The 262,514-nt window shown below is 45.3% G+C and overlaps 3 protein-coding genes and 1 long non-coding RNA gene across 5 annotated transcripts; 3 read left to right on the top strand and 1 right to left on the bottom strand.

Annotated features, from left to right (window-relative positions):
• Positions 1–8,651: 8,651 nt before the first annotated feature.
• Positions 8,652–19,043, bottom strand: LOC147917662 (uncharacterized). Its single transcript, XR_015551741.1, has 4 exons — positions 18,870–19,043; positions 18,163–18,361; positions 10,023–10,178; positions 8,652–8,897 (listed from the first exon to the last, which is right to left on the bottom strand). It is a non-coding gene; the product is annotated as an uncharacterized LOC147917662 (long non-coding RNA).
• A 165-nt stretch (positions 19,044–19,208) lies between these two features.
• PCSK6 (proprotein convertase subtilisin/kexin type 6) lies at positions 19,209–207,658 on the top strand. Of its 2 annotated transcripts, XM_087428846.1 has the most exons (22): positions 19,209–19,493; positions 69,058–69,162; positions 83,668–83,778; positions 84,290–84,433; positions 85,683–85,759; positions 88,100–88,188; positions 116,571–116,743; positions 121,652–121,864; positions 125,803–125,903; positions 130,148–130,251; positions 132,158–132,275; positions 142,090–142,278; positions 146,349–146,485; positions 177,268–177,447; positions 177,613–177,651; positions 183,167–183,269; positions 184,493–184,689; positions 186,651–186,738; positions 189,620–189,723; positions 194,028–194,157; positions 204,542–204,654; positions 206,181–207,658. In XM_087428846.1, the coding sequence occupies exons 1-22, from the start codon at positions 19,224–19,226 to the stop codon at positions 206,276–206,278; spliced, it is 2,883 nt and encodes a 960-aa protein (XP_087284972.1). In that variant the 5' UTR covers positions 19,209–19,223; the 3' UTR covers positions 206,279–207,658. The 2 variants fall into 2 exon arrangements, with proteins under 2 accessions (XP_087284972.1, XP_087284973.1); XM_087428847.1 differs by lacking the exon at positions 177,613–177,651.
• A 9,180-nt stretch (positions 207,659–216,838) lies between these two features.
• Positions 216,839–230,656, top strand: SNRPA1 (small nuclear ribonucleoprotein polypeptide A'). Its single transcript, XM_004431887.3, has 9 exons — positions 216,839–216,985; positions 218,664–218,811; positions 219,784–219,862; positions 223,455–223,501; positions 224,046–224,148; positions 224,742–224,821; positions 225,231–225,306; positions 225,972–226,065; positions 230,223–230,656. The coding sequence occupies exons 1-9, from the start codon at positions 216,904–216,906 to the stop codon at positions 230,279–230,281; spliced, it is 768 nt and encodes a 255-aa protein (XP_004431944.1). The 5' UTR covers positions 216,839–216,903; the 3' UTR covers positions 230,282–230,656.
• Positions 230,657–235,580: 4,924 nt separating this feature from the next.
• SELENOS (selenoprotein S) lies at positions 235,581–243,736 on the top strand. The gene is made up of 6 exons (XM_004431888.3): positions 235,581–235,705; positions 236,405–236,539; positions 238,321–238,427; positions 241,013–241,102; positions 241,203–241,281; positions 243,056–243,736. The coding sequence occupies exons 1-6, from the start codon at positions 235,630–235,632 to the stop codon at positions 243,139–243,141; spliced, it is 573 nt and encodes a 190-aa protein (XP_004431945.2). The 5' UTR covers positions 235,581–235,629; the 3' UTR covers positions 243,142–243,736.
• Positions 243,737–262,514: the final 18,778 nt, after the last annotated feature.

The following is a 262,514-nucleotide window of genomic DNA, read 5'->3' on the forward strand; positions in this document are numbered from 1 at the left end:
CAAACAAACAAAAATCAATGAATAGGAATTTAAAGATGCTATTTAGAAATATGGAGGTAAATACCAAAAGACTAAAAGCATTGAAAGTAGTGGCTTCTGGGCAGTGGGAAGGAAACTGAAGCTAATTTCATTGTAAGACTTGTAGAACTAAATTTTTTAAACCATGTAAATGTACAACTTTTATTACAATTAAAAGAATAAAGACACAATAGAAGACAGTTTTCCAGAACTGAAGAAAGATAGCTATCTCCAGACTAAAAGACCCTCCAAGTTCCAACTAGGGTAGAGAATAAAAGACTCATGCCTCAATACGGACTCAAGATATTTCAGGACATCAAACATAAAGAGAAGTTCCTAAAGGTTCCAGGAGAAAAGAAAAAGTCACCCTCCAAAGAGCAAAACTAATACTGGCCTCAGACATCTTATCAGGAACATTGGATACTAGAAGAAAAAATCCTTGGAAATATAATTTAAAACCCAATATTCCATACCTAGAAAATTGTTATGCATGTGAGCAAAACAGAGTTTTAGATTTATAAGTACTTGGAAAATTTATCTCCAAAGCACCCTTTCTGTTACTGCAGGACAGAGTCCAGTAAAAGCCTTCAACAAATAGTATGATTAAGAGGTTTGGTAATCATGAAGATGTAGCAAATGCACATTTCACTTATTAACAAAGAAAAATTAAGGCAAATAAAAATCCCAAGAAAAACAAAAAGCTATGTAAGAAACTCATGTCTATGTCTAAATATGAAGGGAACAAAAATGTGACAAGAATTTAACAATTGACCCTTCATGTAGCTTGTAGTTAATGACACTGGACTCACAGAGAAGGAAATAAAATCCCATCATACTGATTGATTTTGAAGGAACAGTATTTACAGTCATAATAAAATAAAGAATGTTTGCTTTTTACATTTTTAGAATCAACCTGTGGACAAGACATGAAAGACTTAATCATGTTCATAAAATAATATATACAATTATCAACTCTGACAAAGTTGTCAAAGTATAGTTGAGAGAAATTGATACAATGTCTGAAAATAATAGAACAAGAAATGGGATTTAGGTGTGAGATTGAAAGCTACAAAGGTAACCAACAGAAAAACTAAAAATAATAACTGTCAAAATTTAGGAGAGGATGTAGCGTAAGTCAGCTAAAGCTTTGTGTTTCATAGCAAGGAGCCAATATATAGTGCCTCAGCTAGACATCATGATAGAGATGTAAGTATGCCATTTAGAATTAGGATGCTAACCACCAGAAGAGCCAAATGCAGAAATGGCCAAAGGTGGTGGTTTCTGGGACTATGGCTGGGAAAAGAGAATGGAGTGGGTGATTTTTGCTTTTTATTATATGCCCTCTTCTCCAGTGCATATTCAGAAAAACATTTTGAAATTCTTTAAATGAATAAAATAAAATGTTAGATTGTGAATACATCCATGTTCTAAAAACTTGTTGATAGTGAAAAGCAATTTCTTAGATCATCAAAACATGAGGGTATTCAGCATCTGTCATGCATTTGTCATCAGGCTCCAGGATGGTGGCCTTCCCCAGGGTAGGGGGTACAGTCCCTTCCTGGTTAGTACTTCGTACCCAAAAATTAAGGATAAGCTTACAGTGGGCACGAGGTATTGTTTTGATGGCCGTGTGCATGTGCCAGGGGGATTACAAGAAAAGTGAAGAGTCTGAGATACAATTATAAGTTATCAAGTTGTTTTTGCATAATGTGATCCAGAAGATCCAAAGAAAAGGCTAAGTATAAGTGAAAGTCAACTACTACGACCTTTAGAGACAAAGCCAACTGCCAGCTGGGACCCTCCATTCTGACAGATTTCTACAGTGGCCTCTGGTCACAACTAGAGCCCCTTGTGTGCTGGTCTTACGAGAGAATCATGTCAGAAAGCCCAGTTTAGTTCAAGAGACTTGGAGACCCTTTTTGCTTCCCATATACATAACCACCCAGCCACCGCTGGGTCCCAACAGACAGACTCCCTGTTGAGTTGACTGGTTGAGTTTCCACCTGGTAGGTGCAAATGGCCTCCTGTTCTCCCAGTTCTCCCTCCCCTCTAGTTGTGGGAGGAAGTTCCTGTTTTGTATGACTCCTTACATACCAAGCAAAACCTCCCATGAACCACGTCTATCAGCCCAGATCACAGGCACAGTGTCTCACGGACTCTGAAACAGCAGGCGCGTGGGCACAAGCCCCAGAGTGGTCTCACTCCCCACGCTCACATCCACCACCTGATAGCCGAGTTGCATGAGGATGGCAGGGGCAGCCTGGGGAACCCCTGAATTTCAGCATCAGTGAGCACTCTGATCTTTAAATCAAATCTAGTGTTTCAGGGTGATGGCAGAATCCTGTAGATCACTTACATATTTCACATGGAAAAATTCTCACCTGGCCAAAAATGCAGGCCATCTTACTAACTCTTTCAGGCTATTTTCAGTGTAAAATTTAGAATTTCAGAATTTTACCATGATTGCATTTTTCTTAGTTTTAATGACTACTTGGTTATCTTTCCCTTTGAGGCTGTGAGTTGGACCCTTTGCCTAGCATCTGCAGAAAAAGCTCCAAGTGAAATGTATTTGCTGGAGGTCAACGTGCATTGCTGCATCATTTACAATGAGAAGCCACACTGCCTTCATGCAAAGCATATGGAGAATTTAACAACAGAATCACAGCCACGCCAGGGAATTATTGGGGCCAAGACAGTTTATGAATGCTTGATCTAAAAGGTGCCCGCCCACTGACATGACACATCCTGACTGCTCCTCAGACATTTGGAATAATCCAGCTGTCAGAGTTTGGTCCATGTGCCCACTGATGGTCAGCAGGGAGCCTCCCCTTGTCCCTCCAGGAGAGGAAAATGTCACTGCAGATGCACTGGGCTGGAAAAGCGTTCAAACGATGGGCTGGTAGCAAAAGTTTGTGACATTTCAACAGCTCTTTGCCTTTTAACGTGCTCATTTGGGGACAGCCTACTACCTGCTTTTCTGCCTTGATCTATCATTTTTCTTTGGGCAAAAGCACAAAATAATACAGAATAGAAAAAATTCTGGGTCCGGGGATGGTAGGTACAGCCAGCTCTCTGTTAGCTTGACAAAAAGTAGATTAGTAAAAACTTGTGGTTAATGTAGCATCACCATTTATGGCAGACGTGGACCACCAATTTTCAAATAATTAGAAAACAGCCCAATAGGGCCGGCCCCGTGGCTTAGCGGTTAAGTGCGCATGCTCCGCTACTGGTGGCCCGGGTTCGGATCCCAGGCGCGCACTAACGCACCGCTTCTCCGGCCATGCTGAGGCTGCGTCCCACATACAGCAACTAGAAGGATGTGCAACTATGACATACAACTATCTACTGGGGCTTTGGGGTGGGGGGGAAGGAAGAGAAAACAGCCCAATAAAATACTCTATCATGGATTCTATTTAACCCATGACTCAGACAGCCCTGGGACTGCTTACAACCTTGACATTGACAGTCTGAACATTGTCATTATTCTATAGATCCTCAGAGGGCCTGGTTAATATAGAACTACAGTTCATAGCCCTTAACCCTGCTCTTTCCCCCTTTGCCTCAGCAACCTAACATTTGAACTAGAAGATAGTGTTGTTGACATTTCCTCCACTGTGCTGGACTCCTCATTGCAAAGGGCAGTGTGTGTCCCTACGGCCTCCTGTCTGGTGTCTGAGTTGCCCCACGAATCGTTTCTCACATGCTAAGTGTATCTCACCATGGGTGTTGCAGAGCAGCAAATGGCTGTTCTGTTCTTCCCTGCTCCATCCAAAGAAAGTTCATGGAAAAGTTCTTGGGCACCTAGTCTCATAGGGCAGAAAGGCTGATGGACTGGGAATTCACATTGGCTTATATATAGGGGACATGTGTTTTGCTGACCATCAGAAAAACATTTTAGGGGGAAAAATAAGCAACAAGTAAACAGAAGAAAAACAAAATTGAAAACACAAGGAGGATAGATAAGATGTTAAAGGAAATGGCAAAATAGAAGAAATAAGAATTGTTTGGGAGGGTTGCCTCTGACTCAAACAATTGTCCATTTGGCTGAGGTGTCTGGGGTTGACGGTGGCAGCAGGGAAGGACGCTGAGGGGGGAGGAGGAATGAGCATAGCAATGGCCTTGGTGCTGTGCTTCTGGCCTGGGCCCTTCTGACCTCCGCCCTTCTCCACCACGGAGCCCAGAGAGGCCAGGATGGGAAGGGGGATGGGCAGGCAAACGGGTTCTTCCTCGGTCACCCAAACCCTTCCTGCTATACCAGCTCACAAAACTTCCCCAATGTGAGCTGTTTCCAAGCTACCACTTCCTCCGTGGATACTGCTGCCAAGTCCCCAAGGGTTACTATAATCATCTCAGATGTTCCATTTAGTCTTGATCTCCCTCCCCTCTGTCTCTTTCTTTGTTTTTATTTATTTTTGCTTTATTTAATTGGTCTAGATGCATAATGGGCTACATCTGAGCTCAGCAAGACACTTTTTTTATTTTTTATGTATTTATTTATTTTTTGGTGAGGAAGATTGGCTCTGAGCTAACATCTGTGCCTATCTTCCTCTATTTTGTATGTGGGATGCCACCACAGCATGGCTTGATGAGCAGTGTGTCAGTCCACGCCCGGGATTCGAACCCGCAAACCCCGGGCCACTGAAGTGGAGCATGCGAACATAACCACTACACCATCGGGCCGGCCCCAGCAAGACACTTTTAATGGTTTGAGTTGCCTTGATTCCTGGCCCCATCTGAAAGTGTTCTGAATTTTTAAACCCAAACCTTAGCCTGGCACTTCTTTTTAAAATATTAGTGATACATCACCCTCCCCAATTCCAGCTGGAGCATTTGATCCCCATCTAGAGTTGCCAGATTTAGCAAATAAAAATACAGGACAGCTAGGTAAGTGTGAATTTCAGATAAATAACAAGTCATTTTATTAGTATAATTATATCCCAACCATTTTGTGGGATACTCTTATATTTAAAATTTTTTTTTCATTGTTTATCTGAAATTCAAATTTAACTAGGCATTTAGTGTTTATCTGGCAACCCTACCAAACAATCCTTCAACCATTCTATGAAAACATTTAATCCCAGGCTCACACACAATAGACATATTTAGTCATATTTATTGCCTAGCGATTACCCATATCATTTGCTCATGGTGTGCAGGTCTCTATCTTTTTGGCTGCATCCAGGTACATCTCAGGCAGTGAGATCCAGAGGAAGCCCTCTTTCCAAGTGGCACTTAAAATGCTGCCCTCACAGTATGGGGTTAATCGCACAGGCTGCTTTCGGAAGGTGGTGAGCCCACCAGAGGGGAAGATGTGGGGCACCTATCAGCTTTGCCAGAGGTGGGGATGGGGTCGGGTGGGAGTGGGATTTGGTGCTGTTTACACTGAATTCTGGAAATGTGGAGTTGGCCCTGGGAGTCGCTGTGAGTCCAGCTTCCTGGAGAGTGAAGGAAGCCCCTCCTCAACATCTCCAACAGGTGCCTCCTGGACTTTGTTGAACCCCTTCCAGTTCAGGAGGCTCACAGCTAGCACACAACACATGGAGCAGTGTTACCTGTTGGCTTACCATTTCAGCCCAACTCCTTCCTTTTCAGTCCAAGGAAAGCCCAGCTCAGAGAGGCGAAGGGAGTATCCCTCAGAGCAGGGCGTCCTGACGAGGCCTTCTGAGTCTCTAATCCTGCTCCTTTTCCACTCAACTCCACTGTTTCTTTCTTTCTTTTTTTTTTTTTGTTAGAAGACCATAAACAGTTGTTATTTTTTCATGTCAAAAAGGATATGTGTCCCAAAGATGTGATTAAAGATTGTGCAAGGGTTCGTGTGTACACGTGGGGTTGAGCTCAGAGAAGGGGGCTGGGCAGCCCTCGCAGGTAATGGGCATATAATTCCTGGCTCTGCTTGCTTGCAGCAGACTGCTGGCCTGTCAAGGGGAGAGTTTGGTGACTGACACAAAGATTTATTTCTGCCAGTGAGAGAATGGCTCATAATTTACAGCCCACTGAGCCAGCTTCCACCACGTCATTAGAGCCTTCTTTCTGTAGACAGTAATAAATTGTCTTATCACCAGTGCTGACATAACATGCTCCTTTTTAAGTGCACCATAATTTTTATTTTTAAGAGAATATTCATATTTGATGGCAGAGCTCATGGGCATCTGAATGCCACCCCAGAGAGAAGACTTTCTTTTTTTCTTTTTTTTTTTTTTTTAAAAGAAGGTATCATTCAATTCCCAAATGCCACTGGAAGGGGAAGGCTTGACTTCTAAACAGACATTGGGGGCAGTGGTTATCATTTCTCCTGTTTTACAGGGTCCATTCTGGACCCTGGATGGACAGAGTGACTTGTCCTTCAGCAGGGAGGCATCGAAAGGATGGAAGCAAGACGCTTTTAATGGTTTGAGTTGCCTTGATTCCTGGCCCCATCAGAAATTGTTCTGAATTTTTAAACCCAAACCTTAGCCTGGCACTTCTTTTTAAAATATTAGCGAGGGCCAGCCCAGTGGCTTAGCGGTTAAGTGCACACGTTCCGCTGCTGGGCCCCGAAGCACCAATTCTCCGGCCATGCTGAGGCCGCGTCCCACATACAGCAACTAGAAGGATGTGTAGCTATGACATACAACTATCTACGGGGGCTTTGGGGGAAAAATAAATAAATAAAATCTTTAAAAAATAAAATAAAATATTAGCAATACATTGCCCTCCCCAATTCCAACTGGAGCATTTGATCCCCATCTAGGGTTGCCAGATTTAGTAAATAAAAATACGGGACAGCCAGGTAAGTGTGAATTTCAGATAAATAATAAATTATTTTATTAGTATAAGTATATCCCAACTGTTGTATGGATATACTTATACTTAAAAAAAATTTTTTTTCATTGTTTATCTGAAATTCAAATTTAACTGGGCATCTAGTATTTATCTGGCAACTCTACCAACTAATCCTCCAACCATTCTATGAAAACATTTAATCCCAGGCTCATAGACAATGTACATCCTCAGATGCAGCCATGTCGTTACTTCTGGAAGAAGGTAACAAGGGCATTGCTGCATCTTTGGGCTTTCCATCCCAAAGGACCTGTTTGCTGCCACCTAAGGGACTCACTTTCTTGAGTCTCCCCTGACAGGGAGGTCTGGGGAGTGACACAGACAGAGTCAAGGCAGCTCCTGAGTTGGCAGACCACCCTGGTCTTCCTTAAGGGCCTCACTGGGCTGGCCAGTCCAGGCATAGCCTCTCTCTCCCTTTGTATCCTCTAGGGGGCGACAGTGCAGCCTGCTGATCCCCAGGGAGCAGTTCCAGAGGGACTCCAAGTGCCCCATGAGCACAGCCCTGAGATGGGGACACGACAGACGGTCACTGATGACCAGTGACTCCCCCAGGCTTGTCTCCTGTTCCTACTGACCCATGAGTAGACCAGCTGGAGAGTTCTGCTTCCCTTTCCCTCGATGGCTCTCGTGCCTTGATCCTCATCCAAGGATCTCCCTCGCTGTTTGGCAGGAAGAGACAAGGCCGGCTGGGCATTTCTCGGCTTCCTCCCTCTGTCTTTTGTCTTGTGCCTTCACAACCACCCCCTCCACCCCATTAGAACATTTGCTAGCTCACTTAACCTCAAGGGGGTCAGAGGCCTTAGGCAAGGCCCTTCCTCCTTCTGAGTCTCAACTTTTTTTATCTGTAAAACAGGAGAAATGATAACCACTGCACAGGGCGGTTTTAAAAACAAATGAGACACAGATGTACATGAAAGCCTTACAGAGGCCTCAGTAAACTCGAGTGTGTTTCTCTTCGTCAGCAACTCCCTCCTCCTTCCTTCCTTGCCTGGTTCTCTCCTTCTTATAAGGCACTTATCAGGAAGGGGCTGATGCCCCTGGGCTGTGTGCTCTTTCTGGGTCTGGGATGTGAGGCATATCTTCTGGTGGAGATGCAAGGTTCTCCCTGTGGGGCTGACCAGTCCAGAGGACGTCTTTAACACAGCTGCACACATACAGACACTTCTACCACCATCTATGTTTACAAGTAGCAATCAGATATTGCCAAAGCTCTGACCTATAATCATAGCTCTTACACAATCTAAGTGCAAGGCACAAGTTGGAGCACTTTATCTACACTGATTCATTCAAAGAGAACGCGAATATTATGCCCATTTTATGCTCAGTTGGGAAACCTGAGGCCCAGAGAGGTTAGCCTTCTTGCCCGAGGTCACACAGCTAGGAAGTGGCAGAGCTGAAATGAGAACCCTGATGGTCAGTTCAAGAATCTCTGCTCTAACCACAGTGCTATGCTGCCTCTCATATTCCCGCCTGGGCGATCCTTCTCCATTCGGACCATTCCCTGCCTATTCCGTGGGACAGGACCCGAGCATCACTTCCTGTCATGCTGTCAGTGGCCCTGCTGTGTGCTGCAAAATCCACCATGAGCTTTGACCTGAGAGGCGTAGGTTTTCTTCTTAACAGCAGTGACCACCTGTGACTCGTGATGGCTACATGCTCAGGAGAGAGCATACTGCTCCTTTTGCTGGTTTCTAATGAAAGGACCATTTTACAGGATGGAGGGAGAAAAGGCTCAGAATGAGAAAGAAAGAGAATATGGGAATTGGCCCCAATCCAGATGAAGAGAGCCAGACACAAAATCATTTGAGCCGCAGACCCGTTGTTTGTTTACCAAATTTTCAACCTTTTAAAAAACCGAACATCAAATGGCAGGAATGGTGGCGTTGCTGGAGTTCCTACGAGTGGGAGGAATCAGACATGATGGCAGGTAACCCCGCGGTTTCCGCGTGGCAGCACTTGCAAAGGACAGAGGAACTCCTAGGTCTCACTCCTGGAGGAGAAAGAGTGAGGGCTTGTCGGGGCCACAGATCACGCAGCTCTACTCTCTGCCGCTGGTAAGTCTAGGTGGAGAGAAAGTGTAGCAGGAATGATTTTGGCTGGGCTGGGGATTTGGGAGAGTTTAGACTATAAATAGTGAGGAGTATATAAAAAGCCTCAAGTGGATTTTTGGAAGTCCTAAATCCACTACATAGAGCCAAGCAAGATAACGGGAACCATTTAGGTTTTAGTAACGTCTAAATGTAACTGGGCACAACGCCCCACCGCCCCACGCGTCTGCTGTCACCACAACCATGTCAGCGTCTGCCAAACCAAGGACACACGTCTCGGGGAGGTTTGCTGCCAGCTCGCAGGCTGCAGGCACTGTCCCAGTCCTGCATGGATGACCTCATTCACTCTCCACAAGGAGGTACCATTTTATATCTCATCTTCGATGCAGGAAACTGAGGCAGAGGAGGACAAGTGACCTGTCCAAAGTGACACAGCCAGCAAGTGCTGGGCTGAATTCCACGCTCAGCCCAGAGCCCACATCCCTAACCACTGCCCCACCCTGCCTCAGAGATGGGGCTGCAGAAGCCTGCACTAAGGCAATCCTGCAGGAAGTTATGCTAAAATCAGCGGAAAATCGCCGCAGCACTTGGAAAGGAACGTGAAGGCCTTTGTGTCTTGCTTCTTAAGGTCTTGTGGTCACTAGCCTTCTCTCATCTACTGGAATCTTGTTTCACTGAATGTATTGATGCCTCAGGAATCCCTTTTGCACCCCCGTGGCCCCTGCTCAGCAAGCCTGAAGCCTGCCCTGCTCACAGGCTGGTCAGCGTGAACCGAGATCCAGATCCTGCTGCCCTTGGCCCTGTGTCTGCTGCTGGCTCCAGGAAATCTACAGTCAGGTCTTCAGTTCTTGATCTTTTAGGAAAATCATTGTCACCTAATATTGAGGGAAAGATAACCCGGGAGGAGTGACATTTAGGATTAGAGCGGGCTATCACATTTAGGGGAAAAATCCAGGCTCTAATGGATTTTTTTTAAACCTATTGGATTCCCTTCATGGCCTTGCCTACCCAGTCAGACTAGCCAACCCCATTCCCAAGGTTCTGGAAGAGGCTGCTGTAGGAAAATACTAGATCAGAGGTTCTATCTTGTTTAAACGAGGGTAGAGCAAGACCACTGGGTCTGAGGCTTCATCTTACCAGGAAAGGGGAGCCCGGGGAGCCCCGTGAGATGAAAAGCAGCTACTGAGATCCAACTGCCAGTTGGGTGCTGAGCTGGGCGTGAGAGATTCCACCACCAGTCATCACCGTTGGGCCCCAAAACATAAGGGAACATGGGCAGGTGAGCAATTCTGCCTGGGGACAAAGAGGAGAGGGCTGGAGTGAGGGAGGGGGGCTTTCAGTTAAGGAAGGCTTCACAGAGGAGGTGACCTATGGCATGGGCCTGCGAGGATGAACCTGAGTGTGCGGGAGGAGAGTGGAGGGAGGCATGCCCAGGGCGGAAGTGGTGACAGCCAAGCTGCCCGGGCCTGAATGGCTAGTCCGTTTGGGAACAGTGTTTGGCCCCACGGTGGGGCAGGAAGAGCAGGAAAGACAGCGCCAGCTTGCTCAAGGCTGTGAGGGCTGTGCCCCCAAGCTTGGTCTCCACCCTGCTGGCCACAGAGCCTCATGATGGTGTAAGTAGGCTACAAGAGTGCTTGGGAACCAAGACGGTGGGTTGAGGGGCAGTGGGCTGGAGCCAGAGACCACGTGGGAAGTTATCATGACAGCCCGTGTGTGCATGAGGACCGCGGCAGGGACGGGAGCCGTGGGGATGGGGAGGAGGCGACGGGTGAGAGAGGCAGGAGTCAGGCAGAGACCACTCGGGGTCACTGAGGGAACCACAGTTCTGTGGATGCCACAGGGAACCCTGGAGGCCAGGGTCTGGGCAGGGTGAGGCGAGGAGGCTGGCGTAGGTTGCTCTGGGTATAAGAGGCAGAGACAGTGGAGACGTTGAGCAAAGAGCTAAAGATGTGGGAGCCAAGGGGTGGCCTTCTGAAGACAGAGAGAGGCTGCAGATCAGGTGTGAGAGCCACTGAGGTTAGGACGGTTGGAACAGTGGGAAGAGTCCCTCCTCTGCTTTACACTCCTCTTGGAATCAAGTCCAAATTCTTGCCGGGGTTGATGCAGCTGTCACAGCCTGGCCTCTGGCCATCCCTCCTGTCTCCTCTCATGCCTCACTTCTTTCATTATCAGTGCCCCTGCCCCTCTGCCTCACCTCTAGCTCTTCCACACCACCTTCCTCCTGCCTCAGGGCCTTTGCACATGCTGGTCCCATGCCAGGAGCTCTGCCTGGAGCTGGGTAACACCTGGGTAACCCACCCGGGAGAGACTGTGCTTCTCTTAGGTCGCTCTTCCATCCCCATCTCAGCTTTTCATTGCCTGTGTCACCAGTTCCTTCCACTGTAAATACTTGTATGATTTCTGCTTTCCCACTTGGACCTGACTGATGGTCCACTCATCTGGCTATTTCCTGTTTATTTCTTGAGCTCAGCTTAAAAGTCACTTCCTCCAGAAAGCCTGAACCATGCAGTTCAATGCTTTTCCAGCATTTGACAGACTCCATTGTGTGTGGTGGGGGTGGGGGTGGGGGTAGAGCATATGGGAATTTGGGGCATTGTATGGACTTTGGATTTTGCTCTGCGTGAGACTGGAAGCTGTGGGAGAATTTTAAGCCGAGGGTGGCCCATCTGACTTCCGTTTCCACATGATCCTCCGTGTTGAGGATTGACTCAAGGGGGCAAGGGCTAAACAGGGAAGGCACTTAGGAGGCTGTTGAGTTACACCAGGTGAGAGGTGAGGGTGGCCTGGCCCGGGGTGGTGGCAGTGGAAGTGGTCAGACTCTGGGTGGATTTCTAAGGTAGAAACAATTGGATTCGCTGACAGCCCAGACACGGTGTGAGGGGAGGGGTCAAGGAGGATGGCAGGCTTTGGAGTTGCATTTCACTGTGGTGGGGAAAACTGGGGATGGAGTGGGGGACGGAGATCAGGAGCCCGGTTTTTGTGACATGCCTTAGACACCCAAGTGGAGAAGTCATTGGCCGCCTGGAGCTCAGGAGCGAGGTCCAAGCCAACGATACACGTTGGGAGCCATCAGCATGTCACGGGCGTCTTTAGTTACGAGAATGGCGGACATCACCAGGGGAGTGGAGGAAGAGAGAAGCCCAAGAACTGGGCTTGGGCACTTGATGCTGGGAAGGAACTGGCAATGGAGACTGAGAGGAGCAGCCACTGAGGTGGGAGGGGAACCAGGGGGTGGGGAGGGGTGTCCTGGAGGCCACGTGGGGGGTGCTTCAAGGACAAGCGTGCTCAGCCAGGTGAATGCTGCAGGCAGGGCTCCCACGGACGGACCGAGAACTGACTACTGGATTTAGCAACTCAGGGCTACTGCTGACGGTGACAGAGTGCAACGGTGGGCAGTGAGAGTGTGGCCTCATTGGGTTTAAGAGACAGCAGGAGAGAAATTGAGACAGTGGGTGAAGACAACTCTTTTGAAAGTTTTGCTTTGCTAAGAAGGGAAGAAGAGAAACGGGAGGGTAGGAGAGAGTTTTTTGTTGTTTTATTTTTAAGATGGATGGAACAACAGCATGTTTGTAAGTAAACAGAGATAATTCAGCAGGAGAAATTCATCAGAGATAAGTGCACAGAGATAACGCAGCAATGGTGCAGGGACACCCTTGAGTAACTGACATGGGGAGGGGTCAGCATGGGGCTGGTGGGGGAGGTCCTCAATAGGAGCAGGCGCCCCCCCTACAGCCGCCGTGGGGAAGCAGAGCCGACAGGGCGGGTGCAGGGGAGGAAGGTCTCTTCTGAGAAAGACGTTAAGAAGGAAGCAGAGCTGGCAGCTGAGACTGAGGTTAGCGGAGGAGGGGCTGGGAATTGGAGAAAGAAGGGTAGAACAGTCGTGGAAAAGAGGCGGATTCAGCCCGACTGCAGAGGTGTGTGACGAGGAGTGTCAGGGAGACCCAGGCTGGTTTGCCTCTTCTCCAGCTACGGTCGACTGTGCGTGCAGGTGCCGAGTCAGCGGAGAGCTGGGTCCACAGTGACTCTCAGGTGAAGAGTGAAGTGACCTTTTCCAGGGCATGGGCGGTGAAGACAGGGGGAGAGACAGAGAGGTGGTGTGAAGGGGGCGCAGGAGTGGGGATGCCTTTGTCGAGTCGGGGAGCTCTGGTAAATGCACAGCTGCAGGGGAGGATCTGGGAAAGGAAAAGATGAACGGTCAGGAGCGCGGGTAATTGCCAGAGCAAGATTCCACAGAGGGAGGGATTCTCTGGGGTCTGGGGCAACAAGGGGCAGCTATGAGAGGGGCAGCGAGACCCCCTACCCAAGGGCAGGAGGTCAGAGAACTAACGTGTTTGTGCCTTCTGGCCTTTGTTTCCTTGGGGTAAGAGAGAAGCTACAGAGTGGGATCTGCTTTCCAGGAAGGGGAACTTGCCAGGAAGAAAACAGCCAGCCAACTCCCCATCCCCACCCAGCCAGGCTACTTCATTTACGTCCCTGAGATGCACTGTCCCATTATTTGCGTATACTCTCGGGTTCCCAAAATAATTCTTGTCTAGAAAGGACTCATTTTCTAGCTCTTCTTCTCTCTGGCATGTGCCTGCAACCCCCCCAACTCCCACCCCGTCTTCTGCCTCGCTCCATTTGCCATGACTCTGGAGGGAGCTCAAGTTCCTAATTTACTCTCACTTGCGAACAGTATTTAGGCAACAAACCTGAAACTCCTCCTGGAGTCAAAATGATGTCTCCACACAGGAATAAGAGTCACATCCTGCGGCCGATGTGCTTGACTTGAGTAAAATGCAACGCCATCCTGAGGGTCTGCTTGGCATGGGGGTGGGGCAGCCCCTCCCTCCCTCCCTTCCCTCCTTCTTTTCAATAACCATTCATTTGCCGTCTGCTGTGTGCCTAACAGGATCTATATGAAGGTGATACAATAGAAACCGAGAGGAGTGGTAGACCTGCTGGGGCCCACCCAACAGCCTTCCTGGAGCCGCCTCTTGCCAATAGATCTCTGGCTTTGCTCAATCTGGGGCAGTAATGTGCTTGGGGAATGTGTCCCCAGGAAAACAGCCAAGACTAACACAAACCAACCTGGGTAACCCCACTCACATTGTCAATGATGACTTGGCAGAGAGGGGTGGGCTTGTGACCCAGTCTAGTCAATAGGGCCTGAGGGGAAATGAGCTAGGAGTTCTGGGCGTCTCCTCCCTAAGAAGACGAGAGACACTCAAGAGAGGGAAGGTCGTTTCTGCCCTTCCTTCCTTGGAGGCTATCTTGAGAGGATAAAAGGCTCCAATCTGTGGAAGTTATCTAGGCACATGAGGAGAAAGCCAGGCAAAGTATAGAAAAGCTATCTTGAGCCCTGAATTAATAACCCTGGATCCACCTATCACCAAATTCCTGTTTGTGAAATAAAAAACCGTCCTTATGGTTTGTGCTCCTTTTAGTTGGGTATTCTAGTACTTGTAACCAAAGGCATCCTAACTGCTCCAGCAAGGAGGAAATAAACAATTATGATTTTCTATCATGTGGCTCTGAGCCTCCTGGAAGCCAAGGCAAAAAGGAAAACCAGATAAATTGCAAAGCTTTCATTCTTAGTTGGGAAGAGCTTCTCAGGGAGTTTCAGCTTTTTTGCTTCTAAATTCCTTGTTTGACACTAAATTTCCCCGTGGGAGTTTATGAAAGGAACATTGAGATATATAATTGCTAGATCCAAGATAATTGTTTTTAGAAGCAGTTTTCACAAGGCTTTCTCTTAAGACAATGAGGAACTAGATATAAAGGGGGAGTCTAACCAGAGAGGCAAAGAGTGGGTGGAAGTTGGGTGGGCCTCGAGCTGCTCCACGCCCTCCCCACCCCAGAAAGGAGTAGAGCCCCAGATGAATCAGAGCCCACACTGAGGAGACAGTGAGACAAACTGGCACAAACACAGCGGGGAAGGCAGAGCACAGAGAAGGATGAGGAAGGAAGACTCCTGAGCCACTACTGCAGGCAGGAGCAGCTGTGTGTGGGATCTGGGGTGAATGAAAATGAGAAAAGAAAAGTGTGAAAGGCAGATAAGTGGAGCCAGCAGGGTGACCCCTGGTTTGTAGAAACACGGAGCCTGGGGAAAGGTTTCTCTGGGACGGAGCTGGAGGGAGGCAGAGGTCTCCTCTTTCCTGGGCGCCCCCTCATCTCAGGCCCACTTGCTGTGTGTGGTGTCTGTGTCAGCATCTCCTGTCCCCTAGGCAAGGGGACCTTGTGTATTAACCGGGCTTGGCGGAGGGGCTGTCAGCTCTAAGGAATGCCCCTGTGAGTCCCATCAGGCATCGCACCTTTGAACACCATGCGCCAGCACTCCGAAGCATCCCAGGTGGTCTCCTGACAGAGAGGTAGCATTTGAAAATTCAAACTACCCAGGTAACAGAAGAGCCTTGAATCCAAAGGATTCACAGCAGGTTTTCATTAACACTGCACTCTCTGTACCTTGGCTGTAGGATGCTCATAGATGCTACAAAAAAAGATCAAATACATTTGAAAGAGTTAAACAGGTATCTTTGCTGCACTATGTCTTGAAGGCTTTAATACCATATGTCATCAAATCTAAGAGACACCCTCAATTGGAAGATGTATCAAGATTTCATGTATTACTAAGAAAGAAAAAATGTCCACGTTGGGAAGCCTCACAGGGCACCCCTCCAGAAAGTTGCAACAATGAAAGGGTATGCTGCCTGTGTAGGAGAATATGAGAAACAAGCCCGCCACACAGAGAGCGACAGCAAGGAACCCACCGGTCTCTACCTTGGCCATGATGGAAGGAGGGAGAAATCCAGAGAAATGTCCTGCACTTATCATTTGAACAATAAGCTCGTTCTTAGTCTGGAGTCACACTACCCATGTGGTCCCCAAGGGGTCTCAGGAGCTGGTGCCCCAGATCACTGGCAGAAGCAAACACTGATCCTCTCTGGAAGAACTCAATTTTGGTCTAGGCCAGTAGTGACTGCAAAACACCAGACGTGAGATGTTCCCTGATTTCAGGGATGTTAACATGAGAGAAAATGTGAAACTAGGCATGATTGAAGGATGGAACGTTTATATGCCTGTGAAACCCCACAGAGGGACAAAGTGTACAGCCTCACCCATTCCATCCCAACCGGAGGGCTCCCGCCACCCAGGGGCAGCAGTGGTCATCGTTGTCACCATTGTTGAGTGCTTACTCTGTGCCAGGCGCTGGGCAGGGAGCTTTGCACACATCAGCTCCTGTCAGCATTGTAGCGCCCCTGCATGGGGACAGCGTCATTACTGCCATTTCCAGCAGAGGATCCTGGAGCACCCTGCCTGAGGTTACACATGAGTAGAGGTGCAGCTGGGCTTCTAGCGCATGCTCTTCTCCAATATTCTGAAGGTCGTGCCCGTCAGACACTCTGAGTGATGCCACCCTGGCCCACTGAACCTAGCACATGTCCAGAAATGTAATTTTTCAGTAAAGTGTCTATTGCCTAAAGGGAGGCAATTTCTGGATCAAATTCTGTTTCAACATACCCCTAGACACTATGTGAAGTCTTCTACTGTCCAGTGGTCCTGGCAGTACTGGGCATTCCTTGGCCCCAGCTGTGCAATCCTATACTTGCTGTAAAGGGATCAACAGTGGGAAGGAGGACACATAATTCAATATCATCTTCCCAGTGATGCTTCCTCCTCTTGTCTGATTTGGGAAGATGCTAATATACCTATCACACCTCTGAAGTAGCGTTTTCTAAAACTTCAGAAATATGACCAGGCTCCAATCACCCTTCTGGTCTATGTCGTGTCCATCCCCAGACCTGCTGACCTAGGGAGGTGACAGGGCCCCCACCCACTCCCCCACAGAGCTGTGCGGCACTAAGGGCCATCTGGAGAGCTGGAGCCTGAGGGAGTAGTAAATCCCCTCCCTGCATGAAGAGGAGCCAAGTTTTATTACAGATCCTATCACAACGCAAAGAGCTGGTACTTCTGTGACTGAGCTAAGCCCGTCACCCTGTAAATCAACAGGAAACCCACAGGAGGCAATTTGATTTACGATGTTCATTTTGGGAAGCTGGTCTTCCTAAAACACTGAAGCCAAGATATTGCCCAGGCACTTTCACGATAAATGGCAAGTTTAGCCCAAAAGGACCAGATCTGTTAATAAAATAAATTCAGATCCCTCCAAATAAAAATTCAGATGCATTTCAGTCTCCTCTCAGTTCAGTAGGCTGAATCCCTTAATCTACTAAATTATTATGGAAAAGCCCTTATCTCTGCCTGTCAAAATCACTGCTGTTGTGGGGGTGCCCTCTTGGGAGGCACAAGCTGCTTCATAACAACTTAGATTATGTGCAGTGTAGCATTATCTTGAAAAGGGCCACATACTCGAAGTACAGCACAGGATCTGGGACAGCGCCGAGAGACAGTCCAGCCAAGAGGGGTCAGAAAGGTGACAGGTGTCGCCCAGATGCATTGCTGGTCAGTGACAGAGTGAGGCCTCTAATCCAGCCCGCTGACTCAGTCCAGCGTCCCTCCTCTGTGGGCAGCCAGGGTGACATTAGTCAGCAATGGGCTGAGGTTCTGGGTACTGTTTCTGCCCAATAGGGGTCATGGGGTCTCCTCTAGGGCAGCCCAGTGTGCGTTAGGGCCTCCTGCCTCTCGAGTGGGCAGGGACAGGCGAGTGTCTAGGCCGTCTGCAGGAAGAACATAAGGGCCCTGCATTCTGCAGCATGTGGCAGGCCTTCAGTGTCTGCCCAGGGAGCTGACCCCACTTGGTCAGGGGAGAGAAGTGGGGAGAAGTTGCATCTAGTGCAGAAAAGGGAAGAATGTGTGGAAAATCAATCCCCAGGTTCCAAGAGGGGCCCTGGCAGGAGCCCTTGTGAACAAGGATTTGGCTTGTCCCTGTGGGGCCTCCCGTTCTCCCACCTCCATTGGGGTGACTCACGCCTGCAGAAAGGATGAATCATGTCAGTTACGAAACTAAAGGGCTCCTGAGAGGGAGGCCGGGAAGGACCTGGGGAAGCCATCACCGTGGATCCTGCTCTCTCCCCACCCCCTCCTGCCCCTCATCATCCACCTTCTATCTGCCAAGCCATAGACTAAAGCAAGTCCAAGACAGCCCTCTGAACTAAAGGGACTGCTCCTGGAAACAGCATCAGATCCGCGGTTTCCTTCCCACCTCAAGGCCTTCTCCACCTATTTTTCGTTTCCCCTCCTATACTGATCAGGGGAAAGGCTTGCTTTCCACATGGGGCCAGTTGGGACCAATGGATCTTGGAGGGAATGGGAGACAAGATCCTGAAGTGAAACTCACCTCTCACCATTTCTTGTTCCTGGTGTGAACATTTCCAAAATTCTCCAGGGCGCACACACATACTTATCTACTGGATTCCAGGCGGCTTCAGGCAGCAGGGGCGCGGATGATGCAACTCACTTTCCCACCGACTGGTCCCAGCTCAGTGGGAGCTTTCAAGAGTTCACACAACCAGTGAACGCCGAACATGTGGCAGAACCTGGGCTCATAAAAACGTTTATCAGCAGCTTATTGCATGGCGAAAGCTCACGTCATCCTCAACACAGCCCTATGGGGCAGAAACCATTGTCACTCCCGTTACAGGTGGAGCGCTGTGCTCAACATGGACAGCAGCTTGCCCGAGGTCACACAGATATGCAGTGGACAGTGTGGGGTTCACCTGCACCCCCTGTGTCCCCAGGTGGGCTGTAGCCTCGGGGTTCTACCGCCAGGTTTCTCCTGTACTTCAAGGAACCCAACTACTCTGCCAAATGTCTTTGCCCCACTTAACGTGCCCTTTCAATAAGGCCTCTTCTGGACAGGACCATGACCTCGTCTTTCCTTGTGGCTTCTTTCCCCTAGAACCCAGAACCCTTGCAAGCCCACTGTCTCACGCTGAGATGAGCAAGGCCACCCGTGAACGAGGTCAAACCCAACCAGGTGAATGAGGCCTCTAGATGCCCCACAGGTGGGCGGGCGCCGGCCTGAGCCCACCAGTCTGGACTCACCTGCGATGCCCCCAGGGCCCTCTTGGCTCCTAGTAGAACACGCGGGGCCCAGGCTGCCGCTCCGGCCGCCCTGGCCTGTCTGTGACCCGAGAGCCCCAAAGTCTGCGGAAGTTCCCCGGTGGGGGGCGTCTCGGGCCTCCCTGCCGCCGCCGCGCCGCCGGATCCCGAGCTTGCGGCGGGCCCCGGGCGCCACCGGGCCGCGCGGGCGGGAGCGCGCCGCGGCCGCCGCCTCCTCCTCGCTCCCGCCCGCAGCGGCGGCGGCGGCGGCGCTTCCCCGGCGCGGAGCGGCTTTAAAGGCGGCACCCCACCCCCGGCGCACTCGCCGCTCGGGCGCCGCGCGAGCCTGCCGCTGCCATGCCTCCGCGCGCGCCGCCTGCGCCCGGGCCCCGGCCGCCGCCCCGGGCCGCCACCGCCGCCGCGGACGTGGGGGGCGCCGGCGGGCCCGGGCTCCGGCCGCTCGCGCCGCGCCCCTGGCGCTGGCTGCTGCTGCTGGCGCTGCCCGCCGCCTGCTCCGCGCCGCCGCCGCGCCCCGTCTACACCAACCACTGGGCAGTGCAAGTGCTGGGCGGCCCGGCCGCGGCGGACCGCGTGGCCGCGGCGCACGGCTACCTCAACTTGGGCCAGGTGAGTGCGGCTGGCCCCGCGCGGAAAACTTTGCCGGCCGCCGCGGGCACGGCGCGAGGGGGCGTCTCCGCCGGGCTCTCGGCGCCGCGGCCGCGGGTGGGCAGGGGTCCGGGACGGCTCGGCCCGCACGGTCGGAGGCGGCCGAGGCGCCCTGCGGGGAGTCGCCGGGGAGCGCGGCGCGCGGGACACTCGGCAGAGAGGACCAGGTGGTCCTCGTGGGCGCCCACGCAGGCCCGGCGGCCGGGCAGCTCCCGGGCAGGGGGGCCCGGCGCGGACACCTGCCCGGCTGGGCAGGAGTGGGAGCCTGTCTCGGGCGCCGCGCTCTGCCCGCGGGCGCTGTCCTCAGTGCCCACCAAGCGCTCCCTGGCCTCGGAGCTCCGGCTTCGTCACGCCGGGCCCTCTGCCCTCGACGGGCGGCGCGGGGCTCCGGACCCTGTGCGCGCGCCGGGGCGGCCGGGGCTCGCTGGGTGACATGCGCATGGCCCGGCGTCTCGGGAGCCGCGCTCCATTGGTGTCCGCGGCTCCCGGAGAGAGGGCGGCTCGGTGCCTGCGCCTGGGAGCCGCGGCCAGGGAGGCTTTCCCGACAGCGTGAGACCCAGCAGCCGCGCCAGGGGTTGGAGTTGGGGGTCCTACGTTTAAAACCCCTCTGGGCATGGGGGAAGTTTGCTTTGTTTCTGGGCTTTTGTGCGTGATTCTAATGGCAGCTCTCAGCATACTAGCCCTGTGACCTTAGGCAAGTCAGTGACAGTGTGTACCGCGTGCAGTTGTTGGGACGATCCAGTGTTGTCTGGCAGCAGAGCGCCAGCTCAGGGCCTGACCCTGGCTGGTGAGCCAGGAGCCCTCCCGCGGCCTGGGCTGTCACTACGGCTGTCAGCTAGCAAGAGAGGACAAGCCCGGGGCAGGAAGGTGGCATTACTCCAAAGGATGCCGAGAGAGGTCCCTTTTTCCTGCTCCAACCCCGTGGAGGGGGGGTGGGGTGAGGGGAGTGATCCTGATTTATGGCCCTGGAGGGGCCTCAGCAGGCTCAAGTGTGCAGTCCCACCAGGGGACCTCTCAGGGCAGTTAACAGGTCTCCTACAAACTACACGATCAAGTGAAGTGACAGGGAGTAACTCTGTGGTAACTCAAACACTAGTGCCAGGCAGTGTTAAATTTAGTTTCAGCATTATCCATGACAGAAGCCATTAAAGTGTGGTAAATGACATTTCTTCTGCATCCTAAGTCAGTTGTGGGTGCTGCTAATGTGAGATGTGTGGCCTTTCAGAAAAGTGGATTCTGCTGTTTGAACTGTGCTTCACCCGGGGGGTCAGAGTGTATCTGAAAGAAAGCCATCACATCTTTTGTATATTGTTTTTTATGTTTTGACGGTTCAAGTCTCTTCAAAGATCCTGTGATTTAAGAGTTTGCCTTTGGGTAGCTCTGGCTTCGTTTCTCTCCGTAGTTCCTAAATCTCCCTGGCTGATGGTCCAGACTGAAGAAGATGCTCCTCAAGGTTCCATCCCTGTTCATTGCTTCCCCTGTTTGCTTAGGGCCCCCAGCTCCTGCTGCACTTCGCTGCTCTGCTCAGGTGGCCCAGCAATTTGTCTTCAGCTAAAAGTGACTCTTAAACTGCACGGTAAATTACCAAGTGCCTGGGTTTCTGGCTCCTATAATTAAATGGGCAGAGGGAAACTGAAGTTGAGCTGTGAGCTCTTGGACGTTGCAAGCGAGAGGCTCAGTAACGTCCCCTCACAATTCCTGTCCCCGAGAATCAAAAATACTGGGCCTTTGAAACAACTTCTGTCAGACTCACTGAGTTGCTTATGTGCAAAGTCTGCTGTCCTCATTTTGCCTGTGGGAGAGAACGTTCCTCCCGGCATGTACCCCCTCCACCCGGGACATTCTGGGTAGTGTCTCAAGGTCTCCCCAGCTCTGTACAGTGCAGCCAGGGTGAACTCCACACAGCCTGGTCACTTAGCTTGGTAAGCACGGTGCTGGGGGTGACACTATGGAGACATTCACCAACTGAGGGAGTTGTTGGTTGGGGATAGGAGCCAGCTCAGAGGGGGGTGTGTATGTGTGTGTGTGTGATTACTCAAGGAGGGCCTATTACTCTTTATTCCAAAACCAGCTTTTCTCCCTCCCCCAAGTGCACTGCTAATGTGGAAAAGGCCTGGAGCATTCCAACCTCTACCTACTCAATAAGAACTCTTTAAAAACCTTATTTGCTTTTTTCAGCCAGGAGAATTTGTGACTCATGAATAAGGTGTAGATATTATTAGCTTTGACTTATGGATGAGTAAACCAGGTGAAGCAAGGCATAGGAGCAGTGTGTGTCCACACAGTAAGTATGTATCAGCTCTGACGATTATGTTCCCTGCTCTTGGTCAGCTCCTACATTCTCTGGGCTAAGGTCTCCTTAGTGTGACTCATTCCCCCAAACCCTTAATGGGCTGTTAGTGGTACGCCTGGTACTGGCCCTAGCTCCCAGCCCTGCTTTTCTTATGGGTCTTTGCAGCATTCTAAGTTCTGGCTTGATTGTTTTACTTTCTTTCGTACAACTGATGACCCAATTCCATTTATTTTACATGGTGCAAAGGTAATTTAGACTTGTGGTTATTCACCTTTCTTGAAACATGGATCCCTTTCAGAGTCTGGTAAAGGCTCTGGATCCTCTCCATTGAAAAATATGCATCATCAGGAACAAGACAAATCATCCTCTTTTTGCTCTTCTATTCCTCGTTATACTGGAGGTCCCAAATATTGCACCATGATTTATTATTTATTTATTTATTTTTTTGTGAGGAAGATCAGCCCTGAGCTAACATCCACGCCAAGGCTCCTCTTTTGCTGAGGAAGACCGGCCCTGAGCTAACATCTATTGTCAATACTCCTCCTTTTTTTCCCCAAAGCCCCAGTAGATAGTTGTATGTCATAGTTGCACATCCTTCTAGTTGCTGTATGTGGGACGCGGCCTCAGCATGGCCAGACAAGCAGTGCGTCGGTGTGCACCTGAGATCCGAACCCGGGCCGCCAGTAGCCCAGTGCGCGCACTTAACTGCTAAGCCACGGGGCCTGCCGCCTGCACCATGTTTTAAAAAGAAAAAAAAGGAGTAAGAATTTGGAAGAGTCAAATGTCGCTATTGACAGATGACATAAATAACCATATGGATAATCCAAGAGAACCTAGAGACTAACTATTAGAACTACTAAGAGAGGGCCGGCCCGGTGGCGCAAGCGGTTAAGTGCGCGTGCTCCGCTGCGGCGGCCCGGGGTTCGCTGGTTCGGATCCCGGGCGCGCACCGACGCACTGCTTGGCAAGCCATGCTGTGGCGGCGTCCCATATAAAGTGGAGGAAGATGGGCACGGATGTTAGCCCAGGGCCGTCTTCCTCAGCAAAAAAAAAAAAAAAAAGAGGAGGATTGGCAGATGTTAGCACAGGGCTGACCTCCTCACAAAAAAAAAAAAAAAAGAACTAGTAAGAGAGGTTGAGCAGGTTACTTGATCGACAGTAGCTACTTATACAGTAGCAACATCTGAGAAGATAAAAGAAATTATAATTCACTCTAGCATAAAAGCTACTAGATACTTAGGAATAAATCTAAAAAAAAAAAATGAGACTTTCAAGGAGAAAATTAGAAAATATTTGAAGGAAGTATTGAAAACAAGAAAGTCTGAATAATGAAGAGAGAGATTATGTTCATGGATGGGAGGACTGACTATCACAGGTCCCCTTGAATTAATTTGTAAATTCAGTGTAATCTAGTTGAAGCACCAACAGGATTTTATATGGAGTGTGAAATCACACAAACGAATAAAGTTCATATGGAAGAGTAAGGTCCCAGAACACCTGAACCATTTCAGAAAGAACAAGGAGAGGGTGACCTCTACCAGAGAGCAAAACTGACCATAAAGTGTGGTGATCACAAGAGTGCGACACTGGCCCAGCGATGGTCCTGTCCGTCAGTGGAATCACCTTAAACCCAGGCGTATATGGGGACTTGTATGTGTAAGCAGGAGAGTTACAAACGGATAGGGAAGGAGGGAAAATTCAGTAAACGGTGCTGAGAGAATTGACTCTCCATGTGGTAAAACCATCAGCTTTTCCACTCACGTTACACAACAGCAAACTCCAGATAGGATGAAAAACCCGAATCTGTAACAAGTCTGGAAATTACTATAGTGGAATAGCTTATGAACTTGGGAGAGGAAACGGTTTCTTAAGACACAAAAAGAACAAATAGAAAAAGGAAGATATTGATACATTCAAAGTTCTCTATAACAATGACATCCTAACAGTTAAAGAGCAAGTAACAGACTAGGAAAAGTATTTAATAACATATAACAAACAGGTTAGTGCATAGATCATTTAAAAAGCTATAAATAAGAAAAATTTATCAATGATCAATATCATTTATCAATAAGAAAAAGATCAATGCTAGGCAGAAAAAGGAGGAAGTATATGAAGAGGGAATTCAATGAAGAGGAGATCCAGATGGCCAATAAGCATGAGAAAAGCTATGGGGCAATGCAGCCTAAGGCAGTCATCCCACTTCATACCTGTCAGATTGGTGAACATGGAAAAGGCGTTAATATCAAGTGTTGCCAAGAATGTAGAGCAGCGGAACTTTCAAATGCTGCTGGTAGAAGTGGAAATTAATACAACAACTTTGGAGAGCAATTTGGCAGTCCACGGTGAGGTCAAGTTGTATCAGCAAGTCCACATCTAGGCTTTTACTGGAAAGAAACTCTTGCACAAGTGGCCAAGGGCATTGTATAGGAATGTCACAGAGGCAGTTTTTGAATGAAAGGAAACACAATCTAAATATCCATGAGTAGAAGAATGGAGAAATAAATCAAGATAGTCACACCATGGAGTACTGTGCAGTAGTTGGAAAGGAATTAACTAAGTATGTATCTATATAGATAAGTCTCAAAAATAATGTTGAGTGGAAAAGGCAAGTTGCATGGACAATGATGTACAATGTGATAGTATTTATGTAAACTTTAAAACACACTAAAACAATTCGATATTATTTATGAATGCTTACACATGTAGGAAGGATCACATCAAATTCTCAGTAGTAGCCTCTGAGAACGGAGGCAGGGGAAAGAAACTAGGGAGAGGAATGTCAAACTTTATCTGCAGTGTTCTAATTCACAATACACACATATAGGTACATACGTATAAGTTATATACAAAATTGTGTTTAAGCATTTTGTACTTTTTTTGTATCAGAATATATATAGTAATATCTACATATGTATACAGATGTGCATATATACACACATATACACACACACATGTCTCCAAACCTACACGGACACATACGCACAGGTGCACATGAAATGTTAAAGGGGAAAAAGGAAAAGAAAAATGCACAGGGGCTGCCCCGGTGGCGTAGTGGTTGAGTTCATGCGCTCCGCTTTGGCACCCTGGGGTTTGCAGGTTCAGATCCCCAGGAGGGACCTGTGCACTGCTTATCAAGCCATGCTGTGGCAGGCATCTCACATGTTAAGTAGTGGAAGGTGGGCACAGATGTTAGCCCAGGGCTAATCTTCCTCAGTAAAAAGAGGAGGGTTGGCAAGAGATGTTAGCTCAGGGCTAATCTTCCTCATCAAAAAAAAAAAAAATGCACATCATATACACACATCATGGTCTTCCCTGGATCACCTGAAGCACATCCAAGGACATACAAGTGCCTGAAGGCCCAGGGTAACAAGCCCCTGCTTTAGACATCTGAGGCTGGGCCAATCTACTTGTCAAGGAAATGGTGAGCTAGAGAAACAGAATGCCTAGCTGGAGATCACAGGGCTGTTTGGACAGAGCTGGACCCAGGAACCCCCTTCTCCCTCTACCAGGCTTCTTTCTCCTTGGAGTCATTTGGTGGCAGAGATGGGTCTCACTCTAATCTATATACATTGTTACCTTTGACGTTGATGACTCGGAGAGAAGACAGTTATTTATGAGAAAAGGATAGCAACAAGATATTCTCACAAACCGAATCACAACAGCTCAGCATGTACAGCTCTTGGAAGTGATGTTTATCTTAAGGGTGGCTCTTAGACACCATACTGTCCCTTGCGTTTTTGCTTTGCCTGGGGTATTGAGCTAATTTGTTGGTTCCGAGTCTGAACATAAAAAAAGGCAGGCTGGCTGCCACGGCCCTAAAAGATTGAAGCACCTTAAATGATTCTGAACTTGCCTTAAATAGTTTTACTTAAAATAGCTACTGAGCGGGACATACCTGGCCCAGAATTTCAGGTGGGCCTGTGTAATTCACTTGTCAGCAGAGGAAACTTGTCATGCTGCAGACAGCTCGTTCTTCAATGAGAAACAAACTGAAGCTTTAGCCAGATGTTAAGATAATGGGCCAGAACTTGTTCCAACCACAGTGTCAGTGGCTTGGGAGGGACAAGGGGAAGCCCAGAATAGCAGTCACCTGTGACCTAGGTCTCTGGTATTGATTTTCAGTCTGAGGCTGTCTTGCTTTTATGCTCTGAGCCAAGAGCCACGTGCGTGGCTGACCGGGGAGTGGAAGGAGAGAGGTTCTGGGTGTGAGCTGGGGGTACAGACAAGATTGGGATTGTGAAGCTCATGGTATCATACCCTCCTATTTGACGTCTTTATTCAGGTGGTAACAGATTTAAGTGGACAGGGTTTTATTTGAGTGGACTGCCCTCGTAAGTCATTAGGGCTGCGGCAGAGGTGACTAAAGCTGAGTGGCAGTGCATGGAGCCTGGTGGCCGAGAGGAGACTCAGAATCAGGCCAGAGTGGATGGCTCAGCTGACTGGTCCATTGGAAGAGTCTGGGTTTCTCTAGGCAGAAACCAAAGGTGCAGATCAGAAACACAGCGGTTGACGGGGTGGGAGAGCCTGAAGACCCTGTCTGAGGCCTCCTGCCTGGCCTTGAGCTTTAGGTGTCAACAGGGCCATACAAGACTGTTCACATGCTGGGGAACATCCTGGGCTCTTTTGAGTCTCTGAGCCTCTGCACAGATTTTGCCTCTAAAAAGTAGTACCTCTGATCTTCCACAGCCCAGGCCAGGTGGCTGATGCGTCTCCCCTCCTTCTGCAGGGGCCCTGCATGCAGAGGGATTCTGAGCCCTACTTGTCTTGAGTGCCTGACTCCCTCCCGGCTCTTGGACTGTAGCTCTTTCTTGACATTGACCGGAAGCTCTGGCATGTGCTTGTGCCCAGGGAATGTTTCCCATGTGGGTGCTCTAGCTCATGGAGCCTCCCACCAACCCTGCAGGGAGGTGTCACCAGGCCTGCTTAATAGTGAGGAGACCTCAGGTCCAGTTCTGACTTGTGCAGATCACAGACTGGTAACTGACAGGCCGAGGCGCAAACCCATACCCTCCGACTCTCCTTCCACCTTGGCAGGTGGACCTCACACCTGCTTCTCAGACAAGGGTAAGCCATCAGATGAGAAAGCCTTTCGGCTCTCTGCTGCTGCTGACAAATGAGCCTTTGTGGCCCCCACCTGCTGCTGTTGCTCCTTCCCTCCACCTGGCTCTCACACACACACACACACACACACACAGTGCTGCACGTTAGCGTTGTTCTGTCCAGCGTAGTTGGCACTGTCTGCTTCTCCTCAGCATTGAAACTTACTTGCATCTCTCCATATTGGAGGAAGAAAAAACCCTAACCCCTTCTAGTCTTCCTAGGATGCCACACTGAGTTGCTGAAACTCTGCACTTTATTAACCAGACTAATCATCCTTTGCTGCAAACCGCCTCCTCTCTGTGTGGTCCCTGTCTACAGAAGGGACCGTCTGCCCTGTGTCTGAGCTCGAGGCCTGGAAGTCACTGCCGCCTCCCCCTGCTCCCATGCCTCCCATCTGGTCTATAACCAAGTCAGTCGCATCGGTCTCTTGAATGGCTCTCAAGCCCCCCTGCGTCTCCCCTGCCATTGCCCAGCACAGGCCAGGGCCTCCATGCCCTTCAGCTATCTGTTCTGCTGCAGGGCCTCCTTCCGCCCACTCTACTGCCTTCTGCCCTGGCCCAGCTCCAGCTCTGCTCAACCTCTTCATGCTCTTGCTTCCTTTTAGGCTTCCTTATGCTGTTCTTCCTGCCTGGGTGGCTTTCTCGTCCTCCTGGTCAGCCCTTCATCCTTCCCGGCCACGTGCAGGCCTGCCCTGATTTCCCCAGCCCCATAGATGTGCCCTTCTTCTGGGCTCCCAAGCCTCATCACCCTGACATGCCTGTTGGCTTGTCTGTTTCTGCCACTGGGCTCTGGGCCGCCTGGGAGAGTCAGTTCGCAGCTGGTCCTCTGGCTGCTCTCTAAGATCAGTTCCAATTCTGCCGGTTCTCTGATGGTGAAGAAGTCACACTGGGGCAGCCTGCGTGTGGGGCCGGAGGACTTGCACTCACTTATTCAGCGAGTGTTTTTGTGTGCGTGTTTTTGTGTGCGCTCACTGGTTCTGGGCCCTCAGAGATAAGTAAGGTGTGGCCCCTGCCTCGAAAGAGCCTCTAGGTGGAGGGAAGGGTGTGAGCATTTGTGAACGAGCAAGGTCAGCAAGTTGGTTGGCTGAACCGTCACCACCGGTCCTTTTTTTATCTTAATCCCTTGCTTTTTGGCCTCACTCAGCAGGCTGGCTCCTCCTGGGTTAGTGCTTGTGCTTGTGCTCCGGGAGGGCCCTCCTTGTGATGTTCTAGTTTGCTTCCAGGTCAGGTCAGCTACCCATAGAGCAGGGCCCAGCAGTGCCCTGGAGCCCACCATGCATGCTTCAGACCCTGTGGGTCCCGTCATTCGTCAAATCCCCAGTCTTCCTGATGTCCTTGTGCGTCTGCTCTTGGAGGATTTTGAAGACCTGGTGGCAGTCGCAAGGCCCTCCATCCAGTGCTATGAAGAACAGGGATAAATAGCTGTCGGGAGGGAGCCTCACGCTTCCTGGGATGGGATCAGCAGCTCAGGTTCCCATGGTAACCAGCCCATCAATGCCCTCAGTGTCAAGACGGTGGCACCACCGAGAGGAAGAAACAGTCTCATTGTCTCCCTCTTGGCCGCTTGGGCACAAACCAGCCGCACTCCACAGGGCCCGACAGCCCTGGTCCGCTGCTCTGTTGCACACGGACGCGTTTGCTGAATCGGGCCAGAGAGGGGCCGTCCACTTCATCTTCCTAACCCTCCTTGGGGCCTCTTGAATTCCTGTCACTGGCCCACGTCAGTCACTTAAGGAGTCCTTGTTGGGTGAATCTGTCTTCTCAGTGGGAAGAAACAGCCCAAGTGGATCAGGCTCCCGGAGCTCTGAGTGATGAGCCAGACTGCATCCACCATGGGGTGGATAAATCCGTGTCCAGTGTCGGCAGTCGGCTCTTTGAAAGGGACCTCGATCTCCAGACTTTCTCTCTTTTGTTTCAAAACGTATTGTCGACAGCTCTCAAGGATGGTCTCCAGTGTTCATTCAACCAGAACCTCCTTCTTGCCCGTGGGGGGCCCGAGTTCACCCCGGTAATCTTTGTCTGACTCTGCCGGATGGACAGGTGGAGGGCGGGGCTACCCTCTTATCAGAGAAGGGCCTGCAGTCCCTCAGGCTGGGAGAAGCCTTCCTCTTCTCCCCTTCTCATCCCCTGTCCCCCAAGCTGGAACCAGGACATCACTCCGGATTTCCCTTGTGGCCACTCTGCCTCCTAGTCTCTCCCCTGTGGCCCTGCCTGCTCCTTGCATGCTTGCTCTCTGGTGGTGCCTGGAGTACTGCCTCACTGCTCTCCCTGCCTCCCTTCTAGGCTGTTTCCCACATTGCCACCCTGACAGTACTTGAGAACCATAAACCTCATGCTGTCTTTATCCTGCTTCAAAACTGGCAGAGGTTCCTGCACAGCCAAGACTGATACATTTGGCCCTTGGGGAGCGAGCCGTCCCTCCCTTCCAGTCTGTCCTCAACCCAGAACTGCTCACTTTTGCCCAATGCTCCAGCCATTCCAGACCTTTGCCATTCTGGAAACTTGCCATATGTCTCTTCTTTCTTTTGCACCTGCTGTTTGTTGCTGTTGCTACCTGGGTGCCCGCTCCCCCTATGGTCTACCTGGAGAACCCTGCTCTTCTTCAGGATTAGCTACAGTGGTGTTTCCTGGCCTGGCTGCTGCCTGGCAGGCCTGAGCACTGTGCTCTCAGCTCCACGGAGGGGCTCAGCTAACCCCCTGCCGCCCACCATGTGCACAGCCACAGCATAGGAGAGTATCTGTCTCCCCACTAGACCACAGCATCTTGTGGTCAGTGTCTTTGTTCATTTTTGTTTCCTTGGGCCCTAGTCCCTGGCACAGCCTCTTATCCCCCAGTCCTGCTCCCCACCACCACCCCGCCCCCCCATCAGGCACCTGATGAGTGTTTCATTAGAAGGGGTAACTGAGTCACTGGGTTCCAGTACCCCCGCCACGACTACTGCCAGCCAGCTCCTACATTGTCATCCTCACTGATCACCAAGCACTGCTCTGATAATCACCCCAGAGCTCTAGTAGTAACTCCGTTATGCAGATGAGCAAACTGAAGCACCGAGCAGTTGAGTAACTTACTACCACTTAGTAAATGTCAGAGCAGGGCTTTTAATTGGAACAACTTTGATTCCAAGCCTTACTCCTAGACAGTGCCCATGTCCATGTTGGGAAAGGCTGCAGAGAGCAGGTGGCAGCTGAGCTGGCCGTGGAGTTTGAGTTGGGGTTTTCCAACTGGTAAGGCAGAGGCGCACAGTCCAGGCAGATGAGGCTGAGACAGGAGGGGTGCCTGGGAAGGTGCTCCGCAGTCTCATCTGGAGGAAGGGTGGCTCTACTGCAGGACCCTCCCTTCTTATCAGGCCTTTGGCCTGGGGCTTCACTTCAAAGTCTTATCTATGAAGGAATGAAGGCGGCGGCATTCTTGACTTTGGAGTCTAAGAGTCTCAAGGGCAGGGAGCTTTCCTTGGACACCCTCCCCCCAACCTACCAGAGCCCTGTGTGTCTCCCATCCTGGAGGAGAGTGGAACACTGTGGAACCAACATCCGACAAGAAAGCCAGAACACCAAGAGGAGAGAAGGGGCTTAATGAGGACCCAAGGAGGCATAGAGGGTGGCACAGCCTAGTCATAAAGTCATGTCATTAGTTTATTTTTCTTGGTATAATACACAAGGAATACATGTATGTAGAAAATTTGGAAAACATGGAAAAGAACAAAGAAAACTACAAAAATCAGTCCTACCACCCAAAGATAATCACAGTTAATGTTTTGGACCATGTCCTTTTTTTTTTTTAAACTCTGTGTGTGTGCATGTGTATGCACGCATGTATATATATATACAGTCACGCTCTGCGTAACGATGTTTCTGTTAATGACAGAACACATATGTGATAGTGGTGCTGTAAGATTAGTACCATATAGCCAAGGTGTGTAGTAGGCTATGCCATCTAGGTTTGTGTAAGTTGTCTACTGAGGAAAAGTTCACTACAGTTCAAACAGCAGATATTTATTTGGGCAATTAGAATTGCAATTCGGGAGGCACAGACTCAGGAAGAAACCCAAAACGTGTTCTGATTACAAATCCCCCCCTTCCTCGAGGGGATTAGGGAGGATCTGGTGAGTTATATTAAAGAAGAGATCATTGTGCTAGATGAGGTAAGGCTGGGTTTGTCCTTCATTGATGGGAGAGCGATTTGGTCATTGGCAAAGTCCAGTTTTATCAGTCCTTAGAAACACGGTATTCTTGTCCTTACTGACTTCTTAGAATGTTGACAGTTTGGTGCAGTTTGGAAGATAAAGAAAACAAGACAATTCCTCTGAAATGGCTGCTATGGCTCTATTTTAATATGACTCCACTCATGTCATCTTTCACAAAGTACACTCTACGATGTCAAAGTATGCTCTATGATGTTCGCACAATGATGACATCACCTAACGATGCATTTCTCAGAACATATCCATGTTGTTAAGAGACACATGACTGTATTTGTGTATATGTGAGCGAGTGTGTGCGTTACACACACGCTCACATAAACACAAATGTCTTATACAAATAGGATTGTACAGTTTTGCAACTTGTACCTCCCAAGTCTATAACTATTCTCTGGCGTAATTTTTGATGGCTACTCAGGGCATCATTTAGTGGCTGGCCCATACTTACGTAATCTTTCCCCTGACATTTAGGTTTGTGAATACTCTGTGACTCCTTGGGGAGGTGGATATTGCTGCGGCTGGTGTGCAATGTCATCCCCACGTGGGGAGGTGGAAGGGTTCCGTCTCTGCCTAGTTTCCCACTGACGTGCCTCACACCCCTGGTTACTGTGGCCTCTCACATTTCCCCGCGTCTGCTCATGCCACATCACTGGCCTTGCAGGGGGTCCAGGACTTGATAAAATTTGTTCAGTTCAACTCATAAGGATTTTACTGAGTATTTTTTCTTATTTTATAAAGTTACACATGTATTATATAAATATGTTCCATTGTAAAGATTCAAACCGTGCAAATGTATGAAGAGGAAAAATCCAAAATCTCCTTCTTGCCCTCATCCTATCCTCAGTTCACAACTTCCCCCAGATGCCATCACTGTCCACTCTTGAGTATCTGTGTGTCCTGTCTCAGAAACATATATGCATGCATATACATACAGGTTTTCTTTTTTACATAAATGGGACCATGCTAAACATGTTTTTTTGTACCTAACTTTTCTTTGCCTAAGAATACATTTTAGAAAGCTTTCCTTGCTAGGCCATAGAACTCTACCTCATTCTTTTTAAATAGTTTTAAGCTATTTTATGGATGTGACATTTTGTTATACCATTTACCTATTAATGTTCATTTGATTTGCCTCCAGTTTTGTTTTTTTTTAATTCACTCTGAGCTAACATCTGTTGCCAGTCTTCCTCTATTTTGTACGTGGGTTGCCGCCACAGCATGGCTTGACAAGTGGTGTAGGTCTGTGTCCGAGATCCAAACCCATGAACCAGAGCTGCTGGAGCAGAGCACACTGGACTTAACCACTACACCACGGGGCCAGCCCCTGTTTTTTGTTTTTTGTATTATGAACAGTGTTGCAGTGATGATCCTTATTCATCCTCTCTGTGCACATGTATGAGAATTTCTATAAGATATATAAAAGCAAAAACAAATAGTTATAATAATAATGATCACAAATACCTATCTGCTGCTTATTATGTGCCATGTAATTTTCCAACTGCTTTCCTGGTATTGACTCATTTAATCTTCTTAGAAACCCTTGAGGTAGGTGCTATTATTATCCCCATTCTACAGATGAGGAAATCAAGGTGCAGAGAGCTTAAGTAACTTGTCCATGGTTACACAGCTTGTAAGTGTCAGAGCCAAGGTGTGAGCTGAGATGGTCTGGCTCCAGAGATTGGGGGGCTACCGAGGCAAGGTGTATACGTGTGTTACATTGTGTTAGGCCTCAACAGGCGGGTCTCCAGGTGGCGGTGCCAGTTGACGCTGCCCGCAGAAGTGTATGAGAGCACCTCGCCAATCTTGGGTAGAAATTGTCAATTGTTGTAGTATTTGCCAGTTCTTACAGGTAAAAATGAGATCTCGTGTTTGTTTTATTTTGCTTTTTTCTGATTACTATTAAAGTTAAATGCCTCTTTCTAAAGTTATTAGTCATTTTAATTCTTCTCTGAATTGCTTAATGTTCTTTGCTCATTTTTCTGTTAGGTTATTTTTCTTTGACCTTAATGATGTGTAAGTGCTGTCTCTATATTGTGGCTATTAATCTCTTGTTGGTAAATTTATTGCAGACATTTCTTCCCTCTGTCACTTTTCTTTGAACTCTGTTCAGAGGGTTTGTCTGCTTGCTTGTTTTCTGAAGTTAAACCTGCAGATCCATTTGTTTGTAAGGCTTTGGGCTTGTCACTTGGTGTCATTCAGAGAAGAACAAGGCAGGGTCCCTCCCTGCAACAGACAGGAACGTACGCAATGATTGCAAGAGGAATAGGGAGAGTCATACAGAGAAGGAATCCAGATGCTTTAGGATAACAGAGGAGAGCAGGGCTGCTTTCCACCGGGGAAGTTCAGGGAAGGCGTTTGAGCCAGACCTCACAGGGTCCACAGGATTGTCACAGACAGAGGAGCAAGACGTGGGGAGTGGTCTTTCGGCAGGTGGGTCATGAGTGAGTGTATTAGTCCGCATCCCATCGGGAAACAGCTCACCTGGATGGCTCAGGTAGAGAGACTCTCAGGGAGGGGCTACTTGCAGAGGTGTGAGCGGGGATAAGAGAACCAACAAAGGGTGTTGCGGCACCCGGGGACCTCGGGCTGAGGGGACAGAGGGAGAAAACGGGGTTAGCAGAGCCCTGTGGGAGCTGGAGTGCTGGAGGATGCAGCCTCCTTCTGGCGCCTCCCATTAGCTGAACCCTCAGGAGGTGTGGTCCAGATGGTGGTGTCTGGAGGGACACAGGACAGGGCAGAGAAGGGAGCATGACCAGCACAGTGAGGATAAGGAGAGAGAGAAAAGTTCTGGGCGTGTTAAGAGCTCAGCGAACACCCTGATGTCATTAGAGGGTAGAGGAACTCATTCGCTGCTGCTTTTATTCAGCCAGCATTTCTTGGGTGCTGGCTCGAAGCCTGGCACTGTGCGAGGTTCTGATTTGCAAAGATGCACCAGGCTGGCTTTGCACCCAGTGATGCGTGCCCTGGCGCCAGTTTTAGCTTTCCGTGTGTCCTCTCAAGGGTCACAGCAGAGGCGTGTGGTTTCGTCTCTGTTAGACTCCACGTACCTAGATCTATGCCTCCTTGTCCCAATCGGAGTTTATTTAGGTGTGCCTGTCTGAGGACAGATTTTAACATGGAAAAATAACTCCATTCCTGGTCACCATTGCGCTCGGTCTGACACACATCTTGATCTGATGCTGTTTTTTTAAACTTAAGCAAGCAAACAGAAAACCCCTATTTGTGTTCCTCTTGATAAAACCTGATTTCGGTAAAAAGAAACCTTATTTCTATCCCACTATCAAAGTAACTGTTCATGACTGAGCTCATGAACAGTCTTCTTACGCACATGTCTTAATTTCCAGTTTGCAGGAATATGGCACTAGTAGCCACTAACAAGAAGCAGGGTTTGTTTCAGTGGCTTCACAAGTTTGTGTCCCACGACTTTGCCAATTCAAGACCCTCACAACCCTTCATTTTAGCACAAGATGCAGAAGCCCATTTGTGGGAATGGTTGCTTTCTGTTCCCGTGGAGTTCCGTGTCCTAGTACAAAATGAACTTGTTAGTACTTTCTAGGGTTTTTTTTTTTTTTTTGGTTTGCTTTTTTAAGGAACGTGGTTTTCTACTTTCTTCTGATGTCTGGCCACACGAGGAACATGGTAAAACCAAACTGATTCCTTCTCACACTGAATAATCTTCAAATCCACACGAAACCCCAGGTAGAAGTGGATCTACCACCTCTAGGAGACCCTCTGTATGAGGCTCACCTTGGGGGCCAGGACCAACACCCCACAAGCCGTGTCTCAACAGCATTCCCATTCTGACTAAGTCAGTCCATTTCCAAAGCCTAGCCTGGAGAATCTCTCCACTTTTCATTGTGATTCTCACTCACAAAGAGCCCTGGATGTGTTTCTGTTTTCTTCTTGTGTCAGAAGTTCAGTGACTGCATAGAACTGGAGAAAGTCCTATCTTCAAGCCAATTTGTTTGTCTTACTAAAAGTTGGTTTTACTTTCCAGCAATTGGTTCCTTTCCTGAAGTTAGTGACTAACGGTGCTTTGTACTTCGTCTGTGCCAATGGCTGTGCCAGCCTGGGCTTGTCTTCCTGCCAGGCGGCTGCCCGGCTCCTCCCTGGGTCTCCCTGCACTCTGCCTCCTTGGGGGAGTCCTTCAGTGACCAGGTGCTGCCACTGAGAGATCTCTGTCCCACCACTGAGGCCGAGGAAGCTTGTTTGCCACTGCTTTTCTCCCCTCGGTGTCTGTGTTTTATTTGAATCGTGTGGTCAGGTTGCATGAATTAGATTGCTAGTCTCAAGTCAGGGCTGTGTTTCTGCATGCACCGTGGGCACAAAAGCGATGCTCAAAGATTGTTAGGGACAATGGACACGGCTAGGGTGAACAGCCATCTCGCCAAGCCTGCCCAGTCCATCCTAAATGACGTGCCTTTGTCCAGAGGTCTTTTTCGGGAGATGTGTTAGTGCTGAGCCCAGTGTGATTTCTGCATCAGCCTTTTTTAGCAAAAGACAACATGTGGACTGCCCTGACCAGGCCTTTCTGTGGCCAGCAGGAGCCAGTGCTGTGGCTTCCCTTGTGGGGCATGGTACTTTGATGAGAGAATCAAACCAACAAGTGCTTCCATCCATCAGAGCATGTTACCAATCTGCCTGTCCCCCTGCTGGTTTCTCAGCAATCTGGGGTGCTGCCTCTGTTTGGCTTTTTTTTTTTCCCAAAGGATTATGGAGTTTCCTGGGTTGTTCAGCTTGTTTATCACAATTTTTTAAGCTTTTTAGGTCCAAGGGTGGATAAACAAATGTGACACATTCATACACTGGGCATTCTTTATTTAGCAATGAAGAGGAACAGACAATGGGTATGCGTAACAACGTGAATGAATCTCATAGACAATATACGGAGTGAAAGAAGCCTCACACAAAAGAGCTATCTGGTTCCATTTATAGGAAGTTCTAGAACAGGCAAAACCAAGTGGTGGAATAAAAACTAATCTATAGGAATGGGGATTGACAGGGAAGGCGCATGGGGAAACTCTCTGGGGTGTTGGCTATGTTCTGTATCTTGATACAGGTTTGGGTTACACAGGTGTGTACATTTATCAACACTTAAGAAATGTATATTAATGTTTTTGTTCATTTCATCACGTATAAATTCACTTCAGCAGAGAAAATCTATAAGCCAATGTTGAACTCTGCATAATGATATGTATATTGAAGTATTTAGAGGGAAGTATACTGATACTGCAGTTTACTTTGGAATACACCAAAAATAAGATGGTTTGACAGATGGATAGAGACATGGATAGATGGAGAGAAATGTGATAGAGTAATTTTAGTGATTATGTTAATGGTAGAGTCAAGGTGGTGGGTATGTGGGTGTTTGCTGTACCATTCTTTCAACTTTGCTGTATGTCTGAAAATTTTCATAATAAAATATTGGGAGAAAAAGATTCTTAGGGTTGTGATGGGAATAGGATGGATTTGGGAGAAGTCCCCTTCTGTCCTTGGAGACATAATCATAAATTTGTATTTAAAGATGAGATTAGAAGCCTAGGGATTTAACGGGACAAATGACGTCATCAAAAGAATGCCCATAGAATCTGGGTTTGGGGACATATGCTTTTATAAGGTGTGTTCTGGGGTCACACTGGCATTTGAAAGGATTACTGTGGCTTTCTGAGCCCCTAACTTGCTAGTTTTCCATGGACAGAGAGATTCAGCCCTGGGGAGAAGCATCCAAGTAAATGTCAATGAGTGGAATCCTGCAGTTTAAGGACCTTCCTGCAGAGGAAAGATAAGCCAGCAGCCAATATCCCTGGCACAACAATGGTAGTCTGGGTTGCTTGCCTGCTAATTATCTTCTCGGTCTTGCTCTGCAGTGTTTTTCTAGTTCCAGGATTTGAATTATTGACTTTCTGTAGAATTTTCAGCCTCTCTTGAGTTGTCAAATTGAAGAGGGGGATGAGCAGCCATTCTGTCCGAAGTCCTGATGGATAGACACCCTGTGGTGGAATCCTGCCCCTGTGTTACCCAGGGGCTGTCCCAGACCAGATGCAGCAAAGACACAGCCATCAGACCCTTGTAGGGAACTCCTGCCCGAGAGGTTTAGATTTAGGGCATGTGCGCCAAGTAGGGGTAGGGAGAGGGGAGAAGAATGAAAGCATTATTCTAAGAAGCTGCTTTTATTTATAGATTCTTCTAATTCTATTAAAATGAATGCCAGAGGGATATAAAACTTGGAACACGTAATGCATAATAGAAATGAAAAGACGTTAAGCTAAAATAGGAAACAATGGTAAAATGGGAAGAGAGTCTTAGTACCACCAGGAAGCTGTGACATTTTTCTGAAATAAAATTGTCTTGGAGCCCACTGTACAGGGAAAGTGAATTAAAATCAAGACTCGGTTAGGAGAGAACTTGGAAGGAAACATAAAATATTTCAGAATGAAAAGGAGAAAGTGTTAAGCTGACTCAAGGGGAAAACAAAGACAGAGATTACGCTAATTACATTATGGAGACGAATAAATAAAATGTCATCATTGTAAAAGCAAATAAAACTAATTAAATGCTTAATGTGCTTTAAGAGGAGTTGGCAAAATAAAATGTATTAAATATGATTAAAATATGTAAATAGTCATAATTTGCCTGCTTTGTTCCAGCAGCCAGTACAGTGCCTTACCTCCTGCCTGTAAAACCAGGGATTTTTGATTCCTAAAATAACGTGTTAATGGGACAAGACACAAAGTAAATAGCCATTTACATTAGAAAAGCTAGAGTCCAAGGAAGGCTGTTAAATGAATGAATTGGTGAATGAATGAGGATTTCTTAAAGTAAGGAGTTTAAAAACGCAATCTCAAAAGGGAAAGCAACAGAATTACTTTCTAAGATGAAAATCTAATGAATTAAGGCATGAAAGAAGGTGCACCTCTTTACTGCCAGTAACTTGTCTCCGCGCCTCATCTCTTTCTACTGAATAATAGAAGTTACTAGCAATTCAGATGCTTGGAATAGTGCCAGGCAACAAGCGGACACTCAGTGCATATGATGCTAATAATATTATCATCATGGTGATTATTTTTAATACCAAAAAAGTGAGAAATAATGTGTCCTTTCAGTGTCAGGCATTGAAGTCAGACTAGGAAAGCATTGTCTATTTTTAAAGTAGGAATTAAAGCTAGTAAAAGGTGTCACAGAGAAGATTTCAGATACACTGTTTCTTTTACCTTTCATCTTTTTTGGGGAAAAGATTAGCTGATGTGAAAAGTTTGGGGTGGGAAAGGCAGAAGTTAAGCCAGACTAAGAAAGAACTGATGAGCCACAGTTTATGAAGCCAGGACGTCCCCAGCTGCAGGCATCCTCACGCAGGGAGGCCTCTGGTCTGTAGCTGCTCCACCCAGCAGCTCGCGAGATATGTCCTCCTCAGCCCTTCTGCCTGCCTGACGCATTCAGCCAGGCTCGTGCCCACTACCACTGATGCAAAAAAGGACCCTCTTGCTTGGAATTTATTAATTAAAGATCCTCACGTAAAGATAAAGGAAGACTGGGGCCAGACCAGTAGCATAGCAGTTAAGGTCACACGCTCCGCTTCCCTGGCGGTCCGGGGTTCGCGGGTTCGGATCCTAGGCATCGACCTAGGCACTGCTATTCAAGCCATGCTGAGGCAGCGTCCCATTTATAAAGTAGAGGAAGATGGGCACAGATGTTAGCTCAGGGTCAATCTTCCTCACCAAATAAAGAAAAGAAAACTTTGGATTAAATAAAACTTTGCATGTCAGTTAGCTTATGTGCGCATCTTGGAGCCAACATAGAAGCTTATGAAGGGATAGTCTGTTACCTGAATGTGGCCAAATAGGGCCTGGAGCAGCTCTCTACAGTCTTCATTGGTCTATTAATTACAACTGACACATGTCCACTTTCATTCCCAAAAGAGAATGGTGTGCCTGGAGATGCTGGATTTTTATCCTTTTTCCAAAATTTTCTTACTCTGGGCATCACTCAGGATGGATTGCACAAAACACTGACTTGCCTAATTAAATGAGCAAGAGTCACACGGGGACCCAGGAATGGGAAGGCAAGAAGTGGGTTGTTTTTACTTCTACTGCTCCCCCCATAATAGCCAGATTTCCCCATGATGCGTGAAGACACGCATGCTTTTCATTTTATAGGGCTGTTTTGATCTGGTAGCTCTTGCAGACAGAGCCAGTGGCAAAAATACGGATTTTAGAATCAGAGGAGCCGGGTTCTAATCCCAACACTTTTGTCTACAAATTGGTCAACAACTGGAGAGCCACTTAGCATATCTGGTTGTCAAATCATTCTTCTGTAAAGTATGATTGTAATAATTACTGTCCAAATAGCGTTCTCATTTGGCTGTCATGCAGATTGCAGTGTAGACTGTGTAACTGAAAGGGGCAGTCGTTCTTAGTGCGAATGTGAAGTGGGCCTCCTTGACTGACAGACACTCCCATGTGGATGCCTAACACCGTGCACACTGTGACCGCCAGCCCAGGGTCCAAGAGGGTGGGTGGCCACCCCCATTTACTAGAACCCGCTGTGGCCCCCTTCTCCATGTTTTGCCTGGGCTGGTTTTGTGTTGCATTTTGGAGGAGCCATGGAAAGCTGGGTATTTGTGGAGTCCTGGAGTCACATCCTGCCTTCTGATGTGAGAGCTGAAATTTGAAATGATCAAATTGCTGCAATTTAATTTAACCAGTAATCTAAAAGCTCCCCTTCTGAGAGTGGATAGTTTGCATTCTGCTGGTAAATAATATACCATGTGCCCCCAATTTCAGAGCATTGTCAGATAGCAGGTAGGAATGCATTCAGATGCAAAACCAGAAGATGGTGGCTAATTTCAGCAAGTCTGGAGATGGGCCCTCCAGGTGCCTGGTGATGTCTCCTTCATCCACTCTGCTGTGCTTAGCAGGGAGCTTTCTGTCCTCACAGCTGTTGCCTAATGGCAGCATGGTAGCTAGAGCACCTTCGGGCCTTGTGTCCAAATCCAGGCAGGAGACAGGGCTAGGGGCAAGAGGTAGAAGAGTGAAGAACTTTCCCTTTTCATTCAGGAAGGGTCACCTTCCCCAGGGACTTATGCCAACATCTCATGGGACAGAACTATGTCTGAGGCCATGGCTAGCTGCAAGGGAGTCTGGGAAGTCAGAATTTTAGATTCTACAACCTCTGTAGAAGAGGTAGGCATAGGAGAAAGAGTTGGAAATAGAGGTAGGGTCAGCCAACCACACATAACAATGGCTGTAGTATGCTTCCACTGTCTTCTGGATGGTCAGAAAGAAGAGAGAGAGGGAGGAGAGAGCCTGGTGTTATTCCAAGAGGGAAACCCCTTCTCAATTTTGCTCACATTAAGCAGCAATTCAGTGAGGAGCAGGCTCTGACCTAGCTGCTGTGGGGCATGCAATGGAGCCAAGACAGGCCACTTGGTCTCAGGACTCACTCTTTAGCAAGGGAAATGCCGGCATCAATAACCACATACCAGTAGGATGTGGTAAATTGTCCTGGAGGGGTGCAAGTGATACTGGAGGACTAGGCAGTGAGGGATCACTTCCAGTTTCCAAAGGAAAATAATGAGGAGGAGGACGGTGACGATAAGGATGATAATGAGGATGATGATAAGGATAATGATGTTGAGCAGGAGGAGGAGGATGGGGATGGTGATCAGGATGATGTTGAGGATAATGATCAGGATGATGAGGAGGAGGATGATAAGGATGAGGAGGAGGAGGAGGAGGATGAGGCTGATATGGTGATGAGAGTGACACTGACAAGGGTAGTACACTCTTACTGGGCTGGAAACTGCTCTAAGTGCTTGATCTCATTTACTCCTTACAGCTACCCCACAAAGTAGGTACCTCTCCCTGTCCCCGTATGACAAATGAGAAACTGAGGCACAGAGAGGTTAAGTGACTTATCCAGATTAGAAATGGCAGAACCAGAGCTGACTCCACACTTATTTCTCCTTTGTTATCTTTAAAACATGTTATTTGATATATACAAAATATTTCCCATAACATTGGTGTTAGTTATTAAAAGCATAAAAATAGAACTTGTGAAGCCACCACCCAGTCCAGAAACTAGACAGTTATCAATGTTACCTACGTATTCATCTTCTGCCTTACCACTGTTAGAAGATAAACTGAGGCATATTAAAAATTTTAAGAATTTATTTGAGGAAAAATCGATTTGAATTGGGCAGCGCCAAACCGGAAGTGGTTAGGAGCTCTCCACTGACAGGAGCAAGACTTTTATAGAGAAGGTGCAGAAGCAAAGCGAGGAACTGATTTGATTGGCTGTAGCTTAAGCGGTTGCCTTATTTGGGAAAGCCTAGTTGGCTGTTTTTAATGAGTTGTCCTTAGGTTTTGATTTCTTTCTTTTTTTTTTTTTTTTTGAGGAAGATCAGCCCTGAGCTAACATCCGTGCCAATCCTCCTCTTTTTGCTGAGGAAGACTGGCCCTGAGCTAACATCTATTGCCAATCCTCCTCCTTTTTTTTTTTTTTCCCCTTTTTTCCCCAAAGCCCCAGTAGATAGTTGTATGTCATAGTTGCACATCCTTCTAGTTGCTGTATGTGGGACACCGCCTCAGCATGGCCGGACAAGCGGTGTGTCGGTGTGTGCCCGGGATCCGAACCCGGGCTGCCAGTAGCAGAGCACGCGCACTTAACTGCTAAGCCACGGGGCTGGCCCCCACTGATTTCTTAACCTTGAGACATTTACAGTCTTAGGTTTGGGTTTGCTATGTAGGCTGCTAAGGCTTTAGAGCCACCTCCTTCTAATGGCCTCCTTGTTTAATTACTTTGACACCACCCTGCCACCACCTCTCCAGCCCCACAGGGTAACCACTGTCCAAATGATGTGTGTATCACAGGAGGAGATATGCTTAGACAATGAATTGCTTAGTTTTGTTTTTGAGCGCTGTAAAAATGATATACTGTGAGTGGTGTTCTGGGACTTGCTTTTTTTTCACTGAACATCGTGTTTCTAGGGCTCAGCCACCTTGTGGCTCCAGCTCTAGCTTAGCTGTCATTCATTTCTTTTGACTGCTAAACAATATTCATTGGCCAACAAATCATGATGTATCTGTCCATTCTCCTGGCAATGAATGTTTGTGATTTTTATTAAGGACATTGTTGCTAAGAACAGCCTTGTATGAGACCTTTGGTGCACATATGGCAGAATTTCTCTTGGGTACATGCCTAGAATTGGGATGACTGGGTTTATATATGCTGGATACGAATCTTTTGTCAGTTACAAGTGTGGGAAATAGCATTTCCCAGTTTGTGCATCTTTTTAAAACTTGTATACGTGTCTTCTGGTTGAACTGGAGAGTTAACTTTTACATAATTGTATGTATCAGTCTTTTCTCTTCTTTTAATAACAGTTTTATTAAGATATAATTCACATACCGTATGATATACCTATTTAAAATATACATTCATTGGTTTTTAGTATATGCATAGAGTTGTGCCACCATCACTGCAATCAATTTTAGGGCATTTCATCAGCCCAGAAAGAAACCCTGTGCCCATTAGCAGTCACTCCCTGTTCCATCCATGGAACGTAGGGTGTTCCACACCCCCAGCCCTACGCAACAACTAAGCTACTTTCTTTCTCTATAGGTTTGCCTCTTCTGGACATTTCATATAATGGAATCATACAATATGTGGGTTTTTTTGTGGCTGACTTCTTTCTCTTAGTGTGTTTTCAAGGTTCATCCATTTTGTAACATGTATCAGTACTTCATTCTTTTTATTTCCAAATAGTATTTCACTGTATGGATATACCAATATATGGATAGTTCGTCTGTCAACTGATGGATATTGAGATTGTTTCCACTTGTTTGGCTTTTATGAATAATGGTGCTATGAACATTCATGTACAAGTTTTTGTGTGGATGTATGTTTTTATTCCTCTGGGATTATATCTAGGAGTAGAATTGTTGGTCACATGGTAACTCTGTGTTTGACCTATTGAGAAACTGCCAGACTGTTTTCCAAAGTGGCTCCACCATTTTACAATCTCACCAGTGTGTATGAGGGTTCCAGTTTCTTGGCATCCTCATCAACACTTATTATCTTTTTTATTGTACCCATCTTGGTGCTCGTTGTGGTTTTGGTCTACGTTTCCCTGATGGCTAATGATGTTGAACATCTTTTCATGGGCTTGTTGGCCTTTTGCATATCTTCTTTAGAGAAATGTCTCTTCAGATCCTTTGCCCATTTATAATTGGTTTGTCTTTTATTATATCTTCTAGATGCAAGTCGGTTATCAGATAGGTGATTTGCAAATACTTTCTCCCATTCTGTCAGTTATCTTTTCACTTTTGTGATGGTGCCTTTTGCAGCACAAACATTACTGTTTTTTTTTTCGTTCAATCTTTCATTCTCTGTCTTTAATTGCTATATTTAGACCATTCATATTTAAAGTGATTGTTGATATCGTTGGGTTAATATCTACCATGTTTATAACTGTCTTCTATTTCCAGAAAAATAGAAATGTTGCGTTTGTTCTTTGTTTCACTTCCCCTTTTTTTCTACCTTCTCTGATTATAAGGGAGCCTTTTAGATATTTCCATTTTATCTCCTCACTTAGCTTATCAATTATACTTCTTTAAAAATTTTGTAGAGGTTTCCTTGGAGTTTACAATACACACTTTTAACTAAAGTCCACCTTCAAATAACACTCTGCTACCTCACGGGTAGTGCAGGTATCTTATACAGAGTGTTCCCAGTTTCTCCCTCCTGTCCCTGCTGATACCAGTCTCTTCTTTTGTGGGTAGTGCTTCCTCTGTTCTTGTTGAAGAAACCCTTTCTTACCCAAGGTCGGAAAGATCCCCCCCGGGTATCAATCAGCGCCGCGGAAGGCGACACATGGCACCTTGGCCCTTTTTTGATAAAAGCCCTTATCCCACCACTCCAGAGCCCATGTGGGGCCGTGGGGTCGTTCCCTGACACGTCTGAAGCACTCTGTGTTCTGGAGCTGGGGGAATAACCCAGGAGGGCCTGCAGGCACACTAGACACCCTGTCAGGTAGGCCTGGTTCCATGAGCAGGATATGAGAGGGTTTACATCAGAGGCGGGACCTGTGCACCACAGTGGCATTTCAGGGTTGTGGGCTCATTGTGGGTTCAGAGACAGTGTCTAGTAGCCACTGGGAAGTCTGGGTGTCCCCCTTTCCCCAGTGCACAGCCACCTAGAAAGTGGCTGCAAGAGTGTCCAGGGAAGGTGTGAGGAAAGGCTCCTCACATACACCTCTTGCCTCTTGTATGGGCCTCCCTTAAAGGCACTTAGCCTTTCTGTCGTTGGCCGAGGGCCTCCGGGTTTGGGCACTAAGATAATGTGAATTCCCACTGCAGGCTCTGCCCAGCTTCTACGTGTCAGGCAGCATTTTGTTAGGCTGCCCATCTTTTTCATCTCCAAGCCTCCGAGGAGCACTCCATCCCTTTGCTTAGGGTCATCATTGTACGTTCCTTGCCTATGTCTGGTATGCCTGCCACTGGCCTCTACCTCTCAGGAACCCATGGCTCCCACTAACAGTAGGGAAGGAACCCGGTGCCACTGGCGCATCCCTTGGTCATCTGCAGGACAGAGAGAACAGCCACCAGGGAGCTCTTTAAGGATGCTGCTATGCCTGGCCCAGGCGTCTTCGTAACTCCTCGGTGAAGGTAGTGTTGGTAGGGGTAGCTTAGCAGATTTCACATAATAAATCCCTCTAACATTCCCATTTCCCTGAGTTCCCACCTCACCACTAGCAGCAGCATCATTTGGGACCTTGTTAGAGATACAAATTCTTGGACCCCACTACAGGCCTACTGGATCAGAACCTCTGGAGGTGGGTCCGGCAATCAGGGTGTAATAAGCCCTCCAGGGGATTCACTGCCCACTGGAGTTTGGAGAGCCACTGCTCCACAGGGTGTCAGGAAGTTCCAGCATATTGACCTCATTAGCTGTTGATTTTTATTCATTCTTGACATAGATTAGCCAATCTTATAGACTCTAAACACCCTCTAGGTATTTGAGTTATACATTAAATGACCTGATTGTGGAGAAAGGACCCACGTGCTCAAATTTGGCCAGATCTGGCCTACTTACATTTCATCCCCCTTGCTCTCATACATTCCAGGCTCCTGCCAGTACACACTGGCTCTCTCCTCCCAAAGCAGATCCAGGATCTAACTCATTTTATGGCCTAGGCAGCAGGGGGGTGGGGGCTGGGTCATGAGGAGAAAGGGGGCAACTGTTGGAAGGCTTTTTTTGCAGAGGGCCTTTCCCTCACATCTGGTGGGAGAGTTGTTTCTGCACATGAGGGAAGTCAGAGTTCTCTGTCGCAGCCAGTGTCTGCCCGTGTCTGATGGGCCCACTTCTCCCTCATCTTTCGTACCTGTGAGAGACCTTGGAGTGTTGAGCATTTCGACAGCTTTTTGACTCGGGAACCTTAAAATCACACCCTGGAGCTGCCATGGAGGCCTTCTGATTCTCCATATGTATTCTTACGTGAATGATTTTAGCTTTCAATTTCTCTTTTCCCCTATTTCTGTCTAGGGCCATAAGCAGAATCTACCCGATCTACAGCCTGTGCAATCACTGTTGTTGCCACACCCACACCCCCTCTTCTCCCAATGCCTCTCCCTCCTCCTGCCCTTGATCCCTTGTATCATTATGTGTAATCCTGAATCCTCTGGATTTGCATATAATCCAAATGCTGTGGATTACTCCTGTTCACATGCACACCCTGCCCCCAGCAAGGTGATTATCCTAGTGCTCCTGGAAAATATGTACAACCCAATCCCAGAACCCCATTTTGAGGCTCTATTTTAAGACCACTTCTGGTAATAATTACTTTATCAGTCAGGGTCTCAACAGGAAGGATAGGGTCCACTTAAATTAGGCTACTTTGAGGAGGGTTAATAGATAGATTAACCTTTTCCAAAAGTGTGGGCAGAGTTAAGGAAACCACCAGGGACTATTAAGAGCAGAGTTTTTCCCATCCCATGGCCCTGAAGGAGGGAGGGAAGGAGAGATTGTACTGACAAGGTGCCTTGAGAGGAGCAGTGACCTCCAGGGAGAGACACAGCCAGCCTGAAGTGACCCTGTCGGGAGGGTCAGGGGAGTTAATAGGCCAACCTTGCTCTCCTTCGCCCTCCCTCTGATCTCTTCCCAGGGTTCTCTATTACCAAACCCAGCCCAAGCCAGTGGCTGGCAAAGGAGCCCACGGATGTAGTCCATACTCCTGGGGCAGAGAGCCAGGTGGAGGAAGTTGGAAAGTAGAGTTAAAGGGGCAAATAGAAGCTATCTGGCCCACTCCTGTGTGTTCTTCTAAAAGTTTTAGTTTTATTTCTCACACTTAAGTACTTAATGTAGCTCAAATTTGTTTTGCATTTGATGCAAAGTAGGGATTTAATGTTTTTCCCATATGAATTCTCAGCATCATCAGTTCATAAGTCCCTCCTCTCACCATTGATGTTCCATCATAAATCAAGTTCTGTATTTGCATGGGTTTGTCTCTCTTTTCTGCTCCATGGGTTAATTTGTCTGTCTCTGACCCAAAGCATTCACCAGCCTTAGTACTGTAGCTTTATAATAAGGCTTGATATCTTATAGAGAGCTTCATATCTTGTTTTCTTTTTCAGGAGTATGTAGGCTATCCTTGGCCGTTTATTCTTCCATATTAACTTTGAATCAATTTGACAAGTTCCACAAAACAAACAAACAAAAACCCTGTCAGAAATTTGACTGAAATTTTATTTAATATATAAATCTATTTGATCTGTTTGTTATATCTTTATGATATAGAATCTTCCTATCCATGAACATAGTGCATCTGTTTATTATCTATTAGTAAAGTTTTATAATTTTCTATGTTTAGGGCTTACACATCTTTTGTTAAATATATAGGTACCTTAAGCTTTCCAACAATTGTTGCTAGTATATAGAAATGCAATTGATTTTTTCTTTATTTTTCATTATTTTTTTTTATAATTTTATTTTTTCCCCCAAAGCCCCAGCAGATAGTTGTATGTCATAGTTGCACATCCTTCTAGTTGCTGTATGTGGGACGTGGCCTCAGCATGGCCGGAGAAGCGGTGCGTTGGTGCGCGCCCGGGATCCGAACCCGGGCTGCCAGCAACGGAGCATGTGCACTTAACCGCTAAGCCACGGGGCCGGCCCTGATTTTTTTCTTTAAATTGGCCTTATATCTAGCCACCTTGCTGTAAACTCCCTTATTTTATTTTTTGCTGAGGAAGATTCACTCTAAGCTAACATCTGTTGCCAATCTTCCTCTTTTCGCTGAGGAAGACTCACCCTGAGCTAACATTTGTTGCCAATCTTCCTCTTTTTGTATGTGAGCTGCACCCATAGCATGGCCACTGACGAGTGGTGTAGGTCCATGCCCAGGAACCGAATCCAGGCCACTGAAGCAGAGCGTGCCGAACTTAACCACTACACCACCAGCGCTGGCTGCTCCTTTATTTTTTCTAGTAATTTGTCTATAGATTTGTTACAGTTTCCTGTGTAGATAGTCATATTACCTATGAATAATGTTAGCTTTGTTTCTTCCTGATCAGTATTTAAGCTATTTACTTATTTATTATTAGTGGTGCTGGCTAAGACCTTCAGTATAATGAGAAATAAAAGCATTGATTATGGACATTCTTACTTTGTTTCTGATTTTACAAGGAATGTTTCCAATATTTCTCTATTCAGATTGATATTTGCTGTTTGTTTATTGTTTTGTTTTGGTGAGGAAGATCAGCCCTGAGCTAACATCTGTTGCCAATCCTCCTCATTTTGCTGAGGAAGAGTGGCCCTGAGATAACATCTGTGCCCATCTTCCTCTACTTTATATGTGGGACACCTGCCACAGCATGGCTTGATAAGCGGCATGTATGTCCATGCCCAGGATCCAAACCTGCGAACCCCAGGCCACTGAAGTGCAGTGCATGAACTTAACAGCTATGCCACCGGGCCGGCCCCAACTGCTGTTTGTGTTTTGTAGATAACTTTTTAACAAGTTAAGGAAGCGCTCTTCTCTTTCTAACTTGCTAAGAGTTTTTTCATTATACAGGTTTTGAATTTTATAGAAAAACTTTTCCTGCATCTCCTTTAATCTGTTAATGTAATGAATTATGTTTGTTGATTTTCTTTTTTTTTTTTTAAAGATTTTATTTTTTCCCCCCAAAGCCCCAGTAGATAGTTGTATGTCATAGCTGCACATCCTTCTAGTTGCTGTATGTGGGACTCGGCCTCAGGATGGAGGGAGAAGTGGTGCCTCGATGCGCACCCGGGATCCGAACCCGGGCCACCAGCATTGCAGCGCGCGCACTTAACCACCAAGCCACAGGGCCGGCCGATTTTCTAATGTTAAAATACTGTTGCACTTCTGGAACAAACCCAACTTGGTTATGGTGGATTATCTTATTTACTCATTGCTTAATTTTTATTTAATCTAATTTTAATTTAATCTAATATTCTAGTTAGAAGTTTTGTTTCAATATTTATGGGTAAAATGGACCTGTAATCTTCCTTTTTTATACCACTCGTCTGGTTTTAATATTAAAGATATTCTGGCCTCATAAAATTATACTCTTTTTCTGTTCTCTGGAAGAGTTTGTGTAAGACTGGGATGATCCTATCCCTTGACATTTTGGTAGATCTTGCCTGTAAAACTGTCTAGGCCTGTTTTGTGTGGAAGAGATAGAAAATATGTTTAACTACTGCTTCAATTTCTTTAATGGAAAGTCTGACTAGTCCTGTAAGTATTTCTTTTTCAGTTAGTTTTCGTAAGTTATAATTTTCTAAGGATTTGTTCATGTTGTCTAAGCTTTCAAATTTATTAGTTTAACGTAATTGATAGTGTTTCCTTACTGTCTTTTAATTCTCTGCTTTGTGTGTAGTTATCTCTGTTTTCATTGATCATATTACTTCATTGTGGCTTCTCTCATTTTTTCTTTATCGTTGTTGCCACAGATGTGGATATCTTGCCAGATTTTTAAAGAACTACATTTGGCTTTGTTTCTTCTCCTGATTATAAATTTATTTTCTATTTTATAGAGTTCTGCTCCTAACTTTATTATCTCCTTTCTTCTCTGGTTTATTTCTTTTTCACTTCTTTGTTAGACACTTAATCTCAGGAATTTTCAGTGTGTGTGCTTCTTTTTTTTTTTTTTTTGGTGAGGAAGATCAGCCCTGAGCTAACATCCAATGCCAATCCTCCTCTTTTTTTGCTGAGGAAGATTGTCCCTGAGCTAACATCCGTGCCCATCTTCCTTTACTTTATATGGGATGCGGCCACAGCATGGCTTGACGAGCGGTGTGTCGATGCGCACCCAGGATCTGAACCTGCGAACGCTGGGCTGCCAAAGCGGAGCACAGGCACTTACCCGCTTGTGCCACCGGGCCGGCCCACAGCGTGTCTGCTTCTAATATGAACACTTAAGATTATACACTTCCCTTCCAGTGTCATGTTCACTTCATGAGCTGTAGTATGTAATATTTTCATTCATTCTACTCTGAGTATTTTTAAATTCCCATTATGATGTTTTCCTCAACCCATGAGTTATATAAATGTGTTTGTTAATTTCCAAATATGTGTGATTTTTTTTTTTTTTTTTTTGTGAGGGAGATCAGCCCTGAGCTAACATCCGTGCCAATCCTTCTCCTTTTTTTCCTTCCCCAAAGCCCCAGTGGATAGTTGTATGTCGTAGTTGCACATCCTTCTAGTTGCTGTATGTGGGACGCAGCCTCAGCATGGCCGGAGAAGCGGTGCGTCGGTGTGCGCCCGGGATCCGAACCCGGGCCGCCAGTAGCAGAGCCCGCGCACTTAACCGCTAAGCCACGGGGCCGGCCCGATATGTGGGATCTTTAAATCCCTCTTTATTATATTATTATGCCACCCAAGTTAATTGCACTGCAATTAGAGACTATGCTGTCTTGGAAACCAGTTGTTTGACACTTTGGGCGCCTTGCTGTTAGCCCTGGTGCTGGGTCAGTTTTTGAAAAGGTCCCGTGTGTCTGGAGAAGAGGGTTATCTTCTGTTGCTGGGTGCAGAGTTCTAAGTCTGCCAGAGCATGCCTCTGGATAGAGCTGCTCAGATCCTCTCCACCTCCTTGACTTTTTGTCCTTGTGACTCTCTCTTGTTCAAGGATACTCCTGTGCCTTATGGCCTCTGGAGTGCCAGGCCTCGTTAAGGAGCAAGTATTTGGGCTGGCCCTGGAGGATGAGGAGGATTTTGTCTGATGGAGCTAGGAGGAGGCCTGGGCAGAGGGAACAACGTAAATACTGGTGAGAGAAGGCCAGACAGTAGTGTAGCCTCCAGGAAGAGGGCCAGAGGGAAGGGGAAGATTGGGGCAAAGACCAGAGGCCCTGGGAAAGGTCCTTCTCTACAGGAGAGGCAGGAGAGAGTTGTCCGATGGGCCAAGAGAGAGGAGTCCCCACAGAGAGGAGGAAGCCTAGGGGGTTTGAGCTGGTGGGCCTGGGCTGTAGTGGAGGGTCAGCTCTGGCCACTGAGAAGGGGGCCCAGCAGGGGTGAGGGTCTGGTGTGGTGACGGTGTGACTTTGTGACTGTGTGACTTTGTGACTCTGTGGTAAGGATGTCCTCAGCTGTGTCTGGGCACTGGAAAAGCATGAGTGGCCGAAGGTGGGAGCAGACAGGCAGTCTAGGAGACTAGAACTCTAGTCTCCTAGGGTTGTAAGGAGAACATGGTTGAAACAGCTGCCCCAAAGGACCAGGCTGGGTTAGAGGACCAGGTGGGGCAGAATGGACCAATGATTGGGAGCACTCAAGGTCGTGGTGGGTGGGAGGAGAGAGTCATGGTGAGGGAAGGGCCTTGGGTGTGGAGGCCTGGTTGAGGCCATGCTCATGGTTGCTGGAATGGAGGAGTCAGGGAGAGAATGAGGAGAGTCAGGAGTTTTGAGGCCAAGGTGTCAGGGGGATTATCTACCTAGATGTCGAGTCCCATGTTCATGGCCAAATAGTGACAAAGGAGGAGGGTGAGCTCTTTGATAATGGTAGTGAGGAGTCTGGGAAGAGACAAGAGTGATGGCAGTGGGTGATGTGAACTTGGGAAGAGGAAATGCAGAGAGCCATGAAAGCTGTGTTGGCGTGGTGGCATCCTTTACTAGTAGGATGACCATGGCCACAGAAATTTTCGTCCAGCTCAGATGTTTCTAAGAGTGAAAAGAAGAACCGTGAATATTTATGCAGGGACAACAGGACTGAGAAAACCAGGATACACACTATTTGTTGGGGAGGGTTATCAGTCAAGTGGGAGCTTTCAACTAAGATAAAAGAGTATATAAAGAAATACCAAAGGGGGGCCGGTCCTGTGGCATAGCAGTTCAGTGTGCAGGCTCCGCTGCTGGCAGCCAGGCTTTGGACTCCGGGCACGCACCGACGCACCGCTTGTCAGGCCATGCTGGGGCGGCGTCCCATATAAAAGTGGAGGGAGATGGGCACAGATGGTAGCCCAGGGCCAGTCTTCCTTAGCAAAAAGAGGAGGATTGGCATGGATATTAGCTCAGGGCTGATCTTCCTCACAAAGAAAAAAAAAGAAATACCAAAGGGGTAGAAGAATTTTTTATTTGCTTGTTTGAGGCCTTTTTTTAAAAAAATAATAAATCGTGGTAAAATACACATAACATAAAATTTACCATCTTAACCATTTTTCAGTGTACAGTTCAGTGGCATTAAGTACGTTCACATTGTTGTGCAACCATCACCACCATCCATCTCCATAACTCTTCATCTTACAAAACTGAAACTCTGTACCCATTAAACACTAACTCCCCATTCTCCCCTCCCCAGACCATTCTACTTTCTGTCTTTGTGAATTTAACTACTCTAAGTACCTCATGTAGGTGGAATCATACACTATTTGTCCTTTTGTGACTGGCTTATTTCATTTAGTATAATGTCCTCAAGGTTCATCCATGTTGTAGCATGTGTCAGAATTTCCTTCCTTTTTAAGGCTGAGTAATATTCCATTGTATGTATAGACCACATTTTGGTTCATCTGTCAATGAACACTTGTGGCTTCTACCTTTTGTCTATTGTGAATAATGCTGCTATGAACATGGATGTCCAAATATCTCTTTGACATCCTGCTTCCAATCCTTTTGGGCATATACTCAGAAGTAGGATTGCTGGATCATATGGTAATTATGTTTACCTTTTTTAGGAACCACAGTACTACACCATTTTACATTCCCACCAGCAGTGCTCAAGGATTCCAATTTCTTCACATCCTTGTCAACACTTATTCTCTGTTTTTTTGGATAGTAGCCATCCTAATAGGTGTGATATGGTGTCTCATTGTGATTTTGATTTGCATTTCCCTAGTGATTAGTGATGATGAACATATTTTCATGGGCTTATTGGCCATTTGTGTATCTTCTTTGGAGAAATGTCTATTCAAGTTCTTTGCCAATTTTTCAATTGTTTTTCTTGAGTTGTAGGAGTTCTTTATGTATTCTAGATATTAATCCCTTTTCAGATGTATGATTTGTAAATATTTTTCCCCACTCCATGTTTTTTTGTTTTTAAATAATAGGGATTCCCAAAGGTTCAGTGGGAGGAGCTAGTAGTGGGGCTGGGTGGAGAGATTAGGTGGGCAGGGGTGGGGTGGGGGGAAGAAGTGACCTGGAGAGGGTTTGAGTGTGTGGAATGAGTGAGTAGCAGTCAGCCTAGGACTCACACAGGGTGGCTGGGGGGAGGGACACTGGGCTGTTACATTGGACCGGCAGCAGAGGTGGCTGGCCAGATGAAGCCAGAGGTGGTTAGCCGGGGCTAACCAGCCTGGGGGTTCCCCTGGCATGCTGGTATGACTGACAGGCCAGTCCAAGCTTTGGGGATCTCCAGATGCTGAAAGCAAGGTGGCGATGGCTTCTTTGACTTGGGGGCAGGATAGCCCGTCAAACAAGTTGAGTTTTAGTTTCTTTTTCTGATCTTTTCTCCTATCCCGAAGCCTTTCTCCCTTTCTCCCACATGCACAATTATTTTATTTGAATATGTAGCATGCAGATCCACAGCAGCAGAACTGCCAGTAGTAAATAACCAGGTGCATTAAAGAATTCTTGGGGAAAGATTCCAGGGGCATGTAGGAGTAATCGAATGAAATGCAAAGCAATTCTTTTTTTTTTTCCAAGTGAGTTACCTTAAAAACTGCTGGACCCAGTTCCTCCTGTCGAGGGGATGTGTCATCTGAGTGTCTGTTGATGGGGGTATTGGAAGTAGCAGTTCTAAGCTCTAGGAAGTGGTGACCATAAATCAGACAGAATCTCAGAACCTAATGAGCGTTATCACTCACTCGAAGTGAATTTGTCTTTAAAGACTTGTGAACATGAATGATGACATAAGACGTGAATTCATTTTACAGAATCAGAAGTCTCGAATTAAAAAAAAAATGTTTCAGCCTGGAATCGATCATACATTGCAGCCTCATTTTACAAGAGTTGATAAAAATAAAAAGAAAAGAGATAAGTTAGTTTTAGGGAACTGAGACATCCAGTGGATCATCAGACATGGTATTGCAGGCCTGTGAGGGTGGTGAGACCTGCATATTCCTGAGGGCCCGAGCACCACTCCTGCTCCCACGTGCCCCGCAGGCACAGGCCTGGCCAGCAGGGTGACACTGTTCACATTGACCTTTTTGGCTCTGTCTAGGGGGGATTATTTTCCCCACAGGGACCACTGATAAAAAAGCACACTATTTTTTTTTAATTGAAATCAAAGGGCAAATGGGATTTGTTATCAAACTAATTTTGCAACTGGCTTTGTTGCAATCCATGTTTTCCCCACAAAGTGAGATGCGCTCATGTTCTTTTCTTTAAGAAATAATATGAAAAAAGCTACCTAAACGACAGCCTGCTGCTTTCCAGTCCCCATGCGGGCATTTCACATGCATTCGGCCTCATTTATCCTCCTAGCAGCCGTGGAGGGGGCGGGGGGTTCTGTTATCCTCTTGCATGGAAGGGGAAATGGGGGCTGAGAGAAATTAAGGAACTTGCTCAGAGTATCTTTTCAATTAAACAGAGGAGCTGCAGTTCAGATCCCGGCAGCCTGGCTCTAAGGCCAAGATTGCAACTTGCACTGGAGTGTCCTCTGTGGTCCATGCAAGGCGATAAGTGCGGTCCCTTTGTTGCCACCTTCCCTCCCAGCGTTCTATCCTCACCCCTTTGTCCTTCCTCTCTCTACCTGGCCCCATCTTTCCTTGAAAGCTAGGTAGAGAAGATGTTCTCTCCATTAGCCGGACGCCAGCCTCCCAGAATGCACGTCCCTGTTTCTATCTTAGGATGCATTTGGGCTGATTGTTTGCCATCTGAGCGCTGTCTGGGCAGAAGGGCTTGCTTTGGGCCTCCCTCACTTTGCTCTGTGGTACTCGCTCCTATTGGCCTCTCCCCTGGAGGCAGGTCCTGGGCCCCTGCGTGAGCTCTGCTGGGTCCCCTGTGTCTAGAAGAGTGCCTGGCTGAAAAAGCTGCTCAAATGCTTGTTGAGAGAATGAGGAGTGAATGGGCAGTTGCCTGGCAATCAGCGTGGGCATTGCCAGCGATAAACACACATGAAGGTGACTGCGGAAGAGCTTGTGACTGTGCAGTCACCTGGTTCCTCGTTGACAAGACGCTGACACATGCATCGTCTTAGTGAATCCTGGGCAGAGGTGAGAGGGCAGAGAGACAACAGGATGATCTCTTTTCTCTTGCTTTCCTTTCAGACACTTACTTCTCACCTACAAATGAGTGCTTCTGAAGTTTTACTGTGAATATGAAAGTTCTGTCGAAATTTTTTATTGCCAAATATTCCATAAAACATAGTGTTAGCATGAAAGGGACAGAGAGAAAAGCTGATCCAGCTCCTCCCTTGAGAGAGTAGAAACTAAGCCAGCGAGAGGCAGAGACAGGCAGCCACCCGGTCCCCTGACTCCTTAGCACAGCAGCTTGCAGGAGAAGTCCCAGAGGCCACAGTAGAAGGGCTGCCATGAAGATAATTGCACAAGGCCCTGTTTTTAGTTTACAAACCAAGATGTGCTTCACAACCGGGAAAGGCTGTCCCTCAAGTTGTATTTTGGTGAAATCATGACAGCTGCCTCATCAGTAGCTTCTTCATTTTTAATTACTGGCGTGGGGTTGAGTCATAGAAGCCAAATGACAGTACATGTTTCTCTTTACATCTGATTTTAATTTGGCATTATTAAGTTCAGGCACTAATGTGATTGGACTAAAGTTTTCTGTATCTACATGAAATGTAGGCTTCCTGTCTCAGCAGGGCAAGCCCCTGAGAGGTCAGTTTAGGACGTTGGTCACAGGGCCACCTGGTCAGCAGACTTTCAACGCCGTCACTTGGGATGGGCGTCAGGATAAAAGGAAGCTGGGACGATGGGGTCAGGCGAACTCGGGCCATCTCCAAGAGCATTGCCATGCCCTTCCAGGTATCCTTTTTCCCTTTAAGGGAAACCATGTAATAGAGAGGGACACAGAAGAGGGCCGAGCTGCCTGGAGCCAAGAGTATTAGTAATTACTGCTGGGTGGCATTGCTTGCTCAGGTTTCTGTCCTCTGCTTCTTGGGGCTCTGCACTTTCTCCCTCTCAGGCCTCCAAGTGCCACTGTACTTGGAGCTGAGGTCCCCAGGATCCTGAGTGACACAAGAGGCAAGTCAGTTTTAGGAAAGGTGGGGAGAGAATGTAGAGGAGATATATATTTTTTATCGTGGTAAAATATACATGATAAAATTTACCATCTTAACCGTTTTTAAGTGTACAGCTCAGTGGCGTTAGGTACATTTACGTTGTTATGCAACCATCTCCAGAACATTTTCATCATGCAAAACTGAAACTCTGTCCCATTAAACACTAACTCCCCATTCCCCATCCCTCAGCCCCTGGCAACCACCATTCTACTTTCTGTCCCTATGAATTTGACTCCTCTACGACCTCACATGAATGGAATCATACACTATTTGTCCTCCTGTGTCTGGCTCATTTAACTTAGCATGTCCTCAGGGTTCATCCATGTTGTGGCATGTGTCAGAATTTACTTCCTTTTTTAGACTAAGTGATATTTCATTGTATGAATAGACCACATTTTGCTCATCCATTCATCCATTGATGGACACTTGGGTTGCAGCCTCCTTTTGGCTGTTATGAATAGTGCTGCTGTGGACATGGGTGTACCGGTATCTATTCGAGTCTCTGCTTTCACTTCTTTTGGGTATAGGAGCTATTTATTTTTAAAGTGAAAATTTTGAAGATTAATTTCTCTAAAATACTTTTTAATTTCCCTTAGGATAAGTGCTCTTGAGAGTGTTTTAGATATTAAAGTTTGAATTTTAAACATTTTTTTCATAAGGACAAAAATCCTTTTTGGTTTTTCAAACCTTGCAGCCTCCTGACCTTCCTCAGTCAAGTAGCCCCACACTGCAGCCCAGCACTGGCCCTTCTTTCTGGAGAGCCTGGGAGGGGGGCCGGCAGGAACCAGATGGGCCCCACCCGGTTTCCTTGGTGCTCAGTGTAGCTTTGCTCTTGGATCTGTGTCGTAACCGCCTGCCCCGGTGTGCTGTGCGCAGCCGTTGGTGCCAGACGCCACAGGCATGCTTTACTCCATTCACAAGCCCAGATGCTCTTTGCTAAGAGCAAATCTGGGCATGTCCCAAGGCTTCTCTTCCTGGCGAATTTTCCAGATGAGAATTTCTGAGGGTAAGGCTATCCTGCTACGTCTTCCATACTCAGAGAGAAAAAAGCAAGTGTGAGGAAGGTCTGAAACAAATGTCCAGATCCCCTGTTGCAAGGACCGTGGGCTCCCTGCATCCTGCAGGCATGTTTTGGGCAGCTACACAGTGGTGTTAACATTTTAAAATTAGTTGCCAATATTAAAAACTTGGGAGAGCTCATGTAGAATTTGAGTGTGGCTTCTCTGGAAGAGTTCAGGAGATCTGGCAGTACTGGGTTCCCTGAGTCTCCACTGACCCACCTCCTCCCCTCATGGGGTCCTTGCCTAGGCCCTGTGGTCTCTCCCAGCTAGAGCCCAAACATATCACAGAGCAGTTAGTGGGCAGCAGGGGCACATGGCATGAACCCATCCTCTTTCAAATCAGCTGCACCAGGAGCGGGGGTGGGTCGGGAGGTTGGGAGCAGCCTTGTGGGGGCTGGGCACGTGGGGGGCAGCCTGGGGGATGGGGCCAAGCCTCAAGCAGCCTCCGACCCCAAAAGTCATCTGCCCTTGAAATAAACCCTGCTGGCTTTCTGTCTCTTTTACAAAGTAGTTTGTGGGCCCCATGCGTTCTGCTTTCATGGGAGAAAGGAATGGTGTCATGATTTCAAGAGCCAACCTGCCATTTGCTACGTGGAGTTAGAGGAAGACCCTCTCAAAGAGTTAGAGGAGTTGAAGCAATTCACGTTCTGTCTTCGATTCTAGACTATAAGTTCTTTAAGCTTTACTTGGGAAGGGGTTGGAGATATTCTGGTTACCTTGTTGTATGGCAATTAAAAAGTTCTTTTTTAGAAATCTGCAATAGTCACCAACTCACAGAACAGTTGAAAGGGTATTACACAACTTTTTCTGAACCACTTGAGAGTACATTGCTGACCTCACCCCATCACCCCTCATACTTAGGTGTGTCTTTCCTGTAGACAAGGACAGTCTCTACGGAACCTCAGTATAACCATGGAAACCAGGGAATTACCGATGGTATGGTGCCACCATCTAATGCTCACACCCCAGTCCCTTTCTGCAGTTGCCCAACAGTGATCTTCACAGAAAAGGATCTGCCCGTTCAGACTCAGGTGTTAACATTCAGCTCTCAGGGCTCCTTAGGGGGTTGGGGCTAGGGTGAGGTGAGGGAGGTGCTCCCCTGGGGCACAAAATATAAGGGGATGCCAAAAAAACCTCAGTAATCAAGATGACATTTTAATGCGATATTTTAAAATTTAAAATTAATGTGTAAAATCCACGATAAACAAAATATCAGAAATTTAAATAAAGTCAGGCTCAGGATTACTGACTTTTCCTTTGCCTCAGGCTTCAGTACGGCTTCGCATGGCACTCTCTTCAGTCTCCCCCAGTCGGAGCAATTCCTCAGTCTTCTCTTGACTTTTGTGACCTCGGCACTTTCCAGTGTCAGGCTGGTTATTTTGTGGAATGTCCCTCCATTCGGGTTTGTCTGCTGTTTGCTCACCATGAAGTTCGGGTTCTGTACGTTTGACAGGAATCTCACAGAAGTGACATCGAGTTCTTCTCATGGCATATGACCACGTGGCCCACATTTCAATTTACTCCAACACTTGTGACGCCTTGATGATCACTAGATTAAGAGGGTTTGTCTGCCTGGATTCACACTGTAAAATTTCTCTTTTCCCCTTAATAATATAATTAGTGAATATTTTGTGGAGAGGTACTTTGAAACTATGTAAAAATAGCCTGTTCCTATAAAACTTGGAATTTATTGTCAATGATATCTATATGGGCTCATGGTTTCCCATTTTATCCATGGATTATAACCTTCTAGAGTGATGATTTATTTTGATGCTCATCTTGTCCCTGATTTGGCCCATGGGTGCTCTTCAGTCTGGCTCGTGTGTCTTTTTGATATGTCCCTGGAGTTCTTTGAGCCGTTTCTTGCTCTCTGCCCAAACGTGGTCTTCTTGCACTTTCCCTGCCCTAACTCTGGAATCAGCCATTTCTCCAAGGAGCCCTGGTTCCTTTTAGTAGAAAATGATATTTAGAAGCCAAGACCTGTACTCTAGGTGGGCTAACTGTTGTTGGGGTGTCCCTGCTCACAGGCCTGTCCAGTGGGGAGAGATGGAGATATATGTCTGTGTATACACATACACACACACTTGCATGTATATTTATTTCTCTATCTGTATTGAAAACTAAATTCACGTGGATATCCAATTCCAATCCAACCAGAGAGTTCTTTCTAGTTTTCCCCCTTCCATGCATCACTTTCTTCTCCCACAGTGAGAAACCTGGCTTCCGTTGCCCTAATATGTTACCATATTTGATCAGTCCCCCTGTGGGTAACCAGTCTGCTATGTCCTCTGTCTACACCTTCCCATTTGGACACCCTTCTCATCCTACTTGGCCTCTGACACCCAGAGTGGGCTGCCCGCACCCAGGACCCCCTCCCAGCATGGACACCTTCCTCACCTGCTCTGGGCAACAACCCCAGACCTCCCCCTTGTCCCCTCCCTCCATACAACAGCAGCTGCTCTTTACCCCACACGATGGCTTTAGGACTGAATTTTTCAGAAAGAGGAGTCTTTTTCTTTTTCAATCAACATGAAACAAAAATGGATACAAAGCAGGGTTGGGTTTAGAAATCTGGTAAAATGACTAATTCTAGGCAGCCATAAAGAAACTTTTAACCAGTAAAAGGTTAAAGGTTTAAAATGGAGATCTTCAAAGTAAAGATTACAGAGTTCTTCAGACAGCTCTCCATGGACTTTTAAAGGTACAGGCTGAGGGCAGGTTTATAAATTGAACATCTTCATCTGAAGCCACACCACTTGGTCTGGTGACTTAAGGGAAGAGAAAATGAAGTCTACTAGTAAAAATAAATGAGTTTTCAGGAATTTGTAGGAAGTTGAGCAGCTTAATTGCGTACTTTGGGTGGATATGTGTTGAAGAAAGCAATTTTAGGAGACTAGGAAATTGTACAGTAATCTTAACTTGGGTCAGAATTGTAATTATTGCAGTAACAGAATGTTGCTATGTGTATATGTGACCGAAATGGGAAGCAGGTTTTTTTTTTTAATGCTTTAAAAAATAACAACCAAATATCCATTTTCTCTCTCTGGACTTTCTTAATTATAAATACCAGGTAACCCAGTGCTGGCTAAATATAGGTTCAGTAGCCATCTGTATTTATAACCTTCTTCAGGCGGAAGTCACCAGAGCAAGACAGAATTAATTTGGTGGGTAGGTTTTTACAGGCTCTAATTAGTTATGTTTTCCTTAAGCAGACCAACTGGGATCCATAACATTATATAAGTGAACTCTGACGCCTAGGACTTTTAAATGTAGACTCTTCCCCGAAAGCCGAGGCCCTCGGAAGACGTCGACCCTGGAGACAAGCAGCTCCGGAAGCCGGCACATTGCAGCAGCGAGTGGACAGGGCTCGGAACATCTGTTTCCAGCCAAGGGCAGGCTTTGGGAGTGATAAAGTGAATAGTTTTTTGCAAAGTCAGAAGCCTCATCTATAGCCCACTCATTTCTGAGACCTTGAATTGTGACATTTTGTGGCTGCTTATCAGCTGTTCCTGTGAGGCAGATTTAACTTTGCTGGCCTGGGGAGGTGGGGTGGTGTTTTTGTGGACTGACCAAAGTATGCACTTAGCCAAATCCCCCAAAACCCAGCTTGCTGACTCGAGGGCTTACGGAATTTACCTGCATCTGAGGTCACGTCCATTGAAGGGCTGAGTGGGCAGGTGGACCTTTGGAATGATAGGATGCCATTTGAGGTGAATTCGGCATGCTTGTCAATGACTTTGCTCCAAACCAAAGGTGATAAATTAGATGGGGTTCTCCTCCTCCATTCCTTAGGATCTGCAGAAAACACCAAGTCATCTTCTTTTCCTTCAGCAAGGCAGGGTGCACCCCAGCTGGCAGCACCCACTGATCCCTCAGACCCTACATCTGCCCTATATAAGCAGGGAGGTGAGTTGAAGCAGTCTGTACTCACGTTTACAGGAAAAAACACAATGAGAGAGGCTCTTTCTGTAAACACCCCCAGCCCAGGCCTCTCTCCCATCACACTTGGCTTCTGCCCTTTCTTTGTTTGGCTTTGCAAACTATTTACACTCATCCCCACCTGTGGTCTGAGAGGCCTCCTCTCCACAGCCGGTTTACTCGCCATGAGTGAAGGGTGCCGGGCCACTTGGGTGGAGGGCAGAGCCTTGCATTGCCTCTGCCCTGCATCTCCCTGGGTGGAGATCAGAGGGGCCAGGGGTGGGTGGAGGGCTCGCCCAGGCCAGACAGCTGGTGGGTGGTCTGCCCCACTCCACAGCCACAGGACTGTCCTGGGAGGGGCTGGAGAGAGCCCAAAGGCCCAAAGGCAAGACAGCAGTCCCTGGGCTGGGAGGCATGGGATCTCGGCCGGCCCCGCCCCTGGACTCAGGGCCACACTGGACAAGTGTACATAGATGGAAAGGGGAAGATGTGTGTCCTTCCAGTGTTGCTTGAAGCCTTTTCATTTCACCTAACATTTTTTGAGCTCCTGCCATGCAAGATGCTGAGGATTTGAAGATGACAGTTCCTGCCTTTGAGGAACTTACGGTGAAGGGAGAGGGGGAGGATGGGCTCTGATAGCCGCATATGGGCAGACCTGGACCTAGGGGGTCCGAGAGGGCTTTCTAGAGGCAGTGACAGCTGAGGTGATGGTTAAAGCAGAGTGGGAGGTAGTCTTGTTGGTTCGAGGTGGCTGGCATGAGCAGGCTTGGGGTTATGAAACAGCAGGTGAGGGCAGGGTCACTAACACACAGCAGCGTCACTGGAAGACAAAAGGTGATGCTGTTGGGGCCAGGCCTGTGGCCGGCGAGGTGGCCTGACCCCGTCATGGAGACCTTCATATGCCCTGTGAGGGGCTCAGGCTTCATTCTCTAAGAGGAGGCAGAGCTGGGATGGGAACGGCAGTGCATTGGGGTGGAAGAGACTAGAGGCCAGCAAGGGCCCTGTTGAAGTCCAAGCAGAGCAATGGGGCTGCCTGCACTGGGGCGGGGGTGATGCAGTTCAGCCAGGTTTGGGAACCATTCAAGAGCTCACTTCCAGAGGGTTTAGTGGCACTGGATGCATGTGGAGGGTGGTGGTGCTGTTCACCAACACGAGGGATTCCTCAGGAGGAGGAAAAGATTTGCAGGGGAGGTGAGGGTGGAAAATGATGCTGACCTAGGGAGAGTTGCTCTGGTTGCGACAGGAGTCATCTGGGGACACACACACTGGGTGCCATTGCACCCCAGGCGCTCTGCTAGGAACAAGGAGACAAAGTCGGTTAGGGTATGGCCTGGCCTCTGAGGGACTCAGCCCTTACAGCACAGTGTGCTGGACCCACGGGAGGTGGGAGAGGTTTCACAGAGCAGCTGGTGCTGAGCGGAACCTGGAAGCCAGTGGGGATTGCCCGAGCAGGAAAGGGAGGGGCAGCCTCCTGGAAAGGGCCTGTCCTCTCAGGATTTGACACAGTCTCTAGATACAGCTCAGTGGCTCCTGGGGAGAGGTTTCAGAATCCACATGCCCAGGGGCAGCCCAGACCTCTGGAACCAGTTCCTCTGGGGATGGGCCCGGCCCACAGCGGGTTTACTTAAGTTGTTGGGTGATTCTGATCAAGGTGGTGAGCCATGGACCTGGAGATTCTGAATTAGGACAACTGGCAGTGGCCCCAGGAGGTCCGCTCAGATGTGGGGGCTGTGGGAAAACCAGAGACTTGCCTGGTTGCATCTCAGAGCCATTTTTTTGTGAATCTTGCGTAAACACACACACAACTGTAAAGGTACATGCATATACACACATACCTGAATACACACATACATGTATATATACACACTCACACACCTGTATACATACATATACACACACACAAACACTCGTACATCTATGTTCATACATACATATATACACGCACACATCTGTATACATACACGTATACATACACACATATCCGTATACATACATACATATATAAATACACAAACACACACATATCCATTTCCATTTCTCGATATATATATAAATACACAAACACACATATCCATATCCATCTATCTCTCTGTATATAAATACACAAACACGCATATCCACATCCATCTGTACATATACACACACACACTCACATGCAGACATAATGGAATATAGTAAATGTCTCATGGTTTCTGCTCTGGAGTGAAGGAAAGTGAACACTTGTAGAGGCACTTGGCTTTATGTGAATGAACCTGCTGCTGAGGACCAGAATCAAGATGAGTGGGATCCCCCAGGGCAACTAATGCTATAAATGTGTCAAGAGGCAGCAGGTGTGATAGTTAAGAATGTGAACTCTGAGTTCAAATCCTGACTGTGCTACTTAAGAGGTGTTCTTGAACAAGTTGCTTAACCACCCTGCGCCTCAGTTTCCCCATCTGCGAGATAAGGATTATCATAACATCTGCTTCATACACGTCTTGTGAGAATCAAACAAGTTAATGCATCTAAACTCTTAGCATGCTGCCTGGGACGGGGTATGCACTCTGCAAGGAGCCAGGAGCACCCAGTAAAAGTTGGGGACCCCAGTGGCTGGGAGACGGGAGAAGGAGGGGGCATTGCTGTCCCTACTAACACTGTACCCTTTTGTACTGTCTATATTTTGTACCGTGTGCATCTATTACCTAGATTTTTTTAAATATCTAATAGAGTATCCTGTTACAGAGAAACCACATTCAACTCTCTTCACTGTGGGTTCTTTGATCTCATTTCTTCCAATGTTCTGGCCGAGAACATTTAGCATGGTTTTTAATGATGTTTTAATGGTGTTACCACTTGTATCAACTAATGTGTATAATTCCATATCGGTGTTGAGTAAAGAGACACCAGCATTAGGTATTCAGCAGACTGTTTATTTTCTTGGATGGTGCACTAAGAGACTGGCTCTAATGAATGCATTGTGAAAATAACCATGGAAAAGAAAGGGAAAAAGAACGTATTGAAATTTTATGTTGTGACTTTAAAAAAAAACACCTCGTAGACCAGAGGTCAAACTCATTGATGCAGATTGAGGTTCTTGAAGCTGAGCGGGACTGGTGGGCAGCCTGGGATGATGGGGGAAGTGATTCTCTTCCACACTTAAGGAAGGAAACCAAGAGGAGGCTGCCAGGGCCCTCGCACAGCAGGATTCTCTTGAAGCCACTGCTCCCCGTGTTTATAAAGGCAAGCTGCTTAGATACTGGCTTGAGATGTGGTGTGCAGAGCACGGGAGTGGTGGCCGCAGGAGCAGTGAGGCCTCGTGTAAACGCTGCCCCAGGCATGGCTGAGGGAGGAGCACCTACTTGAGTATCAGTGCAGATGTCAAATAAAAGTAACTATCTTTTCCTACTTAGGAGATTACTTGGAATTTAAAAGGTCTTTATGCCGCCCCCACTTTTCTATTTTCATGATTCCAGCTTTTGTCAGTTTGACCCTGAAGGTGTACCAAAAGTGTAGCAATAATCCTAAACCCTAAGTGTGTATCTGTATGTCATTTGCTGTCAGATGTTGTCACCTATTTGTCTGTGGGCAGAATAGGGAGATTGCTGGTTCAGAAGTCTGGAGCCTCTGAGTGTAATGTTGGGTTCAACCTCCCTGGGCCTCTCTCTTCCCCTCTGTAAAATGGAAGCATCTCTGTGGTTCTTTCCCACATGCCTCTCTGTGAGTCAGGGCCAGAGGGCAGTCAGGTGTCCCTCATGTTTAACCGGGCCAGTGGCCGTGACCCCACGAGTGACCTTGCCTGAGACTGGGGGCCTGCCATCCTGTCCTCTTACCTCATGAATGCACCCAGAGATCTTAGGGAGCAGCTCCCCAAGGTGGGAAGGACATAACTGGGCTTGACTTTGCTGTGGAGGTCAGGTGAGAACCTGAGAGGGGCTTCGGTGGGGTGGGGGAGGCGGGAGGAGCAGGAAATAGCTACATCATAATACCACGTCATCTAAGCCGAGATGACTTTTGCTGGGCCATGTTCCACATGCACGCAGGTGTGTCCGCCTCCTGCTCTGCCACCCCTTCATCCTTTCTGACCCTTTGCTCATGATGACAACCTCACATTCCTGATCCATGCCTGATGCCAGGGGGAGAGCTGTGGCAGAGGGCAGTATGGCATGAGTGGGGCAGACAGGAGGGAGCTCCTGGGGCATCTGACAAGGAGAATTCCTGTAGAAAATACAGCTTGATGACTGAATGAGATGCTGCAGGTGCTAGGATTGCAGCTGCACCTGTGTTTCTAAGTAGCGTCCCTCAGCATAGAGACTGGTAGTCCCCACCCATGTTCAACATCAGAGACTTTGGTGGACGCCCAAAATACGCTTGCGGCAAATGCTCTAAATCACATGTTGGCAAATTTTTTCTGTAAAGTCCACCTGTGAAATGTTTTAGGCTTGTGGGCTAGAGGGTCTCTGTAGCAACTACTCTGCCATCATTATGAAAGCAGCTGTGGACAGTAGGTAAATGAATGGGTGTGGCTGTGTGCCAATAAAGCTTTATTTATAAAAACAGGTGGTGTGCGTATACACCCAAAAGAGTTGAGAGCAAGGGCTTGAACAGATATTTGTTACACCAGCATTCATAGCAGCATTATTCACAATAGCCAAAAGGTGGAAGTAACCCAAGTATCCATCCATAAATGAATAGATAAGCAAAATGTGGTATATATTACAAACAATGGAATATTATTCAGCCTTGAAAAGGAAGGAAATTCTAACACATGTTACAATATGGATGAACCTGGAGGACATCATTTTAAGTGAAATAAGCCAGTTACCAAAGGGCAAATATTACATGAGGTATCTAGAGTCATCGAATTCATAGAAACAGAAAGTAGACTGGTGGTTGCCAGGGGCTGGAAGGAGGAGGGAATGGGGAGTTAGTGTTTAATGGGTACAGAGTTTCAGTTTGAAAAGATGAAAAAGGTTCTGGAGGTAGATGGTGGTGATGGCTGCACAACATTATGAATGTACTCAATGCCTCTGAACTGTACACTGAAATGGTAAATTTTATGTATATTTTACTGCAATTAAAAAAAATTAAGATGAAAAAACAGGAGGTGGACCAGATTTGGGCTGTGGGCCATAATTTGCCAACCCCTGCTCGGGATGAATTCGCATTTTATTAACCACAGCATAGCCACAGGTTTGGGAAGACAGTCGTAGCCCCACTTTGGGGGCATCCTATTAATGCAGTCTGTAGACAGTGCCTGAGCCCTAGGAAGTCAGGGTCTCTCTCAGTGACTGTGGCCCCCGGCGCCTTGGAAGTAGTGTCTAAATTCCCTCCTAAGGATCTGGGCCCTTCTTTCCTCCTCTTCTCCTTTTCTTACCCTCGTGGTAATTCCAGTATCAGGCAACCCTTTCTGCCCCGTGCCCTGAATCAAACTATCTGGCCTGTAGTTTGCCTGACTCTCATCTCTTTGGTCATGAGGAAGGAATGTGGCCATTCACCATCCCCTCAGCCCCTTCCATAAGGACCCAGAGGGTTGAGGGCGACACACAGAATCTCAGAGGGACCCTTGGGGCTGCTTTCAGATTTGTGAATAGCCAATGACCTTACTCCCTCACCTTTTCTTCTGAATCAAGTTCCAGCTTCGTCTGTAGCTGGCTTTGTAAGGACAAGAGGGCAGCCTTGGCTGGTGTCCCCTTCTCCCTTACATTGAGAGTGGCCCTCCACAGACCCTCAGTCCTCATGCTGAGTTGGACATAAGTTTCCCAAAAATGTGGCGCTTGCCACTGCTGCCCCCGGGGACAGCTTGCCTGGTCAGCACTGTAGTGGCCGTCTGTTCTTTCTTTGGATTGCTCAAGGAGAACAGCTCCCATTAGCTCAGACGCTTTGAGCCATTGCTAAGGATGGTCATAGTGACCCAGAGGTAGGGGGTTAGATGGCCTTGCGACTGTGCTTTGAAGAGAGGGTTGGCTGCCTCTGGCCTGGCTTGGCTGCCCTAAGGCCAGGTGCTGCCCTGAATGGCTCCCAGGGTGCCCTGACAGGTCAGCAGCTCTGCAATTAATCCATCCCCTTGCCAGCATATTTGATTTCACTCTTAGTTTTTTCATGTCCCTGAATGGAAATTGACTTGAATGCCCAGAGTTAAAAGACCAAAAGTTATGAAACATCTCCCCTGGATGGTGGCAGCTTATAAGCAAACACACTGATTAAACACTGCTATAAGTTAAGACTCCATTATTGCCTCTGTTGCTAAATAACAGCACTGGCATGCTTTAGGGGGAGCCTTTTGACATATGTAGCAATTAACTTTGTTGAAGAAGTGAGCAAGGTGACTTATCTGTAGGAGGAGAAATAAAAGTGCTTTTGTGCAAAATAGGGCAGAAATAATGAGGTTTATGATGGCAGAAGAACGTCTTGAGGTAGAAAATAAACTAAGAGTCATAATTGCAGAAAACCATTTATTGAGCACTTACTACCTGCCAGGCACTCTGCTAGCTCTTTCTATATATATATACATATATATATAATTTAAGTCTTGAAGCAACCCTTCAAGGTAGTAGTAGTTATTCTTGCAAGAAAACTAAGACTCAGAGAGGGTCTTAAGCCCACATCACCCCCCAGGAAGGGGCCGAGTTGGGGTGCAGACTCAGATTTGGCCAAAATCTAAAGCATCCCGGACCTAGTGAGGGGAATGGAGGAGCCTTGGAGAGGAGCCAGAGAATCCCAGCTCCCAATACCAGGCAGCATCTGTTGAGCATCCACTAGGCTCTAGGCACTAAACTAGGCAGTATACAGATGATACCTATTTAATCCTCATAACTGTCATAGTAGTCCACGTTTTATGGTTGTAAGCAACGGAAGCACATTGAAGCAAGCTTAAGTGAAAAAGGAGCTTCTTTATTTCAAGGACAGAGAGGTGTCTCCTGAAACCCAAGAACAGGAGGGAGCCAAACTGCCAAGATTGCTGGAAATTAGGGCTGAAGATAGTACATACCTCAAGAGGCTGGAGGTTGTACATACTTGCTTTATCTTCTTATGGAAAGATGTGGAAATAGCCACTCAGAACATCCATGTCCCTTAGGGTCTCTGCCTGAGCTGATCATCTCTATTGAGGTCAGGTCATAGCAGACCAAAGGGCTGTGAGTGAGGTGGAGGCAGTCAAAGATTGTTGTGAGTTGGGTAGACTTCAGTGCTACTTAAACAGCTCCAAGAGGTAAGTAGTTTTATCCCCATTTTACGCATAAGGAATCGAGATTTGTGGGAGTTGAATGTCCTTGCCCCAGATCACACAGCCAATGGTGGTGGTGAAGGGAGTGGGCACGGTTTGAACCAGGTTTATCTGACTGAAAACCCATGCTCGTAATCACCACATATAACTGCTCTGGAGTACAATTTGTCTTAAATTCACCCTTTAATCAGAATCTGGAAAAGAAACTAGGATGGTTTAGCCTTAGAAGGGCACCTTGAGAGTCTGTATAATATTGGGTCCGTCTTCATTTAAAAACCTCTTCTTTCAAGGACGGTGACCAACTAGCTATTTTCAACAACCAGTGAAAGTTAGAACAAGAATCAGGTCCTCGGAGAACAATGACCCGATGCTCAAGGGTCATCAGACCTGAGGACAAAGTCAGCGCTACAGGGAGGGCCACCGAGGGCCAGCCTGTCCTGAAGGCCACATCATTTCTCTATGCTCCATCCAGCCCTCAAGCTGAAATCTGCCCTGACACACTGCCTCTGGCAGAAAATTGGGACGCCCTGGGGGTTTGTGTGTTCTCATCTGACCTTTTCACAATCTCCAAGCAGATGGATCCGTGTGTTTTCTTTGGCTCCCTTGTTGCGCTTGAGAACGAATGTTCATTCTTAGATATTTTAGTTTACCCATGGGGGCAGAGGATGGAGTTTGTTTATAAACAAATATTTTGTTGTAGACCTGACTTGACACTAACTTAGCTACTTCAGGGATGCTGACCCTAAATGAACACTAATTCATGTCTAAAACACTTGGCCAAGATAGTACAAACTTTAAATGATATGAACTTACCACAGGACGTGGTGGAGTGTGCGCTTCATCGGAAAAACTACCTAGTGTTATTTACCCAAAAAGGAGTATCTAAATCCACCTGCACGTTCATAAACACTGAATATATGCCAGAGATGTGAGTGGGAAGCATAATGGAGCGTATGTTTCCTTTGGGAGCAGCGTGAGCCTCGCAGAGAAAGGGAAGATTTTTGTGAGATGGAGGATTTTTGAAGCTGTTAATAAGACTTTATTAACTAATGATATCCTGCTTCTTGTTTTGCAGATTGGAAACCTGGAAAATTACTACCATTTTTATCATAGCAAAACCTTTAAAAGGTCGACTGTGAGTAGCAGAGGCCCTCACACCTTCCTCAGAATGGATCCCCAGGTACAGGATACTTTCCTAAGGCCTAGAGTGTTTGCTTTTTGTTTGGGTCTGTGGTTCTGAAAATGGCTGAGTCTGGATTTTAATGGTTCTAGATAGCCATTAGTTTTCCATCTCCACCTCGAATAAAACAAGTTAGATGTATAGCTACATTTCAGAACATCTGAATGCTCCAAGTATTTGAGTCCCTTATTAGAGTTGAGAATTTAAATTCTTAACTTTAGTTTGAAGCAACAGTAAAATGAGTATAGATCTATTGATATTTTAAATCTTTAAAAATCAACAAAATACACAGTAATTAGAGGAGATAAATATGTGACTCTTAACCATAAAGACAAAAAGACTAGTCAATTCAAGCTAATGTTTTAATAATGAAATTAGAGATTGGGCAGATGGATGTTTTTGTGGTTATCAAAACACATATCTTAATAGTTACTATGAATTTAAAAACTTGGGCAGTAAATATAACTTTTTTTCCTTAAAAATTCATGTGATCTTTGCGATGAAAAAAAATGTAATTTGAAAAGAGGCTAACATTTTAAGTTTTAATATAATTCATATTTATTGGGTGGTTATTATGCTTCCTTTCTGCATAAGTTTGAGACTAATATTTGACAAATATCAGTTAACAGATACTTGGTGAGATTAAAAATTTAAGATGGTCAAGTGAGCCTTTGATGACTTCATTCACTCAGCAGGTGATTTTGGAATACCTGCTGTGTGTCAGGCTCTGTCCACAGCAGGGCCATGGGAGTGGGCTGTGGGGCTGATAGAAAATGAAGCAGTAAATAGAAAAATATGTGCTATATCACAGGGGGATGAGTGCTATGAGGGAAAATGAAGTTCACATGAGAAGTAGTAGCAGCCTCAACAAAGAAATGTGGCCATTGATAAATCATACTTTTACAACATGGAAATTGCCTTCTCTTAAAGCAATGTGCTAAATGTTAGTTTGGGCTCCCAAGCTGGCACATGATACTATTTCTGCTATTCCCAGAGAACATTTATAATAAAGTTTCCATGGAGAAATGGGTTCTTGGTGTTGTCCCAAGCCACCCCACTGACAATCATGGCTCCTTTTGTACTGACTGAGCTAAAGGTGGGTGGGAGAGACCATTTATTGCTGGGCACGGTACTTGAAACACTTTTCTCCAGGGCGTCACTTTATGGTGTTCTGATTTCAAGCACATGAGGAAGTGGTCCCCATGGAACTGATTCATGTAATTGGGCTGTGATGAGGCAGACATGTCTTGTATATATTTCTGAATTTATTTTATAGGTGGGTGGATGGATGGAGGGATGGGTGGATGGGTGGGTGGATAGAAGGAGATAGATACAAAACATGCTAATCTCATTATTCCTTCATAGCGGAGAAAGGAATTTAATGTTCGTTAAGGGATTACTGTCTGCTTGGGCACTTTAACATACCTCGTACATACATCACCTGATCCTATGAGGCTGTGATTACACCCACATGTGTTCACACCATGGAACTTGAAGGAATGCTTTTCTTTTTTTTTTTTTATGTGAGGAGGATCAGCCCTGAGCTAACATCCGTGCTAATCCTCCTCTTTGCTGAGGAAGACCGGCTCTGAGCTAACATCTATTGCCAATCCTCCTCCTTTTTTTTCCCCAAAGCGCCAGTAGATAGTTGTACGTCATAGATGCACATTCTTCTAGTTGCTGTATGTGGGACGCGGCCTCAGCATGGCTGGAGAAGCGGTGCGTCGGTGCGCGCCTAGGATCCGAACCCGGGCCACCAGTAGCGGAGTGTGCGCACTTAACCGCTAAGCCACGGGGCTGGCCCCGAAGGAATGCTTTTCGAAGGGGTGGGTATATATTTTTTTCCTCTTGGAAGCCAAGCCAGATTATGGGTGCTCATTCCCACAGATGGGGCAGTTGAAGGGTGAGCAGACCTATATCAGTGTAAACCTGAGGGGAAGGGGTACTGTGTGCAGAGTGCACAGACTGATCACCAGAGAAACGTGGGTTCTGTGAGGCTGCACATGGGGGCTGAGGTTCACAGTGTCCATCATCCGTCAGCCTGTGGGGAAACTTCTAAGCTAGGAAGGGAGTTGTCACAGCGCCCTTCGCTTTGAGTAAGCAATGATCTGTCTTGTGAAGACAACATACTCTTTCTTCATCTGAAGTCTTCAGAGTTATTAAATTGTTACCGCACAAACTGTTACAACGCAAGCTGTTTGCGTGGGGAAGCCCCTATCCCCCAATGTAGGCGTGCAGTGAGAAGATAATGGGACCATGGATTTCCTGGTCCCCTCTCCACGGGGGCTTCTGAGAATTAAGCTGTTTCTCAGTTGTTAGAGCTAAGGCAGAGTCGAAATAGGAGACTTGACCTGTGTTTTGTAGACGTCATTTTTTTTAGTGACTCAATTTTAAAACTTTTAAAGATATTCAACTTGACTTCTCTTCCCTTCCTTCCAAAAATGTTAATTGTGCACCTCCTGGGTATGAGGCCCTGTGCCCTGGGGGATGCAGAGATGCCCACCTGGCGGGTCTCTGCCTTGGGTGAGCCCCAAGGGCACGGGAGCCCAGGCGTGGGATCCCATGAGGCAGCAGAGCCGGATTCCAGGCGGGCAGGCTTGAGTCCCTCGGAGTGGGAGTGCCCCAGACCTGCCTCCTCCACAGCATCTGAAGTGTTGGCGTATTCATTTTACATGTGTTTAAAGTACTATATTGAGTTTGGGTCTGAGGGCTAAATATTCCCAGTAATCAGTTGTGTCCTTGAAGAAAAGAGAAGGAAGGCTAGACTTCCTAGGTAAAGGCTATGGCAGTTAAGTTTTCAAATAAAAATCCCTTTAATACAGAGTTTCTTAATAAGCTCCTGGCAGGGCTGCTATCAAAGCATCCTGCCAATAAAGAAGAAAGAGCAAGAAGGTAAACAGCCTGCACATTCCGCCCTGCCTGCAACTTCCACATGATTGGCTGATTGTTTCTCACAGTTCTCATTAAATTTTTAGCCCCGGGGAAAGCATATAGACATCAGAACCAATTATGAATTCAGAATCGCAACTGAAATACTGCTTCTGTTTAAATCAGTCTAGTTTTAATGCAAACGAAATCAATTAGCTGTCAGTCTGACTAATATTTACTCTGCCTAGTCATTCCGATTAAATATTGGGCAAAATTAGCTGTTTCACAGGAGTGTTTAGTGTTATCTTTTCCTGCCGTGCACCAGAACATTTTCCTACATTAGCAAAGCATTTGTGCAACACCTTAGCATTTGGAGAGTTGTGCAATTAATATAATTTCAGAAAAGGAAAAGATGATTGAATATTATTCAGAGACCTTGGAATGCGGAGTTGCCATTGTATTTGAATGACCAAACTGGAAATGAATGTTATAGGCTTAGGATAGAGTTCGATCAAATGCAGATGGTGTTTTATTTTAATTAGCCCCTGTCCCTATTGTGTAAAAGTGCTTTGATAGTGATGGAATTTACAATCCACCCCTACCTCACGTAAAGCTGATGGAGTGTACGTTTGTTAAAACAAAACGAAACACAACACATGTGGGGAGGGGAGATTGAAGACTTCTGTAGTCACGCACACACACGTCTAGTAAGCGTCTTTTTGCACTGATCCTGTACCAGAATTGGGAGGTCATTTTCCTTACGTCTTAATTACCTTTACTGCATGTTTTTTACCATCTTCGAGAAGGGCCCTTGTACGCGAAGTGCTTTGTTGATCAACCCTCCTTGGGAGAACGGCCCGACTCTTCTCAGCGTGCACTATCAGTTGCTGGGTTCTTCCAAGGGCTGTCATTTAAGCAAACTGAAAGCATTTGTTTTTAACTTGTTCTTTTGCCAAAAGTCTGGAGAAGGGTGGATGTTACAGAAGCACCCGCCAATAGCTGTAAGGCCTCACAAATTTTTTTCAAATTACTTGTTCTGATTATGTTCCAAGCTGGCTTATAGTCCACGTTGCTGCCTGCGTCTTCCAACCCTTACATTTTAGTATGATGACTCTGGTTCAGCCCTTCCCTGCCCTTCAGTTCTCAGCCAGATTGATGACGGAAATGGAAGGATAAAGATGTTATTAGGGAGGCCCTCAGTGACTCCTTCCGGGATGATGGGAGCCTTCAGTTTGAGGCTTCAGTTCAGTGCTTTAAAGCTCAGAAGTTGGAAAGTGAGTTCCAGGACCAGAGTAGGCATTCTGGTTTGTAGGTTGGGACTTTGCCCCCAGAGTTTAATCAAAGCTCAGGTTTCTTTCCAGCAGTGATGCAACGTTGGAGCAGATCTTTCCATTAACCACAGATGGAATTTTATCTGACAATTCTGTGTGCTAGAGCCATTCGAAGTGCAAACAAACAAAAAGTTCCTGGCAAATACAAGCACATAGACAGTAAGTGACCAAAGTGATCCCGGGGTTGATGAACTGTGCAATGGACTGGGGACAGGGGCAGGCTGCTGCCCGGGGCCTAAGGGATTTGCTCATGTTGGGGCATGAGAAATCTCCAGCTGTCTCTTCATATTTTCAGCACAACCCTACAGGGTCTGGTGGAATGGCTACTATGAATTGGTAAAATGTTAGAATTTGAAAATATACTTTAAAAGATGGCACTTACTATTTCACGGGCATGCTCGACACTTCCACTTAGATGCCTGATAGATATCTCAAAGTCAACACGCCCCCAACACAGCAGAGCCCACCTCTGTCTCAGAGAGAAGCACCATCTCAGTTCCCTGGCCTGAGCAGTAGCCTCCCTCACCCCACCCTTGTTTCACCTCCTGTACAACTCCGCCCTGCCCATGTCCTGTATGCCCACCTGCACCCCTGCCCTGGCCAAGCTCCTGTCCTCTCTCGCCTGGACCACTGTACTGCCGTCCTCACTGGCCTGCTACGGTCATTCTTCCCTCACACCAGTCTGCTCTCCATCCTCCTGAGAGGACCCTATGAAATACATGTGTGATGGTGCCACTGCCCCTTGGGATGTCCTACCCAGGCCTTCCTTGGACTGGCCTCCCTGTGGCCCCTGGAGCCCAGCCACGGTGGCCTTTAAAGTCCTCCTCAGATGACGTTCACTCTTTCCCCCTGCACAGCCTTTTTGCAGAGACTGCCTCCCCCCACTGCCTCTCTCTTCCTCACCCTCCCATCTCAGCTCACATGTCCCTGCCACCAGGAAGCTGGCTCAGAGTCCTCCGACTTGACTTGCTCTTCCTCGCAGTAGTATTTTCATGTTCTAAATTTGTGGGATTATTCCATTAGCATCTGTCTTGCCCACTGGGCTCCAGGAGCGGAGAGATCGTGTCTGTTTAGCTCACTGCTCTCATCCCAGCTTGACACTTGAGTACAGCAGGGGCAGGCCAGAGAGCGCCCAGCACTCATTTCAAGCTGACCACTACCACAGGAGATGCACCGTCTTAAAGAGTTTAGAGGTTATGTGGATGTAGGAGAACTTGTACTGTCCGTCCTCCCTCTTTGAGGTTCCCAGTGCACCTGAGAGCCGTAAAGAAGCCTGTGTAATTGGGCAGCTCTCAGAGTTGTTTGACCACGGCCCCCTCCCTTTTGTTCTTGTGACATCTCTTTCCTGGCCACTTTGGAAATAGTGCCAAGATTGCAGGCCCAGGAATGGGAGCACACACGAGCACATGGTGAGTTTGATGGGAACAATGAGTGGTTTAGTTTGCTTGGGAACTGGTAAGTGGCAGGATGGGGCTGGGGGAAGTTCCAGATGGTCCCCAGGAGGCCGGGAGTGTGAGATCGGGGAGAATGTTCAGTTTTCCGGAACCCAGCAAGAGGCGATGGGAAGGTGAGCTGACCCAGACCACAGGTGCACTGGGGGAGAGGAGCTTGTAGTTAGAAGCATGCAAGCCCATCTCTTGCCGGTGGATTGTAAAGTTCTCCACAGCCAAGGCCACATCTCAGTTGTTTTTACTCCCTTACTGGTCCAGCAGACTACCCGATAAATAGTAGACAGACGCTTAGTAAATGTTTATTGAAGTGTATCTCAATTTTCACAGAGTAGGTTCCCATAAGCAAGTTATAGCTGTTATCATTTGCTTATCAACTTCTTTTTATGTAACTACTTTAGAAGTAAATTGTGGCCCACCTTGGTTAAATTATGACAATAATCTTAAATTAATCAAGCTAAATCCTATATTGCTAAAGCCTAAAATGACAGAAGTACTGATAATGGCTGGACACTGGGCATGTTGACCCGTTTCGGATTGGTGAACACGGGAGAGCTGGGCTCTGGCTGCCTGCCCTACTGTCCACCAGGGGAGGTGGGTGGTAAGCAAGGGGGGGCAAAGATACTTTCTCTTCCCTTTCAGCGAAGTAAGAACTAACTTACAAATGAATGAACAGACCTAATTTCCCAAAGTACTTTCACACCAACTGTCCCATTTCCAAAATTGGCAGAGTGAGTACTGTCATCTCTCACTGATGTTAAGCAGCGGTCTTTTGGCCCATGTAGTTCAGCTTTGAGAGAAAGAGTTTAAGACATGGCCTGTACATTGTTTCAATTGTGGCTATAAGTGAGGAGGTGGAGATGGGGTTGGGTTCCCAGTTGCTTCCATGACGTGGGAAGAAGAGGGTGGTGCCTGTCTAGGCTGAGTTAGAATATCTGTTACTTTTTCTTAATTTATCTTTTAAATTTTTTCTTTTCCCTCTCTTCTATTACCCTGGCTCATGAGTTTTCGGCTGTGTGGTTGCCATAGCGGCCGGACGTCCCCCCCACCTCACCCCAAGGTGATACCCTCAGATGGGCTTGCGTGTCTCACTGACACGGGCTCTGATGAGGCCATTCAACCATCGCTTGCTTGTGGTGCTGGTCCCCTCTGCCCCCCAGGAAGATAAATGCAGTTCTATCAATTCCTTATGTGGAAAGCCCTGATCCGCTTTCTACCTCCATGAGCCTAGCTTAGTTCAGTGGTTCTTAACCATTTTGGGATCATAGGCCCCTCTGAAGCTGATGAAAGTTGTGGACTCGCCCTCTCTTCAGAGGGAAAAAGGAATCATATGTTCATGCCCACACCACTTTGCGTACAACTTCTGGGGTTTTCCAGGGCTTAAGCCTGTCCTTCGATTCCTTGAGCGACCCTGGGCCATGGGGAAGGAAGTCTCCAGCTTGACTCCCCACTCATTTCCTATGTGCATTAACCATTGCCTGTCGTGAGGGAAGGACCACCTTGCAAACTGTAAGGTGCCATGCACTTGTAAGGGAATATTATTTTCCTTTCTTTGAATTCACCACTTGGTGAGTTAACCTCTCTCTTAGCTTTTCAGCTTGTTGAAAATTGGCCCAACAAGGTGTTGAGAGCAGTCACTGTTGATGGGAATCGAGATCTAAGCATCACAGGCTATTGAGTGCAAGGGGTTTCGGAAGTGGGCTGATCCGACCCTCTTCCCTTTACAGCCCAAGCAGGCTGCACAGCCTCCCACAGAGAGAGCAGGTCAGAGATTTACCTTCTACAGTACTCCTGGTACTGCTCTTCTCTCCTGGAGGAGGCCTTAGGATTTGGTGGTGCCTGAACACTGGGGGGTCTGGCCTCTGACTTCTTCCACAGATTTGCCCTGGTCTGCGGTCAGGACTGGCTTACTCACAAGCAAACAATAGAGGGAATTCTCCTTGTCCTTCTGTAATTACCATAAAGGGTCCTTCACTGTGATGATGCCAAAGAAAGAAGAGAAGAGAGCTGGCAGGAGCTGTCTCCCTTGCTCTGGATGCAACTGTGCATGGGATACAGACCTATATAGAATTAACTCGCAACAAGCCAAGCCAGTGGGTACTTTAAGGAAGTTTAGCAGCTTAATTCAAATGCATGCTCTTCCTCTTGAGGTAGTGGGGACCTGGGAGGGTGTAGGAGCAAGGATCTCTGTGAATGGCCTTTGTTGCTAGCTCTCTCTCAGAGCAAAGACTCTGGAGCCCCCTTCTAGTATCTCCAGCTCCTGCCAACTTCCTGAGGCTTCCCGAGCCATAGCGGTGCCCCTGTGAGCAAATGAAGGTTTTAAGGCAGGGCATAGGCAAGTGATGGCTTTGGGTGGGACGCAGGTGGGCTTTCATGCTCTCTCTGGTGACACTGGCTCATGGGAGGAAGCATCCAAACAATCTCCTTTGTCACTTGTCGCACCTAGGACCGATGTGCCAGGCTGGCTTCTGGTCTGGCAGTGTGCCCATGGCCCACAGGGAGGAGGATGTGGCTAGACTGCCCGAGACACACCTGCCAAACGACACTTGGACAGTTTTACTGTGCAGGAGCATTGATAGCCCATGACATCGCAGGCTGCTTAGTGAGATCTTGCTCATTTATGTTACCTCTTTATTAGCGTCTTTAAATTTTACCTCATCTTACCTACAGAATGACATTCAACGGATGCCTAATTTTAATTTGACGTCTCACAAGGAGAGCTGGAGAGGGCATATGCCTTACAAAAAGAGAAAGTATTGCTATACACGTAATCGTGAGAAGATTATGAAGTCCTCTTCATGACTAGAATTCTTTTCCCCAGAGCAAATAACTTTCTATGACAAATATGCAACATGTTTAGCAGGAAATGTACAAATAAAAATGGATGAATGGAAAGAGTCAGAGTGAAGTTCCACCTTCAAAATATGACTTTGAAGACCTCAAGACACTTTTTCCGAGTTTGCTAAAAGAGATGACTTGTGTTTAGGCTAGAAGTAGCATTTGGCAAACCTTACTTTTGCCCAGAATCACTTATGGTTGGTCTTCCACAAGAAGTCAGCAAAGTCATCTGGTGGTCATTAAGACCCAATCGCATTTTCTACTCCAAAATGTGTTTTCAAAAGTCTGTTTATGCTTATAACATATTTATAATCTGAAGTGTATTCATTTAACTTCATTCCTTAGTTCAAGAAATATTTAATGAGCTCCTACTGTATGCTGTGCATTGCTTGGAACACTGAAGTACAGTGCTGAACAAAACATAGCCCCTGCCTATGTGGAGCACACAGACCAGTGGGAAGCAGAGAAGCAGACTGACCCCCACATACAACCAATCACAGGCTGTGGCCAGGGCTGGAAGAGTGAGGTGCAGGACAAGCCCACGACCTCTGGCAGATACACACCCAACTTTGCATTCATCCAGCATCAATTTTCAATTTGCCTTTTCATTAGGAAAGAGGATAATACTTTAGTCCAGCAAATCTTTGCCAAGCAAGTACCTGTTACAGGGAAAGTGTTAGCTAAGAGCTGGAGAAACAAGGATGACTGAGACACATCCTTCCCTCTGAGGGGGAAGATGAGCTTCTACATAGATAATATCCACATGTTGGGGTGAAGGCAGCAGTTAAGATACATGTAGGGTGGTATAGGAGCTCAGAGGGGGGCCCTCACCCTGGCCAGCCTGGATGTCAAAGAAGGTTTTCAGAGTGGTAAGGATTGAAAGATGCATGCAAATAGGTTGGCTCAGTGAAGAGGAGGAAGGACATTCCAGTCAGAAGGCACGGAGCCGTTACAGCCCGGCCTGCAGGACACTGGAAGAGTTCAGGCCTGCTGGGTGTAGAGGTAGAAGACCAGGCTGGAGAGCTGGAGAGGTCTTGGGGTGGGGGCAGGGTAGAGTGGAGGGAGTCAGATTTGCATCATGCATTGGTCACGTGGCAGGGACCCCCCAGCAGTCATGTGACCATCCAAATACAAGGGGATAGTGGCCATGATGATAAATGGAGGGGATGGGATCCTGACACCTTTAGGAGACTGAATGTGAGACACTAGTGTTGGAGAGGAGTCCCGCTTTCTTCTGACTTGGAGAATGGGTGGGTTTTAGTGCTGCTGAGTTAGACAGGAGAGTCTGGAGGGTGAGTGGGGCTGAGTGGGAAGCAGGACTCACTTTGGGGCAGCTTTAATTCGAGAGGACAGTGGGGAGAGGTGTCCAGTGCCCAGCAACGTGCAGGGGAGAGAGTGATCCGGGGAGAGCTATGGGTCTGTGTGGCGGGTGGTTCTAGCCAGAGCTGGCACCAGTGGGGACACCAGGATGGCTGTTCCAGTTTTTAAAATATTGGTAAAGAGCTGCTTCCTCGAGCCTCCTCTCCCCCACCCCAGTACATCTCCCGGCCGCCTCAGCCCCCATGGCCATTCCTCTGGGGTCCTGTACATTCCCATCACCAGCATCCAGAGGGGAGCTGACCAAGCTTCCAGATCCTCCTTTAGCAGGACAGCCTCATGGATTCTCAAACATTTAAAATCTCAACCCTGATTAAGGCCATGATTTAAAGCTGTGTTAGTCTCCTCTGACTGCCGTAACAAAAGACCACAAACTGAGTGGCTTAAAACAACAGCAGTTGGTTGTCTGACAGTTCTGAAGTTCAGAAATCTGAAATCAAGATGTCAGCAGGGCGGTGGTCCCTCTGAAATCTCTTCCTTGCCTCTTCTAGCTTTTGGTGTCCAGGCATTCCTTGGCATGTGTCTGCATCACTCCAATCTCTGTCTTTGTCTTCACAAGGCCTTCTCCTTCCTGTGTCTCCAATCTCCCTCTGCCTTTCTTTTATAAGGACACTTGTCATTGGATTTAGGGCACACCCAAATAATCCAGGATGATTTCATCTTGAGATCTTTAACTTAATTATATCTGCAAAGACCCTTTTTCCAAATAAGGTCACATTCACAGGTTCTGGGTGGACCTAAGTTTTGGGAGGACACCGTCCAACCCACTACAGACCCTACAGAGAATGAAGTAGGAGCAGGAACTTTCTTGTTAGCAGTATTTCCCCTTCCTTCAATCCAGTGATCTGAAGGCTTTGAGAAGTGATCAGTTCTCTTCATAAGAAGGTTGGGGACCTCTCCATAAGAATTCAACTCTTACCATACATACTTAGCCACAAAATGTATTTTGTTTTGCCTCAGGCTCAGTCATTTGTAGGCCTGCTTGAGTTTAGGACTTATTTTCCAAATTATATATCTGTGACCTTGAAAGGTGGGTAAATGTGTACTACTGTACTTTCCCGTGCATTTTTGGCCAAGAGAAGATCTGAACATCTCCCGTAGAATAGACCATGATTGAAGCTTCAATGTAAAATGACAATCCAGGTAAACTGCCAGAAAAATATGACTTCCCATTTGTACTAGGCCTCTCAGGAGAGGAAGAATACTTTAAATCTTATGAAGAATTTTAAGTTGCTTTTTCTAATAAAGATAATCACGTGCATAAGAGAAAATAGTCACAGTTAAGTCTCCCTCCCAGCCTTGACTCCCACCATTATCGCCGACTCACCATTTCACCATTTGTTTTCGAGTTCTGCAGAAGAATCAATTCTGTGAGTGACACATCCTTAGAGATCCTAAGCTGTGTATTCTTTTGTCATAAATAGCATTACTGTTCATGAATGAAAACCCTCGGACGTGCCTATGGAGGGTACCCCTTTAGCAAGGACAGGTGCAGATACTATTTGATGGGAGAGCTAAAGTTTCTGAGCTGGAGGTACAGGAGAAGCTGCCCTGGTCCTGGATGGGAGTCCGTGGTATTGATGCTCAAGTTACCAGAACCTAGCGCCAGACACGTAGGAAGACTCAGTGCAGCTTTGCTGAGTGAGCAACTGATTGAGCCACCGCAGGAGTCTCATGATCCGGAGAAATCCGGGCAGGTATACCTGGCAAGTGGCAGGAAGTGGGAATGCAGCATCCCCTCGTTCTTTCCTGGGGTCGGGTGAGAAGTAAGGCAGGGACTGGAGCCCCCAGAAGGGAATGGGAAGCGGGCCCAGACCACGTACCACTGGCTGAATCAGCCTCTGTGACTGTGAGGTCACCTGTGATTAGGGTCTGGGCCCAGAAGGCCCCACACCTGGCAGATAATTTATTATCTTCAGTTCTGTTGGCCTGGCAGTGCCATGGTGGCTGTCAAAGACTTATAATGACCTGTCACGGGGAGAGGGCTGCCCCTGAGACCACGCCGGAGGGAGAGCCCCAAACTGTGCCACGGACCCCGTGCCATCACAGCCCGCCCTCAGAACTGTGTGTTAACCATGGGTTTTTACCCAGAGCCCAGCAACGATGGGCGGCCAGGATGCCCACACTCTTTTATCCCACCAGAGCATTATTTTGCGGCTTCTGGCAACATGCTTTCCCATGTCACCTGATTTGGGGAGTCGCCCACTCAGGCGTGGAAGAGGAGAGTTCACCTCCTGCTCTGTGACTGGAAGCGCAGCCTGGTGGGCACAGCAGTCTGAAGGCCCTGGGTGTTAGTCAGATGGGTAGTGAGTCAGCCAGGCAGGATGGATGGGAACATTCCAGGGAGCCTGGAGCCGTTAGTGATATACGTACCACTGTATTTTATAATAGGATGTTTAGGAGATTAGGAAATATTGTCTTATATTTTTATACCAAGTAAGAGCTTTCTGGTTTAGGCAGTAATATATGGGGAAGTTGCAAAATGGCATCAGAGGGTATTGTGAACAGAATATCTCATTGTGTAGTTTATTTTCTATGGAAGTATCTATCAGTGGCAATTATAAATTATCTAGGACTTCGGGGCTGAGGCTTGTTTTATTGCCTAACCCAAATTGTTTTTGAGCTCTTTATGGTATTTCTGGGGAACCAGTCTACTGGTGTTTTATAGACGAATCACATTGGTGATGGGACAGGCTGTGATATTTCTTACTAAGTATTTTGTCCTGTCGACCAAAGATACCTTTGAGATCAATCCCCACCCTTAAATGTGAGGCTGTTTTGGGGGCTATTCTGCTCTCCTCCCTCCAGACAATGTGGGGAAGTCGAGGCTCAGAGAGGTCTGAGGGACGGCTTCTTGCCCCTTGGCCCTTGGGTGCCTTCACTCCCCGCAGGAGTCACTTCAGACAGCTCCTCCCTGCAGGGGCTGCAGGAGCTGCTCTGTTGCCAGCCTTGACCTGGCCTCCAGGTGACCCTGGGCCCCTACTCCCCGCCTCCCATGCTCCCATCCCTCCTGTTTCTCCCCGCCACTCCCCTTCCCTGCCCTGTGCCACCTCTTCACCTCCTCAGAGCCTGCATCACAATCTCAGCTGCTTGGTGGGGGCCCCCAACCAGAGCACAAAATCCTGCCCATCTCAGCCCCAGTGCTGGGCTGAGCCCCAGCGGGAGCAGTACTGAATCAGATAGGACCATGGGAGCAGGACCAAGAAAATGTTTCAGTTCAGGGCACGGGAAGTCTTTCCCCATAATCTTTTTTTTTTTTTTTTTTTTTTTAAAGATTTTATTTATTCAGTTTTTTCCCCCCAAAGCCCCAGTAGATAGTTGTATGTCATAGGTTCACATCCTTCTAGTTGCTGTACGTGGGACTCGGCCTCACGTTGGACGGAGAAGTGGTGCCTCGGGGCGCTCCCGGGATCCGAACCCCGGCCGCCAGCATCAGAGCGCGCGCACTTAACCGCTAAGCCACGGAGCCGGCCCCCCCATAATCTTTTAAAAGTGAAAAAAAACTCTCCCACTTTGAAAAACTGTTCCACATACACACGATGATAATATGGCTGTGTGCCGGGCACCGATGTGGGCACTTTATATATACCAGTTCATAAGTCATGCCACCTCATGACAACCCGTGATGACGCCCATTGCACAGATGAGCCAGCTGAGGCTGGGGAGGTTAACTGACCACTCTGAGTCACACGGCTGGTGAGCGTGGGGCTGGGTTTTGAATCCAGGCAGCTAGACTTCTGGATTCCTGCTCTTAAATATCATTTATACTACCTCTCAAACTTTTTTCCTTGATTGTGAAGGCAGATCATGCGAACTGAAACAAATTTATAAAACCCTGAAAATAATTTAAATATTTTAAATTAGCAATAATGTCACCACCAAGGAATTGCTTCTGTTAATATTTTGCTGTATTGTATTCCTTTCTAGATTTTTCTCTGTGCGTGTTTTGGTACCATGTTATCAGTGGCTGCTAAAAATGCCAATAAATGGTTTATCATGATTTACTTATTCATGTCCTCACTGTAAAACATCTTGCTTCCAACTTCCAATAACTGTTTGACCAGTTTCTCCCCTCTCTTCACTCTTTCCACTCCCATACATGTATTTCCTTTTAAAGTGGGACAGGGGTCACCAGACAATTTATAGACAGCTTCACAAGATATTTTTTTATTTTATTTATTTATTTTTTAAAGATTTTGTTTATTTATTTATTTCCCCCCAAAGCCATAGTGGATAGTTGTATGTCATAGCTGCACATCCTTCTAGTTGCTGTATGTGGGACTCGGCCACAGCATGGCCGGAGAAGCGGTGCGTCGGTGTGCACCCGGGATCCCAACCCCGGCCACCAGCAGCGGAGCGCACGCACTTAACCGCCAAGCCACGGGGCCGGCCCCCACAATATATTTTTTTAGTAGAATGATTTCCAAATCTATCAAATTGGTTCTATTTCCCCCTCCACATACGCAAACAAGTTCTCATTTTTCAAATGTCACTTTGAAGTGAAAATGTCTCATTGGAACTTAACATCCCGAACACCTAGTATGACACATATTCATAGCACCTACAGAGAGGCTACATAAAATCAGGAGATTGTTTTTAAAATAGATAGTAGCTGCATTATTAATTGCGTTTCTTCCTGGTAGGTGAAATGGCTCCAACAACAAGAAGTTAAACGGAGGGTGAAGAGGCAGGTGCGAAGTGAGCCTCAGGCCCTTTATTTCAACGACCCCATTTGGTCCAACATGTGGTATATGGTGAGTAGGGTGTGGGCCTCTCTCTGCCCCCGGGCATTTGCAGTGCCACCCTTCTGAGATGGGTTAATTTCCCCCAACAAAGCTAAATTCTCACCATAACTCCTAAGAGATACACTTCATCGTGAGTGTAAAATCACGACTTTAATGCTGTGGAGCACAAGCATTGTGAATTTTTCCTGAAATTATATGAAAGTCGCAGGAGGGGGCTCTTTCAGCAGGGAAGCAATTTGACACAAGCTTTAGGACTAAGTGGTGAAAATGAGTCCCTGGACAGAGCCCCCTGCAGGGAGAGGGTGCCTTAGGAAGATGACAGACAGATCACCAGGTGCAGGAAAAGCACCCGGAGCCCCCCACATTTACTCTTCCTGGAAGTGGGTGGGAGAAAGAGCATCTCTGCTCTCTAAGGTGTGGGAAGTGTTTCCTCCTTATTTACCAGCCTCTGCTGGGTGTGCATGGTGTGTCTGTTGCTGAGGAGTGTCCGTGGGGGGCTTTGTGTCTTCTGTGCATACAGCACTGTGGTGACAAGAACAGTCGCTGCCGATCGGAAATGAATGTCCAGGCAGCGTGGAAGAGGGGCTACACGGGAAAAAACGTTGTGGTTACCATCCTCGATGATGGCATCGAGAGGAATCACCCCGACCTGGCCCCAAATTATGTAAGTCAAGCCTTGGAACTGACGTGCAAAGATTGTCAACCATTCTAGTCATTAAATAAGTACAAATTAAAAAGAACAGTAAGGCGCCATATCCCCCCATTGTGTTAGGCAGCGCAGAAAACCATGCTACTGAGGGTTGGTGAAACCAACTATCTCCTGCCTCCCTGGAACCAGAGAGGGGGATTTGTCCACATGTTTGAGGAGTCACACGTACTTCTAGGAATGGATCCTAAAGATCTCAGAAACACGAATATGGAGATAGTCATCAGACCAACGTTAAAAACATGAAAAATGACAGAGTTAAAACATGGGTTCTGGAGGCAAACTGCTTGGGTTCCTGTCCTGGCTCTGTGACTTTTTAGCTCTGAGAACTTGGGCAAGTTGCATAACTTCTCTGTGCCTCAGTGTCACCATCTATAAAATGGGGTTAATAGTAGGACTGGCATCTTATAGCATTGTTGTCAGGATTAAATGAGTTCATAAATGTCAAGAAGAGAGCCTGGCATGTAGTAAATATAATAAATATGTTCAATATTCTAAGGAACCTGGGTGCCTAACAAAGGTTAAGTCGATCATATCATATCCGTTTGATACATAGACAGTTACGCAGCCCTTAAAGTTGACAATTTTGAAATCTGTCAACAATACCAGAGAGCTTTTATGATACCTTTTAAAAGGAGGATACAAAATTATATGAATATTATGATTATAAGTATATAAACAAAAATATACATATTAAAAATATAAGATGAAGGAAATTCTGACGTGTGCTACCACATGGATGAACCTTGAAGACATGCTAAGTAAAATGAGCCAGTCACAACAGGACAAATACTGTATGATTCCACTTACAAGACACTCCAAGAGTTGTCAAATTCATGGAGACAGAAGGTAGAATGGTGGTTGCCAGGGGCTGAGGAGAGGGGAGAATGGGGAGTTAGTGTTTAGTGGGTACAGAGTTTCAGTTTTGCAAGAAGAAAAGAGTTTTGTGGGTGGTTGCTGCTGAGTGTTGGACAACAATGTGAATGTACTTAATGCCACAGAACTGTACACTTAAAAATGGTTAGGATGGTAAATTTTGTTATGTGTATTTTACCACAGTAAAAATATATCTAAGATGATGGTTACAGTGAGAGAGTACCAAGTGTGTGTGTTTTCTCTATTTTCCGATAGAGGCATAAAAATAATTTAAAGCAGGGCTGTAATATGCTGCGCCATTTCTCTTCAGTCACTAAATTTCATTTCTTAGGATTCCTACGCGAGCTATGATGTCAATGGAAACGATTACGACCCATCTCCACGATATGATGCCAGCAATGAAAATAAGTATGTCACTTAGTCTCTGTCCTTGCTTCCCTTCTCCTCTCTCTGCAGAATCACTGTTGATTTGGCCCATAGAAGGGATCCTAGAAAGATAAGGAGGCTGTCGGCGCTTCTCTGGCTGCCTGGTGGGAGTCTGGAACTTACCCAGGAGCGGAAGCCAGGCCCGGCACAGCCCTTCAGGCACAAGGCAGCCTCTGCAGATTTAGCCTCTTCCTTAGGGGCATCACCTCCACGCGTCAGCTCGCAGTGGAAGTTTGACCACGTTATTCCTGTTTCCAACCTTGTTGGAATGTTTTAAAAGAATAACCCTTAAGCCCCGTGGTGTAGTGGTTAAGTTCGCGTGCTCTGCTTCAGCAGCCCAGGGTTCGTGGGTTCGGATCCTGGGCGCGGACCCATACACCACTTGTCAAGCCATGCTGTGGCAGCATCTCATATACAAAATAGAGGAAGATTGGCACAGATATTAGCTCAGGGCCAATCTTCATCACCAAAAAAATAAATAAAAAAGAATAACCCTTAAAACTAGTGGTCTCCGGGACCAGCTGTGTTAAGACAGCAGTTTGGCCTGTTTGAGCACACGGGTCATGTGCTTGAGCGTTTTTGACTCTGTCTGTGACCTTATGAGGGAGGTGGAAGGGACACGAGTGATGTTGGATAAATCTGGGTTTGAATCCCAGCTCCACCATTCCTGGCTGTGTGGCTGTGTGTAGGTTGGGTAACCTTATTGCATCTCTGTGTCTTAGAGACTTTTCTGTGGAGGCGATGCTCCCCACCTCCCAGGGTTGTCTGGAGAGTGAGATGACAGGGGAAGAACACACACCATGGGTGCTCAGTCAACCATGGTTGTTACCATCATCTTGCAAATGAAGGCGGCGGGGTTGGGAGAAAGGAGGTGAATTGTGGGCTGTAAATGGAGTCCAGTTCCCCAAACCTGGTCCTGAGAGTTCATTTGCTGTGTCCTGCACTTTGGGCCTTGTTTTATTTCTTCCCATTGATAGTTTGGTTTTTTCTTGCCACTGTTCGTACACTTGTTTTGTCCTTTCTCTGTCAGCATGCCCATGCCCTGAGCTCTTACTATGCTTAGAAAAATATTTAGAGGAAAAGAACAAAAGCCCTTTCTTTCTTCCCCACTGTTGACACAATGCTTGCCAAAGTGCATCCTCCCTGCATAGTATTTTCGTGTTCTGTAGATTGGATTCTGAGGTTCAAATATTGGTGCCCACATGGTGCTGTGCAGGGAGGCTGACAGCAGGGAGGCTCAGCGGGCTGCTGTGGTCAACACCACAGACTGCAGAGCTCCCCGGAGCCGCAGAGGCACCCACCTCACGTCCCAAGGTGCCCTTCCTGCTCAGCAGTGAGCACACCTGGGGTGCAGGGCCCTCGTTTCCCAGCCACACACCCAGGGGGCAGGGCAGAATGATCCAGACACTACACAGTGACCCTTGAAGGGCAGAATTGAGTCCCGAGGTGAGACATCTAGCTCCGTGACTGTGAACTGGCTGTGGGGCTACACGAGGTCCAGAGAGGGACAGATGACTCCCTTCCAGAGGGCTAACACACAGACCCAGACTATTTTTAAAGGCGGTTTTAAATTTGAATCAATGATTCTAATCCCCCATGGACTCTTCTCAAAGATGTGCTGTTTAAACTTGCCCATATTTTGGCCTCTGCTGGAGGAACTGACCCGATGCTGCATGTTGGATAATTGGGTCATTACTGAGGAAAGCAATTTGTTTTTCTGGTAATTTCTTCCTAGTCCCTCCGCTGCTGTTGACTGTTCAATTTAGAGCGTTCTTCCTTTGGCTCCTGCTTAAACAGCCGTGGAAATGGTGGGAGGGCTGTCCCAAGGTGAGCGTGGGGGTGGTAGATACACAGGCACATGACATAAGCACTCATTTCTTCTTTCTTCCATCCTGTCAGCCAAGCAGGCATTTACGCTGCACCTGTACGTGCCAAGCAATGTGTTGTCAGCTGCAGGAAGGCAGAGCTTGGAGTAGGGAAGCACGGGGCGCTGGGTGCAGGAGCCCCTCACTCAGACGTGGGAGTATGGAAAGAGACGACCCCCAGCAAGCGCTTGCCATTTGCAGGGTGGTGGGAAGGCCTTGTCAGCCTGGAGGTGTGGCAGGAGTAGGACTGCCAGGGCTGTGCAGAGCCTTCATGGCTCCCTCCTAGAGCAGGCCATCAGAGGAGCAGTGGTGATGAGAGGGGGTGCAGGAAATGGGCTTTAGTGTCATTCCCTGGCTTAAAAACCACTGACTCTTCTTGCATGAGAACTGAGCCATGCACTGAATTCACTAAACATTGCTGGGCTGCATCTTAACTTCATTTTTTCCTTTGCTTCAGACACGGTACTCGTTGTGCAGGAGAAGTTGCCGCTTCAGCCAACAACTCCTACTGCATCGTGGGCATAGCATACAATGCAAAAATAGGAGGTAAGGTCCGGGAGCTGTTAGATGCACATCGCTGAGCCCGGGAACTGAGCAGGTGCACGCTGTGGGCATGAGTGGTCCTTGACCATCCAGCTAGCCTCGGGGCACTACAGCCTCACCTGGAACTCCTGTCTCTCGGTCTGGAGGTGCTCGTGCTCACTCAGATGGCTGCGCTGGGAAGCCACCTTCCCTCCTGCTTTGCCTTTGTGGGGGCAGCTGTAGCCCCCTCAGCTCTGCTACAAGCAGCAGAAGGTAAAGTCGGGCCAGGAGTTCCCAGGATCACCCAGTCCTTGGGGAATTTCTTGAGTTTTGAAAAGAGGGTCCTCAACTTTTACTTAATTAGGACTCTCTACCTGCCCTTTCCCTTGGAGATCTTTGTGTGGCTGGAATTTGTCACTCTCTGACAGCATTAACCCCCAAGGGCATGTCCTGCAGAACAAATCAGGAGACTGTCACCTGGCCTTGCTCCTTTGTAGAGACTTCTTTTACGTTGAGATGTGTAAGTTCTCCCTGGAGCTTTTGATGATGAGTAAAGCCTCCTAAGAAATCTCCCCATGAGGTGTAGGACCAGGCTGACCTGGGTACCAATCCCATTCCCACCACCCAGTGGCTGTGTGTACTTGGACAACTGATGTAACCTTTCTGACACCAGGTTCTTCCACCTGTGGGGGAAAAATAGCAATGATGCAGCTGCCTCCCCAGGTTTGTTATGATGATGAAGTTACATGCCACGTGTGAAAGCTCTGGCTCAAAGCTAAGTCTGCAGGGAGCCACTGACTTCCTCCCTCCCCCCTGCTCAGGCTCACAGAGGCACAATAAAAATTACTTGTGTTGCTTTGAGTGAAGGATAGACTCCACCTTTGGGGTTGTTTGAACCTTGCTCCCCAAAGTTCCTGGACTGGTGGCATTGACACTGTCTGGGAGCTGTTAGAAATGCAGAATCCTAGCCCCTATCCTAGACCTACTGAGTCAGAATCTGCATTATAACAAGATCCCAGAGGGTGGACAGCAAAAACAGTTTGAGAAGTGCTGGTTGAGAGGGAGGCTCTGGAGTCAGGCAGATAGACAACACCACTTCATGGACTGTGATGACGAGTTAGTGAGTAACGTCCATAAAGAACCTCCAGAGAAGGTGCACAATGAATATAGTTTGTTCTAACTAGATTTGCTCTATACTCTTTGCAAAATTGTGTACTCAGGTTTCCTTAATTCTGGAGAGAGCACCTCTACTTCCAGGGCTTGGGAACAGGAATATTTTTTTTTTTTTTTTAAAGATTTTATTTATTTATTTTTCCCCCAAAGCCCCAGTAGATAGTTGTATGTCGTAGTTGCACATCCATTCTAGTTGCTGTATGTGGGACGCGGCCTCAGCATGGCCGGAGAAGCGGTGCGTCGGTGCTCGCCCGGGATCCGAACCCGGGCCGCCAGCAGCGGAGCGCGAGCACTTAACCGCTAAGCCACGGGGCCGGCCCAGGAATATTTTTTAATTAATGCATTTCATATCTTTGAGCATGAACTGCATGTAAATACTGTGCTTACCACTGAGGGGGAGAATAAAGAGATGACAGACACAGTTTGGGACCTCTAGGAGCTCAGCATGTATTTGGGATGAACAGTGCCAACAGGAAAGGCAGTACAGGACCAAGTACTGAAATGACAGAGGCAGACAGGGAGCCCCAGGAGTGGCAGGGCAAGCACTCAGTGAGGATAGAGGCATGAAGGCACAGCATGAGCTTCACGTGGGAGGATTTGGCTGGGAATGGAGGAAGTGCTGAGGAAACAATAGGATCTGCAGCATGGAGCATGCCACACAGGGATAAGGGACTTGGGGTGAGTCTGGCCATGGATAGGCAAGTGTGGGGTTGAGGCAAGCATTGACCCAGGGAACCTGTGACAGTCATGTCTCCAAAGCTACTGTACACAGCTGCAGCCTGTCCACACAGGCAGCCACCCCTCTTCCTTCCCCTCCCTCCAAGCCCAAGCCTGGGCAGAGCCACCTTCAGGCACCCCTAACAGAGCCTCCCTCTCCAAGTGTGCTGGCACACAACAGGGAATTTCTCTGAGATGCCCCCAGAGCTGACCATATGCTATACCTCTTGATATCTTGTTGTTGTTGTTGTTGCTATTGCTCAAGAGATTGCAATGTGTATCCTAACTTACCCCAATCTATCTGGAATTAATAACATACGACTTCATGTATACTGTATAAACTTAAAACAGATTACTTGAATTCACACTCACTTTCATCTTCTGTTTTTGTTGTACTTCTTATGTTATAAACCCACAGTGCATTGTTATTCTTGCTGTAAACAGTCAGTTGACTTTAAAATACTTCTGAAAAGAAACATACTTACCTACATATTTAACATTCCCAGTCTTCTTCCTTACTTTCTAGCTTCAGATTTCCATCTTGTTTCAATTTTTCTTCAGGCTGAGAATTTCTTTTAGTGTTTCTTGAAGTGCAGGTATGCTGGTAAGAAATTATCTCAACTTTTCTCTGAACGTGTTTCTATTTCATCTTCATTTTTGAAAGAAGTTTTGCTAAACATAGAAGTCTAGCTTGACGTGTTTTCTTTCAGCACTTTACAGATGTTATTCCATTGTCTTCTAGCATCCATTGTTTCTGATGATGAGTCAGTTGTCATCCTTATTGTTGTTCCCCTTTATGAAGTGTGATTTGTTCCTGTGGCTGCTTTTATGTTTTTTTTTTTTTTTTTTGGCTCTGTGCTTAGCCTGTGACTGTAATATCCTCTGGTGTGGTTTTCTTCATATTTATCCAGCTTGGAGTCTGCTGTGCTTCCTAGTGGGTTATTCTTTTTTTTTCCCAAATCAAATTTAGAAAAATTTCTGTCGATATTTCTTCAAATATTTTTTAAAACCCTGTTTTCTCTCTCTTCTCTTTGGGCACCAATTATAGTTGTTAAATTCCTTGATATACCTCACAGGTTATTGAGGCTGTGTTCACTTTTTTAAATCCTTTTCTTCTCTTTATGCTTCAAATTGGATGATTTCTATTCCATTGTCTTCAGGTTTGCTAACCTTTTACTTTGTCATGTTCAATCTATTGTTAATCGCATCTAATGACTTTTTTTTTTAACTTTTAAATTTTGTGCTTTTCTGCCCTGTGATTTCCATTTGTCTGTTTTTTACTATTTCCAGATCTTTTCTGAGGTTCCCCTTTTCATCACCCATTACATCTATCTTTTATTTTAGATTCTTTAACATATTTATAAGAGTTACTTTAAAGTTTTTTGTACCAGTTCCAATATCTAGGTCATTTGTGGGTATGTTTCTAATGATTGATTTTTCTTTTTATAATGGGTCATGTATTCCTGTTTGTTTGCACGTCTAGTAATTTTTTATTGTGCAGTATACGTTGTTATGCTACATCGCAGAGACTCTGGATTCTGTTATCTTTGAAGGTTGTTGAGTTTTGTTCTAGCAGTCAGTTCAATCTGAACTTGTGGAGGCTCAATTATTCTTTTTCTTTTTTTATGATTTGTCTCTTTCTGATTTGCCCTTAGCCTTAGGGAAAATCCTTTAACCCAAGCACATAGTCTTGACTCTTAGATTGTGACCCTTTTGGTATTTCAATGGAAGGACTGAAATGTTTACCAAGACCTCTAACTTGGCAAGACTCAAGCTCCATATTGATTCCAGCTGAATATGGGCAGCAGCTGAAATATCTGCCCAGCTTATTCAGCCTCCAGCTTTTCTTTTCCTTCTAGATTTCTTAGAGTCTTGCCCAAATGTGTTTAATTCAGGGGGCAGCCAAGTGTTTTAGGGCAGTTATATGTCCTCTTCTGTAGCTCTCTGCTTTCTGGGATTTCTCTCAATTTCCAACTGCTCTAGCAGTCTCAAACTCCATCCCATGACTCCCCAGGAGAATAAGATTCTACTTCCCTGCTTGAGTTCTAGCCTCTCTGCATCAAGAGAAATGGGGAGTTCCCTCAGAAGAAAAGTCATGTAAACGTGGATTATACCAAAGTTCCTTCTTTCAAGAATTGAGTACCCTGCCTGCCTTTGCCTTCTTCTAGTAGCTTTACAATGCCCTTAAAATTTTGTGTTTTTTTAAAATAAATGTTTTGTCCAGAGTTTATAATTATTATTTTTAGAAGAGTTGGTGTGATAGAAACTACTCTGCTGTTATTGGAACTAAAACTTGTGGTTTATATTTCTTTCATACATAGATGATGTATTAGTTATCTATTGCGGCATGACAGTTACTCCAAAATGTAGCTGCTTAAAACAACAACCATTAGTTATCTAGCACAGATAGTGGCTTAGCTGAGTGATTCTGACTCAGGGTCACTCATGAAGGTGTAGTCAAGCTGTTGGTTGTGACTGTAGTCTGAAGGCTTGCCTGGGGCTGGAGGACCTACTTCCAAGATAGGCCACTTATTTGGCTGTTGGTTGGAGTCCTCGGTTCCTTGCTGGCTGTTGGCAAGAGGCCCTGATTGCTCACCATGTGCAACTCTCCATAGGGTTCTTAGAGTGTCACCATAACATGGAAGCTAGCTTCCCTGATTGCAGGTGATTCAAGAGAGAGGAGGAAGCAGCAATATTTTTTATGACCTAGCCTTAGCAGTCACATACCATCACTTCAGTCACACTCTATTCTTTAGAAATGCATCATTAAGTCTAACATACACTCAAGGGGAGAGAAATTAGACTTCACTTTTTGAATGGAGAAGTGTCAAAGAATTTGTGAGTATGGTTTAAAATCACCACAGATGGGCTCCTAAAAATTTGACTACATATTTATACAAATGGATAATTTTTTCTGCCAACTTTCTTCATAAAATTGCACATCTCTTGTATGTTTTATCACATAAAAATAATTAAATCAAATGAAAGAAGTAGTGGAACTGTCCAAATTGTATATTTAAAATAATATTCTTGCTAGAATATTACCAATAAGTCAAGGCTACTCCAAAATATATGTAATGTTTTATCAAAGTACAGAAGAGTACAAAGAAAAAGATAAAATATCCTCTAGATCCTGGTGAAAATAGGAATAACCAGTACTTATTGAGTGTTTGCTAGATAATAGGCACTGATCTAGGGTCTCTATATGTATTATCTTATATAAAATCCACAGAACACTATGTCATAGTTGCTACTATTATCCCCATTTTACAAGTGAGGGCCAGAAAGGTTAAATAACTTGCCTGAGATCAAACCCAAGGCTGACCCCAGTCCCCAACTCTTAACCTCTACTCTTTAATGGAAATCTTTAAACTGTATATACAGATGGACGGGTAGATGGATGGATGGATATTATTTCATTAACATTTGACCATACTATACTTGTTTTTAGTAAAATATACTAAGTTTAATTTTATGTAAACTTAACACAAGAGAAACTAAGTCAAACTGAGTAATTGCTGAACTTCAGATTTAATTTTGTTTAATTATATTTATTTGTTTATTGTTTAATTTTATGCTTAATTTATTTGATTTATGTGAGTTTCACAGAAGAAAAAGAAACTCAAGTTGAAATGAAGGAATTTCTGAACTTTACATAAATATTTCATTATAATGAGAAATTTTCTCAAATATCCCTCTAAGGTTATAAAAAAAAATAAAACCCCAAGATTATGAAAATCTTTAAGAGACCAGGGTTACTTTTTTTTTAATTACATATTTCCCCATATTAGGTAATTAGCACTTCACTTTCTTCTTACCTCTTCACTCCCACACCTCAATATTAATTTTTTTGTTTGTTTTTACATTGTCAGTTTTCAGTATTAACCTTCTGTCACCATGATTCTCACAGTTGTTTAGTCTTGGTTCACCACCATTATTTCCAGCACAGCTTTTCCATTCCTGAGCTATTTATTTTGATTCATCTTTTAATTCACTGGATTTCATCTCTGAGTCACTTTTTCAAGAAAGGCAACCAGGTGCTGTATTTCCTGAGATCTTTCCTCTTTGAGAATGTCCAAAGGTTGCCTTTACAGTTGAATTATAGCTGTTATATATTAAATCTTTACAGAACTTGGTAAACATCACCCGTTTGTCCTCTGGATTCAGCATTACTTAGAAAAATTTGAGGCTAGCCTGATTTCTTCCCTTTGTAGGTGACTTAATTTTTTAGCTTGTATAGAATTTTTCCTTTATCCTTGAAGTCCAGTAGCTTTGCTGGGCCACCTCTAGATTATTTTATAACAACTGTTCTTGGGATTCAGTATACTTGAAAGGATCTGGGTGTTTTTTTTGTTTTAGGCGAATTTTCTTCTGTTATGGCTTTGACTATTTTTGGTTCCATATGTTCAGTTCTGTTCTTCATGTGTACCATTTATACATATATTGGATTTTTTTCCTGATTTCTATATCTTTCTAACCATTAACTTTTTGTTTCTTTTTCATTTTATTTTTCCTCAGACCTGGTTTCCATGTCTCTGACAGTTTCATCAATGTCTTTTTCCCTAGAGAAAACTCTAATATGGCTTTCATTTCTAAAATTAATTTTTCCTTCTCTTTCTTACCTGAGGTTGGACACACTTTTGGTCTTTCTTTTGTATTATTTTCTCTTCATTGAACCCTTGTATCTCTTTGAGCTCTTGCTTCAGACAGAAATCATATTTTTTGTTAAATTTTGGAAATTGTGGAGAAATGTTTGTCTATACTTCTCATCATTTTCTTGCACTTGTGATGCCCCTTTTTTCCTTATTTCTTGCAGCATTGTTGCATAGATGTCATGCTAGTTGCTTTCTGGTTATTATTAATGCTTGTTTGGAGAGGAGGTGAGGACTTTCTCTTTAGGCCAGTAAGACGCTGACATATGGTGGGGAGGATCAGGGGAATGAGCCAGGCTGCAGGCACTGAGGACTTGGTTTGTGAACCGGATCCTTCTCTTCTGGCAGTCCAGTAGGTCTAAGAGATCCCCTTCTCTTGCCAGTGAATTAGCATTAACTCTTTCTGGGCTGACCACCCTGGGGACAGGGCAGAGCTGATTGGCACTCACTTTTTCTCCACCAACAAACCACACCACAAAAACGGCCTGTTCTTGGAAAGATAGTGTGTCTGTATGATTCCTGGTCAGACCTCACTGTTTCTAAAATAATGGACATTTAGGTGGCTTTTCATTTTTGCTGTAAAAACAACGCAGTGGGGCAAAGAAACAAACTCCCCCAGCCACCCATGCCCTAGTCATATGGCCCTCAGGTGCAACACCTACTTTGTGGAGAAATGATACACCCTTGGGAATTGCAGAGACCTGTTATCTTCATTGTTTTCAGAGGAGAGTGGGATACTCCTATGTGTTTACTGGAAGTCCCTAACTTTCATTTTAGAGAAATTTTAATTTTTTTATTAAGTTGTAGAGCTGTACAATGATGATTTGTGCCCCTTTTATATGTGTAGTATTTCAATAAAAATCTGTTTAAGATTTTTTATGATGTCAGATTTGTTAATCTTTATGACTCTTGGGTTTGGAATTTTGCTTAGAAAATCCCAAGATAATAAATCCGTTCTCCTGTATTTCCTCTAAAAACTGAGTTTTAGAAGACTTGTTCATCTTAAAACTTTTATGGTTTTTGTCTTTTGTGTTTAGCTTTTTAATCCATATGGAATTTATTTCTGTGAATGGTGTGAACTTTATTTCTCTCCAAAATTAGTATTTAGTGATCTTCACCTGCCACCATTATTGTATACTAAATTCTCCTATGTGTACAGGATCCTCTATGTTTCATTAGTCTATTTGTTTCTAATCCCTAAACAATACTTCTTTTAATTCAGTTTAAGAGGGTTTTTTTGAATAACTGATAGGACAAATTTCCTCTTATGGTTCTTTTTCAAAAATTTCTTGGCTATTCTTGCAAATTTTCTCTTTCAGATGAACTTGAGAATCTGCTTGTCAAGTTCCATAAAAAATCCTGTTGGGATTTTGATTGGGATTGCATGGAAATTATAGATTAATTGGGGGAGAATTGACGTCTTTACAATATTGAGTCTTCCCACCCAGGAACATGGTATGTTTTTATTTATTTAGGTCTTTGACATCATTTTAAAAAGTTTTATTGCTGTCTTCATATCGATCTTATACATTTCTTGTCGGTTTATCTCTAGGTTGGTTTTTTTAAATTATATTTCTAATTGGTTATTACTAAAATGGATATAGGAAAACTATTGATTTTTGTATGTTGGTTTTTTGTATCTGGGCACCTTAATGATCTCTATTGGTGCTATTATTTTTTATACTCTTGGCTTTTCTGACAGGTGTAAATAAAAGCTGTCTGTAAATATAATGGTGTTTTTTATGTCTTTAATATTAATAACATTTCTTTCTCATGTTTTATTTTAGTGAACAGGGAGTCCTGATGAATATCAGCTAGGGGTGGTTTATAGGTTTTGTTGTTTTATTTCTCACTTATACAGGAATATTCCTAGTGTTATACCATTTATAGATGTCTTCTGTAGGTTTCCTATAGTTACTCTTTATTAAATTAAGGAAATTTTTATATTCCTAGATTTCTAAGAGGTTTGATCAGGAATAAATGTTGAATTTTATTACATGCTTTTTCTTTTAAAGCCTCTATTGAGGTAATTATATTGTTTTTCAACTTTATTATTTAATCTGTTTAATGTAGTGAGTTACAGTAATAGATTTCCTAACATTGGAAATTTCATCCTTCCATTCATGGAGTAAATGCTATTTGGTTATGAGTATTGTTCTTTTAATACACTACTGCATTCAATTGTTAATATTTCGTGTGTGGTTTTTGTGTCTCTGTATAAGACAGACTGACTTACAGTTGCTGGTTTTTGTGATGTCCCTCTCCAGTTAGGGTGTCAGAATTATGCTGGTTTTATAGAATGAGTTAGGAAGCTTTCTATCTTTTACTCTGCTCTAAAGCAGTTCATATACTGTGGATGTTGCCTGTTTTTTGAAATGTTGGTAGAGCTGATTAATCACTCTGAGCAAACGTGGTGACTCTTTAAAGGATTAGGCCTATTCAGGTTTTCTATTTCTCTGGAAGGAATTTTGGTAGTTAAATTTTGCTAGAAAATTATCCATTTCTCCAGATGTTCAAATATATGATACATAAATTTAATACTGTATCCTATAATTACAAAAATATATCCTCCATATTTATAGTTATAATTGTTCCTGATCTTACTTGTGGCATCTGTCCTTTTTTCCTTGACCACCAATGAAAAATTTGCTATTTCTTATGAAATAGGTTCTTTCAGAGAAATAGACTTCGAATTTTTTGATTGTTTGAGTTCTTTTATTTTCTAATTTATGAATTTCTACTTTTCTTTGTTTATTCATTCCTCCAGCTTTTAAATTTTTATCATCGTTCTTTTTTCCTAGCTCCTTGAATAGAATGCTTAGTTCTTTATTTTCGGGCTTTGATGTGCTCTATAATAAGTAAATAAATGTTTTGAGTATATTCCACTCATTATCTATCTCTGGCTTAATTATACAGTACTCTTTTTGTTATTCATTTCTGAATTTTTATTTCAGCTTTGATTTTTCTCTTTAACTCAAGAATTACTTGTTAGAGATTTAAAACTTTCCAACTAGATAGATTTTTTGGCACTCCTTTTATTGCTGATTTTTAACTTTATTGCATCAGGATCATAGACTGTGTTCTGTATAATTTCTGCCTTTCTAAATTCATTGAGAATTTCTTTGTGGTCTAATACATGTTCAAATTTGTAAATATTACGATGGGTATTTGAAGAGTATTTTTAGTCTATGAATATTGACTACAAAAATCTATGTAAATTAGATCAGAGGTTGCAACTGGTGGCCCACAGGCTGCCTTGGCCTGCAGATATGTTTTGTGGGACTCACACAAGTGTTTTTTAAAAACTTGGGCAAACACTTACAAATCAAGAGATTTTATATAAAAATGTGGATTTGAGGTTTCTCTTCAAAAATCGGAAGCTCTCGTCATGCTGGGCCCTCATTCTTTCATGGCCACAGTTAGCTGGGGCTGCATAGTGGCTGCTCCTTCAAAGGGCAATGTACCTGTTTCCTTCACAGCCTGGTTTACTAGACCTGTCCACTTCCACCCTTTGGCCTTCCTGGTACCTATAGGCATCCACGTTTGTCACCTGTGGACTTGATCAAGCTCATTCAAAAGTTCAGGAGTCTTGTGTTTTGTCTACCTTAGTAGGACTAAGATCCCTACTAAGAAGGGATCTTAGTCTCCATGATGATTGTGGATTTGTCGATTTCTCCCAATTTTTTGGTGTGTACATTTCGTAGCTATCTTACAAGGTGCACAGAAGTTATCATCTCTTGTTGGTGTAATGAATCTTTCTTTAATCAATATAAAAATCCTCTCTTTGTGTCATTCTTTTTGCCTGTAATTGTTCTTTGACTGGTATTAATATTGCCACACCTGCTAAGTTATTTTATCATCACTTTCCTCATATGTTTTTCATCTCTTTATTTTTAACCTTAGTTTTGTAAGCAGCATGTATCTGGCTTCATTTTTCTTTTGTACAATCTTAAGAATCGCTTTAAAGAGGGAATTTGATGTGTTCACACATGTTCTGATTTCGTTATATTTGGATTTATTTCTATCGTATTTTGTTTTCTTTTTTATTAATTAATTAACTAATTAACTTACTTGTTTTTACTGTTTTTCTTTCTGTTTCTTTTACTTACCTGCCTTTTGCTAGATAGATGTAGTTTCCTCTCTGTTATTTCTGATGGCTTGAAATTTTTACATTCTAATTCTGTTTTTCTAATACCCTGAAGCACACGTATTTGAATTTATATTTTTCTACAGTGTTTAACATTAATCAGTACCTATCCCCTTCTCCTGAGCAAAACAAGAACCTTACCAGAGTTCCACTTCCCTCTGCCATTTTCTCCTCTTCGTTACCTCCCCAAATTGAGATCATCCAGGATTTTCACTGCATATTGTTATTAACAGTTTTACATTATGCAGCAACAATTATGTGAGCTTAACTATAAGGTTGACCAGTTTCTTTGGTCACCCTTGTTACTTTAATCTTGTCTTTCTTTTATGTCAATTTTTTTTTATTTTACTAGATTGTCTCTTCTACTAAATCATTCATTCTTTCAAAAGATATTTTTGAGTGCTTGCTATATATATGGATGGTTATTTATTTAGGTGGTAAACTTCTAGAGTTCTTGAAATCTTTATTTTCTCTCAGCAGATTTGGCTGCGTGTAGATTTTAAGTTCAAAATAATTTTCACTCAGAATTTTAGAAACATTGTCCCATGGTCTTTTGGCATCCAGTGTTGCTGATGGAGGGTCTTATGCCAATATTAATTTTTGTTCCTTTTGAGATAACTGCTTCTTCTTCCAGAATCTTTTAAGATTTTTCCCTTTCGTTGTTCTGGGATTCGACCTTGTGTGTCTGGATGTGCATTTGTTTTCATTTTCCTGTCTGGCCCTCAAGGAGCCCTTAAAAGGCTCTGTATCGTTATTAACAGTTTTACCTTGTGCTTCCACAGTTATGTGAGCTTAACTCTAAAAGTGGATCCGTTTCTTTGGTCATTATTTTTTAGATTTGAGATTAAAATCTAAAGACTTGTGTGCTTGGCTTCAGAAAGTTCTTCTGTTATTTATTTGACTCTTTTGCTTTATTTTTCCTCCTTCTGTCCTCCTGGAACTCTTATTAGAGAGATGCTAGAACTTTGCCTCTTAATTTTCTTTCAGACTTTCCATCCCTCTGACCCCTTATCTTGGGTCTTGGGAGAATCTCTAAGTTCAGTCTTCTAGCTCTCTGATATTGTTAAATTTTGAAAATAATTTACCCTCTGGAATTTCTAGTTGATGTTTTCAATAAAATTTTTGTTTGAAATAGTTGTAGATTCACATGCAGTTGTAGGAAATAATACACAGAGATCCAGTGTATCCTTTACCCAGTTTTCCATAATGGTGACATCTTGTAAAACTATAGTACAATCTCACAACCAGGATATTGACAGTAATATAACCAAGACACAGAACAGTTCATCACCAGTGGGATCCTTCATGTTGCCCTTTGATAGCCACACCCACTCCTGCCCCACCCTCTCCTTAACCCCTTAACCACTAATCTGTTCTCCATTTCTACAATTTTATCATTTCAAGAATGTTATATAAATGGAACCACATACTATATAGCCTTTGGAATTGGTGTTTTTCACTCAGCATGATTCTTTGGAGATTCATCCAAGTTGTTGTGTATATCAGTAGTTTGTTCTTTTTTAGTGGTAAGTAGTATTCCATGGTATGGATGTACCACAGTTTGTTTAACCATTCACCCATGGAAGGACACCTGGATTGTTTCTAGTTTTTGGCTATTACAAATAAAGCACCTAGAAACATTCTCGTATAGGTTTTTGTGTGAATGTAAGTTTTCATTTCTTTGGGATAAATGGCCAGGAGTGCAATTGCTGGGTTCTATAATAGTTACATGTTTATTTTTTTAAGAAAGTGACAAATTGTTTTCCAGAGAAGCTGTACCATTTTACCTTCCCATTAGCAATGTATGAATGATCTGGTTTCTTTATATGCTTACAGTATTTGGTATCATCACTGTTTTTTATTTTAGCCATTCTGACAGGTATACAGTGATATCTCATTAATTTGCATTACCCTAAAACTAGTGATGTTGCATATCTTTTCACGTGCTTATTTGCCATCTATATATCCTCTTCGGTGAAATGTCTCCTCATGTCTTTTGCTCATTTTCTAATTATAGTGTTTGATTTTTAACTTTGATTGTTGAGAGTTCTTTATATATTCTAGCTACTAGCCCTTTGATGATTATGTTTGTGAATATTTTCTCCCACTTTGTAGCTTATCTTTTCATCTTCTTTAACAGGTCTTTTCAGAGAAAAGTTTTAATTTTTATGAAATCCAATTTATCTATTTTTCCTCTTATAGATCATGTGTTTTTTGGTATCAGTCTAAGGACTCTTTGCCTTGTCTTATATTCTGAAGATATTCTGTTTTCTTCTAAAAGTTTTATGGCTGTATGTTTTACACTTTGAATTCCATTTTGAGAGATCCACTTTGAGTTAATTTTGTATATGGTGTGAGACTTAGGTCAAGGTTTTTTGTTTTTGATTTTGCTTTGTTTTGTTTACCTGTAGATGTCCAATTGCACTAGTATTATTTATGGAAATGCCTGTCTTTCTTCCATTGAGTTGCTTTTGCACTTTTGTCAAAAGTCAGTTGGATATATTTGTGTGAGTTTATTGATGAGTTCTCTGTCTGTTCCATTGATCTATGTGTCTGTCCCTCTGCCAGTGCAGCAGAGTCTTGATTATTGTAGCCACATCTAAGTTTTGAAATGAGGTAGACTGATTGCTTCCACTATATTTTTCTTTTTCAAAATTATTTTAGCTATTCTGGTTCTTTTGCCTTTCCATACAAGTTTTATCATTATCTTGTCAATATCTACAAAAAGTCTTGCTGGGATTTTGGTAGGGGTTGTGTTAAACCTGTATATCAATTTGGAGAATTGGCATCTTTACTAGGTCGAGTCTTTCAATTAGTGAACACAGTATGTCTCTCCATTTGTTTAGATCTTCTTTGATTTCTTTCATCAGTGTTATGTAGCTTTCACTGTACAAGTTTTATATATGTTTGGTTAGATTTAAACCTAAGTATTTCATTTTATTTTCAGCAATGGTAAATGGCATTATATTTTTAATTTCAACATTCATGTGTTCATTGTTAATACATAGAAATGTAATTGTTTTTTGTATGTTGATCTTGTATCCTGCAACTTTTCTGAACTCGCTTATTAGTTCTAAGAGTAGATTCCTTGAGATTTATACTTGATAATGTCTTCTGCAAGTAGAGGCAGTTTTATTTCTTCTTTCTGATCTATATGCCTTTTATTTCCTTTTCTTGCCTTATTGCCTTGGCTAGAACTTCCAACCTAGAGCAGGCATCCTTATCTTGTTCCTGTTCTTAGAGGGAAAGAATTCAGACTTTCACCGTTAAGTAAAATGTTTCCTGTAGGTTTTTTGTAGATGCTTTTTAGCAAATTGACAATGTTCCCTTCTATTCCTAGTTGTTTGAGAGTTTTTAAAAAATGAATGGATGTTGAATTTTGTCACTGCTTTTTGCTCATTGAGTGGAGTAACCATATGATTTTTCTTCTTTTGCTTGTTAATGTGGTGGATTATATAGGTTGATTTTTGAATATTAATCCAATTTTGAATCTGGGATAAACTCCACTTGGTCATAGTGTTTTCTTTTTATATATTACTAAAATTTGTTTGCTAATATTTTTGTTAAGGATTTTTGTATCTATATTTATGAGGATTTTTGGTTGTAATTTTCTTTTTCTTTTTTTTTTTTTTCTTTTCCTGTACTGTCTTTGTCTGGTTTTGGTATCAGGGTAATACTAGCTTCAGTAAATGAATTGAGAAGTCTTCCCTTCTCTCTCTCTCTCTCTTTTTTTTTTTTTTTGGTGAGGAAGATTGGCCCTGAGCTAACACTGTTGCCAATCCTCCCGTTTTTGCTTGAGGAAGATTGTCACTGAGCTAACATCTGTGCCAATCTTGCTCTACTTTATATATGGGATGCTGCCACAGTATGGCTTGATGAGCGGTGTGTAGGTCTGTGCCCGGGATCCGAACCCGTGAGCCTTGGGCCTCTGAAGCGGAGCACGCAAACTTAACCTCTATGCCACCGGGCTAGCCCCAGTGTTCCCTCCTCTTTTATGTTCTGGAAGTGATTATATAGAATCAATGTTAATTTTTTAAACTTTCACTAGAATCCTCCCATGAAACATATGGACCTGGAAATCTCTTTTGGTGAGATTTTTTTTTAATTGCAAATTCAATTTCTTGAAAAGTTATAGAGCTATTCAAATTATCTGTTTCATATTGGGTGAGTTGTGGTAGTTTGTTTTTTTGAGGAAGTGATCCATTTTGTCTAAGTTGTCTAATTTATGTGTGTAGAGTTGTTTGTAGCAATCCCTTATTACACTTTTGACGTTTGTAGAGTCTATGGTGATATCCTCTGTTTCATTCTTGATATTGGTAATTTGTGTCTTCTCTTTTTTTCTTTGTCATTTCTTGATAGAGGTTTATAAATTTTATTGATCTTTTCACAAAACCAGCTCTTTGTTACACTTATTTTCTCTAGTGTTTTTCTGTTTTCAATTTCATTGTTTTCTGCTCTTATTTTTATTATTTCCCTTCCTTCCTCTTGCTTTGCGCTTATTTAGCTTTTCTTTTTCTAGGATCGTGAAGTGAGGGCTTAGGTTATTGATTTGAGACTTCTCCTCTTTTCTAATGTAAAAAATAGTGCTATAAATTTCCCTCTCAGCAGTTGTTTAGCCATGTCTCACAGATTTTTATATGTTGTAGTTTCATTTTTGTCCAGTTCAGTGTATTTTTTTCTTCCCTTAAAAATTCCTCTTGGACCTATAGATTATTCAGAATTGTGTTGTTTTGTTTCCAAGTGTTTAGAGATTTTTCTGTTATCTTTCTGTTATTGATTACTAGTCTGATTCCATTGTGGTTGAAGAATACATTCTGTTCGAGTCCAATTCTTTTAAATTTGTTGAGGTTTGTTTTATGGCCCAGGATCTAGTCTTTCTTGGTGTATGTTCTGTGAACACTTGAAAAGAATATATATTCTCCTGTTGTTGGGTGGAGCGTTCTTAAAATGTTGATGAAAACCTGTTGGTTGATGGTGTTGTTAAGTTCTTCATATCCTTACTGAATGACAGTAGACAGAAATGTCTACTTGTTCTGTCAGTTGTTGAGAGAGGAGTGTTGAAGTCTTCAACTATAATTGTGGATTTGTCTATTTCTCCTTAAAGTTCTCTCAGTTTTTGTTCACATATTTTGTAGCTCTATTGTTTGGTGCTTATACATTTAGGAGTACTATATCTTTTTGGTGAATTGACCCTTTTGTCATTATAAAATATCTCTTTTTGTCTCTGGTAATTTCCTTTGCTCTGAAGTCTGTCTAATATTAATATAACTACTTCTTTTTTCATTTGATTAATTTTTGTATGATATATCTTTTTCCATCCTTTTGCTTTCAACCTGCCTATATTGTTATATTTGAAGTGAGTTTCTTATAGGCAGCTTATATTTGGGCCATGTTCTTTTAATCTACCTTGCCAATCTCTGTCTTCTAATTGCTGTATTCAGACCATTTACACTTAATGTAATTATTGATTTGTTAGAACTTAAGTTGGCCATTTTTTCTTTTGTCTTCTGTTTGTTGTCTCTGTTGTTAGTTTCTCTCTTTTCTTTTTCCTACCTTCCTATGGGTTACTTGAATACTTTTTAGAATTCTATTTTGATTTATCTATAGTCTTTTTAAGTGTATCTTCTTGTATAGCTTTTTTAGTGATTACTCTTGGTATTACATTATATATACATATTGCAGTCTTTGGGTGTTGTCATTTTACCAACTTGAGTGAGGTATAGAAACCTTACCTCTCTTACATCCTATTACCCTCTCCTCTTCATAATTGTCTTAATTTCTGTACATACGTTTAGAACCATGTCAGACAGTGTTATAATTTTTGCTTCAATCATCAAACATAATTTAGAAAATTCAAGAGGAGAAGGAATGCCTATTGTAGCTGTAGGTTCATGTGTCTTTGAAGTTTGGATAGAGTTTAGCTATGATTTCTTCTAGTACATTCTCAGTCTTGCCCTCTTTCTCCTCTCCTTCTGGGAGACCATCCAATGACATTAATGTTAGATCATTTGTTATAGTTCCACAAGTCTCTGAGACTATTCGGTTTAATTGAGGTTTTTGCTGTTGTTGTTTTATTTTTCAGTATATTTTCTGTCTGTTGTTCAGATTGGCCAATTTTTACTGTTCTGTCTTCCAACTCATTCTTTCTTTCTTCTGTTCCCTGCATTCTGTTGTTGAGCACCTTCACTGAGTTTTTTAGTTTGATTATGGTGTTTTCATTTCTAAGATTTCTACTTGGTTCTTCTTAATATCTTCTTTTTCTTTGCTGAGACTTTCTATTCCTTTATTGAGGTTTTGTATTTTTTCATTTTTTAGGCATATTTGTAATTGCTCATTGAAGCATTTTTATCACGTCTGCTTTAAAATCTTTGTCAGATAATTCTGACATCCCTATTACCTTAGTGCTGGCACCTGTTGATTGCCTTTTTTCATTCCATTTGAGATGTTGCTAGTTCTTGGTATGACGTGTGGTTTTTGGTTGAAAGCTGTATATGTTTGTATTATATCATGAAGCTCTGGATCTTATTTAAACCTTCTTTTTAGATGGCTTTCTCTGACACTGCTAGGCAAGGGAAGGGGGACCCACTGCTTCATTATTGCCGGGGTGTAGGTAGACATCCAAGGCTGCTCACTCATCCGCTGCTGACACCTGGGAGTAGGAGGGTTTCCCATTAATGCTGAGCAGGGGTGGGAGTTCTAGCTCCCCATGTGGTCTCCACTGACAGTGTAGTGGGGTCATCTTGTTACTGCTGTTGATGATGAAAATTCTAACTCTCCACCAAGCCTCCTGATACCACTCCAGGGGTTCGGGAAAGGGACACTTTTCCACCTAGGGTGGAAGGCCGGACTCCCCACAGAGTCTTCATTGACACTATGAGGATGAGTCTCTTTTTTGGTTGACAGGGAAAAAGTCCTGCTCCTTACTTGCCCTTTTTTGACATCACCTGGGAGCGATATTGGGGTGCCTCTTTACAGCCTTGCAAGGGTGCAGGTCTAGGCTCCTGACTTGGCCTTTGCTACTGTGGGTGAGGGCAGTGCCACAATGTTGTCTGTGATGTCTGTGGTGTTTGGCTGCAGTAGAGCGGCTATTGTGTGAAAAGTTTCTGTCTTGCTGGGGTGCCCTTTCCTAGTGCTTTGTCTAGAGGGAGCAGACTTTGGTTGAGACTCTTTCTTTGGTCTGCTCCCATTGGTACTTCTAGGTTGCCAGCATCTTCATCTCCAAGTCTGGGATATATGAGACAGTAGGAGTCCCGGGGAACTTACTACCAAATTGTTCCTTGGGTCACAAAGTCCCTAGCTGGTCTACCTTCTTCTCTCCACCTTTCAGAGTCTTATGTTTGTTTTATATGTAAAGTCCAGGGTTTTGACTTTTCTTAGCAGGGTGAATGGGAAGAAGTGCTTCTACTCCATCTTCCTGGACACAGAAGTCCTCTAGTTGATTTTTAACAGACACAATACCTTCTTGCATCATTTTAAGGATATTAATGCTACTTATTTTGAATTGTTTTTCCCATTTGCTATATTAACCCTGTCTCCTTGGGTTCATCTGATTTTGTTTTGTTTTGTTTAGCATTTTAATTTGGTGGTTCTCTTTCTTGATGTTAGTTTTCCTCTGATATTTGCTGATTCTTGGTTGTCCACTCGTGTTTATGCTCACAGATCCCTATTAGGCTGTGGTGGTGTCGGGTCTGATGGCAGAGTCTGTCTGTGATGTGGGAGGGGGAGGGACCTGCTGCGGGATAGTGTTACTTCTGGCAGGTGGTGGGTGGACTCGCTATTCCCAGGGCACTGTCCCGCCCCTCTAGCCTCAGTGCCCCCTTTCACTGCGTCAGCCTCTGAATAAAGCCTGCTCACTGCTCAGCCTGGAGGAGGTGGCAGCTGACTTGCCGCTGCCTCAGCTCCACACGCTGATGCCTGCTCAGGGTCCCTCCCGTCCTTGTACCCCAGGCCTCGGGATTTCAAACATTTCTGGAATTGCTCCTACCTCAGCACAAATCTTCTCCCACCAGGGCACTGCTTCCTCCTAGCTGATCCCATCTGCTTTCTGTCTTTCTAGAGTTCCTCGAAACATCCCGTCCGCCCATCTTGTTTTCCAGGGCTGTACAGATTTGTTCTTCTTCTTTCCTTTTCCATATTATTTCTAGGGATTTGGGCCCTGAGGAGAGATAGACCAAGCGCTCAGTTTTCCTTTGTGGTCCAGTCTCCTTAGTATAGTATTTTTATTGTCATCTGGGACACAGTGCTTTTGGTACAGCATGTCCTGCTTGTAGCTTCAGAGAAGCACCGCTAACCCAAGGGACAGATCCCAAGGCTTAGTATTTTATTTTATAGTATTTTATGTATGATCGTTAACAGCTATCACTGATGGCTGTTAGTTTTTGGATGCTACACCAAGCACTTATGCTCGTCTTTGCATCTAATCCTCAGAACGATTCTGTGAGTTGAATATTATTATGGCAGTCTTACACCAGGGGAAGCTGACAATCAGAGAGGTTACCCACCACGTCCAGGTTCACACAACTTGTAGGAGGCAGAGCCGAGATGTGAACTCAGGCCCACTGACCTGAAGCCTGGATTGTCGCTTTGCAGTCATAGCTCTCTGTTGCTGGGACATGGTGGTGACCGGATGAGGACAGCTGCCACGAGTCCTGTAAGCAGGAATAGAAGCAGAAAGGAGGGTTCCATGGTGTGCACATGTATTTTTTCCTTGACCGAATTCATATTCCTTCCAAACATAATTTGGCCTTGCTTCTCTCTCTTGGCCTTAAATATAAGAAGCCATGCATTTCAATCTTCCTCTGATAATGAGAATAACATAGGAAGGTAGTGAGAAGGGATAGTGGTCATCATCCTAGCCTCTCTTCTCACTTAACCTTTCTTTACTCTCTCACTCTATTAACCTTTAAAAAAAATTTTTAGCTCTCTGCATAGTTTTCCTCCTTCTCGCTCCCTGTAATGCCTCTTCCCTCTTACCCCATCTGCTTCTGGTTGGCATTGGTGGTGGGCGGCTCTCAGACTTGGCTGCATCCAACAGTCATCCGCTCATCATCACCATCACCATCATCATCATCATCAGCTCGCCTACAAGGTGAGCTCCGTGGGACAGAGCCTTTCCTGCTGGTGCCTCGAGGGGTGTAAAGGCCCCTACCAGACTGCGGGCTGAGGATGAGAGCCTGGTCACTGCATCAGGTCCTTCTGGCCTCAGGGTCCCTCCCCGCATCCTGTGAGACAGGCTCTCTGGGGAGCCAGGTGTCCACCCAGACCTGAGCAGAACTTACTGTCACGGAAGCCCACAACCTGCGGGGCAGGCAAATGAAGCTGTTGACCCTTTAACTTTAGGAGGTGCCTAGTTTTTGGCAAGTTCATCACCTGTACTGATGCTTAACAAGAGTCAGACATTTTCCCGAGGCAGGGCCAGTGTCACCTGGGACGCAGCGTTTTTGGTACAAGGTGCCCTGCTTCTAGCTTCAGAGAAGAACCTCTAGACCGAGGGGCGGATCCCAAGGCTGCTCAGGGGCAGGGAGCAAGGGATCAGGGCAGCTGGAGGCTGCCTGGACCACCATTCCAGGCCTGGCAGATGCTTTGAAACAGGAAAACTCCCCTGCTCAGGCCTCAGGAAGTGTGCACATCTTTTCAGCCTGTGTTTACTCTGTCTCTGAGAAGGAAAAGTAAAACAGCAACAGCCAAATTTCTGTTGGTGTTTTTGTTCCATATTTTGATTGGGGAACTGAATCATGTTTTTCCTTTCAAAACATGAAATTGTTAAGTACATAACAGCTAAATTAATCCATGACCATAAATTAGTTAATTATGTTAATTCAGAGTCACAGAATTCAGTCTCATTAGCGTTTCCATTAAGCAGTTCAGGCTTGTGAGCATTTTAAGAGGACAGTTTAAGCTGCAGATTAATCTTCAAAGGCTCCAAGTGCGTTTTGAACTGCAGCAAGATTTAAAATGCATTGGGAGGTTTGGGGGATTTAGTGAATGTGGGCAGCTACTATTAAGGAGCCAGTGCTCTCAGGGAACTGGGGTTCCCCACCTTCCCACCGCTCACCTCCCACATTCTCATCAAAGGCCCCTGCCTGCTGAGCATCACTAGGCTAAGCAGGAGCCATGGGAAGGAGGAGATGGACAAGAATCAGCCATAGCTCCTTCACCCCTGTGTCTCCCTGGTGGCCGTGCCCTCCCCGGGCTGCCCTGCTGCAGCCACCCCCAGAAGGCAGGTGAGACTTGGCTCTTGAATGCTATGGGCTACACAATCTGGGTTTCTGAGGTTGTCCTCACAAACACTGAATGAGGAGTAGCTTTGCTCCTGGGTGTATGTGGGAAAGACAGATAGACAGGGAGAGATATATTCAAGTCCAAGTGACAAGCTCTCGGGTGGTCCTTTTTATTGCGGAGCAAATGTGTTATTTTCATGGTGGTGGGGTTGTCTTATTTTTACTGTTGTCTTGTCTCCTTCAGAGGCCAGTTCAGGGCAAGTGCTCACTCACTCTGTCACAAGTGCCATCCTCTCAGGCTTCTTTGCTGTCCCCACTTGCAGGGTGGATATATGGGTGCCCCGGCTGGCTCAGAAGTGTGCTGTTCTGTCCGGTGTCCCAAGCTGCCACCTCTTACTGAAGAGCTGTGTGTCCCTGGTCAATCCACTTTTGTTCTCTGGCCCTTGTTCTAGGCCCTTGGCCTAGTGGGGAGACCATGAAAGTCAGTCTAGATGTCAAATCTCTAGTTAATTGCTGAGGCTCTTCCAGTTTTTACTGTTCTTTGAAAAATCAGCAGAACCTGATTATGAAAGAGTGACCTGATTTAAAATGTAGTTGTCATTATTATTTAGGTATGGCAAGGCCAACAGGTCAAGACACAATGGCCATTGAATAGTTTGTTTGGGAATAGAGTTCCCAAGAGGAGGGGGCAGGCTGCACCATGGAGGGCCACATGGGGAAGCACCAGGGTCGGTCAGGAGGCAGAGGGGGTGAGAGGACTAGTGGGTTGAAGCCTTTATTGTGGTTTCCATAGGGAGGAATGGGCAAGGCAGGGTAAGCAGGCTTAGAATTGGCTAGTTTGAATAATTTCAGTGGGCTCTGGGGCTTAGGGGCTGTCCCTAGTTGTCTGGTACCTGGTCGTGGGGTGATTAGGGCAGGTGGAGAGTGGCCCGGAGTGTGAGAGCCCCATAAAGGAGGTGGTTGGAGGGTGTGGGCTCTGGATTAGCTGGTTTGCACATGAAAGATGTGCTCCTGGGAGAGTTCTTCACTATCTCTAGCAATTGGCCAGCCCTGAGGTACGAGGTGTCCGTCCCTCCAGGGTCAGCAAAGCCCCGAAACGTCAAAGCATCAGAATACAGAAAATAAGACATGGTTAACACAAGACCCTACTTAGAAAGGGCCTCATCTCATTGACCCAGGGCTCCATGGCAGGATAAGCCCATGAGTTTACTGGTGCACCACTGGCTACAGCTGCATTTCCACTCTAGAAGGAGATGAAATGACTCCATCAGGAGATCAGGAACAGAGCGGGAGGCCGAGAGAGACTTGGCTTGGTGATTAGCTGCTGGTCTCCACGCGCTTCATGTGACAATGGTAAATCTAGATGTGTCTTGACTACTTGGCAGACTACAGCTCCCTAGGGTTCATAGAACAAAGTTGTCATGCATGGGCATATTTAGAGATTTGAGAGCCCTGTTACTATCTTAGGCGATAATAAGAGTTGACAGAAACCTTTTAGGTTTGTAGCATTTCTAAACAACTGCTGAAACCTCACTTGGCCCAGAATGGCTGCTGGTGGAACAGAATGCACTGTAGTTTCAGTGGGAAGAAAAACCAAAAACCAATTCTCGGTGGATTTGCTAAAATAAACTCAGGATTAATGAGTGAAATTTGTTGTGGAGGCCTGTTTGTCACACTCAGGAAGCTAAAATCTAATTTTACTTGCCACTGTTCATTGCTCTTGCATTGCCATTCATTTGCTGAAGGCAAAATACATTACTTCTCATAAACAAAAGTGGGCCCAGCGTGTCCCGCTCCCTTGCCTGCCTTTGGACGTTAACAACCTTGGCTGATAGCTCACTTCTTGTATTGGGGTGTGTGTGTGTGTGGTGTGTGTTCATGCATGTGTGTGTGTGTGTGTGTGTGTGTGTGTGGTGTGTGTTCATGCATGTGTGTGTTCTTCCCATTGCCTTTCTTTTTTTTTTTTTTGGCTCACCAACAGAAATGTATTTTCTCTCAATTCTGGAGGCTAGAAGTCCAAGATCAAGGTGTTAGGCAGGTTTGGTTTCTTCTGAGGCCTCTCTCCTTGGCTTGCAGTTGGCTGCTACTCGCTGTGTTCTCCCATGGTCATTCATGGGCCTGTGTGTTATCTGTTCTGAATTTCCTCTTCTTCTAAGAACACCAGTCATATTGGATTAGGGCCCACCCGTGTGACCTCATTTTGGCTTCATCACCTCTGTAAAGACCCTATCTCTACATACAGTCACACTGATCTCCCCATTGTCGTTTGACATCGAGCTTCCTCAGAAAGTTTTCAGCAGAAATGCTGTGTCTCGTGCTGCTTTACGGGGTCCACTGCACGTCGATGGGTTTGCCTTGCCTTATACAAGCCTGTAATTTGGCAAGTCGCACTCTAAATTAGAAGCAGGGGAAGGGAGGAAGGACGGGTCACTATGAAAAAAGCATTGTTGGTTTTTTTAACTTTACCGAGAGACTTGTAAAATCATTCATTTCAGCAAGTTCTCCCAGGGCATTTAAAGTATTATTGGGTTCAGGTGATTTTATAGGAAAGCATATATGGTTTAAAGTGAGGCAAGCCTGTGTGGTTCTTTCCTGGAGGCAGCTTCTGTGCACAACCAGAGCTGCCTGCTGGGGGACTGGGCCCCGAGAGCACTCTGAGTTGTTCACCCAAACACAAATTCGTCAGGTCCCGCAAAGCACCACCCTCCTTCGACGCAACACTCCTTCCACTTCGTGCCCACAGACCTGTCCTCAGAGTGGACCGGTCAGGCCTATTTCTCCTGCCACTGTGAGCTCTGAACCCAGCACGCTGCAGCAGTCGTGGGCACGCTAACACCCGGGAGTTAATTTGCCATCCAAATGATTTGCCCAGATTATTTTTATACCTGACAATTTATGGTAAACAGGTCTTTCCTTTTTCATTAGAGAAATGATTACTGTTTTTCTTCAGTTTGGCATTTCCAGAGCCATTCATATTTAAAGCTAATATTGGAACAGCAGGTTTCTACTGAAAATATTTACCTTTTCTTTGTTGGCAACTTGTCAGTGTTGGGAAAATAGATACTTCATTAAAATCTAAGTGCATTATGCTTTCTCTCTCCCCGTCAGTCACTGCTCTTCCGAGATGAAAAGCATTGTGAGAGGTGTTGGGAAATCATTCTGGTCATATGTTTTTACTTATTTTTGGGTGTCTTCTGGATCTCGTTCTTCTCGTTCAAAAAATAGGTTCCAACACCTATAACTTGCATGGAGAAGTCCTAGAATAGCAGGTTAAATTTCCCCACTAGAACATCAGAATGGTTTTGGCTGCCTGTGTGGCCGGCGGGGTCTCCTGCCCTGGAAAGTGCATTGACAAATGGAAGGGCATAAACAGTGCCGCTGCCGTTTCTCTACAGCACTGGGTGCCAGGGTGTCAACATATATTTAATTCTCTCAACTACCCCCCAGGTAAATATCGTGGAAAACAAGGGCTCGGAGAGTTTGAAGCCCTGGCCCAAGGTCACACAGAGCTGAGATTCCACCCCAGGACTCTCAGACCCTGCTCTCTTTACCCCCACTGCAAGCTGCTCTCTGTCTTGCCAGGGCCATGCCTTTGCTACACCCCACTGCCAACGTCCCACACTTTTCACGGCCCCTCTCTGGGGGTTTGTGGCTGAGAGAGCTGAACACCTGGGCCCAGCATCTCTGACATAGCCAGGGACACAGAAGCCCTGCACGCACAGACCAGTGACTGTGGGAAGGATGGCACTTCAGGCCACCCTGTCGCCTCTTGTCCACCCAGAAGTCAGAAAGGAGAAAGTACAGTGAGTGATGTAACAGCCATGTGGGCTGTGGCTGCAGGTGGCTCTGCCCCGCCTATCAAAGAGAGAAAGTAACCCCACAATGGATGCCAACAAACCCAGAAAAGATTTGGCTCTCGTTATAACTCCCTTCATCTTCAAAGGGAAATTAGTTCTTACTCTATTGCAATTAAGAACCTCTGTTTATGAAAAGACACCATAAACAAAGTGAGAAGACAAGACAGCAACTGGGAGAAGATATTTATGACATGTATAACCAACAAAGGATCCGTTCCCAGTACAAGCAAAACCAGTGTTAAGCAGTATTAAGCATGCATACAATTGTACAAAGTGGTAGTTTTTAAAAAGCAATGGAAGGCATAATCCAAGATTCTGAGCAGACTCCTCGAGGAGGGGCAGAGCATTGCTAGGGGCCCCAGTGGGTCACGATTGCATTTGCATCAGGTAGAGGGTTCATGGACGTCCATTATTTTGTTGGGCTTTATAACTAACGTGTATGTGACATCTGATCCTTCATACGTATCAAATAGTCAATTTTTAAAAAATAAAGATAAAAAGTAATTAGTTGTTGCTTTAAACAACCCCTTGGAGAAGTATCATTACCCCCATTTTTACAGGTGGGGAAAGTGAGGCTCAGTGGGGTCAAGCTAGGTACTAATACGTGCATTGATTGCTTATTGCATGCCAGACACTTTACACAAATCTTCTTTTTTTAGTTTGTGTGGCACCTTTAGATAGATACAATAACTTTCATCATCACAGTTTACAGAAAACTGAGGCTTAGTGAGATGAGGAAACCGCCACAGTCACTAACTGGCCACATTGGTGGTCAGGCAGGGCTCTCAGCGTGGCATGCCCTGTCTCCCTCCTGCTGGCCCCAAGGCACAGCATGGGGGAGAGCTCAGGCCTCTCCTCTGGAGCAGGTGATGAGATGTCTACGTCCCCTTGCTGCGTGGCACCATCTCAGTGCCTGAACCATGGCGGCTTCCCTTGGCCGTCCTGCAGCCGGGCAGTGAGGTCCTGTCTTAATCAGCTCAGGCTGCTGTAACTAAATACTACAGACTGGGGGGCTTCAACAACAGACATTTATTTCTCATAGTTCTGGAGGCTGGGAGTCCAAGATCCAGGTGCCGGCCCATTCAGTTCCCTTGTGAGGGCCTGCTTTGTGGCTCGCATGCAAGTTTCTCTCTGTGTCCTCACAGTGGAGAGACAGAAGACACAGGCTCTCTGCTGTCTCTTCTTATAAGGGTACTACTCCCATCATGGGGACCCCACCCTCGTGACCTCATCTAAACCTAATTTCCTCCCACAGGGCCCCATCTCCAAGTACCATCACATTGGAGATTAGGGCTTCAGTATATGAATTTGGGGGGACACAAACATTCAGAACATAACAGATAGTAAAGAGAGGAAGGGAAATAGAGGGAGAGCCAGAAGAGAAAACAGATGGTTTTGAAATTTATTTCTACTGCTAATTTTTAAGGCCTTCTAGCTGTAAAGAGATGGTTCTTCTGATGACTTCAGCGCCATCTTCAGTCACTGCCCATGCCCACTTGGCCGACACTCCCACATGGCTCTTGGCACTGTTGTTGAACTTCTTTATGTCACCCAGACCTCAACCTCAATCTCACTGTTGTTTTGCTATAAATTTCTCTGGTGTTGATTTTGAGTACAATTCCCCAGCTTTTGCAGCAGGAGTTTCCAGTTAAGCTTGGTGGCCCCCTCCCAGGTATGGGACCAAGAATGTTGTGCCCTAGAGTGGCCTTCCCCATCCCTACCACCACTGCTGCGCTACTAGGCCTCCCGAGGACCCCTGCAGTGACTCTTACATTCTCTCAGCTCACAACTGGGGAGCTTCAGGGAAAATGTTAAGGAGAAAACCTCAGGGAAACCTGTGCCTTCAAAACCAGGTAGAATGAATGGGTAGAATGGAAGAATTTACTGCCGTTAAGTCTTCTTCAAATCCTCTTTAGATAGGAAGTTTCTCACCCTGAAAAATCATGAAGTGCATTTAGCTAGTTGTTTACAATCCATGTGCAACTGGGCGAGAGATTAGAGGACAAGATCATTTGAAATTGACGTGTTAGAGATCTTGTCCACCAGTTATCCATCTAAAGTGACAGCAGAGCATCGCCACAACTACAGTTTAAATGGATGGGACAGGAGGATTTCAGTTCCGTAAAACTTTTGTCCCTGAGCACCTGGGGAAGTGTCTCCTCAGAGTCTCCTTCCCCTGGTTCTTCCTGCTTGAGCCGTGTACCTTCTGTTTTCACCTTGGAGAAAAGTCACTATTTGTTTCTTAAAATTGATTACATTCAGAGTTTCTCTTTTTTGAGTACCTACTGTATGTTGACCTGGATTCTGGGATATAGAATGAATAAACCCAGTCCAGTCTGAGGGGACCTCTGCTTGGTGAGGTGAACCCCAGAAAGAGTGCTGCCTGGGCTGGGGTTGCATGGGAGGAGGGTGCTGCAACCCTTAATAATCATGTCTTGCAAATCTTTAGTGGTGCAGGGAAATGTTCTGTATACAGTTTAGTGGGAAAAAAAGGACTTCGAGAGAAAGTGTATGCCATGGGCAAAGGAATATACTAGAAGAAAATAACCAAAATATTGTCATGAGTTATTTCTCTATCTCCCAAACTCTGTGAAGAGCGTATATTATTCTTATAATCAGAAAAAGTCTCCTTTTCCATGATACATTAAATAGCTCTGAGATTTAAAATTCATTTTGATGAAAGGCATGGCCATCGTACACGTGGAGGGAGCTGGGCCTGGTGTGGAAGGGGTTCCTGGGGGCCTCTGAGTGGCCTGGCTGTGGGTGCTTCATGGCCACCTAGAGTGCAGATCCAGGTGGGGTGGCAGAAGTTTCCTGAGCCTCAGAGAGGTCTGACTTTCTGTGTCTACTAGTGTCCAGGCAGGATGTGCGCACAGCTGCTTCCCAGTCATGTGCCAGCATCACTGAGACCCCCTGTCTGGGTGAGGCCCTGGGGTGGGGGCGGGGGGACCACACCTGCTGGATGCGGAGTGCGGTCAGTAATGGAGGCAAACTGGGCACCGGGGCAAGGAGGAGAGACCCTGGTCAGAGAGGCAGGCGCTGGGAGAGGCTTGTGGGAGCCCTCTCTCTTGCCCTCGCCCTGTTTCCTTTTGGGGTGGTCCTGAGGAAGCTATACTCCCCACCTCCTAAAGGCTCCTCAATGGAACATGGAGCCTGAATACACAGGAGATGAGATGGCGCCTCCTCCGTGGGCTGGGGTGTGGCCTCTCTCTTCCTCAAAACTCATAATTGTAAATCAGGGTTGGAGTAATTTTTTTTAAAAAAGAGAAATAAATGTAAACTGTTAAAAGCCCAGAAAGTTGAATACGGCTCTGGAATTCTATTATAGAAAAGTCCATTTTTAAATACCAGCAGGACATCACGGTACTGAGGAAACTGTTTAAATCCTACATTTTCCAAGTAGCTTTGTTTTCTCTGTTGCCCTTATGGCGTGGGGACACTGTAAGGCAGCCTGGGGTGTCATTTTAATTCTTTCACATCGGCCAGCAAGTAATAGGGAAAAAGGTTTCTAAGATGATGTTGGAAAAGCTCCTAAGCTGTTTGGGGCTCTCTGGCCGCACCCCTGTCCACAGGATCACAATCTCGGGGCTCATAAAAGGGCCAGGTGAGCAGGGATGTCAGCCTCCTTCTGTGCTTTTAGGCATCCGCATGCTGGACGGGGACGTGACGGATGTGGTTGAGGCAAAGTCGCTGGGCATCAGGCCTAACTACATCGACATTTACAGCGCCAGCTGGGGGCCGGACGACGACGGCAAGACAGTGGACGGGCCTGGCCGACTTGCTAAACAGGCCTTGGAGTATGGCATTAAAAAGGTGTGAGTAACCCAGGGCTGTGGTGGGGCTCTCAGGGGTGGGGGAATAGTAAAAAAATTTTTGACAGTTAAAATTAGAGTGACGTAGGCCAGAGCTCTGAAACAGGACTAGGAAGGCCCTGCTGTGCCAGGACCAGAGTGAGGGAGAAGTCACTTAGGGGCTCAGGGAAGTGGCTCTCTACCAACTGGAGCGGGAGTATTCCACCTCGTTATAGAATAGCTACTGCGAGTGCCAGCTGGTCACCCACCAGCCCCAGGACTCTGCGCCTTGGAGCTTGACCGCCTGCAGCTGAGAGGGGTGTGCAGGCGGGTGTTACGCGTCTTAGACCACTTGGCCTGTTATTTGGACCACACAGGTGGAAGGTGTGTCCTGGGCCCTCAGACTTTTGCCCACAAGAGTACCCGGCTGTGGAGCTAATCCAGACCCCCCAACCCCTGCAGCAGGAAGTCTTGGTCTTGTTGCCCTCCCTGCCAGCATGCAGCCCAGCATGTTTAGAATTTTTGGGTAGAACCTCACCAGGGACTAAACAGAGCAAACATCTGAGTGCTGGTTCTTCACTGACTGGCGAAGGGGACCCAGTGGGAGGCTGGCAGGCTCCTCCCAGGAGGCCCACCCCCAGCCACTCTGTGATCATCATTCTGGGACCTTGTGAGTCAGAAAGGCTGGGGCAGGATGGGGGGGACAGGAGATGACCCAGTTCTTACAAGCAAGGTGGCAAAGCAGATTTCTGGGCAAGGACAGCTTCTTGGAACAGACAGATGGAGCTGTGATCAGCGTCTGGGCGGCCCTGGGTGGCCCAGCAAACCCCAGCCCAGTGCATAAGGTGTGGCTGAGTCAGGTCTGGCAGGGGTCTGGGCAAGAAGTCCCAGCGTCCCCGGGGCAGCATTCATACCTCTGACTTCTCTTCTGGGAGACGGGAGAATATGGCAGCAAGGTGGGCGGGTGAAGTCCATTTTATTATTCACATATTTAAAAACATATTTTAGAAGTTCTTATCTTATTATAACTCATGCACAGTGATTAAAATGTGGTAAATAAACAGTTACTGAATAAATCAAATTGTACCACAGGCTTATATCGAAAACAGCCCTTCTTTGGTCTCCCCCTGTGCATCCCCCAGTCCTGCCCCACAGAGAGCAATCTTTTTTAACTCTGTTCATGATTTCCATTTTCTAAATAATATGATTTGATTGCTTTTCTGGATGTACTGAGTTTGATCATTTTCTATTAATTTCCTTTTATGAAGGCTGAGTATTTATCTCTTAGAATGCCAACCCAGCCACCCCCCTTCGCTGCCCTTTCCCTCCGCCACACACACACACACTAAACACCTGGGAGATTCTCCCATTTCCTCACACTTCCAGGCACCGTGTTGTCCTGCTACTCCTGGCCGGGTGAGCCAGCCTGCACCTCCTCCGATGGCTGTGATGTTGGTCCACATGTATGAGGCAGAGGCTTCCTTTTCACTGCCCTCTCCCCTTGTCAGCTCAGGGCTTGAATGTCTGAGAAGCTAGTGACCAAAAGTGGGTGACCACTCAGAGCTCAATACTCACCCGGACACTCAACGTGAGAAGAAAAGTCAAAGAGAGACAGTGTAGACGTACATAAAACATCCATAGCATTCAAAATTGTCCTCACACTAGGACACCAGACAGCTTCCTTGGTCCCCACAACACCAAGAAAATGCAAAGTCGGCTTCAGTCAGGTTGCTGAGCACCTGGGCTGCCCCAGATGCTGGCCTGAGGATGCCGGAAGGTTCAGGCGTGACCAAGTTGGCCACTACCCACAAGGGGCTGCCAAATTAAAAAATCTCATCTTCCCAGCTGCCGCCGATCACTAAATCCCTTGGATCTCACTCCGGATGACAAGTGAAACATCCTGAAAATTAAACTTAATTTAGGCTGTAAATTAGAGATTGCGTTTTCTGCATGGAGGCTACTACTTTGAACGGTGTTAATCCTGAACGTCTGACATTTCTATGAGATGATTTCTAAAGATTTCAGATCTTAGGATGGGGCCCATTGTTTCCTGGAGAGGTCATGATTGTTTTGACACAATTGTTTGGGTTCTCAACTGCACTTAGGTGTGTGTGGGCAGAGCCCATGTAGGACCCTGGGAAGTCTGGAGCTGCAGAGAGGGGTTCTTCGCATTCCGAATTCTGAGCAGCATCGCTTCATCGAGCAGTCAGGGGAGTGAGGAAGTTGCAGAGGGGACCATGTGGTTCCCCATCATTCTTGTCAGGGTTTCTTGAAATACTGAGGTCACTCTGGGTTTTTTTAGTCATTCTGAAGTAAAATATGTCATATAGGGAGCCTTAAATTGCAGCTGTCTAAAGTTGTCACTGAAAATCCTCCTAGAAATTTGATGATCTCAAACCAAACCACATCCCCATCTGTTTTTCCTCTTTGCGGTCCCATTTGTCACCTCCCGTCTTTTTCTGTAAAATCTGACTTCATCTTTGGTAGATGATGTGGTTTGGTGGTAGGAGACTTCAGAAGCCATAATTTGGCATAAAGACCTGTTTAACGTTGGTCCTTACAAAGCCTTACTCCTCACATGACCTGTCATCCACAGGAGGAGGTTAAACATCACTGTGGCTGAAAGTGCTGGCCTTGTCCAGATACCGTGCATTCGCTAGCCCTCAGTAACAGTGCTTCTGAGTTCATGGATGAACTCTCCACTTCCCAGGCAAGACACTAAAATGCGTTGCGATTGGGTTGAGGTTGTGGCTTTCCTAACAGAAATGTAAGTTCATGGCTAGGGCTGAAATGTCCTGTGTAGCTTCCGTCCTGTGGCTTCCCTATGAGCAGAAGACCTGGAACGTGAAAATGCCATCCTCAGAGACAGCCAAAACATCTTTACCCCTCAGATCTGGGTGTTTCCTCTGCCTCATTCCCATGTTCTCTTTCCAGGAAACTGTTTTCAGAAGGGAAAGAGGCTTTTGCTGCCTTGATGCCTGTGAGAACTTGTGGTCTAGAAGAAATGCGCACTGGAAGGTGGAAGGTGCAGGCCTTGGGCATTTTAGGCCCTTGTTATTCAAAGCGGGGTCCAGAAACAGCAGCACTGGCATTACCTGGGAGCTCGTTAGAAATGCAGAATCTCAGGCCCACCCAGACCTGCTGAGTCCGAGTCTGCGCTGTAGCAAGACCCCCAGGGATTTGTGCGTACTCTCAGGTATGAGGAGTGCTGCTGAGGCCGTTCTCTGTGCTGCTGGAGCAATCAGGTTGCGTGTCCCACTCTGCAAATGACAACCTTTTATAAATAATTTGGAGTGGGGTGGGGAGTTAAGAGTGATAGTATTTTAGTGATGATTCTCATGGAATAAAGATAGGCTCTGAGGGGTTAAATACCTTTTCATTTGGATTTTAGTGGCTTTGGACTAGCTTTTGATTAACTTTACCTTCAGGTAATTATATAAGTGGACACACCCATTTCCTTAGTACTTTGTACCTTTCTTCCGGAAGGTTGACCTGTTTTGCTAAATGTGAGTAACCTTTGTGCTGAGCTCTTGCCCATTTAGACAGGTCCACCTTGGAGATCTAGAAAGCAGAGTGAATGAGGCAGCTTTGAACAGCGGGACTGGGTGAGCATGAGGGCCCTTCCTGTGGGCTCCGTTGAGAGCCTCAGGTTGGAACTGGAGGAAGTGTCAGAGTTATGACAGATAGACACAAAAGAGCAGGGGACTGCGGTCCATGTGGTATACAAAGTGGAGTGGCGTGGGCTTCCGGAGCAGGCGGGTCCGCTCGGCCCAGGGTGGTCTAAACTCTTAGAGGGAGTGTACGTCCAGTCAGCAGCAGGGTTTCAGTTTACGCTACAAGGACTGCAGAATTGTGTTGCAAGTTGTCTTTAAATTGGCCAGTTGTTGGGCATAAGTATCAGTTTCCTCTCGCATGTTTGGAAAGGAGGGTCCTTGGCAAGGCCATCGACGTTACCGGCCCCGTGGGTCCAGTTTCATGTGGAGATGGCTGTTGGCTCCACCCTGTGGGGCTGGCTGTGTGCCACCAAAAGGTCCAGCCACTGGGACCAAATGGATCAGTTCCACCTTGGATTAGCTAATCTTTAGCCAGTGTTTATGGCTGGGATAAGTGCTTGGTTTGGTCAGAAATCATTGATCCTGTAGGTGTGGGATAGAACAGAGCTGCAGGAACTGCTCTGACCTGCCGTTGTCTTTCAAAGACTTGCTTTCATGTGTACGTTCTTAAAAACGAAAACCCACATCCAATTGGAGCCACTGGCCTTGGCGGGTGTTGACAGTCTCACCACTTCAATGCTTGCTCAGGTGGAGACCCCGGGAACTCTCCTAGGACAGCCACAAGCAGCCACGGGCATTCTAGACCATACCCCTTTGGCCTATTCGGTCTTCACCCAGAATTCATGGTCCCATGCCTGTTTTCACAATTAGCTGGCTCTCCACGAAGAGTACTTCTTCAGCTGTGTTTTCAGGAAAATTCCTCCTCTTCCTCACAGGACCAGCTCTTTCAATCCAGAAAAATGAGCGCTATAAATTCAGCCATCAACTTTCATCTCTGTATTACTTGTGGCACCTCTTGGTCTTTTTGTTCATAGGTTATCATAATGGAAATTACAGGCATAGCTGTGGAGTAGAGCAGCTTGTATGAGGGCCCATGATTTTCTTATGAAGAACAGAGGGGTCTTTCTGAGCCATCATCTCAGTCCCATCCTGTGATTCTGCAGTTTTAAGGCTGTTGCCACAGGCAGAAGTACTCTATTAAAATCAAAACAGAGCCCACAAAACCATGTCCTTGGTGGCATCCGGATGGTCTGAGTGTATCCTTTTTCACCCCTTAGAAGGGACATCCAGAAGGAGGGACTCCAGGCCGAGTGTGAGACCCACCCCGCGAGCTTCTGGCTGCGGGGCTGACCCTTGTTCTTCTCTTTCCCCTCTAGGGCCGGCAGGGCCTGGGCTCCATTTTCGTCTGGGCATCGGGGAATGGTGGGAGAGAGGGGGACTACTGCTCCTGTGACGGCTACACCAACAGCATCTACACCATCTCCGTGAGCAGCACCACCGAGAATGGCTACAAGCCGTGGTACCTGGAGGAGTGTGCATCCACCCTGGCCACCACCTACAGCAGCGGGGCGTTTTATGAGCGGAAGATCGTGAGTTCTCTTGGTGGAGAGCTTAGGATATGTGCCTCAGCCCTTTGGGGATGAGATCCTTTTCCTCTTAACAAAGAGATGAGCCGGGTCGAGGCCAGTTTGTTCTTGGTCCCAGGGTACCAGCCTCACCCATCAGTGAACTAGTTGTGCCTCGAGGTAAACCCCGATCCCTTGGCAACTGTCCTCACACCCTGCCTTTCTAATTTTTGCACAGAATACCAATTAAAACCCTTTCTGGCTTTAGAGATCTAAAAATGTCATTTAAGAATGGGGTGCATTCTCAGCACGATGTCTCCTTTTAGCTCTCTCAAATTCTGTGGTCACATCGCTTGGGATCCAACTGACCGCTTCAGTTTCAGTGTGCAAAATAGAGTAAGAGCAAGTCTTGGTTTTATACAGAAACATTTTAGAAATCCACGTGTTCTTCTAGGCATTCCCTTCCTGCAAAGGGACTTCTCCTGGACGCTAAGTCGAGCAGTGGTTTCTGTCTGGTACACTGACTTCAAGGAATCAGGCTTAATTTATCTTTGAAAAAGTAACTGTTATCGTTTAGTGTATGGGTGGAGTTTGTGCCCCATCCTTCTCTACATGCTTTCCTACTTTAAAAGTAAGAGGGGAGGGTTTGAAGTTGTGATTAATGCAGAATTCAAATGCACAGTCATTAGTTTGGTTTTCAGACATTTTAAAAATGAGACCATGGAGCTAGCCAGGCATGGTTTAATTTTAAAGCTCACTAGCATCTTTTCATTTCTCTTGCTGCTTAGCCACATCTTTAGAAATTATTTGCAAATGTATTTTTACATTTTCTGTGGGAGCGCACAGGCTTCCTGTTCTCCGCTTTGCTCCGCTTTGGCTGAAAGGTCAGCCACGATCGTTCAGCCGCGAGCCTGGCAGCAGCCCGGGCTGGTTAACGAAGGTATTAATTTAAGTTGTTATGTTCCTTTTCCACTGGAGCACGCGCCCTGGACGGGCAGCCGAGATTCTGAATGGTGTCCTGTTCCTTTAGGAACCTGGCTCATTTGAACTCGGGCATGCTGGAGTCTTGTTAAACAGCTGCCTGTGCGGAAACCTGACAGGGGTGCGAGGCGGAGGTTGTGTTGTTGGACACTTTGTCCCCGGGGCTTCGTGCTGGGAGGACGCTGTTTCCCATCCCTGGGAGCAGGCTGCAGCTTTATTTGCTTAATGAATCACACTGCGTGTGCGTTTGTGTGTGTGCACGTGTGCGCACACGCCTTCGCTACAAAATGCCTTCATTCCTTTTTCTTTCTTTAGAAAATATCTTTGCTGAGCAGTAACGTATGCATGAGAAGGCTGTAATCGGGGGAGGGGTGAAAGAGAAAACGCTCACCATAGTTGCTGTCCTGGAACTCTTCTCTGATAATACAGAGGGCATTTTATTTTTTTTCAGCTCAACTAGAGCCAGATTTTTGCTCTCAATCCCCTTAGTGATGCTGCAAGGGGATGAGCAACCGCTCTGGACGGTCAGCCGCTCCCCGTCTGCAGAGTGCAGGCAGGCATCTGATGGAAATCAAAGTTCTGTCCCCTCCGTACTCTCCATTCCTCTCTGTCGGTGATTGCCGGCCAGCGTCCTCCTGAAGGAAGGATTGCCCGCTGAGACGTGACTCTCGATAAAAGGAGTAACACCAAACGCGAGCGTCTCTCCCTCATCCACTCATTGGCTCTTCCATTCGTTCAGAACATGAGCCGTGTTCCATGCACGATGTTTGGTCTCAGGAGGGGCACTGCCCACCATGATTCAGCCATCCCCTCCCCACAGGGAGACCCCTCTGCTCACTTCCCGGTAGTCCTTTCTCTGAGGCTGGAGAGCCAGTCGTGGGCCTCACCTGCTCCTGAGAGCTTGGCCTCCCGCCCAGTTAGTTTCCCTCACTGGCCACCATCTACTGAGTGTAAGTATGTGCCAGGTGCCAACTGTGACTGTCACAGAAGCCCTATGAAGGACATATCATTATGCCCATTTGCAGATGAAGATCCAGGGGTCAGAGAAGTTGCATCCTCGTCCCTGCTCTCTTGCCCTCCGCTGCCTCCCCAGCCTCGCGGTGCCTTAGTCCTGCTGAACGGGGAGGGAGGAGGAGGCTGGTCTCTGCCAGCGTTCTTGTTGAATCTTCCTGTGTGTATGACATGGCTGGATCTCCTCTCACTGGCTGATTGTCAGCACAGCTGAAATGTGACAAAGGAAGATTCTCTGTTTGGAAGAGGATCTGGATTGTTATCACTGGGGAAATTCATTCTCAAGGGTTATGCAGATGGGCTCCTGGAGCCTTGCAGTTGGTGGGTGCATTAGTTTCCTATTGCTGTCATAACATACTGTCCCAAACTTAGCAGCTTAAAACCACACAGGTTTATTATCTCATAGTTCTGTAGGTCAGAAGTGCAACAGCCTCCACAGGGTCTCTGTTCTGAGTCTCACGAGGCTGAAATCCAGGGGTTGGCTAGGCTGTGTAACTTTCCGGAGGCTCTGGGGAGAATCCGTTCCTTGATCATTTAGGTTTTGGCAGAATTTAGTTCCTTGTGGTTATAGGACTGAGCTCCCGTTTCCTTGTGGGCTGTCTGCTGAGGGCTGTTCTCAGCTTCTGCAGGCCACCCACAGTCCTTGGCTGCAGTCCCCCTCACTCCCCCTTCAAAGCCAGCAATGATGGGTCGGGTACCTCTTATGCCTCTCTAACAAAAATTTCTGCCTTGTTCCACTTTGAAGGGCCCTGTGATTACACTGGGCCCACCTGATAATCCAGGATTCTCTCTCTGATTTAAGGTTAGCAACCTTAATTCCATGTGCAAAGTACACGGGAGTAACACTAGGACCAAACTCTCTTCTAGCACAGTAGATGTCAGTCAGCTGAACCCACACGTGCTGATCTCACGGTGGCTGCTTCTCCATTTCAGTTGAGAGGCAAGGTACAAATCAGGCCGTGCGATGGTGAGGTCCAGAATCAATACCCCTCCAGCCTGGTGTCAGCACCTCAGAGGAGGGCGTGCGGAGCCTCTCAGTTGGCAGAGCCAGCTTTGCGTTCCTGAAGAGAATGGTGGGCTTTGTCACCCCACACAGCAGGACCTGTGAGGTCGAGAAGGCTCCAGATTATCTGCTTCTGCAGATGGAACTGGGTGCTTTGGGACACTTATCAGCTCTCTGAGGAGGGTGTCCTGGTGGAGAACCATCTATGACCTTCTATGACCGACTTAGGACCTTCTGGCCAAAGGCAGGAACATTCTCTGGGTCACCCTGACACCTCCATGAGTTTCCACCTGCTCTAAAGTCAGGGGTATCTTGGAGGTCATTAACGTGGGCTCTGGCAGGTGGTATTGCCATGGGGACTCTGCCGTGGAGAGCCCCTCTTTGTTTTGTTTTGTCTCACCTTTGTGTAGCGTGCACAGCTGCATAGTGAGGGGATGTGGCTTCCAGCTGCTTGTCTTCCCTCTGCCTTGTCTCCTTGCTCTCGCCCCACAATCAGCTCGTTCCTGTAGTGGGTCCTTTTTTTTTTTTTTTTTTTTTGCTAAGGAAGATTGGCCCCAAGCTAACATCCATTGCCATCCTCCTCTTTTTGCTGAGGAAGATTGGCCCTGGGCTAACATCCATGCCCATCTTCCTCTACTTTATATGTGGGACGCCTGCTACAGCATGGCTTGATAAGCAGTGTGTAGGTCCGTGCCCGGCATCCGAACATGCGAACCCTGGGCCGCCAAAGCGGAGTGCGCAAACTTAACCACTACGCCGCCAGGCCGGCCCCCATTTTTTACATATGAGAGCAAAGCAGTTTATCAGGGAGTACCAGACACGGCGGAAACCTGGGTTACCAGGATATGTCTGTGTAGCACCTTTTCCATCCCTGGGACCAAGGATCACACTGCCCAGGGGCAGCATGTTGAGTAGCCTCTGACTTCTCCTGAGAGCTGATTTAGCTTCTTGCCACCCTCTTGCCCAGGTCACCACGGATTTGCGTCAGCGCTGCACCGACGGCCACACTGGGACCTCAGTTTCAGCCCCCATGGTGGCGGGCATCATTGCCTTGGCTTTAGAAGCAAAGTAAGTCCCCACCTACCTTCCCTTCGTTTCCTTTTTTTAAAAGATTTTTATTGTGGTAAAATACACATAACATAAATTTACCAGTTTTAAGTGTACAGTTCATTAAGCACATTCACATTGTTGAGTAACCACCACTACTATCCGTATCTAGAACTTTTTCATCATCCCAAACTGAAACCCTATTACCCATTAAACAACAGCTCTCTGTATTAGTCTGCTAGAGCTGCCATAACAAACTACCACAGATTGGGCAGCTTAGACAACAGAAATTGATGATCTCACAGTTCTGAAGGCTGCAAGTCTAAGATCAAGGTGTTGGCAGGTTTGGTTTCCTTGGAGGTGCCTTCTCCCTGTGTTCTCACATAGTCTTTCCTCTGTGTGTCTGTGTCTAGATCCTTTTATTTTTTTTTATTTTTATTTCTTTAATTTTATTTATTTATTTTTTCCCCCAAAGCCCAAGTAGATAGTTGTATGTCATAGCTGCACATCCTTCTAGTTGCTGTATGTGGGATGCGGCCTCAGCATGGCCGGAGAAGCGGTGCGTCGGTGTGCACCCGGGATCGAACCCGGGCTGCCAGCAGCAGAGCGGGCGCACTTAACTGCTAAGCCACGGGGCCGGCCCTGTCTAGATCCTTTTAGAAGGACACCAGTCAGATTGGATTAGGGCCCACCGTCGTGATTCCATTTTACCTTAATTAGCTCTTTAAAGACCATATCTCCAAATACCATCACATTCTGAGGTACTAGGGGTTAGGACTTCAACATATGAATTGGAGAAGGGGTACACAATTCAGCCCCCTAACACTCCCTGTTCCCCTTGCCCAAACCCCTGGCGCCCACCCTTTTATTTTCTGTCTCTATGAGTTTGACTACTCTAGGTACCTCATATAGGTGGAATCATACATATTTGTCTTTTTGTAACTGGCTTATTTCACGTAGCATAAGGTCCTCAAGGTTCATCCACGTTGTAGCATGTGTCAGGACTTCCTTCCTTTTTAAGGCCATCCTTAATGGTCATGAAGTGCTTCCTTCCCTTTTCCTTTGAAAGCTGACAGTCTTCCGCCTGTCGTAGGACCACAGGGAGCTAGGCGGTCAGAACCCCAGGCCTACCTCCTATTCTACATCACACACCAAAATCTTTCTTTAGGCTGCTACAGCTGCCCTTTATGAACTTTTAGTTCATAAATTGACAATACAATGGTGATGTTTTATCTGTTGTAAGCTGAATAAAAACTCTAGAGTTGTTAGTGTGTGGATGGGTCGGAAAGAAAAGACAGTTTGCTACACATGCAATCATGGTGTTAAAAACAAATTTTAGTTTAGACATCAAAACTGTCTCAGAACGACCCTGCCGTTTGAAGTAGTCGTTTGTTTATATGAGATTTTAAATGATTCAAAAATCATGTTTGAGTTGCTTAAATCCTTGTGATTATATATGTTTGCATGTTGGTTTGCACAAGGCAAAAGAGCATAAAACTCAAATGCTACCAGTTTAACAAAGGAACAGCTAAAGATTTTCAATTTTCAGGCCAAAATGTTAGCTTCTGTGTCCTGAGGCTCTTTTAAAAAACTCTGAATAATTAGTTACTTGTGTGGAAAGTTGCATTCACATGCTTAGCAATTCATTGTTTTATATTTTCTTTCATTCCATATTGGAAACATGCAGGGAATTTTGTTAGTTGAAACTAAATGGAAAACAAACCCTGCTTTGTGCCGGACTGTCCCATTAAACTTGGCCTGTGGACACATGAAAACTCTGATAGTCCTCTTCTTCATCATTTTAGCTCATCCTCTGAAATTTGCAGGTGGCGAACCAAGCAAACTTTATTGAAAACAGCATTAACTTAGAGGATTAGTCAAGGAAGGAGCAGGTTATCACCAAGGACCCTGAGGACCGAGTCGAGGAGATTTGGAGATTGGGATGGCTCGGGTGCCTGGGAGCAGGCCTGCTGGTCACGTGCACAGCATTGCCTTCTCGCTCTGTCCATTTCTACTGTAGCAGGAAGCAGGGCAAGGCCAGATTATTCTGGGTGGAGAAGCTCTCAGGGGTACAGGGAGGGCCTGCGGACAGCGCGTAACAAAAATGAAGAAAGACCCTCATGCATAAGAATCGTCCAAAGGTCATTCACAGTTTGGGGCAATCTTGGGACTTCTCATCAGTCCCTTCTTCATTGAGAAACATTTTCAACACCATTTCTTAGACATGTTTTCCATACAACTATGTTTGTGGTTTTGTTACCAGAGTCAAAAATAAAATGGGTTTCCTATGATAAGATGGTTTCTAAGGTTCACCATTTCTGGACCCATTCTGTCTTGAACTCTGAAGCTCATGCTTCCTGGCACCTTATGCTGAACTTCCAAGAGGACGAGCATTAGCCATCCTTGAGTAGGCCCTGCTGGTGTGAGCAGTAACTTTCACAGTCATGCAGGTAACAAGGGGTGCAGCCACGTCTGCTCTGTCGGAACTCCAAAGCCTTTGCCTGTGCCCACTCCACCAGAGTGCAAGGCCTTGGGCCACTCAGGGCCTCAGAATCCTCCTCTAACAGTGAGCTTGGCTATGGGCCTCCAGGGGGGGCAGTGGATAAGGGAGAGCAGGTCAGCCTGTGCCAAGCAAAGGCCTGGAAAATGGACTGAGGGACATGGTTGAGGTGAGGCAGCCAGGAGGCCGGTGACCGGCACAGTGGCAAGAACACGTTGGAAAAATCAGAGGAGGCCAGGGCTAGAGCCTGGAGAGGGTGAGCCCCAAGGGAGGAGTGCGTGTGTACCCCAAGACTCAAGCCACAGGCGAGCTCCTAGTAGGAAAACAGGTAAAGAGGGAACAATTGGTGGGAATGTAAAATGGTGAAGCCACTATGGAAAAGAGTGTGGCAGTTCCTCAAAAAATAAAGCATAGAATTACCTTGTGATCCAACAGTTCCACTTGTGGGTATATACCCAAAAGAACTGAAAACAGAGACTTGAAGAGATATTTGTACGATCATGTTTATAGCAGCATTATTCACAATAGTCAAAAGGCGGAAGCAACCTGTGTCCATCAGTAAATGCGTGGATAAATGAAATGTGGTATATCCATAAAATGGAATATTATTCAGCCTTAAAAAGGAAGGAAATTCTGACGCATGTTACAACATGGATGAACCTGGAGGACTTTATGCTGAATGAAATAAGCCAGACACAAAAGGACAAATACTGTATGATTCCACTTATATGAGGCTCTGTGAGTCATCACATTCATAGAGACAGAAAGTAGAATGGTGGTTTCCAGGGGTTGGTGGAGGTGGGATATGGAAAGTTAGTGTTTAATGGGTGAAGAGTTTCAACTGGGAAAGATGAGAAAGTTCTGGAGACGGATGGTGGTGATGGTTGCACAACAACGTGAGTATACTAACAGCACTGAAGTGTACACTTAAAAATGGTTAAGATGGTAAATTTTGTGTTATGTATATTTTTAAACACACACAAACAGTGGATGATTGGAAAGATGACTGTGATGACTGTGGGTGAGGACAGGCACTGGTCGAGAGGAGGGGGCGAGGGCTGCAGCGAGGGTGCTTCCAGCATTTGTCTGTGACCAGTCCTGATGCTGTGGACAGAGGGGATTATAAGAGCATCATTATAAGATGGATCCTGTTTCCAGAGGTGTTAAAAAGATGGGAAAATGTACCTTAGAATCAAAGAAAGCTGATCTATGCATTTTTACTAGTGGGCGTGTGTTCTTTTAATGAAATGTTTCTACTTTGCACCAAAATGAATGTATTGTAAATTTAGAATTACTAAAATCTCCAATTATAGTCTGTAGGCAGTGGGTCCCCAAAGGGGGGGGTCTGGGCAGATGGTGGCTTGAGCGTGCTCTGGTGCACCATAGCATTTGCTCATTAGGGTGAAGAATAGCCCCAAATACTTACGAACATTTGCTGTTGTGGTAAGGATGCCCGTCTCTGCACTGCCACCATTGCCGCTACAGCCCTTGTACAAACTCAAGCCGAGCTTGGCAGCAAAGCTGGGTTTTTAATGCTGTGGATTTTAGGTCACCCATTGTGCTGTTTTATCTCAGGATTTAATCGCTGGAAACCGTTCTTTACAAAGAGGTTGTGAAATAAACCCTTGCCAAGGCGTGGAGCCTGCGGGGCTTCCTCAAGTCCAGACTTGGGGCTGGCTCCCGACGCACCACCTCTGAATGGAGCTGTGCAGCCATCATTGGTGACCTGTGTGGCCTACAGCGGTCTGTCATTGTGTCGTTGCAGCAACCTGTTAACCTGGAGGGACGTGCAGCACCTGCTGGTGAAGACCTCCAGGCCGGCCCACCTGAAAGCAAGTGACTGGAAAGTCAATGGTGCTGGTCATAAAGGTGCGGCCGCGGCTCTCTATTAAGGGGTAACATGAATTTCTCAAAAAGAATCCCCAAATAACATAAATCATGTGTCACAGAATGAACAGTAGATATCCAGTGATTTAAGAAAAGTATCCTGGAACCTCTCACTGGCATTAAAGAAGAAATCTAAGGTCACTAGAATTCAGGATTCCCTAAACTTCACAACTTTTGCCACATCCAGGGACCACCTGTACCAGTGTTGACGTGATAGTTCTCTTTAAATTGACTTGCTTTTTTTTCCATAAAGAAATATGTTTTAAAAGGAGACTTTATTACATCTAGTTAATCATGAGCTTGATGTGTAGTTATATTTTTTCTAATGCACATTAAAACAAATCCATAATTATTTTGATAAATAATGTTTATGTGCCACCTAAGGGCAACTTGCAGTCTTAGCCCTGAGTAGCTCCATGATTTTGCAACTAGCCCTTAGTTTTCCTCATCTGTACACTGAAGACATTGAGATAGTTATGTAAGTTACTTTCTAACTATAAAACTTCTGTCAGGAAGCCCCCATGTTATAAAAGTAACTCATAGAACAGTGAGATCTCTACCCCAGCACAGCCTGGTGCAGACCCAGGCACCAGGAAATCAACCCACGGTGAGGACTTGTAACCCAGATATTCGGAGCCTCTCAAGGAGGTAATTATAGGACTGTGCCACTGGCTCTGTTTGTCTGGCTTCTTACCAGAGATACTTGAAAAAGATTTACATCCAGCCATGGTATGTGTGGAAGGACTTTTTTTTTTTTTTCCTTTCCTGAAGCTCAGGTCCAACTATTTCAACACCAAGCCTGATACTACTATCTGTAAAATATAGGTCAAGCATTGTTACTGTAAGTTCCAAGGGACATTCCTTTTAATAAGGAGGCCATTGATTAGGCCTAATGCATCTTTGTTTTGCAGGAGTGTTGGTGGTAGTGGTGTGCTGTAACAAGAGCTGACCTACATTTCAATTTTGGCCTAATTAAATAGGAAAACAGATTGTATCTAGTTCTCAACCTTGCGTCTTAAATTAAACTTTGAAACTCTCCTGCCTTGGCCAAAGGAAACATTGGCTCGGGCCAGTTCACAAGTACTCACGGTCCCTGCCGCTCTCCCTGAACACCTGGGAATTCAGCAGGGAAAGAAAAGGGCAAAGAGCTGAGTGCGGCCTCGGTTCATTGTGTTTATTGCACGTCGTGGTCATGTGAACCAAGGGGTCTCTGATTTTGTTCCTCTTGTCTGGTTTAAGATTCAGGGACTGCAGATGCCAACACATCCCTTTAATGTAAGGAAACCTGTTCTTATCTCATGAAAGAAAGTACTAGGCTTCTCCTACTGTGCACCAAAACGGGACTCGTGGAGCCGGCCCAGTGGCACAAGCGGTTAAGTGCACGCTCTCTGCAGCCGCGGGCCGGGGTTCGCCGGTTCGGATCCCGGGCGTGCACAGACGCACTGCTTGTCAAGCCATGCTGTGGCGGCGTCCCATATAAAGTGGAGGAAGATGGGCACGGATGTTAGCCCAGGGCCAATCTTCCTCAGCAAAAAAAAAAGAGGAGGATAGGCAGATGTTAGCACAGGGCTGATCTCACAAAAAAAAAAAAAAAAAAAAAGAAACGAGACTCGTTTCCTGGCCCATACTCCTGACCCGAAGGAGTGCAGTTCAGAGAGAGTAGAGCAGATGGGATCTGAGAGCAGTCCTCAGAAGGGCCGGTCCTGCAGCCCGGGGCTCTCTGGAGACGGTCCGGGCCCTTCCAGTCCTTGAGTGACAGACAGTCTATGCCAGGACCATGGCGGTCCCGAATCAGGTGCCCCACGCGGGAACCGGGCAGAGGGCAGGAGCCCGGCCTTGGTCTGTTCTGGGCGTGCGGGGAGCCGGTCTGAAGGGCCTGTCTTTTCAGTTAGCCATCTCTACGGATTTGGCTTGGTGGACGCAGAAGCCCTGGTCATGGAGGCGAAGAAGTGGACAGCAGTGCCCTCGCAGCATGTGTGCATCGCCACCGTAGACAAGAGGCCCAGGTGAGGCTCTGCTCCAGCACTGTGCGGCTTTTCAGGCCCGTCGGTTTGGGCCTGACTCTGCTGTAAGGTATTGCGGGGGAAGTGTTCACACACGCATTCCTGCACGTGTCGGCGAGGACACACCTGTGCGTGTGCAGGGTAGTGTGTGTATATGCGTGTCTGCATTTCTCTTATGGATTGTGACACTGGGGAAGGAATTGCTTCTTAACCCACGACCGTGTTGAGGCCTTTTGCTGTTGATTGCGGTTTCCCCTTTTGCAGCAGATGGCTCCATACTAGGGGAGTTGGTCCCTCAGCCGGAACCCTCAACCTCACGTTGGAAATTCTTACCCGTAATATGTCGCATAGCCGACTGGACCAGGGATCTGCCTGGCTCAGCCCTACCTGCCCTGAGAGCCCAAAGTGTGACTCTTTCACTGTGGCAGGAGTGGCAGCATCTGCCCCTTCTCTGTTGCAGGAGGGGTTTATTGTCCACGGCACAGAGCAGCTCTGTGCTGCCTTTGTCTGGACCCCAGTAACCTTCTTAAGGTTTGAGCACTGGGATTTTTTAACAAGCCTCGAGCAGTGTGCTGCCAGAGCCTGGCTTCATCTTTCTTCCCTGGTTAGGACACTCCCAGCGTTGCCCTTTGTAGTAAGTTGTCCTAAATCAGTTACATTTGTTCACTGAAATTTTTATTTAAAAAATAATCAACTGTAAAGAAAATCCGATGGCAAGAACTCTACTCTGTTAAGAGAGGAAATCAGGTTATTCTCCTGAGTCTGCTATTGCAGATATCCTTTTTAAGGAGAAAGGTGTTTCTCTAGGCCTTAATATCTGATGAAGAATGAAATGCATTTCTTTCTAACTATGACTGTTTATTACCCTTGGAGAATGTGTGTTTGAAAAAAGAAATGATGAGGTGATTAAAAGTGATCCTTACGTTATCAACAAGTATAGATCACTGTCTTTGAGATCACCTCTTCCTTGAAGGCATCTACCTCTTATAATGTGCTCTTTTGCTATAAAATGTTGAGAAAAGTGTTTCTCAACGTTATGCAACAATGATGCCTGGCATATTGTGGGAATTCAGAAAGTATTTGTTGGGCGAATAGCCATGGAAACATCTTTTGAAAAATTACGTTTCCATCCTGCTGCTAATTGTGAAGACTGACTGCTGGGTGGTCCCTCCAAGGCCTAACAGGCCGGTCGGCCAGCAGGCAAGTCTCAATCTCGCCATTTCTCTAGGGAGCCTTAGACTGTCAAGTTTAGAAGAAAGGGGAGGTTCTCTGAGATAAAGGAGGCCTTTGCTTTCTTTTGCTTGGTCTGTTGGAAAATGCCCAGCACGTGGATGATCGATCTCCAGGTAAGGTGACCTGGGCTCCTGTGAGCTGGGTCCTGCCCACGAGGCTGCTGTCTGACCCGGTGCCGTGTCCAGGGCCCGCAGCTCTTTCCTCCCGCTGGTCTCCCCGTCGGGGCGGCTCCTGAATGAAGCATTCTTCTCCTGCCAGAAATAGTTTTAAGATGGTAGAGTGGTGCCTAGGTGGCGAAGGGTTGTTTTTATTTTTATTTTATTTTGTTTTTTAAGTGAAAGCACAGGGAGTCTAGACAGCGCAGGTTGAGGGAACCAGCCATAACATACAGTGTGACATTGTTCCTGTCCTTTGAGGAAGGAAAGGACTCCGCAGATTCCAACAGAGGGGAAGAATCAGACTTCTGTTTCTAAGGAAAAATCTTCTTTACATTTAGCAGTTTCAGAGTCTTTCTAGAATTTTCAGCCAACCCGCTGTCCCAAACCACTGGCTTCACTGCACACTCAATTGTTCCCAAGGACATAAGAGCCTCCAGAGAGAGAGAGAACATGCGCTATTACTGTGTGGAAGGGAGATGCCTCGTCACGCCTTTGGGCTCTATCTCTTGGCGGAGATCTCCGGCCTGCCTATCAGGGTCATTTGAACCAGGGCTGCTGAGCATCCGCAATGCTTAGGGCCAGTTTCCTTCATCAGAGTTCTTGTCTGGCTTTGCCTAAGCTGCTGGGATCCTTTGGCTTGAAAATGAAAAGGACGAGTTCCCACACACCTGTTTGTCGTCTCCCTCCCGCTGCTCCCTCTCCACGTGTGGTTTTTGGTCCAGCTTTCCACCGAGAAATGTCCACTCTCTGGGCATCATTCTGGTTTCTCCATCTCTTGGTAGAATCCTAAGACTCTCGGAATGTCCCAAACTTGGCCCCAGTTGCTTCCCGTGGTGGAGAGCAGGAAGGGAAAGAGAAAGAGCTAGAGAAAGCAAGCATCTCTGTTTGTCTGGCCTTCCCATGCGTGTACCACGCTACCACGTGTGATATGTTTCCCTGCCTTTCCTCTTCAGTAGAAGGGACATCCCACCTAGTGTGGTGAAGGTCGGAGAACTGTGTTCATTGAACACTAAGTATTGGCCTTCTAGAGGAGACTGTGGCCACATCTGCCATTTCTGTAGTAATGCCACCAGTGTTCTGAATTAGAGGACCCGGGTATTGATGGTCACATACAGGGGCAGGAATGAGGAGCAGTGACATCTCTCTGCCCTCTCCTGCCCCTCAGCTCTGATCTGGCCTTCCTCTCCTGGGATGTGTCACAGTTCAGGGAGACAGTCCTCATGGCCATTACAGGAGGAGTCACTGGACCACCCTGTCAGCAGATCCTGCCTGTGGCTCAAACACTAGCCTTGTGCCCACTGTGCCTTGAATGACTGCTCGGGTGTCTGTTGGTGTCCCTCTGCTGGACTGCTCTGTCCAATACCACCCATGCCTACACTTGAGTCATGCTCAGGCAGAAAGAAGCAGAAAGGCCCACAGCACAGCACAAGAAAGGCTGCAGTGGAGAGAAGCCAGGCTGTCATTACAGACACACGAGAAGCGGCCCCACCAGGAGGAAGCTGTTATTGATTCTCTCTAATTTGAAGAAAGGCCATACAGAGACCTCAAGCAGTATATCAACATTTCTAGTCTGGACACTACATCTAGGGACTGTGGGGTTTGAGATTTATCGTGTCTCTGTCTGGATCCCCCTCATGAGAGAGAATAAGTCCCTACGATCATGCAGAAGGTCAGGGAGCCCAAGAGGAGAGGCTGGAAGAGAGGGGACCACAGGGGTGGGAGCGAGGAATGAGGGGGGCCAGGCACCCTTGCTCTGAGGCACTGCTAGGTCTCGCTGAGCCGTCTTTTTATAGCCTGTCACTCACCCCACCTCAAAGAAGCCTGAGCCCCCAGAACAGAGGCCATGGTGTCTGACCCACCTTTCCGGCACTCGCGGGGGGCAGAGCACATCATAGACAGCTTTCAGTGAATGCTAAGTCTAAGTGCAAGGGCAAGGGGAAATCACTTGAACTTGACAGGTACTGTTGCGAAAGAGAATGACTCGTTCGAGTCCTTACAGGTGACACCAGATGAAACTATGAGCTGGACCTGGGTCTCTGTTGGGATATTCAAACACATGTAGAAGAAACCTTTGCCTAGTCTTGGGCACAAACGGTTTTAAATCTACTTAGAACGTTTCTTCAATTAAAGGAAGGTAAATAGGATCATGACCAGTGACATCGGCCTCTGCAGAATTATTTAAAAGTCTGTGTGTGTTAGATAGAGAAGGACAAAATTGATACTTTTATAACCTTTCAAAAAGTGAAAAGGAAAATCAAGCTGAGTATAATTCCTATGAATAAGAAAGAGGCCAGCTGTTAAATATCTTCTTTGCTTGACCCTTAGGATTTTTCTAGCCAGCACTTCCCTTGCGTCTTTAAAAACCCAGCTACTGTGAAACAGTTTATGACATCCAGGACTCCCTGCTCTGTGCTGGAAAGACAACAGCAAGAGAGTCGTTTAAAGGAACGAGAACTTACCTACTCGTCTTCGGTTTTAGCAGATTTGGAAAGTTACCATCCATCCAGAGTTTACAGTTTAGTGTGACTTGTCTTTTATTTAAAGAATTCACACACACAAAGATATGTCAATCCTAAAAGCTTTGAATATTAAGGCTATGATGCTTTGAATATTAAGAATCATCTATAGAGCAATCTATTTATAGGTGTTCAAGAATCAAGGATTAACCTATGGATTAACCACATACTACTTACTCTTTTGGTCTTTCATTAAACCAGACCACGGTGATGGTCATTTATAACGATTCTACTTATAAATAAATCAATCAGTATAATGGATAATAAGATAATGGATAATGATCATCAGGCACTTACTCTGCATCAGGTGTTGTTCTAAGCACTTTGTGTGTGTTCATTCATTCAGAATCCCCAACAACAGTGTGAAGTTGGGAATTATTTTTATCCCTATTTTAGGGATGAAGAAACTGAGGCACAAAGGAGTTAACAGCCCGGGGCTGAGCTGCTGCCCCAGGCTGCCTGTTTCCAGAGTCCACCTTGCCTCTCTGGGATGAGCACATCACAGGACCTCAGGCCATACTGAACAAGTAGAGTGACCTGCACATTACCCAGGAGAGACCTTTCCTTCCTTTCCTCTGTGTCCCCAGCCTGCTGGGCACACTGGCCCCGAGGATGGGAAAGCACCTTGGCCCTGCTACCTGGAGGCTCCTCCAGCAAGCAGGTGAGGCCACATGGCCACCACGTCCTGATGGAGTACCTGTGCGGCTGGGACCCACATCGGCCCGACTCCAGGACCCTGCTGTGCTGCAGCACACAGCCTGGTTTCACATCTTTGTAGAAAGCTAAAAGCCCCTCTTTCCTTTGGGCTCTCTCTGTCCTGTGCATGTTCCCCCCACATCCCACCCAGCACCTCCCTCCAGGCATCTAACTCCTGAGCACTCCTGGGTACTGTATGAGGCCCTTCTGGTTTCTTCTGTCACGTCATTCTTATACAGGGCATGCCTGGGTGTCCTAAGAGAACTCGTGGGGTGCTCTGCAGTCCTGCCCTGGGGGTAACCATACCTGGGCCCATGACATTTGTTCCTGATGTCCCTTTAGACATGGCGAACTTGAGTAAGCTACCTGTTTTCCAGCAGCCTTTGCCTTTCCTAGCGTATTTTTTTGACACAAACCTGTTTTCCCCAGATTGTAAATGCAGCTTACTTCTAAAATTAGTATTTGAGTTTGAACACTACAGTCAATTCTCGTTATTCATGGTAGTCATGTTCTATGAAGTCACCACAAACCCTGAATTTGCAAAAACAGAACCATCACTTCTAGGAGAAATACAGGATTAGGTTCCCATGAGCCTCTGGTCACAACATTTTCATCAACTGATAACACAGAACCTTGTATTTTATGGGTTTCTGTTTAAAGATACCTTATTTGATCCATTAACTTCGAACTCACGGTCAACAGCACTATAACTCTGCCTGCATGAAGCTCATCTAGCACACGTGTATTCTCTGTAGGGCACCTTGCAGCCTCCCTGCACTGGACCCCAGACAGCACGACGCTTGGGGGCCATTTTAAATAGCAAAACCACCAATGAAAAACACAAAATGTGAAAAACGTGGCACTAAATAGACTACCAAAAGGATACTTGTTTACAGTATGAGCTCAAACAAGAAGGCAGAGTGTCGCCTTGTTCAGCCTCAGCTCGGAACATGTATATCAGGCAACTCACATATTCTGCTGCTCTGCGTGTTTCTGCAAACGATCACAAATGCACCATAAGTATTGATTTTGGGGTTACAAAAATATGTTAGTGAGTAGGTGAATTGCAAATATGGAGTCATGAATAATGAGGATTGACGGTATATTTTATTGTCTTTATTATTCCCGATCAGATTGAATCTTAGAATGTTAGAATTGGAAGGAATGTTTAAAGCCAGCTAATTCAGCCCCCTCAGTTCACATAGAAGAAAAATATATACTATAAACTTAAATGTTATATTAAAGAACCCTATAGCCCAATTAATCATGGACAGCATTGTCTAAATTAATGTACTAGATTAGCCTCTTTTTTTTTTTTTGAGTTAAATTTTATTTCCAGCCTAAATGATGTGCTATGGTGGATAATCAAAAGTAATTTCATCTAAGGAAAATTCTAAATATGAACTAATATGAGTAGGAAAATACCCAGAATCTATCTTCCTCCAACCCTAATGACCATCCTCTCAAGAACGTTCATCCAAGAACATAGATCTAAGAAGTGACTGAGAAGCTTCTTGCTCTCCCCACGCAGCTCTCTCTGTGCCCTCCAAAAGACCAAGTTGTTTTCCTACAGTTTAATTTAACGAACCTGTCCCAACTAACCCTTCTTGTTACCCTTTAGGAGGTCGGTGAAAGGGTTTCCTGGTTGACCTTCCCTTGTAGGTCCTTGGTTCTGCAGCAGCCTCTTCTCCCCGAGACAGATGCCAAATACAACAGAGAGAAGGGCGCTGCTGCCTTCCGATTCTCAGCCTGATCTCAGAATTGTCTAATGAGGACCTTGCCCGCAGCCCTGCAGCTTGGGAGAGCCGTATTGCCCTGGAGGTGCTCTTGGTCAGCCCTTGGAGCTGAGCTGAAGAGAGGTCTGCAAGGTGGGAGTGAGAAATCTTGACCCGTAGTAGCTGCCCAGCTAGGGCAGAAAGACAGGTGGAGTGGTGGAGTGTTTCCCCCACCACTGACCCGTGGCCACTGACCCTCCGCTTTCCCTGCCACTTGGTTTACTTGAAGATTTTAATCTTTGGCTCCCAGTGTTATTCTGATGTCATAAGATTCTAAGTGTTGTAATTTGGCGAGTGCGTTGAATAAGCGAATTGGGAACTTATTTCTACATCTTTACAAGATATTAGATGGTATCGGCCTGGAGGAAACTAGAAGGAGGCCCAAGTAGTGGTCTGGAGGCACCAGGAAGTGATGAAGCTGCTGGTTGGTAACCCTCCGCCCCTCAGGAGAAGGGAGCTGCTAAAGGGACATTGGGATGAAAGAACATCTGGAGGATCAGTAATTAAGTCTGAAATGTGGCTCAACGGGAAGTGACAAGCCTCTGTCCTCAGAGACCTTTTCAAAGTAGGGCAGTCTCCACAGCTTAGTATCACTGGGTCTGGAAGTAGGTCTTGTGGGGTCTTTTAACTCCTTGGGTTCCTTTAGGGTCCTAGGTGGGCTTTGTGTACACAGATGACAGTTCCAGAGTTTAATAGTCGAGGAACATTTTTAGTTATCTTGGGAACCTAAAGATCTTTCTATATCTATTTTCACGAATAAAGTACAACTTAGCTGTGTTCGTATGACAGAGATAATCCCTGCACTTTGTTTAACCTAAAAAAATAAATTGCTTTGCTGTTGATTTGCATTTTCCATGTTATCTTGGAAATAACCGTAGGGTGGGAAGTAACTTCTGGTTTTTTCATTGGCAGTGTCCCTTTCTGCCTTGGAGGTAATCCTTACCAAGCAATGGCTTCTCATGTTTGCCTTCCCCACTTCTACTTGGAGTTTCTATCTGAAATACAGAAAAATTTCAGCTCAACTATTCGTGAAACATTTCCAAGCCACCACCACTCCCTTTTGTTAAGGAAATTAAAAAGCCTGCTGATTTGGGATGTTGGGATGTTTGTTTCAATAAAGGCAACAGAAATGAAATGTGGGGAGGGCTAACTGCACTTGAGGAGGATAACAATTCGCTGACCTTGAGTGGCTGTCCTGGGCTCCCCACCTCCCCTAGAACTTGCAGAAATGGGGAGGCCTGGTGGCCATAACGGTGAGCTTTCACAGTTAGAGATTCTGGTAAAAACTAATTGTTACATTGAGCCTCATTCCCCGGAGGCAGAGCTCCTAGCCCCCAGGTGAGGGTAATGTCTTAGCTTTGGAAACCTAACCAATCTAGGCCTTTAACGTAGCTTAAAACAGCATCTGAAGGAGCTGTGTGTGCCCGCCCCAGCCAGCCACCCTGCAGGTAGCAGCAAAGGGCCCCTGTGCATCGGACCCAGCCATCCCTTCTGACCTCAGGGAGCCTAGCAGCTGAGTCCCTTAGCAGGAGTGAGAGGCTTCGTGATCTCATTGAGTATTAAACACTCCTTGAGATGCATTTTTCTCTAGGTGTTGACGCTATGGGCTGGGCAGGGGGAGGCGGCAGGTGAGGGTGGGATTTGGTTGCAATTTTGCTGACTCTGTTCCTGTTCCCTCAAATCCTGCACCTTGTCATTAGGATTAAGGTTTCCTCACTGGGATTCCAGGTCTAATTCTAGGGCAGAATGATTGCTCCACCTCTCACTTGGCAAATGGTGCTGGGCGGGGACAGTTTTACAAACTTTGTTATGCCTTTTGTTTCTGCTTCACCCTTATCTTGCTACTCAGCCCAGGAGAAGTGTTAGGAGTTGGAAAGTGTAGGGTTATTTCTGGGAGCCAGGTTTAGTGAGTCTTCACATATAGGAGTCTGCTCCCTCAACACACCCACTTGTTGCCATCTTAGTGCAGGGGTGTAGGGGAATAATTTTACTGGAGATATCTATGGGCCTGGCAGGGCTGGAACTCTCCGGAACTTTCTGTCCTGCCCTGCATCTGCCACACTGGGGGCCTACTGACTGGTAAACGCAGACAGTGAAACTCAGGAGAAGGCAATGAAAGAAGTTAGCATCTCTAAATCAACTTATGATGTATGCAAATCATGTTTTCAAATATTTACAGAGTCTCTGAGGGACTTACATCACTGTTTATAACTGTTTTGATTGTTTTTTTATGACTCAGGCCCAGTAGAGCCAAGCGATGTAATTCCTGAGAGATGCTGAGCCTACGCTCCGAGCCTCCCCTCCTGAGAGGAAAGTCGGGGCGTAATGGGAAAAGTGCTCCCCTTCATAAACCAAGCACTGGCCAAGCAGTGGGGAATTATTAATGTGCTGCTGGGCAGCGGGTGGGTCTTTCTTCAGTTTACAGATCATCGTGGGGAGCCATGGTGTGTAGGTGGGGTGGCCCAGCCCAGCTCGAGACAGTGTCCGGAGGCAGGCTTTGTGCCTGCTTCATCTGGGGAGTGCGTTTGAAAATTCTGGCAGAACTGACTTGTGAATGATTGGGGCTTGTGCTTGTCTTCAGATTCCGTCCCGTGTGGTAAAAATTCCCTGAGTTTGTCAGGAGAACAGTCATCCATTCCCATCACAGGGCGGGAGAGGGAGGGGTCCCCAGTCTTCATGCAGGACAGTCGGGAGCGGACTAGCTCCTGTCCATCTTCCGTGACTGTGGTCCGGTCACTACGGCCTTGACCAGTGTGTTCAGCACAAGAGACCAGCTCTGGCCCCGGGTCTCTTTTCCTTCTCTTCTTTCCCGGTGAGTTGAACGGGAGTGTGGGCCCACGCAAGCATCTTTGCAGGGCAGTGTGGCACAGAGGTGTGGCAGGGGATTCTGGATCCTCAGACCCCAGCTCTGCCTCTCATGAGCTGTGTGACCTTGGGTGTGGTCCTTGACCTCCTTCTGGATTAAATGGGTCAATCCTTGTAAATTCTCAGACCACTGCCCAGCGCCCGGCATGCAGTCAGCTCAGGCAGTGTTTGCTGTTGTATTATTCAGCATCATGACTTATATTTTCAAGCCAGTCTTTGAAACAAAGTGGTGGGGTTTTAAAGCCTTGCAGACCCCAGACAGGTGAAGAAATGAGCTAGCCAAAGGCTACTTAGAGGGAAGCCGCCTCCTGGGCACCGAGGGGCCCATCCCTGTGGTAGCTGAATTTCCAAAGAAGCCATTCTTTAAATCTCTCTAAGCAAATTCCAGAACGATAAATGTCTGCTGGGCAGGAGATATAACTTCAATAGAGCATCTGAGAGTGGGGACCATAGCTGGCCTGCAGGGTCCCTGGCACAGGGTCTCTACCATGCCAGGGAACGCCTGAATCCATCCCCCTTGTGCACGACTTAGTGCTTCGGGTGCTGAGTACTGAGTTCCTCCCTCCTCTTCCAGGAGCATCCCTGTGGTGCAGACACTACGGACCACCGCCCTGACCACTGCCTGCGCAGACCACTCGGACCAGCGTGTGGGCTACCTGGAGCACGTGGTGGCTCGTATCTCTATCTCCCACCCGCGCCGAGGAGACCTCCAGATCCACCTGATTTCTCCCTCGGGAACCAAGTCTCAACTTTTGGCAAAGAGGTAAGGCCAGGCTGGCCGAGTGGGGCTGGGGCTCACCACGAGGGCCCGTCCAGCCCAAGGGCACAGTGTCCCTGCAAGACACCCTGACACGTTGGGGGTCTCGCTGGTTGTGCCCACAGCTTCTTCTTGGAGACACTCACGTGTAGACCCTACAAACCTGAGAAATAGCCTTCTGAAATCTGGCCTTCAAAACCGCCTTGGAAAACTTGTTTCCAATCATTTGTATCATATTCATTCGACATTATAAGTGAGAGCGTGTATCAGAGAAGACTCTTTTGTCTCCCAAAGCTTCTACCCAGTCTCCAGTTGTGGGTTGTGCTTTAGAACTTGTGCCGTGGCAGGAGGCTCTGCTCTGTGGGAGACGGGCTTGCGTGGGGTCCTTAGAGGCTGCTCTCTGTGGCGTTCTCACCCACATGCTTGCAAGGGTCCCCCAATTGGCCAAAGCACTCAGAAACAGGCTCTGAACTCTGGAGCTTGGTGCAGTTTGTGGAAGGCTACGGGATAGTCATTCAACAAACTTAGAAACAAGGAGATGTGCTTTGATGCATCTATGTGACTTGCAGGTAGTTAGAATGAACGGATTTGCGGGAGCTTGGGGAAGGCTGGGGCGGACAGGGCTCCTTTTGGCTCCTTCTGGCTAAGAGGCAGAGGGAGAAAAGGTTTCACGGACAAATCAGCATTTCCAGCTTCTCTTGAAAAACGGAACTAGCAGTCATGCCCCCAACCCCTCAGGAAGCACCCCGAGACTGCCCTGTCCACTGGGCTGCAGCCCCCATCCCTGCTTGCTCACACTGGGCCCCCTTAACTCCTTTGGGGTTGCCTGCCTGGAGTTGCAGCCCTCATTTGGGCTGTAGGATTCAGAAATGGGGGTTGAGTGAAAGCCTCCACACAGGACCAGGCGGGAGGTGCCCTTTTTCTTAACCCCCCCCCTTCCCGCCTGCTTCACATAGACAGAGAGTGACTGCAGCTGTGAAAGGCAGCTGTGGCCTTTGTCTGAAGGAGTGGGGAGCTGTGCTGTGTCCTCCACACCTCTGCCTGGCCGCTTGGTCTCTCTGTGGCCTGCAGATGGGGCAGTGGGCAGCAAGCTGTGGGCCCAGCATCGCGTTTGTCCTCCATGCACTGGAACCAACCCTGAGATCAGATCCTGGCTTCACGGGTTCCATGGGCTTGGCTACCAAGCTCCGCCGCACCAGGTTCCACCCTCATAGCACAAGAGTCACATAGGGCATCTCTCCTTCCTGCATGTAGGCCCGGACCACACTCTGCCTCTGCGTGCAGGAGACCAGCATGGGCATGAGCCTTTTGAGGGTGCCAGCTGGCAAGCTGCAGCCTTATGCTATTTTGCAACCAGAGTTGTTTTTAGAAGTAGTAGTAGTAGTAGTATTGGAAATTTTAGAGAATTCATCTAAAAGTTCAAATTTCTAGTGTTTCTTGAAATAGTGGAAGCTCTTCGATACTGGGCCCATGTTCCCTGTGCAAACACTAGACTGGCGCTGGGCAGATGGTCTGGTCGGCTTCAGTGCGCCCCAAGTCCCTGTCCTTGCACCAGCACCGAGGCCAGGCACGGGTTCTGCTCTCTGGGCTCTCGTGAAGTCACCTCACTGGAGCTCCCGTTTGCTCCAGGATGGACACCTGGCGACATCCAAGTTGGTGACTCCTGAATCTGAGGTAGGAGCCGGCTGCAGCCATCAAATGGTGGCCTGTATTGACCAAGAGCCATGGTGAGGCCTAGGGGCTGGGGCAGGCAGGCTAGTGGCAGCAGTGACCTGCAAGGACTGACGTGGGCTTTGGAGCCTAGAGACTTGAGCTTACACCTCAGTTCCTTCACTTCCTAGCTGGGCACCCACCAGCTGGCCACTTCTCCTCACCTCTGGAAATGTCATTTTACTCCACTGTCACAACTAGGAATGTTATAAGAACTGAATGAGGTAATATGGATGACAGTGCTTGGCACAGTCCCCAGCACAGGCTGCCCTTCCTGTCCTGCTTATATCCGTCTACCTGACCTGCAAGAACCTTCCAGCACCCCAGCATCCCCACACTCTGTTTTTTGTTTTCTTTTGTTTTTTTTGGTGAGGAATATTAGCCCTGAGCTAATCTCTGTTGCCAATCCTCCTCTTTTTACTGAGGAAGATTGGCCCTGGGCTAACATCTGTGCCCATCTTCCTCTACTTTATACGTGGGACACCTGCCACAGCATGGCTTGACAGGCGGTGTGTAGGTCCGCGCCTGGGATCTGAACCTGCGAACCCTGGGCCACCGAAGCAGAGTGCGCGAACTTAACCACTACGCCACCAGGCCACACACCCCCGCCACCCCCACACACACACACTCTGTTTTTTCCCTTCTAACTTCCGTCCTTCTGCTCAGCTCAATGTTTGAGCCCCTGGGATATAGAGAGCGGGTCCTGCGGGGTCGTATGGCTCGTTCCTACCCGTTTGCTAGGCAGAGATGTACCTGTGCAGCCAAGCACTTTAGACCCGCCCTGAGGCCACTTGGCAGTCATCTGAGTCTTGGGAATTTATTTTTTTTCCAAGGCACTGATTGTGTGACTGTATAGAAGAGTTTGTGTTTTAGGATCTATTACCTTCTACTGTATTTCACATCTTGCTTAATTCAACAGCTTTTTCAGGTTGCCAGATTTTTCTCACTGAGTAATTGACATTCGTAAGTACTTCAGCCCTTAACAGACAGTTCGTCTTTGTTCTGTCCCCAGTGCGCTGGATTCAGTCTGGCATCGTGTGTGAAAGTCAGCCTCGACCTTTGCAGTTTTTTAGAAGAAAGTACGGGATATTCCCCTCCCCCCACTGTTCTCCATGCAAAGAGTGTTCCCTTGATAAACATGTTTATATATTGGATGTTCAGAAAACCCCCAAATCAGGAATCAAATCTTACATCACACAAAACCTATATATCTGAATTGCTGATGAACAATAAGGAGCCCCTATGTTAAAAAATTGTTGTTCCAAAATAGAGATAGAAAGTTAGATTGGGAACGAAGAGTGAGAGAGAAGAATCTGGAATTGTTTCTTCCAAAGAGAGAAGACTGAAAGGGGCACTGGGTGCTGGAAGAGGGGGTGCCCATGAGCTGGTTCCTGTTTCTGCTTGAATGAGGCATGAGCCCATGGCCCAGTCGGGACAGACCTTCCAGTCTGGAAGGACCAAGAGAGGCTCACCAGAACCGGCAGGGGTGGCTGGCCATGGGGGGAGCTCCTCCTGCTCTCCCCACACTGCGCCGGGGGGGCGTCCTGCCCACACTGGAAGACAACCAGGCCTGTTACGTCATCTCCCCCAATGCAACTTTGAAACCCTAGAGACAGCACTTTTCCTACAAGTTTGAGTAGTTGTACATTTTTCCTTATTTGTGTCTTTTGGAGTATAGCACTCAAGAGCTGGCTCTAAAACAAATGTGAAAGTTTCGTTCATTCCACACACAGCGTTTTAGAAAGGCTTCCTTTGTGATACCCATGGAGCTTCAATGGAAGGGTCACGTGGCCCAGCCTCTGCCGGTTTTTGTACCTCCAGGTGCTGGGGTCATGGGCTCTGTAGGACGCCTCCTGGGGTGGGAAGGGACCAACACCTTCTGAAGGAACGTGGGCCTCGTAAACACCTGCTGGTGATGGAAGGAACAAGGACAGGAGTCAGAATGCCCTTGAGCGAGTCCCAGCTCAGCAGGTTACTGGCAGTTGGACCTGCCGCAAATCACTATGTCTAGGATCTCTCGTCTGTGAATTAGGGTGAAAGAGAGGAGACCACCACTGACCAAGTCCCTGTCTTACTTTAGGCGCCACCTGTGAGGCCTGCCTGCCTGCCTCCCTTTCAGAATATTTGGGAGACCCAATGAGATAATGGAGGTGAACCTGCTGTGCAGGGCTATTTTGTAACAAGGTTTGAAAGTAGTCAACATTTTACCTGCAGCTTCTCATCAGCTGAGGGCCAGGCCCCTTCTGCCTTTGGGGTGCGCTTTAGCCAATTACAGTCACCTAAGGAGGAATTCCCAGGCAGGCTGGCCCCCGGCCCAACACCCCTTTCAGGACCTTCGAGTTCTGACCCCATGTCTTCAATCGCAGATTGCTGGATCATTCCAACGAAGGGTTTACAAACTGGGAATTCATGACTGTGCACTGTTGGGGAGAAAAGGCTGAGGGGGAATGGACCTTGGAAATCCAAGACATACCGTCCCAGGTCCGCAACCCGGAGAAGCAAGGTCAGTGGCTCTCGGAGATTTCATGATCGCTTTTGTATTTCAACCCTTTTGTTAACTCTAGACTTTTATTTAACTACAGTGTTTCTGGTCATTCTTTTTTTTTTTTAATGGAGATAAAAGTCAGATAATACAAACTTCATCGTTTTAATCATTTTAAAGTGTATAGTTAAATGGCTTTTAGTACATTCACAATGTTGTGCAACCATCACCACTATCTAATTCCAGAACTTTTTCATCACTCCAAAGGGATACCCCACACCCATTAAGCCATCACTCCCCATTCTCCCCACCTGGCCCTTAGCAACCTCTAATCTACTTTCTGTCTCTATGGATTTGCCTCTTGTGGACATTTCATATAAATAGAATCATACAGTATGTGACCTTTTGTGTCTGGCTTCTTTTGCTTAGCATAATGTTTTCAAGGTTAATCCATGTTGTAGCATGTATCAGTACTTCATTCCTTTTTATGACTAAATACTATTCCATTGTATCGCTGTATCACGTTTTGTTTATCCATTCATCAATTGGTGGACAGCTGGGTTGTTTCTACTTAATGGCTATTATGAATAATGCTGCTTTGAACATCCATGTACAAGTTTTTATGTGGACATATGTTTTCAGTTCTTTTGAATGTATGCCTATGAGTGGAATTGCTGGGTCATATGGTAATTCTATGTTTAACTTTTTGAGGAACTAACAAGCTGTTTTCCACAGTGGCTAGACCATTTTACATTCCTACCAGCAATATATGAGGATTTTAAGTTCTCTATATCCTCCTCAATACTTGTTTCATTATTTCCATTTTTTTTTATAATAGCCATCCTAGTGAGTGTGAAGTGGTATCTCATTGTGGTTTTGATTTGCATTTCTCTAATGACCAGTGATGCTGAGCATCTTTTCATGTGCTTATTGGACATTTTTTTTTGTGTGTGTGTGTGAGGAAGACCAGCCCTGAGCTAACATCTGATACCAATCCTCCTCTTTTTTGCTGAGGAAGACTGGCTCTGGGCTAACATCTGTGTCCATCTTCCTCTACTTTATATGGGATGCTGCCACAGCATGGCTTAACAGGCGGTGGGTCAGTGCGCCCCTGGGATCCGAACCGGTGAACCCTGGGCCGCCACAGGGGAGCATGCGCATTTAACCGCTTGCGCCACCGGGCTGGCCACTGCTTTTTGGTCATTTTTATATCTTCTTTAGAGAAATGTCTCTTCAAGTCTTTTGTCCATTTTAAAATTGGGTTGTTTGTCTTTTATTATTGAGTTGTAAGAGTTCTTTAAATATTCTGGATACTAGCTCCTTATCAGATATAGATTTACAAATTTTTTCTCCCGTTCTGTGGTTGGTCTTTCACTTTATTGATAATGCCCTTTGATGCACAAAAGTTTTTAATTTTGATGAGATTCAGTTTGTTTTTTTATTGCTTGTGCTTTTAGTGTCATAAATAAGAAACCACCGCCTAATCTGAGGTCATAAAGATTGAAACCTATGTTTTCTTCTAAGAGTTTTATAGCTTTAGCTCTTATGCTTAGAACTTTGATCCATTTTGAATTAATTTTTGTTTATAGTGGGAGTTAAGGGTCCAAATTCATTCTTTTGCATATCGCGATCCAGTAGTCCCAGCACTATTTGTTAGAAAGACTGTTCTTTCCCCCATTGAATAATTTTGGCACCTTTGTCAAAAATCAACTGGCCATACATGTGTGAGTTTATTTCTGAACTTCAAATCTGTTCCATTGGTCTGTGTATCTATCTCTAGGCCAATATCACGCTGTTTTGGCTACTGTAGCTTGGTAGTAAGTTTTGAAATTGGGAACTGTGAATCCTTCAACTTCGTTCCTCTTTTTCAAGATTGCTTTGGCTAGCCTGAGTCCTTGCAATTCCAAATGAATTATAGGATCAGCTTGTCAATTTCCAGAAAAAAGGTAGTTGGAATTTGATAGGGATTTCACTGAATCTGTGGGTCACTTTGAGGAGTATTACCATCTTAACAGTATTGAGTTTTCCAATTCATGAACGTCTTTCCATTTATTTAGATCTTCTTTAGTTTCTTTCAGCAATGTTTTGTAGTATTCAGTCTACGTCTTGTACGTCCTTGACTAAATTTGTTCCTAAGTAGTTTATTCTTTTTGATGCTATTGTAAATGGAATGGTTTTCTTAATTTTGTTTTTGGATTATTTCTCTGGTAATTTTTTCACCCTTGTATAACTCTCCTTACAGTTAATAATCATTTATTTAATCAATCTTTATTGAATTCCTGCTATGGGCCAGGCACTGATCTAGGTCATCAGAGTATACCAGGAAAGAAAACGAGAATAATCATTACGACTTATCCTGTAGTCACCCACGAAGGTCTTTACAGTCTTCCCATTGCTCTCTCTGTCAGATTCGTGGGACTACGCTCCAGTCCTGCTTTTCTGTGGAGGAGTTTCCCTGAGGTTTGCTTTCACTGTTCTGTTCTCTGCAGCCTGCTTCTTAATCACCCTAGAACCTTCCCCTGCCCTGGTCCTTTTCTGATGTTCCTTGAAACACAGTTTCGGGGGATTTTGTTTTACCAAGAAGAGAAGAGCATTGACTTGCCTTATGCAGAAAATAGATGGCAAATGATCAAGTTATCTACAAGGTTCCCCTGCCCTGCTAAAATCACTTTCTTTCTGCCTTTAAAATAATAAGTAACTGGGGCCAGCCCGGTTACATAGCCGTTAAGTGCACACGCTCCGCTTCGGCAGCCCGAGAGTTCGCAGGTTGGGATCCCGGGCGCGCACCGAGGCACCGCTTGTCAAGCCGTGCTATGGCAGTGTCCCACATAAAGTAGAGGAAAATGGGCACGGATGTCAGCCTAGGGCCAATCTTCCTCAGCAAAAAGAGGAGGATTGGCATTGAATGTTAGCTCAGGGCTGGTCTTCCTCACAAAAAATAAAAAAGGCAAATAAAACAATAGGTAACAATTATGGAAAAATGTTACTGTAAAAGAGGCTAAAAATACAGAAATGTAAAATTTTAAATCACTTGAAATTTACGTATTTTAAAAGTGGACGCTCCTAAATTCTTCTTTTAAAAGCCCCAAAGTGTACTGGTCTACTATTAACAGTTGAGGGTCGACTTCTCACGCCAGCTGCATCGTCTGGAGCGCCCCCTGCTCCCCGGGCAAAAGACAGAGTTCCAGCGCCAGCCGCAGTGCTGCTTGCCTGGGAGGCCTGTGCTGCTGAGGCTGGCGGCTGCAGCCACATGGATGGACGCATCCGTGGAGCTGTGCATCCACACGGCACAACTTGTCTGTCTGAAGCCGAGGCCCATGTCTGCAGTGAAGAGCATGCACATCTTCATGACTCTGGCAGATGTTTACGTTTTTAAGAACTTTGCAAGTCAAGGTCCCTGCTGGACCTCAGTGTCCTCTGCTGTGAAATAGAACTGAGGTAGATGTTCCCTGAGGCCTAACGGAGGAAGCGCCTCTCTCTGCAGCAGTGGCCCCTGTGGCATGTCCACGTTCTGGGAGGGGCCTTGCTGTCCTGAAGTTACCCCTTCTCTCTCTTTAGCCTGCCCAGAACCCAAATCCTCCTCTAGATCCAGCTGGAGACGTCCTCCTCCTGCAAGGGTAGGGTGGGTGGGGAGACGGGGGCACCTAGGAGATCCCCTGACCCCTTAGACCCTTGCTTCCCCTGGGAGTTTTGTCAACATGCAGGTGCTAATGTTGTGTGTCCAGTGGTGCCCAAGATCCTGCAAGACCAGATTGTGCCGCCGGGCTTGTAGGCCATCGTAAGGATCAGGGGGAAGCCCCTGGGGGATTTTAAGCAGAGGAAAGAGATGATCTGAACTTCTATGTTAATAGGTACACTCTGACAGCTTGGTTAGAATAGACTGAAGTGTGGTTGGAGTGGGGGAGAGAAACAGAGAGAGGGCGGCCAGTTAGGAGGTCATTAGAACATGAGATGAAGGTGACTCAGACTAGGTGGTAGCAGTGAAGGTATTCGAAGCAGACAGGTTCTGAAAGAAGAGTCGAGAGGATTTGCCAACAGATCAGATGTGGGCTATGAGAGAAGAGAGGGGGCATCAGTGACTCCAGGGGTTTTTATTTCCTGCAGTGGAAGAATGGAGTTGCAATTTCCTAGATCGGGAACATTGCAGAGGGAGCAGGTGCTGGAGAGAAGATCAGGAGCTCAGTTTGGGGTGGGTTAAACTGAAGATGCATATGACCAACCCAGGTAGAGATGTGTACCTGGAGGTCAGGGGGCAGGTCTGGGCTGGAAAGCTACGTTTAAGTGTTGTCAGCAAATAGCTGGTATTGAAAGCCGGGGGTGTGGACAAGCTGAGGCAGGGGGTGAGTGGGAACACCCTGGGGCTCTGCCGAGTGTAGGCGCTGGGAGGAAGCTAACCACATTGTAATGATCCCACAAGCGCAGGTATTGAGCTTTGGGGTTGCTTTAGGGCACAGCACAGAATTGTGTGCCATGCACCTCCCCACACCCCTTCCTGTCCCCTCGGCTCCCTGTCTTCTGCCAGCTCTGCCTTTGTTGTCATGCTGACGTTTGCTCTCTGGAGCTTGTCTTCAGGCTCCTCCGTGTCCTCGCTGCCTCCTGCTGTGTGGTTCACCACAGGTGCACAGTGGATGTTTGGTGAATGAACGAGTACAGTTGGAACCTTTTGTGACCACCATGTGACCAGATGCTCTGCGTGCTGCAGAGAACACAGGCACAGTGGATGTAAGGGATATTTCCTGAGGGTGGCCTTGAGTTAAGTCCTGAAACAGGCCAGTGTCCATCACTGGGCATGGTTAGAATCTGGGTCTTTGGCTGGTTGAGATGGGAACAGAATAAACATCTACTTGTGTCTTTTAGCTCTGACCTTCTGTGACTTATTGGGATTTGGGGGACTGGGACACATTCTCCGGTGTTGTCACAGAGAGTCTGCACATTCCTGCAGTGGCTTCTGGGGTCAGTTCATTTGCACAAGCTTTACCCTGTAGAGAGCTGCCACTCCTGAGCTGGGCTTTGCAGAAACGAATGCAGGCAGGTGGCCTGCCACGAATGACATACCACATACAAGCCCTTCCTTCTGTGTGTGCCCAGGACAGATTCCTCTCTCTCAGCCACATGCTCAGCATATCCAGGCATTAGCGCTTCCTCCCCAAGCCCAGCTGGAGTCAGCATTGGTTCCATTAGCATCTCTCCACAGTGGAGGTGGGGAAGGAGGGAGGAAAAATAGTGAGAACCACCTTACAACCAGTCTGCCTTTCAAAGCAGTGTGATCCCCAACACGATGTTCAGGACAGTCTGGTGGTGTCTGTTGGGAAGCTCAGCCTGGGCAGGCGACACCAGATGCCCGAGGTTTCCCACAGACTCCAGGGTTCCAGAGAAATGTGCCTGGGATCTGCCCTGCCAGCAGTCAGTGCCAAGGGTGTGATTGATCTAGTGGGCATGTCTTTCCCTCCCCCTTGGTCTGGTCAGGGTGGCCTGTAAGTGCCAGGAATAATGCAACAAACACAAAGACACAGCTGCCAGAAAGAGCAGCACGGTTCTCATTTCTCTACAGAGATTCCGAGAAGCTATTCTTGGAATGAGGTGTTGCATTTCTGTGCTTTTCATTCCAATCTCCCTCAAATCTCTGCAATTTAATTGCTTTAAAAAAAACCAACTCAGTTCCAACGGTGTGCTGTGCAAAAGTACTTTAAAATCTCAGCTAAGACCTGGGTTTATTAAGTAATTAAGTCATCTGAATGATATGCTAGCTCAAATAATACTCACTTCCTGTCAGATCAAACTTGGTTTATGTCATTAATTTTAAAACTATATTTTAAAAACTGAGGAGCAGTTAAGTCCTCCATTTTCCTTTTCAGTTCCTAGGCCAAGGGAAGGCTGTCTTCTCTGAGGATCACTCTCCTCTGGGAGACAAGCTAGGAAAGGAATTGAGTGTAAATCCTGCCTCACAGCTGTGTTGCATTTGCCAGTGGCTTTTCAGTCATTCCTGTGTTCAGCACGCCTTTATTAAACTCTAATTAGTACCAGATCTGGGGACACTAGGACCTTGCCCTCACTGGGAAGCAGGCTGAGGCCCAGGTGTGGGAGAGTGGGCTCAGGTAGAGAGCCCAGCATCTAGAGTGGGTGGGCGAGCCGAGCCCCCCCAGGCCACACCAGCTGCCATACAGAGAGCTGCCAAGGCGTGAGACAGGAGCTGGTGATGGTGCAGTCAGAGCAGAGCAAGGGTCCTGTCCTGGAAAACATCATTCGGAGAAGTATGGCAGCATTTTAGAAAGTTTCCATCTAGAATTAGCTCAGCATTGTGAGTTTGGTACTGAACACAGGAAGTTTCAGTTCTCTGGGAATTGTGTGTGCTTCATACCTCCTGCATCTGACATGGGACAGGCCTGGGGTCAGAGCCTCCTGCCTCCACTTCTGCCGAATCCCTGGTGTCTTAGTTCAGGCTGCTATACCAAAGGGCTATAGACCGGGTGGTTTAGAAACAACAGACATTTATTCCTCACAGTTCTGGAGGCTGGAAGTCCGAGGTCGGGCTGCCAGCATGATTGGGTTCTGGTGAGGACTCTCCTCCTGGTTGTAGATGGCCATCTTCTGCTTGTATCCTCACATGGCAGAAAGAGAGTAAGCTAGCTTTCTGCAGTCTCTCTTATAAGGGCACTAATCCCATTCACGAGAGTGGAGTCCTCCCAAAGGCCCCACCTCCTAATACCATCACATTGGGGGTTAGATTTCAACATATGAGTTTGGGGGACACAAATATTCAGTCTGTAATGAGGTCTGGCTTTGGTGCTGGCCCCTGCTCCTGTAAGATGAGGATGAGCATACCCTCCGCAGGGGGTTGAGTGGAAGGGGATGACCCAGGCCAAGTAATTGAGGGTAGGGGCCTCCCCATTCCGCGCTCCTCACCCTGGAGCCCGCATTGGTGGTCACACCTGGGGTACGAGGCAAAGCCTTTGCACCTGTACCACTCAAGTCAGCCTCCCTGCCCAGCTGCGCATCCCACTCAGCACCCTTAGGCACAGCAAAGGCCCCAGCCCCTCCTTGTGACCTGAGGCTCCTGCAAGCCCCTCTGAGGCATGTGACACTGTGGGTGGTCCCCTGCTTAGCTGGAATTGGACTTGGCATTGAGCAGCACCAGGGATGTCTTTGTGTGGTCCTTCTCTCATTCATTCAGCACACACTTAGACTGCATACCTGCTAGGTATGGTGGCAGGTGCCAGGTGTGCTGGCAGGCATGGGCTAAAGCATGCTTCTTCGTTCTTCCCCTCTGCACCCCTCCACCCTGAGGGCCCAGCTCAGTGCCCTGCATAGAGAGCTCGACTAGGGCTGTGGTTTGTCTCTGTGCCCGGCTCACACATAACCACAAACCCACCTGATTAGCAAGGGCACCTCCCACCATCTTCCCCTGAGAGGGGGAGTTGTGAGGCCTCAACGGTGAAATGGAAGACATAGTCAAGCGTGCTTCCCAATCCTCCTTCTGTAATTGACACCATGCATCTTATTTCATGGCTCCAAAGGGTTTTAGTTTTACATAGTTAGTATTCACACTGTAATAAATAGACTATCTGAGACAATTGATGGCATTTTAAAAACTTCTATGTCGTTCTCTTGAACTCAGAGAATCCACTTTTTCTCCCTGATTAAAATTTCTTTTTTCTCTAATCTCTCTGTTTCCAAAAGAGCAGCAACCCACATGTGCCAGGTTTTTCTTGGTTTCACCAGCATTTCCAGATTCCCACTGATCTAGGGAAGAAGTAAAATTTATCAAAGGAACAAGAGAAGATTAGGATGATAATTAGTGCTTTTGTATTCTCCATCAGGCACTGGGTGTTATTTTATCTCATTGTTCAAAATCAGTATAGAATTAGGGCATCTTAAACAGAGTCATAGATGATAAGGAATTAAGGTTTATGAGAAAAAAAGTCCTTATTGCTAGTGATATATACTATAGTATTTACAAGTGAAATATTAATGACATTTAGGATTTGCTTTAATATACTCCAGGGGGTTTGGGATAGGGGAGTGGAGGAGTGGGGAGGAGATGAACGAATCAAAATTGGCAAAGTGTGGATGATTGTCAGGATTGTGTGATGGGGACTTGGGAATTCATTGTACTGTTTTCTCTATTTTGTGTTTATTTGAAAATTTCCATCATAAAAAGTTTCAAAAACTACATGTACAAGAGCAGGCCCAGTGGCGTAATGGTTAAGTTTGCACACTTCGCTTCAGCGGCCCGGGGTTCGCGGGTTCGGATGCCGGGCGCAGACCTACACACCACTCATCAAGCCATGCTGCAGTGGCGATCCACATACAAAATAGAGGAAGATTGACTCAGACGTTAGCTCAGGGACAATCTTCCTCAAGCAAAAAGAGGAAGATTGGCAACAGGTTTTAGCTCAGGGCCACTATTCCTCAGGAAAAAAAAATACATGTATGGGGAACATTTCTTCCAAAGAGGTCAGAATGAAAGAAGATCACAGAGATTTAGATTGCACAATTAAATAAAGTAACATAAAGATGTAGTTGCTTTAGAGCAAATACATCTCAATTTTCCATATGTGTGTGAGAAAAAAAATGTTCAGTGTACCACTGGAGAATAGTTTCTTTGGACTAATTGATTTGGACTTTCTTACCTTCAAACAGTTAGTCTTAAATCCATCTAGGAATAAGGCAGAGTACCAAACTGTGTGCGTGTATGTGTATGCATGCATGTATGGGAGTGGATGTTATGTGTATCTATATATGTGTACACGTAGGTATGTATGTAAGTGTGTATGCATGCATGTGAGTATTGTGTGTGTATATATGTATATGTGTGTTTCAGTGTGTGGGTGTAGGTGGATACATATGTATGTGTGGGTGTGGGTGTGTACACACATACCTCTTTTTATTGCACATCACTTTATTGTGCTTCATAGATATTGTGTATTTTACAAATTGAAGGTTTATGGCAACCCTGTGTCAAGCAAGTCTGTCAGCGCCATTTTTCCAACAGCATTTGCTCACTTCATGTGTCTGTGTAACATTTTGTTAATTCTCACAACATTTCAAACTTTTTCATCATTATTATATTTGTTATGGTGATCTGTGATCAGTGATCTTTGACATTATTGTAATTATCTTGGGGCACCATGAACTGCAACCATATTAGACAGCAAACTGAATTGATAAATGTTGTGTGTGTTCTGACTGCTCCACCGACCAGCTGTTCCCCAGTCTCTCTCCCTCTCTTTGGGCCTCCCTATTCCCTGAGACACAACAATATTGAAATTAGGCCAATTAATAACTGTACGATGGCCTCTAAGTGTTCAAGTGAAAGGAAGAGTCGCACGTCTCTCACTTTAGATCAAAAGCTAGAAATGATGAAGCTTAGTGAGGAAGGCATGTTGAAAGCTGAGACAGGCCAAAAGCAAGGCCTCTGGTGCCAAACAGTTAGCCAGGCTGTGAACGCAAAGGAAAAGTTCTTGAAGGAAATTAAACGTTCTGCGCCACTGAACACACAAATGATAAGAAAGTCAAACAGCCTTATTGCTGATGTGGAGAAAGTTTTAGTGGTCTGGATAGAAGATCAAACCAGCCACAACATTCCCTTAAGCCAAAGCCTGATCCAGAGCAAGGCCCTCACTTCAATTCTATGAAGGCTGAGAGAGGTGAGGAAGCTGCAGGAGAAAAGTTTAAAGATAGCAGAGGTTGGTTCCTGAGGTTTAAGGAAAGAAGCCATCTCCATAACATACAAGTGCAGAGTGAAGCAGCAAGTGCTGATGTAGAAGCTGCAGCAAGTTCTCCAGAAGATCTAGCTAAGATCACTAATGAAGGTGGCTACACTAAACAGCAGATTTTCAGTCTAGGTGAAACTGCCTTATATTGGAAGAAGATGCCATCTAGGACTTCCATAGCTAGAGAGAAGTCAATGTCTGACTTCAGAGCTTCAAAGGACAGGCCAACTCTCTTGTTAGGGGCTAACGCAGCTGGTAACTTGAAGTTAAAGCTAATGCTCATTTACCATTTCGAAAATCCTAGGACTCTTAAGAATTAGGCTAAATTTACTCTGCTTTTGCTCTATAAATGGAACAACAAAGGCTGGATGAGAGCACATCTGTTTACAACATGGTTTACTGAATATTCTAAGCCCACTGTTGAGACCTACTGCTCAGAAAAAGATTCCTTTCAAAATATTACTGCTCATGGACAATGCACCTGGTCATCCAAGAGCTCTGATGGAGATGCACAAGGAGATTAATGTTTTCATGCCTGCTAACACCACATCCATTCTGCAGCCCGTAGATCAAGGAGTAATTTCAACTTTCAAGTCTTATTTAAGAAATACATTTCATAAGGCTGTAGCTGCCGTAGATAGTGATTCCTCTGATGGATCTAGGCAACGTAAGCTGAAAACCTTTTGGAAAGGATTCACCATTCTAAATGCCATTAAGAAAATTCGTGATTCTTGGGAAGAGGTCAAAATATCAACGTTAACAGGAGTTTGGAAGAAGTTGATTCCACCCCTCTTGGATGACTCTGAGGGGTTCAAGACTTCAATGGAGGAAGTAACTGTAGATGTGGTGGAAATAGCAAGAGAACTAGAATTAGAAGTGGAGCCTGAAGATGTGACTGGATTGCTGCCATCTCATGATAAAACTTGAATAAATGAAGGGTTGCTTCTCATGGATGAGCAAAGAAAATGGTTTCTTGAGGTGGAATCTACTCCTGGTGAAGATGCTGTGAAGATTGTTGAAATAAAAACAAAGGATTTAGAATATTATGTAAACTTAGTTGATAAAGCAGTGGCAGGGTTTGAGAGGATTGACTCCAATTTTGAAAGAAGTTCTATTCTGGGTAAAATGCTATCAAACAGCATCACATGCTACAGAGAAATCATTCGTGAAAAGTAGAGTCAATTGATGCGGCAAACTTCATTGTCTCTTATTTTAAGAAATTGCCGCAACCTCCCCAAACTTCAGCAACCACCTCTCTGATCAGTCAGCAGTCACCAACATCCAAGCTTAAGACCCTCCACTAGCAAAAAGATTATGACTCGCTGAAGGCTCGGATGATGGTTAACATTTTTTAGCAATAAAGTATTTTTTAATTAAGGTATGTCCATTGATTTTTTTAGACGTAATGCTATTGCACACTTAATAAACTACGGTATAGTGTAAACATAATTTTTGTATGCACTAGTAAACCAAAAGATTCATGTCATTCGATTTTTTGCAATATTCGCTTATTGTGATGGTCTGGTCTGGGACTGAATCTGCAGTATCTCCGAGGTATGCCTGTATTTGCTTGTTTTTAAAGAACTAGCATAGCTTAGAAGTTGAGCTCTGGAGCCAGCCTGCTCTTCAGATCCATATCCTATCACTCGCCAGCAGTGGCCCTGGACAGGTTGTTTCCATTCTCTGAGCCTCAGGTCTCTCTTCTGCATAGGACCGTTGGGAGGATTAAATTCAAGAGTCTATGTCAAGTGCTTAACATTATTCTTATTAACATGACTCCTCATGCACTCTTTTTTTTTTTTTACAACAGATATTTTAATTTTTATTTTTATTTTTTTTCCCCCCAAAGCCCCAGTAGATAGTTGTATGTCATAGCTGCACATCCTTCTGGTTGCTGTATGTGGGACGCGGCCTCAGCATGGCCGGAGAAGCGGCGCGTCGGTGCACGCCTGGGATCCGAACCCAGGCCGCCAGCAGCGGAGCGCGCACACTTAACCGCTAAGCCACGGGGCCGGCCCCTCATGCACTCTTATTGTGAGTGTTTTTATCCTCCTTTTGTGGAAGAGGAAGCTGGTTCCATGCTACATCTAGGAGCCTGACTGAGCCCACCCAGCCGTGAGGGCACAGCCTGGACTCAGGGTGCACCTCTTCTGATCGCAGCCGGGGCCCCCACTTACTCCGTCCCACCATGGTGAGTCCTCCCAGTTGTCTCCGTGGCAGGCGCAAGCAGCCCTTAGTTGATATTTTTCTCTTTAGCCCTGTGGTCAATGGTTTTAGGATATTTTTGGCTGGATTTTTTATTTAATGTATTTTAATTAGAAGATAAAAACCAAAGCAAATATTAAAGACTAACAAGTGTCTTGTATTAGGAGCATCTGCTTTGTACTAGGCTCAGGACTCCTAGGAATTGTTTCTCCTGAGAGGCTGCCTCACCTGAACCGGGATTCAAGAGAGCACGTGACTTCTGAGACCTCACTGTGACCAACAGGTGTGGGCACGGCCCTTTGTTTTTTTAACCCACCAGAGCACTTGAAACACAATAGGCACGTAGAGCAGATGGTGATTGATTTTTAAGGGTTTTTCCTATATACTGTGTTCCTGGCTTCAGTATCATTGAGATATCTGTTCTTCACAAATCTACAATTTTAACACGATCCGAATCAATATCACCATGAAATTAAGGGGGTGGGAGGAGCTTGACTGGATGATTATAAAGCTTTTCTGGAAGAGTGAACACAGCAAATAGAGCAATTCTGAAAAAATTAAATGCAGATATTTAACATTTTTAAACTATAATAATTAAAATGGTATGGCACTGGTGCTAGAATAGACAGATAAGTCAAGGGGAACAGAATAGAGTCCTCAAATAGAGCCTTGTGGATACACTAAGTGTAGCATTTCAGATTTGTCAAGAGAGAATGAAGTGTTGAATAAAAGCTATTGACAATTGGCTAACCATTTGGAGAGGAAATCATTATTTTGGTAGATTTATACACATAAAATTAGAAACTTCTGGTTGGCAAAAAATACCACAAAATTAAAATTAGAAAAATATTTATAAAATATTTTGGACAAAGTCCAGTAATTCACAGATGGTCTTTTTCACTTGTCTCTAGCCTGAGGGTTGCAAACTTTTTCTGTAAGGGGCCAGACAGTAAATATGTTAGGCTTTCTGGTCTCTGTGACAACCATTCAACTCTGCCATTACAGTGTGACAACAGCCATAGAAGATATGTGAGTGAACGGGTGTGCTGTGTTCTAATGTAACTTTACAAAAACAGGTAGTGGGTCTGTGCCCATAGTTTGCTGCCCCCTCTAGCCTATTTACATTTTGCAATTGAACTGAGTCCTCTGTTACCTGGAATTAAGAGGCCTGTTTATTTGGGTGTTATTTGAGGCATCCTGTTCTGTCCCCATTTTCCCACCATGGACCGGTATTGTCCTATGTGATGGTAAATGTTTAACAACTAGCACTTTGGGGGGAAACTATGTATACAGTCATGCACTGCATAATGACGTTTCCGTCAATGACGGACTGCATATATGACGATGGTCCCATAAGATTAGTACCATATCTAGGCACTAGGGTAGCCTAGGAGTGTAATGGGCTATACCATCTAGGTTTGTGTAAGTATACTCTATGATGTTCGCACAATGAGGAAATTGCCTAACAACGCATTTTTCAGAATATAACCCCGTCATTAAGCTACACATGACTGTGTATATAAAAATTATGTCTGTGTATATAACATATAAGTGTATCATAAATTTTACTGATATAAAGTATGTATAGCACACAATTTACAATAATAATAAAATGCACACTATTTGTATTGTAAATTACATATAGCCGATTGATTCTCAGAGCATGCTTTCATTGATTTTTGCCAAACTCTTGTATCTATAGCTGGCCTATGGTTGCAGTTGATGAACAACTGTCCTTCCGACATAATAAATATAAGTCAGAACTTTATTCATTCATCAACGATTTGAGGCAGCTTCTTTGCTGAATTGGAGAATAGTTTTCAAATACTGGAAGAATATTTCCTCATTTTTTTTATGTTGTTCCCAATGTAATGGCTACAGACATAATGCATCTTTAAGTTTAGTCTGCATTATTAACATTTTCTTAAGTCTAGATTATCAACAATAAATCAAGCCTGTGTTTGCAGCGTTTGTCAGTTTCCAAGTGTAAATGCTCCGACCATAGCTGATTTCAAGCTGCCAGTGTGACGTCACTGAAAGCGGAGTTGGGAGGAGATACACAGTAGCCACCAGTAGACAGATGTAAATAACCCCCAAATCATAGATAATGACAAAGTACAGTAAAATAATTAGGAAGTGATGATTTTTGAGTTTTCGTTACTTTTGTTTTCAATATAACTAATTGTAAGTTTATATAATTTAATTTTTAACAACAGCTATGTTGAACAACCAGCTCACAAAGTTCCCAGAAATGTTAACAATCAGCTCTATTAAGTCAATGTGAGCCAGCCCCAGCACACCACTGCATATTGGGAATTATATAGGTGGAGGACTGTCTTTCTTTGGGGATAAGTATACTTTAAGGGGGATGCATTCAATGTATGACCAAGGCTCAGACCTTACAGTGTGCTCTGCCCCCAACTCGCCAACTCCTCTTTATCCCAACAGAGCCAGCCCATCTCTGAGTAGAGCCTTGATCCATCCCCCAGGACTAGACATCACAATCAGAGGCTCTTATTTCATTGGTTCATTTCTTTCCAAGGCCAACTCAGAGGAGTGAAAGTCTAATTGCCATTGATTTAAGCTGCTTATTTAATAAACAAAACTGTTTTTCTGACTAAATGTTGCTAATCAGTAAATAGTTGCCATTTGAATTTTCAATATGCTAAAAAGTAATTTTTCCAAAGGGGAAAATTAAAAAACAATATTTTGTATAAAAAATTCCAATACACAGGCAGACACCCTCTTTATCTCTGACATCTCAACCCCCATAGTTAGATGATTGAAAACAGAACTTTATAACATGTTATAGCCTTAATATAAAAGAGGGCTTACAAATCACTAAGAAATATACAAAACACCCCACTGGAAAAATAGGCAAAAAGCCTGAAGAGGCAATTCATTAAAAAAAAATATAAATAACCAGTAAACAAAAGATAATCTTTGTAATAATTATACAAAATATAAATTAAAATTCAGGAAGGTAAATGTCATGATAACAAGCCAATAAGCAGGGATTGCAAAACAAATACCAGAATGTGCGTGGTATTCTGCACTTGGGGCCACAGTGTGATTTGGTGAAAAGAGAAGGAATGTAGAGGTAGAAAGGCCTGGGTCCCAACACTGGCTCCACTGATTACTGGCTGGGAGGCCTTGTGAGTAATAATAATTCCTTCATAGGCATGTTGTGAGCATCTGATGGGAGTGAACATTTCTAGCACAACCTGGCACATAGTAGGTCATCTTGGAAGCTCAGGTCCCTTTTCTTCCCTCTTATCACCTACCTGCTACAAGTGTAGGTTCTAACCACAGCCTTTAGGAACTGGTGCATTTGCCCTCTGGGAAAGTTCTAGCCCAGAAGTAACTGGTAGAGACCTGCCTTAGCGCCTTTGCAGAAGATTAAACTGGCTGTGATTCTGCAGAACCCAGGAATTTGAAAACGACAGAATCTGTTGCTGAGGCTGAGGGCAAGCTGGATTGCTATCCAGTCAAAGGACTGAAATGGAAAACTCTTTCAAGTCTTGAACTCAGCAGGTACATTTCTATTCTTTCTTCTTCTTAAGCAACATTTTTTCCAAACAAAAGAAACAAAAATTTGCTAACCGACAGCTTGGTTTTGAAACTGCTGTGAGGAGATAATACACCGCCAACTGCATTGGCTTTACAGTGGCTTTCGTGTGCATGTGGGTGCGTTCCCCGGGGTCAGAGCCGTTTAAGAAGTTCCCACACGTCTTGGCTTTCTTTGGAGCTCAGCCCAGTACACCTGACTCCACCTGCTTGCTTCCGTGAATCCCATCTTTGGTTCTCTCCTTCCCACAGACCTGAAAGTTGAAGCCAGAGCAAGATCAAAGAGGTCCAGGCAGAATTTTAGTGTGTTTGCCAAAACTTGCAGAGTAAGCTGTAGGGGGGCCACAGATAAGTTAAAATCAAACCTGAACCACATTCCAGTCAACTTGACTAAGAAAAGAAAGTGTCTATGAGAAGGTGGGTGGTGAGAGGAAGACCAGGCTGCTGCATACAGTAGTTTCGGGACACAGGATTCGGGCCTTGGGTCCCTGTTTTGGGTAAGCCCAGAGCAGAGTATCTTGCAGATATGGTCTGAGTTCCAACGGGGCCACTTAACTGGCCTGGTCCTGGAACCTCTCTCAGTCTCCGTTTCTGCACATGTATGGTGAGAATAATAGTATCTACTTCACAGGCCTGGGTGAGGTTCGAATGTAAGAGGGCTTTATATGAACACATCCTTCATGAGGATTTTTAAAGGTTTCAAGATTATAATCTGTGTTTGACCATGGTGCCTGAAATGTCAAAAGCACCGATAACTATTTCTTGATGTTAAGCTTCCTTGGAACCCATCACATGTGTCACTTATATACCAAATTCTGCATTTCTGACTTAAACTATTAAGCAGTGTCTCACAAAGATGCTACACTCCCTTGAATAGAAGACTGAAAAAAAGGCCCAGGGAAATAGGTTCTTTTCAAACATTACTCATGATAGTTCATGCCTTCTATCTCCAGTCACGTGTATTGATCACGTTTTATTCCATTATGTCACCCTGGACCCGTTATGTGCCTCCCCAGATTGGCTCAGTCTCGCTGCGCTCTGGCCTTGCCTCTTGGCCAGTGGAGAGGTCTGGCCCGCACTTATCTCCTGCGCTCCCCCGGCCTCCTCTGAGGTGAAGGTTTGGGCTAGGGCACCGCTGTAGTTGTTCCTCACAGGTAGGAGCTGCAGTGGCCCTAGGGAGTCAGGTCAAACCCAGCAGGACTTGGGGAGGCTGTGGCTTTTCTCTCCACTTCAGGTGAGGTGTGGCATCTACCTCTCCAGCATCTGGCTGCCCGGAGGGGGCAGGAACCACAACCTGGAAGTGCACGGGAGGTTTGCCCAATGAGAGACAGGAGATAAAGCTCACAAGGCCTGTTTGGTAGATATCCCCTGGCCAAGCACCTTGCTGCTTTGTTGTGAAGCTGCAGCCACCTTGGTATTTGTTTTCCCTCCTCTTCCCTGCCTCGCCCCTCCTCCCCCACTCTGGTTGCCCTGGAATTACACCTCCCAATAAAGCCTCAGCCCATGGGCTTTGCCTCAGACCCTTATTTTCTAGGGCACCTGGGCTAAAGCACATGTTCAGGTGGCAGATTGAACACGAGCTTCATTCATCTCTGAAGTATTAGAGAGGGAGAGAGAACCAAAGGCATCACATTTAGAACTAGTCCAGTGTGATTCTGCTGCTGACAGGCAAAGCTTGCCTTTGGAAGTGCAGGACTAGGTCTTCTCTCTCCCCAGTGCTCAGCACTTAGAACGTGGTTAATGAGTAGTTATTGAATGATTGAATGAACGAATGTGCAGGCAACCATGAACCTTGTTTACATCAAGAGCTCTTATAATTTTAATCAACTCTGTTTTCAGCTGTGCGCATTCAGTAAAACGTTTAATAATCAGTTGAAAGGGGAAGAAATTAGTCTCTCCTGTGTGACTGTTTTTTCCCTTTTTTCATCATAAAAAGTTCCGTGGTTTCTTGATTTCCTTTCAGTAGCTCTTTCATACATTTCTTTTTCCCTAAGAGCATAGCTGTTCTCATTTTATTGTTAGTTTTATTGACCTCTGTTTAACTGACATCTGTTTTGAGCTAATCTTCATTTCCAAGATAAGAGTTGAAATTTTGCAATCTGTGATGGATGGCTCAATCTATCTTGTTCTGGCAGCTGGAAAGCAAGTCAGACTTACAGTATGTGCCTTCTGTGCTGGCTTTCAAGTTTGTCACTAAACTCTCATTTCTGGAAAGTATGATGATGGAGTATCACGCCCACTTCCCGGGAAACAGAACTGAAGAGCTTGGTGAGGTTTCCAGTCACCATATACACGGTTGTCCAAAAGTTCCATTTTTAACCCCGTTTGCTTCAGTATTACTCAGTGTTTTAGTTGGTCTTTGCCTGCCTTCCACTCTTTCAAGGGACCATCATAGTGGCACTGTTCCCCAAAGTCTCCTTGTTCAGGAGAAAAAGCAGTATAGCATTCCCACTTATTTAGATATGAGTACAACCCAGCCGCCACCGTGCACGTTTATGAATCATGGCATCATTCAGTTGGTTCTGTATCTCCTGATTGTGAGCCTAACAAAAAGATGAGATTTTTCTTTACTATTTCTTTTTTGCAAATAGAATTCTAAATGTTGATGAAAATGAAAAACAAAATGATACGGGAAGAGGAAGAGCTCTCCTGAAACCCCTCTCTCAGGTTCTCCACTGTTAGCATCTAGGTACAAAGCTGCGCCTCCATGTTCGCGCTGCCTCCCTGGTCAAAATTCTGGTGACCAAATCCTCCCCAGATTATTTAAGTGCATTTAATTTTTGAACATTTGACTTTATTATTTTCAGAAACACAGCATGTTCAAAAATACGTCTATATTTCCATTTGGTCTTTTTCTCCTGACATTTTACAGAGTTCTAATCGTGCTGCGTATATTATTTTGTATTCCTTTTTGTTACTTGCATGTCAAGCACTTTTTAATGTCATTATAAATCCTATGTAAGCGGCATTTTATATATTTTATATTATTTCACCAAGTAGAAATACCGTAATTTATTTGTGTCCCTCTGTTGTTGGACATGTAGATTGTTTTCTGAGGTTTTTTGCTATTATAAATGACAGTTTAGTGCAGAAAGGTTTCTCTTAAATTTAAAATTATTTCCTTGGGATCATTCACCAAAAGTAAAATTACTGGACAAATAAGAGGTAGAAACCACAAATATATCTGCTTTTGATACATATTTCCAATTTGCTTTTCAAAATAGTTGACCCAGTTTACAATCTCACTGGGCCAGGTGGGCACACTCATTTGCTGGTTCTAGAGGCGATAAATGATATCTTTCTTTAATTTGCATTGTGGTAATTACCAGTGAGAACGAGCACTTTTCCAAATGTTTGTGTACAAGGTGAGTTTTTTCTTTTGAAAGTTGCCCTTTCTGTTTTTGTCCTAAGAGGTCTCAGTGTTGTTGTGGTCTCAGTGTTGTTGTTATCTAGCTAATAAAAGTACTACGTGTAAAATACAGATGTAATAACCCTTTATGTGTCACAGCTCCTATAAATATTTTTTTCTGGTCTGCTATTTGACTTATATTTTTTAAAGATAATCTTAAATTTCTTCCCAGAGTTTTGATAGTTTTTTTTAATTCCCAGTTTGTTTATGATTTGATTTTCTTCATAATCTGTTCATTTTTATTAATCTAAGGTAATTTTTTTTCTTCTAAATTGCTAACAAATTACCCCAAAACAAACACAAAATTGAAATGTTAGGAGATGTTGTGAACTTCTGTGTCTGGCAATAGGAAGACCAAGAACAGAACAACTAGTAGAACGACTAGAACACACAAAGCAACTTGTTAAAAATAAGTCCAACTTTCAATAAAATAAATGAGAAAAACGGGAAAAAAAAAAGTCCAACTATATCAGTAGTTTAATAAAGGTAAATAGAGGAATTGCTTCATTTAGAAGACAAAGATTGTCGTATTAGATTTTTTAAAAATGCATTTGCTGTTGTGCCAGGCGTATTTCATTTACCCACCAGACCCACTCTCCACTCTTCTTTACCCCCTCTGCCTTAGGAGGCAGCCTATCCACAGACTCTTTGCCTGTGGCTTATGGTTGAGTTCAGCCAAGGGGAAGCTCCAGCAGGAGAATGGAGGCAGAAAGGAGATATATTTATGAGTTACTTATCCCTCTAGCTCCCTTTAGCAGCCAGCATCCCTCAAGGTCATAGCTCCACCCTCCTCTTGCCTATAGAATATAGTACACCCTAGGGCTTGTCACCTCTCCTCTTACTAGCACCAGGGAACCCCACCATCCCTTGTGACTTTGTTATGCTCTGCTCATACCTTTATAAATAGTCTCTTTATTAAAGCCTTGGATTATCCTCACTTAATTATGCTGTCTGCTTCCTATTGGGACTGACTGATATCACTATACACAAAAACAATGTCTAAAATATAAGAAAGCTGAAAAGTTAAAAATAAAGTGGATGGGGAAAGGTTTACCAAGCAAATACTAGCCCAAAGAAAGCTGGTGTCATTATATTAACATCAGAAAAACAGAAATGTTATGGCAAAAAACATTACTAGGGGGCCGGCCCAGTGGCATATCAGTTAAGTTTGCACGCTCTGCTTCGGTGGCCTGGGGTTCCCAGGTTCGGATCCAGGGCGCGGACCTATGCACCATTTATCAAGCCATGCTGTGGCAGCATCCCACATACAAAATGGAGGAGGATGGGCACAGATGTTAGCTCAGGGCTAATCTTCCTCAGCAGAAAGAGGAGGATTGGCAACAGATGTTAGCTCAGGGCCAATCTTCCTCACAAAAAAAAAAAAGAAAAAAAGCATTACTAGAGTTAAAGGAGGTCACTACATATTGATAAAAGATTTGGTTCAATTCTAACATGGCCTCAAAATATATAAAGCAAAAACTTGTTAAAACTACAAAGAGAAAAAGACAAACTCACACACAAGGAAGGAGATTTTTCATACCTTAAATATAATTGATAGATGAAATAGCAAAAATCAGTAAGAATAGAAGATTTGAACATCACAATTGACAATTTAGGTCTAACAGACCTACTTGAATACTACACACAACCGAAGAATACACTTTCCTTTCAAGCACAAAAGGACTATTTATGAAAATTGGCCACATAGTAGGCCATTTGGTAAGCTTCAAGGTATTCCAAGGATTGGAAACATATCAACCCTGTTTCTGACGTTATACTTAAGTTAGAAATCAAAATAAAAAAGATAACTAGAAAAGGCCCATATATTCAAATATTGAAAAATACTTCTAAATTTCTTATGGGTCAAAGGAAGAAAATCATAATTTAAATTAGGAGATATTTAGAACTGGATGATAATAAGAATACTGCATGTCCAAACCAGTGGGATGCAGGTAAAGCAGTGGCGAGAGAGAAATTTATGGCCCTAACTGCGTGTATTAGAAAAGAGGAAAGGCTGAAAATTAATGTGCTAGGCATCCAGCTTAAGATAGTAGAAAAAGACCAACAAACTCAAAGAAAGCAGAAAAAAGGAATTTTTAAAATAGCAGAAATTAATGAAATAGAAAACAAACATATGTAGAGAGAATCAACAAAACCGTACGTTGGTTCTCTGAAGAAATGAATAAAATTGATAAGTGTCTAAGGAAGACCGATCAAGGAAAAAATTTAGAATATATAATTTCAGAAATGAAAAAGAGGAACATTATTATAGATCTTGTATACATTAAAGTTATTATAAGAAGGTATTATAAATGAAATGAACCAAAAAATGACACTTAGAAAAATTGACACAAGAAGAAATTAAAATTGTCCTATTAAAGAAATTGATTCTATTAAAAAAAACTTGAGGCTAGATAGATTCACTGGCAAATTCTACTAAACATTTAAATGAGGGAAATAATGTCAGTATTCCATAAACTCTTCCAGACAGTAGAAAGAGATAAACAGTCCCCAACTAGTTTAATGAAGCCTGGATATCCTTGATAGCAAATCCCAATAGCACATTATGAGAATGGAAAATTTTCAACCAGTCTCACTCAAGAACATAAATACTAAAATTCCAAGTTCAACATTAACAAACTAAATCCAGCAGTATTAAAAGGGTCCTCTTTTCCTGCCTTTTTATGGATTAAGTATTTTTGAACATTCCATATTATTTCCGTTATTGGCTTTTTAGCCATATTTGTGTGGTTGCTCAAAGGATTACAGTACACATCCTTAATGTATTACAGTTTACTTAGAATTAATATTACGTGGCTTCACACTTCACAAATGTAAGAACCTAATAACAGTGTCCTTCCATTCCCGCCACCCCCCACTTTGTGCTACACTTGTCTTATATTTTACTTCCACGTGTGTTACAAACTCCATCTTATAGTGATATTTTTGCTGTAAGCAGTCTTTGTCTTTTAAAGAAATTAAGAGACTAAAAAAAGCCACTCTTTCGTGTTTACTTACATATTTATCATTTCTGGTGCTCTTTATTCTGTCCTGTAGATCCTAATTTTCATCTGGTATCATTTTCCTTCTGCCTGAAGAACTTCCTTTACCATTTCTTATCGTGCTGGCCTGCTGGCCATGAATTTGCTCAGCTTGGATTTATTTCAAAATGTCTTTATTTCAACCCCTTTTTCTGTTTGTTTTAAAAAATGTGTTTATTTGCTCATTTATCAATGCATTGATTTTGACTCTGCTTAGAGGAATTCCATGGTGCCGTGACTCAACCCATTTTTGACTGGTGTTTTCACTGGATAGAGAATTCTGTGTTGGCAGAATTTTTTTTATTTCGGCACTTTAAAGATATGCCGTTTTCTTCTGACTGCCGTTGTTTCTCATGGAAAGTGTTTACATTGGAGGAGAAAGGGCAATTTAGGCAGGGAAAGAAAACTTCAAAAACACGACAATTGGTATTACAAAATAGAAAAACTCAGTCTTTCCCTCCTGAGTAGGGAAAAACCTGGTTCTTCCCTACTGTGTTTCCCTCCTGTGAGTCTCCTTTACTACTTACATGGAACACTTCACTTCTGACACTTCTGGTCACCAAATGGGTCATTCTCTGTGACATTAGCTGTGTGTCCTACAATTTAACTCAATTCTGACACTCTCTAGCCTGAGATAGCATCAGATCCCACATGTTAAGAGTTCAGTCCCACAAGACCACCCCCCACCCCCGACACACACACATGCACTTCAGACACCAGTCACAAGCCCAGGTTATCACCTATGCTTTTGACCAACTGGCTATAGATCGGAGCTTTTAAAGATCCCCTCCTTGGGGGCTGGCCTTTTGGCACAGTGGTTAGGTTCAGTTCGCGCACTCTGCTTCGGCGGCCTGGGGTTTGTGGGTTCAGATCCTGGGCGCAGACCTACACACCTTTTCTCAAGCCATGCTGTGGCGGCGTCCCATGTACAAAATAGAGGAAGATTGGCACAGATGTTAGCTCAGCGACAATCTTCCTCAAGCAAAAAGAGGAAGATTGGCAACAGATGTTAGCTCAGGGCCAATCTTCCTCACCAAAAAAAAAAAAAAGATCCCCTCCTTGGGTTCGATTAATTTACCAGAGTGACTCACAAATCTCAAGAAAACACTTACTTACGTTTACCAGTTTATTAAAGGATACAGATGAATAGCCAGATGAAGAGATACATGGGTGAGGTCTGGGAGGGTCCTGGGCACAGGAGCTTCTGTCCCCGTGGAGTTGGGGTGTGTCACCCTCCTGGTGTTAATGTGTTCGCCCACCTAGACGCTCCCCAAATCCTGTACTATTGGAATTTTATGGAGGCTTCATCACGCTGGCATAATCAATGATTAACTCGATTTCTAGCCCCTCACCCTTCTCTAGAGAAGGGGGTTGGGGGGCGAAAATTCCAAGCTTCTAATCGTGACTTGGTCTTTCTGGTGACCAGCCCCCATCCAGGAGCCATCCAGAGTCACCTCATTAGGACAAAAGATACTCCTAGTCCTCGTATCACTTAGGAATTTACAAGGGTTTTAGGAGCCCTGTGTCAGGAGAGGGTCAAAGACCAAATATTAGAATAAGAGATGTTCCTAGTGTTCTTATCAGTTAGGAAATTAGAAGGATTTCAGGAGCTCTGTGCCAGGAACCAAGGGTGGAGACCAATATATAATTTCTATTATCTCATAAGTATCCTCAGGGAAGATAAAAGATTTTATCTGTGAAACAAGAACAGGATGCTGCATTTTAAGAAAGAACATTGGGAGAACCAGATAAATGCCTTGAAAAAATGAAAGGGCTATTTGGTGCTTTGTACAAATGATTATTCTTTACCGAATGTGTATTTGTTTCTACACTTCACTCAAATAAACACTGGAGCTTGGGACTTCTAGATCCTTTTCCTGGCACTGAAAATACCATCTTTAAGGGTTTTTATGGCTACAAGATCATAGGGAAGATTCTGCCATCTCCTCTTTCTTACATCTGGCTCTGAGGGTGTGCATGCAGATGTGTGCGTGCATGTGCGTGCATGGGGGCACACACGTGTGTGCATTCTTCCTTATCCTTTCCAGGCCATTTCCTCAATTCCCTTTATCTTCCTCCCTCTTGCTTGCCATAATGTGGACTTAAAGTGCATTGTTAACTATGTGTTCAATTTATTGAGTAAAATTTGGTATTTCTGTGTGTGTGTTGGTGTGTATACAGTATTTCATATCACAGCTTTATTGAAATATAATTCACTTACCGTAAAATATACCGTTTTAAAATGTTCTTGTATATTTTTATAAACAGACAAAAGTGAGCCTTTTTTATTCCTTCCACTGAAACCTCTGCATTAAACTTTGTAACTCAGGTTCACTGGACCTCAGAAGGCAAAAACTTCCAGTGGAGTGTTAGACTGAAACATATTTCTTGATTTTTCTTGGCCTCTCTTTCTTTACTGTGTTTTGATTAAAGAATTTCTCCCTACATGTTTTAAATATGTGAGTGGGGAGAGAATTAATAAATTCTTTATTGTTAATAACTTCTCTTATGGCCAGAGAAACCCCAAGAATTCAAAAGTATTAGCTCAGAGTCCTTAATCTAACAAAACCTTTCCTCTACTTCTACAGGCTTTGTCTCCAATTGTAAAGTCCCCTCTCAAGGATTTTTAATACTTAATTCAAAATGCTGGGGAGAGAAAAGCTTCATTACTGCCGGGATTTTCCCAGTGGCAAATTCAACCTTAGTCTTCTCTTAATTCTGGTTCTTTCTTTGAATAATAGGAATAATCCTATTTGTTCATTATGAATTCAAGTCATTGAGGGGAAATGCTGCATTAAAGATAGTGAATGATGATAAAGCCATTATTGGCAGCCTCAGAGGGCATTAGCCACGGATTATCCTCTGCCTCACGATTACAGTTGCCTGGGCTTATCTGGTGACATCTGGAGGCAGAGTACTGGCAGTGCTGGCCCAAGTGTTCAAGCAGGTAGATGTGCCATTCTTTCTTCTACAGGCTCAGGAATCTGATGGAGAGAAAGCCAAAGAATTTGGCTTTGGACATCTTTTAAGATCCCCACCTGGAAATTAAGGAACTAGTTGGGATGTTGTAAGGATGAACTTGAACAGGCTTGCCGAGTATCTTGAATAGTAAATAATATGTCCTTGTTAAATGCTTTGTCCAGAGCAGACGCACGTTCTAAAATCCTCCTGCCTCTGGATGGCAGCTCTGTTGAGTGTGGACTCCATCTCTGGTCTGGTGTAGCCCTTGGATGTATTTTCCTTCTATTTCTTCCTTGGTTTTTCCACACCCACGTGCCTCCTCTCCCCAAAGCCAGTGCGGGCTCTGGGGATGGTGAGTGTGGCGGGAGCTGGCCCTGGGGACCCAGTCCTAGTGTGTGCTGGATGCTCCGGGTGATGAATAAGTGTTGACTTGGCAAGAGGGAGAGCATCACCCTGAGGATGAGAGCCCACAGGTTCTTGTGTGTCTCTGCTTTAATCTGTGACGTCAAGTCACTGGTATCTGATCCTTCTGACTCGCTTCAGCTGGGACTGTGGATTGGGGAAGGGACTGTGTACTGGGTGGGATTCTTCTAAGGGAACTGCTTCACCCAGATGACCTGTGGTCTCTCACCTGGCTGCTTTTGATCAAGCCTCATGAGGCGCCAAACACCGTGGAGGGGTCATTTGACTTTATGTGTTAAGAGCCTTAACAATGTCTTATTCTCTTTGGAGAATCTATCCAGAGAAAGTAGTTTAGACTGCAGCAAATGATGTTTCTGGAAAATTCATGTATAAAAGCCAAAATAAAAAGGAAACTGGAACATATATCTTGTTATAACCTATCATGTGAGATTGGTTAAGTAAACGGTTACATTCATGCAGTGAAATATTTTGCTGTCAAAAAAATTATGTTTTAACATATTGATTTATTAATTTAGCAAACATTTATTGAGTACCTACTACATGCCAGAAACTTGCTCTACCCTGAAGCCAGTGTACCAAGTAAGAAAGAAACATTCTCTGCCCACGTGCCACCTCTAGTCTGGTGAAGGGGGAGAAGACAATAAACTGGTAAATAATTTCTGAATGTGATTAACATGATATAGTGCTAAGTAGAAGAAAAGGAGAAATTGGTGTACTATGTGATTTCAACTATATAAAAAATACACATGCATAGAAAATAGCCAAGAAGAGACTATGCCAAGCAAGTTATAGGTGATTTTTATTTTCTTCTTTATATGTTTTAGTATTTAATAGTGGTCTTTCTTTTATAATTAGGAAAAAATAACTTAAAAAGAGAATCTCACTTCAAATTTATGCCATATACTAGAACACTTATTTTCATGTCTTATGAAGGCATGAAAAACAGAGAGACTGCCTTGGCAGAAGTTAAAAAGAGCATGTCCACCTTTAAGTACAAGAGAAGGGAGAGCAATGTGTCCAGGCTCGGGTCAAGTTTTCCACATAACCCCTACTGGGAAAGGGGGTCTTCTTTCGGGGCCCGTGCAGGAAGGGGTTACCGCCAGCCCACCACCCTCTCCCTGCCTGTTCTCTCTTCCATGCTCCTGACTCCTTAGCACAGCACCTGGCCCCTCCTAGGCTCTCATGAAGATCTCTTGCAGATGGAGAGAAGGAACAGAAATTTAAACCAAGTGAGCAAAACACCTTCTTGGTCCACTTGTACTTGGTACGAAGATGGCTAAGATGCACTTCTATGTATCTTTGAAGTCTCATCACTTGTTCCCAGCAAGTATTTTTGGTAAATTGCTGAGTTTATAAATTGCTTCAAATTTTATCAAATCAGAAAGGAGTATAGCTCTTAATCGTATGAAAAGATGCTCAGCTTCTTATGTCAATAAGAGAAATGCCAAGTGAACTTCTCTGAGTTCCAAGGCTGTGAGGGAGCAGGCTTGTTGATATGTCACAGAGTAAAGGGACCTGACTGCGTGGATGGCAATTAGGCAATGTCTGTCAAAATGACCAACTCACATTCCTCTTGATTCCCCCATTCTACTTCTAGGAATGTAACCTGCAGATATACTTACACATGTATGATATAATGTACTCATTAGATTTTATTTAATAAACACTTATATAACGGCTTCTGTATGCAGTCACTGTTCTAAGTGTTTTACCATCTTTAAATTATTTAATCCCCCAAACAACTCCATAAGGTAAATATTATTATCCCTTCTTTATGGATAAGGAAACTGAAGAACAGAGAGATTAAATGATTTACCCAAGGTCACACAGCTAGTAGGTAGCAGAGCCAGGATTCAAACCCAGACCATGTCGCGCCAGGGTCCTTGCTCTGCCCACCTCACTGGGTCCCTCCCTATGTGACCAAGGTTATAGCACTGTTTGTGATTGCAAATATTTGGAAACAACCTAAATGTCTGTCATAGGGGATTGTTAAGTAAATGACACAACACCTCTCAAATGCAGTTGATGGAAAGATCACCAAAATGCATTGTTAATGGAAAAAGCAAAGTGCAGAAGGTACTACCAGGTGTGTTAATAAATAGGGTGGAGCAGAATACGTGTTCATATTTGCTGGGATAAGAATAAAATACTTCTGGAAAGATGCACAAGAAACAGGTAACCAGGTTGCCCATGGGGAGAGAGACAGTAGCCAGGGGATGGGGCTGGAGGGAACCTTCCACTGTATTCTCTTTTATACTTTTGGATTTTGAGCCATTCATATTTATTACTTATTCAGAAATGTAAATCAAAAGCCCAGAGTATCAAAACTTTTTAATGTTTTTTCCTTGACCATACAACCACTTTGTTCATATATTTTTTTAAACTTAAAAAAAAATTTATATATGTGAAAGGTAATATATGCTGTGGGTTTGTTTTAAAAAATCAAATAGTCCTCAAGGGAAAACTATAAAAATGAAGTCTCTCTTCCGTTCCTGAACCCCAGCCTCCCCCTCAGCCCCTTCCTGGAAGGCAGCTCCTACTGCTGGTTTCTTGGAATTCCTTTTTTTTTCTTTCAGTTTTATTGAGATATGATTGGCATACAGCACTGTATAAGTTTAAGGTGTACAGCACAATGACTTGACTTACATATATCATGAAATGATTACAGTTAGTTTAGTTAACATCCATCGTCTCATACAGACACACACACAAAAAAGAAAAAAAAACATGTTTTCCTTGTGATGAGGACTCTTCAGATCTACTCTCTTGGTTTCTTGGAATTCTTTCTGCTCTCCCTCCCTCCATACAGGGTGTGTGCTGGTCCTGAGCCCAGAACAGCCCCTCTTGTTTGTCCTGCCGAAGCTATATCTGAAAATAAGAATCTAATTTTAGTGATGAGGCCTTTGGTGGGTGTTTTTGGAGACATCATATAGTGTTGAAATAAATCTTGACTCAAATTATAGCTTAGAGGGCCCTTGGTCCCTGTCGTGTAGTCATTATGCTCCCACCTTAATCACAGTTCATCACTCAGTAGTTAAAATGCCCAGATTGCTTTGTGGTTTTGAAATATAGCTTTAATTTGTTCCTAAGGAGTTGAGAACGGATGATGATTCATAACCAGGGACTGTGTTTTCTGCACCTGTGCCCATGTGAAGTGCTTCTAGTGTTGTCATCGTTAACTGTGTAGCCTGTGTTAGGAATGTGTTAGGGAAATGGCCACAGAGTGTCTAAAGGAACCACACCCTGTGGAAGACCGTGTCCTAGGAAATGGCTCAGGGTGTTTTTTCAAATTGAAGGACCTACACCCTCTAATCCTGGCCAGGCCCGGAGAGGCCCAGGTGACACGGGGCCTGACTTGGGACGGCTTGGGGGCTGCAGGCTTTCAGGGTCTGGACCTTGCCTGGCTAGAGCGATGGTTAAAAGAAACAGGGCTGCTCTGTGTTACGTTGTGGAACTGAATCAAAGTCAAATGCCGTTTAGAACAGCACCAGAGTTTGGCCTGGTGAGCTGTTGGTTAACAAGCCCCAGAGTTCCCAGGTGAAATTCAAAACTGGTTCCCATGCATGGAGGGCAAGGAGAGACCGAAGAAAGAGGCAGACACTCCAGATTAGTAGATGGCAGTTGTAATAAGCAAGGGAACTTACACATATGAGGCTTGTCTTGGGCACCTGGAGACGAGCAGATCTCCACACCCGCCTGCTGTATCTGAAAAGTTTATATAGAGGCCTTAACTGGGTTCAGTCACATATTCAGTCCAGATGGTCTCAGCAACGCCTTACTCTCTCAAGGCTGTGTCCTTAAAATGGCTCCTAGTTTGGGAACGGTGAGCAGGACATACATCCCAAGGACAGGGAAGGGGTGAGGAGCCTCTGATTGCCCAGGTCCAGCTCGCAGGTCAACTGGCTGTCACGTCCCCTCTATCACCTCCTCCAGCAGAGCTGCAGGCCAGTTCTGCATCTGTCTTCCACGCACCCACCTAGGACAGTGTGGATTACAGCCCGCAGGCTTATGGGGTATGTGGACAAGCAGGTCCCCCATTCTGGGATTTGAGGAGTCCAAGAGATTCCCAGAATTGGAACACAACATCAAGTTATACTTGCAGAGCTGCCCGCATTGCAGAAATAGTATATAGACAGATATCTAAAGGCAGATGGCCTGCCATTCAGAGCAAAGAAGGGGAGTAGTATGAGCAGAAGTGACAATAAAAACACAAATCATTACCAAAGAATCAGAGCAATAATTTCCCTCACCTAAAGCATTTTGATTGCCAAGAAACACAATGACAGATAATGAAGAGGAAGCCAGGGGTTTTCCCAGCCAACACAGACATGAAGCTGGCCAAGACACAGTCCCTTGCTTGGGTCACGGTGGCCAGTCATGAGGGTTCCTGGAGGTGGCTTGCAGCTGGCAGATTGTGTTTTGTGTTAGGCTGATCCAGTTCTGAATAAACGCTGAGAGGCTGGGGCAGCAGTGAGTCCATTAGCATGAGCAGCATGTTCTCGGGCAGGTCACACTGGACCTCAGCCCCTCATTTGTTGGAAAATGACAGCAATGACCTCCTCAACACGGTCACACTGCTCCCAACGCTAGCAACACTACAGTAAGAAAGGGAAGCCCAGACCCGTGGCCTGCGACTGATCCGGCCCACAGACATGTCTAACCCGGCTCCTAATGTGTTTTATAACACCAGGGATTTCACCTGGAAATTGCAAGCCAGGTTTCCCACTTCTCTTTACACCTGAGAAGACCTGGCAGCACGGGCCATCGTTCCCATGTGGAGGCGTTCTCTGGCGCGGGATCCCTGCTGCCTCCCTCCCCCTCCCTCCCCTCCTTGCACAGCTGGGTGCCCTCCCTTCGGCCACTGTCCTCCCCATGCCTCTCTCATTTCCCCACACTCAGCCTAGTCTGTGCCATTCATCCTCCTGTTTTCGAGGATGTCCTCCCTACACCCAGCCTTTGTGGACATTTGGGTTTGCACCACCACTGCCACCCCACCAAACTTCCTCACCTGCCCCGGGCTAGCTATGAAGGAAAGAGCACAAGACCAGTGCTCCTGTGATCAGGGTTGAGAGTCCAAACAGCAGGTCTCCTCAGTGTAACCCAGCTATTGTATTTGGAGGCTTATGGGACAAGGCTCAGGGCCAGGCCTGGCCCCAGATCTACCCACTGGATATTCCAAGAGGGGGAGGAGGCTGTTGCCAGTCATGGGGGTGGAGGCCAATTGAGGGAGGCTGCAGTGAGACCCAGGTCAGAAAACGTGGCCTGGGCAGCAAGTGCATCCCTGGTCCTCAGGTAACTAGGAAAGGAGGTGGTGGATGCAGAGGCCTGCTGTGGGAGGAGGGATCAGGGGCCGAGCCAGGCAGTGCCTGGCACTTCTGTGAGTGACAGAGGCCTCTGGCCAGGCCAAGGGGCCAGAGTACATCAAGAATTTCCTGAGGGAGTTTCCTGGCCGTGGGGTCACTCTGTGGGTTTGGTGCCTTCCAGGGAAGTTGAAAGAATGGAGCCTCATCCTGTACGGCACGGCGGAGCACCCATACACCACCGTCAGTTCCCATCAGTCACGCTCTCGGATGCTGGAGCTCTCGGCCTCGGAGCTCGAGCCACCCAAAACCGCTCTGTTGCCGTCCCAGGCCGAGGTTCCCGAGGACGAAGAGGACTACACAGGTAATGAACCTGAAACCAGAGGACATGGCTAGCCTTTGCAAGTTCTGGTTTTCCACTGTAGCTCTTAAAATGTGGGGCTGTTCCTGGAAAAAGGTGGGGTTATGATTGTATGTCTTCTTTCTCTCCTGGAAGTCATAATAATGATGGTAATTTGCACTCACACAGCTCCTTCCACGCATGGCTCTCCTAATATTTTACAGACCAGTAAGTATGCTTCATACCAGTAAGTATTCTCCAACCTTCCCAGGCCGGGAAGCTGAGGTTCTGTATGCCCAACCAGAACTGGGACTTGCCCCCTGCTGCTTAATGAGCCTCCTCCTGGGGCACCCCCTTTTCCTCAGAGGCCCCCGTCTCACGTCTCAGCCTCCTGACTGTCTCGAGCTCATCCCCTTTCAGTCCTTGTAGCCAGAATGTGGGAAGGACAAAGGTGCTAACAGTGCCCAGGATGGCTGGGTTGGATGAGCATGGCCAGGGGAGGAGCTCGCAGTGGAGATCTTGAGCCTCCAGGGCTGGGCTAAAGAGTCAGGAGCGGGTCTCAAGACTTCATGTCAGTAGATACTGTTGCTACACGAAAGAGCTTAAGAATCTCACAGGAAGTAAAGATGTCTCATTGCAAATCCTTTTCCTCCAGTTGTACCATTGCAGGGCGGCCCCTGGTTCTAGGCCTCCAGCTTCCTATGAGGAGGCAGCGGAGCGCTGCAGCAGCCATGGAGAGGGCCTCAGACGTTCCCAGCCACTGGGCTGGGTGCAGTCTTGATTAGCACGTTAGGTAGAAAGCTGTTCCTTTCCCTCTGAGCCGTCCCACAGTGATTTGTGGGAAAAAGCATTTCTGGTTGGGCATATTTTCCTTAGCTAAGTATTATGGCTACTTCATAAATGATGGGTGATATCTAAGAATACTGATGCTTTGAGTTATCTAATAGCTCCTGAAAAAAAAAAAGAGTAACAAGATGGAGAATTCCACCAATACACATCAAGCATAAATTATGGTCGATTCAATTTTAAATTTCTTCTGCCATTCCTCTAAAATGGAACATTGAATTATGTATGGACTAATCTTCTGTTTCCCCCTGTGATTTATAAACTATGGCAAGATTCAGTAATTATTAATAAAGCACTGATTTTTTTTTCTTAAAATCTGTTCCTGACTCTAAGCTTACACTATTCTGGAATCTCACTATGAGACTGTTTTGCAGCCCAAGTCACTCAGTCTTTCTCCTGTGCGGCCTAGATGGAAGGGGGACAGGGCGGGTCCAGGATTAAGACGTGTTCCCAGTGCTTGGGGAAGGTCCGTGCAGTCTCAGGGGCAGGTGGGATGGGCAGGCCAGTAACAGCAGGGAGAGCCAGAGGCAGGGAAAGAGCAAGAGAAGGACGAAAGCAGGAAGGTACCCTGGTGTGAAGGGCAAAGGGAGAGAGGGCATCCAGGAGGAGGAGGAACCGGGGGAGGAAAGGGGAGGGAGGGGGCAGCCACATTAGATTCCAAAGCACAGTCAAGGGCCATGTGGGATGGGGCATCTCGGTGGCCCTTGTGGAAGCAGCCTCAGTCACAGACAGGCCCAGGTACAGAAGCCCAAAGAGAGAGAGAGGGTGAAGGTGAGGGGTGATTTTGAAGTGAGCCAATGATTATTAACTTTTTGCAGAGCTTCAGCGCAGAGGCGAGGGGGGTTGAGGTGGGAGCTTGCAGGAGTGACCATGGTGTGGGGAGAGTCTTCTTGAGAATGCAGAGAGCTGGGCAGATGGTGCATGGCGGGTGATGGGCCCAGGCCAGGGGAGGCTCCACCTGAGAGCAGTTGCCCTGTCAGGAAGGGGTGGGGGAGTCTGATGGAACAGCGGTCCCAGGGGCCAGCAGCAGGGGGTGCTGGGCAGCACTGCAATGGGGGCAGACAGAGATGGAGGGCCAGCTCTCCCTGGGGCAAGAGGTAAAGGAGAGGAGGTGAGCGAGAGGCAGAGGGCAGTCCAGCCACCCACAGTCAGCAAGGACCCCAGGACAGTAGCAGGCAAGACCATCTGCCGGGAAGGAGTGGGGTTCCTGTGGGGGGTGTCAGGCGCCTTGCCAGAGCTGTCAGGAGAGCTGCCCTGGGCAGGGTGCAGCCATGAGGTGGACGGGCAGCTGTCGGCATTCTCGGCCAACATCGCTCCCTAGGAATGGGGGCAGAAGAGGCGGCCAGGGTTATTCCCCTAGGCTGAGGCTGTGGTGGAAGGCCAAGGTAGTGGTGGAGTCTAGAGTTCCTGAAGTAAATGAGGGTGTGGAAATCCAGCTTGGAGGGGGCGAGGAGATGGGGAGGACTGGGGGTCCAGCAGGGAGCAAGGGCAGCAGCCACAATGGGCCAGGTGAGGTGCCAGGAACCCTCAGTGGTCGTTGAACTGAAGGTGGAGAGCCTTGCTATGATGGCAGCCTCAGTGTGGCCTTTGCCAGGAAGACTTTGTCCAGGACAGCTCAACAGGCACAGGGGAATTTATTCATAGGACGAGTGGCATGTCCAGGGCAGGACTGTATCAGGTCATAGACTCACAGCACATCAGCAATCATTTCACAGATGAGGGCAGAGGCCCAGAAGCGTTGGGTAACTTGCCCAGGTCACAAACTGTCAAGAAAGAGACCAGACCTGCAGTGAGGGCGGGCTGTTACTCTCGTGGGCACTCTTGTCTGCAGTGAACCACCTGTACCTTGGTCGCCCACTCCATGCCTCATGGCGTGATGGTGAGGTTCCAGTGCACTTTTCTTGGATGACGTGAATGGTGAGAAAGATTGTGATACTTACTAAACCCTCCTGTTCCTTCATAAATTGGTCTAAGTATGTAATGACAAAGGCCATCGAGAACTCCAAAGTTGCTTTCTAACATTGGTTTGTCTGTTTATGATTTGCTTTTTTATCCTGGATTTGCTCCACAAAGGATTTAAGGTAGAGTTTTCAAATAAGCTTGTGTCTGTCTAACACCCTGAAGAGGGGAGTCAACTGTTAGCCATTGGGTTCAGGACATTTGTTGCGCTCCCCTTGTATTTGGAGCCTTGGGAAGTGACACAGGAAGGCAGCAGGTCTTTGAGGAATTTTCACACTAATTGAGAAAAGGGGAAAAGGAGACATAAGTACAAATTGCAACACAAAAAACATCTGCTCACTCAACACAAAAAAACATCTGCTCACCCAGAGAATGAGTTAACAGCTGTACCAGAGAAAACCACACGCATTCTTGGGAGGGATGGAGTGATTGGGACAACATGGCCAGCCAGGTGGATTTAATTCAAGAACACTTCATGGAAAAGATGAATCTTGATATTGGGCTTTTTGAGACAGTTCGGGTAGAGAAGCGTACTAGGGAAGGTGTCTGCAGATATTTATCTAAGCGTCCTTACATGGGCACATCAGTCCTTGTAGGACTCACGTCTGAGCTCTCCAGCTGGAGCTGGACGCTGCCGGTTACCGAGATGCCCTGTGGGGCTTCTGCTGCGCTTGCAATTGGGTGGACCCCAGCCTTGCATGGGGCTCCTCTTGGGGTTACTGACTACCCTCTCCACTGCAGAGAGGCCCCAGGAAAGAGGGGACGGGAGGGGCTGGGGGTGAACTCTACACACTGTGTACCAGCTTCAGGAACAACTGCTCCAGGCCCTTCCCCAAGGCTATCCCCGTCGTGGGACATACTAGAACATTCTGTTTGTAGATGGTGAGGCCACCTGCACTTTCCCCTTTTCCACCTACTCTCCTTACATCCGTTCTCTCACCCTTCAGCCATTCAGCAAATATTTATTGAGTACCTGCCCTGTGCCAAACGCCTTTCTAGGTGCTGGGAATTTAGCAGCAAACATTCTAGACCAAATTCTGCTCATATAGAGCTTCCATCTCCCATCCGGGAAAGAGTGAGGAAATTTCTGTGTCTCCTCCCTGTCCCCCCAGACCTCCTAAAGACTGAGGAGACTGTTCACTTCATCAAGCGAGACAGACCTGCAGCTTCCCTTGGCCTTGGGGAGAAATCCCTGCAGGAGAAGGCGGGTGGTCCTTAAGTCGGTGTGTCGGGGAGGCCACCGCAGGCCAGGCTGGGTGGGAAGCCTCAACAGCGAAGCTCATGGGTTTTCAGCGCAATGGGTAATTAAAAACCATGGCACAAGAAAGCGTGGATGTCTGAGGCTATCCCCATAAATGGCCTGGGATGAGGTGGGTAAGAATCAAAGCAAATGAGAATTGACTCCAAAATAGCAAAACAGGCTGGAGCTGGGGAAGGGCTGGGGAGTGAGGGTTGGCTCCGTGATGAGCGTTGGACATGGCAGGCTGTGTGCTAGAATGCGACCTCCGCGCCCGTTCCAGTGCCCTTCCCACCCCAGACCAGAGATGCAGTCTACCGCGTCCCCTGGGACGAACAGGACTTTGAAAGGGGTTCACAGTGGAACTCACAATGAAAACTTTGGAAATATCAACAACGTAAACCTTCGGGGAGGGAAGCAAAATAAACGGAGCCTAACACTGGGAAGGTCTGGAGGCCCTTTAAAGACAGATGAAGAGGGCTTTGTGCACCTCAGCAAAGACCCATTGTGGGCAGCAGAGAATGGGGACTTTTGTCTTTTCCTCGTGTCCCCATGAAATGCTGGTGGCCAGCAAATCACCTCCTCTTTGCTTCTGAACTCACTCCCCACCCCCTCCAACAACTAAAACCTTGTAAAAGGTTTTTATTTCTTCCAAAGACTCAGAAATCTTCATAATGCCCCACCAGGCCCCTCCTTGCACTGGGAGGTTTTCCGGAGGCATTTCCCAGAGTGGGAGGGACAAGTGGGGGTAAGGTGGGGGGGCATCACACCACAGTGCTGACTTTGGCACGTGTGGTCATGGGTGAAGAAGACACCTGTGGACATGCCCCCGCCCCAGCCTGAGGGCGATAGACGGCTCACACTATGAGGGCGATAGACGGCTCACACTAGGGTCTTCCCTGTGTTGCACCTAGAGGGAAAGACCTAGAAGGTGAGGTTTGCTGGCATCCACTGAGCTCCCTGCATTTCTCTCCATCACTTTTCCAACAACACACAGGCCCCTAGAGTTAGAATTTGGGGATTGTGGGGGACCTGAGGGAAGACAGCAGTGGCTACCGCTTAGGGTGAGAGTGAGGGAAGCCAAGAAGGAGGTCCAGTGACAGGGCCCAGCCCCCACCCACCCCAGGCCCGCCCAGGGGCAGCCCCACCCGTGGCCCTGAACAAATGAAAATCCATCCTGCTCCCACCACTGCATGTTGGGAATCCTCTCCCCACCTTAGCTGCTTAATTCCCATGGGATCACCACTGCTTCCCAGCAGCTTCCTAATGGCCTCAACGCCCCATAGTGTGTTGCTTTGTCCTTCACAAGGGAAATCAAAAGAGCTGGCTGGTCCCAGCATCATGACTCTGATGCAGGGGAATACACTGCATAAGGTTGTTCCCCACCTCTCCTGCGCATCACAGCCTCTCTTCTAGTATCTCACAGTGCCCACCTCTTCACCAATCATGGTCCCCACCCACCGCTGGCTATTTCCTTGTTCTCAGGCTGCCCCTGTCTAGGGTCATCATACTCTCTGACACTGAAACCCGGACCCCCAGCGGCCCACCACTATCTAGAGAAGCTTCTCCTGACCCTGCCAGGCTGCCATACCCTGGGATATATAGATATCCTGCTATACCTGCCATATACAGGGCCCTAGGGGACTGGATTTGATGGAGAAAGCGTCTCTATGGGTGAAAGGAAATGCTTCTTTCTTTAAGGTGTGTGCCATCCGGAGTGTGGAGACAAAGGCTGTGATGGTCCCAATGCAGACCAGTGCCTGAACTGTGTCCACTTCAGCCTGGGGAACGTCAAGACCAGCAGGTAATGGGCTGGGGCTTCCATCTGCATGTCCTGGAGCCCCTCAGGGTCCCGCTAAGGTGGCCCTCTTTAAGCTGTGTTCTCAGCCCCCCACAGCCTAGTACCCTACTTAGAAATTAATGTAATACCCCAAAAGGAAATCATATAGAGCTTCACTGCTTTGGAATGCTATGTGTTTGAGTAACTTTTTGTTCTCATCACATAAGTAATATGTGTCCATGACAGAGAAATCAGAAGCTGTGGCATCGTGATGTCTGTGCTTATAAACTTTTTCTATCCATTTTGTTAAACAAAAATGGGTCATATTGAGTGTGCCAAGGCTGACCACTTGGGAATTGTAAACAAATGTCATTTTAAGGGCCAATAGTGTTCTAAAAGTCAGCCCTGTTGGCCATGCATGGGGAGCACCCACACACCAGGGCCCAGGCAGGGGTGTGACCATGCATGGGGAGCACACACCCACCAGGGCCGAGGCAGGGCACGGCCGTGCATGGGGAGCACACACCCACCAGGGCCCAGGCAGGGCGCAGCCATGCATGGGGAGCATACACCCAGCAGGGTCCAGGCAGGGATGCAGCTGTACATGGGGAGCACACACCCACTAGGGCCCAGGCCAGGGTTGTGGCCATGCATGGGGAGCACACACCCAGCAGGGCCCAGGCATGGGTGCAGCTGTACACAGGGAGCACACACCCACCAGGGCCCAGGCAGAAGTGCGGCTGTGCATGGGGAACAGGGGTGCAGGTGTGACTCTCCTGGTACCCTAGAGGTCCCAGCCACAGCCGCACTCACTCTGCGCTGTGCAAAGGCAGTTGTCCTGCTGACTGTACTCAATGCCCAGGAGACTGGCTCCCCAACGGCACCAGTGGTGGCGTTTTGTGAGAGCTAAAAGTTCCGGAAGTCACATAACTTCTAATCATCATGGTGCCCACGGAAGCCAAACATAGCCTCAGAGTGCCTCCCCCAGGACAGCTTTGAAAGGAAAGGATTCCCGGTTCTTAGGCAATCCTCAACCCTCTTCTATGTTCTTAGGAACCTCTAGGCTGTGCTCACCAAGACAATGGGCGGTAACAGTTTAACCTTCACCCTGGGGCCTTTGTGTGGGGAGCAGCAAAGCCTTCCTTCCCAGCCAGCGCCCTGCCTCAGCCTGACCCAGCACTGCTGGGGGTGGTGAGGCGAGGAGGAGAATGAGTTGGAAAGGCCCTCTCCCGTTCTTGCTCCCACAGGAAGTGCGTGAGCGCGTGCCCCCTGGGCTACTTTGGGGACACAGCAGCAAGACGCTGTCGCAGGTGCCACAAGGGGTGTGAGACCTGCTCGGGCAAGAGCCCGACCGACTGCCTGTCTTGCCGTCGCGGGTTCTATCACCATCAGGAGATGAACAGCTGTGTGACCCTCTGTCCTGCCGGATTTTATGCTAATGAAAGTAAGTGCATGTCTGCCAGCATAGAAATGATGAGTCAGGCCCTCTTTCTGGGCTGGGGTCCCCTCTCCTGGGAGAATTTTCCAAGCCCACTGCTTCCTATGTACTGCATCCTTCTGAGAAAAGACCCTTAACAGGGGAGGGAGGGAGAGAGAGTGAAATTGAAGCTCTCAGACCCTGTTGTTAATAGCGCTTCACACACAACAGGCCAGAGCAGTCAAAGTGATGCTGAAATGAATCCCCGATAATTGGGGGAACTTCATGTGTCTGCAAATCAATGTCCATTATCAACAATGGGCAGAGAGATGGCTTGGGCCAGCTACTCTTGGGCTCAGTCTGATTTCAGATATGAAAAGAGGATGGCCTCTGAGGATGCCCTGCTGTCTGTCCTGCAATTTCTCCTCCAGGAGAGACTGCGCCATGAGCTTCTCTGTCGCACTGGACGTGTGCACCGGGTTGGGGGTCTGGGGATCCGGCACCAGCTTACGGACTTGGTGGTCAAAACTGGGTGAAAACTCCTCCTAGGGAGAGCTGCTGAACTGAAATTAGGATTTAAGTGTGGGCAGAAGGTATGCAGTCCTCCATAGATGAAGAGGAGCCTGCTGGCCAGTGCTAACTGCGCTCAGAAGAGACCGGTTAGTCTTTGTGGCAGACTTTACAGGTAGTGATGACACCCTAAGAGGTGGGCGATGCTTTCCTCATCTTACAGATGGGGAAACAAAGCTGAGAGAGGGCAGAAGGCCCCCAGGTAGTAATGGCACAGGTGGGCCTTGAGCTCCCAGCGGCAAAGCCAGGTATCCCGCCAAATCCCAGGGAGGTGGGTGGATGGGCAGGGGCTCTGGGGCCCAGGACCCCGTGCCAGTATCTCACCAACTCTCCTCACCTTGGAAGAGGCAAAAGAGAGGGTTTAGGTTACACTGATGGAGGATAGTTCTCAAACAAGTTGAAAGCCACCGTTTTGACATTGACAATCGTGCAGGTGGCAGGCCTTCCCACAGAGCTGCTCTCGGGGCCTTGCTATGCAAGAGGGATCGTTGATCCAGGCTGTCTCCACATCACTGTTACTCCTGTGGAGAAGGAGCCAGGAAATCTTTAAAGACATAAAGCCATCAACTAAAGCTCTCTTTAGAGGAGAAACAGTCATGCAGACACATTTCACAGCCTTTGTGAATGCCTGCCTGGTCCGCACCCAGACCTGATTCCAGGGTGGAGGCTCCTTCATCCCCACCCTGCTCCCCGGAGAATCAGCCACCCTCATTGAGCCAATGTGTCCTCACTAAGCATCTGCCGTGTGTGTGTCACGCCACCTGTGGGGCCCTGAGGAGGAGGCACAGAGGTATAGGAAGCAGCCCCTAGCTTCCAGGCCCAAAACACAGGGTGGTGTTGATAAGGTGCCAGAAGGAATGACCTAGATAATAACTTATGCAAATGCAAGTGGAAGTTGTGGTGATCCAGAATTTCCCCAGGAGGGATGATGGGCATCACGGATTCATGTCTCAATGTATATAACCAGGAAGTCTCCAATAAAGACCCCTGTGAAGGCTCTGCGGGTCGGGTGGCGGGGGTCGTGCTCAGAGGCATCCCCAGTCTTCACCCTGTCATGTTAATAAAGGCTTGCACCTGATTCATCTCTGCTCAGTTAGGCAGGAACTGGCTTCAGTCCCTTTGAAATAAGCGGAACCACAGGGTGTCTCCTCTGCAGAGGGCCCACCTCCAAGGCCTCGAGGTTGTTTAGGGACTTTGCTCCAGAAGAGAAAGGTGAGAGACCTGTGATCCGACACCTGGATGCGCACGGTCTCAACGTGGCCTCTGGCTGTTTTATTACTGCATCACTCATTCTGGAGACTGACATCGGTAACAAGCCGTTCTATCAAAACCACTTTGAAATGCTGGAGTCTCGTTTGCCCAGATTTGACTCACGTCCATTCTTCCCCTTCTCTTTTCCTCATCTTATTTTTCTCCAGGTCAGAAAAGTTGCCTTAAGTGCCACACAAGCTGTAAAAAGTGCATTGATGAACCAGAGAAATGTACTGTCTGTAAAGAGGGATTCAGGTAAGACCCTCCCTTCAAACCCGAAGAATGGCAAAGTGTTTATGCTATTTTTAGCTTCTTTCATTGATTTACCAAGTTTTTGCAACTTTTTCTTAAAAGCTAAAATTTCAGAGGCCCAAAGCTTTTCAGGGTAAATATTCCAAGTCTTTTGAAATCAGATTTCCACTTAGAAACTGGTGTTTAAGATAGAAAGTCAGAAGATGGGTAAAGTCTCTACATTTTATGCAGCATTTGGAGAATTGGTAAAAGCAGGAGTTGATCTGTCGTATAAAGCAGGGCTGGCTGCTGGAAGGGTGAGGAGCTCTCACAGATGCACAAGCTCCCTTTTTTAGGCACCAGTAACCCCATCTGCAGTTTCCCTCCCAGTCCAGGCAAGGCAGGGCCTTTGGGATGCCCATCCTCCCTCCTCTCCATCGCTCGGTCTTCTCTTTCTTTCTTCCCAGCTCTGGTATCTCCTTCTGGGTGGAGAAGCTTACTCCCTGGGGATGCTCTTTAGACTCCTGGTTTTCCCTCTTCCACCAAGCTCAGCACTCATCTTCTTTAAAAGTTTAGTCCAGGGACTAGCACCAGGGTCTGCGTTTTAAGGAAGAAAAGGAAAGGTCAGCGAGAGCAGCGTTCTCATCCCACAGTGTGCAGAGGAGTCACCGGGGTTCTCTTTAGAGTCAGGTTCTGACCCAGCAGCTCTGTGGCTCTGCATTTCTAACAGACCCCCAGATGACGAGGATGCTGTTGGTCCTGGGAGAGCAGCCTTTGCATAGTGAGATGTTAGAGGCCTGCACCCACCTCCCCCACACCAGCCTCTCTTCCACCCAAATGCTGCCATGACTGGAATTCACCAGGACAGTTGAATTCTTTTGGAGTAAGGAGTGAAGGAAGACAACTTAATGAGCATTCTTAGTCCAGGTGCTCTCACCAACACTGCCTCATTTAATCTTCACAGCAACCCATGACGTAGATACGATTATTATCACTCCCATTTTACTAACAGGGGAGAGAAACAGTTTCCCCAGGAAGCACAATATTGATGCCTTATTGGGGTTCCCCTTAACCTGCCCCTTTCTTCCAGGTCAGGGCGAAGAGAGCTCACCGCCCAAGCACCTGGGAGTCTGGGAAGGGAAGGGGAACCAGGACCCCAAAGTCACACATCACACCTATTGTCATTTAAACCTGGTAGCTGTTTAAGTCAGGATTAGGAGTGCAAGGATGAAGTGGTTGAGGAAGGAGATCCCCAAAAGGGAAAAGAGCCAAGGGAGAAAGGCGGGGACATTCAGCTGACCACCACAGCTAGGGGAAGGGGGAGGTGGCTGTGATGGCACCTCCGCCCTGGGCTCCTCGCCCCAAGGCTGGTAACTGAAGATGTCAGCGGGGAAGGCTCTGTGGCTCCAACTCACTGGAACCTGTTTCCCAGTGGGGATGTGCAGGGGGTGTACCGGAGGGCTTGTTTCTGCATCCTGTGGGTCCCATGGGAGAGGGGAAGTCAGATGCTCAGATCAGGAACGGTGTCATGGGGAGAAAATGCCTCTCAGGCAGTAGCCACACAAACGGAAGCAGCAGTTCCAGCCATGACAAGCGTTTAGAGAGGCACGCAAACTCTGGAAACATGGTCAGCCATAATCCACAGAAAGCTTCCTTTTATTGCCCAATATCCTCTTAAGCTGTGGCTTCAAATCATCACGTCACGTTAAAGTGGTGAGAGCAGCCAAGCCGCTGTCTCCCAGCCGTCCATCTCTTTAGGGGGATAAATGCAGGGAGGGTTCACCAGGGACTATCGGGTATTAGACTTAATCTAACTTCCAGTCATATTGCCCTGGTGCCATGATGAGGAGGAGCCTGGGTGGATGTCTGCCATCGATGCAGAGAGACTTTCAGACCCCACAATGTCTCCCTCCTAAATGCGGGATTCTCTGGATCTCACGAACACCCCAGAGCACTTGTTCGATATGACCAGTGGCAAACCCATTTACAACATGTGCATCCAACACAGCGTAACCTTGGGAACTGAAGAAATGATAACTGGCATTTATTCACACTGCTGTGTGCCAGACCTCGTTCCAACATTTTACGGGTATTTGCTCATTGAACTCTCAATGCAGCATTATGATTCAGGAGCCATGCATGTCCCAATGAACAGGAGAGGAGACGGAGGTGCAGAGAGGTTAGCTGCCTTGCCCAGGGTCAGGGTTGCACAGCTGGGAAGTGGCAGAGGCAGGATCCTGGAGTGGGTGGTCCAGCTCCAGAGTCCACTCCAGAATCTGTGCACTCAGCTGCCTCACTGAGTGAGGTGAGGGCAGTCACCGGTGAGATGAGAGGGGAAGGCAGGAGCCATGTCAGGCAGGGCCACTGGGTCCCAGGAGTGGATGTTATTTCAAGTTCATTGTGACATGTGGAAGGTTTCAAGCAGGCAAGGGGCTGGGGCAGATCTGAGTTTCAGGATCAGTCTTGCTTCCACCACCCCACTCACACATCACAAATGCCAGTGTGCCACCAGGGGTAACCCACACACGCTCAGATTCTCCTCTTGGGGTTTGGGTTCGAGTTTGATGTCAGAGAAGAGAAGCCATCATAGACCAGGAGAGAGCGTGAGGACTTGGCCTCTTGCGCCGGCACCAGGGCCACGGGGCTTTGGGGATGGAGCCCCGGGCCACCAGCTGCCAGGAGGTAGAGGCTCTGCTTCCAGGCCCAGGGTGTCCTTCCAGCCGGACCTTCAGCTGGCCCCAGGACAGCTTTTCCTGCTTTCATTAGCTTGGAGCCTTAAGTGACACAGAGAGCTGTGTTTTGGCAACTTTCATTTCCTCTCATGAAAGACGTTTGAGGACAAATCATAATTTCATTAAAATTTTGGAAGAGACATGAAAACTTGCCTTATTTTTCTTTTTAACAGCCTTGCACGGGACACCTGCATTCCAGACTGTGAACGGGGCACCTACTTTGACTCTGAGCTGGTCAGATGTGGGGAATGCCATCACACCTGCCAAACCTGCGTGGGTAAGTTCCTTGCCTGCAGGGGCAATCATTTCATTATGGCTGACAGTCGGAACCTGGGTTACCCACGTGGGTAGGCGAACTACCTTGAAACCCAGAAAGCCCTAGGACTTCATTGGCTTCCGTGGGGATTGCAGCATTAAATCACAGAGGCCCCACAGGGGCTGGGGGGATGGGGAACGGGGCGTTAGTGTTTAATAGGTACAGAGTTTCAGCTTGGGAAGAGGACCAAGTTCTGGGGATGGATAGATGGTGGTCATAGTTGCACAACAATGTGAAGATACTAATGCCACCGAACTATATTCTTTTTTTTTATTTATTTTTTTCCCCCAAAGCCCCAGTAGATAGTTGTGTGTCATAGCTACACATCCTTCTAGTTGCTGCATGTGGGACGCGGCCTCAGCATGGCCAGAGAAGCGGTGCGTCGGTGTGCACCCGGGATCTGAACCCGGGCCACCAACAGCGGAGCGCGTGCACTTAACCGCTAAGCCACAGGGCTGGCCCTGAACTATATTCTTAAATGGTTAATATGGTAAATTTTATGTTACGTACCTTTTACCACCATTTTTAAAATTAAAAATAAAGAAAAACCACAAGGGCCCACTTTGAAGGATCAGCCTGGGTTTCCTGACGTTAGAAGCCCAGCCCAGCAGTGGCTGCTTTCAGGCTGAGTGCGGGAGCTCACTGCTCATGAGCTCTCTCGCCTGGAAGCTCAGCCCTTGCTGTGGAGTGGCACTGCCTAAGAAGCAATGTTGTTAAGATTCAGAGAGGTGGGGGCCGATTCCGGGTTGAAGGGAGGGAGGAGGCTTTTTAAACATAGCCTTAGTCCTTTAGTACCTCTCTTCACTTATGTTGAACATTTGACTCAAAGAGGAAAAACTTCTATAAACAATTTTATGTGTATTGTAATTCCCCACAAAGATTATAGCACAGATGTCTTCCAGGTACAATTTTTATGCAGAAAAGCAGAAGATGCATTCGTTTTATTGGGTTTCATGTTGCAGAGTTATTTGCACTAGAATGTGGAAGCACGCTATGAGTTTGTGGGCTCTGATACCTGTTGGGCTAAATCTTCTCCTCTTGACCCTCCATCCTGACCCAGCACTGTAGTCCTTGTTCTAAGAAACTCACCTTAGATTGAGTTTTTGCTGCAGACGATTTAAGAATTAGTCTCTACTGAGTCACAATTGCCATTATATGGCACAACCCTCCCGATGTGAACGCGTGGGCCCCACGTGAGTATCAGCCGTGCTTTCCGGGAGTGGACATGCCGGAGAAAGCAGGGCTGTGGCCAAGGCCTGCTCTTGAAGCCTGGGCGAGATGTGACTTCCTGGGACACCCTCCTGCCACAACCCCCGAGGGAGCAGGGGCTCAGCAATTAGAAGTGTTCTCAGCTGCTGGCAGCTCAGCAGCTTTTCCTAGCAGTTTGCTCTGTTGCCTTTTTGTCTGTCATTTTATTCTTTGTTTCTTTGACTTGTTTAGCCCAGGTTGAGTAAGGAGCATCACTGATGTCACTCATTTAAATTTCATAGTCACTTGAATCAATAAAGGTATCACACATCAGGCATGTGGCTTTATAACGCCTTTGCTTTCAATAATTCAATTTACTTTTCTTTTCTCCACGTCCCCAGACTGCCTGTTGGCAAACAGGTTTATAGAGTCACTTGTAGGTTCTCTCATCCCAACCCAGTGGCTTTTCCATCGCTTCAGGGAATTAATTCAGCGCTGTGCAGGTCTAAGGCTGTTGGGGACTCCCCCCTCCTCTCCACGCCCACCTGCCTGGGTTCTTTCTAAGCTCCTGGGGTGCATGCATCCTCCCCTGGCTGCTGGTGGGGACAAGGACCCCACTGCCCTGTTCCCGTTCCATGTCAGGTGCGGGTCTGTGTCGGAAACAGCTGTTCTCGGCTGCCAGCTCCCCACAGCCCTGGAGGCCCAGGCCTGCCTGGCTTCTCCCTCTCTGCTTCCACTCAGTAACCGCTGCTCCCCACCACTGGTACAGGGGCCTGGGCACATTCCTGGGGAGTGTCAGGGTCAGGCCTGCAGGCAGGGCTGGCCATGGTAGCATTCATCCCCATCCCTGGCTGGCAGTGCCTCAGGGCATTCAGCAGTGACTCACTGGGGACAAGCCTCTTGCCTATCCCCAGTCCAGGTACCCAGCACATCCTGGCACAGAGGATGTGATTCCTTAGGGTCACTGGTCTACTGTGGGTTGGTGCAGGGGACCCATGGGATTGGAGATTGAAGAAAAAAGGAAAGCGTTTTACATCTTAGTACCCTTAATGGCACATTTTTCCTGCTTTTTGAACAAGGGCCCCACAAATGATGTAGCAGGTCCTGTCGAAGGAGAACCCGTTTTGCTATTATCATTATGATCTTTGGAAGCTTTTTAAGTGTCTGAAGCCTGTAAAGTCTTGTGACTTGGAATCCGTAAGAGACTTTGAGTTATAAAGTGCATAATTTTTAGTAATTTTGAAAATAGTTTGTCCTGAAAATTTGTGTTGAATCAGCTTATTTTATTGTGGTAAAATATCCATAACATAAAATTTACCATTTTAACCATTTTTAAGTGTAGACTTCAGTGGCATTAAGTACACTCACGTTGTTGTGCAGTCGTCACCACCATCCATCTCCAGAACTTTTTCATCTTCCCCAAATGAACGTGTTTCATCAGTTTTAAAGTTTAGTGAATTGAACATTAAACCAAGTACAAACAAGAACGAGTGTTCTTTCCCACCACAGAAGCTCCTCAGGCATTAAGGACCCTAGTGGCTGAGGCAGGACATCCTGGGTATCAGGGTTCAGTAGGGGAGGCCCGAGGAGGGGGACAGTGCAGGAACCACACAGCTCCTGAGACCCGGGGCTTCCGAGGGCCAAGCCACCAACGCCAAACGCTCCGTTGAGATGTGATGAAGGAGTGGCCAAAGCACAAGAGCAATCTTCCATCAGAATGACGTAAACCAAAGAGAATCCCTGCACGGTTATGGGGCATCCGCAGCAAGAGAGGGAGGACACCCCACTTGGAGGCTCTGGGAGAGTCCATTACGGAGGCCCCGTCACCCCAAAGGGCTCTCACTTCTGCCTCACGCTCACAATCCTGGATGAGCTCAGAATTCCCTTCCAGGCTTAAAGCTGTGGTTGTGAGAGATGAAACCAGCTACCAGAGCACCAGGCCTTGTGGCTGGCAGAACCACCCTGCAGACCCCTGTCTGCAAAGGAGTCTTCCTTTGACACAGCCGAGAGGCCCGTCATAGTCCAGAAGTTACTCCAGGAAGAGGACCAGGTATCTCTGCCTTAGCTGTCAGGCTTCTATCGAAGACCACAATCACATTAAAGTGGGGGAAGATGTTTAACAAGGGCTGTGCTCACCATAGAGCATCTGAGATGATTCTTCCCCTTGGTCAACACTCTAAGCCCTCAGCCAGCGGCCACCTCGCTGCCTTTCTCTGACATCCCATCAGGTGCTCCTCGGGGACATTTGGCACAGAGTGGACGCCCGGCACTTACTTGTTGGAATGAACGAATGAACAGATGGGCAGAAGGCATGGTAGCTTCACTACACCAGTGTCTGCCCCAGGCTGATGAGTCTACTTGGCTGAGCTGCAGGGTTTCCCTCATGACTCTTGATCCTTCATTCAGAGCATTTGTCTCTCCTGGGCCTCACTCCCTGCCCCATGAGCCTTAGTCATTTTTCCTCTGTCGTTGAAAATGCCCACATCATCTTACAGTGTTCTGTCCAATAGAAATACGACGCAAGCCACAATGTGAGCCCCTGATACAATTTTAAATTTCCTAGAGAAACAGGTGAAAATAACTATAACATATCTTATTTAACCCAGTGTCTAAATATTATCATTTCAACGTGTAATCAATATTTTAAAAAATGACTATTTTGTATGTATTTTCTATGCTAAGCCTTTGAAATCCAGTGTGTGTCTATTTTACACTCAGAGCACATCTCAGTTTGGTCCAGCTGCATTTCAAATGCTCAAAGCCACAGGTGGCTGGCTCCAGCAGAAGTAGGGCTTAGACCTGTTGGGAAAGGAAGCATTCAGAATCAGGGCAATGAACGTGGCGTGGGCAGTGGGGAGGTGTGCAGAGCCGGGCTCAGGCCTCCATGTCCCCATCTGTGAAATGGGGATGTGATGCCCACCTCCCAGGAGTGGGTGGAGAGGGCCCAGTGCAGACGCACGTGGTAGTGGCCTTGGGTGTCTGAACAGGACCCAGATCTCACAGGGCACTGCAGCGGGCCTGGGACACCTGATGGGCAGGCAGTCCCTGACATCTGCTTCTTTTCCCTCACCCCTCAGGGCCCAGCAGAGAAGAATGTATTCACTGTGCGGCAAACTTCCACTTCCAAGACTGGAAATGCGTGGCCGCCTGTGGCGAGGGCTTCTACCCAGAGGAGATGCCGGGCTTGCCCCACAAAGTGTGCCGGAGGTACGTGCCCCTTCCAAGCAGTCTTCCTGGGTCAGACCAAGACTGCGGGGAAGGGCGGTCAGCTGTGCCAGCAAAGGGGCAGGAGCAGCAGGAGGGCCGAGTCTGGCGGCCCTTTCCCCAGGGGCTGGGGGGTGGGGGCTGAGCAGCAGGCACCACTGTAGTGGGTGTGGTGGGCAGACAGGGGCCCATTTACAGCAGAGGAGACCCCTGCAGTTAGTGATTGCCAAGGTCACAAGTTAGTTGGTGGCTTTCATTTCTTTGTTCAGTCAGTGAGTGTTTCTTGAGCACCTACTGTGTGCCAGGCACTGTGTAGCTGGGAGAGGGCACGAAGCAGAATAACAAGGTGCTCACACCCTGTAGCAGACTCCACAGGAGCTCCGACCCATGCCACAGCTTAGGGTGCATTCACACTGTTGGTAATTAAGGAAACCATGGGTTGGATTTTTTTTAATCAGGTAATTTTGAGAGAATAAAAGATCCTGACAGTTTCCTCATTCTAAAGCCATTTCCCATCCAGTCAATGAGCATATACTGTAATCCCTCTCATTTTCCTTTTCCATTACCCACACCCCCCATGTGTCCATGCAGTGCACAATTCTTGTTAGGTGGCTCCTGACCCTGTAGTGCTCCCTTTTGTCATTGGACACGAGCAGTGAAAGAAGAGGCCATTTGCGTGGGTGTCCTCTTATCATGCTGAATATTGCCATAGATCAGGACTTCATAACCTGGGTCCCAGGAACAGGGCCGGCGGCAGCCTGCCTTGTTCAGAGTAAGAGCAGCAAAAAGGAGTTTGAAGGTGACCTTGATGATAGTGATATTGGGGGTGGGGAAGGGACCTTCTTTCTGAAATAGACTCAAAACAAGGGAGCCCCAGAGGCCCATGTCAGAGCAGGGCTGGGAGACCGTGCCCCATCCTCCAGCTCACAGCTGGAGACCCACAGTGGGGTTGCCTCCCCAGGCTGTGTTTGAGAACTGCCCTAGGTTGTAACCTATTCTCTTACAACAAAAACACCAATAACCCTGCATTGAACCAATGAGAGACCACCTAGTCCTTGCGCTTGTGCAACCCACAAAAGAGGGTCCAGAGGGGATTATGTATCTGGCAAGGGTCAGCCCCCTCTCTTGAGCTGGTTTGAAATAGGAACCTTACCACCTTCACCCAGCCTTGCTGAGTCCGTGCAGGACCCTCAGCACAGATGTCCGAAGTAAACCTTTCATTTTAACCAGCCCGCTGGTTCGAGGGTAATTAATTAGACTAAGTACGCAGCCCAGGGACAACATGGAATTGAACAGTGATAATCATTTTCATTTGTCAGATGCCTGGATCCCAGAGGATGCTAGGTATTCCCATGAGTGCAGCAACCAGCCCCCCATGGGGCACCCAGAAAATATGGTGTCCCCAGCTCGAGGAGGCAGGAGGCAGGCAGCTCCCGTGAGCCCCTCCTTGGGCAGTGGAGGACAGAAGCTTCCTGGATGCTCACTTCCATGGGCGGGGAAGCTTTCAGCCCCAGAGGGGAGTCCAGTGCTGGGGCTGGCACACCAGGTCTTGGAGATACAACCCCAGGAAGAGCCCTGCACAGGGCGCCAAGGGGGTGAAATGGCAGCACGTCAGAGAGCTTCTGTCTTTTGGGTCGCCTGGCTCTGAAGACCCCTTCAGTGTGGATTCCTCCCAAAGAAAGAATGGCCTTGGTCCGCTTGGTTCTGCAGGGCCTCTCCCCACTCAGGCAGCAGCAGCTTTCAGAGTGCCTGGCTTCCTCCAGGCCCCAGGATGCCGAGTGGTGCTATGGCCAGCCCCTGCTGACTGGCCCGGGGCTGCTCCGAGGGAGCAAGCAGCCAGATGGGGGCTCACATGGAAAAGCCAGGCCAGGACACAGGCTTGCTGGTCAGCATCCCGAGTGCTAAGAAGACCCATGATGTGAGGCCCGAAGCTGAGAACAGTCCAGAGTACGTATCTCAGAAGAGGTGCCGGACACCCCCAAGACCTTGTAAAAAGACCTATAAGAGCAAGCCAGGACCTCTTTGAAGACAGAGAACCACTTGGCGGGGTACTTGCCTGAGGGGTCGGCTAACTCCTCACACCCTCAGCCCTACCCCTGCCTGCACTCCCTAGGCTCTCCTGGGACTCAGTGGGGGCAGAGACTCACAGACATGCCTTCTGCTGTATTCTGTGCCCAGACTGAAGGGTGATGAGACTTCTGCTGTCTGACTTTCACCTGGAACAGCCTAAAGAAAAAAGGCTGGTGGAAGTGGCCCCTGCGATGGAGCAAGGAAACAGGGCTGCAGTGGGCACGCCTGCCCTTCCAGAGTTCGGCAGGGCACAGTTGCCATGGTGTTTTGGGGGTGAAGTAGGTTCCGTAGAAAGTAGCAGAACCAGAGGCATCTTGAAAGTCCCCTACCCAAGAGGACCTGCCGGGCAGAGTAACCCTGACGGAAAGGAGCCAAGAGGGTCTTTCAGAGAAGCTGTGGACTTGAGGCAATTGGGGGTCAGCTTGGGGGGACATCACCCATCCCTGGGAGCAGCACGATGCTGGATTCTTCCCCTGAGCTGGGGCCTCCAGATCTCAGCCCCAGCCAACCGACACCTTGACCTTGGCCTTGTGAGACCCTGAGCAGATTGTGCACTGAGCCTGCCCAGACTTCTGCCTGCAGGATGGGAGATACTGAATGGTGCCATGTTAAGCCACTGCATTTGTGGGAATTTGTTATACAGCAGTAGAAAACCAAAATGCCTGCAGTCCCAACCAGGGCCAGCATGGGGATCCCAGAGCTTTGTGAGGTTGTATTTGGAAAAGAAAGTAAACTGCGTCCAGCTGGTTCTCCACCGTAGCCCGCTCCACTCATTGTTTCTAGGTGCAGCAACCCTCAGCCTTTGAGATTACTGACCTCCTCATTAAATGGCTTGGTCCTAGCTCTGGTCTCACTGGTGGATGTCGTCTGTAAGAGAAGCGGGAGGGGGAGGTGTCCCCAGGGAAAGTCCCCTGTGCTGTGGCATCAGGGGCCTGTGGCCAAACCACCAGAAGGTGCAGCAGGTCAAGAACCAGACCCCGGGGGCTTCCCCAAAGTGCACAGGAACAGAGTCCCGCATGGCAGGCCCCGTCCTCCCCTCCAGGGTGCCTAGGGGGTGAGGGACCAGGCTGCTGCCACAGGAGGAGGAAGTCAGAAGGGCTCCTGGATACAGTTTGCCTGCCAAGATTTACACATTTATAAATATAAACTCTGGGCCTGAACTCCAGTTTGGGGGCATCCTCAGCTGCACTAGGAGAACAAAACCCACCTCTCCTCCAGGCTGAGGGCATGGTGCCCTGGGGGCTCTGTGCAGGTGGCATCGATGGTGGACTTAGAGCCCTGTGGAGGGCTGCTTTGGAAAGAGGCCTACAGTGAGCCTTGTTGTTGGCATCTAGTCTCTGACTGGGCAGGTGGCATCTGTCCTAAGCGAAGAACTGCCCGCACAGGGCAGGCCCAGGCGTTGGCCACACCAGGCTCCTGCATGGATGCCCCACCCACCCTGTCTGAACCCCACCTCTGGGGGCTGTTCCGCCCGAGGCTGGCAGCAATGTGGAATGTGGGCAGCAGACTGAAGCGCTGTGGAGACCCAGTCACTTGGAGCTGGACTTGGAAAAGGCAGCAGGTACAGCCAGGTCCATATGCAGCTTAGAAAAAGTGCAGGTTGAAGCCCTCAGCCAGTGTGGGCAAGCTCTTTCTATAAAAGACCACACAGTAGGTAGTTCGGGCTTTGCAGGCCATACAGTCTCTGTCGCATCTACTCAACTGCACTGTCACAGAAGCAGCCACAGACGACATGTAGATAAATGAGTGTGACTGTGTTTGAATAAAACTGCTGGTGGCCTGAGGGCTTTAGTGCACCGACCCTCCCCTGAAGTCACATACTCTATGTTAGAAATAGCCCTGGGATAAGGGAGTGACGTCAGCATCACTGCAGAGTGAGCTTTCCCCCTTAGCCTCTCCCCTCCTAAGATACAACGAAAAGGACATTCATATACCATCAGAGAACATTCACACAACACAAAAGACATCTGAGAGACGCATGCAGCCATATGTCTGAGGGCAGAGGTGCTGGAAGCCCCAGAGGAAGTGGAAGGAGGTAAGGAGAACTCCTCTCCATCCCCAGGCAGTGACTCCAGGACTGCACGGCTCTCAGAGAGAGGTGGGGGAGGGGTGGCCCTCCACAGGAAAACCGTCGCTCTCCAAGTTCTCTCACAGCCTTTGGGAAATTCCCATACGGAGAGGACTGAACTGTTGTGGGTGTGTCTTCATGAAGCTAGCCACCCAGGAGAGCAGATAGCAAGGGAAGAACGAGAAGCCCCCAGGATCAGGCAGGCAAAAGAAAGAGCCCCTCCCCCCACCCAGCACTCCAACACAATCAGTTGGCCAGAGTGCCTGCAGATCGCAGCAGGCTCAGAATACACACCTCTTAACCCGCACCCAGTAGTGGCAGGTGGAAGCTGCAACCAGATGTTTTCAGCAAGCGGAAAAATAAGCCCATGCCCACAAGCAGTATGCAAAAATATATTAAATCTCCAGACCAGAAGGAAAATGACAAGCACCCAGAAATCAATCCTGAAGGCAAAGAAATTTATAACCTAAATGACAGAGAATTCAAAATAGCTATCATAAAAAAGCTCAATGAGTTACATGAAAATACAGATAGACAATTCAATGAAATCAGGAACTTCTTCACAAAAGAGATTGAAACTATAAAGAAAAACCAATCAGAAATGTTGGAGATGAAAAACACAATGGAGGAGATAATGGAAAATCTGAAATTTTTAAAGAACAGAGCTGACAATATGGAGGAAAGAATTAGCATTATTGAGGATAGGAATGCAGAAATGCTCCCGATGGAGGAGGAGAAAGAACTAAGACTAAAAAGAAATGAAGAAATTCTCCGAGAAATATCTGACTCAATTAGGATATGCAACATAAGGATTATAGGTATTCCAGATGGAGAAGAGAGGGCAAAAAGGAGCAGAGAGCTTGTTCAAAGGAATAATAGCTGAGAACGTCCCAAACCTGGGGAAGGAGCTGGAAATACAAGTGAATGAAGTCAATAGATCTCCTAAATATATCAACATAAAAAGCCCCTCTCCATGGCAGAAGTCAATGACAAAGAAAAAATATTAAGGGCAGCAAGACAAAAAAAAAAATAATAACATACAAAGGAATTCCTATCAGGCTCTCAGCCGATTTCTCAGCAGAAACTCTACAGGATAGGAGCGAGTGGAATGATATACTCAAAATTCTGAAAGACAGAAACTTTCAGCCAGGAATACTCTATCCAGTGAAAATACCTTCAGATATGATGGAGAAATAATAACTATCCCTGATAAACAAAAGCTAAGGGAGTTCATTGCCACAAGACCCCCACTACAAGAAATGCTCAAGAAGGCTTTCATGCCTGAAAAAAAAAAAAAAAAGAGAAAGGGGATACAAAGCTTTGAGCAAGGACAAAAATAGGTAGACAAAATCCAAAAAGTTGCAGCTCTCTATCAGAATAGGTTAGCAAACACTTAATTATAATATCAAAGATTAAGGGAGGGAAAACACCAAGCATAAATATAACCTCATCACTTTAAACACAAGATGGAATAAGTTGTGACAATAACAACTTAGAAGGGGAAGAGGAAAAGGATGGAATTGACTTAGTCTAAGGAAATAAGAGGCCATCAGAAAATGGACTGTCTCATCTACGAGATTTTTTATACAAACCTCATGGTAAGCACTAAACAAATAATCAGAACAGAGACACATACGATAAATGAAGAGAAAACTAAGAAAACCATCATACAGAACTACCAAACTGAATTGGTCCAAAACACATGGGACGAGAAACAAAGTAAATGCAAAAAGAACCAGAAAGTGAGCAATAAAATAGTAACATTAAGCCCTCATATATCAATAATCACTCTAAATGTATATGGATTGAATTCTCCAATCACAGAGTGGCGGGATGGATTAAAAAAGAAGATCCAATGATATGCTGCTTCCAGGAAACACATCTCAACTCTAAAGACAAACACAGGCTCAGAGTGACAGGATGGAATACGATACTCCAAGCTAATAGCAAACAAAAGAAAGCAGGTGTAGCCATACTTATATCAAAGTATGCTTCAAGTAGACTTCAAGATAAAAAAGACAATGAGAAACAAAGAGAGTCAGTATATAATGTGATAAAAGGGACACTCCACCAAGAAGACATATCACTTATAAATATACATGCACCCAACACAGGAGCACCAACGTATATAAAGCAACTATTAACAAACCTAAAAGGAGATATTAACAACAGCACAATAATAGTAGGGGATCATAACATCCGACATACGTCAATGGATAGATCATCCAGACAGAAAGTCAATAAGGAAATAGTGGACTTAAATGAAAAACTAGACAAGATGGACTTAATAGATATATAGAGAGCACTCCATCCAAACACAGCAGATTACACATTCTTCTCAAATGCTCATGGAACATTCTCAAGAATAGACCATATGTTGGGAAACAAGGCAAGCCTCTATCAATTTAAGAAGATTGAAATCATAACAAGCATCTTTTCCGACCATAATGCTAGGAAACTGGAAATCAACTACAAGACAAAAACTGGGAAAGTGACAAAGATCTGGAGACTAAACAACATACTACTGAACAATGAATGGATCATTGAAGAAATTAAAGGAGAAATCAAAAAATATCTGGAGACAAATGAAAATGAAAATACACCATACCAACTGATATGGGATGGAGCAAAAGCAGTCCTGAGAGGGAAACTCATAGCAATACAGGCCCACCTTAACAAACAAGAAAAATCCCAAATAGGCAACCTTAAACAACACCTAACAGAATTAGAAAAAGAACAAACAAAGCCCAAAGTCAGGAGAAGGAGGGAAATAATAAAAATTAGAGCAGAAATAAATGAAATTGAAACAAACAAACAAAAAAAACAGTAGAAAGTATCAGTGAAACAAAGAGCTGGTTCTTTGAGAAGATAAACATAATTGACAAACCCTTAGCCAGACTCACAAAGAAAAAAAGAGACAAGGCTCAAATAAATAAAATTAGAAATGAAAGAGGAGAAATCACAATGGATACCACAGAAATACAAAGGATTATAAGAGAATACTATGAAAAACTATATGCCAACAAATTGGACAATCTAGAAGAAATGGATAAATTCTTAGACTCAGACAACCTCCCAAAACTGAATCTAGAAGAAATAGAGAATCTGAACAGACCAATCACAAGTAAAGAGATTGAAACAGTAATCAAAAACTTCCCCCAAAATAAAAGTCTAGGACCAGAGGACTTCTCTGGAGAATTCTACCAACATTCGAAGAAGATTTAATACCTATCCTTCTCAAACTGTTCCAAAAAATTGAAGAAGACAGAACGCTTCCTACCTCATTCTATGAGGCCAACATAACCCTGATCCCAAAGCCAGACAAGGACAATACAAGGAAGGAAATTACATGCCAATATTGCTGATGAACATAGATGCAAAAACCCTCAACAAAATATTGGCAAACCAAATACAGCATACATTACATTATCAAGTGGGATTTAGACCAGGGACACAGGGATGGTTCAACATCCACAAATTAATCAATGTGATACACCACATTAACAAAACGAGGAATAAAAACCACATGATCATCTCAATAGACACAGAGAAAGCATTTGACAATATCCAACATCCATTTATGATAAAAACTCACAACAAAATGGGTATAGAAGAAGTACTTCAACATAATAAAGGCCATATATGACAAAGCCACAGCCAACATCATACTCAACAGGGAAAAACTGAAAGCCATTCCTCTGAGAACAAGAATAAGACCAGGGTGCCCACTCTTGCCACTCTTATTCAACATAGTACTGGAGGTTTTGGCCAGAGCAATTAGGCAAGAAAAGGGAATAAAAGGAATCCAAATAGGCAACAAAGAAGTGAAACTCTTGCTGTTTGCAGATGATATGATTTTATATATAGAAAACCCTAAAGAATCCATTGGAAAACTATTAGAAATAATCAATAACTACAGCAAAGTTGCAGGGCACAAAATCAACTTACAAAAATCAGTTGCATTTCTATAATAATGAACTAACAGAAAGAGAACTCAAGGAGACAATCCCATGTACAATTGCAACAAAAAGAATAAAATATCTAGGAATAAATTTAACCAAGGAGGTGAAAGACCTATACAATGAAAACTATAAGACATTATTGAAAGAAATCGATGATGACATAAAGAAATGGAAAGATATCCCATGCACATGGATTGGAAAAATAAACATAGCTAAAATGTCCATACTACCTAAAGCAATCTACAGATTCAATGCAATCCCAATCAGAATCCCAATGACATTCTTCACGGAAATAGAACAAAGAATACTAAAACTCATATGGGGTAACAAAACAACCAAATAGTTAAAGCAATCCTGAGCAAAAAGAACAAAGCTGGAGGCTTCACAATCCCTGACTTCAAAATATACTACAAAGCTATAGTAATCAAAACAGCATGGTACTGGTACAAAAACAGACACACAGATCAATGGAACAGAATTGAAAGCCCAGAAGTAAAACCACACATCTATGGACAGCTAATCTTCGACAAAGGAGCTAAGAACATACAACAGAGAAAGGAAAGTCTCTTCAATAAATGGTGCTGGGAAAACTGAACAGCCACATAAAAAAGAATGAAAGTAGACCATTTTCTTTCACATACACGAAAATTAACTCAAAATGGATCAAAGACTTGAAGGTAAGACCTGAAACTATAAAACTCCTAGAAGAAAATATAGGCAGTACACTCCTTGACATCGGTCATAGGGGGATCTTTTCAAATTCCATGTCTACTCGGACAAGGGAAACAAAAGAAAAAATAAACTAGCGGGACTTCATCAGACTAAAGAGCTTCTGCAAGGCAAACAAAACCAGGATCAAAATGAAAAGACAACCCACGAGCTGGGAGAAAATATTTGCAAATCATATATCCAACAAGGGGTTAATCTCCATAATATATAAAGAACTCACACAACTGAACAACAAAAAAACGAACAACCCAATCAAAAAATGGGCAGAGGATGTGAACAGATATTTTTCCAAGGAAGATATAAAGATGGCCAATAGGTACATGAAAAGATGTTCAACATCACTAATCATCAGGGAAACGCAAATAAAAACTGCACTAAGATATCACCTTACACCCGTTAGAATGGCTATAATCACCAAGACAAAAAATAACAAATGTTGGAGAGGTTGTGGAGAAACAGGAACCCTAATTCACTGCTGGTGGGAATGCAAACTGGTGCATCCTCTATGGAAAACAGTATGGAGATTCCTCAAAAAATTAAAAATAGAAATACCTCATGATCCAGCTATCCCACTACTGGGTATTTATCCAAAGAACCTGAAATCAGCAATCCAAATGAGGCTTATGCACCCCTATGTTCATTGCAGCATTATTCACTATAGCCAAGATGTGGAAGCAACCCAAGTGTCTCTCGACTGATGATTGGATAAAGAGGATGTGGTATATATACACAATGGAATACTACTCAGCCATAATAAAAAGACAAAATCATCCCATTTGCAACAACATGGATGGACCTGGAGGGTATTATGTTAAGTGAAATAAGCCAGACAGAGAAAGACAAACACTGCATGATTTCACTCATATGTGGAAGATAAACTAACACATGGACAGAGTTTGGTGGTTACCAGGGGGAAGGGGTTTGGGGGGTGGGCACAAGGGGTGAAGGGGACATTTATATGGTGACTGACAAACAATAATGTACAACTAAAATTTCACAATGTTATAAACTATTATGACATCAATAAAACCAAAGAAAGAAATAGCCCTGGGTCCCATCTCTGGGACAGGATTAGAAGGGCACCCCCCCCCCCACCCTGCGGGACAGGCCTATATCACCACAAAGGAAGCCAGCCTGGTGCACAGCAGCAGTCCCCAGGGCAGCTCCAGGATCAGGTTTGTCACATCCCTGGGTGGAGCCTGGCCCCGAGCCTCAGGTGTGTGCTGCCACTACTCAGAGAGCCACCTGTGGGATACATGCCACAGGGCCCAGGAGGGCATCCAGGTGAGTCACAGGGGGTCTCGGAGACCTGGGCCTGTCCTCAGCTCCACGCACGCTCCTGCCAGCTGCCAACGACCGTCTTCCCTCTCCCAGGGCAACAGGGCAGCCAGAGAGGAGGAAGGACGTGCAAACTCTTGGCCAGGGTTTCAGGCCATCGTGGGGGGCACAGTCACAGCTGGGGGACGTGGAGCAGCAGGATATGAGGGCTCCAGGAAAGAGGCCTGGAGTGGTTGGACATCTTCCCCCAACATCAGCAGGAACCTGTATCTCCCCACAGGTGCGACGAGAACTGTTTGAGTTGTGAAGGCTCCAGCAGGAACTGCAGCAGGTGCAAGCCGGGCTTCACGCAGCTGGGGACCTCATGCATCACCAACCACACATGCAGCAACGGTGAGCACCGGCAGGGGCCGGGCACCTGAGTTACCCTCGGGGCCTTTGGAGCAGCTCAGCCTGCTGGCCTCTGGTCAAGAGAAAGGAAAAGAAAATGCAGGAGTGGCAGCCCCTCTGAACAGGCATGCTGGCCCCTCCTTTGATTGACCACCTTGGGATTCCCGAGTCCTCCTTTCTTCCCTTTAGGCCTCTCACATTGACCAGAGAGGCATCCCGGCCACCAGCCCAGCTACTGCTGGTCCATTTGTTGAGTGACTCTTAAAAATGATTTTGTTCTTATACTGTTCCCGCTCTCATGCCATAAGCCTCAGGCAGCCTGTGTGTGCTGACTTCTTTTAGGAGAGGCCTGGCCTTGGAGGTCAAGGTCAGGAAGCCTGAAAGGTCTCAGCCTCACAGAGCCCAGTCGAGGCCCACGGGTCCCACAGGGAGGCCGCACATCTGTGCTGGTTCTCTAGGCTGATTGGGAGACTGGGGCGGCTTGTGAAAACAGGAACTCAGAGGAGACCCAAGACCAATTTGGGGATTCCAATTTGGGGATTCCGGGCAAGAGGAAGGGTTGGCAGAGGATTCTGGCCTGGAGACCTGGTGCAGGAGCCGTGAGCAGATGTGGTGTGGCAGGGAAGGAGACCTCCATGGCTTAGCAGGCCACAGTGAGGAGCCGGCTCTGGGCACTGCAGGCTGGCATACAGGAGAGGGGAGCTGCCAGCTCCACAGTGTCCCTGGGCATGGAGCTGGCACTGGACCTGGCCTGGCAGAGCATGAAGCCTGCAGAGAGAGCCCTGGGCACGTACCACGGACCACAAGGTGGCTTCCTTGCCATGGTATTCGGTTATTTTTTTGGTTTGCAGAATCGTGTCCCTTCAAAGGCCAGGAAGCTCGCTCTTTAGGAAGTCACCTACTCAAGTTACATATCCAGCCCAAGAAAGTGACCTGGTCACTGGAGGGCCTCCCCTGGTCCCATGAATGGCATCACATCCTTAAAAGCCAAAAACCAAGGAGAGGGGCCGGCCTCCATGGCTCTTACCGTCCCCCTCGGCTTTTCCATCTTCCTTGATGACTCTCTCCTTCCCATTCCCTTTCCTCCCCCATTTGGGGGTCTTCCCTGGAACACAGTAGTATTCTCCATTCCTACCCTTCCCAGCTAGCCCTTCTGCCTCCCCCAGAGTCTTAAGTCCCCTGCCAGCATAACTGTCTGGAAAGAGGTGCACGTGAGCACTGAGCCCTCCCTGGTGCGGTCCAGGTGTTCTCCCAGACCCTGCCCACTCCACCCCCCACACCTCCCTTGGATCCCTCCTTGTCTCCCAGACTCAGCGCAAACCCCTACGTGCCAAGAGCCACCTCTGCCACGCCAGGCTCGCCACATGTCATGGCGGTGCCTGTGAGGACTGCCTTGGCTGCCGCCCCCACTCCTGTGTTCCCCCAGCCTCGCACACCATCGGGGCCCAGCAAAGCGGGATGATTGGAACAATCTTAACAGGCCCCAAAGTCTGACGTGTCCCTCCTTTATCTTTCCTGGCGGCCCCCAGCTGACGAGACGTTCTGCGAGATGGTGAAGTCCAACCGGCTCTGTGAACGGAAGCTCTTCATTCAGTTCTGCTGCCGCACGTGCCTCCTGGCCGGGTAGTGGTGCCCGGCCGCCCGCAGAGGGCAGGGCCCCTCCCGTCCATCCACCTTTCTCCAGACTGTCGGCCAGAGCCTGTTTCGGGGGTGGTGCCCTGCATCTGACAGCTTTATCTTCCCAGGAGCAAAGTCCTTCTGCCGCATCTCTGGGCACCCAGACCAAGTGGGTGGTGGGCCTTCAAGAGATGTTCCTAAAACAGTGACAGTCTCTCAAACTCTGCTTGCTGGCTGCATTCTTCTGGCAAACTCAAAACAGGAACAAAATGAATTCCAGGAATCCACAGCTCCAGCTTTGGAGCAACTTCTGGAACCATAAGTTTACTGAATCTTCAAGACCAAAGCAGAAAGGCAAAATGCTTGGCATAACACATCACTCTTCTCCCCGTGCTTTTGTGCAGCTCCATAGTAAATCTCACCTACTGGGGCCCGGCCCGCAGAACCCTGGGCCGTCCTCATCGTGAAGGGCCGAGCGCACACCTGCTCATCCACCTGCCACAGAGCAGTCTGGGGGACGGTTTGGTCAGACTGTAAATAGAATAGATTTGGGGGCATAAAATGTATGACCACTGGGGATGGAGCATCTATTTCTACATAGTCAGCTGCTTCTGAAACTGCTGTGATGGCTTAGAAAGTCAAATTCCAAACCCGGATGGGAAGAGCCTTCCCTTCTCTGCAGCACTCTCCTGTGAGTGAGCCGAGCGCCCCTTGTCACTGCGTTCTGTCTGTGTCTCTGGGAGTCTCATGGCCCAAATGAGCACCTCTACCTGATGCAGAGCCTTTTGAAGGGGGTCCCCAGGAGGCGTCTGGGGGCCAGCCAAAGGTGCCCTGACAACCAAGCAATTCCTCTTACCAAAATGTAAAGCCAGCCCGTGAATTGTGAGTCATCTTTCGCTTCCCGTTTTGTGGAGTGGCTTTTAAAATACATTTGGCCTCTGCTCTTCAGACTTGTTCATAAGGTGGATGCTCCTGTGTCTGTGTGCACTATGAGCCTCGCGACACGGTTGGATTTATTTCTGCCAAACCTGTGTAGGCATTTTATAAGCTACATGTTCTAATTTTTACCGATGTTAATTATTTTGACAAATATTTCATATATTTTCATTGAAATGCACAGATCTGCTCGATCAGTTCCCTTAGTATGGGGGTAACATTTGCCTTAAATTTTTCCAAGCTCATTCTTCTCTGTTTTGTCCTGCTCCCTCTTTGACTGTAATGCATTTGCCTTGTCCCCTGGGAGCTGGGGGAACCCAGCTGTTGTTTATTGATCCACATCTCCAAAAAGGAAATCCACAATGTTAACCCTAAATTAATAAAAGAGTTAACATCCCATGGCAAAGGAGCCTGTATATCTTTCCAAGGCACAACAATTAAACATGGATGCTGACTGATGTGTGAAATGGCTTTCTTTGTGGTTTGGGGATTGGTTTGATGTCATCACATGGAAGGTCTTTGAGCTTTAGCGAATGTTGATGTAACGATGTCATGGGGGAAATCCCAGAGTTCCAGCCCTAGAGTGTCCTTGGGCAAACAGACCCTCTTCAGGCCACAAAAGCCTAGTAGGGTTGAGGGGCTGGGTATAGGGACACTTCCCGTCTGTCAAGGAAGAGCCCACCATAGCCCAGACTGCGAGCCTCTCACCTATAGCTGCGAAGCCTGACTTAATTAGGTCACAGCTTGTTTTCTGCACAGTGTACCTGTACCCATATGAAATCCTTGCACCCATGGGTTCCGTGCTGCCTGGGATTTTTACCACGGCCTCTCTGTGAGGTCAGAAGCTTGTACTTGCTGGGAATGCTTTGGCTGCAAATAAAGAATATGCACCAACTAGCACTGACGAAAAAACAAAAGTGGGTGAGGGGCATTATCTTGGGATTCCAGGATTGACTCATAATTTCAGAGAAAGGTGCAGCTGGGCCTTGGGAACCCTGGACCAGCATTACATGTCGCCGGGACCCTCTTCGCATCGCAGCAGCACCCTCCTCTCTCTCTAGCTGATGGGACAAATGACCACCACCATCTCCCAAGTGAAATTAGTACAAATCCAATCCCCTAAACAAGCTTTCTGAATCTGCCTTGCATGGGTGTTCACCTGGCCCCATCAGCTGTGGCCACCGGGACAGGCTTGTGCAGTAGAACATGGCTGCAGGGAGCTCTTCCAGTGACCACGTGGCCGGAGGGAAGCAATGTGCAGCTCCCGGAAACTGGGGGTAGGCCACACAACCCGACAGCTGCCCACCACGAGCGTGCGTTGACCAGAGCCGTCAGTGTGAGGCAATGAAGGAATGAGGGAGTGTGTTTGGGAGACAGTAGCCTGGACTGGGAAGAATACTGATAAGGATTCAACCTCCCCCATGAGAATGACGTTGAATTAAAGCCAGCAACTGCTAAGTACCTGTGGCGCAGGGCACCATGTCAGCCCCTAGAGCTCTTTGCCCACTGAGAGCTTCCAGTCTAACGTTTGGAACTGAATCAGAAACAAACTCCTTTTATTCCCAAAGGACACCAACTACAAGAAGCCAGCCAGGCAGCCTCAGAGCACACGTACCCTCATCGCAGTGGCTGGGCCAGGAGCTGTTCACAAAGTCCTAAGGACTAAAGGCCACCTTGTTAAAAGCAACTGGCCACATAAAATGCCTGTTCACAAATGGCCCAACCTTAAGGTTATGTGGACTCAGTTGGGGCAGCACATGTTGATGGATTTTGTTTTCTGTGACAGAGTCAGGGATCATCTCCTCTAAATCTGTCCTTTCACAGACGGAGGCTCACAGAGGTGAAGTGAGTTGCCATGGGCCACACACTGGCAAGGTTGCTCCCATCCCTGTCCCCAGGGAGGGAGGCTGGCCCTCTGCAGGAGGGAAAGTCACTTCTGCCGGTGGCCAAACACAGCCATGATGCACTTGTTTTAAACTAGCTTTATTTCCAGGGGTGACAATTTTCTGACTTTGTCCCCAAATTCTTTGGCACCTCACAGTGGTCCCCATGTGTGCATCCCCATCTGTCCCAGGCCACTGCTGACTTTACACCTTGTAACTCTTCAAAGGGCTGGGGAGGACTGCGCTTTTTACAGAAGACACACCTATAATGTGAAGGGGGCTGGCTAGAGCTTTAAAAAACAGCATGGGCTAAATATGGCCAGCAGTGGAGTGCCCTTGAATTTGGGGAGACTTCCATTCACTGCCTTTGAATCATTGATAATATAGCCGGAGAGGGCCTTAAGCCTGAAAGCTTGGGCGTATGCTGGGGCCCCTGGAAGCAAGTGAGAGGTGGAGGTTTCGATCAGGATGGAAAGGGAAGGAGGTAGAGAAGTGAAGTACAAAGAAGGACATTTTAATAAGAACAAGCAGGGTGATGGAAACCAGGGCCATTCTCGAGCATCTCCAGCTCTGCCCAGCCACCTGGGAGGCAGCTGGGTACTGGCTGCCATGGGAAAGGATTTTTCATCCTGCCCCGGCCTTCTCTGATGTTTTCCTTCTCCAAACCCAGGACTTATCTTTCCTGGCTGGTTGTCTAAGGCCTTTCCTGACACCCCAAGCTCTGTGGCTTGTCCCTGCACAGAACAGCACCCCTAAGTCGTGCAGCACTGAGCACCCACCTCAGGTCCTGGGTTTCAGTTCCCACCACCCAAAGCTTCCCCTCCACACTATGTACCAGCCACACCAGAGGTAATCAGATACCTCCTAGGCTCACTGTTGAGCACATAGGAACCAAGATGCCCAGAGCGGAGAACATCTCATTGCCAAAAACAGTGCTTCTCAACCTGCGGATGATTTCGGTCTCCCAGGGGACATCTGGCAAGGTGGTTGTCACAACTGGAGGGATGTACTGACATCTAGTGGGTAGAAGCCAGGGATGCTGCTAAACATCCTGGAATGCACAGGACAGCCGGCACAACAAAGAACTATCCAGCCCAAAAATGTCAACAGTGCCAAGGTTGAGAAACTCTAGCCAAAAGAAATGAAATCAAAAGAGAAAATCTATTCTCAACTTCATAGAGATACCCTAAAATGAATAAAACCACCTATAGTTTGATTTATGTGCCCTGTTTATGTGCTGAAGCAAGGGAAACCCAAACCACTTTCCTTTTTTAAAGTTAAGAAATAAACCTTTTTTTTTTATTGAGGTCATATTGGTTTAACATTGTATAAATTTCAGGTGTACATCATTATATTTCAACTTCTATACTGACTGCATCGTGTTCTCCACCGAAAGTCTAGTTGCCATCCATCACCATACATGTGTGCCCCTTCACCCCTTTCTCCCTCTCCTCACCCCCTTGCCCTCTGGCAGCCACCAATCTGTTCTCTGTATCTATGTATTTGTTTATCTTCCACATTTGAGTGAAATCATACGGTGTTTGTCTTTCTCCATCTGACTTATTTCGCTTAGCATAATACCCTCAGGGTCCATCCGTGTTGTCACAAATGGCACCATTTCATCTTTTTTTATGGCTGAGTAGTATTTTTGAATGGAAGACCTGAAACCATAAAACTCCTAGAAGAAAACATAGCCATATGCTCTTCAACATAGGTCTTAGCAGTATCTTTTTGAATATCATGTCTCCTCAGGCAAAAGAAAGAAACGAAAAAATAAACAAATGGGACTACATCAAACCAAAAAGCTTCTGCACAGCAAAGGAAACCATCAACAAAACAAAAAGACAACCCACCAAGTGGGAGAAAATATTTGCAATTATATATCTGTCAAGGGGTTAATTTCCAAAATATATAAAGAACTCATACAACTCAACAACAAAAAAATGAACAACCTGATCAAAAAATGGGCAGAGGATATGAACAGACATTTTTCCAAAGAAGATATACCGATGGCCAACAGGCACATGAAAAGATGTTCAACAGCACTAATTATTAGGGAAATGCAAATCAAAACTACAATGAGATATCACCTCACACTCACCAGAATTAAAAAGACAAGAAATAACAAGTGTTGGAGAGGATGTGGAGAAAAAGGAACCCTCATACTCTGCTAGTGGGAATGTAAACTGGTGCAGCCACTACGGAAAACTATGGAGATTCCTCAAAAAATTAAAAATATAAATACCATATGATCCAGTTATTCCACTTCTGGCTATTTATCCAAAGAACATGAAAACACTAATTTGAAAAGATACATGCACCCCTATGTTCATTTCAGCATTTATTCACAATAGCCAAGACTTGGAAGCAACCTCGGTGCCCATCAACAGATAAACATTTTTTTTTTTTTTAATCCAGCAAGAAAAGGGCCAAGTAAAACCAGCTCTCTGGTCTAAGGACGCCACCTGGTGGTCCTCTCTGGAATTAAGTGAAGTTTGGATTGTTTTAACTTTTTAATTTTGAAACAACAAAGCAAAATTACAAAAAAGTTATAAGCACAGTAGAAAGAAATGTCTTCCTTAACAATTTGAAAGTAAATTACCTATATGATACCCTATTACCCCCCAAATACTTTAGAGGGTATTTCCTATAAACAAGAAGCTCTCCCACATAACCATCAGAAACAGGAAATTAACATTGATACATTACTATCATCTAATCTCTGACTGGATTCAAGTTTTTCCAATTGTCTCAATAATGCCCTTAGCAAAAGGATCCAGTTTAGATCACTCTTTGCATTTAGTCATCATATCTCTTTAGTCTTCTTCAATCTAGAACAGTTCCTCAGTCTTTCCTTGACTTGCATGAACTTGAACCTTTTAAAGACTACAGGCCAGTTATTTTTAGGCTGTCCCTTAGTGTGTGTTTGTCTGAGGTTTCCTCGTATTTCGATTCAAGTCATGCATCTTTGAGAGGAATCTCACAGAAGTAATGCTGTGTTCTTCTCATTGCATCCTAATAGGTGATACAGGATTTTCATTTGTTCCATTAGGGGTGATATTAACTTTGATCACTTGATTAGGTTTTTTTCCCTTGGCTATGAAGTGATGATGCCTGCTAAAGGATGTCCACTATCACCACTGTCCAACATTGTGCTGACGATCCCAGCCAGTGCAACGGGGCAGAAAATAAAGAACCAGTACAAGAATTGGAAAGGAAGAAAAAAATCTATCATTATTCTCAGATAGCATGGTTATGTACGTAGAAAATCCAAAAGAACGGTTACAGATAAACTATTAGAATTAATAAGTGAATTTGGCAAGATTGCTGGATATATCGATTGTATTTCAACTGTAAATCAACTGTATTTCAATACACCAAAAACTAATGATTAGAAAATGGAATTTTTTAAACCAAAGGTACTATTTACAACAGCATCAAAAACTATTAAATACCTAGGGCCGGCCCCGTGGCTTGGTGGTTAAGTGAGCGCGCTCCACTGCTGGCGACCCGGGTTCGGATCCCGGGCTCGCACCGACGCGCTGCTTCTCTGGCCGTGCTGGGGCCGCGTCCCACATACAGCAACTAGAAGGATGTGCAGCTATGACACACAACTATCTACTGGGGCTTTGGGGGGAAAAAATAAATAAATAAAATCTTTAAAAAAAAAAAAAAAAAAAACTATTAAATACCTAGAATAAATCTAGTAAGAGTTGTATAAGACCTCTACACAAAAACTATAAAACACTAAGAGAAATTAAAGAAGATCTAAATAAATGTAAGGTTATACCATGTTCATAGATTGGAATACTCAATATTGTAAAGATATTAATACTCTCCAAATTCATCTATAGAGCCAGTACAATATAAATCAAAGTATGGGTTCTTTTTTAGATACAAGATGTATCTAAAATTTATGTTAAAATGCAAAGGGCAATAATAACCAAGACAATCTCAAAAAAAGTGGGAGCCCTTTTTTGAGGCAAATATCAAGTTTTTAAATAAAGCTTATTATTAGAAAGACAGTAAGATATTATGCAAGAATAGGCAGCTAAACCCATGGAACAGAGCAGCTAGTCCAGAAGCAGACCTTCACATATTCGGACACTTGATTTATGAAAAAGGTGGCAGGGCAGTGGGGAAAGGATGGTCTTTTCAATAAATAGTGCTGGGTCAACTGATTATCTATATGGGGAAAAATATATCTTGATCCCTACCTCAGACTATACACAAAAATCTGTTTCAGACAGATTGCAAACCTAAATGTGAAAGGTGAAACAATAAAGCTTTTAGAAGAAAATATTTATGATTTTTGAGTAGGCAAAAGTTTCTTAAAAAGGACTAAAAAAGTATTAACCATATAGGAAAAAGTTCAGAAATTAGACTATATTAAAATTAAGAACTTCTGTTCATCAAAAGATAAACCATTAAGAGAGTGAAAAGGCAAGCCCCAGAGAGAGGGAAGATGTTCACTGTACATATTTCTCACAAAGACTCATATCCAAAAAATATAAAGCATTCCTACAAATCAGTGAGAAAGGACAGCTCATTAGAAAAATGGGGGCTGGACCAGTGGCTTAGCAGTTAAGTGTGCACGCTCCGCTACTGGCGGACCAACGCACCAACGCACCGCTTCTCAGGCCATGCTGAGGCCGCGTCCCACATACAGCAACTAGAAGGATGTGCAACTATGACATACAACTATCTACTGGGGCTTTGGGGGAAAAAGGAGGAGGGTTGGCAATAGATGTTAGTTCACAGCCAGTCTTCCTCAGCAAAAAGGGGAGGATTAGCACGGATGTTAGCTCAGGGCTGATCTTCCTCACTAGATAGATAGACAGATAGATAGATAGATAGATAGATAGATAGATAGATAGATAGATAGATAGATAGATAGATAGACAGACAGACAGACAGATAGGTAGGTAGATAGGTAGATAGATAGAAAGAACGAAAAATGGGCAAAACACCTAGACAGACACTTCACAAAAGAAGCTATCAATAAATATATTTTTTATATATGGACAATAAATATATTTTTTAAAGTTCTCAACTGTGTTAGTAATTAGGGAAATACAATTAAAACCACAATGGGATACCACTACCAACCCACCAGAATGGCTAAAATTAAAAAGAGAAACAGGGCCGGCCCCGTGGCTTGGCGGTTAAGTGCATGCGCTCCACTGCTGGCGGCCTGGGTTCGGATCCCGGGCGCGCACTGACACACCGCTTCTCTGGCCATGCTGAGGCCGCATCCCACATACAGCAACTAGAAGGATGTGCAACTATGACGTACAACTATCTACTGGGGCTTTGGGGGGAAAAAATAAATAAAATTATTAAAAAAAAAAGAGAAACAATACCAAATATCTAGAGTGTAAATTGGTACAATCGCTTTGGAAAACTAGCTACTTAAGCTGAACATAAGTAAACCCCATGAACCAGTAATTCCATTTCCGAGTCTGTATTAGAGTATATGTGTTCGCTTAAAGATATGTATTATAATGTTAATAGGTGCACTATTTTTGATAGCTCCAAATTGGAAATTACTGCATGCTCACCAACAGCAGACTAGATAAACTGTGGAATATTCACACAAGGAAATACTATATAACAATGGGAATTAATGAACTACATCTACACACAAACATATTAAGTAAGAGATACATAAGGTACAATTTCATTTTGCATAAATACAAAACTAGGCAAAACCAATCTATGCAAGCTGTTAGATTAGTGGCTACTCTGGGGCAAGGGTGTAACTGGAAGAGGACAAGAGGGAGCTTCTGGAATGTGGCAATGTCTTGTTCCTGATCTGGATGCCAGTTGCTTGGTGTGTTTAGTTTGCATTCTGCTGTATGTATATCATACTTCAATAAAAAGTTAAAAAAGAATCAATTTCAGGTGGATTGTAGAGCTAAATGTGAAAGGTAAAACAATTTAGCCTCTAGTAGATAAAGAAACATTTGAGGGATGAGGAAAGATTTCTTAAACAAGACACATCTGCAAACACACACACCCACAAACCATAAAGGAAAAGATAAATTGAACTACATAAAAATTAGAAACTTGTAGTCATCAAACACCATTAAGAGTGGAAAGGCCGGTAAGCAGAAAACCCTTTCCTCTCCCAGACCTCCATGACCATAGTGAAACTGTCCCCCACAAAAGAGGGCAAAAGACACTGTCAGTGGGTAGGGCATCCTGAGCTAAGAAGCTCTTCCTCTGATGCCTCTTCTTGAGTGGGACCATTTGGACCACATTTCTTACACTGTTGATTCGAATTGCAGCCCCAGTTATAATTTTGTGATTTTAGGAATAGGATGTTATCTTATGCAGACCAAAATGGACTACAGTTGGTGTTTTGCAGCATTGATGATGTGTATGAGGACAGTGTCTCTACTCTCTGTGAGTTCTTTGGTACCTAAGCAATTTTAACCCCTCCAAAAAAGAGTGAAAGGCTAGCCACAGAGTGTACTCATACCCAGAGTATATAAAGAAATCCCATAAGTCAACAAGAAAAAGGCAGACAACAGAAAAAAAAATGGGCAAGTGACTTGAATGGGCATTTCGCAAAAGATATCAGAATGGACAATATACACATGAGAAGATCCTCAACTCCATTAGTTATTAGAGAAAAGCAAATCAAAGCAATAGGGCAATACCACTACACATCCACCAGAACCTGACAAAGCCAATGAGGCTGAGGTTGGAAGTGATGGCAACCCTTACACACGGCTAGAGAGTATGTAAATTATTTTAGCCTCTTGGCATAACTGTTAGGCATTACCTATTGATGATACCATACCCTCTGTCCCAGCAGTTCCACTTTTGGAGATACTCAGGCACATGTGTACATGTACAAGAAAATTTATAGACAGCAGCATTATTCAGAATAGCCCCAAACTGGAAACAACCCTAACGTCCATCAACAGCAGGATGGATAAGTTATGGTGTAAAATATACAATGGAATTCTATACGGTAGCGAAAATATACCATTGCGGAATGCAACCTGGATAGTTTCCAGGCATAATACTGAGCCAAAGAAATCCGGCACAAAAGCATACTGCGTGATGCTATTTACATCAAAAGCTAGCAAAACTAGTCTATAGTTTTGGATTCGCGGTTGCCTTTGGGGAGGGAGGGAGGATTTCAAAACATTGGGGTTTTTTCCTGGGCCCGTGCGGCAGCTACGCAGGTGTGCTCACTCTGTTGTCATTTGTCACGTTGCAGACTTCTGATGTGCGCACTTTTCTGTACACCATGCTTCAGTATAAATATTTAAGCGCCTAGAGACCACAGACCTAACCGCAAACTCGACCGTGCCTGGAGCGGGTGACCCAGCCCAAGTTCTCACGTTACAGCCCAGGGGTCAAAGCCCAGGACCAGGTCGTGAACCTGAAGTCCTGGACTCTTCACTGGACCCCACGGGCGCCTGCCCCTCCTGGGTGGCGAGAGGACAGACGCAGCTTCCCCTCCCACCTCAAAGTGCACTGATGTATGTGAAAGTTCCCCTCGGGTGCTTCCACGTTTTGCATAACTAGAGGACACGAATGTCTGGAATCAGAGGCCCTCCAGACTCCAGATACGCCGCAGGAAAGACGCCAAAACCACAGACGCCCCACGCGCTCCGGGACCTTTTGAGGAACGAGCCCGGGGGCGTGGCTCTTCGATTGCTTCTGCCTGGATGTCGAGCTGCCGCGCGCGCGCCGGTTGCGATTGGTGCTGCCTGGCGGCGGGGCGCGGGGCACGCCGGGACGGCTGTCTGGCGGGAGGCGGCGGGCCGGCCGGGACAGCGGGAGCGGAGGCGGCAGGATGGTGAAGCTGACGGCGGAGCTGATCGAGCAGGCGGCGCAGTACACCAACGCCGTGCGGGACCGCGAGCTGGACCTCCGCGGTGAGTCCGGGCCGTCCCCCGGCCTCCGCGCGCGGCCCCGTGGCCCGCGCCGCGTGCGCCGAGGGCCGGAGCTTGGCCCGCGGGCCTGAGTTCTCGCCCCCGAGCTGGCCTGCCCCTGGACCGCCCAGGCTTGAATCCTGCCGTTGTGGCCCAAAGACCATCCCTTGGGCACTTCGGAGGTTCCTCTTAGCCCTCGCTCCTTCTCGCACACACGCGAGTAGATTGCTTCCTGATCCCTACCCGCGGGCCTCAGTCAGGCCTCGCGTGGCTTGAGGACAGGGAAGATACACTTGATGTTAGTGGTTGTAATTCTAGTGCTGAGCGCGTGGTTGGTCTCAGTAAATATGTTCAAGTGATATTGTGAGAGTATACCTAGAATACGTGTTAATTATCTCTAATTCACGAGGGAGAAAACGAACGTCGGGAACAAAAGCGATTGTTTCCCCAATATTTCCTGCTTAGCTTCACTTGTCTGGTGTTTTCCTTTATCAAAACATTTTATGGAGTGAACGGTTTCACCGAGGCTTGCGTTACCGAGTGCCGGGTGTAATTGGCGGAAGCTCTCCGAACTGTTCGGATTCCTGTAGCTGTTTGAACCTTAGTAAGGCTTGGTGAGAAACTGGGAAGGCAGCTATCTAATCGGCATTTCAGGAGGTGACTTTAGGAAGGATGTGAAAAGCAACTTGTCTGGGGAGAAGATAGTACAAGCTTGGCCTGAGGTTTGCTCCCATGGGGACAACACGGTCTCAGGGGCAGCATTGATGCGGCTCTGCTTTCTGCTTGGATCCCTTGCTGAGAAAGCCCACTGCTTTTATTTTGTTGAAATTAAGTTTCTTAGAGAAAGGTTCAATTCAAGGGTAACTGACCGCTTTCGCTGTCTTGGCACAGGTTGATCTTTGCCATCGAAGTCTGAAGTGCATGAGTGTTGAGGATGCTTATCTTGGTGTGGCACTCACTTGGATGTAGCCCTTACCGCTCTGAATTGTGTACTTGAACTTGGGCTGGGTTCATTTCTTTTCTTCTCTTGCACCTGGCACAATAATTATGCCCATATTAGACAAATCAGTGAGTATTTGAGTGAATTGTTCTCAGGGTGATTTACTGTTGTGTATAAACCGTTGACCTTCAATCCTGGATTGGAGCTGGGGAGGTGAAGTAAGGGGGAACTGTCATGACATCATGAGGCTATCCTGATGAATTCTATGAATCTCCCGTGTGGGAATGCAAAAGAGGTTGAGAACTGTTGCCCACAACGTACGAACAAGGCTTGGACACTGACGATAAGCAGCACAGTGTCAATTCCTGTTATACCGCTTAGCTGGCTATGGGGCCTTGCTTACAACAGTGTGAGACACCGTGTAAATACTCTTACAAATGTTAGCTACCAATATGACTGTTAGTAAGTATCCTCATCATCATTGCCCTTGTCATTGTTGTCATCACCATCTTCATGTCCAGTGCTAAAGTGTAGGCTTCATGGCAGCTGGGACTTGTGACTCTCCTGTTCCTCATTTTATGTGCCAGTACCTTGCACAGTGTTTGACATGGCATAGGTGCTAGGTAGACACTTTCTGAATAAATGAAAGCTTTGAATCAAATTATCATGAAATACTGCTAATGTTTTAAGGTACCTTCAATTATATTAATACTTGTGTGTTTTTTCCCCTCCATTTTACAGGGTATAAAATTCCTGTCATTGAAAATCTAGGTGCTACCTTAGACCAGTTTGATGCTATTGATTTTTCTGACAATGAAATCAGGAAACTGGATGGTTTTCCTTTGTTGAGAAGACTGAAAACATTATTAGTGAACAACAATAGGATATGGTAAGTGTTTGCTAGTGGAAAGTAATTTTTTCCCCCTAGAGTAGATGTCTCAGTGTTCCCTGCAGAAGTTGTCGTACGTACTGCCAGTTAAACCTACATATTTCTTCTTAAAATGAGAAAGGAGCTGCACTTTTCCCATACAAATCCAGAGGTTAACTTGGCATTGGTCTAACCTTCCTTGCATCTATTCAGAAATCTTGTATATTTATATATTAATGGTAAGTTTCAAATTTAAATTAAAAACATGCTGCTTTGTACATTTTGATTTCTAAAACAATGATTATAGTTATCAAAGGGATCATATTAAAAAAATATATAAAGTTCAACAGTTATATTTTTGAGCTTCTCTTTCTACCTTATATCCTCTGCCATTTGTTTTTCTTTAACTAGAGCTGATTTTTAGAATTCTTATTGAAATTGAGATTTTTTTTGGACCCTCTTTCGTCATCTCTGTAGATTTTATCGGAGAAAAATTATTGAAGGTCTGTAGACAATGTCTTTAGGAAATACTGGGTGGTGAGTTACTTTTTTTGAATAGACATATTTCTCATAGGTTAACTATTCCTTATGGTATAGTTGTATGTCTTGTACCAGAGCTGTGAATGCAGAATCACTTGTAGTTCTGTGCTGCCTGCACAGAAGTCATGAAGTGAGCTAAGTAGTTTCTTCTGCGCGGGAGTTTCTCCTTTTTTTAGGTTTCACTAGACAGTGTGGTAGTGGAAGGAGCCCCAGGCAACTTTCAGGAGGCCTGGGTTCTCAAATCATCCCACTTCTGTCGCCAACCATGTGGCCTCAGACAAGTTTTCCTCTTTGCGCCTGTTTTCCTATTTTCCCTCTGTCGGATAGGGTATTGGAAGGAAGATCTCTAAAGTTCTTCTCACTTTGAAGTCAAATGCTCTGAGCAAGGATTTAGATACAATTGTTAGCTTACTTACTTTTCTCTTTCACTAAGTCTTTTTGTTTTTATTTTAGCCGTATAGGTGAGGGACTTGATCAGGCTCTGCCCTGTCTGACAGAACTCATTCTCACCAACAACAGTCTTGTGGAACTGGTAAGTTCAGCAGGAGAAAAATGTATTTGGGAGAGGAGTTAAAGGTACTACCTGCTTCTTATAGAAAATTTGAAAAATCCAAAAATTTTCTCATCGTCCTTTTTCTTTGTCTTTGTCTTAATTCAGGATCTGAGCCTTTTTTTGGTTACATATATTGGGAATATCTTTTCCCACTCTGTAGCTCACCTTTTGACTCCTTTAGGGTATCTTGATAGAGAAGTTCCTAATTTAATTGTAGTCCAATTCATCAGTCTTTTGTTGTTGTTGCTAGTGCTTTTAATGTTCTGTCATGCTTCCCCTACCCTACGGTCATAAAAAAACTTGCCTCTATGTTGTTTTCTAGAATTGTAGTGTCCACTGTGATAGCCACTAGCCACAAGTGGCTACTCTGAGTTGCGATGTACTAGAACTGTAAAATACACGTCAGATTTCAAGACTTAATACAAAAAAAATAATGTAAACTATCAGTGATTTTTTTATATTGATATTGAAATGATAATATTTTGGATAATAGGTTAAATAATAATTAATTAAAATTAGTTTCACCTGTTTTTTCTGTTTTATTATGGCTACTGGAAAATGTTCAGTTACATATGTGACCTGCATTAAATTTTGTTAGACCACTCTATTCTAGAACCTGTTGTTTTACTCTTCACATTTAGATCTATGATCCACTTGGAATTGGTTTTCCTATGGGATAAGGGGCAAGTTTCATTTTCTCTATTTGGATATGATTATTTTGACCTATTTCTTTTTATGCTTTTTAAATTTCTGTTCTGTGTGTATAACTTTTAGCACAATTGAGCTCATAATATATATTGTTTTGTAACCTGAATTTTTCACTTAAACACTGGATGTTTAAGTCCGTGTTATATAACTTGGTTTTGGGTTATTATGCCTTTCCCTCCCTTCTCTCTTTCCCTCGTTGTTCCTTTCCTAGTAGACTGGGTCCATAGCTTCCATCAAATTCTGAAAGGAGTGCTTGACTTCAAAAGTAAGAAAGCACTGGTGTGAGGCCGTGTCCTTTCTGAGGTATATGAGGTATTCAACCCAAAATGCACATTCATAGGGAATGTGTGGCATTATAGGGGCTGTTTGTATTTTTATGTTTATGTATTTTCTGTTTATGTATGGATTTTATGTATGTTATAATTGTATTTAAAGCTGTTTGCAAAGATGAAGACTGAATTTGTCCTATCAGTTACTGAAAGAGGGGTGTTAAAATCTCCTATGTTGGGGATTTGACAGTCTCCCTGGAGTTCTGTCAATTTTAGTTTTATATATTTTGAGATATATATATATATATATCTTATTTGATATATACAAATTTTAAATTGTTAATACTTCCTGGTGAACTGAACCTTTTTATTATTATGTTGTGACCCTTTTATCGCTATTAGTGCTGTTTTACCTTGATGTCTATTTTATATTCTGTAATAGACCAAAACAAGCTTTCTTTTGGTTAGTATTTGCATGATAAATCTTTTTCCATCCAAAATTTACTTTCAGGTTTTCTATACCTTATATTTTAGATTTGTCTCTTGAAAACAACATATGATAGGATTTTTTTTTAAATCCAGTCTGAAGTCTGTCTTTTAAATGAAGTATTTAGTCTGTTTACATTTAATTTAGTTACTGATCTGAGTTTGTCTTCTCTCTTTTCTAGAGCTTTTTATTTGTTCCACCCATTCTGCATTTCATTTTCTCTCCTTTATTGCTTTCTCTCTCTCTCTTTTTGTCATTCCATTTTTCTTCTAATATTTTATAATATTTACTTTATATTATTAGCATTTTAGGAATTAAAAGTACATATTTATCAAAGTTTAAAGCTAACCACTGCCTCTACCCTCCTAAACAATACAGTAACCTTAAACATTTTAGTGTGCCCCCCAATTTGTTATGTATTTCTTCAGTCTTTAAAAAACCTATCAAGACATCATTGTTACGTTTTATATAGTTTGTATGTGTGTCTGTGTGTAACAAAAGTTACCATTTTTTTCTTCTGTTTGTTTTGTTTTTGGCAGCTTTATTGAAGTATGATTGACAAAATTTTATAAATTTAAAGTGTACAATGTGATTTTTGATATATGTATGCATGGTGAAATGATTACCACAAACTTAACTCTTCCATCACCTCACATAGTTACTTTTTTGTTTGTGTGGTCAGAATACTTGAGGTCTACTCTCTTAGCAAATTTCAAGTGTACAATACATTATTATTTACTATAGTCACCATGTTGTAGACTGGAACTTATTCATCTTATAACTGAAAGTTTGTACTCTGATCAATATCACATCTCCCCTTTCCCCCACCTCCCAACCTCTGGTGACCACCATTCAACTCTCTGATACTATGAGTTGGACTTTTTTTTTTTTTTGAGATTCCACATATAAGTGAGATCATATGATATTTGTCTTTCTTTGTTCCTTTTTGGATCATCCTTTAGTGGTGGTGTGCCTGTAGCCAGCTCTAGAGCTCCCTCTGATGGTGTTTGTGAAGTGTTTAAAAATGGCGGCTGACTTGCAGAACTCCCTCCCCTGCTTTTATCTGTACTTCTTTTCTCATTGTCTCTCTTGCCTGAGTCCTACTCAGTTTAGCTCTGTTCCTAGCAGTTTCTCCTCAGTTTAGGGCTTTGTTCTGGAAGGAACATAATTTCTGGTTAGTATTATGAGTGAGGGCCCAAATTGCTGTAGCCCCTTTAGGCCTCATCACAGACTTACTGTACTTATTGGAATGTGCATATCCTTTGGCTGCTGTTCTCAAACTGAGAACCGGTCAGTTGCTTTAGAGTTCTCGGGTTTGTCGGATGCCTCTTGGCCTTCCCTGCACTTCTTCCTGCACAAATGCTTTCACCGTGCAAGTCTTGTAGCTCTCGCAGTAGTTTGTTCCTATTTTAGGTTCTTGTTAGAATATCTTTTCATCTAATTGTAGCTGTTGACCATAGGTTTTTGCTTTTGCTATCCTTGTCGCACTATGTTTTATGGGACAGTTGGGGAAGATTCAAAAACTAATCTGCCTTCTTCCCATAATTTGGTCGTTTTTTTCTTTTTTTTTTTTGACTGTGTTGCTCCTGTCCTTGAAAAATTATTTGAAGAGAGTTTGGGGATCCTAGAATAAAGGTGCCTTTCTTCAAAGATCATATGCCTGTGTTGCTCCCAGGTACCTAAAGGTACTAGCAGGAAAACCCACCTTACACCAAGATCCCGGCTTAAGGTTACTCTGTGAATAACTTGCTCCAAAGTTACATCAACTTTCACATTGCTTTATTTTCTAAATCATTGCTTTAAGCTCAGTAGCCCTTTTGAGGTTGCTGCAGGAGAAATTTTTTCTTTTTTTGTCTCTTCTGCTGTTGAGGCAGAAGCTGTTATAACCAACATTTTAAGTTTAAGAAGCTGAAATTTATTCTTCACTTGCTTATTCAGTAGATATTTATTAAGCATCTGTGATATGCTGGTATTGTGCCAGGTGCTGGAGCAGTTAAAAAAAAAAAAAAAAGATAAGATGAGTCCTTGTTCCAAAGGCACCCACCTTTTCAAAGTATCAAAATAGTGTGTTGTATTCGTGTTCTTACCTTTGGCCATTATCTTACAGGGTGATCTGGACCCTTTGGCATCTCTCAAGTCACTGACTTATCTAAGGTATGAAAGTTATTTGTGGTGGTGACAATGAAGTCCTTTAAAATAACGCCGTTACCAGCCTCGACATTAAAGCAATCAGTTAATAAAAGTACCTTTTAGGGGGCCCGGCCCGGTGGTGTGGTTAAGCGCGCACGCTCCCCTTCGGCAGCCCAGGGTTCGCAGGTTCAGATCCTGGGCGCGCACCCGATGCACTGCTTGTCAAGCCATGCTGTGGCGGCGTCCCATATAAAGTAGAGGAAGATGGGCATGGATGTTAGCTCAGAGCCAATCTTCCTCAGCAAAAAGAGGAGGATTGGCATCGGATGTTAGCTCAGGACTAATCTTCCTCACAAAAAAAAAAAACAGTACTTTTTAAAAACAAATATTGAAAATATTTCCCTTGGGCCCAGTGCTCTGTTAAAATTTCCCTAGTGTTATGACATTGAAATATAAAGAATAGTGAACTTTTCCTTAATTTATGGACTTAACCAGATTTTATTAAAATGCACCTCTTGAATGCTGTGCTTTGAACGAGATTGGCATTATATTGTTCCTTTTCTTGTAGTATTCTAAGAAATCCTGTAACAAATAAGAAGCATTACAGACTATATGTGATTTATAAAGTTCCACAAGTCAGAGTGCTGGATTTCCAGAAGGTGAAACTAAAAGTAAGTATTATTCTGTTGTTGTAAGTCATTATAGAGTCGTGTGTTTTCCTTTATGCTTTTGTTATTGATTTTTTTAAATTGCCTAACGTGTTTTACCGTTGGTTTGTAATAAAAATGTGGGAGAGAAAATGTCAGATTTTTTTTCATAGCAGAGTTGACGGTAGGACTTTCAGTTAAAGCTGTCTTATGTAGTGTTGGTCATTGCAGAGGGAGCACAGTCTCAGAACCACAGTGAGCACTGTCAACAACAGACCATCTGCTTAGATACTTTGCCCTTGGGGAGCTTCCTATAATCCATTTTTCAACAGCTTTAATTGTTAGGATGATTTTCCCTTTATTGGGAGTCCTTTTTTTCTTAACTTTCTGAGTTCCTTGGGAGCCCCTCCTTGAAACCAGGAGGGGAGAACTTTCTTCAGGAGCTTCACCAGAAAAGGCGAGACCACTGTGTCTCCTTTTAATTTGAAATTGGCTTTTTGGTATTTTTACCAGCCCAGAGTATTTCAGGCGAGTTTTCGTCCATGTTTTCTGAGGAATGCATCTAAATGCATGTGGTATTCCTATTTCCATTAACTCTGTGTGTGGTGTCGCTGTAGGAGCGTCAGGAAGCAGAGAAAATGTTCAAGGGCAAACGGGGTGCACAACTTGCAAAGGATATTGCCAGGAGAAGCAAAACGTAAGATACGGATATCCAACTTCTCTCCACTTCACCTTCAGAAACACTATCTGTCTGGCAGTTGGCCTCTTACACAATTAAACAAAACACCTGTGACTGATACAGTATTTAATTTGCGTGATGATAGTCCGTGACCATCAATGGTCCATACATCACATGAGAATTCTACTAGGTTAGCAGAGCAAATATTTCAGTATTTAGTGTTAATGTGCTATTATATACATGCTGCTTTCTCTATAGGAAGATGAACTGGGTGGTGTTTCTGAAGGAGAGAGTTTCTTGTATCAGTTTGTTAACAAAGATAAGATACTACACTGGTTGATTTACTTTCAAAAGCTTTTGAAAGTAAAAGAGAAGCAATTTCTGTTGGTCTGGATTTGACAGTTATGTTCTTCCCTCCCCTCCCAAGTTTCAATCCAGGTGCTGGTTTGCCAACTGACAAAAAGAAAGGTGGGCCATCTCCAGGGGATGTAGAAGCGATCAAGGTAATAATGTGTTAGGACTCTTGGACTGGAGAGAGCTGCCATGAGTGTAGGGCACAGAATTATGTAATAAACCAAGTTCTGAATATTGCAGATTTTTCCCCCATAGTTGTTAGACTGCAAATGTATTTCTGTATAAGAAAAAACTAGCTTAAAGTTATGATTTGACCAGACTTTGACTTGAATTATTTACATGAACCAGTCAAAGTGGAGGCAGCTCTGGTCTTTCTTATTTTCCCAGGATCTGTTTATTTGAACAGTTAGTTACTTTTGTATGCTATCTCAGTGTTTGCCTTAATTTTTACTTTCAGATATTTGCTGTCTGATAGATCCTGCTTGGTGATCAGTGAGAAATCCTAATTTTGTAATATTGCCTCCTAAATTATCCAATAATGTAATTCCAAATAGGTACTTCAGTTAGTTAAAATTTTAGCACATGTGCAATGATTATTTGCTCTCTTGTAAGAGGGTCCTCATCTCTTGACCAATTTTGGAAATTAATGATTTGGTTTTTGGGTTGATTTCAGTGTGCCAATAAAATTCTTTCCCCAACACAACTATTTAATGTTCCAACTCAGAAAGTTGCTGTGAATTTCTGTAGATGTTTTCTGGGTGATTGATACTTAGATGAAATTAATTGTCCATCTCCATTGTCTTCTGTCCTCCAGAATGCTATAGCAAATGCATCAACTCTGGCTGAAGTAGAGCGGCTGAAGGGCTTGTTGCAGTCTGGTCAGATACCTGGCAGAGAACGCAGATCAGGTCAGGAAACCATGTTCTGTCTTTGTGCTTCCAATTAATGTTATACTTGAAGTGATTCTAAAACACTTTAGGTGCTGTGACCCAGGAATGCTAGAATAGTGCCTCATTACCATCTCACTTACACGAAATCCCTTTAAATGCTCTTTGAAGATAAATTATTTGATATAGAATATTATGTCATAGGACTTGGGTTTTTTGTGTAAAAGTTGAAGCAAACATTATTTTGTAGCCATGGAGTGAAACCAAACTCTAGAGGGAACCGTGTAGACTTTTACCCATATATATATGGGATAGCTTAGTAGTTGGAAACACAGGCTCCAGAGCCAAACAACCTAAGGCTCAGATCTTAGCCTCACCAGCTCTGTGCTTGGGTAAATTTATTAATCCCCACTTAATCTTAAGTCTACTTCCTCATCTTTAAATCTGCGATAATAATAGTACCAACCTCAAAGGGTTGTTGGGAGGACTAAGTAAAATACTTCATAAATAGCACTTAGCACAGGGTCTGACACTAGCAAGTTTTTGGTAAGCAAGTTTTTGGTTAGCTGTTCTAATATTTGCATGCCGACTTTGTGTCAGGCAGCATGTTGGACAATGGGGGTATAAAGTAAAACTACTCAAAACAATGCATATTACAAGTTTTGATATGAGTGTAACTGGGGACTTCTACCTAGACTGGCAACTCAGGGAAAGCTTCCCTGGGGAAATAATGAAATAATGTTTGAACTGAAGCTAAAAATGAGTAAGACATTAACTAGACCAGGGGTTCTCACTGTGTGGTCCTTGAGCCCCTGGGAGTCTGTAGTGACGCCGAGGCGTCATTTGCTTTTTTCATCGTGTTAACGTTTGCACTGATGGTGGAAGAGCAGTGTTGGATAAAACAACTGGTGTCTCCGCCAGGGTCAAGGCAGTGGCCCAGAGAATGTTAGTAGTCATCGTATTCTCAGCTGCCACACACTCTTTCCGTAAGATATGTACCAGTTTCAATTGAGAATGTCCTTCATGGGCCAGCCTGGTGGCATAGTGGTTAAGTCTGCACGCTCCGCTCTGGCGGCCCAGGGTTTGCACGTTTGGATCCCGGGCGCGGACCTACCCACCACTCATCAAGCCATGCAGTGGTGGTGTCCCGTATACAAAATAGAGTGAGATGGGCACAGATGTTAGCTCAGAACCAATCTGCCTCAGCAAAAAGAGGAAGATTGGCAATGGATGTTAGCTCGTGGACAATCTTCCTCACCAAAAAAAAAAAGAATGTCCTTCATGAAGCAATGAGAATTATTAACTTTATTAAATATCACCCATTGAGTGCACATATTTTTGGTATTCTGGGTGACAGAATGGAAGGTATGCATGAAGCACCTCTGCATATGTAAGTTGGATGGTTGTCTCCATGCACTTGTGCAATTGTTTCAAGTAAGAGGCAGGCATCTTCTCAAATGTGAAGTGAGCTTGCCATTTCAAGGAAAACAACTGATGGTATTGGTTACCAATGATAAAATTCAAGATTTTAAGTAAAAATTAAAAGCTGGAGGGACTGGTCCCGTGACGTAGCAGTTAAGTGTGCACGCTCCGCTGCTGGCAGCCCAGGTTCAGGTCCTGGGCACGCACCAATGCACCGCTTGTCAGGCCATGCTGTGGCGGCGTCCCATATAAAGTGGAGGAAGATGTGAGCCCAGGACCAGTCTTCCTCACCAAAAAGAGGAGGATTGGCGTGGATGTTAGCTCAGGGCTGATCTTCCTCACCAGAAAAAAAAAAAAAAAAAGCTGGAAAACTTATATCCACAACTGTAACCTTGAAAGCTTCCTAGTACTTACAGACTTTCCTGCGGAAATCAGTGGTATTAATGAATGTGATTTTTTCGATATTGTATAATGAAATGGGTCAGCATTTGGAAGATCTGCATAAATCAATGAACCAGTGTTTTCCAATGATGTTACAAATTATGCATGCATAAACAAGCCATTCAAAGTACAAGATAGACCAATTGATTTTCAAGTAAGAGGGTATGAAAAGTTCACTGATAAAGTTTCAGACTCCACATTGCAAAGTAACCTTTAAGAAACTACCACTTTTGTCAAATTTTGGCACAATATCAAAAAAATATTCACAACTGTCTGCAAAGGCTATTAAAAATACTTCTCTGTTTTCTAACTACATATCTCTGTGAGGCTGATTTTCTTCATATCCTTCAATCAAAACAAGTTGCAACAGGTGGAACGATGAAGCCCTTACAAGAGTCTGGCTGGCTGCTATTTGTCAGACATTACAGAGATGGCAAAAATATAAAATAATGCCAACCTTCTCAGTAAATATTTTTGTTTTGGAAAATATCATTTTTTATAAAAATATAAATGTTAACTTGTAATAGATTTAGTGTTTTAATGAATTACTATTTTTTAAAATATTGTTTTAATTTTTAATATACTATCAATAAATGTAATCTCTATAAACAAAAGCTTTTTGGGTCCTAAAACTAAAATGTTTGAGAACCACTGAAGTAGACAAAAGCAGAGTGGCATTCTAGGGGGAGGGAACTACACAGACCAAAAGCTGTGGTGAAGAGGAGCCTCGCACACTTGAACTGAAAGAGGCCAGTCTGAGTGAAGCTCAAGGCACAAGGAGAATGTGGTGAGATGAGCCGACAGAGTAAGCGGGCCAGGCCATGCAGGGCACTGCGGGCTGTGATGGGTTAGATCTTGAGTCCTGAGAACACTAGCAGTCTATTGAAGGCATTCGAGCCTCGGTGGTGACGGAGGTTGGGGGAGGAGGCAGTGTCAAAATTGCTTATTGTGACTGTAATATGACAGAATGTTAGGATCTCTGGGGATTTTATTTTATTTTATTTATTTATTTTTGTGTGTGTGTGTCAGGGTGTTAGCCCTGAGCTAACATCCATGCTAATCCTCCTCTTTTTGCTGAGGAAGACCGGTTCTGAGCTAACCTCTATTGCTAATCCTCCTTTTTTTTCCCCAAAGCCCCAGTAGATAGTTTCATGTCATAGTTGCACATCTTTCTAGTTGCTGTATGTGGGACGCGGCCTCAGCATGGCCAGAGAATCGGTGCGTCAGTGCGCACCAGGATCCGAACCTGGGCTACCAGAAGCGGAGCGCGCGCACTTAACTGCTAAGCCACGAGGCCGGCCCGCTGGGGATTTTAAATGTAATCTGAAAGCACACTGGGGAGAGGAAGGTAGAAATTGTCCATGATACTTTAGATTTCAGTGGGCCCAGGCCTCCAAGTAGCACTTCCCAATGACATTCTTTCTTGGTAGTTTTGTTTTTGTTTTTGTATATGTGAGGAAGATTAGCCCTGAGCTAACATCTGATGCCAATCCTCCTCTTTTTGCTGAGGAAGATTGGCCCTGGGCTAACATCCATGCCCATCTTGCTTTACTTTATATGGGACGCCACCACAACATGGCTTGACAAGCGGTGCAGCGGTGCGCATCCGGGATCCGAACCTGTGAACCCTGGGCCGCCGAAGCAGAGCGCGCGCACTTAACCACTACGCCACCGGGCCAGCCCCTCTTTCTTGGTAGTTTTGTATCTAGAAATCTGATATTAGAGTCTAACTGTAGAAACAACAGGCTTAAACATGAGTAATTTTTCCAGCCACTGACAGTGGTAAAACAGTTTCCTTTTTCAGAATACATTGACCAGAAGATCTGCCATAAATTGTTGAACAAATGTAACAACCTTTTGGTTGTTACCCTATTTTCCCTAATTTAGAGACAATAAGGTCACTGACTGATTATTCCCAGTATCTGGCATGTAGTAGGTATCCAAATGTTTTTTGAGTATTCACAGTTTCTTTGCCCATGGTAGTGGCAAGAACAAAACAAAGTATAAGGTTTTTACCTTCACAAAAAATGAATTATCAGCTCGACCAAAATGGGTTTAGAATGGCAGGCAACGAGTTTGACTTGCATAAAAACACTTTTGTGACCCTTTCCTTTAGGAACTGACCATCCCTTCTGATACCTGCCAAAGACAGATAGTCTCTGGACTGTTAGCTCCTCGAGGGCGGAGGCTGCCGTTGGGTTTTTATACAAAGTCCAGGGCCTAGCACACAGTAGCCTCGCAGAATGGACACTCACACTTGGAGCAAGCACATTCTCTAAAATTGATATGACTTCTGGCTTTGTTTTTTTCTTTAGGCCCCACCGATGATGGTGAAGAGGAGATGGAAGAAGACACAGTCACAAATGGGTCCTGAGCAATGTGGCCTGAATATCTACAGGATGTATAATATGCCCACTTAGGACAAGTCCTGCTTTTCGAACGTGGAAAAATAGCTTTGTTTATGTCAGCAAAGTGGAGTTCATAAGCATTGTTAAAATGCTTAAAACTGCTGCTGGTAATGTTGTAATATAAATTTTGAAAGCTAAATGCCAGTTTTCTACACATAGTAAAAATAAAGGCACTCACTCTGCTGCCAAGTTGCATGTCATCGGGGTGTGTGTGCAGTGAGGTATATGGATGTGTGTAAGTTGGAAATGTAGGAAGGCATCATTTCTAGGCAGGCTTCTCAATCCTCTATGAAATGTTTAGATTTTTAAATTCTTATTAAAACTCAAGACTACTATCTGTTGCCAATGATTGTTAGTAAGAATCTGTGATCTCTGGTGCATTTTTTTCTGCGCAAAGAATAACAAGATCTTCGTTAAACGCAGCCAGGCTTTAGGGCTTTATAGGAATCAGCATCCTTTGAAGTTTTTATTTAATCCTACATACAAACATTGTGCAAATATTAATTACTGATTTGGAAAATTAGAGAGGAATGCAACTTCTGCTTGTCAGTTGATGGACTTGGAGCAGAGAAGCAGCATGTTCCAACATTGAGGGTGTAGTCAGGGGAATCACAGCTGCCCCAGTGGGCAGGCTAAGGCACAGTTTCCTCACAGCTCCTAGATGTTTTATTACATTCCTCACACCATGTTATGGCCAATTTAAGCTAATCTAGAAAACAAGGTGGTAGAGGTGAGCACCTTCGCCATCCATCTTTTCTCATCTGATAGTGCTGCTTTGGGTTGTTTTTTAAAGCTCCCTGGGTGAGTCTAAATGTGAGAAACATTCTTCTAAATAGGGCCCTAAACAGTTTTGGGTGATTGCTGATGGGCTGATTTGCTGCTCTTGTAAGGTATATACAAGAGGCCTAAGACAGGAAGGAACTCTGCCTTCAAGGAGCTGCCAGTCTAGCTGGGAAGACGGAACCACAAGCAACAGTGGGGCTAAACCTCAGTGCGGTGGCAACTAAAGAAAAGAAAAGGGTAGAGAGAGCATTCAGAAAGGAGATGGAACTTGGGCATCGGGACAACCTGGCCTTTAGATTTCCTCACTATGCCCCTAAACTAGTGCTTTTCTAGCCCCAGTGCACTATGAACTTCCAGGGGATCTTGTTAAAATGTGGAGTCTGTGGTGAGGCCTAAGGCTCTGCACTTCTGGTAGGCTCCTGGGTGCTGTCCATCAGAGGACAACCCTCGAGGAAGGATTTCTAGCCTTGCCTCTCACCACTTCCTTAACTTCTACCTGACACCTTTCGACTCCTTAAAGAGCAGTCCCGTATCATCCATTTGCTGATGGGCCAAATCAGATTGGATTGCTCTGTTCTTGTTTTATCTTCACCTTGGTAGGTTTTGAGGGTTTTTTAATGAATTCCTGGAGTACTTAGGCACCCAGAAAATAGGCCAAATATACAATAGATGGGTTTATAAACAGTCTTATTGTTAATTTAATTTGAGGGGAAGATAACTTAGTGTCTGTAATTCAAGCTCTCCTCTTCCCTTCACCAAGGTGCCCTTTGTGGTTAGAACATTGCTAAGTGTGCATAGGATCAGAACAGAAAGACTTGGGGGGTCTTAAGATCTGCTTTCTTCCTAGGCTGGATTAGAATTTAGCTCCCATAACGTCTTTCATGACATATGCCAGTAAGGCTGCCTTTTCAACTTCCACATAGCCCTTCTGTTAATGCACATTGACCTGACGCTTCTACTTCTGATAGAACAACTAAAATGATCAGTTTTTCTTTTCCACACTTGAGATCCATAGAAGCTATCCAGCATATTCAGAAGGCTTCCCAGTCCCATCGTTTATGAGCCACCTCACTGAATGGGACTGAATGAGGCTCTGGTCAACAGCCTCACTAATGACAAGTTGGTTGCAGTTAACTTTACTTTTCTGTGATCACCTTCCTTACCTCTAAGGAGTAGCTTACTTTGGGTCCTGGCTTTGAGTGTTGTGCAGCACTTCACAATAATATGAGACTTCAGTGCCATTCCCTGAACTGATATGAACTGAACAGGATTACTTTGGTACCTAATAATTTAATGACACGTGATTAATGATTGAGGGCTGGTAAGAAAAAAGCAAAAGGGATCCTTGTTACATTTTGCTGTTGTCCTGAGTGAGAATTTTGCAAAAATTTGACCACAGGAAAGTGAGGGCTTCTATGCTCAGAGCTCAACCTCCATCTGTGTGTCTCAGGACCAGAAACATTGGGTTTGCCCCAACCCGATTTTTCTCAGAAGCCTAATATTTTCAATGTGTAATTTCACAGAATGCGAGGTTCATTCAGGATAACTTCTATCATGTTATAGCAGAAACTTTTGTACCAGTGACATAGTCATGTAACACTCAAAAGAACTTTGTTTCTGTGGAACTACATTAAGATGTGGATTTGAATATTATTAGTTTTGTAGTATTAGTATGTAATCAGTAAGTGCTCTGGTTTTGAGGTTGTAAGAACTATAGGAAATACATATTTAGTTTCATATGTGTATGTATTTAACATAATTTAAGGCCACATTGGGGGTCTCCAAGAATGTCTGTCATTGAAAGGGGTCCTTATATTATTCAAGTTTGAGAAAACACTTTTGTTTGATTGCCGTCTCTGTAATCTCCCTTAGCTACCAACCCCTTTAATTGTGTCTTGTTGCATATACTTTTGTGAAACAGTAAGGTTTGGCAGTTTATCAGTTAGCTGTTGCCACAATAATGCTGCATAACAAACTACCCCAAAACTGGGGTTTCAGGTGATAGACACCTTTTATTCTCACAGTGGGCTTTGCTTTTCACTGCAGGTCTATGGATTAACTTGGGTGGCTCGGCTTTACATATTCCATTCTCCTTGGACAAGTCGGCTAATGGGATAAAGGCAGAAGAAGGAGACACTCAAGGCTTCTCATGGCCTACACTCAAAACTAACACACAGTTATTTCTGCCGACTTGCCATTAACCAAAGCTAGCCACCTGGCCGAGTCCAAAGTCAAAGAATGGGGAGATATACTCCTCCCACCTTGAGGCCATGGCACGGATATAGTGGGAAGGAGTGACGAATTGGGGCCAGTCATTTAGTCTACCATGGTCAGTGACTGGTTGGGAATTCCGGATACTACCTTTGTCCTGTTTTTGCAAGTAACACCTGTGTAGTTATATCAAGCAAAGTGTTTGCTGAAATAACTTTGTGGTTCTAGACATGCTAGGTGAGATGATACACCCTGATTAAAGGGACAAAGGTAACACATAAACCTGGCTAGGAAGAATGAGTAACTTCTATCAATGGGACCATAAGAATAATAATGTGCTAAGGAACTGACATGAAAGCCCATTATCTCTGCACTCTGATTATTCAAAATCTATTAAATTTTAGTTGCATATGCCGTTCATCATTATACTGTGTGTACATATGTATACAAACACACACTGTAGTTCACAATAGTATACAAAGGTACTTTGTTCTTGTATATGTTTAAAATGTGCATTTTCACGAGTGTTGTGCTGGTTTCTATTTTATATTGCTAAGTCTGGAGTGACAGGAATTGTTCACTGTTTTTCTTTAAATGATAGAAACTTACAATTTATTCCACCTTCATGATTACAGACATTACAAGGCAGGGTGGGTAAGCAAAGCAAATAAAGCAATCTCTTATCCCCCACTTAACCAAATGCAGCATTTTGACATTTTTATGATATGCAGGTTGACTTAACTCATTGACTTGGTTTGAAAGCAATTCAAATTGTTGTGCCAGATCCCTTTTCAGAGCATTAACTCCCTGAGAGAAAAGATGTCCTGGCCACTTGCCTCCATGAGCAATGACCTCAATACAGTCTACCTCATGCCTGCAGTATAAAGAGGTCAGGCAACACTGATCATCCTGACTAGTCTATCAATATTTACATACAAGGTATATTTACAGCTGATCCCAGACCAGGTATTGCAACCATAATCCCAAGAAATGGTTCAGTTTTAGCACTTGAGTTTCTGCAAGATGCCAGAGCAAGTGAGAAATCACCTCAGAGCAGAGTGAGGGTTCATCTCTTACAAGTGAGAGGACAACATCAAGAAGGGGGGAATAAAATTCCTCCTAAATTCATCAAATCAATGGCTGTCTTCACAGCCTTAATTAACGAAATCTAGAGTCCTAAGGTTCCCAATTTGAGGAGTCCGTTTTCAGGTGAAGAAGAGCTTTCAGGCTTGTCTTTGCCACGGCCCATGAACTCCTTGAATGGGAATCTCCTCCTTTATCGCTTTCTGGACACACCGCTGAAGAGGTCGGACATGGTCCCAGCGCCGACCCCCTTGAGCAACATCTGGGCGAACCAGCGATGGAAGCGCTAGCGGTATTCGCGCTTGGCGTGTGCACGCCTTCCCCACGCTGCTAATGGCGATGGTGGCTGCGCGCTGTCAACTCCTCAGTATTTTCCCACTGTTGTATTCCTAATTCTTAACCCTTCTTTTGAGACATAGCTAGGTACATTCACTTCAAAGCCTCCAAAAAAACCTCAAGGTCAAATTTCAAATAGGGTGGTTAAGGTAGCCCTCAGAAATTCTGGTGGTGACAGGTGAGGAGTGGAAGGGGGTGGAGGAGGGCATTGCAGGCAGAGGAAACAGCCAGGACACTATTATAAATAACTGATCATGTCTTGTGACGCATAGTAAGATTCCGTCCGCGTTGGAGCCATTGCTATGATTCTTTCCCAAGAGGTTTGATTCTGCAGGGGAGGAGAACCATGAGGATAGGAGGGGACTTTCTTAGCCTGAAAGGTATCACCGGCAGCTGGAGGGGCAGCTTCCTCGTGTTTCATCTTTACGCTTTGGTGGGGCGGATCTTGGATGCAACCCCCAAAGACTAGGAGTCGCCCACTCGCCAAGCCGTGTTGCCTGGGGCAAAGATGTGGGCGCAAATCCCGTTTCTAGGCGGCCCCTAGCCTTCAGTGACATTGGTGTCCATCAGCACAAAGGTAAACATTCGATAAGAAGTCTGCCAGGAGGTCGGTCAAGCGGCCTCAGGCGAATAACGCGGACGACCGGCGGCCGGCCCTGGGGATCCTCCCGCCCCCACGGCTCGCCGGGTCCCCCCTGGCTCGCCCCGCCCCGGCCACGCCCCGCCCGACCACGCCCTCGCTGCGATAGGCCGAGCGCCAGGGCCGGGTCGCGCCGCGATTGGCCGGGACGCTGGGTCGTCGGGGCGCCGGCGCCGGGCGCTCCACGTGTACATAGGGGCGGGCCGGAAGGCCGAGGCTTGCGCTGACGCGGCTGGGCCTGGCTGGGCGGCGGCGGGGGACATGGAGGTCGACGAGGAGCAGCTGTCCGCGCGGCCGGCTCTGGAGACCGAGGGGCTACGCTTCCTGCACGTTACGGGTGAGTCGCCGCGGGGCAGCGGGCTCGCGCCGCCAGCGCCCCCCCGCGCCGCCATGTCCGGTGGGTCGTCCTCCGCGGCGCGCCGGGCCGGGCCTGGGGTGGTCTGGCCGGCAGCCCGTGTTGGCGCGGCACGCAGGTCCGGGCGGCGGGCCCGGAGCGCGCGCCGAGGCCTCCGAGCCGCACTTCCCTGGGCGGCGCCCTCGGGCCCTGTTTTGCGCAAATTTTTTAATTTGTGGAAGCAAGCCGTTCCGGGTTGCAGTTACTGGGGTCGCTCGGCCCTTAGCGTTTGCCTCCAGGCCTCGGCCCCCCACTCCCCCCATCACCCGGCCTGTGTCGGCCTCCCACGGCCGCCCCTTTCTCCCTGATTTGTACTGCTAACTGGTGTGTTCTCTAGGTCTGACAGACCTTTGCCTTCCTGAGTAGGATGATCTCTTCATCCCTCAAAACCCAGAGGCCGTGCCCTACGCCCTCCGGACTTCTCCCTCTGACTTCCCAGATGGTTGAGAAGCCCCTTTTCAGTGACCCCTCAATTGTTGCACTTCTTTTATTTTAACTGCCTGCTTAAAAGGCCATTTCCTCAGCTGGACCGTGAGGGTTTTGAGGGCAGGAGCTACGCTTATTTTGTCTTGGTGCACTTTATACAGAAGTCCAGTAGTTGTATCCTTTTTAGTTTCTTGAAAACTGTTTTCTTCTTTTCAGTGGGCTCTCTGCTGGCCACCTATGGCTGGTACATCGTCTTCAGCTGCATCCTTCTCTACGTGGTTTTCCAGAAGCTGTCCACCCGCCTGAGGGCCTTGAGGCAGAGGCAGCTAGACCGAGCTGCGGCTGCCGTGGGTTAGTGCTTGGTAACAGGAACGAAGGCGAAGGCTTTATGCCTGCTTCTCTTAGTGTTTAAAAAGTTAGTCTGTCGTCAAGAGTAAGAAGTACATGATTCCAATTTGTGTGGGAGGAAAACCATTTTGTGCTTCTGAAATTGATTTTGGTGAATGTGCAATAATTTTTTTTTTAATTCCACAGATTTTGAGATGGAAAACCTGCTTGATAGTGTGTAGAGTATGCACTGCATATCTTGTTAAAGGGTTTCTCATTTATAGAATGGGTTAAAATGAAAACTTCACAGTTTCTCTGTACTTGTGGGTCTGCCTGTTAACTCTGTGTTATCTCTAGAACCATGTGGGTGGCAAGAAACGCAGCCTTAGTTCTTCCTATCCACCACAGTTTGATTTTCACAACTTACTCATCAGACCCAATTTCAGATTACACTTGGCTGTTTCAGAAACGCACTTCCTCTGAAACAGTAGCCTTTTCGCTAGTTTAGACGCTCAGTTTCTGAGGATGTATCCAAAAGAAACATTAAGTGTTTTGAGAAGAACAGCGTAATTAAACAAATACAAGTTGTCCTTCATTTGAGTCAACACGATTACTGACGTTGGAGAGGAAAGCAAATGGCATTACACGGTGGAAAGGCTTGGAAAATTCCTTCACTCAAATGTAGCTTTCTCCTCTCCCATGAAACCCTGTGGTCCTGCTGTTCTCTCAGTCTTTTTGCCTGTTGGCTGTACCTCCATCAACAAACTACCAAGTACAATTGTAAATCTTACGTAAGATGCAGCATTTCGTGAAGTGGATGACGGTGTTAGGGAACAGATTCGGTCACCTGGTACAGCCATGTCTACGGGTGAAGTGCTGGCAGTGTAGGACCTACTGACAACTGAAGAGTAGATTTATATAAGATGATGATAAGATGGGCTCTTAAAAGAGGGTTGTTTTCATGAAGCACTGCAAAAAGTAAATGTGCAGTGAAATGTGTTACTTTGCGCTGTTGTATAATTTTGTTAGAAAAGTTAGGTTAAAAAAACCCACACTTGATTAATTTTATTTTAAGAATGACCTAACATTACAAATGTTACTAAAATTCACATTTCTATAAAGTGGAACTATAATTTTATTGTGTTTTAGAGATAAAATTCTAGTCATCTCTACCACCACACACACAAACCAGTGCTTCCATGACATTTTGGCCCCTGTTTTATGAGGATTCAGTTAAGTGGCCTTTTTCCACTACTAACCGTCTGTAGGTAATGAAGATTGCCTATACTTTGGATGGTACTGATGTGAACACATAAGTTCCAGTTTATTTCCTTGTTTAAAAAATAAGTCACACCACTGTGTAGTTGCCCCTTTGTGGTCCTTAACACAGTGGTCTGAATAGATGAGCAGATAAAGAACTTCACGGTGTATTTATATAATTTTTCTTTGTTTTATAAACTAGATAAAAACATAGATAAAGCTGGGGGAACTGATTTCTATTAATGTTAACTGGAAGGATTTTTCTTTCTTTTCTGTAGAAACAAGGATAAAATACTTAAGGATCTTTACCTCTTTCTGGTATAGATATGGGCTAATGATTGGAAAACTTTCCTTCATTGTCTTCTAGAATTTTGGTCAACCTAGAGCAGTAAAATGTATGCAGAAGAGTAGAATTATTCATGTAAAAATATGTTTTTGCATTGTCACATCTGTACTTATGTATACTTCTAATAATATGGACCCTCAAGAGTTTCCATTTTATATTATACAAGGTGCTTTATCTCAAATTTTGTCTGACAATTTAGAACCTGATATTGTTGTTAAACGGCAAGAAGCTTTAGCAGCTGCTCGTTTGAAAATGCAAGAGGAACTAAATGCACAAGTTGAAAAGCATAAGGAGAAACTAAGACAGGTACGAGCTGGTTTTAGTTTGAATGTGTGGTCTTAAGAAATAGTTTGAGGCTTAGTGGGTAAAAATGTATGTATGCGTGTGCTCACATGTGTCCGTTAGGGCAGGTACTGGGAACAACTAATCATGGCAGAATCATTTCCACTTAGCCTAGTATTGGTCAGCATGCTTTTCTTGTGCAATTTACTGTATGGGGGAATATATTCTTAGAAAGGCATCTTATATTTATGTTTTTGCTTTTTAGTGGTTCCCTCACAGCAGTATTTCCCCCAATTAAACTCTGTGTCCAGGAGCCATGCCACCAGACACACAGGGGGCACACATTCAGCTTCTTGCTCCGTTGTCTGTTTCAAGCTGTGTGTCTCACATGACCTGGCTTGGTGGGGCCACTCTTCAGTGGATCGAAGGAGAGCCAGGGAGGGCAGTGATGGGCTTAGCCCAGGGTCGAGATAGGCAGCAGGAGATGGGGTTTTTGAATGATTTTTTTTTAAAGGCACATGGTTTGGTTAGGGGAAGGTAGAAGGGGAGGGAGGAAGGTAAGAGAGGAGGGGGGAAGTGGGGAGAGATACAAGGGGAGAGGAGAGGAAGAACCAAGGACAACTGTTGGAAGTAGCAGGTGGATTGTGCTGCTCTTCACAGGAGTAAAATCGCCCACCAGGTTTGACCTAGTCTGTGAAACTGAAACGACCAAGTGTAGACTCCACTCTCTACTTTCAGTCCAGATGTTTCTGTGCCCCTCTTTATCATCTCAGGAGGAAGCCTCTGCTAGCTCTAAGGCAGCAGAGAAGTTGGTCTTCCTGTTGGTCCTGCATGTGTCTCGTGTTTCTGCTGCTGCCAGTGGCTTTTGTTGTTTCTGCGTTGTCATCCAGTCTGTGGCTGGTCTCCCAGCTTGGCTGGAGCCCAGAAGGAAAGGACAGAACAAGGCAACACCTGCTACACACACTCACCCTCCTTGGTCACCCTGTCTCAGCAGCCTTCTTCAGTGTTCATTTGTTGCCCATCTTCCACTTAAATACAGTCACTAACCTAAAATGTTAAAATATCACATTCCTATTATTTAATGTTTTAAATCACATGAGGTAAAAAAAGTCATATAAAAATCTATACCATGAAAGCTAAGTCTCTGCCCTCCTTGCTCCCCTGCCCCTTGCTGTCCAAGCATTCTATATTAAGTTTTTTAGATATTTTTTCCAGAAATATTTTATCCATAAGTACATGCATAGATCTTGTTTCATAGAAATGGCAGCATAGTATACATAGATGCCATTTTTGAGCAGTTCTGTGTTAATTTTTTTCTTTGCTGATTTCCAGCCATTTCATTATTTTTGTTTTGTTTCTACAGCCATAGAATAGGTTGAATTCCTTCTACATGTCAGAATTAATGGCTTCAGGGTCTGAGTTTTTTGAGTGTTATTAGTAAAATAGCTTGATCATTTATTGAATTTGCTGATATAGCTGAAAAAGTCTTTTAAAAGATCACTTTTTAAAATTGTAGCGTGAGCCTCCTAAAATTGGAAGAGGGACAAAAGCCTATTTTCAGTTTTAAAATTGTTGTATCATATGCGGTTCTGTGTCATGTACTTATAGAAAAAATAATAATAAAACTGATTGAGTCTGCCTGACTCACAGTTAAATCAGCTTTCTTGTTTGTGGTCTCAGGGTCTGTCAGCTGGGTTCCATCGTGATGTTCTCTGTGTTAGCTAGTAATGTAAAACAACCTTCGGGTTAAGAGATGGTTTCCTCCTTGACTCCCTGTACTTGCAGGGGGTGGAAGCATGTGGTGACAGGTATTTGGGTTTCGCAGCAATGGACCCTGAAAGCCATGGAGAAATTTTCTGGATATGTGCTTTCTAAGGCATCTTCTTGCATATCCTTGTAACATCATAGTTTAATTGGAACCAGAATGAACTACAGTTTGGGTCTGGATTCCGTTGGGAATGAGTGATTTTGTGTGCACGTAAGTTGCGGTACCCGGTTCCTGGTAGGAACGCTGCTCCTCAAGAAGTAGGAAGCAGAGGCAAAGATTCAATGCGCTGTGTACCCCACCGCCCCCCAGGAACCTGCTCACTGTATGATCACGAGCTTTCTCAAGTGCTCGTTGTTAGGCATAATTTTCTGCTGAGATTAGTTTCCCTTATGTTTCCATTGTACTTGACTTTGAAAGTACTTTTAAATCCGTTCTTACTGGGTCCTCACAGCCTGCAAAGCAGAGGGTTTAAGTGACTTTCTTCAGGTGACGCAGCCAGGTAGCAACAAAGCAGGCCTGCCAGCCACACTCACCCGTTTTCAAGTCCGAGTTCTTCCACATTGCTGAAAATGTCCTAGAAGGGCAAGTTTCAGAGGAACTGAATCAGTATTCTTTTTTCCATGACACTTTGTGCCTTCTTTAATAGTGTACAGAAACAAGAGGTTCTATCTGTAAGTTAAACTCGTACCACTAGATGACAGCAGTTCTATTAATGGGAGAAAATGCAGGTGAAAGTTTGTTTTGAAGGACATTTATATTAAAAATTGTCAAAATTAGCATTTTCTTTGAGAAAAATGGCAGCTTATGAATTCCTTCTGTACAATGTGCGATTCTTTCTCAGCTTGAAGAAGAGAAAAGGAGACGGAAGATTGAAATGTGGGACAGCATGCAAGAAGGAAAAAGTTACAAAAGAAATGCAGGAAGGCCTCAGGTGATTGCAGACTTTGGCCTAGTTGACATTTTCAAGTAGATGAAGATTTGTCAAGTAGAATGTTTTTAAATAATCCTTAAGCTGGTGTATATTTAAACAGGAAGAAGACAGTCCTGGGCCTTCTACTTCCTCAGTCATCCCGAAACGAAAATCTGACAGAAAGCCTTTGCGGGGAGGTGGTAAGCACCAAATATTAAAGCATTCTGAACAATTACAGGGTATACTTATCTTTTAAAAACAAGATTCTGTTTCTTTGTTTCGTTGTCTATAAATTGAGACTAATTCCTAAGTTTAGAATTATGAAGATTATATAAAAGAAACAGACGCAAAGTAACCCTCGATGGCTGGGAGTCACCAACCTGCTGAGCCTTGTTGTCCAGTGGGCCCAGCGCAAGGATGTGGGTGCAAATCCAGTTTCCAGGAGGGCTGTAGCCTCCTTGGCCTCAGTGTCCAATCAGTAAAAAAAGTAAACATTCAATAAAAAATCGAAAAAGGTCAGTCAAGGCCCTCGGTGAATAATTGGAATGATTGCGGTTGTATTTTAGTATTCTCACCTGATCCCACACAGCCCTGTGGGGGAGAGGTAAGTAGGACCAGGAGTGGTTTGCCCGTCTTGCAGATGAGTGTCAAGGGACTGGAAGACAGGGGTTTTGGTCTTTCCTGCCAGGGCTGCCTTGTTTCTTGCAAATAACTTTCTCAAGGAGACGTGGACAGGTGTCCATTCAGAGCTTTTTCTGTGTGCACCCCCAGCACTCTAGGTGATACTGTAGCAGTCTGTCTCCATCCCATCCTTGAGGACTTTCACATCCTTTTGAGAAGATGAGACTCACGCACAAATGAAAAGAAGTAATGCTTTGTGATCTGCTAGGAGTCCACATTAATCCTGAGGGAGAGGGCAAAGGCACTAGAACGCTTCATGTAGGACCCACTGCTAGGCCAAAGAGTTTTTATTCTCTGTTGGAGGAGAAGGGATTTCTGTAGGGAGAGATTGCAGAGGGGTGGAAGCCTGGGTGGTGTCTTGGCGACTATGGGGAGACTGGACTTGGGCTCTAAGGCAGCACAGAAGCAAGCTGGGCTACCCTTAAAGGCTGAGCTCTGATCACCTTTGTGTCAGGAACCCAAAGCTGGCTTGCTGTCGGGGAGCCGGGGGGCATGTCTGAAAGGAAAATACTATTTTAAAACTTCTTTGCTGAAAGACTATTTTTCAGTGCAAACAGTGGTGATATTTAGGAGAGGAGTGGAAATTGTAGAAAATGTAATGCGTGACATGCTTATGTGCATGGCCTCTCTCAGTGTTCCCAACAGTCCTGAGCTAGGTGCTTTTACTGGCCTGGTTTTATAAATAAGGAAACTAAGGCTCAGGGAGTTATTGCCCAAAGATCCCACAGCAAGTAAGGAGCAAAGCCACCTCATTTAAGGTCTTGCTGGCTATAGAGCCTGAGCTGTCATCCTGGTCACCAAATGTCCATTAACTTTGGAAAGCTAATGCGTGGGCGGGGATGGGGTGGGGACCAGGGCATGTAGATTACCCAGTTCTGACTGGTAGAAGCGGCAAGTTCCATTCTGTTTTGATTTTTTAAAATTTATTTTCTGTAGCTTGAACAGTTCTTATTTGAATGTATACATTTTATGAAGCAGTGCAGTAGAAGCCTTCATATACTTAAATCCAGCCATCTTGAGAGGTTTTTTTGGCAGATTTTTTGTGTGTTTTGGGGAGTTTTTATGTGTTTTGGGGAGTTAAGGCCAAAAAGCTGAATGGCTTCCTTTATTCCTACTGGAAAGTCAATTCAAACTGCAATCACAGTATAAAGTAATTTTTCATATGGTAGCTGAAAGTTTTATGAAAATGTCCATGAGAATAGAATCCATCTTTGCAGTACTTTGCACGTCAGGCTCACAGTTTCATGTTTGAGACAGAGTGTTTCCAGTACTATTTCCTCTCTCTCCTCCCAGGTTACAACCCTTTGTCTGGTGAAGGAGGTGGAGCCTGCTCCTGGAGACCTGGTCGCAGAGGCCCGTCATCTGGTGGATGAGGCTAAGAATCTTGTTAGTGTTGCTTTTGACATTAGCAAGATGAATCCTTAACCCTCGATTCAATTGCCTTACACGCACACTTTTCACAGTGACTAGCCAAGGGGAGGTGGGGTTTATTTCTGTTCTTAACTACACCTGTATCTTTAAGGGTTGAAGTCAGCATAGGGTAGAGATGTTTCCACTAGGCAGTAGTGGCAGTTGTTCACACTCCGTTAAAGCCAGTGACTGCATTCGTTGATTTCACGGGTAATTGCTAGTTGGTATATAAAGGCCTCCAGTGATTGGCGATCTTGATAAGAGAGACCTAATAATGATCCTTCAAGTTAGAAGTCCTTGGTGATAGGACAGTCTCTGTGACAGTTTGCGTTGAATGATGTCTTCCTTGTAAATGGTGAGCCCACCAGCGAGGATTACTGATGCAGACAGTTGATGGGGTTGTTTCTGTATATTTATCTTTATGTACAGAACTCTGTAAAAAAGGAACTGTAAATATTAAAAAATTGCAAATAGCATTTTTAGCATCTTTATTAAATTCAAGGAAATTTCTTTATGAACTTGAATTTGTCTATCAAACATTAAAGGACTTTTTATCATTCACAACCTCCTACTATTATTACTTATTTCCCTACTCCGTCCTCACCTGCAATGAGTGTGGCGAGTGGCAGACTCCTTGGGGTTTAGCCACAAAATCGGGCAGTTGGAGTTGAGTTGCTGAATAAAGAGGATAAGGAAACATCTTGTCTAGAGGTGCCTCAGGGGCTAGACAGGTTTCTAAGAACTCTGTTGGTCATTCCCCTTGCACCGTAACTCATTTGTTACGTTCTTGTCTAAAGACCTTGTCAGGGATGTGCAGTAAAGGGCCAGATAGTAAATATTTTAGACTTTGCAGGTTGCATAGTCTTTGGTTTTTACAATTTTAAAGGATTGTTGTAAACATAAAAAGATTCTTAGCTCATGGGCTGGATTTGGCCTGCGTCCTGTAGTTTGCTGATTCCTGCTGTCAAGTCTAGATCATGAGAAACAACACAATTAACCTGCAAAATTAGTGGTAATTAGCTGGAAAATTATTCTAGAATGGTCTCATATAAATCAGTCAACATTTATTGAGTATCTGATATGTGTGAAATATTCTGTGGTTTTCTCTCTTGATACATAGAAAGGAAAAAATGTAGTCTGGTCTTATGGGGCTTAAAATCTCTTGGGGAGGGTTGAGGGGAGTGAAAACATGACTCTTGAAGAACAGTGTGATTACAGACTTAGGTTGGAATGGGCGAGACTAAGTATTTGAGTCTGGAGACATTTGAGTTAAATTTTGGCTGGAGGAAATTGGGAAAGAGATTCCAGGCAGGAGAGAGGGTCGGTGAAAACAAGGATGAGTCTAGTGAGGTTTAGGAGATAACTTGAACCTTTATCTCAGTTTCTAGTTTTTAACTAGGTTGGCTTTCCAGCAGCATAGAAGGTTTACACCACGGGAAGTTTTAGACTTGGATTCAAATATTTCACCCAGACTTGCTTATATCTAGAGAGATTCCCATGTAAGATATAAAGGAACTTTTAAGTAATTCTTCCTTTAATATATTTTCTATAGCTGAAAACTTGTGTTAAGCAACTCTCAACTGTTCATTTTAGAAGTAGAAGGGCATGTTTTAGTATAAGATGTGACTGATTTCCCTCAAACCTCATTTTTTCTATAAATTTCAAAGTTATCAAGTCATGAGCACATGAGAAGAAACAGTGCTTAAATTCTGAAGTATCTGAATTCTGAAATGCCCACGTTGCGTGTAGCACTTTTGGGTGGTGGTGGAGGTGGCAGTGCCACGTGGAGAATTGATTAGGATAATGGAGGGGAGAGGGAAACTTTCATTTGTGTAATAGTTGGCATTTGAAGAACACTTCCCTTGTGCCAGGCACGTACGTTTTTATTTAATGCTCACTATAGTCCTGTGAGGTAGGTACTGCCCTGGTTCCCTCTGGTGCTCTTACCTGTAGAACAAGCTTTGAGTTGTCTCCACTCGTCATGTATTCCTTACCCTACACTCTGCTTAATACTTAAGATGCTCCTTTTGGGTCATCAGATGTCAAACTCCAGTGGAGCTTTTGGTCTCACCTCATTTGCCCTGGTAGCACTTGACTCCTCCTTGCAACCTTCTCTTGCCTTCCGTAACACCACATACTCTGGGTTTTACTCCCATGACTGCCGACACCTATCTCCTTTGCCAGCTTTGCCCAGGGCCTCTAGTCTTCTCCTTGAACAGGTTTTCTGTATTCTCTCTCCAATTCCTCCTTCTCTATTTGCTATTACATCTGTTCCACCAGAGCTCTTAAGGTCACATGTGATGTTAAGTCTGATGGATCATTCTCAATACTCAGCGTAGCATCATTTGCAATAACTGAGAATTCCTTGAAAAATACTACACTCTTAAATTCCAGGACTCTGCCCTTGTCTGGTTTTCTTCTACCTTTCTGGCCACTCCTCAGTCGCTTGCTGCTTTTATTCTCACCTTACTGACCTCTAAACACTGGAGTTAGAGGAAGTTACAAAAGGAGTTAGAAAAAGCAAGAAGGTAACCATCACTCTAAGGCCACTTGATGTAAGTGGCACTGTGGATACCACAGATGTACTGACGCCTCTTCTAGTGATTATGCAAATAGGTATTTGCAGCTTGAGATAAAACATCAGCATATGTTACCCCAATTTGAATGGTATATCTCTAAAGAACTTACGTGGAAAGTGAAGATGATGTGCTCTGGAAAACTGAAGACAGAGTAGGTCTGGCAAAGATGAAGATGCTGTGAACAGCACAGACATGTGCCCTCCTGCCCTCCTGGGCCTTGAGATCCGTTGGGGGAAGGCAAGCATCGCATAGTTACAAAAATAAATGACTGACTGTGATGAGAGTTACAAATGGAAGAGATAGGCTGCAATAAGATATAATCTGACTTAGGGGGACCTCACTTATCTTTACTCTGTAGCCACAGATTCCACTCTTGTGGAATGTAGGAGTTGGAAATGTCAGGAAATAATTTAGAGATGAAATAACATCACCACAAGCCAGGAGAGTCTTTCCAGTGTTTAGGGTTAGTACGCGTTACTGACATCCTCCTCAGTAGTGTGTCCTCCTTGGGTGCCTTGTGGTCATGTGAAAACACAGGCCTTAGCAAATGTCCGGGAACTTTACTGGCCTCTTGCTGACTTGAGCATTCCGGGAGGAAGTAATACAGTGCCACAAGACCAGCTTCAGGAGTAAATTTCCTCAAATGTTGATACAGGGTAAGCCTCCTTCATTTTGAAACATGAGTTCCAAACCTCTCCATTCACTTCAGGCCTCTCCTCACTGTAATCAAAACAGTCTACAAACCCCATAATAAAAATAGGACTTGTAATCAAAAAGTCAGCTTGCCAATGCAACCTCTGATTTGGAAGATGTATCTGTTAGCTTTTTCAGTGTCCCAAACCGCCTTGAACTTAATGACTTAGAACAACCATTTATCCCCAAGATGTCTGCTGTGCTTGGCTCAGTTGATCTTGGCTCCACTCATCATGCATGGGTCAGTTAGAGGCTAGCTGGGCCCGAATGGCCTCACTTATGTCTGGTGGTTGGCTAGTTAGCAGCTGGGGCAGTAGGTGACTGGGCCATGTCTTTCTCAATCTCTAGCAGGCTAGCAGGCTTGTTCACGTGATGGTTCAAGTCCAACAATAGCGTGCCAAAGCTTTTCAAGATTCTCTTTGCTTCACATATTGCTACCATCACATTGGGCAAAGCACTTCATAAGGCCAGTCCCAGTGCAAAAGATGGAGGAGGACTCCACCTCTCTGAGGAAATGCAGCCAGGGGAAGAAACTAGCCATTTGCAGCAGAAGTGTAAATCCTCACAGGTCTTGTAATATCCATCTTTCAGCCTATGAAATCTCTAATCAGAATCATGGCTGCCCCTACTGGATCCTTGAGGACCATACCCAAGATTTACAATGAAGAGAATCCCTAGCAAATGTGAAGAATCCTGCTCTGACAAATACACTACACTGCCATCCCAAAAGGAGGCTAGAAAATGGCCTGTGTCAGTCTAGGTTCCAGCAAGAAACATGGCACACCCAAACTGGTTGACTGAGAAGTGGTCAGTAAAGGAGCTATTTGCCCAAGAGTGCAAATGGGGTTGAGGGAAACAAGGGACGGGTGCAGCTAGCAATGTGGGGGAGCCATTGGTGCCCTCCTCCCTCTTCCCACCTGGCAAGCCTAGAGGTCCACAAAGAAAAACAGTTACGAAGACCTGTAGAGAGGATGTGTATGGAGAAGGCCATCTGACAGAGACAATGGACAGCCAACTCACTATAACCCAGGGAAACGGAACCAGGATAAATACTCTGACCCTACTCTCCTCCCACACACCGGTCTCTACCAATGCCTCTCACTGGCTGAACCCACCTGAAGGCTGAAGCCACTGGGGATAGTGTTAATATCTGCTAAGCCAGTTAGCTGATGCCCTGACTCAATGTGGCTGTTATGGATTGAAATGTGTCCCCCAAAAAGATGTGGAAATCCTAACCCCCAGTACCTGTGAATGTGACCTTATTTGGAAATAGGATCTTTGCAGATGTAATCAAGTTAAGATGAGGTCATACAAGGTCATACTGAATTAGGGTGGCCCCTAATCCAATGTGACTAGAGTATTAGTCTGTTAGACTGGCCGTAACAAAATACTACAGACTGGGTGGCTCAAACAACGAAGTGTATCTTCTCACAGTTCTGGAGGCTGCAAGTCAAAGAAGGTATCTGCAGGCACTCTCTTCTGAGGCCTCACCTTGGCTTGCAAATGGCTGCCCTCTTGCTGCCTCTTCACATGGTCTTTCCTCTGTGAATGCTCATCTTGCCTGTTTCTGTGTGTCCTAATCTTCTCATATAAAGATACCAGTCAGACTGGATTAGGGCCCATGCTAAAGGCCTCATTTTAACATAATTACCTCTTTAAAGACCCTGTCTCCAAAATCAGTCACATTCTGAGGTACTGGAGGGTAAGGCTTCAACATGTGAATTTTGGGGGAAAACAGTTCAGCCCATAACAATTGGTGTCCTTCTAATAAGAGAAGGGACACAGGCAGAGCAAGAAGACAGCCATGTGAAGACGGAGTCAGAGGTTGGAGTGATTCAGTCACATGCCCAGGAACGCCTGGGGCTACCAGAAGCTGAAAAAGGAAGGATCCTCCCCTAGAGGCTTCAGAGGGAGTATGGCTCTGCCCACACCTTAATTTTGGACTTCCACCCTCTAGAATTGTGAGAGAATAAATTTCTGTTGTAAGCTACCCAGTTTGTGGTGATTTGTTATAGCAGCAGAGGAAGCTAACACAGTGGCCCCCAGTCAACGTGGTGAACTGTTGGAATTTTCCCGACATATTGCAAAGGATGTAGTCCAAATGCTCAGAAGACACAAATGTTGCATGGATCTACTATGTGTACCTCTAACGATACCCTCCGACGTGGCCCAGAGGGCTTTTCTGCATCAGAGCATTAAGAAAGGTGCTGGTGTGGAGGGCCCAGTGTTCTTGAACAGCACTGGCAGTGTTCAAGACTGACTCGAGGATCGTGATGATGGGTGGGCTGGATAGTTTCTGCTTGCCTCTCCGTATCCACTCTCCACCCCGTCCTTGCCCTGAGAGGCTGACCTGTACGAGCTGCAGGGAGCCCATATGCAGTCCATTCAGGCCAGCCTCTTGGGGTGTGACGCTAGGCCACCTTGACTGCAGGCTTCAGGTAAGGAGCCTAGCAGATTTGAACACCATTCCCAGGTGCTCCAGCCAACACATTAGACACTGAATTTTATTTTGGGATGTTTGGCTCCAGCTAGCCTTATAATTTGTCCTCCTCCTGACACCTTTGGAGTGCGCTACCAAGATTCTTCCCAGACTCCGGCCAGCGCAGATGCATGAGCTCCTGGCGCTCTTTTCGGTGTAGAGTTCTGCCCTCCTGTGCAGGCCTGGTACTGTTCCATCTGGGCCATCTTGAGATGAAGCTCTTCCTATGGCCCTGGAGGCAGCACGGAGCAGTGGGGGTGAGTCCTGAGGTGGTAATCAGCATCAGCAGGAGAGGCAGCTGCCCCAGCTGCGTCCATTGGAAAGTGTTTATACAGGGGGAGGCTGGCTGGGGCTGAGGCTGAGGCTAAGGGATTTAGAGGTTGAAAGTTCTCAGCCTCCTCTGTGTCAACCCAGACCTCAGGTTAACTCCTTTCCCATCAGTGCCCTTGGCGTGAGAGACCAGACAGGATTGGGCATTTAACTGGCAATGCAGCTCTGTAACCGATGGTCAGGCCCTGCGCCAGGCATCAGCCATCTCTCTCCTGCAACTACGGAAGATGCGGGAATTTCTCAGGACTTTCTGATTTTCCGCTCGGGTTCTGTATTGACTGTAACGCCCTTCAGTTTGTCCTCTTCCCTGTGTATACACTCGAGGGCCATCAGAAGCAGCCAGCTGACTCCACAGAATTTCTAATTCCACTCGTTGCCATTGTGGCTGTCTCAAGCCCTGTGATCTCCTGGTGCTCTGCGCCCCTCTCCTGTGCCGTTACCAGTGAATGCCTGTGACGCCACTGCCTGCCATGGGCTACCAGTGTCCCCCCGCTCACTCCTTCAATATGTGAGCAACCCAGTCCCCAGATCCCCTTGTGAGGGTCTTTTTCTCAGACCCACTCCTGGCAAATTCACTCTATGCATCCGACAGGGTCCTGGGTAGGAACAGATGGCATACACAAACTGGGTAATCGAGAAGAGCCTAATAAAGGGACAGCTTACAAAGGTGTGGGCAGGGCTTAGGGAGAGGAAGAAGGGAGGGTGCAGTACCCCAGGGCTGGCAACACCAGGGAGGTCTTTACCACCCTAGGCCTGAGGTAGCAAGGGAGAGAGGCGAGCTGGAGCCTTCAGTAGAGGTATGCGGCCACCCCATGGGGCCTGGCAGGGGACTGAGTCAGTGAGGCCTGTAACCATGCGCTGCAAATGCTCTGGCTTGGAGGTGGCTTACAGTGAAGGATATGTGTACAGTGAGGTTAATAAAAGAGCAATATAAAATGAGGACAAAGAAAAGAGGAAAAAGCTCTGCAAGTCCAAGGCCCCATACAGTTCCTGTTATTGAGCATTTAATTCAGTTCTGAGTTTCTTAGCAGCCAAGGCAAAAAGGGAAACACAAGTTGTTTGCTTCTCATTACTAGAAAAAAGAAACGTCAGACCTTTTCAGGGAGAAAGTTTATCTTGGCACTAAAGTTTAAGACAAATTTCAGGCATTGAACTTTAACAGAAGAGAATAGATGCTAGAAGGCATAATGTCCCCAAGAACAGATTTATGGCAAATTTAATTGTGATTTTCAAAAACAAGCAAACCAGGAGTGTTGGTCTTTCTTGTAAAGACCAACTGTAAAGGTTAAGGGTGTAACATTAATGCAGAATTCAGTGGAGACAGTACTGTAATGCCTCAAGCCCAGGACGGCCACTGGGCTTCATTCTTATTGGCAGGTGGAAGCTGTCTAGAACCCACAGTCCCAGCAGAGTAGCTGTAACGACCCACTGTCCTCGCTCACCTCAGCAGCCATAAGTGAGTGGAAGTGATGTCACAGTAGGCGGAACCTCATAGCTGTTTTAATTTACATTTTTACAACTAAGTAAATTTATACTTTCTGGGTTTTATATCATGTTTAGAAAGCCTTTCTCCATTCCAAGATTCTCTTATTTTACTAAGTCCTTTCTCGTTTAAACCTTTGATCCATCTGGGATTTACTTTGGTATAAAGAGAAAGACAGACATCTAACTTTATTTTTTTCCCTAAATTGCTGTATAGTTCTTCCATCTTTGCTTCACTTTTATAGTACACCAAATCCCCAAATATCTTTAGATTTATTTTGCTCTCTGTTCTGTTGTATTGATTGCTATCTATACATGCATGCCATGGGTTGACTTGTGTCCCCCACAAAAGATATGTTAGAGTTGTAACCCCCAGAACCTCAGAATGTGACCTTATTTGGGAATAGGGTCATTGCAGATGTAATTAGTTAAGATGAGGTCATCCTGGAGTAGGGTGGGCCCCTAATCCAAGAAGACAGGTGTTCTCCTAAGAAGAGGGAAATTTGGTACAGACACAAGACACACAGGGAGAACGCCACGTGATGACAGCGGCAGAGACCGGACTGATGCATCTGCAAGCCAAGGAACTCCAAGGATTGACGGCCACCACCAAGAAGCCAGGAGGAGGAAGGACGGATTCTACCCAGTCTCAGAGGGAGCATGGCCTTCCGACACCTTGATTTCAGACTTCTAGCCTCCAGGACTGGGAGAGAATAAATTTCTCTTATTTTAAGCCACCCAGTTTGTGAAACTTTGTTACAGCAGCCCCAGGAAACTAACACAATGCATCACCACACTGTTTTAATTAATGCAGCTTTATAATTCTTTAATGTGTAATGGGGATAGTCAACCCTCATTACTTTTTTGTGGAGTTTTTCTGATTATTTGTGCCTTTTTAATTTTTCCATATATACTTTAGAAGCAGCTTGTCTAGTTTTCCCTAAAAAATACTACTGGTGTTTTTACTGGGTTTATATTCATCTTTTTAAAGTGATTTTGTGGGAATCAACATCTATTATGCTATGGAATCTGTATGTCTAAGGACAAGCTTGATATATATAACCACATAAGAATAAAACATTTCTGCCTGGCCAAAACAACCATAAAGTTAAACAACAAATTGGCAAAGAATATTTGCAAACCACAAACCAATGAAAAGAATTCTAACAAGTCAATAGAGTAATATACTAAGAACACAAATACTAAGCTTCATAGAAAAGAAAATTCAAATAGTTTTAAACATATGAAAAGATGTTCAACCTCACCTATCTAAAAGGAATGCAATGAAATACCTTTTAATCTTTTTTTTTTATTTTTTTGGACTATAAACCTGGCAAACGTAAAAAAAGCTTAATAACATGTATTGGCAAAGGGCGTGGGCAACCAGACACTCAGTCTCATCAGTGTCAATGAGAGTGTATGTCAGTACAACCTCTACAGAAAGCAATTTGGATACATCTATCAGAATTTTAAATGCACACACTCTTTAATTCAGCATTTCCCCTTCTAGGAATTTATCCTAAAACACACTCACACAAAAGGTGTGTAAAAGAATATTCTCGGGTACATAATACAAAAGACTGGCATATCTAATATTACACAAATTACGGAATCTCCCTCCAGTGGAGCACTAAGTAGCTGTAACTGAACCAGCTCTGAAGTGTGGCCACAGAATGGTTTACGTGAAGTGAAAAAAGAGGGTGGCAGATAATGTGTGTAGGAGGCTGACGTTGAGTTTAAAAGGGAGAATGATGTACACACACATTCACATACACACATGTGCTTGGGTATGCCTCGAATAATCTCTGGAGCCACACAAAAGAAACCAACTGTGGTGGTTGCTGCTGGGAAGGGAAACTGAAAGGTTTGAAGAGCAGGATGAAAAGAAAGACTAAATTTCCACCCCTTTCTACCTTTTTAATTTTATCCAGTGTGCACCTATTACCCATTTAAATAAAAAATAGAAATTTTTGGTTTTTAAACATTTTACTGAAATATAAAAACATAAAAGTGCACACATTGTAAGTGTACAGCTCAATGAGTTTTCACAAGCTGATCACATCCAAGTCACCAAGCACCTAGAGCAATATTTTAATTTTTATTTATTTGTTTTTTTCCCCCCCAAAGCCCCAGTAGATAGTTGTATGTCATAGTTGCACATCCTTCTAGTTGCTGTATGTGGGACGCGGCCTCAGCATGGCCGGAGAGGCGGTGCCTCGGTGCGCGCCCGGGATCCGAACCCGGGCCGCCAGCAGTGGAGCGCATGCACTTAACCGCTAAGCCACGGGGGCCGGCCCAAAAGCAATATTTTAAATATAGATTTAACCCATTTACAAATTTCAAGAGTTTGACTATTATTAGTAAGCATTTATTTGAAAAATATATTTTCAACCACTTATAAAGTTCTGGAGCTTGCTTGGCTATTATTAGTAAAAAATAAAGTTACATTGTACATGCCTCGCTACTGACATTCACTACTGTGACCCTCAAGTGGAGAATAGGTGCCTTAGTCTAGAGTCTTGCAATAGCACCCTCTCCCTTTTCTTAAAGGCATTCCTGTAATGGACTGGGTAATTCAGGCTAGCCTTCCTTCTAAAAATAACTTTTAGAAGCTGTACAAGATAGTTTTAACATTTTTTAAAAACTCATTCAAGGGGCTGGCCTGGTGGCATAGTGGTTAAGTTTGCATACTCCACTTTGGTGGTCCAGGGTTCGTGGGTTCAGATCCCAGGTGCAGACCTACATACTGCTCATCAAGCCATGCTGTGGTGGCATCCCACATACAAAAAATAGAGGAAGATGGGTACAGATGTTAACTCAGGGCTAATCTTCCTCAGCAAAAAGAGGAAGATTGGGGGGGGCCAGCCTGGTGGCGCAAGCGGGTAAGTGCATGCGCTCCACTGCAGCAGCCCGGGGTTCGCCGGTTCAGATCCTGGGTGCGCACTGACGCACTGCTTGGCAAGCTATGCTGTGGCGGCGTCCCATATAAAGTGGAGGATGATGGGCACGGATGTTAGCCCAGGGCCAGTCTTCCTCAGCAAAAAAAGAGGAGGATTGGCAGATGTTAGCACAGGGCTGATCTCCTCACAAAAAACAAAAAACAAACAAACAAAAAAATTCACCAAAAAAAAAATCTTGCAATTATGAGGCCAAAATCTGGGAAGAAGGAGTGTGAACACAGACAGGTGTACAAAGCACTGGTCACCATTTTTGTCCTGGGGCATTTGTGAGTATATAAGAGATGTCTCAGAGGCTGAGCTGTGTTTCTCTAGCCTCTAAGACTAGAGAACGTTGTCTGAATCTGGGGCCTGCCAAGGATGAGAACCTGGGTAAATCCCCCACCCTAACTTTGGATTGAAACCCTAAAGGCCGTAGCAGCTGGGCTACCGGTCATTATTGGTGGCTCAGAGAAATCTCAACCTGGCACTGGAGTGAAGGTAGTCATAGACTGTAACTGTTCCCAGATGCCTGACAGAAGCCATCACAATCTTTTCTGAAGGAAGGTAAGACCATCCTAGACTTCAAATTGTTTCCACACATAATTTTTAAAGTACTTTCCAGCACACAATCAAAGATAACTAGGTCAGGGGCCAGCCCCGTGGTGTAGTGGTTAAGTGCATGTGCTCTGCTGCTGGCGGCCCAGGTTCAGATCCCGGGCTCACACTGATGCACCGCTTGTCAGACCATGCTGTGGCGGTATCCCATATAAAGTGGAGGAAGACAGGGACAGATGTTAGCCCAGGGCCACTCTTCCTCAGCAAAAAGAGGAAGATTGGCATGGATGTTAGCTCAGGGCTGATCTTCCTTCACAAAAAATAAAAAAAAAGATAACTAGGTCATGAGGAGACAAGACCACATAAGAGAGAACTGGAAGAAACCACAGGCAATGGACTCTCAGACTTTGGATACTATATATTCCATTATAATGATCATAAAATGGGCTGTAAACAGCTAGATTTACCTTGTATAAGGAGATAAAAACCAAGATTGAAATTTTTGGCAAGGAAGTGGAAATGATTAAGAAATGATACAGAATATTTTTTAAAAAACAAAAATTTTAGGATTGGAAACAATTTGGTAACTGAAAATAATAGCTCATGGACAGGTTTAATAGCAGAGTAGGAGGAAATAGCAAATAGCAAAACTGAAGAAAGAATTAGTTAATTGGAAGATAGATCAAAATAAACAATTTGGAATGCAGCAAAGAAAAAAAATGCTGAAAAATACAGAAGACAGGATAAAGATATAACACATAGATGCAGAGAGAAGATATAACATATTTGTAATTATAGTCACAATAAAGAAGAGAGAGAAAATCAAACAGAAGTGTTGTTTGAAGAAACAATGGTAGAGATTTTGTTCCAAACCTGATAGAAGACATCAATCCACAAAAACCCAACAGATTCCTATCAGGGTCAATACAAAGAAGACACCTGGGCACAATACAGTAAAACTACTGAAAACCAAAGACAAAAAAAGAAACAACTTAAAAGTCAACCATAGTAAAAATAATAACAATAAAAAAAGACATCGTTATAGGAGCTTATCCTTGATAGAGGAGCAGTTAGACTGATAGCTGGCTTGCATCAGAATAACCACTGGAAACCAGGAGACGTCGGAATGATATCTATAGTGACTTGAAGGAAAATAACTGCCATCCTAGAATTCTCTACCCAGGAAAACTATCCTTCAGTGAAGAAGGCAAAATAAAAATAAAGACATTTTTAGACAAACAAAAACTGAGGAAGTTTACAATGAGCAGACATGCCACAAGGGAAATTCTAACAGGTGTTCAAAGGCACATGATCCTGGTTGGAAGTTGGAGAAGCAGGATGAATGAAGAGCAACAAAAGAGGTAAATATGTGAGCAAATGCATGACTGTAAAAATACTAATATATCATAACATAATATATATAATAGAATATTATAGTATTCCATTGTTTGTATGTACCATAATTTAACCATTCCCCTATTATTGGATATGTAGGTTGTTTCTAACTTCTTGCAGTTATAAGCAGGTTGTGATATGTATCTTTGTAGTAAATCTAGCCAAGCTTTTGCCAGCCATCACTTGTAGATAATTTGAGTCTATGTTCTGAAAAGGTCTGCAGTGCAGGTATAAAATGTTAACATTAAGGGCTGATTCATACCCTTTGGAAACTAAACAAGTGTGTTGAAGTGTTGGCATTCTCTACTGGAAGTTGAGAAGTCTATTCACTCTTGGTTGGTGTGCCATTATTAATTAAATCTCTCTTAGCTCTAGTCCCACCTTCTGTGGGTGGTAGTTATGATGCTTGGATTGGGACTTGACAAACCACATTTCTGCTTTGCCAGCAGCTCCATGTCAGTCACTGCCAACAAGGAGTGCTAGAAGTGGGCTGCACAGCTGGAGGGGGCTGAAGGGACTTTTCTTTCCTGTCTGCCCTTTTTTCCTGTGAGCCTCACCCCAGCAATGCTTCTTCACCCCAGCAGAAGCAATTCCTTCCTGTAGCAGCAGTTCATGTGGTTTAGTTTTCCCTAACACCAGAGAGACCAGCTCTTACTGGTTAGAGCCCCCTTCTCAGAAGTCTGAGTTTCAGCTCTGTAGGGGCCCTCTTCTAAGATTCTAAGTTCTAAGAATCCCAACTTCTTTTCATTGTTCCCTCAGTCCTAGGAAGAGTTGCTGCTTCTGCAGCTGCCACTTCCACAACATCTTAATGTTTTCCTTTACCCTTGGGTTAACTAGTTAACAACTTTGTGTGCCTAGTTAGCAATTCTTTATGTTAAGTTCTCTCTTTAGGATTTCTGCTTCCAGCTAAGAGGGGATAGCAGTGACTGGTTTTACCCACCCACCTGAAACAACCAAATCAAACAGATAATGGTTTCAACATACCAGTCATCAGATAATGAAGGACAATGATTGTAGAGAGATGGGGCACAAGCAAGGTGGCCATATCATTGCTCCAGCTTACTGCCTTAAGAGAGTTTCCAGGACATAGCACAGGACGAGTGAACCCAGGTAGAACCTAGCTGACTCCAAGAGTTGAAGGGACAGAGCTGAAAGTTGGGGGAGACCAAGTTGGCTGGAGTTTGCAAGGCAGAGTACCAGAAAAAAGAGAACAATAGACAGAACTCTGAGGGTCTCCCTCAAATATTAGCAGAGTACTGATTAGCAGATGCATGTGAGAAAGTTTTCTGAGGCTGGGAAAAGAACTCCCAAAAAGAATTTGAAGGAACAGTATATGGCACTCATATAGGTCAGGAATCGTGCCTGTTCCCACCAGCCAGACTGGATTACCTAGTGATTCACAGGACATTGGGTAGAGTGCTCAGGAAAGTCTTGCCTCAGTATCAGAAAATAATTAGCCCTGGACTGAGCACTGCCCTAGACCTGCCTAACGAGCCATGAAAGCAGGACCCGAAAGGATCACACTGCTTCCAAGGAACTCAACTGCATCCCAGACCAAAACCCAAGATTTATAGGAAGACAAAAATAGCCAGCACCCAATGACGTAAAATTCATAATCTCTGGCATCCAAAGATTGCCAGGCAGGCAAAGAGGCAGGAAAACATGACCCATAATGAGAAGAAAACAGTTGAAACTGACCCACAATTGACAGAGATATTAGAATTAGCATAGAAGAACATTAAAACAGTTGTTATAACTGTATTTCATTTGTTCAAAACATTAAGTAGAGACACGGAAGATATAAAAAAAAAAACACATAGAACTTCTAGAGATGAAAACTACAATGCCTGAGATGAAACATACACTGGATAGAATTAACACTAGATGGGATTAGACATTGCAGAAGAAAAGACAGTGAACTTGAAGGCAGGGCCATAGACGCACTCCAAAATGAAACCTAGAGAGAAAAAGAGAAAAAAAAAAAATGAAAAGAGTATCAGAGCTGTGGGGCAACTTCAAGCAGCCATATTAATATGGACAATTGGAGTCCTGGCTGAGGGGAGGACAGAAAAAATATTTGAAGAAATAATGGCCAACATTTTCTAAATTTTATGTAAATTATAAAGCCACAGATCCAACAAGAAATGGAGAAAATTATACCAGCATACATTATAAATAAATTGTTGACAATCATTGATAAAGATAAAATAAGAAGTAAAAAAAGAAAATCTTAAAAGCAGCCAGAGAGAAAAGACACAGTATATACAGAAGAACAAAGAGATGACAGCGGGTTTATTATCAGAAACACTGCAAGTGTAAACTGATGTTCATCAAGAGGACACAACAATCCTAAATGTTCATGCACCTCGTAACAAAGCTCTGCTTGAAAAACAGAGAGAATTGCAAAAAGAAATGGACACATTCATAATTGCAGTCAGAGCTGTCAATAACTCCTCTCTCAATAACTGATAGAATCAGTAAACAAAATCAGTAAGGATATTTTAGACAACACGATCAACCAATTCGACCTAATTGACACAGAACATTCCACCCAACATCAGCAGGATACACATTTTATTTGAAGTGCACACAGAGCGTTTATCAAGATAGACCATATTCTGACCATAAAATAAACTCTAAAAAATTTTCTAAAGGTTCAAGTCATACAATGTATCTTCTCTGACTACAATGGAATTAAATCAGAAATCAGTAACAGAAAGATATCTGGAAAATCCATCCCCAAATATTTAGAAACTAAATAACACATTTAAATAATCTATGGGTCAAAAAATAAATCAAAGAGAGAAATTAGACAGTATTTTTAACTAAATGAAAATGCAAACACAGCATTCAAAATTTGTGAGATCCTGCTAATGCAGTACTTGTAGGGAAATTTATAGCATTAAACACCTATTTTAGAAAAGAAGAAAGGTCTCAAATCAGTTACCTCTTCTCTTATCTTAAAAAACTAGAAACATAAGAGCAGAGTAAACCTGAAGTAAGTAGAACAAAGAAAATAATATTGATCAGAGCAGAAATCAATGAAAAATAAAACAGAAAAACAACTAAGAAAATTGATAAAACCAAAAGCTAGTTCTTTGGGAAAAAATCAGTAAAATTGAAAAACCTCTAACTAGACTAATTAGAAAGAAAAATGAGAAGATACAAATTACCAATATCAGGAATGAGGAAGACGATATCCCTACAGATTCTATAGATATTAAAAAGGATAAAAGGGAAATACTACGAACAACTTAATGCCAATAAATTTGAAAATTTCAAGGAAATGGACAAATTCCTTGAAATCCAAAAATTACCAAAGGTCACTCAAGAAGAAATAGATTGCTAAACTGCTACGAGAGTAGACCGTAAATGTTCTCACCACAAGAAAATAAAATTTGTAATTATGTGAGGTGACGGATGTTCACTAGACTTGTTATGGCGATCATTTCACAATATATACATATATCAAATCATTATGTTGTACACCTGAAACAAACATAATGTTATATGTCAATAGTATTTCAATAAAAATTAAGAGAAAATAGATATCCTGAATAGCCATATATCTATTAAAGAAATTGAATCTGTCCTAAAATCCTTCCCATAAAAAAACTCCAGGCTCAGATGGCTTTACTGGTGAATTCTACCAAACACTTAAGGAAGAAATAATACAAATTCTACACAAACTCTTCCAGAAAACTGAAGGGGAGAAAATAGTTCCCAGCTCATTCTGAGGATAGGATTACCCTGAAATGATAATCACACAAACACATTAGAAAAAAAGAAAACTACAGACCAATATCCCCAAGACATCTCCCATGAACATAGATGCAGAAATACCTAACAAAAATTTATGAAATTGGATTTTATAAAATCCTATAATTTATAAAAAGAATGGAGGGTTCACAATGTCATGACCAAGTGGGGTTAGTTAAACATTTAAAATCAGTGTAGTTCACTATATTAAAAAACTAAGAAAAACCATGTGATCCTCTCAATAGACACAGAAAAAGCACCTGACAAAACTTAACGTCAATTCCTAATAAAACCTAGCAAACTAGGAATAGAAAAGAACTTTCTCAACTTGATAAAGGGCATCTGCCAAAAACCTACAGCTAACACCATACTTCAGGGTGACAGACAGAATGCTTTCCCCTAAGATCAGACACTCCTATTCAACATTGTCCTGGAGATTCTAGCCAGTGCATTAAAACAAGTACAGGAAAGCAGCCATATCCAGACTGGAAAGGAAGAAGTAAAACTGTCATTAGGTACAGAGGACCTGATCATCTATGTAGAAAATCTGACAGAATCTATAAAAAGTTGTTAGAACCTACTAAATGAATTTAGCACGGTTGCAAGATATGAGATCAATATCCTGATGTCAATTTTATTTCTATATACTAGCTACAAACAACAGGAAACTAAAATTTGAAAATGATATTCTCATTATCCCCCAAAATAAGAAATATTTAAATCTGACAAAATATGTAAAAAAACTTCTATGTTGAAAACTATAAAACATGGCTGAGGTAAATTAAAGAAGACTTAAATAGAGAGATATATTGTGTACATGGGTTGGAAGATCTAATGTTGTTAAGATGACATTCCTCTCTAAATTGATCTAAAGACACCATGCAACAGCAGTCAAAATTCCAGCGGGCATTTTTGTAGAAACTGACAAGGTGATTCTAAAATTCACATCAAAATGTAAAGTATCTAGAATAGCCAAAACAACTTTAAAAAAGAACTCAGTTGGAGGTCTAACATTACCTGATTTTAAGACTTATTATAAAGTTACAGTAACCAAGATAGTGTAATGTTGGCATCAAGATGGACAAATAGATCAATGGAACAGAATAGAGGATCTAGAAATAGACCCACACAAAAATGGAAAACTGATTTTGATAAAGTTGCAAATGCAATTTAGTGGAGAAAAGATGGTCTTTTTCAATATATAGTGCTGGAAAAATTTGATATCTATATGGGAAAAAAAAGAACTATGGTTCAAATCTCATAAAAAATTAACTCAAAATGGCTCATAGATCTAAATGCAAAACCTAAAAGTATAAAACTTCTGGAAGAAAACATAAGAGAAAAATCTTTGTAACCTTGATGTAAGCAAAGATTTCTTAGCTACAACATGAAAAACACGATCTATAAATTTCTGTACTTTGAAAGATACTTTTCAGGGGATAAAAAGACAATCCACAGACTGGGAGAATATATTTTCAAACCATCTATATGATAAAGAACGTTTATTCAGAATATACAAAGAACTCTCAAAATTCAAGAGTAAGAAAAACAAACAACCCAATTTTTTAAATGGGCAAAAGCTTTGAGCAGACAGTTCACCAAAGAAGACATATGGATGGCTAATAAGCACGTGGAAAGACGCTCAGCATCGTGAGTCATTAGGAAAATGCAAATTAAAACAACAATGAGATGCTACTACACACTTATTAGAAAGGCTAAGATGACTCACCATTCCAAGTGCTGGTGACGATGTGTAAGAACTGGAACTCTCACACATGCTGGTAGGAGGATAAAACGGAAAACAGTTTGGCAGTTTCTTAAAAAATTAAATTACACCTACCATATGATGCAGCCATAACACTCATACGTATTTGGTTAAGAGGAGTGAAAACACGTGTCCATACTTGCACATGAATGTTCATAGCAGCTTCACATGTAATAGCCCAAATCGGAATCAGTGGAAATGTCCATCAACAGGTGAATGGATAATTTGTGACATGTTCATAGAATGGAATGCTACTCAGCAATAAAATGGAACGAACTATTGATACACACAACAACATGGGTGGATCTCAAAATAACTAATACGTGTGAAAGAAGCCAGACGAAAAAAAGTACATGCTGTATGATTCTATGTATAGAAAACTCCTGAAAATGCACACAATCTACAGTGACTGAGGGCAGATCAGTGGTTGCCTGAGATGGATGTTAGGGGCAGGGCGGGAGTAACTTTTGTGGATAATAGAGAGTTCACTATCTTGATCATTTACTATCAGTTGGGGCTGCTATAACAAAATAGCAGAGACTGGGTGGCTTCAAAACAACAGACATTACTCCTCACTGTTCTGGAGTCTGGATGTCTGAGCTCAGGGTGCCAGCACGGGTGGGTGAGGGTCTTCTTCCGGGTCTCAGACTTCTCATTGTATCCTCACATGGTGGAGGGGTGCTAGGAGCTCTGTGGGGCCCCGTTTATACAGGCAGGAATCCCATTCCTGAGGGCTCCACCCTCATGGCCTAATCACCTCCCAAAGGCTCCACCTCTAATACCATCACCGTGGGCGTTAGGATTTCAACATAGGAATTTGGCGGGGTTGGGGGGGACAGCAGTGGTGGTGGTTTCACAGGTGTATACACGTATCAAAACTTATCAAATTGTGCATTTGAAACGTGCAGTTTATTGTATATCAATTAGACCTCAATAAAACTGTCTTTAAAAATTCTCTCTGCTCAAATACCTGGCGAGGTTTTTGTCCCCTGACTGGACCCTGGAGGCACAGGTGGTTCCGGTGCAGGATCAGAGCTCTCGGTGGGATCTTTGAGTCTCTGTCAGCCTTGCTCTCTTCACATCACAAAATTTGACAAAGGAGTGAAGCAGAGGTGGTGCAGGCCTGAAATATGTCCCAGGCAAGTGTCATGGGCAGCTCTGTGTTCGAGCTTAAGTAACACGGCTTCTCACCCGTGCTTCTGATGTTCGCCCTCTCGTAACTGAAGCAGTTGGCTTTATTGCTACTATTTAGAAACAAAATGTATTTTGTGATGGCATAAATGGTCGTTTCTCATTTGACCAAATAAAATATTTATTAGAAAATGTCATGAAACCCAGGAAATGTAGAGATGAAAACAAATTATAC

This window comes from Ceratotherium simum, chromosome 3 (assembly GCF_057802395.1).
Source record: "Ceratotherium simum simum isolate JZ-2026a chromosome 3, ASM5780239v1, whole genome shotgun sequence".
NCBI classification, from domain to species: domain Eukaryota; kingdom Metazoa; phylum Chordata; class Mammalia; order Perissodactyla; family Rhinocerotidae; genus Ceratotherium; species Ceratotherium simum.

Bases quoted from the DNA above. Each gene is read 5' to 3' on its own strand.
- PCSK6 (XM_087428846.1), top strand. From the start codon at position 19,224: ATGCCTCCGCGCGCGCCGCCTGCGCCCGGGCCCCGGCCGCCGCCCCGG. The intron at 85,760-88,099 runs GTATGTCACTTA...CCTTTGCTTCAG, and splicing joins GATGCCAGCAATGAAAATAA to ACACGGTACTCGTTGTGCAG. The intron at 125,904-130,147 runs GTAAGTCCCCAC...GTGTCGTTGCAG, and splicing joins GCCTTGGCTTTAGAAGCAAA to CAACCTGTTAACCTGGAGGG.
- SNRPA1 (XM_004431887.3), top strand. From the start codon at position 216,904: ATGGTGAAGCTGACGGCGGAGCTGATCGAGCAGGCGGCGCAGTACACC. The intron at 223,502-224,045 runs GTATGAAAGTTA...CTTTTCTTGTAG, and splicing joins AAGTCACTGACTTATCTAAG to TATTCTAAGAAATCCTGTAA. The intron at 226,066-230,222 runs GTCAGGAAACCA...TTTTTTCTTTAG, and splicing joins TGGCAGAGAACGCAGATCAG to GCCCCACCGATGATGGTGAA.